Genomic DNA, 288358 nt, shown 5'->3' with positions numbered 1-288358 from the left:
GTCCTCAGGTCAAATCTGCATTCTTGGCTGACTAATCAGCATAAGACAGACACAAACCTATAAATGAGCGTTAATGCAATGCCCAGATTTCTAAAGTAGTGGATCCCTTTCCATTACTTACTGAGCAGCTTAGAAAGTGTTAACAAGGATCTGTGGAGTGGGTATAGGGAACCGTGGGTGGAATTCGTCTAACTTAACTCAACCATTTACTAATGATGACAACACCTTTTATATGTACTGTGGGTGGCACAGGGAACTCCTACGTGCAGATATACTGTAACACGAAAAGATTAGCACATGCCAAAAACATTGAGTCACTGGCCAATTACTGAGCCATCCCTGTCATTCACACCACTCTATATTTTAAGGCACCGCAATTACATTTTTTTTTTTAAACTGCTTTTCTCATATGGTAACACAATCAAGGACCTTCTTAGAAGCCTACAATAATGAGGTTACAAGGAAAACGTAAACTATTGGATAGGAATTTAGAAATAACTTAAATATCATCCATAACCACTTTCCTTTATTAGATGCTACAGTCTGCTTAATGTGCAGAACATACTGGGCCTGGTGCAGAGGACTAGACTAGTAGCAAAATCGCTCTGTACTTACCCAGTAAAGAAGGCGCACGCTTACGCAGATTTACAGGATTTTGGCACTTGCACCCATCAGGAGATATTAGAAGCATTCTAACATAAAACAGTACAGTAAGCACATGTTGTGTACTTTTGGACAGACCGAGAAGCACCTGATAAAATCATATTATTTGTGTGTAGTCAAGGGCAGGTGTAAATAGCGCAGGATTATGGGCGCCAGCAAAGACGAAATGCTTGTGATTGGCTATTTTGAATGCATCGCTGACGTAGATTGGTACTTTATTTTTCGTTGATTGGGCATATAGTATACTTTTGCGTGTGTGTTTAGCAAATGTTTAGGTCACAGGTTCTCAAACTCGGTCCTCAGGACCCCACAAAGTGCCTGTTTTCCAGGTCTCTTCACAGAATCAAAGGTGAAATAATTATAACCACCTGTGGATCTTTTAAAATGTGTCAGTGAGTAATGGATACACCTGTGCACCTGCAGGGTGACCTGGAAAATGTGACCTGTGCGGGGTCCTGAGGACAGAGTTTGAGAACCACTGGTTTAGGTTTCTTGTACGAAAAATGTGGCGTTGTTTCGGAAGTTTCTTAAGTTTGATGACCAACAGGAAAAGCTTGTTCTGCAAAGCTCCCCCCCCCCTTCCAAATAAATAACAGGGACGTAATTATATGTGACTTATGTCAGGAGTAAAGCAGGCGCAGATGCTACTTACATAAAATTGCAGCTTTTCTAAATAACACAAATTGTGCCGGTATTATGGGGTACAATAGCAGCTAACTATAAATGGGTCCTATTGTGTCACCCACTACTGAAGTGGAAAACAAGGATTATTATCCTAATGGGTCCATCTCCATCAGCCTTCAACATTTAAAAGCAAGGCTGGTTTGTCTTTACACAATACACATTTCAGCATCACAACTAGGTAATGACATACAACATGGTGTCATTGTCAGCATAGGTGATTAAAACATATGCTGGTAACTGACCATGCCAGCTGGTGACAAGAAGTGCCAAGTGCATTTGCGATGAACACTGGACTTGTAGCCTAGTCTTCTGGATTTTCGCCCGAAGGCTCCAGGCAGTACAGGTCACATGGAAAGCACCGCAATGTAGGGAATATTAATACAAGTCACTGCTCCAGGCTGGGGCAATGTGGTTGATAATGGGTTTTCAATGGTATAATCATGATGGCACAGTGCAGTGCAATAATCAGATTATGTATAAAACTGCATTATAGACTACATTAAGCCAAACTTTATCCTCAGGTTCATACGAGTACAATTGTGCTGTAGTGGATGTAAAACAGAGTCTGGAACTTGAATTGGTACAAGAGTTTAAGAGCAGAACAAATACTGTAGAAGTTTTCCCAGACGAGCACATCTGGTTTATAAAGGAAGAGGGAAATGAAAGACTAGGTAAATATTTACACATTCGTATTACCCAGCGCCAGTGATAAAACTGTAATGAAGTATATTATAATACACTTATTTATCCAAGTGTGTAACAGTGTGTGAGCAACAGCCGGGATAAAGAGAGGGCCTGAGACTGGACGGAATAAAGAGAGCCGATATTATTTATTTTCATTTCTTAGCATTTATATAGTGCCATAATATATTGTTGTGTTTTACAATTGGCAACGGACCAAATAAAAGAGAAGACCGAGGGCCTGGTTCAGAGATAAATACAATGCAGATATGCGCACAGCACATGCATAGCCCATAGCGTTACTCAGAAGGCAGATAATGGACTGATCGGCGACAGATACTGTGTCTTTGCACTCAGTCGCTTGGCTTTGCAAAGCCGCAGGTGGGCTTCTCATTACAAATCCAGGAGACAGCGAAATTTGCTTATTTTCACACAGGCGCTGTGTACTAATTTGCAGCTGCGGCAGCGGCATTAGTGTACAGATCTGAATGAGGCCCCTGAGACCAGACGGAAAATAGGAGTTATTGGAATCTAACAAAAGGTCAAAATATTCAACACATGATAACTTCAGAAACATATCAGAGCTATCATAATAGCACTAGACTAGGGGTGGGGAACCTATTTTTTTATATAAAAATAAAAAAACGTTATTTGCGGGCCTAGTGTAGCGGAGGGTGTGACATCACACGGGGCGGGCCCCAATCGCCGGTGATTACAGCAATGCTTGGAGCATCCCGAGGATGCTCCGGGGAGCTGTAAGGGCAGCGGTGTGACCGTCTGCAGCATCCTAAGGACATCCAGGCAGCACTGTTGCATAGATTCTGGCTGCAGTATACCATCCTAGGCACCCTGCTAGCCAGATGAGGCTAGCAGAAAAAAATCTCCAAGGCCCAGACCAAATGATTCCGGGGGGCTTATACTGCCCCCGGGCCTGAGGTTCCCAATCCCTGTACTAAACGATCAAAAATGTTTTCTTAATTGTACATACAACTGCTAGACCATTTTATGCTATTTCCCTGCATAAAGAAATGGTGTGAGGTGGTGCTTATCAGACACAAGGCAATAAGGATTAATAACTTATTTTAATCACAATAAAAATGCAGAAATGGGATTTTGGTACCTACCGGTACAGGGGACACTGGAGGTGCTTACGCTGGGGTATAGAGGCGTGGATAGCTGGAGCCGGTACTTTAAATAATTCAGAAGTGTGAAGCTCCTCCCCCTCTATGCCCCATCAGCCCTCAGTTTAGAAAATGAAGACCGAGAGGAGATGGAGAACAAGCGGAGTAAAAAGAGGAGAGAGGAACACACAATAACTGAATCATACAACATACGGAACAAGCCGAACAGGCAGGCATAGAGCGCAGAGGTGGGCGTCCAGTGTCCCCTGTGGAATCAGAGAAAAGGATTTACCGGTAGGTACCAAAATCCCATTTTCTCTTTCATCCACTAGGGGACACTGGAGGTGCTTACGCTGGGGACGTCCCAAAGTTTTCCCCACGGGCGGAAGCGCTCTGCGGTGCCTGCAGAACAAGGCGGCCAAAACGGGATGCCGAAGTAGCAAACATATCAAATTTGTAAAATCTGACAAACGTGTGAACTGAAGACCAAGTGGCCGCACGGCCCATGATGCACCCACAGAACGTGTGGAATGAGCCGAAATGGACGAAAGAGGCGGACGGTCGGCACGAACATAAGCCTGATGAATAGTCAGCCGGATCCAACCTGCCAAAGTCTGCTTAGACGCTGGCCATCCCCTCCGAACAGCATCATTGGAGGACAAAAGGCAACCCAGACTTACGGATGGACGCTGTCCTGGCAATATAGATGCGGAGAGCCCTAACCACATGCAAGGTAGAAGAACCTAGAAGATTGTGTCAGAGTCCTCCACCAACGATGGTACCACAATAGCTGATTGATATGGAAAGCCAACACAACTTTGTGAAGGAAAGCGGCTACCGTATGGAGTTCCGCCCTCTCAGCATGAAACACAAGGTAAGGTGGCTTATAGGACAGAGCACCCAATTCCGAAACTCTACAAGCCGAAGCGAGAGCCAGGAGGAGGTCCGTCTTCCCAGACAGGTACTTAAGATCAACCTCCTCCAAAAGGTTCAAACATGGGCGACTGAGGAAACAGAAGCACTAAGTTTAGGTCCCAGGGAGCTATTGGAGGTACAAAAGGAGGCTGCATGCGCAAGACACCTTGAAGAAACGTCTGCACCTCAGGAATGAGGGCCAATTCCTTTGAAAGAAAGGGCAGAAAACCTGCACTTTTAAGGTTCCCAGACGAAGGCCAGAATCCAGACCCGTCTGAAGGAAAAAACGAAACCGGGACAATCAAAAAGTCCTAGACGGAAGACCCCGACTGGAACACCATGAGATATAAACACGCCAGATGCGATGATAATTCACAGCCGAAATTGGCTTCCTGGTGCGTAGCATGGTGGGAATAACAGTGTCTGGGATTCCATTGCGTTTTAGAATATGTTTCAATAGCCACCCCGTGAAAAGCAGCTGCGCTAAGTTGGGGTGTATGAAAGGGCCCTGCTGTACAAGCTCCGGGCGCAGGGAAAGGGGCCATGGATCATCTGACAATAGGAACCGAAGGTCCGAGAACCAACTTCTCCGAGGCCAGTTCAGAGCCACGAGAATTACAGAGGCCGACTCTTGTTTTATCCTTTTAAGAAGACGAAGAAGCGGAATCGGAGGAAAAAAGGTAATCGAAGTCGTAGACCCACGGACTTGTCAGAGCATCTACTGCTTCCGCCTGCGCATCTTGAGTTCTTGACACGTATACTGGGAGCTGACGATTCAATCATGACGCCATGAGGTCCACCTGAGGACATCCCCATCAACGTATCAGCGTGTTGAACACGTCTGGATGAAGCTTCCATTCCCCGGGATAGATATCCTGTCGATTTAGGTAATCTGCTTCCCAGTTGTCCACACCAGGGATGAATAACGCCGACAGAATTATTGGTTCTCGGCCCACCAGAGGATCTGAGTTACTTCTCGCATAGCCATGCGACTCAGAGTCCCTCCTTGGCGATTGATGTAAGCGAAGGCTGTTGTGTTGTCGGACTGAACTCTTACCGGACGAGCCTTTAGAAACTCTGTTGCCTTTATCAGAGCATTGTAAATCGCTCTGAGGTCCAACACCTTTATGGGCCACTTCTGTTTTAGAAGGGACCATCAACCATGAAAATGATAATCTTAGACTACTGCTCCCCATCCTCGAAGGCTGGCATCCGTTGTTACGATGATCCAGTCCCACACTCCGAATCTTCTGCCCGCTAACAGATTGTGTCCACCAAAGAAGGGCCACTCTGGCAACCGGGCTCAGACGTATCTGTCGATGTAGAAGCAGATGGGACCCTGACCCCTGTGCTAGCAGGTCCAGCTGAAACACCCTGGAGTGGAACCGGCCAAACTGTAGTGCCTCGAAAGCAGCTACCATCATCCCCAAGAGACGCAGACAAAGAAGCATTGATACCTTCTTTGGTCTGAGGACCAGCTGAACTAACAACCAGATATCCCTGGCCTTGTCTGTTAGAAGAAAAATCCTCTGTGATTCTATATCCAATATCATGCCCAGAAACAGAAGTTTCTGGAACGTATTGAGATTCGGCTTCTTGAAGTTGATTATCCAACCGTTTTGGATTAGAGTGTGATATGTCAGTAAGGCATGACGTAAGAGAAGAGATACCGATGGAGCCTTGAGTAACAGGTCGTCCAAATAAGGGGTTATGTTCACTCCTAATGACCGAAGGAGGGCGATCATGACGGACATGAGTCTGGTGAAGATGCAGGGAGCCGAGGATAACCCGAACGGCAATGCCCGAAACTGATAATGATCATTCAATATGGCGAAGCGCAGAAAGGCTTGGTGTGGTTCCCAAATCGGAACATGGAGATAGGCATCCTTGATATCCAGGATAGTAGGAACTCCCCTGGTTCCAAGCTCGCTATGACTAACTGCAGAGTCTCCATTTTTGAAACAATACATCTTCAGAAACAGAATCAAGGACTTGAGGTTTAAGATGTGCCTGACCGAACCATCCGGTTGGGCACTACAAACAGGTTTGAGTAAAATCCCATACCTCGTTGATGCTCCAGACCTAACACATATGATACTAATAGAGACTGGATTGCCTCCTGTAGAACCCTCTTGTCTGCAGGTACTGGCAGACTCATAGTGAAGAACTGAGGTGGAGGGGGGACCTCGAAGTCTATTTGGTACTCCAGGGAAATTAGTCTCCACGGTTCTAAAGAAGTCTGGTTCTGAACTTGTTGAAATTTCTGCAAGCGGGCTCCCCCCGCAGGGGACCCCAGGTGGGACGGAAGACAGTCATGCCACCTGTTTCTCAGCTGGTTTAGGCTCCTGTCGACAAGCAACAGTGTGTGGTCGACCTCTACCTCTGCCGCTTCTTGCTTGCGTGGGAGCACCTCTGGCTCTACCACAAGAGGAATGTGGCGCACAAATGAAATGAAGGTCCAGTGTAAGATCTTCTGGGAGCTGGAGCAGTAAGAGGGGGGGGAACACACACACACGCCCCCCCCTCGTGTCCAATTTCCGGGCCAAAAAGCAGGTCACCAATGAATGGTGAACACTCCACCGCACGCTTGGATTCTGCATCTGCTTGCCAAGCGCGTAACCAGAGGGCTCTGCGGGCTGTCCCTAGAGGCTTCTCCCAGGTAAACTGCAGACTCACGTATGTGTGCTAGTAGACGTAGTTCTGCTCTGGAAGGACTTGGGTGTGAATTGGAGGGTACAGACACCGCTGTACCCATAACCTGTACCACGGTGTCTAGAGATCTGTTTAACCCAGCCACCCAGGGAGGAAATAGTAGACGCAGATATGCGTGTACTGATACCAATATTGAGACCTGCGTGCCTCAGCTAACTGTGACGTTAAGTCCGTCATAACTCCTACCATGTCAGCGGCCCATGGAGGTGAGTTAGTAACAGCCATAGATGGCTCCATTGTTATACAAGCGTCACATAACGTGGACCCAGCGGCATACGTGTTACACTTAGAACAGACAAAAACTTTTGAGAAGCCTTTGTGTGTATCAATGTCAAGCAGAACAGTCACTCAGAAGGACACACTGAAAACATAAGGCTGGTCTGGGACACAGAGGAGGAGATACACCCCACTCCCCTCCCACAGATTAGACTCCTTGCACTTTCTCACAGCCTTCTGTACCAGGGATGTAGGGCTAATGGTTGTGCAGGAGTCAAGCCTTCTGTAGCCATGCAGCTGCACTCTGCCTTCAGGAGGGAGAGAATGCAGGCATTAAGTTTTGCAAAATATGTCAGGCACGCTGTTTGTAACAGCTCTGTGCCTGAGCAGTGTGAGAGAGACCGCGCTGGGTAGCTCCGCCCTCCGTCCTTATCAAGTCTGTCTGCAGTCTAAAATGGCTGCCCCCGTCTAACGGATGAGCTCATTGTGCAGGACAGACTCAGCGGAGTCTGGAGTATTCAGCCCCGCAATGCACGCCCCCTCCGTCCCTCTGCAGCCCCTAGCGGCGAGCAGAGACTGATTTGAGCTTGTCCGGCTGTCTTTTGCTTGCCCCCGCCTGAAGCAGCGCAGCAGCGCTATGTACACACTGGGTGGCGAGCGGGCGGGCGGCAGGTGACGTGCGCTGGGGGGGGGGGGGTGCAGGTCGGAGTTCAGCCCCGCAACGCAGGCCCCCTCCGTCCTCTGCAGCCCTTAGTGGCGAGCAGGGACTGATTACAGCCTATCCGGCTGTCTGAATGCCCCCGCCTGAAGCAGCGCTATCTACACACTGGGCGACAGGCGACGTGCGCCGGGGGGTGCAGGTCGGAGCGGGGAATGCTCAGCAATACTCACTGCATTCCCCGGAGGCTCTCACAGCACGCAGCACACTCTTCTTCCTATTAGAGCTGTGCTGTGGCGATAAAGGAGCTGTCAGTGCTTTTGTAATAAGCGCTGTGCACTCCTTCCTGTTCTACTAAGAACAGGGCACCAGGTTCCCGGACCCCACCTTTAGAGAGGTGGCGAAGGGTACCTAATATAGTGTAAAAGATGTACAAAATAAATAAACCTAAATAAAAGAAAATAATAAACATATATGTGCTGGTGGAGCACAGCAGATTGTGACCAGCTCCATGAGGCACATTTTCTAAACTGAGGGCTGATGGGGCATAGAGGGGGAGGAGCTTCAAACTTCTGAATTATTTAAAGTGCCGGCTCCAGCTATCCACACCTCTATACCCCAGCGTAAGCACCTCCAGTGTCCCCTAGTGGATGAAAGAGAAATACACATATCCAAAAAAAAGAAAAAAAAAAAAAAAAAACTACAACATTCATATGTACATATTAAATATCCAAACAGTAAGGTGAATCTCAGCAGGGGCCTAAAAGATGGTCTATAATCCAGATTCCACACAGTACTAAACAAATAGGTGCCTGTGTTGTTTCAAATAATTGAAAGTTGAAATTTATGTAGCCACAATGATTCTATAATGCAGCAGACAATGTTGCAGTAAAGTTAATATGTTACTGCAGTGGTTCCCAAACTGTGTGCCATGGCTCCCTGAGGTGCCTCAGGTTGGTGGTCCAGCACCAAAATCAATCTATTTATGGTCAATTTAAGAAACATTTTAAAAACATTAAATATTTGGACAAAATGAAGCGCAACCCTTTCCACCACCACATAACTGAACCTAAGGATGATGGGTAAGCACAATAAAAAAAATAAAATAAATAAATAAATACTTTTGGCTTAGTGGTGCCATGAATAAAAAATGTTGATACTCTAGGCTGCAGTGATTCAATAGTTTGGGAACCACTGCGTTACCGTATTAAAGTTCTACAGACACACTTCTTAAAAGATCCTTTTTATAGAATGTCCTGAGTGGATTTCATATACTCACAATCCTGGATTAGAATAATGTAGGAAATGATCCAGCTCCTTACTAATTAGGCTATATGTGTGAGTGAGCTGAAGTGTCCAGATCATCCGTATGCACCAGACAGACTGTGCGGCTCTCTGTCAGGAGACCCAGCGTATTCCAGCAGTTGCCCAGCGTCTCCAACAAAGTAATGAGAGCAGGGTCCGTATTCGCAATAAATTGCAGTGGAACAACAGTGTTCTTAATACAGCGACTGGGTATTCACTCTCAGTTAAAGCAGCATGCACCCTCTAATAATGGCTTCCATAATAATTGTAGCGGAGAGCAGCGGAGTCCCATGTCTGGCACTTGTATTCTCACCCTCAGATGGAATGTCCGCACTTTCCAATGTGCAATAAGAAATAGGTTGATTCTCAGGTTCAGCGAGTATATCTTAGACAAACTTTCTGTATCCTTAACATGTTTCTCCTCACATGGAGGCTTTCTCAAAAAGGCAGGAGGTATTTCCCTGCATAGTCTTAAAATAATTTTTTAGGATTTCTGTCAGCCATCTTGTTGCGGCTCTAATGTCTCTACTGCAACCCTCACCACACCCCAAATGACATTATGAACCTGCCCCCAATGAGGTAACATACAACCTTAAAATATTCTACTGAGAGTATTAGCGCACATAAACCACACAAGCAATAGGTCTCTAGAAGGAATTAAGATGGTTATAAAACGGTGACAAAAGGAACGAAGGCACTTAATCATTGGAAGGAGAGAAATGTTTGAAGCATGTATGTAAAACCGGTGGTTCAAACAGGGTTTGGGAGCCTCTGACTGAAAAAAAAGTTGAAAACCCTGGTTTAACTTGCCCTTAACTGATGAAACCTAGCGTTGGAATTAGATGTCAAGCGAACTACACACAACAGTGCTGTCCTTAATCTCTGCCCTCGATAGGGGTTGCCAGGCTCTTGTAGTGACAATTATACGTTGCAAAGTCCTGTGGTGCTTTTGGCCAGGGGGTTAGCTGCTTCTGAGTATGTGAACTGCTGCTTAAATCCCTGCTAGTGTTTGAGAATCTGGCACATTTCATCACAGTTTGAGACTTTTCCATTAAGCTTGGACACGAACAACAGGCCAGGAGTTAAGCACCTTACATCATCCAGGCAGCTTACAGGAGACAAATTTCAGTACTTTGTTCCAAGTTGAAATCTCAAGAAAAGCCAGGAAACCCTCAGAGTGCAGTACCATTCACTGGGTCGAAATTCAGAGCCCATTTGTAGGGCTGATTCTTGCCAAAATTCAAATAGGTCTGTGGCAAAAAAAAAAAACTACACACAAAAAACCATTTGCCTTTCCCGTTTAAATGCTGCTGCTTTCTGAGGTTGGTTTATCGGTTTTAAACTTTCATTAACCACAGTTCGGAAGTTGGCATCTTACCAAAGTATACAGACCTTGAAAAGCTTAATATCGCTAATACCAGCTCTTAAATAATATTAATTTTGTGCATAGATGTTTAAGCTAGCGCTAATACTGTAGTTTTCACTTGCAGTGAATGAAAGCGGAAACTTCAAAAATACCACAAATGAGCAATGTGCTTGTGTGCATTGCGGGCGTATCAGGGAGGTGTTCTGTGGGCACATTCTGCCCACACCAAGAAATTTGATTACGGTGCCTTATGCAAAACTGTTCTGTGGGCCGGATTCAGAGTTGTACGCAAACCCGATGGTTTACGCACATCTATGATATTTGGAAATCTGCATATGGGCAGGATCTGTACTGCGCACACTGCTCCCTCTGCCGCAGCACGTCCTTTTGGGGCCGGGAAGGGGTGTTGCAGGAAACGGGGATAGAACAGCTTCGTCTTCTGGGCGTACCTAAGAGAGTGGCTGCGTCCAGCTTTACTGGCCCCGGAAGCGTGAAAAACACGCCCATCCCGAGTAACTACCTCAGATGGCCGATGTTCATGCAGATGATCCGATGCCGTGTCTTTCTACTACAGATGCCTCCTGCTGCTTTTACATATTTTCGCACAGCAGCTGCCTCCAAAACACGCAGTTGCTGAGTGAAATGCGTAACACATCGAGGGCCTCATTATCAACAATTTTTATCATATGCAGTGAGTTTTAAAACTGATGGTCCAGCCAATCAGCTCCTAACTGTCATCTGTTTGAAAAATGACAGTTGCGAGCTGAGTAGCTGGAGCATCATTTATCATACGCAACAAGTTTTAAAACCCAATGCATATGATCAAACTTATTGATAAATGAGGCCACTTGATCAGGCCCTATATAATAACAATGATAAGCTTTCCTTTGCCAATGTGCAGCTGGAGTGTGTGCAGCCATGATGGCATTTTGCCAACACAAAATGAACCTTTGTACCCACCACTGTAAGGGCATACCAGATCCAGAGCGTGTTTTACTTCAGTTTAGCGCTTTTCTAGTACATATATATCGGACTCATTCATAAATACGCATATTTAGACCACCCACAGACATTCATGCACTGCACATAAAAAAAATAATACCGCATGTTTTAGTGCATGTTTGCATGGAAACTACTTGCGCCAAGTCAGAGGTTTGATTACAAAGTTTTTGTAAAAACAGAATGCCTTTGGCCTAAAGCTTGCCACAGACATACAGATATTAACATGAAAACTTGTGAATAATCAGTCTTAAATAATTAAAATCTAATCTAAGCAGTTTTTAACTTTGGGCCTGATTCACTACGGAACGCAACTGCAATAGCGATTACACACGCAGTTCAACTTCAATAAAATGCAAATTCATTGCGATCGCAATGCCATTGTTGCACTACATAAGGACGCCCACTTTACCTTACACACATATGTAAGGTTTAGGAACCATCGGTAACAAAGAGTACCATCGCAGCCTCACGCACACTTGCACAAGCACTGACCTTACTCAGAAATTGCTAACTTCAGCGCACATTATCAGGCCTCAGGCTACGTAGGGCATCGCAGTAGATCATTTATGCACGCCCCTGCAACGGCATTCAAGCGCACTGGCACGCCTGAGTTTGGCTGTCACTACCCACAAACGGCACTTCCTGCCAATCACTCTGCAATGGGTCTGCGTAGCCGCTGCGATCGCAGTCCCGATCGCAGTGGCTGGTTCACGCACACGTACTGCGATGCATATGCAGTACGCAACAATCGGCCAATGGCGTGCGTATTAGCAACTGCGTTCCTTGCTGAATCAGGCCCTTTGTAAATTACTGGGAAAATGCAGAAGTCACAGAAATTTTACAATTTCATTGCTCAGGGAATTTACCCCAATGTGTACAGTATTATCATCAGCGTACCCGGCAATGCTTTCCCTTCTCTTATATCTGCTTCCAATTCATAAATGAACATATTGGTATGGTTTCAGTATTTGGATAATTGGGGGAAGTGCAGCGCATATGCAAAGTGCACAAAGATTTATTTTTTTGCACTCTGCTGATTAAGAACAATTTACTAAATGCCTCAGAAGATGCAAATCAAACATCTGATTTACAGAGAAATGTCTGGAATCGTAAACTTGAACACATGAAGGTGTAAAATAATGTACGTGCCACTCAATAATCCAAAAGCAGCTCCCAGACTGAATGGTGATGTAACGTAACAGAGTTATAGAGCCTGAGTCAGAGATGTACGCAATGTCGATATTTATGAAGTTGAGCGATTATTGGTAAACTGTGTATGCGTTAAGGTACATTACCGATGTCGCTCGCAAACGAGAAATTATTTGCAAATCGACTGACAGTCCAGGTGCATTTGGGGGCAGGTAATGGAGGCAAAACATGCAGGCGTGGGCAATGTTACAGGATACGCCTGCGATCCTGTATGCAGTAAACATGGCTTTGGCGTCTCCATACACACGGACATTATGCACAATCATAGGGGTTACGAGAGAGAGGGAGAGGGAATATATATATATATATATATATATATATATATATATATATAACACACATATATACAGTCAGGTGCATAAATATTGGGACATTGACAGAATTTTCATATTTTGGCCTCTATTCACCACCACAATGGCTTTGAAATTAAACAAACAAGATGTGCATTAACTGCAGACTTTCAGATTTAATTTGAGGGTAATTACATCCAAATCAGGTGAACGGTGGATTAATTACAACGGGTTCTAATACCACTTTTACACCGGTGCTAAAACCCGGGTTTTTGAAGGGTTAACCCGGGCAGCTCCCTGGTGTAAAAGAGGAGAGAGTTGGATCGCTGGGTCGAGTGACCCGGCAATCCAACCCAGGTAACTAGCAGGGTTTAGCACGGGCGTAGCCCGTGAAACCCTGCTGTGAGAACAGCGCACTCCGGGTCACGATTGGTCCGGCTTCAGTGGCGCTTGGAGATGACGTCATCTCCAAGCGACCACTTTCACTCAGCAAAAGTCGGGTCTATGCAGACCAGACTACGGTGTAAGCGGCGCTAACTCAGGAATATCCCGAGTCGGCGCCAGCAAAATTCCGGGTCTGATCCGGATAGGAACTTTGTTCCAACTCCGGGTCAGACACGGAATTTAGGTGGAAAAGGGGTATATATGTGCCTCCCACTTTTTAAGGGACCAAAAGTAATGGGACTAGCAACTCAAAAGCTATTTCAGGTGTGGGCTATTCCCTCGTTATTTCATTATCAATTAATCAGGTAAAAGGTCTGGAGTTGATTCTAGGTGTGACATTTGCATTTGGAATCAGTTGCTGTCGACTCTCAATATGAGATCCAAAGAGCTGTCACTATCAGTGAAGCAAGCCATCATTAGGCTGAAAAATCAAAACAAACCCATCAGAGAGATAGCAAAAACATTAGGTGGTGCCAAATCAACTGTTTGGTTCTTTCTTTTTAAGAATGTTCCAGAGAGCTCAGCAACACCAAAAGACCCAGAAGACCACGGAAAACAACTGTGGTGGATGACAGAAGAATTATTTCCCTGGTGAAGAAAAATCCCTTCACAACAGTTGGCCAAATAAAGAACACTCTCCAGGAGGTAGATGTATATGTGTCAAAGTCAACAATCAAGAGAAGACTTCACAAGAGTGAATATAGAGGGTTCACCACAAGATGTAAACCATTGGTGAGCCCCAAAAACAGGAAGACCAGATTAGAGTTTGCCAAACAACATCTAAAAAAGCCATTACAGTTCTGGAACAACATCCTATGGACAGATGAGACAAAGATCAACTTGTACCAGAGTGATGGGAAGAGAAGAGTATGGAGAAGGAAAGGAACTGCTCATGATCCAAAACATACCACCTCATCTGTGAAGCATGGTGGTGGTAGTGTCATGGCGTGGGCATGTATGGCTGCTAATGGAACTGGTTCCCTTGTATTTATTGATGTGACTGCTGACAAAAGCAGCAGATTGAATTCTGAAGGGTTTCGGGCAATATTATATGCTCATATTCAGTCAAATGCTTCAGAACTCATTGGATGGCGCTTCACAGTGCAGATGGACAATGACCCGAAGCATACTGCAAAAGGAACCAAACAGTTTTTTAAGGCTAAAAAGTGGAATGTTATGCATTGGCCAAGTCAATCCCCTGACCTGAATCTGATTGAGTATGCATTCACTTGATGAAGACAAAACTGAAGGGAAAATGCCCCAAGAACAAGCAGGAACTGAAGACATTTGCAGTAGAGGCCTGGCAGAGCATCACCAGGGATGAAACCCAGCGTCTGGTGATGTCTATGCGTTCCAGACTTCAGGCTGTAATTGCCTGCAAAGGATTTGCAACAAAGTATTAAAAAGTGAAAGTTAGATTTAGGATTGTTTAGTTTGTCCCATTATGTTTGGCCCCTTAAAAAGTGGGAGGCACATATAGAAACCGTTGTAATTCCTACACCGTTCACCTGATTTGGATGTAATTACCCTCAAATTAAATCTGAAAGTCTGCAGTTAATGCACATCTTGTTTGTTTCATTTCAAAGCCATTGTGGTGGTGAATAGAGGCCAAAATATGAAAATTCTGTCGATGTCCCAATATTTATGCACCTGACTGTATAATGGAGATTATATTTTATATATATATATATATACATACACGCACGCGCACACACACACACACACACACACACATATATATATCTCTACACACACACACACACACACTAAGGGCTGATGAATCAATGGACTAACTAGTAACCCAGCAGTTGAAGCAGTTGAGATGGGTAGCTGGACAATAAATATACAGGGGTAAGCAGGGGACAAGCATATTGTCGCTGTTGGCTTACAAAATATTAAAGAACCCAAGAACCACCCACCCTGAATCATTACCATAATAAAAATGAATAAGGGGGCGGGGAGGGGGAGGGGTATGTGTAGATGGACTTCACATCTGCACTTGTCACTGGGGCAGTTACAGCCCATGAAAGGTCACAGGGAGACAGACAGAGACAGCACTAATAAGCTACTGTTTACAGCATAATGAAATCTGTCACAACAGCCAGACTGGGAGGGATGTGCAGGGAGGGAGGGACGATTTCAGGGACAACAAGTGTAATGTGGAGACTGCAACAATGACAACAGGGTTGAGGCAAAATATTATAAAAACATAAAAATTGATAACTATCCCACTTAAAAAAGGTACGGTAACATTTAACGTGTCCAAATCCTTGGCACCAGAACCGCAATCCCGTTCCATGCACCAGCTGAGCAGCTTATATTTAAAAAACCTTCAGAAGAATGCCAACGTGCAAGACGGAGATCTGACACGGTCTGGTGTCTTCCAGACAGCTGGCAGCTTGATAAATATACTCCATGGATGTTACTTGAGAGGACTAGATAATGCAGACAAACTGAAACAAGCCAGACGTGTTTTAGCGCACTTTGAAGCCGCTGCGTAACATACATGGTCTCTGAGCATTTTCTTCTGTAATGGCTGACCCACTAATCAGGCGTCATATTCTCACACCTATTTATTTTCATTTAGTTTTTCTAAAATAATTATAATTTTTTATTTTTTTAATATACAATTATAGTTTATATTTGTAAGAAGGAAACAAAAAGGGGGCAGGATCGATTTAACGCCTATGCAGTGGCTAATTATAATAAGGGCAGAAGGGATGACTGACCACGATCTACAGCAGTTGGAGCACCCACAGTTCTGGCTCCATTGGGCCCCATGAGATCACTACCATATGATAAAACTTAATGTGACTGCTCAGAGCCCCCGTTTATCAGCCACCCCCTTGCTGCCATTGGTGGATATTAAGGAAGGAGGAAGGGGAGGTTACACATGATGGACACACCTGTTGGTAGGGGGGTACATGGCTAACATACAGCACAAGGCACACAGTATTCTATATTCAGTCATGTATTTACAGAATCTAACTTATCTCACTCAAACTGGGTACACAACTACAGTATACAATCATTGGGCCGTTCATCCAATATCGAGAGAACGGCCGTTGGACTGTATAGGTGTGCACGCTGTCCCGATGCAGGAGCGTTAGTCGATCAACGGCTTTTGACGCTCCTGCAACGATCGGGATCGGGAAGTCGCATCTTATGTACTGTTTAATATTTATCGGTTCGACCTCCCGATCCCATAGAAGCCTGTACACACTGTGCTATGTCTGCGGCTGTCTGTGCTATGTACCCGGCTGTCAGGGGGGTCACACTGGGGACAGACTGCACTGCAATCGAAAAAGTGTGTACCCAGCTTTAGACGTTTTTGTATTGAGAGGTTCCCATATATAGGAGGAGCAACATCGTGAAAACTGTTTTGCTAAATATTCTATTTATTCCCATTTGGCATGAAAGACTACATGAAGAATTTGGCCTTCCCAGTGGAACCCAACCACATCACACACCAGAACTGACTGACAATTGTCCCAACTTTATTAATAGACTATAAATGATGTACAATGCAAACTTACTAATTCAATGCAAGCTGGCGTTGCACAGAACGTTAAAGCAAACACTTAAACCTAGTATTGTATCAAGGGAACATAGCAGGTCCTTCAAAACGGCCTGTTCAGGAAACCAGCTATATGTGTGAGAGATTCTGCCACTACTTTCCTCATCTCTAGTAGCGTACATCTCCTGCAGAAATGGGAGCACATTTCCTCTGACAATTATACCCCTTATTTATCAAAATCCCAGGTCTGACCCAGGATTTGGAACATGGGGCCTGATTCAGAACCTGTCGCAAGCGCTGATGGTGGCCCAGAGCTCATGTGCACGACGGAGCCGGCTCCATCGTGAACATGCGCGAGACCCGGATAGCGACGGGCACTCCGTCGCTCCGGGTCTCGCACCAAAGGGAGCGAGCTGTCTGTGTTGAGTGACAGCTCGCCCCCTTTCGTGGGCAGGCCGGGGGGTGCCGCCCAAACGGAGGTGTTCCCATGAGAACGCCTGTCATTTGGGGGCGGCCCCACTGATATCACGAGTGATGTCAGTGGAGAGATTCCGGCTCTGTTAGAGCCGAAATCTCTCTGGGGCTTGCGGCCACGAGACCCTACCACAAGGGTCTCGTCACAAGCCCGATGGTCGCGATGGTCTTGACCATTGCGACCATCATCATGGCCGCTCGCTGTAGCTGTGGGTGGTCACCCACAGCTATGCGAGCGGCCAGGAGGTCGTTCTTAAAAAAAAAAAAAAAAAAAAAAAAAAAAACACGGCCCCGATTCAGAGCGAAAGCTCTGTCAGAGCGACCGGGTCTGAATCAGGCCCATGTTTCCAAGCCGGGTCAGACCCGGGATTTACCCCGTTCTCACTGCGGCGCTGACCCGGGAATATCCCACGAGTGCACTGCTGGTGCTTGGAGATGTCATCACCAAGCGCCAGAAACTCCCGCTCTCCCCTGAACTCCAGACCATCGTGGATCGGTGACCAGGGGAGAAAGTGTCCTTCGGCAGGGGGGGATCCTTACGGGAGGCTGTTTGATGTCACAGCTGTCACCGGGGACAAGGGCAGGGAGAGATTACAGCCTCCACGTATGAAGCGGGGTTGGGGTAAAAACCTGAACGGTCCGGACTATACAGGGAGGCTGTAATCTCTCCCTCCCCGTTAACAGCGGTCACAGACAGCTTCCGGTTTCAGCCAATCAGCATGCTGTTAACAGGTGCCGGATCGAATGACCCGGGTTACCCGTTTACACTGAGCGAGACCCAGGTTGACACGGCATTAATTCTGTTTTTTTGCGGCAGTGGAAAAGGGATACTACTCAGCACATGCAGTCACCAACAATAACGCAAGGAAGAGTGATTACATTGTTCCAGCCACCCTTCATATTTAATACATTTTTTCTCATATACCTCCCTGATGCATTGGCAGTCAGAGGATAAAAACCATAGGTGAGCAGCTGAGCAGCATCTAATGTCACGACCACATAGTCTAGTGGGCAAACATCAAAACTGCTCCTATAATTTGCATTGCCTTGCACTCGAAGACAAAATTTGATGCTATATTGATCTACCCAACAGCCGCCACCTCTTTGGATCCAAAAAGATCACTGTGCATTCCAACAAAGGGAATAATGATTATGAGCATATTAAGCAGAGACAGCTAATGCTGTGATCTTCTTACCATATATACTAGATACCACTGGCTGTACAGGAAACCAGTAGTTGCATGGGCATAGCCTCTCAAAATGGCTACTATAAACTGCAAAGAAAAAAATTCACCCATGCCCACTATTCTCCTCAGTGGAGTCTCATAAGCTGCTATATGTCACCATTACACCCCACCCCTCCATGGCTCCAACATTCATCTCAGTCTCTGGCAGAAGCCAGCAAGGAGCAATACAAAGCTCCAATCTCTGGACTTGGGGCCTCCTGTTGGTACGTGCAGCCACACCCATTTGAATGGCCAATCAGCGGCACACTCGCTGTTAAACGGGAGTACAGCTTTAATTCTATTTTTCACTCACTCGTAAACAGGACCAATTGCCAAATTCAGACAATGGTAAAAATTACGAGTGGATTGTCATTAGCATCTTTCAGTAGGACCATTGCTGGAGAACATGTCAGCCCCAGTAAATTAAACACTATTCACAATACTGCAGATACAGAATAAAAGGTCTTCGCGAAAGCAGCTATTTCTGTACATGTCTCTACAGTTTCTATTCACGCTTTTCCCTGCAATAGCGGAAATGAAAGATATTTTACATTGTTACTGTTACGTTTATGAAGCATTAGACTTCTTGTCTGATAAACGTCTATAATAGTCTTTCGATTTGCCGTCTAAATATATTACATTGTAAACGCACAGGGCTATTTTACAATGTACTAAGATACTAAAATGCCACATTTTTCATTACTAGATTGATGTGTTCCTGGAGGGAGATCAGACTATTGCTGTTTGGCATCCATGATATGCAATGCTAGGATGTTAGAACAAAAATTTCCTATATACTTAGAACAGTACAAAGCCAAACACACCCCAAAAGGTGTGAAGGGGATATATGGCCACTGACAGGACAAAAGGAAAAAACACCTACAATATACTACTACGTATAGTTCTTTAAATGATCTCATTTTGAGGATGTGCTGTAACTCATCATGGGCCAGATTCAAACCTAATAGTTTGCATACAACTGCAATGGGGGAGGACTGCACATGGGCAGAACGGGTTCTTAGTCGTCACACGCAGTGGCCCCTAAGCCACAGCCGATAACCAGGCTGCGGTCATTTGGGGGCGGGGAGGGGGCAGTCAAGGGGTCAGTTTTTGTAGGTGTGCAGAAAGCAGGATCTGTGTTGACCGACGCAGATTTCTTGGCCCCGGGAGAGGAGATCAGGCAGCCAGTCTGAATAAGCTCACGGTGATCCCATGCGGCGTCTCCAGATGCAGCATTTGGATTTGCGATGTTGGCTGCAGGAGTCTTTTTTTTCCTTCAGATGCCTCCTGTGGCATGGTCCTAAGAAGCAGCAGCAGCGACGCGATCAGCATACAACTCTGAATTATTCCCCATGTTGTCATTACATACATGTTGCAAAGGATCCAGTAACACACATTGCACTGAAGTACTGAATAAGAGCAGTGATATTCGACAGCACACATCAGCGTGAATTAAAATAGTCAAACATAACATTCTTCTGAGCACCTCTATGTGCGGATAAAGAAATTTCTGGCCAATCACATCAGCCCCTGCCCCAGTGGAGCTTACAATCTATACTCCCTACCACATTCTCACACACATACACACTAGAGTTAATTTTTGTCAGTAGCCAATCAGCCTACCAGTATATTTTTGGATTGTGGGAGGAAATGGGAGCACCTGAAGGAAACTCAGGCAAGCACGGGTACAATATACAAACTCCACACACTTCGAACTGTGGTGGAAATCACATCCATGACCTCAGTGCTGTGAGGCAGTAATGCTAACCATTATAAGGTTGTTTTTTTTGTTTTTGTTTTTTTAACTTTAATATGGTAGATTACACATTTTCTATAGTTAGTGATGTTGGGCTCTATACACAAGCAAAGAGAAGTGCAGTGATGCACACAGATAACACAAAGGTTAGTGAGAGGGCAACTGGACACAAGTACAGATAATAACTGCATTGTGTAGTGCATTCCCCATTTTGCTAAGCCCTTTAAACAACACAATATAAAGCCATGGTTTGATGATGTTTTTGGTATAGTTCACTGAATAGAATGGGACAGAGACCTATTTGTAGGGTAAAGCTGCATACACACACACAACGATTATTGTTAAACGATATCGTTTAACGATAATCGTTTGAAAAAATCGTTCACTTTCTGAGTGAAACAATGAACGATAATCGTTCATGCGCGTTCACGTTTGTAGTTCAGTCAGACTTGTCAACTCAACGATTTTCATTAAGGGAATATGCAAAAATCGTTTGTAGTTCAAAAAAAATCGTTCATTACACTTTAAAAAATCTGACAGATAATCTGACAGAAAATCGTTCAGAAAATCGTTGGTAACAAAATCGTTGTGTGTATGCAGCTTAATGGAGCATACACACGGTCAGATTTGTCAGATGAACGATTTGAACGATTTTACCAAAGTTTTGAACGATTGAACGATTTTTGACTGCATTAAAATGAATGGAATCGTCCAAGTCTGACTGCAAACACATCAGATGTCAGATATCGTTATCTGACAAACGGGAACGCGCATCGTTCAGGCATGTCAGATATGTCAGATTTTCCTTCAGATATGAACGACTGAACGATTTTTAAATCGTTATCTGAAGGAAAAATCTGACCGTGTGTATGAACCATTACATTCTGTGTACAGCGCTGAGTAATATAGTGGTGCTAAATTATCATTTATTAACAGCAATAACAGACAGCGTAAAGTGAGTCACAGAACCGAAGTTAATTACTTGAAGCTGATGACACCATACTAAGCAAACGCTCCCAAACAATACCAGAGAGAGGAGCTTGCGAATCAAGAAAAAAATACTTTCCCACTTAGCAATGACAAGGGAAACGGAAGGATTAGGAAAACTAAAACACGGCCAAGACCAACCACAGTTTGATGTCTTTTTGCTTTCCGGGCCAAAAAAGGCCCAAAGACTTTATAATTCTTCTCCTGTCTTCAAACCACAACCAGTCATTTATGAAAGACCAGGATGAGAATCAGCTAGTTGTGTTCCCTCTTCCACCTTCCAGATGGGTTACTATACAACAGAAAAACTCAAGCGCTCATAACTGCCAGTCAATGGGCAGATCATCTCCAATTATCCCATTAACATTTACATGCGAGACCCAGGTAAGTGTTCGCACCATCTAATAAAACATTGTACCACAGCTAAGGTTTTGACTAGAAGTCCCGCTAACTAAAAAATAATATACTAAAATAAGTGCAATGGGGAAGTGACCACACAACTGCAAAAATTACCTACGGACAACAATTACCAGCTCACTGAGTTTCCCCGATTTCTACCATGGCAGCAGATACTAAAGGGTTAATACTCATGCTTGCTGAATGCTAGGAAGGAAAGACGTTTTGCAGCGAGAAAATACAAAAGCCACCTCCTGCCCTCCTCCAATATCTTATGGGTACATAATGAAAAATCCTACTATGTTATCACAATATAAAAAGGGACATAAAGATGGCTGCCATGGAGGGACACAAGGAAACACCACTCACAGGTAACAATTGGTGCATGACCTGTTTCTAACAGTGGATTATTAATAATCAAACTGTATTACAACATTGATTAGGATAGAAAACTAAATATATTGATTTAAATCAACATCTATAAATGTTACAGTGCAATATAGGTCTTAAAAACACAATTGTGATGCAAAAAAGGTACTAATACAGGTATTCAACATTCAAACTTTTATATAAAATAAGAGATAATTGCTGTGAAAAGGAAAAAAAAATAAAAAGGAAAAAATAAATAAATATTGCGTGATAAAGGAGTCATAAAATATGCAATGTGCAACAAAGGATGGCTGTAACCTAATCACACCTTGCAGAAAAGTCTGCACATCCGGTATCAAGTTCAATTTCTTTTAGAAGAAAACCGTGAGAGCTGAAATCTGGACTTTCACCATGTCTGCGTTTGGGTTCTCTGAGAGACCTGCTTGCAGAAAAAAAACAGAAATCTGGCTAAGTTGAATTCTGTAGGTGGAGATCCTCTACGTTCACTCCATGAAACAGAAGCCTTCCAAATACGGTGGTACAGGTTGAGTCTCCCATATCCGAAATGCTCGGGACCAGGAGCATTTCGGATTATTACGGTTTTCGGAATACCTGAGGGGGAGCACAGCGGGAGGCCTGGTGTGCGTGCTGCGGGTGGGTCCGGAAGGTGTCGCGCGGGTGCTGTTGCGGTGGTCTGGCGGGTGGAGCAGGTGTCGTGTGGGGTCCAGCAGGGGGTGGCCTGGCATATGGACCACGCCGCTATTCATTGGCCACTATACTAGTGACGTCAGGTCACGTCTTGACGTCACAGATGCCCTGAAATATTCCGGTTTTTGGAATATTTCGGTTTTTGGATTTTCGGATATGGGAGACTCAACCTGTAATGCTTTGAAGTAACTTATTTTCAGACTCTGAGCATAGTAGGGATTACCCTGGATGGGATCCCTTTACGTCTCAAGATGGCACTTTCAACAGCCACACCATCAAACGTAGCCGCTTTAACTCTGGTTAGACTAAAGGACCCTGAAGTAATAGATCTTCTCTCAGTGGTAGGGGCTACAGATCGTCAATCAGCAGAAGTTGACTGTTTGAATACCAAGCTCTGCGAGGCCAGTCCGGAGCTACCAATAGAACTTGGCCTTCTTATGATGCGTCGTAGGAGTCGAGGGAGAAGAGGGAACGGAAGGAACAGATAGCACCATGGCAGTTTCAATTTGTCTAACAGTGCGTCCACTGCCACCACCTGCGATTCTCTCGTCCGAGAACAGTAGAGTGGCAGTTGATGATTTTGTCTGGATGCCATGAGGTCAACCTGCAGAAAACCCCACCGTTGGACCAGCTCGTGAAAAAAAACTTGAGGATGATGTAGTGCCCACTCCCCTGGATGCGCGTCCTGCCGGCTGAGGTAGTCTGCCTCCCAATTTTTGACGCCTGGAGTGAAGATTGCTGAAATTGCCCTTGCAAACTTTTCCTCCCAGATTAGAATCTGGCTTACTTCCTTCATTGCAGCTCGACTACTGGTGCAGCCTTGACTGTTTATGTATGCCACTGTCGAGGCGTTGTCCAACTGGACCCTGACTGCTCGGCCCCGCAGCAGGTGATCTGCTGTCTGGATAGCATAGAAGACTGCCCTTAGTTCCAATATGGTTATCGGCAGACTTGCTTCCTGTAATGTCCAGCGGCCCTGGAAGTTATGTTGAATCACTGTCCCCCAGCCTCTCACTGTGGTGAGAAGAGTCCAATCCCACACTCCAAATCTCTTTCCCTCTGTTAGGTGAACCGAGTTCAACCACCAGAGAAGGGACATCCGAGTTCTGGGACTTAACCTTAGGAAAGAAAAAGATGGGATCCTGTCCATTGTGAGAGGAGATCTAGCTGAAAAGTCCTGGAGTGAAAATGACCGTAAGAAATGGCCTTGAAGGCCGCCACCATCTTCCCGAAGAGTCGGATGCACCGAAAGCAGACAACGTCGAAGGACCGTCCTCACCATCTCCTGAAGGAAGAACACACCCTGAGACAATGTATCCATGATCATTCCCAGAAATTGTAACCTCTGCGTCAGTTGCAGATGAGACTTAGGGAAATTTAGGATCCATCCATGACAAATGAGAAGGTTGTGTGTCACTGTGACGTTCTGCAGTAATTGGTCCCTGCCTTCAGTCATAGATCATCCAGGTAAGGGATAATAGTGATCCCTGGTTTCCGAAGGAGACTCATCACAGTCATGACCTTTGTGAATACCCTGGGGGCTGATTATAAACTGAAGGGTAAGGCCTGAAACTGGAAATGTGAATTCCGAACTGCGAATCTCAAACGCCTGGTGAGGAGGCCAGATAGGGATGTGAAGGTAGGCGTCCTTGATATCTAGAGATACCATGAATTTGCCTTCCTCCAATCCCACAATCACTGACTAAAGGGACTCCATCTTGAACATGAAAATCCTTAGGTATGGATTGAGATCCTTAAAGTTAAGAATAAGTCTGACCGAGCCGTCCGACTTCGGAACCACGAAGACACTGGAGTAAAAACCCTTTCCGGTCTGATTTTTGGGAACTTGGACCACCACTCTCGTGGATAAAAGCTTGTCTATTGCTTCTTGTAGAATGACACTCCTGTCGTTGTAAACTGGTAAACCTGTGGTAAAAAACCAGGGTGGAGGTTGAAACTGAAAGCGTCCTTACAAGTTTCCATCCATACTTCTCTGAAGTCCCGAAGAAGCGCTCCCACTCTGGGGTCCCCCAAGTGAGCGGGAAGCCCGTCATGGAACTGGGCTTGGGAGTGGACTTAACCTCCTGTTGAGCAGAGGTTGTTGTTGCTGCAGCTGTGCCCCGACCTCTGGAACCACGGCAAGTTGATGGTCCTCCTCTGAAGCGACCACGTGAACGGCCCGAGGCGCGAAAGGACCAAAACAAGGGACCAGAGTAAGATCTTCTAGGGGGAGGAGTCGCAGAAGGAAGATAAGTGGATTTACCTCCTGTAGCCAGAGAAATCCACTTATCTAGTTCCGATCCAAATAATACACTTCCCATGAATGGATGTGCTTCCACAGCTCTCATTCATTCTGCGTCCGCTTGCCAATGTTTAAGCCACAGCACCCTTCGTGCTGAAATCGCCAGAGCCGAAGTTCTGGAGGCGATATTTCAAACGTCTTTGGACGCTTCTCCAAGGTAAGCTGCAGCTTCACCTATATGTTCTGCCAAAGGAATAAGGTCTTCCACCGGCAGCTGGTCTCTCATACCTTCAGCAAATTGTTTTGCACACAGCTTAATAGCTTTGTTAGTCCAGCGGCTTACAATCGCAGTCACCCCTGCAGCTGTGTAAATGGACTTGAGAGTGTTTCCCAATCTCCTGTCAGATGTGTTTTTCAAAGACATGGCTCCCGGGACTGGAAGCATAGTCTTCATAGACAGCCATGATACTGATTGATCTACTGCAGGGGGGGGAATCTCACAAGATTTTCTGTTATCTGCTGGAAAAGGATAAAAAGATAATAACCTCTGGGACATCTTAATTTTTTTATCCAGATGTTCCCAAGCTGACATTAGAATAGAATCTAGCTCTTCTGAGACCGGAAAAGCAATAGCTTGTCTTTGTTTCTTTAGAACATGGGTCTTCAACCTTTGGTCCTCCAGCTGCTGTGGAACTACAGATCCCAGGATGCCCTGCCACAGTTTTAGCATGCTGTTCTATCAAAACGGTGGCAGGGCATGCTGGGATGTGTAGTTCCACAGCAGCTGGAGGGCCAAAGGTTGAAGACCCCTGCTTTAGAAAGAAAGACTGTCGAGCAGGACCTGTGTCCTCCTCCTGTATCTGCAATACCTGTCGGACTGCAGAAATTAAGTCCTCTATCCCCTGGGATACAGACTCAGACTCCTCTTGGGAGTTCTTTAGGTGAATTTAGAGCATATTCACCTTCTTCTAAATCTGGCATATCCTCTTCCTCCGAGTCGTCCAGTTGGAGGACTGGAGGATAACAATCTCTTTTTTGAGACCTGAGGAGAGGATCCCGTAGTGATATGGGAAAGAGTCATGGCTTTTGAAATCCCCTCCATGGATAAAGCTAAGGACCTCGTCCATGCTGGTTCCTCTAGAGCCGCTGACCTGGAAGCATCTTTTTCTCTGCGAGAAGCCTCCAGTTCAGCAGAGAGAGGACATGACTGATGTAACCTGAGTCCAAGACGTTGGTTCTGACATCCCTGCAGATTGTGTGACAATTCCAATTCTGAACCACAAACGGTAGGTAGATGACTGTCCCTGTGTAAACGTAACTGTACACTTTTTGCAGGTAAAATCGCTTTTGAGGTGCTTTTGATTTGCCAGTCATGCTACATACAGACCCCACCCACACAAACATAAAAGTGTAGTGAAATAGGTCAGAAGAAGAAGAAACTGGGATACAGAGAAACAGGACAAAGCCACACCAGCCCTAATAGCACTCCTAGCAGTGCCAGAATACGCTAGGCATGGAAGGAATAACCACTGTAAATAAGCAGTTACTAAACTGCCTTAAGATGCTCTCCTGACCAGCCTAAACCCCACTGTTTACTTACAGACCAGGATTAGGCTTTCCAGTTTCATACAGCAGCCTAAATGCGTAGCACACGCTGAATCTCCTGTAACGGCCGCCAGCACGCTTTCAGGGAAGCACTGGGAAGGAGCAGGGCTCCGGAGCTAAGCTCCACCCCCCCGCTAGGCGCCTTATATTATATATATATATATATATATATATATATATATATATATACACACACATATATACACACACACAAACACACACACACATGCTCAGCGTAAAATACAGGCTGCACATATGCAAGAGAAACAGGGGAAAATGAGCCCGCAGCCTTGGCCGTCCCTGCGGCAGGTCTGCACAGTCACTATGTCTGGCTGCCCGGTTAAATCGGGGCAGATGCTGCTTTGCATACCGCCTGTTGGGGTAACCTGGCTACCCCGCTAGTCGGGAAGTCAGGTAATACTTACGGACTGCCTGCTGCCGGCAGCTGTTAGTGACTGGTGGGGGTCCACTATGCGCGCTGCAAGCAGCAGCATGCGGCACCCCCTATATGGAGACAGAGGTCTCAAGTTGGGGACCCCAGGCAAAGTGCATGCACTTGCGAGCGGGTCCCCCCGCCAGCTCCCACGGTGCAGACAGGCAGAGCAGCTACTGCCTGTCTGTCGTCAATGCTTGATTTCTTGAAAATTCCTAAACCCTGAGGAGGAGTGTAAAACACTTCCAGCTCCCCTCGGGCACAAATAGACTGGGGCTTGTAGGGGGTTATAGAGGGAGAGGAGCTAGTCACACTTCAAAAGATTTAAAGTGCCACCTCCAATTAGCACAGTCTATTCCTCCGTCTTGAAGCCTCCAGTGTCCCCTAGTGGATGAAGGAGAAATTTATATTTTAGAACGAATACCTCTAGGTCTCAAAACACAAGAAAGGGTTCCAGCTACACAATAAACCACATGCAATAAAGGAATTTGGTCCAAAACAATATTTAGGAAATTGGGAAAGGACTCCTCTACACCATTTGTGAGGTTTTTTCTGGGAGAACCCTAGTGCCATTGTATTTGTTGTTTTGTTCGATATTGTTTTAGGGGTCTATTTACTAAGCTGTGTTTGCAGATAAAGTGAATGGTGATAAGGTGCCAGCCAATTAGCTCATGTCACAAGCAGTGTTTGAAAAATGGCAGTTAGGAGCCGATTGGCTGGTACATTATCACCGTTCACTTTATCTCAAAACACAGCTTAGTAAATAGACCCCTTAGTTTCTCCTTTATACATAGTAGGCTGCTGGTATAGGCTGCACTATTTAATAGATCATATGGTCTTTTATAAAGACTCCGGTTCATTATATTATAATTCTGTTCCCATTAGTCACCACAATTCAAGGTTTACAGATAATAAAAAAATATAAAGACGCAGGGTTGTCCAAGGCACTTCACTTCGCAATTTAATTAAATGCATGGAATAACTTTTCATTCAGTTAGCATTCTGTGCTCTTTTCCTTGAACTATACTGTGTTTCATAGATCATATGGGAATTACACACCCACATAACAGGAGGATGAATAAGCTATTCAAGCAGTGTTCTCTCTATCTAGCTATTCTCCAATAATCCCCTGAAAACAAAATTGGGCTATAGCAAACCTTAAGGACCTGTAGGATTAGAAAATTGAAAGAGATGAAAGATCTTTGCTAAATACTAAACTTATGCAGGTTCTTAAACATGTGCCAGAGATGGACACTGTCAAAGCATCAGAAGTTTTGGTGTCTATTTACTAAGCAGTGTTAGGAGACTGAGTGAAAAGTGATAAGGTGCCAACCAATCAGCTCCCAACTGTCATTTTTCAAACACAGCCTGTGAGATGGCAGTTAGGAGCTGATTGGCTGGCACCTTATCACTTTTCACTCTGTCTCCTCACACCGCTTAGTAAATAGACCCCTAAGTGTTATATACCCAGACAGCAGCAGCACCAATCATTAAGGCTGGGATGTATTAAGGTTGAGGTGTACTTACCGCCAGTCACAGCAACTTTACTAATCACATATGCGACTAGTATGGCAAAGGACAGCTCTTGCGATGAGAGCTGCCCTTTGCGAACCAAGCAACGCCAGGTTAGGAGGTCTCCGTGACCCCCTCCGAGGCCCGGTAACTTCCTGCTGGTGACCTGTGCAGGAAGTCCCGGGCTCCTCCACCCTGCACCCGGAAGAAGATTAGGAGGAGGAGGAGGTGGAGGACCCAGGAGGAGCACGGCCGGCAACTATGGAGTAAGGCGAGTGGGGGCTATTGCTGGGTGACTGCGAAGTCTTGTGTGCGGGATGCGGTAAGAAGCAAATAGGTTTCTTTAGGGTAACTCCAGGTTTTTCTGGCTTTACCCTCTGCACCGATAAAAGGGCGGCCGAGGCTTAGTACATATGGAAATGCTGTAAAAACCCTGAAAACTGTTTTTACCGCATTTTTCCTTTAGTACATCCCGGTGAGTAAACACTAGAAGTTGTCCATGTATTGGCAGTTTTAAACAATTTTACGGGCTATGCTCATGGGTCTAAGTCAGAGGTTCCCAAACGCGGGCATCAAGGCTCCCCAACAGTTCAGGTTTTAGAGATATCCATGGCTGAGACCAGATGGCTTAATTAGTCCCTCAGTCAATTTGATTTAACCAACTGTGCTCAACCATGTATATCTCTAAAACCTGAACTGTTGGGGAGCCTTGAGGACTGCATTTGGGAACCTCTGGTCTAAGTGGAAATTTGTAAGTGGCCGCATAGTAAATGTACCTGAACAACTTCCACCTTACAGTGAGAGTCTTTTACTGACGAAGTCAGAGGTTCCCAAACGAGGTCCTTGAAGAACCCCAGCAGTTCAGGTTTTAGAGAAATTCATGGTTGAAAACAGGTGGTTAAATCAAATTGACTCTGGTGCTAATTAAGTAATCTGTGGTCAATCATGGATATCCTTAAAACCTGGACTGTTAGGGCGTCTTGAGGATCGAGTTTGGGAAGCTCTAGACTAAAGCTGGGTACACACCTGACGGATATATCTGCAGACTGAGTGATCTGCAGATATATCTGAAGATGATGGTTGTTCATACACACTGAACCACCATCATATTTTCTACTGGCCGTGGGTCGTGACGTGACCCCCTCCCCCGGTCTCTGCTGCAAGTTTACGTCTGGTCGGCAGACAGCCCGTACACACTGCATGATGGACAGATATATCTGCCATTGGCTGTGCAGCAGAGCAGACACGATATGTCTGAACAATGTCGTTCACAGACATATGGCTGGTACACACTGTCCGACAGGCACCCGATATATTGGTCGATCAATTGAGCGCCCAATATATCTGGAGACCAAAATGACAGAGACCTACGTAAATAATTCTGGGCCTGATTCAGAGGTGAACATGGTAGCAGCTGTATGTTAATTCCGTGGCTAATGGTCGACCTATTGAGATGCCTACAGTCTCTTGACGAAGTCCCTGACATGGACACAGCCGCCCCCATAAGCACAGCCCAGGAACGTCTGTCGAAATTGCATGAATCTCCATGCAATTCAGATATGCGTCCCCCGGTGGTAACCATCAGGATGCATGCACAGTGTCTCGGACGCATGCGCACAATTAAAAGCATAAAGCGCCCGATGTTTTAATAGCATCCACCTCTGAATCAGGTCCTCTCCGAGTAGGACATGAGCATTGTAGACAAATCTGGAAATTGATCACCCACGTGATGATTGTGTAACAGAAATATAATATACTGACTTGCTGTTTCAGACTATTGGCTCACTTTGACCACTTACTATGACAAAATGGAGCCAGTCTGAACACGGACACATTAAGGTCTCAATCAGCGGACATTGTGCTGCACATCCGACTTTGCAAACAAAAATGTTTTACATAATCATCATTGAGGGTATTGGTTAGAGCAGAGGTTCCCAAACTCGGTCCTCAAGGCACCCTAACGGTCCAGGTTTTAAGGAGAACCATACTTGGGTACACGTGACTTAATTAGTACCTCAGTCTTTTGATTTAACCATCTGTGCTCAATCATGGATATCCTTAAAACCTGGACCGCTAGGGTGCCTTGAGGAAAGAGTTTTGGAACCTCTGGGTTAGAGTCAAAATTTGTGCAATTTGCTAAAATACAAAACAAAATTAATCATACAGAAATGTCAAAATGCTTTGTTACGTTAGATCTAGTTGAGCCTTGCCAGGCAGGTGGGACTGAAAAATTGGCAGGAAATAGGTGTGGAAGTAGCCCCAATGCTGAGGGGTGATCATGACCAGTAGCAATAGCTATTGATCCCCAAGCGTATTAATGTAAAAGAGCTCCATGTTCATTATAATGGGGAAGGGGTCATTATGCAAAGACAAAAAAAAAAAAAAATCACAGAATTCCCAACAAAAACACAAATGTGGATAACAGAAAAGAAAAAAAAAAAAAAAAGAAAATAAATAAAAAAAACTGAAAATATATAGAATGAGAGAAAAAAACATTGGTACAATGTGTAAGAACTGATAGCTCAGTGAAAGTTAGTAGATGTTTGTAAAGTGAGTCACTGTTTGCCTTTGTCCTTGGTTGCTACATTACCCTTCAGTCAGCAAACAGTGATTATCTGGAGATCATGTGTTACATTAAATGCCCAGATGATGTGTACAGTTTCTTTCTAGGAATTTGGCAGAGTAACTACTTACTATGGGCCTGATTCAGAGTTGGGAATAGAGAGATCTCTCTCTCTTTCTCTCTCAAATGATCATCTTGGTGAAACCATGCTGCACTGCAGGTGGGGCAGATTTAAAATGTGCAGAGAGATTTAGATTTGGGAGGGACGTGTCCAACCTGACATCTAAAGTGCAGTGTAATAATAAAGCTGTGCAGTATTTGTGGGCTACACGCAAAAGCAGACAGTATTTACACTACATGCAAATAAGTGTATGTATTTACACCCCTTGCACTGCAACATGGTTTGCCCAGGTACACAGTTAAGTGCTATCTCTCTCTCTATTCCCAAATCTGATTCAGGCCCTATGTTCCTACCAGATGAGAGCTGGTGCTGGCTATATACAGAAGAACGCAGCTAGGTACTTTGCATTATTTATTTATTTTTATTTAATTTGCTGGTCAAAGAGCATTTAATCATCAGAAAAACACCCACACTATCAAAATATCAAACCAAATGTTCTATATAATCTCACGTGCAAGAAAGGATGGCAACACAGTGACTGGGAACAGGGAGTAAATAATGCCTAGCTAATGCACTGGAATCCTGCAGACTATAATAGAGAGGACAGTGCCAAAGATGGGATGTAGGCATGATCAGCGCTGGGATCACGTACCCAATCCTCAAAGATGGCAGCAGGAACAGGAGGGCAGCCCTAAAAAGCTGCCGCACATTGTCTGCCAACGATTTAATCGCCACTAACAAATACTATAAAAAAGGAATATACACCATCCTAAAACTCAAGTTCTTGTAAATGTGAAATACAGAGCATGAAAAATATATTACAGAATAAATAACATTACTCCTAAGAGACACCAAAAATGACTATTGTACTGTAGGTTTTGTTATTTGCCTCTATTTTAAGAGTAAGAAAATGGTTTATTATTTTGCGGCCATTATGATTAAAATACCTTCGTGTGCTGTCCATTCCTACCAAACCCCTCATTATAGCATTATTTGGGGGGTGGGGGATGAGGACAATGTTTGGAGTCCATTAACCGTAGGACGTAAGCGTGGCAGCAGTTCCGGAGTTTACCGCCAAGAGCTATTCAATTAGCAGCAACCTCTGAAAGACCTAAACCAAAAAGATTGGGCAACCCTAAAACTCTGCGCACTCCTTATAAAGTAGCACACACCATACAGCAAAGAAACCAATACAATACTATGAATATAGTCTTACAGCCCAAAGGGAATGTTCAATGTGATGGATGCAGTTCTAGTTCTTCTTGTATGGAATCTCGCCGAAAATGGAAAAAGAGAACAAACAAGAAGAAAATAATATAGTGTAGTAATTCGTAAAAAGTCTCTCAAATAACACAAATAAGTGGTGATTTCTTTCTCTGAATATGAACAGAAAGGATGATCGTACCGCACTCACGTTCAAAAACTATGACTTCCACATATAAAGGTATCTTTAAATCAGATGGCCTCGTCACCACTGTGCAGCATACCAATAGTGAAGTTCACCCATGCAAATGGTGTAGTATAAAAAAGGCGGGCGTACCCCAACTCACACTGATCATAAATTCATAGGCCAATAAAGGTATCTTTGAGCTTCGACACTTCTATTCGTTGTGGTTGATGACTTATCCTCTTACTCCAAACGTATGAATATGGAATGGAATAAAGTGGAAACCAACCATCAAATGTCAGTTTAAAAAGTTTAATGGTTCATCATACAATACAAGTTAAAAAACGGGTAACCGAGTGGAAATAAAACAGATGGAAAATAGAAACAATGACCTGAGTGGATTAAAGGTCCGGACTTTTTCACCACAGGTCACTGCTGCAGAAATCCACAGGGTCCCCTTGTATCCTGCTACCACCAACGCGTTTCAACAATAAGTCTTTCTCAAAGTGTGTAGTGCAGGATACACCAAACAGCTTTATATACCCCTGGGATGTCACTCCTCCCATGAAAAGGGGCGGGGTCTCAATTAATTATACTCCTATAGACCTACTTATCAAGGTTTTCTTGACCCGGAAGCTACAAGTGCCGCTGACAATTTAATTTGGCCCATTATGTGAAATATTGCAATACTACCCTCCAAAATCACTTCAAAAACTACCATGGAGTGTAGCTCAGTAAGATAACATTGGTCACCAAACAAGGGTTATCATAAGCTTTACACAATGTTGTTTTGTAATCAGGTCTGGTGGAAGCACTGCAGGGGGTCTAGGCTGAGGTAACGTCCCCCTCCCCTCCAATTCTTACCTTACAGGAAGGACAGAGGCAAAAATATCCTGTTGTCTTCAGTCTGCGAGAGCGGCCCATGGCAATGACATCATAGCCCAGAGACACTCTCCCAGCCCAATGTGTACATTACATTAGGTTACTCAGTGTTTTAGATGTACCCTAGCTACTGGATATTCATCTATGTTTGCCTAATGGTAGATTCAGCAATATTTCAAAAGCAGGGGATGGGATTACATTATGTTCAGACATATCAGTGAAGTCAGGGCCGGATTTACCGCTAGGCAACCGTGCCAAGGCCCCCCTAAATCCGGCCCTGGGGAGAAGATGCTGTTCTGTGTGTGACCTGCTGCTGTTGGCAGTGGCCAGGAAGAGAGGACACACACATTACAGTAGCAGCACAGAGCGGAGCCCGGCCCCCACTAGGCGGGGAGAGGAGAAGGCAAAGTTGAAGGCCAGGGCCGGCCCTACCATAGGCACGGTACACGGCTGAAGAGAGCGTTACGGTGAGAAGGGCGCTGCAGCGCCCGCAGTCAGTGACAGTTTGTGTCGCCCCAGCCTAAAGATCCTGTGCCGCAGTGTAAAGTTGAACATAGGAGTCCGCTGCATATGATCATTTCCGAGATGCGCGCCTGAATCTCCTGTCCTCGGCTTCAAAGATTCGCCTGATGAGCCTAACTAATGCCACGCTGTCAGTGGAGAGAGGAGAGAGACCCGCACGGCTGGATACTAGGCCCAAACTAGTCCAACTTTCATCCAACCAGCCAACTAGTTGATTGGTTGGAATGAAAATCTGGTAACATATGGGAGTAACTGATGATCAGCAATTTGCTCCTAAATGCCAGAAAACAGATGAAAATGGTCGTCAGACAAGTTTGTTACATGTCTGATCAAAACAATTTGTTCAAACAACAGTTTTTAGTCCATTTTCCGGCATTTGGGAGCAAATTGCTAATTGTCATTTGCTTTCATCCCTTACCAGGTTTTCATTCCAACTAATCAACTAGTTGGATGGTTGGATGTAAGTTGGTCTAGTGTGTGGCCAGCTTTAGTCAGTGAGAGTGAAGGAGGAGGAGGAGCCAGGCTGCCGAGAGAGAGAGAGGAACAGAGTCATACACAGACAGTGTGAACAGAAGGTAAGTACAATACCTGGGGAGGGGAAAGGGAAGGCAGGCACATTACTGTAATATAGAAGCAGGGGGAGGCACCCTGCTGGTAACACAAGGGGGGGTCTCTCTGCTGGGAACACAAAAGGGGACATACCGCTGGAAGTACAGAGGGATGGATACACTAGGGTAAGAACACTGCTGGGAACACAGGGGGGAGTTACCCTGCTGGTAACACAAGGGGGGGGGGGGGGTGTCTCTCTGCTGGGAACACAAAAGGGGGACATATCGCTGGAAGTACGGAGGGATGGATACACTGGGGTAAGAACACTGCTGGGAACACGGGGGGGGGGGGGGAGGCACCCTGCTGGTAACACAAGGGGGGGGGGGGGGTCTCTGCTGGGAACACAAAAGGGGACACACTACTGGAAATACCAGGGGATGGATACACTGCTGGGGACACTGGGGTAAGAACACTGCTGGGAACACAGGGGGGGGGGGGGGGATATGTATGTGTTTATGTATGTGTGTGTGCATATTTGTGTATAGGTGTGTGTGTATGTACTGTATGTGTGTGCATGTATATTTGTGTAAACGTGTGAGTGTGTATACATTATATACGTGCGTGTATACAGTATGTGTGTCTATGTATAATTGAGAAATATATAATATATATATTATATATATATATACATATATATACACATACACACACATTTTTATTCATGTAGTGGTAAATACGGGGGTTGTGGGGGGGGGGGGGGGGCATTGGTATCACTGTACCAGGCCCCAAAATTTCCGTTGCCGGCCCTGGTTGTGGTATGTGTCAGGGAGCGTTGGTGACTGGGGGGTATTTCAGTGTTTGGAGTATGGTATCTGTGAGTAGTAGAAGAGGTACTATATAAAGTATTGATACAGTAGGTTGGCGAGATGTATATCAGTGGGTGGGAGTAGTATATAGAGATGTGTTATTAAGAACAGATAATCACAATTTTTCATAGATCATTTGGGCACTAGGAAGCACTGTTACAATGAGGCGTACGGAGGATATTTCACTTTATCTCAGGATGTAAAATGGCAGCATCCACTCAGGTTTCTAATGTTACTATGTGGAGATATTAAGAGCAGAAACCTGAGGGACCCTCCCCTGACTCTTATTTTTATTTATTTTTTTATGGAGGAGGAGGGGGTAAAGCATATTTTTGCACGTGGGCCCACCACTCGCTAGTTCCACGACTGTGTGCCGCTGTTCAGGAGGCTGGAGCCACTCAAAGAAGAGCTATGCAGGTCCGCAGCGCAAATACACCAATCTCCGGCAGAGAAGTTTGCCCGGAGCTGGAGGGGAGAAAGGTGCTGAGCTGTGAGAGGGGGGGTGGGGTCTATGCTGAGAGGGGTCTGTGATGTGAGGGGTCTATACTGTGAGAGGAGGGGGTCTGTGCTGTGAGGGTAGTATGGTCTGTGCTGTGAAAGGAGGGGGGGGCAGTGGTGAGAGAGCAGTGGGGTCTGCGCTGAGAGGGGCAAGGGGTCTGAGGGGTGGTGGGCGGGTCTGTGCTAAGTGGGTGGAAGAGTCTGTGCTGTAAAGGGAGATGGGTGCTGTGCTGTGAGACAGGAAGTGAAGGGGGCAGTATGTGGTTCTGTGAGGGGGCAGTATGTGGTATATACATACCTGACGTTTCAAGGCCGCAGTGGACCTTATCTTCAGGGTGCTGTACAGGGGCAAGAATCAGAATATGAAAATATAGTGCTATGGATTGTTTAAGGGAGGGGGCCCCAAACCGGTTTCTTGCCTGGGGCCCCATGAGGTCTAAATCCAGCTCTGAGTGAATTACAGCTCTGTCTTTATTCATGCACACACAAACATATGTGCATTTCTCCCTCAGCTTAAAGGCAATAGGGGTGCTACGGCCACTGTCTACTGGAAACGTCAGGAACTAGATGTAACGGAGCCATGTAAATGTGTATTTTGACAATATAAATAGGTTACAGATGTAAAGAATACAGTTACATAATTAAACCTGGAATGCTTGGAACTTGGTTTAGGAGTAAGACTGCTCCTTAGCACTTAGATCAGCAGGAGCACGACCTAATAAAACACCTATTTAAAGCCATATCCCACCCCCATGTTCTATAGTAGCTGCAATACTAAAAATGTCTACATATTCATTTTTATGTAATATAACCCATTGGGCAACATGAATTACTTCTGATCCTTTCTGCTTTTTAAAACTCTAAGATGGCGATTCAATGCTTGGTCTGGAATTTAGCCGGGAGCTATTCAATCCATTGCCATGATGGCCCCTTTCTTGAGAATGCACAGAATTAACAGTGCTCAGCAGCTTCTCCCATACTTAGTGCCAGGGAGTGCGCTCCAACTATAGCGCGCCCGTCACTTGCGACCATCCCCAAAGCCCTACTTTGGGCAGATTTTTGATCGCTCCTCTGGAGGGTGCAAGCAGAAACCTGCAATAAGTGCAGCCTCGGGGTTGGGCACGCAAACAATTGAATAGCCCCATAAGACAGCAGGGGACTTATTACAGTGGTTATCAGTATTTTTACTTGTGCAATTTTAAACAGCACTGCTATTAAGAGCAAGCTGTGTTTCGCATTAAGGGGGCTATTTATAAAAGCTTGGAGAGAGAAAATGGTGAGAGATAAAGTACCTACCAATCAGCTTCTAACTTAAATTTTACAGACTGCGTCTGAAAAATGAGAGTAATGCTGGATACACACTGACAGATATATTGGTCGATCAATTGATCGGCCAATATATATGCTGCCCGTCGGCCAGTGTGTACCCGCAATATGTCGGTCAACGTCATCATTCACCAACATATCGCATTGGCTGTGCTGCACATCAGCAAGTGTGTATGAGGGGTCTGCAGCCCGCCCATACACAGACAGCAGCAGCCGCGAGGGGGGGGGGGGGAAATAACACGCCCTCAACATGCCCACCGGGTCCCGCGCCCCCCCCCCCCCCCCCCCGGGACCCGAGGGCAGAAGCAGATGATGGCCGTTCAGTGTGTATGAGCGACCATCATCTGCAGATATATCTCGATCTGCAGATAGATCTGTCAGGTTTGTACCCACCTTTAGGAGCCAATTGGTTGGTACTCTCTCTCTCTCTACAAGCTTTAATAACCCCCTTAGTAATAGTATTGCAGTTTTAAATTCTGCAGGCAAAAATGCAGATAATCGTCGGCTTTGAAAATTCATATTTTTTATTTTTTTTCAAAAGCAGCGCTCTGCATTAGACGATGAAAGGACAGCAATCGCTTTGCATCCGCCACCGAGATCTCCCTTTACTTTCTGTCAAATGTATAAACCTTCATATTAACCCAATAAAGAAAGCACATCTACGTACTCTGCATCCATTACTTCAGTGTGGATAGGACGCTTATTTCACCACCGATGTAACCATAACATTACCACCACACTCTAGGATGAATTGTAACTTACAAATAATAAGGTCACTCTCTCAGTAGGATCATCCTGCACATACTAAGATATTAAATGTCAAACAGAGATTCAATTATTCAGAGAGGAATACACACATCAAGCTTTATTTAACAATAAGTTGTAAGATATATATATAGAACATTTAACATCACTGTAGAACACACACACACATTATATATAATATATATATATATATACATACACACATACATATATACACACATACATATATACACACACACAAACATATATATACATACATACATATGCATACATACACACACACACATATACATACACACACAACTGCTATAGTTCATTTTTAGTGCTGGGTAGGAACACGTCACACATCACATACACATCAGAATCAAGAGCCACAGAGTAGAACAAGTTAAAGCCAATTTCCAGAACTGCAGGCATGATTCTCGCTGGTAGTTAAGAGCAGGAATGTGTGTGTATGCTGCCACCCCCTTACACTACTATATAGGCCGTTACCCCTGAGGCATGACGTGAGTCACACAGGAAGGCATTATAAAAATCAGCCCTGCGGGGCAGATGGCATCCTATGAGCATGGAGTTTATTCGAAAACAAGGAGCAATTGTTATCCGTAGCTGCTGGCAAATTAGACACAAATGTAGATTACGAGGAAAAAAAATATGTAAATAAAAATAAAACTACAAGTCCCCATAATTGTTTTTTTGCTTAGCAGGCACATCCCCCAACCTCACTGCTCTACCTGTCCTTTCAGCCTCGTCCTCCTTAAATAAATACATAAATATCACAGCACACTTATAATGTGGACAATTATTCTGCATTGATTAAGGAGACAAGTAACATGAATTATTCTCTTGTAGGGGCAATATTATTTTATTTTCATGTTACTGGCCAAAATTAACGTTTCCTTTTAAGAGAGCAATACTGTACTATTTATTAATTGGTCAGAATTAAAAATAGTTTTCTCGCGCCTGATTTCCAGTCTAAAAAGTGACGATAGATCGCGGGGCGAGATTCAATTGATTAGAATATCACGCCGATTGCGCCCAGTGAGGTCGGGTTTAGCCGCATAAAACAGCTACACTCGCCCAAAGTGCTCGGCGCGATCGCGAAAAGTGCCATTCGGGCGCCCAGACGGGTAACTTTTCGCGCATTTCAGCTCGCACCCCCTGTGGGGTGCGAGCTGAAATGCCGGCGGCTGATCGCGCCCGACAGGAGCAACAATTGAATAGCTCCGTCGGGCGCATAGATGGCTGTATACAATTGAATTCTTCCCATTATATTAAAGGGACAATATTACTTAACTGCTCATTGGTGTAAATGACAGGGACAATATTTAATACTTTGTGATGTGGGAGCCATTAATAATGGCAAAAATAAGAAATGTTGCCTCTTCAAAAAAAGAAAATAAAATTTACAATATTTGCCATTTCATTAATAAATATCTCTCTCTCCATAAAAGGAAACATTAAATTTTGCCCAATAACATATGAAGGTATGTGAAGACGCATCTCCACAGGTATGTAGCAACTATGTTAACATGAATAAAATGTTGACAATCCATGTTGTGTTAGGGCAAGGATGCAGTTAGGGTTACACTTAAAATACACTAAAAGACCCCGTTCAGACTGTGTTGACATTTTGTATTACACAAAGTAAGAATAAAATATTGTCTCCATAACAGAATTAGTAAGGTTATCTGTCTGCTCTCAATAAGTGTATTGCGATTACTCACCTTTGTTTTAGCTAGACACCTCACACAGCTGCTTTTTGTGCTATATTGTCAGTCACAACCACATCATTATTTTTTCAGGGGTATTTGGAAACTTTGGTAGATTCTATTCTTTGTGTATGTATGTACTGTACAGCCATGGCCAAAAGTTTTGAGAATGACAAGTATTGGTTTTCACAAAGTCTGCTGCTTCAGTTTTTATGATAGCAATTTGCATATACTCCAGCATGTCATGAAGAGTGATCAGATGAACTGCAATTAATTGCAAAGTCCCTCTTTGCCATGACAAGGAACTTAGGGCCTGATTCAGACCCGCTCGCGAGCGCTATGCGGTCGCAAGAGGGTCGATGGTGGCCCAGTGCGCACGCGCACGACAGAGCCGGCTCCGTCGTGTGCAAGACCCGGATAGCAACGGGCAGTCACTCCCGGTCTCGTACCAAAGGGTGCGTGCTGTCGACGTTGAGTGACAGCACGACCCCTTTGGTGGGCGGGCCGGGGGATTGGCTGCCCAAACGGAGGCGTTCCGATGGAAACGCCTACCGTCTGGGGCCGGCCCCACTGACATCACAAGTGATGTCAGTGGGATGTCAGTGGGAGAGCTTTCGGCTCTGTTAGAGCCGAAAGCTCTCTGGGGCTTGCGGCAACGAGACCCTACCACAAGGGTCTCATCGCAAACCCGATGGTCGCGATGGTCTTGACCATCATCATGACTGCTCGCTATAGCTGTGGGTGGTCACCCACAGCTATGCGAGCAGCCAGGAGGCAGTTCTGAAAAAAAAAAAATGCCCAGCCCTGATTCAGAGCGTCCGGCTCTGAATCAGGCCCTTAATCCCAAAAAAACAACATTTCCACTGTATTTCAGCCCTGTCACAAAAGGACCAGCTGACATGTCAGTGATTCTCTCGTTAACACAGGTGACAGTGTTGAGGAGGACAAGGCTGGAGATCACTCTGTCATGCTGATTGAGTTAGAATAACAGACTTCAAGCTTTAAAAAGGAGGGTGGAGCATTGTTCTTCCTAAATCAACCATTTATCGGATCATCAAGAACTTCAAAGAGAGGTTCAATAGTTGTGAAGAAGGATCCTTGGCGCCTAAGACCATCCAGCAAACGCCAGGACAGTCTCCTAAAGTTGATTCAGCTGCGGGATTAGGGCACCACCAGTGCAGAGCTTGATCAGGAATGGCAGCAGGCAGGTGTGAGTGCATCTGCACGCACAGTGAGGCAAAGACTTTTGGAGGATGGCCTGGTGTCAAGAAGAGCAGCAAAGAAGCCACTTTTCTCCAGGAAAAACATTGGGGAGAGACTGATATTCTGCAAAAGGTATAGGGATTGGACTGCTGAGGACTGGGGTAAAGTTATTTTCTCTGATGAATCCCCTTTCAAATTGTTTGGGGCATCTAGAAAAACGCTTGTACGGAGAAGTAAAAGTGAACGCTACCATCAGCCCTGTGTCATGCCAACAGTAAAGCATCCTGAGACCATTCATGTGTGGGGTTGCTTCTCAGCCAAGGGATTGGGCTCACGCACAATTTTGCGTAAGAACACAGCCATGAATAAAGAATGGTACCATAACATCCTCCAAGAGCAACTTCTCCTAACCATCCAAAAACAGTTTGGTGACGAACAATGCCTTTTCCAGCATGATGAAGCACCTTGCCATAAGGCAAAAGTGATAACTAAGTGGCTCGGGGGAAAAAAACATCGAAATTTTGGGTCCATGGCCTGGAAACTCCCCAGACCTTAATCCCATTTAGAACTTGTGGTCAATCCTCAAGAGGCGGGTGGACAAACAAAAACCGACAAATTCTGACAAGCTCCAAGCATTGATTAGGCCATCAGTCAGAATGTAGGCCAGAAGTTGATTGACAGCATGCCAGGGCGAATTGCAGAGGTCTTGAAAAAGAAGGGTCAACACTGCAAATATTGACTCTTTGCATAAACTTAATGTAATTGTCACTAATAGCCTTCGACACTTATGACATGCTTGTAATGTTACTTCAGTATACCATAGTAACATCTGACAAAAAGGTCTAAAAACACTGAAGCAGCAAATTTTGTGAAAACCGATACTTGTGTCATTCTCCAAACTTTTGGCCATGGCTGTACGTTTGAAAAAAAAAAAAAAAAAAGGGCCTACTTTTAAATCCAATTATATGACGGAACTAGCCCGACACTCAATATTTGAATTAAATGTAAATTATCTTAATTACTTTTTGTCAATATCTACATGTGATAATATAGATATTCTATATTATCACATATAGACATATACAAAAAAGTAATTAAGAGAATTTACAAATATTCGAATATTGTAGTCCTAATTATAAAGTTCCTATATGAGACTTTATTAACTAAAAACAATAAATAATGCTTGCAAGAAAATAAATAATGATCTTCAATAATGTGAATGCATTGTTTATGAATCATGAATCAATGGACAGGAATCATGCTCAATATTGCAGGACAGTTTGCAGCATGTCTGTGCATTAATCTCCTGAAGCAGATATCTATCACTGGGCCCGATTCACTACCGATGCAATCACGCACGCAGTCTCACTGCGATAGTATGCTAAGCCACTGTGATCGCTATGCCGTCGCAGCACTACATAAGGTAGCCCCCTTTACCTTACACACATCCGTAATGTTTAGCAAGACTGCAAAATAATCAAGTACCATCGCAGCCTCGCGCACACTTGCACAAGCTCTGACCTTACTCAGGAATTGCTAAACTCGGCACACGCTATGGGTACTCATGCAAAAAGGCAACACAGTGGATAATTTATGCACGCCCATGCTACGGCGTTCAAGCGCACTGGAACGCCTGCGTTTGCCCGACCCCCCTCCCAGTCACCTCCCACAAATGGTACTTCCTGTTAATCACTCTGCGATGGGTCTGCGTAATCACTGATCTGCAGTCCCGATCGCAGTGGCCGTTTCGCGCATGCGAACTGCAATGTATATACAGTACGCAACAATCGGCCGATTGCGTGCGTAATCGCAGTTGCGATCGGTAGTGAATCAGGCCCACTGTCTCTGGTCCTGCCCAAAAGTGGATGAATTTTGGGATCAAGTTCATCGTTACATCCAACAAACCTTAGACATAAATATCCCAGACCTTCACATAAAAAATAGGCCCAACATCATGACAGCATGAGGATAACAAGCCGCTGGTCACACAATTGGCCGTAAAATATAAATACAATTTTTAACACCTAATATTTTGTTTCCAAAAGTATACCACTTTTCTACTGTTAAGGAGACATTGGGGCGGAGGGGGGGGGGGGGGTAAGTACACACCCACATGGAACTGGCCACACCCACACAGTATAGATCGCAGTTCCTGTGTCACACAATAGGCCTCAGATTATAAAAAGCCCCAGACCCATGTTGACCTGTTGATGGTAGTGGTGACTTTGATGTGACATTTGACTTTGAGAATTTTCTAAAGAGCAGGAACGGACTGAGCATCTTACAATAGACAAAGTAGGCACTCCTGTACATAAACATTATAATAAATAAATATATATATTTATCACACACACACAATGTTACCATTGGAGGCTAGTATATAGTTAGCTTATATTTAAAATTGTACAGCACGCACACTGGAATGCTTATCTGTCATATTCATTATACCGCCTGTAAATGTTTATCTGCTAAATGGGAAACCATAAACACAAACTCAATTATGCGATCAATATACTCGCTGCGCTTGTCTAGCTCATGATCTACCGGGGCTGGGACGCGTTTTTCTAAAGATTTGTCCAAATCATTAAATAATTAAGTTTTCTACAGCTTTACAAAGCTGTTCAATACCATAATCAGGGATAAGGTATTAATAGAATGGAGGACAAGACAATAAATAAGTCACAAGATTAAAAGACCTTTCATGTTACTGAGCCGCTGGCACTGGGAGCACCCAGGAGCTGACGCATCACCTGCACTTTACAGCCACGTGTGAAAAGAAGATAAATCCAGTCTCACAGGATAAGATTTCACCACAGGTCTGTGAGCGCTGCTTTTCCACCACACTGGCCACCAACATGCATACAGGACTAGATTCCAAGCTATATAAAAAAGGTAAATCAATAGTTTGACTCAAGAAACCACAATATCAATACAGCAGACCAGACAAATAATACTTCTGCAAGAACACTTAAATCATGCACAACAGAAGGCATCATTTGTCAAACAATTGGTTTTACATGCATTGAGTCAGTCATTTCCTACTGCAATGTACAAATATGGATGGGTGTATGATCACCATATTGAGGGAGAGGTGTGTGGCAATGGGGTTTTTTTTTTTTGTTGTTGTTTACAAAAAAAAACTTAGATCTTTAACGCCACAAGGCATGATAACACCTGCCACCGCAGTGTACGGCAGTGCAACGCCTCCCAGCCCACCACAATTTGGGATAAACATCCTGACCGCAGGAGATTCCTTCAAAATTGGGAGGTCTGCAAAAGTAGGATGGTTGGGAGCTATAAGCACAGATGAACAGTGACGTAACCATGGGAGTACACGTGTGGGGCACCTTGCCCTGGGCGGCCCAGCACCCAGCAGAGTGGGGGGGGGTGCAGCCGGCCTGAGCAATGTTTAGCACTGGGATTAAGTGTCGATCCCAGCGGCAAGTGACATTTGGCGCTGACTGCAGCTCGCAGACCAGTCGGCCATTTTAATTTGGCGCCGGCAGCGAGCCAATTATGGCTTGCAGACCGGAAGCAAATAGAAAGCAGCCACAGCAAGCCGTGCCATGGCTGGCTCCGTCCGCAGCGTCTGATTAATCCCTCCCTAGACCACCAGGTTTTTGGACACTAGGCCCGTGGGGTAATTAGGCCACTGATAGGAGGGGGGGTGCATCTTTTATTCTCTTGCCCTCTACGCCAAACCCACTAGTTACGCCCCCTGCAGATAAATGTACAGGTGTGTCCTCATACACAGAGGATAGAATTTAATTAGGCCAGGGATTTATACAGGAGCTATTCAATTAATCTGCATTATCCGTGTGGTAAACCATGGGTGTTGGAACTTGTGGGCTTCCCAGCGCGTTTAAATGCAGAGTATGCTTTCTGACGCAGACTTCTTCTTTCTGCTCCTGAGGCTGCGAGGGAAAAAAAAAAACCTCCACCCTCTGCGGGTTTCCTGCTGCTAATCGAATCGGGCAGCGCGTTCAATTAGCTGCGGGGTAAATCCTGAGCCTAACTATCTGCCCACTAGCCTCAATATGCCATACGGATTGAGATGCCCGGCGTGACTTAGCCGCTCCGTTATCGTAGCATCTCTTTTTTTTTTTTTTTTTTTTTTAAAGTTTGCGCCTTACTCGCATTGCAGACACTCAGTGTAATACAGACACTGGGCTGCAACTAACTGTACAAGAATTCGTTTTAAACACGTACAAAGACACAGATAAAAGCACTGTGGAACTTGGCGTGAGAAACAGCCGCAGTTGCTCCATCGCAGCACTTCAAATTGATCAGTGTCATCCAAAGTAGTTTCATCGCTTCCAGTGGTTTTATTTGTGCAAATAAGATGCACATTTTTGAGATAAAAAGATGCTTGGTGCGGCAGAGTGGCAGGGGACCTGGCACGCCGAGAGGGGCTGTTTGGCGCAACTGTGTATGAGGACATATCTGTATATGCTAGAAACAGATATATGTGCATGCTGTGAGCAAATGCAGGCGGCTGAGTCTGCTATCTTACTACAGTACTGTATTTTTTAAAAGATTCCCTTATATATATACACACACACACACACACACACACACTTATACTGTATACAGTCAGATCTAACATGGTAGACCTTAAATAGAAAATATTGTCAAAAAATATGATCATTCAGGTTTAACAATTTTGACCTCACATTACTGTTAGACTATTATATTATGTGTGGGCATAGTGAACAATCTTGTTTCCAGTGCAAACACAATATATCAAGTGTACCAGATTGAGGTTGTTCTGTCTGTGTACAAGTAGCTGAAAAGAACGGATACTCGCTTTCAGACAAACCTTTCACAAGAGAAACAAATTAAAAAAAATAAAATTCTGTACTGCAAATGAAGTTTTTTACACCATGCTGGGAACCCACTGCACTGCTGCTCTCGTCAATGGTGTGCCAACTCTGAGCCTGATTCAGACCCGGTCACAAGCGCTGAGCGCTCTCAACCAGGTCGATGGTGGCCCAGGGTGCATGCGCACGACGGAGCAGGCTCAGTCGTGCCCATTCGAGAGACCCGGATAGCGAGGGCTAATCCATCGCTCCAGGTCTCGCACCAAAGGGGGCGTGCTGTCGATGTTGAGTGACAGCACGCCCCTTTTGGTGGGCGGGCAGGGGGGGGTGGCTGCCCAGACGGAGCCGTTCCCATGAGAAGGCCTACTGCCTGGGGGCGGCCCCACTGCTCTCTGGGGCTTGCGGCCACGAGACCCTACCACAAGGGTCTCATCGCAAGCCCGATGGTCGCGATGGTCAAGACCATCATCCTGGCCGCTCGCATTAGCTGTGGGTGGGCATCCGGCTCTGAATCAGGGCCTCTGTCCAAAGGCCAGAAAGGGGTCCTAGGGTAGCGCATCTACTTTTAGATATATAGAGCCTGTAATGCAATAATTTTGCTGCACCGAATTGTTGCGTATAGAATGGATCAAAGACAATGGCATAAGCACTGAATGTCGAGTTCTGCTACAAGACGTATTAAACATCATCACAGAATGTAATATTTACATCTCACAAATACAAAAAAAAGCAAGAAACGTAGGTGCTGATTCAGAGATGTAAGTGTATACACACTTCCCAATCATCAGATAGGTCGGCCTAGTGTGTACCCAGTTTGGTCAGTCAGTTTGGCACTGCTCTTCTTTGCATTTGGATGATAGAGAAATGTCAAATCTTGCTAAACAATCTACTGCAGTCAAGCAATATATTCAGTTCCAAATACCTGGCTCTTTCAGATGCTAAAGTAGATTAAAAAGAATGGCAAATGCTAGTTTGGTAGACAAAGGAATGCATTGCATTATCAGCAAGCCTTCCATCAGTGCCCGTCACATACTTCATAATCTGGCAGCTCCAGCAGGAATGTATGAATTGAATAGTCTGGAGAGGTCACAACGGTCACATAGCGACATGCGGCCTTCCTGGTCTTTCATTGGCCTGGCCTTAAATCACAGCGGCTCTTAAAGAATCAAATAAACCAGCTAATGCCATATTGATTTTAGTGGAGGAGAAAAAAAAATAAAAAATGTTCAGTTCTGACCAGTTTGAAGGAGGACAATATATTATAGGAGCTGATGAATTAGAGTAGTGGATGACGACCTTACGCAGCAAAATAAAGCAAGAATCAGTCATCATCATCATCATATAACAGTAAGCAAAATAAAGATGTGGATGCATTGCATACTATATAACTAGAACGTAATTACAGAAACCAGCTGCAGTATTAACAGTATACCCCAGGTCTAAGTGTTCCATCCCTGCTTCCTATTTTATCTGAAATTTTGACTAAAACAAGATTTACAGTGGGTTTCCAGCTGGATGAAACAAACCAAATTACAATCGTCTGCAATTTACAAAACATTCCTATTCTCCACTGTAAACAGCGAGGCAAAACAGGAAACCAGCACTGAGCAGCGCAGGCCACACAATGCATGTAGCAGGTCAGTTCTCGTGAGACAGCGTCAGAAGATAACACAAGAACGTGGCATGGAAGTCTGCTAACAAATAAATGTTTTCAGTAGCCATTAAACCTAATGTATTCAGGTCACACACAAAAAGAAAAAAAAACACTCTCACACACTCTCCGGGTTTAAAAAAAAAAATTAAATTACACATATAGGGGGCAATTCAATTGTTTTGGGTGCCCATAACTTCTGTCTAAAATGACTGGCACTATTCAATTGTTTTGGGTGCCGGGAAGATGGTGCATGTGCAGAAGAGAGCACTGGCACAGTGCCAGAGACTTTGCTTTTACTGTGCAGCACCCTCTTCCCGAAGAGGTCACTGGGAAGATGGCGCTGCACAGGTGGAGGGACCCCACTTGCTAGCACAAAATAATTATAACTCTGGGTGCAACGTGCATGGTGTGGGCCCACCTGTAACCCAGAGGCCCGTGTGCACGACACACCCTGCACCCATTGTAAATACGCCTATACATTACTACACTATATGCAAAACTAAAAACACAAAATGAAGGAAAGTGCACAGCACAGGAGTCGTGCCAAAAGGTACAAAAATAATTAGGTGTATGAGGAGAACACATTTGCATGTTCCATTGAGGCACATCTAGGCACCCGACTGGCTTACAGAGATAACCCCCCTATAATTTTATTTTCCCATTGGGGATACCTGCATAACAGATGGAGCATGGTGTATGACAATGTGCTGTGACTGAGGCCTGAACCATGACAGAATAGATACAGGTAGCAGACATAAGTGTGCGCATAGCCAACAATACTGTCTATTTAGAGCACACATTCATAATGCTAGGCATTGTTAAGTATGGGAATGTTTGAAGTTCGTGTCCCTTTAAACTACTCAGGAATCAGGGCAACTAGCAGAAGAGGCGAGTTACTCAAATAGAAGCAATAGGTGCTGTAATGAACGGCCAAACAGCTCAGGGGAAGTCAGTTAATTATGAACTTTGGAGCTCATTCAGACCCGGACGCTAAGTTGCACTCTCACTCAGCTAAAAGGGCCCGGGTATGCACATGCCGCGATCGCACTGTCTGGTGGAAGGACGCCCTCTATGCCTTCGAGAGCGACGGTAGAGGGAACGCACGCCAGTAAAAAGACGCCCACCTATTTTTCTTAGTAGAAGTCTTCTCCAGGAAGTGTTTGATTAAATCGGATCCAGTGAGAGCCATCGGAGGTGAACGCAGCGTTTGAGGTAGACCCTACTCCGCCGCAAGCACTGCGATCACTGCAGGCTAAAGTACAACCAAGTGACGTGTACAATGACGCGTCTTTGCTAATTATGCACACTCATAACACTTAGTTTTGACGCCCAGACATGCCTGCGTTTGCAGCACCACTCCCCCGTTCACAAGCACCTTCCCGTTACCACCCACAAACGGCACTGTCACTCAAAATAGCGTCCAGTCTGTGTACTACGAGCGCACAATTCCCGGAAGCAGTGACTGGTTTGCACATGCTTACTTTGACGCATAAGCAAACGTGCGGCAATCGCCCATAGCGTGCCTAAGCAGCTTAGCAAACGTGTCTGAATCAGGCCCTTTGCACTTTGTGTATGAAAGTAGGGAGGTAAAATAAATGCCTTAGTGAACAAGCTGGTATACGCAAGCACGTAGCATTTCTTACTATACCAATGAGGAAGACAGAATTCAAACTAAGCAAGGAGAGTATGAGTCGTCCCGCAGTCGATTGCCTATTTAAGAATTAAAGTGAACATACATTTAGCGATTTTATTGAAAAAATAAAGTAGCCATAACTAAAATCAATAAATAAATCCAAACAATTTCCAAGCAGTTTTGGGAGACCTTACTCTGATGAGTAATACTAATGGTAATTTGCATTAATTTGAATAAGAAAAATACCTCAATGGGTGCAAAAAGACTATTGAAATACACTGTCATTATAAACAAATGTGAAAAGCTCAGCCAATCACAAGCAGTGCCTACATGCTCAGCCAATCACATGTGGCCAGTAAGTACTGAGAGCAATGGGGGCTGGAAGCAAAGAAGAAAAAAATAAAAAAATAAAAAAAAAATAAAACTCCTGTGGAATTGTTCCTGGGTTACCAGAGCATGCTGGAATTTTTAGTTTCCCAAGCTCCGGCATATCAAAAGATGTCAACCACTGATTTTTTTTAAACTTTGTTTATTTACATCACAAAACCTTTACTTATTAATTTCAATTAGCTTTTGCTCCAATTGAAATGGATTGCGAAATCTGCAAAAACCTCATTTAATAGCTTCCCCCTGCTCTACACGATTTCTGTGAGTGTGTAATGTGTAGTGAATTGTTTTGGAGGATTTAAAAAGTGAAAATTTAAATGGCAAAAATGGGATTTTGGTACCTACCGGTAAATCCTTTTCTCTGATTCCACAGGGGACACTGGAGGTGCTTACGCTGGGGTATAGAGGCATGGATAACTGGAGCTGGCACTTCAATAATTTAGAACTGTGAAGCTCCTCCCCCTCTATGCCCCACCAGCCCTCAGTTTAGAAAATGAAGACAGAGAGGAAATGGAGAACAAGCGGAGTAACCAAAACAAAAAAGGAGAGAAGAACACACGACAGAAGCATCCAACATACGGAACGAGCCGAACAGGCAGGCTAAGAGCGCAGAGGTGGGCGTCCAGTGTCCCCTGTCCAATCAGAGAAAAGGATTTACCGGTAGGTACCAAAATCCCATTTTCTCTTTCATCCACTAGGGGACACTGGAGATGCTTACGCTGGGGACGTCCCATAGTTTTTCCCCACGGGCGGGAGCGCTCGGTGGCACCTGCAGAACAAGGCGGCCAAAACGGGATGCCGAAGTAGCAAACGTATCAAATTTGTAAAACCTGACAAACGTGTGAACTGAAGACCAAGTGGCCGCACGGCACAATTGCGACGTGGAGGCTCCTCTACCGGCCGCCCATGACGCACCCACAGAACGTGTGGAATGAGCCAAAATGGACGAAGAAGGCCGACGGTCAACACTATCATAAGCCTGATGAATAGTCAGCCGGATCCAACGTGCCAAAGTCTGCTTAGATGCGGGCCAACCCCTCCGAACAGCATCATAGAGGACAAAAAGCGACTCAGACTTACGGAGGGACGCTGTCCTGGCAACATAGATGCGGAGAGCCCTAACCACATCCAAGGTAGAAGATCCACCAGAGTCCTCCAGCAACGACGGTACCACAATAGGCTGATTGACATGGAAAGCCAACACAACCTTGGGAAGGAAGGTGTCTACCGTCCGGAGTACCGCCCTATCAGCATGAAACACAAGGTAGGTGGCTTACAGGACAGAGCACCTAACTCCGAAACTCTACGAGCCCAAGCGAGAGCCAGGAGGAGGACAGTCTTCCAAGACAGGTACTTAAGATCGACCTCCTCCAAAAAGATTCAAACATGGGCGACTGAAGAAACAGAAGCACTAAGTTTAGGTCCCAGGGAGCTATCGGAGGTACAAAAGGAGGTTGCACACGCAAGACCCCTTGAAGAAATGTCTGCACCTCAGGAATGAGGGCCAATTTTCTTTGAAAGAAAATGGAGAGGGCAGAAACCTGCACCTTTAAAGTTCCCAGCTGAAGGCCGGAATCCAGACCCATCTGAAGGAAAAGCAGAGACCGGGACAACCGAAAAGTTCTAAACGGAAGATCCCGACTGGAACACCATGATATAAGCATGCCAGATGCGATGATAATGCGCAGCCGAAACAGGCTTCCTGGCACGTAGCATGGTGGGAATAACTGCGTCTGGGATGCCCCTGCGTCTTAGGATATCGTTTTCAAGAGTCACCCCATTAAACGAAGTTGCGCTAAGTTGGGGTGTATGAATGGACCCTGCTGCAGAAGATCCGGGCGTAGAGGAAGGGGCCACGGATCGTCTGCCAATAGGGACCGAAGGTCCGAGAACCAACTTCTCCGAGGCCAGTTCGGAGCTACGAGAATTACAGAGGCCGATTCCTGTTTTATCCTTTTTAGAAGACGAGGAAGAAGCGGAATCGGAGGAAAAAGGTAAACAAAGTCGTAGATCCACGGACTTGTCAGGGCGTCTACCGCTTCCGCCTGCAGATCCAGAGTTCTTGAGAGTATACTGGGAGCTGACGATTCAATCGCGACGTGGTCGACCTGAGGACATCCGCATCGACGTATCAGCGCGTTGAACACCTCTGGATGAAGCTTCCATTCCCCGGGATGCATATCCTGTCGACTTAGGTAATCTTAGCGTTCCCGCTAGGCTGTTTAAGCGGGGCGCGGCGCCCTGCCCTCCTTCTGGAGGGCACAAAGCACCCTGCCCTCCAGGAGGAGGGCAAAAAGCGCCCTGCCCTCACAGCCTGCGGGTGCCGTTCTCACCCGCGGGACGCAGTGTCCCGCGGGTGGAGAAACATGCGGTGTCCCGGTCACCGCCGGAGAATAGACGCCGGGCGCATGCGCCCGGCATCTATTCTCCCTTTCTGCAGCGCTTGGGGGCTGCCCGGCATGTCCGTAAGCGCCGGGCATGCCCCCAAGTATGACGAAAAGGGGACGCGTCTTATAGACGCGACCCCTTTTCATGACCACGCCCCCTTTTCGGGCGCGCGCATAAGGTTGCCCTCTCTAGCTCCGGCGCCCTGCCTGCCGCCGGAGCTAGAGTTAACACTAAATCTGCTTCCCAGTTGTCCACACCCGGAATGAATACCGCCGACAGGATTACTGACTGTTTTTCGGCCCACCGAAGAATCTGAGTTACTTCCCGCATAGCCATGCGACTCAGAGTCCCTCCTTGGCGGTTGATGTAAGCGGCGGCCGTCGCGTTGTCGGACTGAACTCTTACCGGAGAAGCCTTTAGAAAGTCTGTTGCCTCTATCAAAGTATTGTAAATCGCTCTGTTCCAACACATTTATGGGCCACTTCTGTTCTAGAGGAGACCATCGACACTGAAAATGATAATCGGAGACTACTGCTCCCCATCCTCGAAGGCTGGCATCCGTTGTTACGATGATCCAGTCCCACACTCCGAATCTTCTGCCCGCTAACAGATTGTTGGATTGTGTCCACCAAAGAAGGGCCACTCCTGGAGTGGAACCGGCCGAACTGTAGTGCCTCGAAAGCTGCTACCATCTTCCCCAAGAAACGCAGACAAAGAAGCAGGGACACCTTCCTTGTTCTGAGGACCAGCTGAACTAACAACCAGATATCCCGAGCCTTGTCTGTTGGAAGAAAAATCCTTTGTGATGCCGTATCCAAGATCATGCCCAGAAACAGAAGTTTCTGGGACGGATTGAGATTTCATTTCTTGAAGTTGATTATCCAAACGTGTTGGATTAGGGTCTGATATGTCAGTAAGGCCTGATTTGATAGAAGAGATACCGATGGAGCCTTGAGTAACAGGTCGTCCAAATAAGGGATTATGGGCCTGATTCAGACCCACTCGCGAGCGGCTGTCCGCTCGCAAGTGGGTCGATGTTATGGACTGAGCATGCGCACGACGGAGGGAGCTCCGTCGTGCGCATGCGCCAGACGCGACGAGCGAAGGAAAGTCTTTCGCTCGTTGTGTCCGATCAAAGGGGGCGTGCTGTCAAGGTTGATTGACAGCACGCCCCCTTTGGTGGGCGTGCCTCCCTGACGGGGGCGTTCCCACGGGAACGCCTCCCGTCAGAAGCCGGCCCACTGACATCACTAGTGATGTCAGTGGGAGTGATTTTGGCTCTGATAGAGCCAAAATCACTCCGGAGCTTGCGGTTGAAAACCTCAACCGCAGGCTCCGGCTCGCAAATTCGATGGTCGCGATGGTCTCGACCATCGCGACCATCACAATGCACGCTCGTATAGCCTGTGGGTGGTGACCCACAGCTATACGAGCGTCCAGGAGGACGCTCCATGAAAATGGAGCCCGGCCCTCATTCAGAGCGTGCGCTCTGCTCAGAGCGTACGGCTCTGAATGAGGGCCTATGTTCACTCCTGATGACCGAAGGAGAGGGATCATGACTGACATGAGTCTGGTGAAGACGCGGGGAGCCGAGGATAACCCGAACAGAAATGCCCGAAACTGAAAATGATCCTTCAATATGGCGAAACGCAGAAAAGCCTGGTGAGGTTCCCAAATGGGAAAATGGAGATAGGCATCCTTGATATCCAGGGATAATAGGAACTCCCCTGGTTCCAAGCTCGCTATGACTGACTGCAGAGACTCCATTTTGAAGCGATAAGTCTTCAGATACAGGTTCAAAGACTTGAGGTTTAAGATGGGCCTGACCGAGCCATCTGGTTTTGGTACTACAAACAGGTTTGAGTAAAACCCCAAACCTCTCTGATGTTCCGGAACCGGAACTAGTACAGATGATACTACTAGAGACTGGATAGCCTCCTGTAAAACCTTGGCCTTGCTTGCAGGCTTTGGCAGACTGGTAGTGAAGAACCGAGGTGGAGGGGGGACTTCGAAGTCTATTCGGTACCCCAGGGAAATTAGTCTGCGGATCCACGGTTCTGTAGAGGTCTGGTTCTAAACCTGTTGAAAGTTTTGCAGACGGGCTCCCACCTGCTTTTCCGCTGGTTTAGGTTCTGGTCTACGTGCAACAGGGTGTGGACGACCTCTACCTCTGCCACCTCTATGTTGCGTGGGAGCACCTCTGGCTCTATCACGAAAGGAATGTGGCGCACTAAAGGAATGAACCGAAGGTCCATTGTAAGATCTTCTGGGAGCTGGCGCAACCGACGGGAGGAAGTAAGACTTACCCCCCCGTGGCCTGGGATATCCATTTGTCCAGTTCCGGGCCAAACAGCATATCGCCAGTGAATGGTAAACCCTCCACCGCACGCTTGGATTCTGCGTCCGCTTGCCAAGAGTGCAACCAGAGGGCTCTGCGGCAAGAAATAGCAGAAGCGGATATGCGAGCACTAATCTGACTGATATCTTTCGAAGCTTCTCCCAGGTAAACTGCAGACTCACGGATGTGTTCTGCTAGTAGATGTAACTCTGCTCTGGAGGTACCAGAGTCCAAACCAGAAATCAACTGGTCAGCCCAGCAGACCACTGCCTTGTTAACCCAAGCGTTAACAAGGGTAGGTCTAAGTTGAGCACCCGCTGCAGTATAAATTGATTTTAGCGTTGTCTCCAACTTACGATCCGAAGGATCTTTTAGTACTGTAGCTCCCGGTACTGGGAGTGCCGTTTTCTTAGAGAGAAGGGAGACTGACGCATCTACTGGAGGGGGTGTCTCCCACTTTTCCATCATGGATGATGGAAAAGGATAGCTAGACGGAAACCGGCGCGGAATTTGCAACAGTTTATCCGGTTGCTTCCAGGCCACTGAGAGCTGCTGTTGAAGTTGCTGTGAGAACGGAAAAACCGCAGAGCTCTTTGGTTGTACATGAAATAATTCACACTCCTGGGATGCAGGTATTACATCCTCAGGTAAATTCAGAACTTTTCTGACCGCCAAAATTAGAGATTCCACCCCGGGAGAAGTGTACTCTAATTCTTGAGGGGAAGCGTCCTGTAACGCTTCCTCCAATTCCCCTTCTTCTGTTTCCTCCATAGCGGGGAATTCTTCGTCCGACTCTTCTGATTGGAGAACAGTCGCCAGAGTACGCTTTTGTATCGGTCTTTGGTAGGAGGTGGAGGGTGCAGGCAACACTGTACCCATAACCTGTACCAGGGTGTCTAGAGACTTGGTTAGCCCCGCCACCCAGGGAGGTTGAGACTTACGTGCCTCAGCTAACTCAGACGTTAAATCCGTCATTACTCCAACCATGTCAGAGGCCCATGGGGGAGCAGGTGTGGCCGTAATAGCCATAGGTGGATCTATTGCTATACAAGCATCACATAAAGTGGACCCAGCAGCATGCGGCTTGGTTAGTTTGTAGTTACACTTAGAACAGACAAACATCTTTTGAGCCCCTTTTGCTCTGTTCGACATGGATACACACAGTCATGCAGACACAGAGGAACAGAAGTGAAATTAGAAATAAAACAGAAGGCTGGTTTGGGACATAGAGGAAGAGGCACTCCCCACCCTTTCCGACAGATTAGATTCCCTGCCAAACACCCAAGTGTTACTCACAATCTCTTGCCAGGGATGTAGTCAGGAGAATCAGCCTTCTGTATATACTGCACACGACCTGTAGTGAAGAGATGCAGTTTTTTTTTTTTTGTTTTTTTTTTAAAAACAGGTTAAACACAGCAACCACGCTGTGCTCACAGCCGCTGCCACGTTAATTAGACAGGAAGCCCGCGCTGTTAAGCTCCGCCCCCTTTCTTTATGCCCTAAGGGCCGGAAAATGGCTGCCCCCGCTGCAGGATCATCTCCCCCCTGTGCAAGCCCCGCTGAGTAGGAGCCGCTAGCCACGCTCATCAGTGGGGAGAGGGGAGAAGTGTAATTAATGAGCAGCGCTATCGCGCACTCTGAAGCCAGCGCTGGCCGCGGGACATGATACGGGGGATGTGCATGTGATTTATACTCACTGTGCTCCCTCTCCGGACGGCTCCTCTGAACAGCACTCACATGAAGTTTCCTATGGTGTGTGTGCTGTGTGCGGCATTAAGGTGCTGTCAGATGCTTTTGGTTAAGCACTGCACACTCCTTCCTGTAACCCATGAAGTTAACAGGGTGCCAGTAACCCGGACCCCACCTTTAGAGAGGTGGCGAAGGGTACTTAAGAAACATGTAAAAGATGTTTTAAAATAAGAAAGAAAAATTGAATACATATGAAATTAAAAAAAAAAAAAAAAAAATGTGACTTGCTGGGGCACAGCAGGTTGTGACCAGCTCCAAGGGCACATTTTCTAAACTGAGGGCTGGTGGGGCATAGACCCCAGCGTAAGCACCTCCAGTGTCCCCTAGTGGATGAAAGAGAAATTGCCTTTAGAAGAAGAAGATTAATGTAATTATTAATTTATTTTTTTTAACATGCATAAGACCCCATCGCCGTTTTAAAGTCATGAGAAGAGCTTCAACCCTCTGTTCTGTGATGTGGGAGGCATAATTTACTTTTTAAAACAGAGCTGCAGTGGAATGCCAGGCTGAACCACAGCACATTATTTTAGAGTCACGTTCGAAATCTTCAATTTCAGGGTTTAGTGGTCCTGGTTATCTACACAGAGAAGATGCTGCCATTTTGTCTGCAAAACCAATCAATACCAGCAGAATGCAGCCAACCAAACCACTGAGGCACATCACACACAGGAGTTGCACAAACATGTACAGGGACAACCGGTAACAACACATGAAAATGTGCACTACACTATGGTAATGAGATTTTAGTGCACTTTTAGCAATGCAATTTTTCATAGTGGATGTGCATGTTTTAAACCCAGGATTAACATTTAAAAACAGGACCATTTAAAATCCCAGAGGAAAACACTTATGCTCTTTTTTAATGTCGTTTAAAAAGTGCTGGTTAATGGTTAAAGCAGCTATGTGGGAAAGAGCACAGAAAGGCTGCAGCCACTCTACTTCCTATGGAGAAAGATACATCCACTTTCATGAAACCTTTTTTCTTATGCATAGAAGATGTCTGGTGCAACCTCCTCACAGATAAACATTCAGCTGTGACATTTTCAGTCTGCTTACTGGTCATACTTAAGGGGAATATCCATTAGCAGATAAATTGAACAATACATCGTTCTATCGTTCAATTTATCTGCTATGGATAGGCCCTGAACGATGACAGACGCGCACTCCCGCAGCCGATAAATTCAATCTTTCATCTCTCCAACATGTTGGTCATTTATCGCATATCGCTGCCAGATATTAGAAATATCTCACAGTTTATATGCGGTGAACGACGAAAGCTATTAACAGCAGCTACAAAGCGCTGGAGAGAAAAAAATCCACTCCCTGAATGATGTCATGCGATATCGTTCATGTTTTGCCAAAATCTGTCATGTACATGACAGATATCGTTCAGCACAGCCTCCGGAATTTTCAAGAGATCTTTTGTCTTTCAACTCTCAGAAATACAACTGCCAATGCAGGGCTCAACGAATCCCGGGGGCCAGGTCGCCATGGCGACCAAATTTTGCTGCCTGGCGACCAGATTTTGCAGGGAGGGAGGTTTTACATATACGTTGGCTACGCAAAGCGCCACCTAGAGGAGGGCACCCTGACCCGGCCAGTGACATGTAAAGCGGCCTCAAGCAGACTGTGTCACTGTGACACAGCTGCCTGCGCAGGCGCGCCGCAGCGCTCAGGAGGGCGCCCTCCGACGTTGCTGCCATAGCTGTCCTCTGCCGCCAGTACTCTACTGCCACTGTTGGAGCCAGCAGGTAAGTATGAGCAGGGCCGCCGAGAGGGGAAGTGGGGGGGAGCAGGTACTGTTTGCCTGAGCTTGCTGGAGGGCCCCGGCGGGAGCCCAGTACAGCCCCCCTCCCTCATAACTCAGTGCAGCCCAGCACATGCTGCTGTGTGCCGGGCTGCAGTGAGAGACTGCACTTGGCTGCTAAGCAGTAGCGGCTACAGTCTCCTATGCCTGTGGGGGGGGAGCGATCACATTGATCGCGCCCCCGAATGGCTTGCCACGGGGCTGAGGGTCTCACAGCGCCAGCTTCCCCAGCGGCACTAAAAATGATTATAATTTATTTTTTTAGCCTAAGGCAGCGTGGCCACACCTCCCGCGATTAGGCCAAGCCCCTTCCTCCGGGCCCTGCACGGCTCTCGGCAGCCCTTTGTCTGAGTGGGGGGCTGAGATGGAGGGGACTGTTATTGGGGCTTGTGATGGAGGGAGAGTGAGAGGGGCTGTGATAGAGGTGACTGATGGAGGAGCTCTGATGAGGGGGATACGAGGGACTGTGATGGAGGAGCTCTGATGAGGGGGATACGAGGGACTGTGATGGAGAAGCTGTGATGAGGGGGATACGAGGGACTGTGATGGAGGAGCTGTGATGAGGGGGATACGAGGGACTGTGATGGAGGAGCTGTGATGAGGGGGATACGAGGGACTGTGATGGAGGAGCTGTGATGAGGGGGATACGAGGGACTGTGATGGAGGAGCTGTGATGAGGGGGATACGAGGGACTGTGATGGAGGAGCTGTGATGAGGGGGATACGAGGGACTGTGATGGAGGAGCTGTGAAGAGGCGATACCAGGAGCTGTGATGAGGGGGAATATGAAGGGCTGTGATGGAGGGGACTGTTATGAGTGGGAGTGAGAGAGGCTATGTTAAGGGGACTGTGATGGAGTGGGGAGTGAGAGGGGCGCCACAATGTATACCTGCTTACCAAAAAAAAAAAAAAAAGGCCGGCATTAGTTTGGCTCCTACATTTTTGTCCTGACTCCTGGATTTTAGAAAAATTTGTCAAGCCTTGTGCTGATGGATAGGCCCCTTAACTGTCCAAAAAGGACAGGCATGCTGGGGGAACAGGGAGGGAGGGAAATGAGGTTTGGTCATTTATGGGGAATTTAAGACAACTTGCATTGAGAGATTTGTACTTAAAAGATACAGGTGACCTAAAAAAAAAAAATGTATAAAATAAATAATAAATCATCTATCTGTACATAGTATAAAATAAAAAGTCCCTGGTTAGCATCTGTCTGTTCGCGCCAATCTAGAGAACCACTGCACAGATCTAGATGCAGTTTTTACTATTCTATAAAGGGTTTGTCGAGGAAGGTTTAGGTGTATGAAAAATTAATGTATGACAAAAGCGAGCCGAGCAGTGACGATTTTAGTGAAGCAAGTCGTTGCAAAAAAAAAAAAAAGACAGACGTCCGATCGTTTTCTTGTTTTACGCTGCCTAATCCATGAACGATGTATCACAACATTGGACTTTTTTATACCATGTAGAGATTGATAGGTTTTATCTGGTTTCTCCAGAACAAATTATATAAGCCCTGCTTATCGGTTCAAAATTTCTGTTTTTCCCTTTTTTTTACCGTTCCACTTATGTATTATTAGCCTTTATCTATATGGCGCCACAAAGTTCTGCAGCACCTTACATAGTACATAAATGAGCACACAAGAAATACAGTTAATAGTGATACATAACAATGCAGGACAAGGGTATGGTTTATAAACATTGCTGTAAACACAAGCAGCAGGGCCTCAGCAACCAGGTGTCAGGTGCCAATTGGGGAGTTAGGAGTAAATGATGCTATAAGTAGGGGAAGGAGAAGCACGTGAGGGAAGAGGGCCCTGCTCGGGAGAGCTTACATGTAAAAAACTATTCTTTAATTCCCGGTAAGAGTGTGCTTTGGCATGACAACAAATAAAGCACAGGGACAGGCACTTAACATGGCTGGAGTTGACCTAAGTGGAAGTTTTTCCCATGGACAACTTTACGTAGCCCTTTTGGATGTCACGTCAAAACAAAATCTATTCGCGTTGAAGTCAGAAGGAAAAACGACTAATGTTGTCTTATAAGATTGCCTTGTAAGACCCGAGTTAAAAAAAAAAAAGACGATCACTGTAAATTCAAAATTGCTCCCATGCGAAGCCGGGGATGAGTCGCCAGTAATAAATATTTCTCTTGTTGAATATGGAACACTTGTAATGACATTTTCATTCCCCTCCAAAAAACAAATTTTTCACAAAAGGGTAATTTCCAGAACACGGAGTCTCCTCTCTCTCTCCTGTGCATACTTTGTAAGTGGCATCAGGAATCATTGATAGTTATTAATAGTTTTCAATAACATAAAAGTAACAGGCTGGTTTACCTTCGACACAAAATGCACCAGGGTCACGATGGGGCTGATGCAGAGATGGGAGCATTTTGCACAGATTACAGAGTATCACAAGTTGCACCCTGTTCTGCAAGGGTAGCAGCTATAGGACGCCTATCTTTGTCCCATATCTGAGGGCGGGATAGCGCCTGCCGGTATCCTGACTGCGTCCCGTACAAACGACAGGTTGACACTAGAAGAACACAGTAGTGAAGAACACAGTAGTGGATGCAAGGTGTGACATGACAGTCACAAAATAAAAACCTAGAATTTTGAATGATAGAAAAGTGCTGCCTGTGACCAATCAGCACCTATGGATGGTATGTAATTTTAGCAGGAGTAAGCATACAAAATGGCAGCAACCACTCATGTTAGTAAACAGAATTATGCAAAAGGTAATAAGATACCCAGTGCAAAATAACCTATGCCCAGATATTCTATGGCAGAAAGTAAAGTACTATACATAATGTATAATCGCTTTAAGGGGGTGATTCAATTGTTTATCACTCCCGTAGTTCCCATCTAAAGTGACTGGGAGCTCGTCAATTGTTGGCAGGACCAGCACCGTGCTTGTTGCGACAGCCGCATTGTCGTACCCTAATGCATGGGATTAGCTGCGTTAAGCTACTTCTCCCATGCCAAGTGTTGGGTGTGCTGTAAAGGCACACCCGGCACTCGTGACCAGCCCCAAAACACTACTTCACAGGTGCTAGAAATACACAATAAGTGCAGCCTCGTGGCTGGTCGTCCAAAACAATTGAATAGCTCTGGTCATTTTAACGGGAGCGATAAACTGAATAGCCCCTGATAACAGCCTACATCTTCTAGACCACTGACGGGTAATTGGCAGTCTGGTGAGTCTTGATCAGCGGAATTCAGCCCTTACAGCTATTGGATGGGCTATGTCTGAAACTCAGGGCCTCATACAGTCTACTGCACGGAGCAGGGGTTGGGTACGCGATCCCGGCGCACACAATGCCGGCGGTCAGCATCACGGCACCAGAATTCCAACACATGGAGGTAAGTAATGTAACCCTCACCCTAACCCTCCCCTCCAGTAGCCTAACTTGAAACCTAACCCTATTACTTAGCTTCAGGAACGCAGCCGCCGGGATTCCGGCACCAGGATGCCGACTACATCCCATGGAGCATCTGCATCAGGTGACTGACCACTAACTGAGATCAAAAGAGAAGAATGGAGTGCAGTGCAATCAACACTTTGCGCTGAAAAAGAGACTTTGGCCCTCATTCAGAGCCACTCGCTATTTGCGGTCGTTCGTTCTAAAACAAGGGGTGGCTATTCAAATGAACCGTTCGCTGTTTGCGGTCTGTTCACGCCTCAATGTCTGAACGAGCGAACAAAACTTGCGTTCGTTTTTTGAAAAAATACGCCCCCTGGCCGCTCGCATCCTACGTCATGTCCGCTATTTATTAGATTAATCGAGTACATCGACCAGGGTATGAACTGCTCGCTATTCTTGGGGCTGGTGTTTGCTACCACAATTTTGCGAGCAGTTCTGGCTCTAAAATAACCCAGTGACGTGGTAAATGACGCTGCTGTTTTAAATATGCACACCCATAAAACGCCCGTTTTGACCTTTAAGCACGCCTGCGATCGGATCTCCACTCCCCGTTTTCAAGCACCTTCCCCTGTTACCACCCACATACGCCTCTTTCTGTCACTCAAATTATCAGGCATTCGCTATTTTGCGAGCACATGAATTTCGGCCGCACTGAGTTGTTCGCGCATGCGTATAACGATCCGTACGCATGCGCAGTTGGGCAAACATCGCTCGGAGCGAACGAGCAGCGACTTGCGTCCGGCTCTGAATCAGGGCCTTTATTCCCTAACATTACCTAACAAGGTAAGGACACTTTTAAAGCACAGTGGTATAAGTGCTCACCTGCTGTTAATTATTAGTGCATAGCAATTGTAATGAGTGATGGGTGGGGAGCATGTGGGACGGGAAGCAGTCATAAGTTTGACATTCACAATGTTGACAGCTATGATGTCGATATTGTTGAAATGTTCACAGGCAACATGTCGACATCCTCGGAATGTCGACATTACACGCAGGTTGTCGGATGGAACGGTTAGGATTACGCATTAGAGGGAGGTTAGGCAGAGAATATTCACCGTTACCACCGCTCCGTCTAACGTCTCCACCAGAATTGCTGCACACGTGACCGCTGGAAGACACCGCCGCCACAGAGAGCAAATGAGTCACCGCTAGACCACCAAGGACAGTTGTAGACATTCTGTCATGGCCACGTGATGAATGTAGACATGCTATATCGAGTATATACTGAGGGCATTCTGTGACAAGTCTCATCTCTTTCTTTGATTAAGTGAATTGCTTTAACTTATTACAGAGGAAATTAAAAAAAAAAAAAAAAACTACGTTTGCAGCCCTTTGAAGACTAGAGGGGTGCACATGTGGCCTTTGAAGTATATCAGGTACCCAGTACATTTTTACACTGGGAAACAGTGTGCCGTTCACAAACGCTTTACCGTTGCTCTCAATGATCAGGCAGTTGCGTCTACTACCTGCGCGTTGATATCTTCAGACCAGTTCACACCCCCAACATCACAGTACACGTCCATTGACGTCTCACAAATCCCTGAGCATTAGGCCTGTGACAAGACCTATAAACAAGAAAATTTGTAAACATTCATCCTTACATTAGATAAAATAAAATCATAGTACTTTAGTGCCACTATAGGAAATGAATGCTATAGGAACTGCTCTCGCTTTTATTCCTGTTATCTTAGTCTCCCAGCAGTGTCCTGTAACAGTAACACACAGGACGTATAACGTGCCGATCTTCCACCAGTCAGAGCCTTACAGATCAAACATTTTCAGCTTTGACAACTTCCTGCTGCATATAAACAACTGACAAACGTTACTAACAGTTCTATTACAGAACAGTTTGCATCTTATGCCTGGCGAAAAGCAGATGGTCAATACACTGATACAACATGAAAATGTCTCTTATAAATATTCATAAATACAAATGTAAAGTTCTTAGAAAGACTTGCAGGATATTTAGAATATAATTTAGAATTGCTCTGTATGTGGGTGATTGAATGCTACAAGTCTTGATCATAAGCTATCAGGCCTCCGGCATAAACCGTTTATATGTGCTATATTGGCTCTTTAACTAATACCAGACCCTTTACCCCAAACAAGAATAATATGATCAGGTAATTATTGGACATGTTCTAAATGCAGATGTTCGCTAACACTTTGTGCGTCTGTCAGTCTTCTGAATCCAGTGAAGCCGGGAGAGTTTTGGTCCTATATTTTGCCATCTACAAGTGAATATAAAAAAAGAGACAGTACCACAGAATACCAGCCAGGTGATTTATTAAGGCAACAAGCACAGGTAATGCTTTAGGTGTATGGCCAAACTGGACACTACTCTTGTTGCTGGGCATTGTTAGACGTTTATGTACAATATGCAGGTTAGTAAAGAGATATTTACATGCAAGCCCTTCTACCTACCTCAAAGCAGGCTACATCACAGCTGGGAGTAGGGTTGCAACCTGGCTGCTCCATCAAAATTTAAAAGGAATAACTTCAATTGTCAATTTGTCAAAAGACACAGCCGAAACTAAAACTTTCTGCTCCTCCAAAATGAGTAAAGAATTAATTTTCCAAAGCCTTCAACTGTACCAAATTAACCTAAAAGATTCACTGTCTGGTGCCCCCTTCAGCTTTCTGCCCTGGGCAGTTTCCCCTCCTGCACAGCCCTGTAAAAAGACAAGCAATACAATACACTTTGCAATGATGTAGCCTTTGTTTGCAGCATATTGCTATAACACTACATAAAACACAAGCAACATACAAAGAAAAGAGTAAAGCAGTAAATGAGGGACACCAAATGCTCTAACTAAGCATAGGACATTCCAACATGGTCAGAAGCAAGTATAACATTTCAGAGCTGCCCCATTGACAATTAGGGCTAGATGGCTGTGAGAGAACACTTCCGTGGATTAGAAAGAGGAGTGTCATCATGAGGGATTTTGCAGGAGCTTCAGTGACCCAAACAGCTGGACTTGCTATGGTTTCAGGTGATTCAGCAAGGAACATAGGGCCCCATTTACAAACGAAATATAACCCCTTTAGCGCTCGCTAAAGGGGTTATACCATCTTGCTGTATTTAGTAAACAGCGGTAATCTTAGATTACCGCTGTTTGTACAGCATCGCTCTCGCCATCTAAAAGATGGCGAGAGCGATGCAGGCCCCACTGCCGGCAATGGAGACCCAGCGGTGTCTTTCCGGCTTTAGCGAAGCCCTCCAGGCACTGCCGGGTCTCCCTGTCACGCACATGCGCAGACGGACTGTCACGTATGCGCATGACCCTGGAGCCCCGTCGCTGGTAGCGTTAGGCTGCCAGCAGCCCAGCAGAGGACCTCGTTGAGGACAAGGATCCCGCTGGACTTCGCGGGACCTCGCCGGAGGGGTAAGTATTACTAAATACCAGTGGAATTTTCGTTTGTATCACAGTGATACTAAACGAAAATTCCCGCTGGTATTTCCCTTTGTTTGTAAATGGGGCCCTAAGGGCCTGATTCAGCTTTGGGAATGGAGTGAGAAATAGCTCTTAACTGTGAACCTGGACAAACCATATTGCAATGCAAGGGGGTGCAAATACATACTTGTTTTCGCATGCAGGGTAAATACTGGCTGCTTTTGAATGTAGCCCACAAATACTGCACAGCTTTATTATTACACTGCACTTTAGATGTCAGTTTGGACACCTCCCTCCCACATCTATATCTCTCTGCACATTTTAAATCCGCTCCACCTGCAGTGCAGCATGGTTTCACCAAGATGATCAGTTGAGAGAGATATCTCACTCTATTCCCAAACCTGAATCAGGCCCTAAGGGTCAGAAACAAAGGGCAATAGTGCCTGCAGCACATACTTCATGACCAAACTATCTGGGCAATCATTCAAAGTACAAGGCTAAATATGCAACTGCATAGCCTCAGTGAATTAGTAAAACTGTCATTTAAGTGGAAACCCCCTATGAAGACTAATGCTGGATGCACACTATACAGATATATCTGCAGATGATGGTCGTTCATACACACTGAACGGCCATCAACTGCTTTTTGCCGCGGGTCAGGGTTGTGTCTGTCCCCTTCCCCGCGGCCTCTGCTGCACACTGGCCGATGGCCAGATATATCTACCATCGGCTCTGCAGCACAGCAGACGCGATGTGTCTGAACTGCATAATTCAGACATATATTACTGGTACACACTGGCCGACGGGCAGCAGATATATTGGCCGATCAATTGATCAGCCAATATATCTGTCAGTATGTACCCAGCTTAAGATCTTTGTAAAAACTTGGGAGACAGATAAAATTGTGAGAGATAACATAGTAACCAATCAGCTTCTAATTTACATTTTACAGGCTTCTGCAATATCGCTGCTAAATTAAAAGCAACCACTGGTTATCAGGCTGAACCAGCCTGATAACAGATTGTCACTTTAAAGTTAGCGTCAATCTCCGTGAAACCCCGCCAGTTCACTTAACTGCATTAAAGGGATAATGGCAAATAGTCGCCGTACCTACTTCTCCCTTATGGTGCGTACACGGTCATACCGCGGATAACAATAGTTATCTGATCGTCCTGCATGTGTTGGATGATCGTTATCGATCATCCAACACATGCATGTTTGGCACCTACGACTATAACGAACCGCGAACTACGTTCGCGGGTCCCTATAGTAAACAGGCTAACCTGGTCGATATCGACCAGGTATGCCTGCTTGCACGGACTACGGACGATGTTCAATAGCGGCCATATGTGGCTGCGGATAGACCATCGTTTGGTCGTTTGCAGGGGCCAGAACCTGTCAGATTTTAACGTTAACTATCCTATCGTTAAAATCTGACAGTTTATCTGACCGTGTGTACGCACCATTAGATTGTGCACTTTAACAGGAAAAATTAAAGAGGTTGGGCTACTATATGTACGGGTGATGTGCGCACAGTATACCGCGTTATGACATGTGACGTAACTTCGCATTTAATGGAATTTCAATCAATTTACCTCTGTGGGGCGCGAGGCAAAACTTGCAATGTTCACGGCACAGCACATCGTGATGAACTGAATCACCCAATAAGAATACATAACCACTGGTGTAGAAAAAAAAAAAGCCATCTTTACTGCCAGCAGTAGATGCGTACCCTAACCAAACAAAAGCACAAATCCCAAACGTGGATAAAAATGTGAAGCAGAGGGTTTTTTTCTACTTAAACTTTCCCACGCACCCCCACCCCCTTTCCCCATCCTAATTACATCACACACTGTGGAATAAGAGAGACACTACACATACCACAGCATAGTAAGGAATGTAAGCAAGGCCACAGCTATGAGTCATAGGCTTCCCAGCGCTTGGATACGAAACACATTATGCATCTATAATTTATAACACATAAAGATAAGAGCATATGGGAGTTAATAATACATAGCCAGCATTTCTCTCATAGAAGAATGATTGTAAAAATAAAAAAAATTAAATATCCTGCTGATTTGAAGAATAAAACTATACAGACAAATAAATCTACCATTAAGAATACAATACACCAATGCACTGCAGCCTGGAGTATGTAGTATAAATACAAATTTTATTGCAAATATCAGTAACACGACATTAAGAAAGTCTCCTTCTAGTAATATAAAAGCAAAGCTCTTACATGAGAACCTTATGCTGCACGCACGCACACACACACACACACACACACACACACGACAACTGGCAGATACATGACTGCGCACATTGGCATATGACTTGTCCCAGAACTGCGGTCAAGCTGCCTGACCACTAATGACCACATTGCATAGGGGTGCCGGCCAGTAACTAACCAACTCGGTCTGCAGTTGACCACATTTTCCATCTGGCAGTGACTTGATCAGCTTACCAGCTACCATCCGCACAGTTTTACCATGCATTTATAGTGTACAAAACATTTTCCATCTTTCAGTGACTTGATCAGCTTACCAGTTACCATCTGCGCAGTTTTACCATGCATTTATAGTGTACAAAACATTTGAATTTTTACTCTTAAATACAACTAAACATGTTCCTCCTTGGGATCTCTGCCCCTTGACTCCACTCCATTGTATTCGCACCTCTTTCAGCACCTCTAAACCTATATGTTGTGCCCACACTATTGTGCACAGGTTGTCAGCTTGCGCTGAATATACCCCTTGCACCGCATTACCCATCATATGCTGTGTGGAGAGTTAAGGTGCCTATCCACTAGATGATTAAAATTAGCGATTGAACGATAACGATATTGCTCGATAATCGTTTGAAAATTTGGTCTTTTAGACATTATCGTACAAACATGCTGGTCAACCTGACGATATCATCATATTCAGCATGTTTGCAGATGATTGATTGTGCCTGCACTGGTTCAGTGTGGGCACCCTGCAGTGTAGTGAACGACAACGTTCAGTCTTTTCACTGTCGGGTAGTGGATACCCGCCTTTATAGTGTTCTTTGTTTACTGTATTGTACTGTTATACCACGTATGGTCTTGTTTTTACACTCTGTGCAGCGCTGCCGACCACATGTGGCGCCATATAAATAAAAGTTAATAATAATAATGCCACACAACAACAACCAGACAGCAGGTTTTGGCCTTTCCCAAAGCAATGGAAAAAAATCCACACAGCTTTTTCCTGATAATATAAAACATGACTGAAAAGCATACAAAGAATCTACAATAGATAAAACCATTTACTTCATTAAAAGTTGCAGAATAGCATGAAACAAAATGGGCCGGATAGTAAAATGGCGAAGCATAAAAACCCATAGGCAGGAGTACAGTAACACGAGGGAACACGGTGCTATGTACCTGAAGACTGTATGTATTGTACATACTATTCTCTCAGTGCTCGCTTAGGTTTTCTCCTACAATCCAAATACATAGTGGTAGGTTAATTGTCTTCAGTCTAAATCGTCCCTGGTGTATGTCTGTGCACCAGCTGTAAGCCCCATTGGGACAGGAACAGATATGCTTAAATAAGTAGTCGTAACGATACTCCCCTAGGGGATATTTTGGCATTTTATGAAGGACGATACTATTAATAAATATCAACTGAAGTTGGAAAACCCTTTTTAGTTTTAAATAACACCCACCCCCCCAAATAAATAAACCCATTGAATGTATCTCCAGAAATAATGAGCCATGAGATATAAGCAAAACTTAAAACAAATTATTTTATTATTGCACATTAAAAATAGACGGAAAAAAAAAAAAAAAAACCTGATGAGAATGTTACATAATATATACATTCCTTATGCAATCAAATTAAATAAAGGAATACGAGGGATGAAAATCGTGTCTTTCACATCTGTTCCAACATGAAAATACAGAGCAGCTCCCCAAAGAGACACCAAACCTAGTTCCCAAGGTAACAGTGTAATGAACAATACCCCATCTGGGAGGTAATACTGTACCCACACCTTTTAAGCCTTTATTTTGTGTTTCTGAATCGTCCCTAGCACAACCAGCACTTGTGTTGAACACTTGCACACCCCAAGCAAGCCGCGCCGCTGCTGGACATCCACAGAAAACGTAAGACTTCACCATTCAACAAGAGCAGAACCACTCATAAATCCCATCACTGTGAAAACGCATCCGATGGGCAACCAGGAATAAGTCTCTACATCCTGGGTACACGCCAGAGAGTCAGTCTATGAATGATCCAACCACAATCTGCTAAAAGGGGATTTAGTATCAACAACTGCAAACTGTGGCCAGCAACTGTAATCACAAACTAAACTAAGACATACAAGGGAAGAGCTCCAAAGCAATTACTACATGGCCATCCACCTCCATGGGTATAGGGCTGTAGTTACTGTTCACATCGCCCTCATTGGTTTCTAGATTGGGAAAAAATATATAAAAATAAATTAAAAGGATAAAACATAAATCCATTTCTACGCTCTGGAGAAGTGATGGGCAGAGGAGCACTCCTGAGGCCGCATGGGCCAACAAAGAGGGCGGCCTATTAGCTTTACTCTCAGTAATACCTTAAAACAACCCAAACAATTAAAAGAAAGAGGCGCATATCTGTAGCTGTGTTATAAAGGAATGGGTATGTAATGCCAGCTGTCCAGAAGCCTTCTGTCAAAATACAGACAGAGGCATCCCGATGGTTGGTATCCCGGGTAAGTATACTTACCCTCCCCCCTTCTCCCCCTAATCCTCCCTTCTTGTAGCCTAACCCTAACCCTCCCAGTTAGTGCCTAAACCTAAGTCTCCCCCCTTCGTGCCTAAACCCAACACCCCCCCCCCCTTAGTGTCTGTGCCTAACCACCACCCCCAGGGGTGTCTATCCTCTCCCCACTGCGTTGCCAAAACCTAACCCTCCCCCTCCAGCTAAGATGCCCCAGATTTACCTGGTTTGGGTTGGCGTCTGTCTGTGTTTTCCGGCGTCGGAATTAAGATAGGCGTCGGTATTAGTGTTCACTCTAGGTCCGGCGCAGGGCACTGGACCTAGAGAAAGGGCCTTTGGCGAGTGTGCGCGGCCAAGGAAAAGAGGGCATGTCTTTATGACGTGTTCCCTTTTTCGCCACTTTTGGGGGCTTGCCCGGAACTTACGGACATGCAGGCCAGCCCCCAAGCACTGTGGTCACTGTAAATGGATGCCGGGGCGCATGCGACAGGCATCCATTCACCAGCGGTGACCGCTGCACCGCCGCTCTCCCCACCAGCGGGACACTGCAGGTCGCGGGAGGGGATGGCACCCGCAGGCTGTTTCAGCGGGGCGCCACGCCGGAGGGCAGGGTGCTTTCAGTCCCTTTAGAAAGGCAGGGTGCGGCGCAGCGTCCTGCTGAAACAGCCTAGCAGGAACGCTAGGTATTTTGACGCCTGTCTTAATTACCGTGTCGGACTTCCAGCGTCGGGATTCAGACTGACGCCATCCCGTCCGCTAACTACATCCTGTTATAAGCGATGACAAACAAACCTGACAATAATGCCGGAAAGCAGCTGACGCCCGCAGATAAAAGCCCATTTTGCCGCCTAATGTCCATTGCAGCTCTAGGGCATGTACCTAGTTTGCCTCTACGATCAATACAATTCAGTGCCTGTGAAACATACGTGTCCCTAATGCTAGGTACACACTGGGCGGAATTCAATTGTTTCAATTGATTCGTGCGCCCGACGGAGCTATTCAATTCTTGCTCCTGTCGGGCGCGATCAGCTGCCAGCGCCTGGGGGATGAGAGCTGAAATGTGCAAAAAGTGACATGTTTGGGCGCCCAAACATCACTTTTCGCGATCGCGCCCAGCACTTTGGTCGGGTTTAGCTGCTTTACGCGGCTAAACCCGACCACTTTGGGCGCGATCAGCACGAAAATCTGGAACACTTGCATAGCGACTGCGATCTCCTGTCACTTTAGACGGGAAATGTGGGTCGTGAAAACAATTGAATTCCGCACAGTGTGTATCCAGCACCTGGAGCCAACTGTCGTTTACAAACCCGTCAGATGGGCACCCATAATAGCCTGTCCCAATGAGCCGAGGTTGTGCATCATCTGACACACTGCATGTATTACAAACATCACCTCAAGGATCTTTAGAGAAATGTATTGCTCATATAGAAGCTATAATTGTTAAATGTGTATACAGGAAATCGGATGTTCCCTGGATTGTTTCAGCTGTTAGAACAATAAAAAAAATTGTGGATTGTATCTTATCTTTCAGATGTGTACGCAGCTTTACACAGATTCACCAAGGCACTCCATAGAATCTATTATGCAATATACTGTAGGCTAGTTGAGGAGATCTGGATTGTAAGTGTACTCTTCAAAGTGTGTTTATCCATATGTTTGCCTACAAAACAAAATGTAGCTGCTCGTGAGGCCCTTAGTAATGATCACCACCGTATCCCATCAGGAGCTGAGAGGGTTCAGCAGAGAGAGACAGCCATCGCTCACTTTGAGCTTTTAATAGATTGGAAGGTTCAGCAGTTCTCCAAGCATGACCTCACCAAGACAAATCATTGGCAAAAGCATCTACATGCCAGCACAAAGCTTAGGCCTGAACCAGGACAGAGATGCCCAATTACATAATTATGGTGCCTTTTTAAAAGGCCACTTAAGCTGGTCACCCACAGGCCAATCTGGACATTTTTATTTTTAGAACATGCAACAGCCAGGCTAATGTAGTGACAGTGACAGCACAGTATCTACTGATAAGAATATTAAACAAATGTGCATTCATTCATTCTCCCCTCCAATATGTGAGGTCACCGGACAAACTGGGGGATGAAAGCAGAGCGGCCCACTGCTATCCAACTGGACAGTTCTACATGTACAATTTGGCACCCAACAATCAAGTCAAACTGACGATTTCCATGGTATATGGGCCGGTCAATAAGCAACTTGCTTTATTTAAGGGTTCATACAGACAGGCAATCTCTAATGGAAACCTCAGTGTGGGGTGTATTTACACCATACGTCTGGACATTATGCGCAGGAAGGAGAAAGCAATATCTATAGTGCCGTATTTGCCCATTATTTTGTTTCTGCTGTGCCACTTCCAGTTTTGGAAGCGGTAACTAACGCAAGTCCGACAATACAGAGTTCTACTAATGACACTAACAAATAATCGGTATATGGTAGTCTCATGATCTTATTAGGTATCTGAGATATCGGCTTTGGTCTCATATAACCTAATGAAAATAATTTGGTCCCGCAATAGGAAAAAAAAAAAAGAGAACACAAGTTTGCAGAGACAGATAGCAAAGCTCTATACAAACATTAAATGCGAGAAACGTTAATTTGTAAATGCTTTTTTAATTCCTAACTATAAGGCTTTGTATTCGTTAGCAGTCTGTTGCTTCAGCTACAGTACATAGAAATGGATGCAGAGATGAAGATTATTGCAACATTTTCTGTATATGCCTCAGGCAGCTCAGCAATCTCATCCCCCATATCCTGCAGTTTATCTTTCCATGTTTCCAAACAAAAACTAAACCAAGAAAACAGATGTGCTAAACGGGACAGGAGATTCGGGTTTAACCCATCCAGTGCGAGGCCTAATTCAGGCCCTGCTAACAAATATTAACATCTACAGAAAAGGACGCATTCCATAGAAGGTTTTATTAATATTATATTTGCAAGCACAGGACACAACCTTCATGCATCAATAATTAGAAGCAACATTAAAGCCCTGTTCCTTTACCAGGCTGCATACTGTCACAGCAAATTAAGGACAGCTTGGGGAGGGGGGGGGGGGGGGGGGTTTGAGAATGGGATTGCTACAAAAAATAAAACTTCAATTTACATGGGAGAAGAGACCTACACAATGCATAGTTCCAATGTCGGCCATTTTTACAGAGACCCACAAATATCAAACTGAACAATTTTTCCCCCTTTGGTAGATATTGTATGTGCAACAGAAGTTCCTTTCATTACCTATACAGATACAAAGGAAGCATGGAAGATGATGGCCACATTGACAGATTTTGAAATAATAGTTTTGCACAAAGAATACTTCCGATCAGACATAATCTAATAATAATAATAATATTAGTGTTAAGTCAGCTAATAGTATACACTTGAAGGTATTAAGCTATGTTGGCAGACTTAAGTCTCAGATACACAATAATAACCAGGATAATAAATGTTACTATTATTGACATTCAAGGGGAGAGTGATTGTGCCCAGCTAGTAGACTCAGAAGATGATGCTCCTGTAGTGCTGGTACATTCACCCCCTGCCTGGAGATCAGCCTCCATGTACAGTGTGCTCATATCGGAGGCTCTCCTAGTGCATCCTAATATGACATGATCTCATCTCATACAAACAGGAGCAATAATGTAATGTAGGGCACAGGCTAGAATAAAGGGCCAGAGCTCATTGCATTGGTCATTGGGAGATGCAGCATTTGCAGATGGAAATATAAGAAATACTCCCAGCACACATATACATATATCTCAGTGGCCATAATGACATGCAGGCCCCCATCCTCCCCCCAGGTGACCGCTGACAGGTGTCTCACCTGCTGGTAGTCGGAGTCCTCCGGCTGGAAGTCCCCGCTGAGGGTCTCCCATTTCAGGTTAAGGTGGGGGAGTCGGTGCAGGAGGTTCACCCACCATGGCGGGGTGTAGCTGATGGCAGCAGCCATGTTTCTGGGCTCACGCCGGCGGCCCGCCTCTCATGGGGTACCTAGGGGAGTCTGTGCCTCAGGCTCGCTCACGCCGTCCCATTATCCAGGCTTGTTACCCGCGCCGAGCCCTGGGGCGAGTGTACCCCGAAATTCATCCGCTCATCCTCCGTCGGCGGGATCGTGTGGCCAGTGCCCCTGCGCTACTCAGGGAGCCACTGTCACTACCAACGCCGCCAGCCCCCCAACACTGCCCAGCTCCGGCTCTTTGTTCCCTGAGTCTCGGTCTCTCTCTGTTCCAGAATCCCACCCTCCCCTATGCTGAGCTATGGCCGACCCGGCCCTCTCCCCGCCCTGCCTCAGCCTGGCCCGCCTTCTCTCCGCCCTGCCTTAGACTGGCCCCGCCTTCTCTCAGCCCTGCCTCAGCCTGGCCCCGCCTTCTCTCCGCCCTGCCTCAGACTGGCCCCGCCTTCTCCCCTTCCCTGCGACGATCCTGTCCTCTCTACTCCCTGCCTCAGCCTGGCACCGCCTTCTCCCCCCGCCCTGCCTTAGCCTGGCACCACCCTCTCCCCCAGCGCGTGCCTCAGTCTGACCCCGCCCTACTCCAGCCAGATCCGCCTACTCTTCAACCTGGTTCTGCTTGGCCCCGCCCTCTCACCCGCTCTACCTCAGCGCCGCCACCCTCACACCCGCCCAGGGCGTCCCCTCAGCCACTCTGTGTCTGTGGTATGCCCCCTACCTGCACGCTTCTCCTCTCCACTCCCCAGCTGATGAGTTACAGCCGAGTTCCATACCGTATAGTTATTCCCCGTCATGTATATACAGTATAAACGGATGGCCACTATGACTGTAACCAGAGCCGTAACTAGACTTTTTGGTGCCCCATGCAAGACAGAGCATTCTTGTCACTCTGGGAACATTCCTTTCCATTACATATGCACCTTAATGACCCGAGTAGTAGTGCCCCTCTTGCAATGCCCACTGTAGTAATGTAGTGTCCAGGCGCGTTTCTAGAGAGGAGGGGGCCCGTGTGCAGTCTCCAACACGGGGCCCCTCCTCTAGGCCGGCGGTCGGCAGCACACTGACTGAGCTGTGCGCGGCCAGTGCCGGAGTTATAGACTCTGGGCACTAGCGTGTGCCCAGAGTCTATAGTGCCTGCACGGGTCACCGGGAAAATGGCCGCGGCGGGCATTTTCCCTGTACTGCGCATGCGCAAATGACGGGAAAATGGCCACCGCAGACATTTTCAAGTCGTTTTACAGCGCCAGACCTCCGCGCCGACGTGGGACTCCAGAGAGGTAAGTAATATTATGGGTGGAGGGTGAGCGGTGTGGGGCATAGTGCTCGCAAGCAGGTCGATGGTGGGGTACTGCACATGCGCGGAGCGCGCATGCGCAAACGCCCTGGAGCGAGAAAGAAATTCTCTCGCTTCAGGACTCACTACAAAAGGGGCGGCTGTTGATGTTGGTCGACAGCTCGCCCCGTTTTGTAGGCGAGATGGGGGGGTGGCTACACAAACGGAGGCGTTCCCGAAGGAATACCTGCCATTTGTTGGGGGCACCACTGACATCCCCAGTGATGTCAGTGGAGAGCTTCCTGCTCTGTTAGAGCTTCCTGCTCTGCGACGGACGAGACCCTACCACAAGGGTCTTGTCGCAAGCCCATATAGTCGCTACCATTGCGACCATCACCTGGCCGCTCGCAAAAGCTGTGGGTGGTTACCCACAGCTTAGCAAGTAGCCAGGAGGCCGCAACAAACAAAAAAAAACGCCCTGATTCAGATCGAGCGCTCTTAAAGAGCGTCCGGCTCTGAATCAGGCCCAGAATGTCCACATATCACATTAAGGATTTATACAGGTGTGTCCTTTACACTGTGGCTGCAGTTGCATCAAATATTCCCTCTCGGCGCACCTTACCTCACGTGACTTGACCACGCGTCTTTCTCACTCAAAATGTGCTCCTTATTTACATAAATAAAACAAAACTATGTTGCTAGATTACACTGATCAATTTGATGTGTAAAATTTGTACATCTGTGTAAGACAAAGTGTGAATTTGTGCAAAAAGGGCTGCAATGTGAGCGGCTGTGGCTTTTCCTCATGCCAAGTTCCGTCTTTGGACATGAGGCAGGCACGCTCGCTCCCAGCGTATGGAAATTTAGCTAAGTGACGTCAAGGCAGCTGCTTGCACGGCAAGGCATAAGCACGACCACTATGTCTTGGCGAGCGATCACTTTGTGTTTACAGACGCCCACCAGCCTGTCTTTAGCTGCCAACTAGCGTACGTCATCTCCAGGAAGTATATATAACCATCGGTACATCGGGTTCTTTCCGATCTGACCGGAGGGCTTGCGGTTGACTATACCCTACCGCAAGCACTGCGAGCACTTCAGTATATTTTTCAAGCAGGTGACGTATAATATGACACTGCCTGTTAATTATGCATGCCCCAGAAACGGCGTGAAAATACTCTGGTACGTCTGCGTCCGCAGCTCCACTCCCCCATTGCTACTGGCCTGCCCCTGTTACCACCCACAAACGGCCTCTCCTGTCACTCAGAGCAGATTGCGATCGCTCGTACTAGTTTGCGCACGCGCACTGCGAACTACACACATGCGCACAATAGCGAACATTGTCCGCAATGAGCGACCACTTGCTAGCGAGCGGGTCTGAATCAGCCCCTTTGTACATGTGTAAAGCCAATTCCTGTGTTATTGTCACAGCCTAGCGTCTCTAGAACACTTTGAGTGGCTTTTCGCTGTTTCTGTGATGTGCATAAGACACAAAATTGAAAGAAAAATACAGTACGCAACTCTTTGCAAAGTCTCTCCATCGTGCCTGGCGTCTCGTGCTATATGGCATGTAGATGTTAGGTGTATGAGGCATACTTGTCGACATTCAGCTCCCTCCTTCGGGAGGGAGCTGAATGCCTGAACACAGGGGGGGGCGTGGCCGGGCAATGGGTCCATATTGGGGGCGGGGCAGCACGATCGCATCATCGTGGCCCTGCCCCTCCTCACAATGCATTGTGAAGCAGGGGGTGGAGCCACGATGACACGATTCAGCGTGAATCGCATCATCGGGCCCCCCACTGCGGGGGTTTATAGTAGGTATTCAGGGGGCAGGTGGCAGCCAGGAGGCGTGCCTGTCTTTACGGGGGGTCAGGAGTGGCACCCGATATTCGGGAGACTCCCGACCAAATCGGGAGGGTAGGCAAGCCTGGTATGAGGACACATCTGTACTTAGACAATATGACTACTCATTAATGTCTTAATATCTATAAGGAGCACTATACTGTCTCTATATACAATTGGGTAGTGTAAATTTCTTGAATGAAAGTGATTGAAGGGAATTATTGACAATAGGCAAAATATTAACAAACGTGTATCTGCAGTGGCTTGTGCAAAAGGGTTAATGGAAGCGATACCAATATAGTAGGTACTGTATCAGGGCTGGATTACTAATGGGACGGGTGGAGCCACAGTTCCAGGCCCACCATGAAAATAGGCCCACAGGATTCAACGCAGTACAGACAGGAAAAAAAAAATCTTTGTGAAGTGAACACTGGGGGTCATTCAGACCCGCTCGCAAGCGGGTCGATGTTCCCCCACTGCGCATGCGCACGACGGAGGGAGCTCCGTCGTGCGCATGCGTGAGACCCGGCGAGCGACGGGCTCTCCATCGCTCCGGGTCTCGCACCAAAGGGGGCGTGCTGTCGATGTTGATTGACAGCATGCCCCCTTTGGTGGGCGTGCCTGCCAGACGGAGGCGTTCCCATGGGAACGCCTACCGTCTGAAGCCGGCCCCACTGACATCACTAGTGATGTCAGTGAGAGTGATTTTGGCTCTGATAGAGCCAAAATCACTCCAGGGCTTGCGGCAGCGAGACCCTACCGCAGGGTCTCTGTCGCAAGCCCGATGGTCGCGATGGTCAAGACCATCGTGACCATCATCATGGACGCTCGCATATGCTGTGGGTGGTCACCCACAGCTATGCGAGCGGCCAGGAGGCCGCTCCATTTTCATGGAGGAGGGCACTGATTCAGAGCGAGCGCTCTGGTCAGAGCGTTCGGCTCACTGTCTGCTCTGCTTTGAATCCAAAGAGTGGACCATTCACCACCCTCCCCACATCGAACGGGGCTCCGTCGCTGGCTGTCCAAAGCCCCGCCCCATGCCATCTTAAGCTCCGCAACATGTGACCTAAGCTCTGCCCCAATGTTCCAGAAGCCCTGCCCCACGTTGTACTAAAGCTTCTCTGGCCATCCGAGGTTGTGTTCCTTGGGTCACCAGATGCTCCATTCCCCCGGGTCATCTGAAGACCAGCCCATTCATTCAAGGGGCCACCACCCCCATCCCTGGGCTACTTAAGTGATAGCTGGGCACAGAAATTAAATTATGAGGTCAACCCTTTGAGTGGAGTACAGAGGCTGAGCTGCCTTGCACAGGAGGGAAGGCAGCTGTTACCAGCCGTTAGAAGAAACCAGCATGCATAACCAGCGTACCTTCACACAGGTCAGTGCAATGTCTGGCACCTATGTATGCAGAACCTCCAACATGACCCGTTACATTTGGTACAAAAGCGGTTATCCGCGCAAAAGTATCGCCGATCTTGGCTCTTGGCGTGGTCGGAACTTATCTCCAAATTCAATTCGAGACGTTTTTCACATACGTGGAAAGTCAATGCAATGTAATAGGCGAAAAAGATTCGCCTAAGAATAGCAGGATAAAATAAGTGCAAAATTTTAATTTTGCGGTGCAAACATGGGGAAACCACTCAGTACCCTTGGGACAGCCCCCCAAAGGACAACTGTGTCAAAAAATCCAGGTAAAAAATGTAAGAACATCCAAAAAAAGTGCTTTCATTTTTGGGCGAAAAAATAAAAGGTGGGGGACAAGCATACAAACTAGCGAAATAGCCTTCTTAGGGGTCTGCAAGGATGGGTCTGGTGTTTTGGGGATTGCAGTTGCATGCACTTTAGAGATTTTAAAAGATGCTAGCACCCATTTTCAAGTACCCCAAATTTGACTGGACTACTTATTTTCACCAAAAAATACAGTTTAATGCCATTCTTCACCACTTTTATAATGACGCTAATAACATAGATTTTAAACAACTTCAGTACCCCAATTAGTTTTATTAGGGCTATTGGAACACTTCTACATTGATCCCCAATGTTAGTGCATCTTTTAGGGGGATTCAGACTGATTTCTCCTATTCTAACAGTACATTTCGCCTGTTTTGCATTCGCTGCTTGTCGTTTTCGCCTGGTTAGTAATTGAATTGGACGATACGCGGGGACTCGCACGATAAGTTTTCGCGTCCAAAACACGCGATGTAGGCAAAAAGTCGGGTAGGGTAACTTTTTTACGGAAGTGAAACTAATTGAATACCGCCCTTAATTTATGATTACAGCCACCTGTGGTAAAACATTATTGTCATCAATTCACTACCTCAGTGGTTCTCAAATTCGGTCCTCAGGACCCCCACATGGTTCACGTTTTCCAGGTCAATCAGCAGGTGCACAGGTTTAGTCATTACTCACTGACACATTTTAAAAGATCCACAGGTGGAGCTAATTATTTCACTTGTGATTATGGCCCTCATTCAGACCCACTCGCGAGCGGCTGTCCGCTCGCAAGTGGGTCGATGGTCCGCACTGCGCATGCGCACGACGGAGGGAGCTCCGTCGTGTGCATGCGCGAGACCCTACGAGCGAAGGACTTTCCTTCGCTCGGAGTGTCTCATCAAAGGGGGGCGTGCTGTCGATGTTGACTGACAGCACGCCCCCTTTGGTGGGCGTGCCTGCCAGACGGAGGCTTTCCCAAGGGAACGCCTACCGTCTGAAGCCGGCCCCACTGACATCACTAGTGATGTCAGTGGGAGTGATTTTGGCTCTGATAGAGCCAAAATCACTCCTGGCCTTGCGGTTGAAAAACTCAACCGCAGGCTTCTGCTCGCAGTTTCAATGGTCGCGATGGTCAAGACCATCGCGACCATCATCCTGCACGCTCGTATATGCTGTGGGTGGTGACCCACAGCTATACGAGCGTCCAGGAGGACGTTCCATATTAATGGAGGTGGGCCCTGATTCAGAGCGAGCGCTCTGGTCAGAGCGTCCGGCTCTGAATCAGGGCCTATGTGAGGAGATCTGGAAAACATGCACAGTTTGGGGTCCCAAGGACTGAGTTTGAGAACCTATGCACTAGCTCAACACACAGGTGACTGCAATCATAAATTAGGTTGTCCAGGAGCAGAGCATTTTGTACCTGATGGAACGGGTCATGGTGAAGGATAGGTGTATATGTGGATATGTCTGTCTGTCTATATATATATATATATATATATATATATATATATACAGCCGTGCCCTCATATTAAGGCCGAATTTTAAAAAATTAACTCTCCCACAGAGAACTCCCGAGGGGGGGGGCAAGGTATTTAAGGGGCTGCACCTCAAAAGCTATTTGAGGTACCGAGTTGAAATTTGGCATGGGAAATTAGGATTTAGGAGTAATCTAAAGTTCCAACTGTCATTTTTTTCTGACGCTCGATTAGGACCACTTTTCTGCTGTTCTCTATGGGGGATATTTTGGAAGGCATAACTCAGGGTAGGGGGCCATTTAAGACTTTGGGTTTGTTTTATTAGGTAGATATTGTTCCAGTGTATGTGCTTTTGGGGTTCAGGTAAATTAGAAAGTTACCGTTTTTAAACTATTACCTCACAAATCTGCCATTATAGAGATAGGAAGTTTCAACTTTTTGTGCAGCCTCCAGCAGGTGTACTCACTGTGACTTCACTTGGGTGCACCAAGAAGGCTGGCCAGTGCGGGCGGTAGCCGCGGTGGCACCGCCTGGAAAGAAGCGGACATTAGCTGCAGCCAGGACCGGGTGGGGGGTAGCGGGCATTAGCGGTGACAGTGTGGGCGGCGATGAAGGCTGCAGGACCCGGAAGCAAATAGATGCAGCATGCACAGGATCTGGAAGATCAGTGATAACTGCATCTGTGTGTGATAAAAATAAACACAGATGCATGGACGGGGTCAGTGAGACCCGTTTGTGCTGCTGTGTTTAAATTAAAAAAACAAAACGGCGTTCCCCCCCCCAAAATAAACAACCAGGAATGGGCTTTGGAGACCCAGTACTGGTTGTGCTGTATACAGGGGACAAACAACTTAGGGGTTCCCCATATTAAGCACAACCAGCACTGGGCTATTCAGAACCAGTCCTGGTTGCCAAAATACAGGGGACAAATGTCGTAGGGGTCCCCCCTATTCAGCGTAACCAGCACTGGGCTCTGAGGTAGTCCTGGTTCTGGAACAGTGGTAGTATAGTGTTCTTGCGGGCATACATCAGGGCACTGTATGGCACTTTGGTGGTGAGAGTCTCCTGATCCGACCTGTCCTCATGGACGCTGGGGTGTAAAGACGCCCTAAGACGCCGTGCATGTACAGTATGCATGTCAGAGGTCAGACCTCTCTTAGCTGAGTACTAGTGACTACCTGCTCTTTCATGCCTGGATAGTGCTGGAGTGAGGCAGCGTAGGACTTATTGACAACCCAGGACTCCAGAGACACAGTTAGGAACTGTTGTCGTCGATCAATCATTTCTGCACCACATATTACTTATGGTGTGCCATGTGCCCCCTACATTGATCATGTGAGTCCCCTTAAAGGAGAGAGAGAGATACTTGGAATAGGAACTCCAGGATTAGATCTCTAAGTCCTGATTAGAAGGCTCTGTCCAGCCATCATGCTCATGTCTACATTGGCAGTTGGGAGGTATGTCCCATTTACCATTCCTCTGCATAGAATGAATGTAGTGACAGTGTGTTTGGAGTGATTCGGAGGAGCATAAGGCATGCCCCATGGTATGACCTCACCCCCTCTGTGTCGTGGCTATACCCCATCCCTATGCTCTCACTTAAAATGTTGCAAGTAGGGTTATCAACTCTATGAGATGCAGGTTAGGTATGGAATCCCGGCACTTGGGATGCCTGCTGTCAAAAGGCCGACCGTGACATCCTGATGCTGAGAATCCCGACATGGAAGAGGCAAGAGGTAAGTACGCTAATCTTCCCTCCTTAACCCCCTAACCTTAACTCTCATGTTGTGCACCCTAACCCTCCCATAGCCTATCCCTAACCCCCCCCCCCCGGGTGCCTACACCTAACCCTCCCCCTCCGTGGCTAAGACCTAAGGCTCCCACTTTATTTACCATTGGCATGCCGGCTGTCAGTATCCAGGCATTGGCATATCCTCTCGTCGGGATTCTGGCGCCGGTGTCTTGTCCCCGGTTCAGGATTCCAGCTCTGTGATTTCGTCCAGGGGTGTATCTGGGGATCCAGGCGCCCCTGGCAATGTAACGGACTGGCGCACCCCCCCCGATGCAGTGCCCCCAGTAGTAACCCTTCAGTAGCAATCCCCCTATGCTGCATTGCCCCCATTAGTAGCCCCCCTATACAGTGCCCCAGTAGTAGTCCCTCCTATACAGTGCCACCAGTAGTGGCCACCCCCCTAAATTACCCCCAGTAGTGGCCACCTCTATACAGTGCCCCCAGTTGTGGCCACCCCCCTAAATTGTCCCCAGTAGTGCCACACATATACAGAGCCCCCAGTAGCAGGCACCCCCCCATAAAGTGCCCCAGTAGCGGCCACCCTCTATTTCAGTGCCCCAAGTAGTGGCCACCCCTATAAAGTGCAACCAGTAGTGGCCACCCCCCTAAATTGGCCCCAGTAGTGGCCTCCCCTATAGAGTGCCCCCAGTAGTGGCCACCCCTATACAGAGCCCCCTGCAGTGGGCACCCCCCCATAAATTGCCCCCTGTAGCAGCCACCCCCTATTTCACTGCCCCCCCTACACACACACAAAGAAGAAAAAAAAACAACTTACCTGATCCTCACTCCTGACGCGACCGCCGCTGTCCGCTCAGTCCCGCCCGCTCTTTTCCTGCATGGGAGAGACATCATATGTCATGACTTCTCTCCCATCACATGCTGCAGAGGGAGCCGGAAGACGGAGATCATTAGTGAGCTCCAGCCGGCTCCCTCCGCGGACGATGCAGCAGCAAATGAGAGTCTGTCTGACTCTCATTAGCTGGCTGCTATTACAAACACACAGCCGCCGCATGTTTGTAAACTGTGTAGGGCAGACCGCTCTCACTGTGGTCTACCCTACACTTGTGGGGCCGAGGGACTTGTCCACCCCTTGGCTACAGGTGGCGCCCCTGGCGAGTGCCATCCTGGCCAATGGGTAGATACGCCCCTGATTTAGTCATCCGGCATGCCAATGGTCGGCATTTTAACTACAATCCGGTAAAAACAACTAGTGTAGTATTAGCATGTATGGTTCCATTAGAGCTGAGTGGGTAATTGAATGAGGGCCTGATTCAGACCCACTCGCGAGCGCTGAGCGCTCGCAAGCGGGTCGATGTTGCCCAAGTGCGCATGACGGAGGCGGCTCCGTCGTGCGCGAGTCCCGAATAACGACGGTAAAGCCATCGTTATGGGTCTCGCACCAAAGGGGGCGTGCTGTCGATGGTGATTGACAGCACGCCCCCTTTGGTGGGTGTGCCGGGGCGTGGCTGCCCAGACGGAGGCGTTCCCATGGGAACGCCTACCGTCTGGGGCTGGCTCCACTGACATCACTAGTGATGTCAGTGGGAGTGCTTTTGGCTCTGATAGAGCCAAAAGCACTCCAGGGCTTGTGGCAGCGAGACCCTACCGCAAGGGTCTCGTCGCTAGCCCGATGGTCGCGATGGTCTTGACCATCGCGACCATCATTTTGGCCGCTCGCTATAGCTGTGGGTGGTCACCCACAGCTATGCGAGCGGCCAGGAGGCCACTCCAAAAAGTAAGAGAGACGGCCCTGATTCAGAGCGAGCGCTCTGTCAGAGCGTCCGGCTCTGAATCAGGGCCTGAATCCCTAGGACAGTATTGGCCATTCCAGATACATTAAAACTGCAACTACAAAATACTAAGCCCCACCTCCTTTCCAGACCCAAAAAATCAGGACGGTAGGGGTGTATGCATTAGGGATGTGCATCGGAAGGTTGACATGGATTGGTTTCCGACATCATATCAAGTTATGTAATAGCTACTAGCCATCTCATCAAAGCCATGTGATGGTATAACCATCAATGGTTACACTATGCGCATGCACAGAAGCAGTCAGAGTTTTGCGTATGCGCACATAAGCTGAGCTTCGGACACCACTGCCGGGTGTCATTAGCTGATTACAAACTGTCAGCCATCGGATGGGTATCGGGAAACTGTGTCTGATGGCTGGAAGCCATCGAATACCCGCAATTCGATGGGGAAAGTATTTCCATCTGATCGGGAACATCAATGGTTACTAACCATCTGTTTCCGATTGTCTTGGCCTTATTCAGGTTGGATCGCATGGCTGCATTCGCACGCAGTCGGTCGATGTTTGTGCTCTGCAATCGGGAAACGATCCACTCACAGTCCACTCGCATAGTGATTGACATGAGGTGACCGTTTGGGGGTGGAGAGGGGCGGTGGTCAATGGAACGCAAGCGTACATGTGCATTACAGGGGTGTGCATAATTAAGCCCCTGCGATTGCATGTGCTGGCAGAGGTCTAGATGGCGACAGGAAGTTTAGCAGTTTGTGAGGTAGGGTCAGGTCAACCACAACTGTTCGGATGGTTCCGATGTTACCAATGTTTTCACTGACTTGTGGATGTATGTCATGGGAAGTGGGCGGTTTTATACAGTGATGGGCGTCTTGGTATAGAGCTGCGGTTGCCGTGCGATTGCATTCATTAGCATATTTTCTCAGCCAGCAGGCTGAATCAGGCCCTCTGTCCCTAGCATGCATGATTTAAGGGCCTGATTCAGACCCAGTCACAAGCGCTGAGCGCTCACAAGCGGGTCCATGGTGGCCCACAGCGCATGCGCACGACGGATCCGGCTCCGTCGTGCACATGCGCGAGATCCGGCTAGCAACGGGCAATCCATCGCTCCGGGTCTCGCACCAAAGGGGGTGAGCTGTTGATGTTGAGTGACAGCTTGTCCCCTTTGGTGGGCGGGCCGGGGGGGGGGTGGCTGCCCAAATGGAGGCGTTCCCATGAAAACGCCTGCCGTTTGGGGGCAGCCCCACTGACATCACAAGTGATGTCAGTGGAGAGATTCCGGCTCTGTTAGAGCCGAAATCTCTCTGGGGCTTGCGGCCACGAAACCCTTCCACAAGGGTCTCGTCGCAAGCCCGATGGTCGTGATAGTCTTGACCATTCGACTATCATCATGGCCGCTCGCAATAGCTGTGGGTGGTCACCCACAGCTATGCGAGCGGCCAGGCCGTTCTAAAAAAAAACAAAAAACGCGGCCCTGATTCAGAGCGAGCGCTGTGTCAGAGCAACCGGGTTTGAATCAGGCCCTAAGTGCACAATATAACGCATACTGGAATACTCAGATACAGGGCAGAGAGCAGAGAGAGGAGCTACTGTGAGTGCGGATAGGGCATACACAGACACTGCATGTACAGTCAGTAAGCCAGTGTTTAGCAATAAGGTTTAAATTCCATTTAAACAGAGTACAAATGGAATCTTTGTTTCCTCGGCAGCCTTGTCTTATTTCCTTAGGAGCCACCAGGGTAGAACGTGTTGATTTGGGGGGGAAATCTGCCAGGATAGAAATGTTATGCTGAAGAGAGCAAAATGCATTTTTCAGGCACTCTTATAAAAATCTGTTCAAATAACAATAATCTCCAGAGTGACAGGAACAATAACAGCCGCAGTCCTGCCAACAATTACTGTGTAATGTATTTCACTATACTGGTGAGCTGTCTCATCTCCACATGCTATGACTGTATATACTATAAATATATCCACTAACATATATCACATAGGTATAGCTCTGTTATTGAAAGGGGAACTATTGCTTCCTTAATTTGACCCCAGTGAACAGTTAAGCTGTGCCTGTGACTGCTGACATGTACTGTACTTTACTGATGGGTTTGTCCTGAAAAGTGATCTGACACAGGTTCTGATGCATAGATGAATGTCCGCTGGTGGGCAGAGCCTGTCTTGTGTGGGTTTGCATGCTACTCAGCTGAATGTACACGAGAATGGGCGATGCAGGGTTGTACGCATTTCAGACGCATCTCCTCTTGTGATTGAAGCGGCGTAACTGGGCTGTAACGTGGAGTACTGACGCTAGCAGGTTACAGGGAGGGCATGTCGGTGGAAACGCGGCTGTGCAGTGTTATAGCGTAGTAGTGTAATCTGTTCCAAGTGTGTGCTGAGGGGCAAACTATCTCCGATATCCGATGCGGTCCCTTCATTTCCGGCAGCAGCCGCAACTCCCAAAGGGGGATGCAATGCTGTCAACTTGGCCCCCACAGCTACAGCCATCTAAAGATGGCGTTGTGCCGCTGTAGTCTACGGGCTACACATCACAAAACTATCCTGGAGAGGGTACCATAGGAGTCATTCCTGGCAATGGCCGTCGCGCATATATGGTCTGTAGACCACGCATGCGTGGGAGTCCCGCCACAGCAATGAAACCACTGCCGTGGTCACTTCACTTCCCATACATCGCAGAGGCTCCCCCTGTCCCTGCAGGTGCTCCTAATTCAAGCCGGCGCTATGATCGCTAATATCACACCCAGGGCCTGATTAATTATATATTATTCTATAATATGCTAATGAATGCAAACGCAATGCCGTCGCACTGCCTGCATAGAGATGCCCGCTACCTCCCACGACCGCTATTTCACATCTGTAATACCTGGCAAACCTCCATAAACATCGATAACATTGAGTACCATCGTCCTCTCACGCAGAATTACAGCATCCCTGACCTTACGGAATGGGTATGTAATGCCAGCTGTCGGGATGCCTCCTGACAGAATACCGACAGCGGCATCCCGATGGTTGGTATCCAGACAGGGGTCGGGTAATTATACTCACTCTCCCCCTAACTCTTCCTGTTAGTGCCTAAACTTAACCCTTCCCCCTAGGGTTGCCTAATGCATTGCGCAGTACGCAACAATCGCCCATCTGCGTGTGCTTTAGCAATAGCGATCCTTAATGAATCGGGACCCCAGATCGCATTGTATTGATAAGTGGGACCCTATAAGATATAGCATACAATACTGTATATCGGTCCAAAGGGAATCCAAATGCAAACGGGACGATGCAATGGAGATGTAGTCGGCATCCTGATGGTCAGGATGCCAATGCCGAAATCCTGAGAGCAATCTAAATCCCGGCTCCAGAATCCTGACCACTGACATCCCCGCAGCAAGTATTAGGTTTAGCGTTAGGCACTAGTGGGAGGGCTAGGGTTAGACTGCGGGAGGGGAGGGTTAGGCTGTTTTCAGTATTTATCTTGCGTACACAGTAGCAAATAATCGCTCAACTCCGCCAACATCTGCATTGCAGTCAGTTCGTGTCCACTTCTGAATGAGGCCCATAAGCTGATTAATAAGCCCATAGGGATTTTCACTATCATGCGATTCTTTGCTTTTACATGCATGGAACTATGAAGAATTAGTACAAGTGAAACCAGTTGGACATCCCCATATTTACAAATTTTGGGACATTGGGCCCGATTCAGACCCGCTCGCTAGATGCGTACGCTCGCACCCATCGTATGCAAATTCGCTCTGTGTATGCAGACACCCACCAGCCTGTCTTAAGACGCCCACTAAGGCACGTCGTCTCCAGGAAGTGTATGCACCCATCGGTACATCGGTTACCATCGGATGCGATTGCAGCACTTGTGGTTGACCATACCCTGCCGTAAGCACTACGAGCACTTCAGTGTAAAAACAAGCCAGGTGACGTGTACTATGACGCTGCCTCTTAAATATGCACGCCTCTGAAACGGCGTTGAGACGCTCAGGCATGTCTGCGTTCGCATCTCCACTCCCCCCCGTTTCTACCAGCCAGCCCGTTACCACCCACAAACGGCCTCTCCTGTCACTCTCTCTGCTGGGCTGTCTATGTGTAGTGAACGCTTCCCGATCTCTTACACTGGTTTGTGCACTGCGATGCGTACGCATGCGCAGAATGCAAAAATCGGCCAGCTACGAGCGGACACATCCTAGCGAGCGGGTCTGAATCAGGCCCATTATTCAGCGACTATTATTGTATACTCCTTTTTGCTATTCTCTGTTGAATTTTGGAGAGTTTTGTGAATCTAGTTATTATACATAGGGGGGGCTGCTATATTAGTTGCGCCTTAGGGGCATTTGCATATTTTGTTTTACAGATGTAAAGGTGTATGTGAGGGACAGGTGATTTGATAGAGGGCCCATAAAATTAGGAGAGCCCTGCCAGTGTCCACTAAAGCATGATTAGTGACCACTGACTTTTGTCCTCATGTTCACGGGATGTCCCACACCACACAACCAAGGCAACGATAACACTGTATTCTGGAAAGGCCCCGGGGCCGGATGGTTTTTCCGGGGAATTCTACAAATTATTAGCTAATAGAGTAAGTGACACATTGTGTTTAGTTTTCAATTTAATCTTGAAAGAACGTATATTACCATTATATTTTAATTCTGCAGTTGTAGTTGTTTTGCCCAAACCCAATCGAGATCTGGAGGATCCGGGATCATATCGTCCAATATCACTGCTGGATGTCGACTATAAATTATTAACTAAAATCTTGTCGGATCATTTGAAATACATTTTACCTACTATTGTTTCCAATGACCAGACAGGATTTATCATGGGTTGCCATTCAGTAGTTAATATTCGGAAAGTGTTGGCAGCCACACAAGCTATGGGTTTCTCAGGTGGTCCTGGATCTCAGGCTATAATTTCTATGGATGCCGAAAAGGCTTTTGACCTTGTCACTTGGGACCACCTTGTCACTTGGGACCACCTGTTTGAAACATTGAAGAGATTTGGATTTCCTGATGAGTTTGTGTCAATATTACAAACTTTGTATCGTGACCCACATACGCAGGTTTCTACAAATGGTTACTTGTCTACCCCTTTTGAAGTTCAGAAAGGCACTCGACAAGGTTGTCCTCTCTCACCCCTGTTATTTGCACTGGCCCTGGAGCCTCTTGCGATAAGTAATGTTGAAGGTGTGTGTCTTCGCGGATGACATGCTTTTGTTTGTGTTGATCTCATAAACTCTGTTCCTGCTATTTTGGAATTACTATCTCAATTTGGTTCTTTTGCTGGTTATAAGATTAACATACATAAATCGGAAGTCCTATATATGCATGATTCAGGGTCCTCGCCTTTGTCTTTTTCTGATATATGTTTGGATCATTTTCGATTGGCTCAGCAAGCTATAAAATATCTAGGAATCTATATCCCGGCTAATATCTCTAAGTTGTATAAGGTTAACTAAACCCCAGTGATAGCTGACATAACTAAACTATTGGACATTTGGCGACACCTTCCATTATCTCTCTTGGGTAGAGTTGCATTGCTGAAATCTATCATATTTCCTAAACTGGCCTATCCTATACAAATGTTGCCAATACGATTAACCCGTTTCGATATTACTCAAATTACTCGCCTGTTTTTTAAGTTTTTGTGGAGGGGTGGGAAGCCGCGTATATAAAGAGCTAAGATGTATTTGGGGAAATCTGATGGTGGATTAGCTGTTCCGCATGTCTCAGCATTCACTAATGCAGTATTTTTTCGATATATACGTGATTGGATGACGGGTTGTGAAACATATACCCATAAATCCCTGGAGGAAGAAATAGCTTCTCCCTATTCTCTGTATGCTCTACTTCATACTCCCAAATCATATCTCCCACCATTGATGAGAAATAATATTCTATTTTTTGATACTTACCTAGTCTGGTTACAAATAAACCGAAAGCTTCACAGGCGCCACACATTCTCAGTTTAATACGTTTTGGGGGATTCCTATGTTTATTCCTGGCCTAGAATACGCTGAATATCTGGTCTGGAAGGTGAAGGGTATCGTTGCCATTCGTGATGTGTTTGATCCAGGGGGCCAAATGTACTCCTTTCAAGATTTGAAATGTACATTTTTTCTTACTAATAGAGATTTTTTTATGTTTTTGCAACTTCGTCATTTTATACAATCTTTACCCTCTCCTATGTTGAAGGAGGGAGATGATGATATTTTACGGCCCATATTTAATCTATCCAATACTGGGTATTACAAGACACGGTTGCTATACCCCTACTTGCTTCCTGCGACAGCTGAGGCTCTATGGGAGAGCTGCATCTAACATTGGTCCTCAGAAATACTACAAGTAGACTCCCCTACTGTTCTATTAAAGCATACTGAGAAGACTTTAAGAATTCTCCATTCAGCTATTTGGCAGGAAGTGCATATTAGGACCATTCATAGGGCATATATGTCTCAGAGTCAGAGGAAACATATTGTGGAGGAGTCAGGCTGCTGCCCGAAGTGTAAGTTCTCACGAGCCACTTTCTTTCATAATATGTGTGAATGCGGGAAAATTAGAAAATTTTGGAATAAGACTATGGTATTTCTAAATAAGATATGTGCATTACATCTTGTGAAAGATCCATTGGCTATGTTATGCGCTAATTTTATAAATTGGGACCTGCAAGGTCGTAAGATGGAATTGTTGCCCTTTCTTACGGTGGTGGTAACTGTGGCGAAGAAAGTTATTCTCCGTAACTGGACAGTTTCCACAGCACCATCTCTTCAAGAAGTTAAAAATATATTACTACAAATACTTTATTTTGATAGAAGAGCAACTATACCTGATGTTGAGAAGGGGGTGGTTCGCTTTTATGCTAAATGGGGTATATATATCGACTCCTTGGATTCTGAAGTTCGATCTCATATAATGAGATTATTTGAGACTACGAATTGGTCTCTACTTCGTAATTTGGAGTGATGTTGTATATATAGTTTTTAAACCCTTTATTTACGGGCCAGGGGATTAGATTTTTTGTTTCCGGTAGAAGAACAATGCAGTTTCCTCCAGTGTTGGAGTATCCGATCAATGGAAGGGGAACAAGCTGCACCAGGGTTCGGGGGGAAGGGGGAGGGGGGTGTATGTGTTTATTTTATTTTACATTTTTATAATTTGTTTTTGTTTTTCTGTTATTATGGTTTGATTAGAATCGTATATTTAGTCTCTGTGCTTATGTTTAACAGTCATTTTGACTAGCTATATTTTATAGATATAATGTATGTGTTTGACATTGTATTTGAAATATGTTTGTTTGCACAGGTTGCAGTTCTGTATATATGTGTATATGGATCTATGTAATATATCTGTATGTTTGTATAGATAATCATATACATGTATGTTTGCATTTATGATCATATAAAATAAAAAATTGTTTTGGAAAAAAAAACACTATATTCTGGAATAATGTCCATTTAGAGCCAACTCGCTGCCAAAATGTATGTGATTATACAGACAAGCAGTCGCATTTTCACATAATTAAATGCTTTGTGGGGGTAACATTTTTGTTTCCTTTTTGGAAACGCCCTACACTGTGCCCTTTTTCAAGAATGACCAAAGGGGGCTGTTTTTTTTTTTAAAGTTTTTTTTTTTCTGGAATAATTTTTTACTCTTTTAAACAGTTTGAGAACCAGGAAGAAATCATTAGAATAATTTCACAAACCAATTACAGAAGTATCTGCAGGCTTATTCAGCGTGTGGAATCCACTATAACCTTGTATCAACTTGTGACTTTAGGCGAGTACCGAAAGAGCCCAGGTGGTCAATATCTCAGTTCTGCTTCTCTTGCAATTTAAGTTGTTTTCCTGTTGCTTGTGGGGATCATTTATTAATAAAATAACTTGAAACAAGCAAATCGGCTTTGACCAAAATGGTTACTTTGAGTTACCGTATATTTGTGTTTTGCTGTTAAAAAAACTCTGGTGTTTTGTGTCCTGTACACTGAATATAGTAGAACATGGTAATTCTATACTACAATATTGCAGTAAAATAGAGGTAATTATGCCACTATAAGTACCATTTCCATTTAACGACCAGAATCATATAAAGACAGTTCTTGTTTTAAGTCAGTGTTGCAGTTGGGGAGGAATTATCGGTATATAAAACTGTAACGTGATGCAAGCACACTGCTCAGAAAACAATCCAGGTGCTGGCCTTGGTGGCTTCATGCATTTGCTGTCCAGAAGGAATGCAGTCATTATACCGACACCAGAATGTCAATAGTCTGAATGTCAACAGTCATAAAATATTGTCAGACATGTCTTAATGTCGACATTCTGAATGTTGCCAGGTAGAATGTCGACAGTTGATTTTAGGGTCAGAGTTATAATTAGGCTAGTACAATCACCTGAAAACGTTACGTCGACACACCGACTGTCATCATTCACTATATTATTGTTATTATCCTTTAATTATATGCACTGAAAGGGAAACAGTTTGAACAAGACAAGAAAAAAGTGACTTACAGCATAGAACATTGCAGGACAAGATTTAGAAACATTGCTGCATCAGCAGTCATTGGGCCTGATTCAGACCCGGACGCAAATTGCGGCCGCTCGCTGGCAAAAAGGGGCCGGATATTTAAATTAAGCGCTCGCACTGCGTCTCGTAAAGACGCCCTCTATGTCTTGGCAAGCCCCGGCAATAAGCGCTAGCTAGTGTATAAAGATGCCCCCTTGCCACTCGCAACACACGTCATCTCCGGCATTTGAAGGATTAATCGGTAACATCGAGAGCCATCGGAGCTGCTTGAAGCGCTTGAGGTAGACCTTACCCTCCCGCAAGAACTGCGAGCAGTTCAGGGTTAAAAACAACCAAGTGACGTGTTCACTGACGCTACTTTGCTAATTAAGCACACCCATTTGACGGTCAGACACGCCTGTGTTCGCAGCACAACTCCCCCGTTCACAAGCACCTTCCCCTGTTACCACCCACAAACGGCGCTGTCACTCATTCCACTGTGCAGTCTTTTCAGGGCGAGCGAGCAAAATCCGATTGCTTGTACTAGTTTGCGCACGCGCTCTGCGACTTATACGCATGTGCAGACGGGCGACCGTCACTCAGAATGAGCGCAACTTAGCGTCCGGGTCTGAATCAGGCCCATAGTTCCCAAATAAGCCGCAGGACAGCAGAACCCAAGGGCTAGGTGCTTCTGCAGTCAGTGGGGAGAAGGAAAAGCACATGAGGGAAGAGGGCCCTGTGAGAGCGGCCATTTTACCAAAGATAACACTGCTCCTTATGTGAACCGACACGGACGTGTGTAGGGCCGGGAATCAATTGCCCCAATGTCTGCTGTACTTTCAGTATCGTGTTCCCTTTAGAACATGAGTACACTGTACAAAACCCATGGCTACACTAGCCCTTACAGTAAATATATATGTAATTTCTAATGATATCAGTCAGTGCTGATGGAAGATTTCATATCATATGCAGATAACATTATTTGACAGTCACAATATATACATAGGCAAACGCAGGGGGGGTTTCCATCTGCCTGGAAACCCCCCTCCCCAGCCCACACCATTACCACAATAGAAATAGAAATATAATAGAATTTTACTAGTGCTGCATGTTCTTGGAATGGAGCCCACATCTAAAATTAAAAACATTCAGCTAAGGCAGGATGGACCTACTGCCGCACCTAATGGCTTACTGTGATCGCTGGTCCTCTATATGCTGGAATTATGACACACAATACACTTTGTATGATGCATATTAAAGCTGGATAAGTGGTAATTATGCCCACTTCATGGACTGGCCACACTCGCTCTAAAATCAAGCATTTGGAAACCCCCCTCTAGAAATCCTACGTTTGCCACTGATATAGGGTGTTACAGGACAATGCTGCAGGTTTTTTTTAGTTCTGTCAAATACTAATCAGCAAATACTCTCAGGATAAAGGGAATATTTGTTCTGGATTTATAACATGTGTATAAAGTATAACCTCCAGTGTGACTGATAAACAGATCAATGACGGGTATCAGGTGTCCGAGAGAATGGGGAAAAAAGAAAAGTTTTAAATGTTATCTGTCTTCAAATACACAGTACAGGGGCTGAAAGATAATTTCCTGCCACAGATTTAGTAAGTACTGCTGCAATAACAGCAATACACTGATAAAACCCGGACTGATGTATTCTGCAGCTCTGCTGGGTGAGAGCCAGTCAAACGCAATGCTGATAATGATCCTGGGGTCTACAGTCCATCCAGCCGTCTACTGTGAAGGAGATAACATGGTTTTCTCCCAATAATAATTCTGTGCAGTGATATGACATTTTAATAAGTAAGAAGGATTCTGATATGAGCGATACCTCTTACATCAATCAATATAGAGTTGTTTTGTTTAAATGAGTAGTTCCAATTGTTTGCACTGAAGAATAATATATAAAGAGCTAAATGTAGGACTACGTCTTTGTGGAACAGGAAATTAAGTTATACTATTTGTCTCTTGCAGTTTTGGACCTTGTCAAGTTTGTTTTAAGACTGACCAAGTGTAAATTATTACCCGCTTGTGAATTTTTAACATGTATAGAGGCTGTAACAAAACCATTTACTGGTTAAGCTATGAGAACCTTTCTTGACAAAGAGCTTCTACTATAGCAATCACTTGCATTTTGCACTTCTCAAATGTTACAACCGTAGAGGCGGAAAGGGATGGGAAGGGTAAAGTTTAGTAATGGTGTGTTCAAGGTTGTAAGCTCGCTGTTCATCAACTTTGCATCCAGCACCCCAGAGTCTAGAACAGGGGCGTTCTAACTTTTTTTTCTTTCTTAGAGTGCCATAATAAGAAAATGACTTTGAATAGAGGGCCTGATTCAGACTCGGTCGCAAGCGCTGAGCGCTCGCAACCGGGTCGATGGTGGCCCACAGCGCATGCGCACGACGGAGCTGGCTCCATCGTGTGCATGCGCGCGACCCTGCTAGCGACGGGCAATCCTTCGCTCTGGGTCTCGCACCAAAGGGGGCGAGCTGTCGATGTTGAGTGACAGCTCGCCCCCTTTGGTGGGCAGGCCAGGGGGGTGGCTGCCCAAACGGAGGAGTTCCCGAGGGAACGCTTGCCGTTTGGAGGCGGCCCCACTGACATCACGAGTGATGTCAGTGGGGAGCTTCCGGCTCTGTTAGAGCCGAAAGCTCTCTGGGGCTTGCAATGAACGAGACCCTACCACATCATTATGGCCTCTCGCTATAGCTGTGGGTGGTCACCCACAGCTATGCGAGCAGCCAGGAGGCCGCTCCTAAAAAAACCAGCGCCCGCTCTGATGCGAGCGCCTCTGAATCAGGCCCAGAGGCCCGCAAAAAAATGTTGCAATAAAGTTGTATACACACCTGTAACAATATATCACAACGCCACACACACCACACAATCTGTCACACAAAGACACGATATATAGTTACATGCTTCATGTAACAACACCATGTTGTCCGTGGAATCGTCCCATTGACCATGCAGAACATCCAGTGAACGATGGGTGAAAACGACAGATTGGTGGAAAGTACCAAGATGGCACGATATATATCGTATCAGCACCCAGCTTTAGCCTTTTTGCAATTAGGTAAGGGTTACTTGCAGAGTAAATCTTATTCTAAGAAGCACTAAAACTAATAAAAATATCTTGAAATAAATGTATTTTTATTGAGTGTGACTGGATGCATACTATGTCACACATCTGTGCCCCCAATTTATGACTGGGAGGTGGCTAACAGATGCCCGGTCTGCCTTATGGGCATGTTATGGGAGTGTCGCGGACATGTCAATCACTCACATTAGAGGCCATAGGAAAGTCTGCACATCTCAGTCCTTGCACAGTCAGAAGCACAGATGTACACCAGGGAAAGGCTTTGTAGTGGCATCTGCATAAAGATGTAGAGGAGAGACCTCCAAAAGACGCAGCACATCTGTGTTCATGTTTGAATCAGACCCAGTATGTGTAAGTGTGGCAGGCAGATGAGGGGGGCTACAGCTCCAATGATGGGACTTCAATCCTGATGGAGGTGAGGAGTATATTTAAATAAATATACTGAGTCTCGCAAATCATATAATAATGGTTGGTAATGGTGGTGAGGGGTGTATCCAGAGGTCCGAGCGGTCCTGGAAAAATAAGGGACTGGTGCACACACCATATTTTCAAGATAATTACACGCTGTACTTATAACGTTAAGATCGAAGACGGATATACTAATATTAATAATTATAATTAAAAAAAACCACTTTTTTCTGCTTCTCCCAGTCCTTCCAATTCCAAGTTACTGCTGCTGTCGCCCCTGCATAGCTGGTGGAGCAAAGGAGTAAAAGTAATGTGCCAGTAATCCTGCCAGTTGAGAATATTCTCCAACCAGTTCTCTTCAGCCTCGTCCCCAGTGTCTCTACAGCTCCAGACAGCCCCTTCTGTCTCTCCAGCCTCAGTGTTTTTTTTCCAGCTCCAGCCAGGCTGTTTTCTCTCTCACCAGCCAGCCCCTCTTCGCTCACCAGCCAGCACTCCCTTCTATCCCACCAGCCAGCACCCCCCCATCTGTCTCTTCAGCCAGCACCCCCCATCTGTCTCTTCAGCCAGCACCCCCCCCATCAATCTCTTCAGCTCCAGCCCCCACAGCCCACAGACACCTTCTCTTGTATCTTCTGGCTGCGGCTGTCTCCTTCGTGCTGCGGCCGGGTCCTCTGTCTGAGAGCAGTGTGGTGCATATGACGTCATGACATCACGCGTGCCTTGTCTCAAATAAAAAAAAAATCATTAAAAACTTTATTCATTGTACCAGGCAGCTGCCAGCAAGCGCAAGCAGCTGCCCAGCCGTGGACCCCACACCACAGTTACATCAATGGCCCTAAATCTACCCTCAGACGGCACTGCCGAGGGGTTTGCACTAATAAGAAAATTAACCATTTGGGGTGTGTCTAGACTTGTCACAGGGAAATAAGTGTCGGGGGTATATTTACTAAATTGCGGGTTTTTAGAAGTTTAGTTGTTGCCCATAGCAACCAATCAAATACTAACTATTATCTTCTAGATTGTGCTATATAAATTATAAGTAGAATCAGATTGGTTGCTATGGACAACTCCACGTCTAAATACCTGCACTTTAATAAATAAAACCCTTAGAGGGGCATTCAATTAGAGGTGAAAAGCCATATTCGCCTGTTTTTTTGTGAAAAATTTGCCTAAAAAAAATTAGCCAAATTCAATTCCAGGACAATTTCGCCTAAGTGGAAACAATTCTCCAAAAATGATTCTCCAATCAATAGCTGGTGAAAAGAAATGCAAAATCTTTATTTTGGGGTGCAAACGTGGGTAAACAACTCAGACCCCTTGGGACAGCCCCCCAAAGGACAAATACGCAAAAAAAACAGAAACTAAAACCTAAGAACACCCCAAAAAAGACATGTCATTTTTGGGGTGTAAATTTAAAAAGTGGGGGGATAAACATTAAAAGTAGCGAAAAATACTTCTTGGGGGTCAACAAGTATGGGTCAGGTGTTTTTGGGATTGCAGGTGCATGCAGCAGGTGGATTTTTCACGGTTTTTAAAAGTTCACTTTAGAGCTAGCACCTATTTTCAAGCACCCCAAATTTTACAGGACTACTTATTTTCACCAAAAAATACAGCTTTATGCCATTCTTCACCACTTTTACAAAGACGCTAATAACAAGCAATTTACACAACTTAAGTACGCAAAATAGTCTTATTAGGGCTATTAGTACACATTTATATTGATTCCCTATGTTAGAGCATCTTTTTCTGGGGTACAGACTGATTTCCCCAATTCTTTCAGTACTTTTCACCTGTTCCGTATTCGCCTATATCCGTGTTCGCCTGTTTTGCAATTGAATTAGGCGAAAAGCGGGGACGAGCAAGGAATAAATTCGCCTCTGAAACAGGCGAATGAAGCGAACAGTCGGACAAGCGAAAACTTCGCCTCTAATTGAATAAGGCTCTTAGTCTCTGTGCATCCAAAATACTATACTCACAAAAAAATGACACGCACCACATTAAATATAGAAAAATCTCTTAGATGTAATTACCACCAACAATATTGACTCCAGCTTCATATGCTTCAGATATGGCCTGTAAATCGCACATCGATTGATAGGATTTAGGATCCAATCACATTATCCATGGTTAGGATAACTATTCAGTCCCTTATTAGGCCATTTTCAAGATCATCAGCGATACAACACCAGCCGCTCTCAAGACAAATAGTGAATATAACCGTGAATGGAGGTCTCCACTGACTGATGCATAACAGTGCGGCCGAGCGCAATGCAGCAGAGCTCTCTGTCTGAGGAGCTGCTACGCATGTGCTGCAACTCCTATTGAGCAAGGGCAGCAGCTCCATTGCAGCCAGCAGTCCCGCTGACAACTGAAACATCTCAGAGCGCCAGGGGGAGGTGTAGCAGCAGAGGAGGTAGTGTTATTGCGTAGCCACATGAGGTTTTTCCAGGCTGCCGTGGATTATTTTTTTTTGTGCAGCAGATGTCGGGGGTTCTGGGTATCTAGAATCCCCCTAAGTGCTCCACTGGGAAGAGGGCGAGCAGCGTGGCCACAATCTGCAGCATGACTGCAGAGGGGAAGGTGGGCCTAGGTGACGGCCTGGGCCCCATGATAACCGCACTCACGGTAGTTACCCCTTTGCCCACTAGGCTAACATTTGCCAGTCAGCCGCCCCTGGCTGGAGGAGATGTCACCACCAGTGTTTCTCTGAAGAATGGAGAGCAGCTGGTTCTTCAATGACCCATAAGGCTTTCCTTACCATGCTCCTAGCGTGTGAGAAGTTGTTACCAAGATTAAACATTTGAGGAAATTCACATAAATGTCATAGTTGGATGAATTACTCACATAGCGCACATACAGTATTTGGTACTCACAGGGGGTTAAAGTGGGCCAGAATGGGGCGGAACTGCGTTCCGTCAGTTCTATTTGGTGACGGACCAGTTCCGCCTCCTCTAGCCCACTGAGATTTTGTTACCAGCGGGCGCCTTGCTCCTTCCCCACAGCGGCAGCCAGAGGCTGGAATTCACTCCTCAGCATGGGCTTCCGGCTCCCACAGTGTGCATTATGGGAGAACAGTCATGACTTCGCTCTCATAGTTCCGAGGAGCGGCGGACGGCAGCGGACGCAGGAGCGGGGCTTAAGGTAAGTATTGCCTTTTTTTGTGTGTAAGGGGCATTACTACTGGGGGCATTGCATAAGGGGCACCACTACAAGGGGCATTGCATATGGGGCACTACTACTGTGGGGATTATGGGCCTGATTCAGACCCGCTCGCAAGCTGGTCGATGGTGGCACAGTGCGCACGCACAAGCCCCAGAGCGAGCGCAAAAAGCACTCGCTCCGTGGCTCACTACAAAAGGGGCGGCTGTTGATGTTGATCGACAGCTCGCCCCGTTTTGTAGGCGTGGCCGGGGGGTGGCTTCACAAACGGAGGAGTTCCCAAGCGCATCCAGTGATGTCAGTGAGAGAGCTTCCGGCTCTCTGGGGCTTGCGGCCACGAGACCCTACCACAAGGGTCTCGTCGCAAGCCCGATGGTCGCAATGGTCTTGACCATCGCAACCATCATCCTGGCCGCTCGCAATAGCTGTGGGTGCCAGGAGGCCGCAACTAAAAACACCAGCGCCCGCCCTGATTCAGAGCGAGCACCTCTGAATTAGGTCCTATGTGTATTAGGGGCACTACTACTGTGAGCATTATGTATAAGGGGCACTATGTGCAGTGTAATGTGGCATAATTTGAATTGGGATACAATTGTGTGACCACGTCCCTTTCTTTCGAGACCATGCCCCTTTTTGCAGTGCTCCTACAGCGTGCGCTGTCCCTGTTTTAAGATAGCGCCGAGGATGGGGGGGGGGGGGGGTGGAGTTCCACCACATCTCTAGGACCACTTTAAGCACTGGGTACTCATATGTTAGATGTCACAGGATAAGTAAATAAATGGACAAACCCATTATAATATCAAGTGGTTTTTTTTATGATTGCAGCTGCATTTTTCAATATAGTTCTAATTAAAAACAGAACTAAGGAGGATCATTGCCGTCCCTTCCTTATCCATCCTTCCTTCCTTCCACCTAAATCTGGTCCATTAGACACGTACGCGTGTGTGGTTTTTTGGGGGTTTATAATTCTCTTTTGAGCCCACTCTGTGATTATTACATTGTGTATGTTTATTATGTCATTTGAATTCAATAAACATAAATTTGCAAAAAAAATTAAAATTCGGAAATATAAATCCAAAATTGTCCTTTTTTTTTTTCTAACACTGATCAATGGGCCTGATTCAGACCCGCTCGCGAGCGCTGAGCGCTCGCAAGCGGGTCGATGGTGCCCTAGTGCGCATGCGCACGACGGAGGGAGCTCAGTCGGCCAAGCAGTCGCTCTGGGTCTCGCACCAAAGGGGGCGTGCTGTCGATGGTGAGTGACAGCACACCTAAATCTGGTCCATTAGACACGTACGCGTGTGTGGTTTTTTGGGGGTTTATAATTCTCTTTTGAGCCCACTCTGTGATTATTACATTGTGTATGTTTATTATGTCATTTGAATTCAATAAACATAAATTTGCAAAAAAAATTAAAATTCGGAAATATAAATCCAAAATTGTCCTTTTTTTTTTTCTAACACTGATCAATGGGCCTGATTCAGACCCGCTCGCGAGCGCTGAGCGCTCGCAAGCGGGTCGATGGTGCCCTAGTGCGCATGCGCACGACGGAGGGAGCTCAGTCGGCCAAGCAGTCGCTCTGGGTCTCGCACCAAAGGGGGCGTGCTGTCGATGGTGAGTGACAGCACGCCCCCTTTGGTGGGCGTGCCGGGGGTGTTGCTGCCCAGAAGGAGGCGTTCCCATGGGAACACCTACCGTCTGGGGCCGGCCCCACTGACATCACTAGTGATGTCAGTGGGAGTGCTTTTGGCTCTGATAGAGCCAAAAGCACTCCTGGGCTTGCGGCAGCGAGACCCTACCGCAGGGTCTCGTCAAAAGCCCGATGGTCGCGATGGTCTTGACCATCGCGACCATCTTTTTGGCCGCTCGCATAAGCTGTGGGTGGTCACCCACAGCTATGCGAGCGGCCAGGAGGCCGCTCCAATTTTAGGTAAGAGGGCCCTGATTCAGAGCGAGCGCTCTTGTCAGAGCGTCCGGCTCTGAATCAGGCCCAATGTGCGATGTGTAAAAAAAAACTCATAGGGATGATGTAGTCCGCAGCGAGTTTCCACCAGAACCTTGGATTTCTGGTCATTAAGGTATGGAAATCCCTCTTTTTTTCTGCTCGCAGCTCTTAGTGGTGTGTCGCTAAAACAAGCAAAATTTCCCTGGCAAGAAGTCTGGAGACAGGAGTAGTCCTGATGGGGAGAAACATCTGGGCACAGAACCGCTGACATTGACAAGTCTCACATCACATCCTCTTTACTTCCTCAACGTCTATAATCTGTGGTGCTTCATAAAAGATCATTCCAAACGTGGCAACATGGTATCCTGTCGACGTTAGAATGCCGTCATGGTCATTAGGTCGACAATCAATATGTAGACACGCATTTAGGTCAACATGGTTCCAATGTGGACACGTTCAGAATGTCGACATGTAACATGTTGACACAAAAACCTCAATATTTGTATTTTTGTTGATTTTTTTGGGCTAGGATAAAAAAAAAGTCATATGACATTCTGAATGTGTCCACATTTTAACCATGTTGACCTAAATACATCTTCTACATATTGATTATCGATCTAATGACCATGTTGACATTCTGACTGTTGACATATAGAACCATTCTGAATGTTGGCAAGTCATACCACATCCGGCAGCATTGTGGAATTTATAGTAGGGTGGGAACAGTCTCCACCAAGACTATGATGGAAATTAGGGGTCTATGTATCCAGCAGTGAAAAGCGTGGGGAAGTGGACCAGTGGAGAAGTTGCTGATAGCAACCAATCAGCTCCTACCTATTATTGTATAGACTGGTCCTTGATAAATGCTACTTCAAAAGCTGATTGGTTGCTATGGGAAACTTCCCCACTGGTCTACTAGTCTCTTTTCACGGTTTGATACATAAACCCCTTAAGGGGCCCACACACATACCGACTTGCTCCCAATCAGCCAATGTACACGATTTCCCCTGAACTCTCCCTAGGCAGATGTGGTCACGATTTAGAGTTAAAAATGTCCAATCTGACTTAAGATCTATCTTGCAGCCAGTGCATTGTATCCCAGATTGGATAATCTGCCCTACAGCACGGCAGATCTGAAGATGCGAGGTACGACGAGCGGGGACGCGCATCGGCATCGTGATCAACTGTAGAAACTCACGATTTGGCCATTTTTTACATGATCTGTCGTCACAATTCGTCGAAATCGGCCAAATTGGATGAAAAGTCGGTATGTGTGTGGGCACCTTAAGACTTTTGGGGACATTTACAACCAGATTGTTCAGCATATTTTAACAAAAGATATTTCAGCAATTTTGACCCATGTACCCATTGAACCAGGTGGTAAGTGATGTGTATGTATTTGTGCAGCACGATGATGTTTTATCTTTGAGAATTGGTGAATCAGTATGTGCCAGTGGCACAGCGACATACTATTTATACCCCAGATTCAGCACTTATAATGCCCACTAGACTGGGGCCCCTCTAATTTAAGGAAAGATTCTCAATATGTGTTCATTATTTAGGTAAAGAACGTACATACCATCACCTCCTGGCTGGGCAGATAACTCTCTAATAAACTGTCCTGTACCTGCAAGATAAGACTTTTTACCAATACATGCACATTATTTGATGGTTTGGTGCCAAGGAAACAACATCTTTCATATCAATACTCCGATATATGGGCCTGATTCTGAGATGGACGCATTGCCGATGTTTACGCAGTTAAGCGATTATCGGTGGCCTGTGCATGCGCCTGAGTTACAGTGTGCATGCGTCAAGTTCCTTTACCGATGTTGCGCACAATGGGGATTAATTCACAAAGTGATTGACAGCTAGGGACCATTTGTGGGCGGCAACGGGGGAAGTGGCGACTCAAACGCAGGGGTGTGGCGACCGTTTCCGGGGCTTGTCTCTGCTACCTCACTCGCAGTGACAATGGTTCCAGGGACTCAATTCCTGCGGCCATTCTGCGCAACCGTAGGGTTACTCAGAAGGTCGATTATCGACTCATCTGCGACCGAGGTGCATCTGTTTACACAGTCGCTTGGATTTGCGAAGCTGGCGGCGGACGTTTTAATGCAAATCCCAGCGGCTGCGACCTTTGCATATTTTTCCCTATCCAATGCGTACAGATCCACAGCAATAGCCTATTTCTGGATCAGGCCATAGGTTTAATATAAAAGACATTCACCCTACCTTTATTTTTCTAGGACACTAATAACAAAGTCCTTGATTACGATCTGCTTGAAGTTGTACATATATATTTAAAAACACATGATAACATACAAACGAGATTAGCATAAAATTCAGGCTTTATACAAAATAATCATTGTTTCTGGTATACTAGATTAAAAAGACATTTCAGCTGGTTTGTAAAACAAGTCTTAAATAATTACTATGAACATTTAAAAAAGTCATGAAAAAGAGGAATATGAAATATGTCGGCACAAAGCCCTTACTATTCATTTGGGATAAGGGTGCCTGCTCCATCACTTCTGACTTGAAGACATTTCTTTGAATGTAAACATTATATAGTAAAGGCCAGAAATGTGACACAACCCTTTCAATAAATGTCCATGGGTAGCACTGTGGGGAAACTACATGATAAGTGAATACACAGCTGCGACAAAGTAAAATAAGTGCTCAGACTTCCATTCAACGTCACATGAAACAGGTGTAGGATATGAATCTAGACAGTACTGCGTACCTTGTATTTATTGTACTTTTGTCTGGGAATACAGTGTTTTTTTGTGGGTTGGGTACAGGATGCCGATGCTCGGGATCCCGGCGGTCAAAATCTCGATGCCGGCATCCCGAGAGGGTCAGGATTTCCCAATACCTGTCGGTAGGTATCCTAACCCTTCTCCTACCCCTACCCTTCCCAGGGGTGCCGAGAGAGGGGGAGCGGGTACTATTTACCCAGGCACGGGCTTGCTAAAGGGGCCCGGCGCCGCTCTCCCCCTCCCTCCTCCCACCCACACAGAAGCCCAGCACAAGTAGTGGTAGACAGCTCGCAGCTGCGGAGCAGCAGCCACAGCAGTCTCCTATGCCTGTGGGGGGGAAAGCGATCACACTGATTGCGCCCCCTCTGGCTTTGTGCCGGGATGAGGGGCTCCCGGCCATAGGGCTGCGAGCAAAATTCTGCGAATTCGGACTCAGAGCGGGCCACGAAGGGTGCAATGTGCCGGTCCGTTGCCGGCGTTCTAATGCCATTGCAATGGCAACTCGCACCCTTCGCGGCTAATTGGATTGACCCTAGAAGTAGAGCTGGAAAGATATGCTCAATGCATTAGCTCTGCTGCAGGGTTTGAATTCAAGGCAAAAGAACAAGTGTTTTGCAAATAATTCCCCTCACCCTTCTGCCCTGAATTCAAACCCTGCAGCAGAGCTAATGCATTGAGCATACCTTTCCAGCTCTACTTATAGACTAGAAATAGCAGTATATGCTAATTTACAGGAACAGAGGGAGATGTACTAAGACTTGGAGAGAGATAAAGTGGAGAGAGATAAAGTGCCAACCAATCACCAACTAACTGTCATTTTTCAAACACAGCCTGATAAATAACAGGAGCCGATTGGTTGGTACTTTATCTCTCTTCAAAGCTTAGTACATCTCCCCACAGTGCGGAATGGTATTCTGCAGAGTGGTGCAGCTAAAGCAGAACAAATTACATAGATTTTGTCTAGATCTGTCCTCATTAACATCCACCCCACCCATTGTTTATTAAATGGGGGGAGCAAGTACCAAATTGTGCAGTGGCTAACATTGATGAAGTGCCAACGGCCATGTGCTGTATTACACAACTAGCTTGGTTACACTACCACCTTGTGTAACAATGGCACACAAACCGTGTGTCTCCAGTCATTAAAGCGCAACTCTCCTGGCTGGCTATAGGTACTTGCTGTTGTAGTTGGTGAGAAATAGACTGCTGTAATTTACCGAACATAGGGTCTGATTCAGAGCCTGATTCAAGACCATCGCGACCATCGGGCTTGCGACAAGACCCTTGTGGTAGGGTCTCGTTGCCGCAAGCCCTAGAGTGCTTTCAGCTCTAACAGAGCCGAAAGCACTCCCACTGACATCACTTGTGATGTCAGTGGGGCCGGCCCCAGACGGCAGGCATTCCCATGGGAACGCCTCCGTTTGGCCAGCCACCCCCTGGCCCGCCCACCAAAGGGGGCGTGCTGTCACTCAACATCGACAGCACGCCCCCTTTGGTGCGAGACCCGGAGGAACGGCTTGCCCGTCACTATCCGGGTCTCGCGCATGCGCACGATGGAGCCGGCTCAGTCGTGCGCATGCGCACTGGGCCACCATCGACCCACTTGCGAGCGGGTCTGAATCAGGTCCATAATTATCAGCACCATATACATTATTTTCTTATTTGTGTCTAAAAAGAATTAAAAAAAAAAAAGGATTATTTTTATCTGTACATCAGGAGAGGTTCACCTTACACCGGACAATTGAAATGTGAATAAATATAGAAAAAAGTTCCCTGTGAACGTTTTGAAGGCACTAGAAACGGCATTTCAGTAGTGTTAAAAATGGGAGTCCTTCCTCCGTGCAGGCCGCGACGGGGACACAATGATGAGGTCATCTGAATCGTCAGACTGCGCGTCTTCTATGGGCGGACGTTTGTTTCCTGAAACTACAAACCCCAGATAGGATTTCAGCAATGGTACAATAATTAGAGTAAATAGTATTGAAACGTGCAGCGATCTGAAGTCCCTTACCTAACGGTGATCGTTGTGACAGCGAACTGTAGGAGACTGGCCTCTTTGTGGGTGTCTCATCTTCTTCTTCAGAGGTCAACTCTTGAATGCAATCCTCACTGACATCTCCGCTGCTTCCACTGGCTGGGCAAGGAGATATAACAGAAAAGAGCTGCTATGTCATGTCATTGTGCAGTCACACAGGTATCTGTAAAATATTCCAATCTAGGCCAATATGGGTTTAACAATTTGGCTTTAAGCTCATGAGTTATTGAAGGTATTTGCACAGTTGGTGGTAATTTCAAGGAATTTACCCCCTTTAAGGGCAGATTGTCAATAATATGATTTATGTTTCTGTGGGATAAAGCAAAAAGCTGACCATATTACCTCGTGAGTATCGGACATCATGGCTGGAGGATTTCCAGGAGACGGGAGATCTGGTGTTCTCTCTGAGTGATCTCATGCTCGCTCTGGAAGTTTTTGTATCCTCGCTGGGAGATCTCCTGACTGGGCTCTCTCGGCCTCTCATCTCACTGGGCCTGACCCAAAGAACATTGTCAGCAGTGGGCATTGCACAAAATGGTAGAACCGCTGCAATCACTGTACAAGGCCTAGTGTGCACTATCCAGTGTATGAATAGGGACATTGTTAATGCAAACATTCTATTGTTTAATGGTCATTCACATGCATTTACTGTACAGATGACAGGATGTGTGACACACGCTGGTATAGGAAACACAGTCACAATGCACAGGACCTGTTCAATAACGTGCAGATGGCATTTGGTTTGGCCGGTTATGTAGAAGAGCTGTACCTCTGTCCAAGCATATTTGTGCGTGTCACATGTGCTCGGAAAGCAGACTGCAGAAATGTCACATGATCGTCTACATCCGTGCTGGGATCTGGTACATGCTTGGCGTCAGATATGGTGCTGTCCTGGGGATACATGTATAATTAGTTTGTGACAGACTTAGCATTGTAGGGTCAGTAACCAGAGGTTTTTCCATGTATTTATTTCAAGGCTGTCTGCTGCCAGGACACATTAAAGGCAGCCATTTTGTGAGCTCACCCAGCAAATCAGTCTATCAAATCATTCAGGAACCAAAGACTTTACCAAGGCATTAATCACATGATGGCTGTTGCACTGGTGCATTGGTATGGATGCAGCCCACAAAATAACTTTACCAGACTGTATAACGTGAGAAAGTATTATGCATATTTGTGAGACATGAGAGGACCTTCATGACACAATTATTTCTACAGCAATAATTCTTAACCTCAACCCTCACGTTTTCCCAACAGGTCATGGTTTGAGGATTTCTGTCTGAGGAAGCAGATGGGCTAACTACTGACCCAGCAAAACTCAGCTGTGCATGATTAAAGAAATCCGCAAAACATGGCCTGTTGGTGGTACTTGAGAACGGAGTTGAGCAGTATATTCCAGGATCACCTCACTCTGAATTAATTACAATACTTTATACACAATAGAAATCAGACTCATGTCTATAATGTCCTGGTTGCAATCTTGTGGCACGTACCCAGGTATGAACAAGTACATAAATATAAGAGACATTGCTCTACCAGTTATCGGAGATTAGCTCTTTACTAGGTGGTGGCTGGATGCCACGGGTTGGGTATGAAATCCCGGTTTATGAATAGGAAGTCCGACTATGCATAATCCTGACTGGGCAGGTAATTTCCCTAATCCTACCTCTTCTCTCCCCCTATCCCTCCCTTAGGGGTGCCTAACCCTAAGTCCCCCCGGGGGTAACTAAACCTAACCCCTCCCCCCCTGCACCCTAAACCTAACCCTACTGGGGGGGGTTCCTAACCCTAACTCCCCCGTGTGGCGCCTAACCGCCCCTTCCCCTAGCCTAACCCTCCCCGGGGGGTGCCTAAACCTAAACCCCCCAGCTAACCACTAAGTGTCCCCGCTTACCTTCGTTCGGGAAGCCGTCCTGCCGGGTTTCCGTCGTCGGGCCAAAGTTAGGCTTCTCGATTTACACATCTGTCTTTAGACCCGTGTCGGGATTTAGACTGCGGGATTCCGACAGACGGCTTCCCGTCCGTCGGTATATCGACTGTATCCCTGATGCCACATGTGCCTGTTGCTTTATATATCAGACCATTCACTGAACTTTTTACACAGACCTCGTGTACCGTTTTAGGTGTAATGGTACATCCTGGACAACCGATATGTACAGGTGCACACAGGTTATTGCTACACAAGCTATTTGCTGACATTTTTACTCCTTTCTGAAAACAAACGGAAAAACCCCCAAAGTCAGCTGTATTTTTAGGCTACAATTATTTTTCATACTTTTTCATTATTGAGCAGCCCTAGATTATAAACTGCATTTTTCTTTGTGATTTATTGTTATGAAAGCCATTTTAGGATTAGAATTTCTATATTTAGCTATAGGGTTAGCAAATTTGAAATTGGAAACCATACTTCCCTTTTTTTTTTGTAATCTCTTTATTTATATTTTAATAGAAAATACAGCATAAAAATAAACATATGCACAAAATTTTTTAACCATCTACAATTCAATCATATCAAATATTATTTTCAGAGAATAAAACTACACCAAAAATATACTTCAATCAAATTTTTGATTTATAACAAAAAAGGTACAAAAACAAAATAAAATAAAGAAAAATGAAAAGAAAATTATATATATATATATATATATATATATCTATATCTATATATCTATATCTATCTATCTATATGTATATACACACACACACACACACACACAAATGGGGAGGAAGGCGAATAAAGAAAGGCAAACTATATCATAGTAAATCATTCACAGGTAACCAATATCCATACCCCATATTTCCCTTTTATACATATATGATACTATAGTACATCCCTTGAATTTCCATAAGGAATGTTCAATCTGTCTAGTTTTAACAATTTAAATGCTTTCTTATGTAATCACATTGGTTGCACACAAATTTCCCAGATACAATCTTGTATCTCTTCTCCAGGAAAAACTTATTGAGGTTTGAGATCCAAAACCGATCAGAAGGTCTCTCCTAGGGGCATATTAATGAAACGTGGCTGCTTCTCGGTGGATTGTAGTCCTACACTCAATATTAGTGCCACTTTTTGAATTTTGTACATTTTGAGTGGAAACCCGCAGAAAAGTGGCGTCTTGCAAATGCCACTGCTTCAAAAATATACCCCCTAGTCTCAATTGGCAGATTTGTACCCCGCTAGGCGCCACCATCTTGGGTCACAAAACTGTGCACTTTACCATGGTGCTGTTGTGCAAAAATAGGCATACAATATTAAAAACTGCATTTGCCTTGTGTAGTAAATTAACTGAATATATTGAAGTGCACCAGATTTATTACATTATAAGATGGGTTGGCTATATTACACCCAGGGGCAGATGTACTAAGCTCTAAAAAGTGCTAAATTGGAGAGTGATGCAGGGGTCTATTTACTAATCATGGAATGGAGATAAAGTGCCAGCCAACCAGCTCCTGTCATTTTTCAAACACTGCCTGTAAGGTGATAGTTAGGAGCTGATTGGTTGGGACTTCATCTCAGTTCGCTTTAGTAAATATACCCCAAAGTACCAACCAATCAGCTCCTAACTGTCATTGTTCAAACACAGCCTGTAACATGACAGTTAGGAGCTGTGTGGTTTGTAATTTATCACGCTCCAATTTATCACTTTCCAGAGCTTAGTACATCTCCTACAAAATATTCTACTGCATTTCAGTAAAGATGAGAAATCTGCTGTAATACAAAATAAACTGACAAAGCCGGCTACGAATACATAATAGCAGTGTCCTTACCGGCAGGAGGAGACTGCTTGCTCTCGGAGACTGTAAGCGATGGGGCGCGGTAGCAGTTAGCATTTTCTGCCTCGCTAGATGGCCCCGGAGAGCTGCTTGAAGAAACATGGCTGACTATGGAAGGTACACAATGGGGAGATGTGACAATCAATAGGACTAGCAGCAAAGAAAGTCATTTAACACATTATTCTACTTCAGAAACAGAACTTTCTAGTTTCCCCTAAAGGGTGTAAGGCGTATGCAGAAAATCAGTAAATTCGAGAGCAGATACAAGTGCACCAAGTAATACATGGGTCATACTTATCAAAAACATGATCTAGCCGGACTGCGAGCTCCCTGGATCTGGCCTGTAACAGGATATCTCTAAATATAGTATTTAGATCTTCGGATCTAAAACAGGTCTCTCCTGGGGGTGTGGTATGACTTGCTGACGTTCAGAAGGTCAACACCAGAACGTCGACAGGTTATGGATGTCAACAGTCAGTATGTCAACGTAGTCATTAGGTTGGCAAGCATTAAGGTCGACATGGTATAAATGTCGCGCCGTTCAAAACGTCGTCATTTAACATGTCCACATTTTTTTTGTGGTCAATTTAGCCTAACCCTAAAAATCAAGCAAAAACATTTATGTAGAAATGTTGGTGCCGACATGTTAAATGTCGACATTCTGAATGGGTTCGGCATGTTAACCATGTCGATCTAAACGCAGGTCTACATATTGTTGACCTAATGACTATGTCGACATTATGACTGTCGACGGGCTACCCTCTCCTGGTCTCATATGACTATGGCCAGAATACATCGGCGTCCATTCTAAACTCTCTCGCTCCTCGTTTATTTTATTCTGAAGCTCTGTCTATCCAATAGACTATTGAGGTAAACTTTCTCATCTGACATTGCCTGAGCTTGTTTGCTCCCTCCCCTATGGGAAGGCTTCCTGCTAGCATCAAGCTTGGAGTAAAGATTGCAAGAGACTTGGGGCTGTATTCAATTAGCGGTGAAAAACTTATCCCCGTATTCAATTGTGGCGACTTTTGGCTGGTGCGAAAAAGCAATGCAATGTACCCGGTGGAAAAGTTTCGCCTATGAATAGCTGCCGGAAAAAAGTGCAGAATTGAGGTTTTAGGGGGGCAAAAGTGGAGAAACCACCCTGCACCCTTAGGACAGGTCCCCAAAGGTAAACTGTGTCAAAAAAATCCTAAAAAAAAAAATGAAGAGAACACCCCAAAAAATGACTTTGAAAAAGGGGGCGAAAAAGTACAAAATTGGGGTACAAACTTAAAAACTAGCGAAATAGACTTTGGGGGGTCTGCAAGTATGGGGGAGTTTTTATTTTTTTTGATTGCAGGTGCTTGCTGAAGGTGCGGTTTTTAAAACCACACTTTTGCGATTTCTAACCATGCTCGCACCCATTTTCATGTACCCCAAATTTGCTGGGACTAGTTATTTCCACCAAAAACACTGCTAAATGCTATTCTTAACCATTTATGCAAAGACGCTAATTAGCAGCTAATGAGAGCATTTACGTACCCCAAATAGCTTCAGCAGGGCTATTCAGGGGTGTCTACCATGATCCCCAATTATAGTGCATCTTTTGGGGGGTATCAGGCTGATTTCCACAAATCTGACAGCACTTTTTGCCTGTTTTGCGTTTTGCCAGGTGCCGTTTTCGCGTCCTTTGAAATAGAATACAGGGATAAGCGGGAATAAGCGCGATACTTTTTCGCATGGAAAACCAGTGATGACGGCGAAAAGTACGGGACTTTTCGCGTCTAATTGAATACGCCCCTTGGTCAGTTACTGTGGCTGCCTGTGGATCAAATGGTTCAGAATGATCACAGAAAAGATAGGAGTGGATGTGAGCATTAGACTACGGTGTAAAGTCCATATTGGTACAGTGCAGTTCAAGTGTCAAAGTGGTGTTGCACGACGATACATTCCCTTTAAACATCTGTGAAGGTATGAAAAGTTTAATATATATAATATATATATATATATATATATATATGAAAATTCAGCCCGAGGAGTATATTTACTAAAGTGCAGGTTTTTAGAAGTGGAGATGTTGCTCATAGCAACCAATCAGATTCTGGCCATTATCTTCTAGAAGGTGCTATAGAAATGATAAGTAGAATCGGATTGGTTGCTATGGGCAACAACTCCACTTCTATAAACCCGCACTTTAGTAAATATACCCCATACACTCTAGTTCTCATTTCCTCACATTTACATATTGGTGCACAATTTGCATTAATCAATAGCAACCAATCAGATGTCTGCTTTCATTGTCTAACTTGCACTAGGCAGATAACAGCGAATTGCTGATAGGATGCTGTGAAAAAGCAATGACAGTAAAATAGCCCTTGTGTGTACCTGTAGCAACGACCAACAATATAAAATGTAGCTTTAGTGGGAAATCACAGGAGAAACATCAGCCAAATACTTGTTTCTATGATAGGAAATGTTTCAGAATGATGTGTCGATAAAATATCTGAATACACAATTGCCTATTCTCCCGGAACTCCTCAAATACTCCCAAATGTGGGTGTGTTCCCACGGACTCTCAGCTTCCAGTATCTCACCCAGATCCTTGGTTACGTTGGTGAGATGAGAGCGTAATAAATAAGGCCACAAATTGCAGAGAGTAGCAGGGAAAGTACATAGGCATATCTGCATACATTGTACACGTGTCCTTTGTATGTGTATGTAGAACAATGACAGGTGTAACCATTGACCTATTTTCTACTTTAATTACTTGGCTAATAAGCTTAGAACATCTAATGATGTAATTTGTTGGGTTATGTGAGAAAGTGTTATTTAATATCAGAGAAATGCAAGTACCTTACGTTTTAAGAAGACTATTGCTCACATTCATAGGGCCTGTTTCCTTTGTAGCCAAGCTCATCCTAACCTTAGTGGCTACTCTATAATAACAACAATAAGATAATAAAAGTGTTTACCTCTTCCAAGTCGTCGTTCTCTTCTTTCTGTAAATGAAAGTAGAACCTAAGTAAAAATGCTAAAGATAAAACTATAACTTGGCCTAGTGAAAAGCTTATGTGACAAATGGCTCAAGTCAAGTATTGTCCATTCCTTAGGAAACAGCAGATGACTGCCACCTTGGGGACAAATGGAGGAACTGCATAAGGCTGTAAATACTTCCTTAGCTATATAAAGTAATACATTTTTTAAAATAAAATACAAATGCGCCTGTTTGAACAATATTACTGAATGTACAATAAAATCACTAGGAACTAGTGACATTGCTGGAGCAGACATTGCATGAACTGAATGCAATTACTCGTATTGAAGTAAAAACAAAGGGCTTATAATTACAGTATAGCGTTACTATATTAATTGCTCCAATAATTAGCCGTGTGGTTGAAATATACTTTGCATGACATTTCATTAAAGAATCGTCCACAAGTAATGGGCTGCTGCTGTTTTAACTCAGAGGACAGAACCCTAAGAACAGTTATGACCTTAGCTATTGTGGCGCATTCAGGACTACAAGAGAACCTCACCCGGCCTTTATAGCGCCTCCAGCTCTTCTGGATAAGCTGCGCAGCTTCTTGTTTCCTTCGCTTCTCTCTTCCGCTGGAGGAGCCGCGGCCGGAAGATGTGCTAGGTGTGCTCCTTGCAGAGCTCGGATAGGAAGCTGGTGACTCGTCCTGCGTCGGGGTAATAATAAATGAATTACTGGCTACATTGGGAAAATGTGTTTTCTATTCTAACCACATATTGAAGACTTTTCCTAAAATTTATTTTTCACATACTTACAACATGCTAGGCTGAATAATAGGTTGTTTTTGTAGACAATGTTTTTTTATTTTTTTATTTCCCTGAGCATATACACAATAAAATGGGTAATCACAATACCTGTACAATAAAACATCACAACGATGAACAAAAACCAGGTAATTGAAAAAGGAAATAATAATAATAATAATAAAAAAAATCATTAGAACCAATATAACAGGAACAAACGATTGAATAATATGTATTTAGAGCTATACCTTACCTGTGTTTTTCAGGTGTTTATGAGCGCACAGAGTGGTGCAAAGGTAATAATACACATAAACTGTGTGCGAGAGAGACAATACTACTATCAAGGTACAAAGGGTTAGATATACTGGGGAGATTGGATCCAAGACAGATAGATACAGTAGTGTGAAATGTGTAACAACCAGATATAGCAGTGTGAAAAGTGTAACACAGCCAGAGAAGTATGAATACAGCTGGAAGTAGAAGTGTAAAGGTATAGGAGAACTAGGCAAAGAGGTAGAATGCAATACAGAATTTGGTCTTAGTCTGCACAGAGGTAGAACCTAAAAGTATGCCCAGAGATACAACCTAAAAGTATGCCCAGAGGTAGAAACTAAAAGTATGCCCAGAGGTAGAAACTAAAAGTATGCCCAGAGGTAGAACATAAAGTATGTATATACACTTCCCTGTGCTAAAGACAAATAAACCTTCCAATCCCATAAAAGAAATGCAGTGTTTTAACAAAGATGGAGGGCTATGTTTTACCACTAGGAGGGCAGCACTGGACATCAAGAATGAAATCTCCTGCTCACTATCACACTCTTTCCCTGCCCCGTCCTCATTTCAGGGACAAAAAACGCATCAGAGTAAAACAGAGAATTACTGTATGAGCGGTGTCCTCCTACAGCCTTGGAGAAAGTGCTGAACGCGAAGTACAAATATCACCTCTTTCAGCAGTAGAGGCGACACAGATAGTGGGATGACCCAAATCCACCCTAAACGGAAGGGGAGTAATGCCTAGGAATAACTAACACATGGAGCACCTTTCTACCCCAGGTGGCTGACATATAATGCTACAATTGTAAATTTTATAAAAAGGTGCGGAGATGACCAGATGGTCTCTGCAAACCTGGCTCTCTGACATCCCATGACATACCACCCAAAAAGGACATACCACCCTAGTCAAGTGTGCCTTCAGCCTATACGGTGCTGGTAGCCTCCATTTAGGCCTTCTAGATTCCTCTTTCAGTCTCCCATTGGATCAGAAAGGCAGACGAACAAGGGCCCTGATTCAGACCCACTCGCAAGCGGCTGTCCGCTCGCAAGTGGGTCGATGTTGTGCACTGCGCATGCGCACGACGGCGGGAGCTCCGTCGTGCGCATGCACCAGATGCGACGAGCGAAGGAAAGTACTTCGCTCGTTGTGTCTGATCAAAGGGGGCGTGCTGTCGATGTTGATTGACAGCATGCCCCCTTTGGTGGGCGTGCCTCCCTGACGGGGGCGTTCCCAAGGGAACGCCTACCGTCAGAAGCCGGCCCACTGACATCACTAGTGATGTCAGTGGGAGTGATTTTGGCTCTGATAGAGCCAAAATCACTCCGGGCCTTGCGGTTGAAAACCTCAACCGCAGGCTCCGGCTCGCAGTTTCGATGGTCGCGATGGTCACGACCATCGCGGCCATCAAACTGCACGCTCGTATAGGCTGTGGGTGGTGACCCACAGCTATACGAGCTTCCAGGAGGACGCTTTTCAGAATTATGGAGGGACGGCCCTCATTCAGAGTGTGCGCTCTGCTCAGAGCGTACGGCTCTGAATGAGGGCCAAGGTGTAGAGCACAGGTTCTCAAACTCTGTCCTCAGGACCCCAAACAGTGCATGTTTTGCAGGTCTCCTCACAAAAAACAAATAATTAGCTCCCCCTGTGGATATTTTAAAATGTGTCAGTGAGTGATGCGTACATCTGTGCACCTGCTGGGTGACCTGGAAAACGTGAACTGTGTGAGGTCCTGAGGACAGAGTTTGAGAACCACTGGCGTAGAGCAATGGATATCCAGATACCTGCATAGATAGATGCATAGGTGACTCACTATCACCAAGGAGTGAAGCGCCTCCTTACAGCTGCCAGGGCACAATAATGGCTAATGGCACTAGCTGCTGGCTGATGTGAAACCATAATCAACCTTAGGTTAGAACCATACACCAAACCACAGTTTTCATGGAAAAGCGGGTAAGGAGACTTATGCTAAAGAGTTGACAGCCGAGACCCATCATACTAAGATACAGGAGAAAAGCAACAGTCCAGGAGACAAAAACACAAGTTAACAGTACAAAGTGGCTCAAAAGAAGCATCCTACAGTACCATGAAAATCAGGTTAAGGTCCCAGAAAGATAAAGGTGAAAGGAAGGACTGCATAATACAGTCTGCATTGGTATTATCTGTTGGTACTCTGCAAAGCAAATGTGCAGGTGCTTGGAACAAATTAGGTGGCCATGCAGAAGGAATTCTTTGAAGTCCTTCAGTCCCAACACAGGTTGGAAGGAATCGTCCCCTCTGGACACCGAGGGACATTGGAGTAAACCACTAAATTCTTCCAATGACTGACATGCTGCAGCGTTTGGGTTGCGGAGCTGGTCACCGTTCCCGGAAACGGGGGTGACCTGCCCCCGTTTTCAGGGATGGACGAGGTAGGGTCTGCGTCGGCGGTCACAGATTCCTGGCATCTGAAGTGACCAGCACCCGATCAGGTTGCAGGGTGCTTCAGCTTCAACAGCCTGACTAAAAGAGCGATGGTGCTCACAAATGCAGCAAGGAGATGTCGGACACCTCATTTTGCATTTGCATTAACATGTAAGAAATTGCAAAGCTGCTGGCGTGTGGCTCTGAAATTCCGTCCATCTCTGAATCGCGACCTCGTAGGCCTCCATGGCGGACCAGAAGCTGGAAGACGTCTGGATGTAGGGCCCACTCGACTGGCGTCTTAGGAAATCCGCTTCCCAATTCTGGGAATGAAGACCTCTGGCAGGGCCGGAAGATGAAGCTCTGCCCAGTGGAGAATGTGGCTGACCTCCTTCATGGCACCGCAACTGCGAGTGCTCCCTGTTGGTTTATGTAGGTGACTGCGACTGCATTTTCTGATTGTACCTTAACTGGATGACCTTGGAGGAGAGACTGGACCTGGCAAAGTGCTCTGAACAACGATCGGAGCTCCAGGACGTTGATGGACAGTCAACTCTCCTGAGACTTCCATCGACCTTGAATCATCTTCTAACACATCACTGGCCCCCACCCTCGGAGACTTGCATCAGTGGTGATCCTTGATCCAAAAAGGACGGCATCTGTCCAGGTGGGACCGATGAAGACCTATGGAGCTACCACAGGAGAGAGAGAAAAACGTCTCGAGGGAGAATGAACGTCTGCACCTTGAGGTGTAGAGGAGACTTGTTCCACCATGCTAGAATGACTAGCTGAAGAGTATGGGAGTGGAACTGGGCGTACTCCATCATGTCAAAGGTGGAGACAAGAGAATCCAGGATCTGCATGCAGGAGAGAATTGACAAGATGGTTGCTTAGGAATGTTGGAATCTTGGACTGCAGAGCTATTATTTTGTCTGCAGGTAGGACGTTCCGCTGAGCCCTGGAATCCAGAAGAGCTCCTAAACGTAGCACCATCTGCAAAGGCGTCAAGGTAGATTTCCGCCAATTGATCCACCCGTGTGACTGCAGTGGATCCACCGTCAAATGGATGTGGTCTTGCAGAACATCCGGAGACTGGGCCAGGAGAAGGAGGAAGTAAAGATAGGGCAGAATGTGGACGCCCCTGCGTCGAAGGTACGCTGCCATGACCTTCGTGAACACACGAGGACCCGTAGACAGCCAAAATGGCAAAACATGAAATTGGAAGTGATGGTGCTTCACCGCAAGCCTGAGGAAGTGCAAGTGGCTGACTTGGATGGGAATGTATAAATAGGTGTCCTGGATATCCAATGAAGCCATAAAATTCCTTGGTTCCACGACTAGAATAACGGAGTGAAGGGACTCCATTTGGAACTTGGGTATCCGGAGGAACTTGTTTAGCGCCTTCATATTGAGGATGGGTTGAATGGAGCCATCCCATTTCTGGAAAAGGAAGCGGTTGGTGTAGAAACCTGTACCTCTCTGAGATGTGGGGGACCGGGGTGATTACTTTGGAGGCCAGGAGGGAGCAAATGGGTCCCCTGTCAGCTCCTGCTTTTCTTGGATCTGCTTGAAGGCTAGCAGAGAAGAACCAGTAAGAGCGTAGCCCTGAGAAACAATGTTTCTGACGCAGGCGTCTGTCGTGGTCCCAATCCAAACCTCGGAAATAAGCAGAAGCCGGCCTCCCACCCTGGGGTCCCCCAGGTGGAGACCCACCCCATCATGCAGCAGGCTTGTCCGCAGGATGCCTGGCAGACCAAGGCTGCTTACCTCGGGACTTTGAGCCCTTGGAGGAAGAACAGTGGCGGGCTGGGCCGGGGGGCAGGGTGCCATGTGCCCCCCGGGCCGCAGCGTCATGCGGGCCGCGGGCAGTCTGTGTCACTGTGACACAGACTGCACCGCGTGTGTAGCGCTAACCGGACGGAGTTCGGTCAGCGCTACACAAGTGACAAACACACAGCCGCCGGCTCCGGCAGCTATGTGTTTGTTGTAAGCAGCAGCCAATGAGAGTCTGTCAGACTCTCATTAGCTGCTGCTGCGCCCACTGCGGGAGCCGCTTCATCTTCCGGCTCCCGCAGTGGGCAATGGGAGAGACGTCATGATGTCATATGACGTCTCTCCCATAATGCAGAGTGGCCTGGCCCGGGAGGACAGACAGAGGAGCAGATGGCGGCGGGAGCGGGGATTCAGGTAAGTGTTTTTTTATTTTGTTTTTTTATATTACGTGTGTCTACTGGGGGGGGGGTCTGGCACTACAATGGGGAGACCACTACTGGGGCACTACAAGGGGGGTGGGGGACTACTACTACTACTGGGGACACTACAAGGGGGGGACTACTACTACTGGGGGCACTACAAGGAGGGGGACTACTACTACTGGGGGCACTACAAGGAGGGGGACTACTACTACTGGGGGCACTACAAGGAGGGGGACTACTACTACTGGGGGCACTACAAGGGGGGGACTACTACTACTGGGGGCACTACAAGGGGGGGGCTACTACTACTGGGGGCACTACAAAGGGGGGGGACTATTACTACTGGGGGCACTACAAAGGAGGGGGGGACTACTACTACTGGGGGCACTACAAGGGGGGCTACTACTGGGGGCACAAGGGGGTACTACTACTACTGGGGGCACTACAAGGGGGGGGGGACTACTACTAGGGGCACAACAAGGGGAGGGGACTACTACTAGGGGCACTACAAGGGGAGGGGACTACTACTAGGGGCACTGCATAGGGGGGAGGGGTCTACTACTAGGGGCACTACATAGGGAGAGGGGACTTCCACTGGGGGCACTGCATCGAGGGACCACTGCTGGGGGCTCTATATAAAGGGCAATACTGGGGGTACTGCACAGGGGGGAGACTACAACTGGGGCCACTACTTAAGGGGCATTGCATAAGGGTTACCACTATTGGGGGCAGTGCATGGGGGGTGGACTGCTACTGGGGGCACTATATAAGGGGCACTGCATAGCGGGTACCACTATTGGGGGCACTATATAAGGGGCTTACTACTGGGGGCACAAGGGGCACTGCACAGGGGGGACCACTACTGGGGGCACTATATAAGGGGCTTACTACTCGGGGCACAAGGGGCACTGCATAGGGGGGGATCACTACTGGGGGCACTACTGGAGGCCTGCATAAGGGTTTTCTCTCCTGTGGCACACGAGGCACTGCATATGGGCACTACAACAGGGGGCTGCCCCTAATCTTTATTTTTACCTTACATTAATCCCATATGGACCCGCCTCCTCCCTGAAACACTTGAGGGGGGGCGGCGCCGTAGCACGCACGTTCTTCGAGCACCCTGGCTACACGCTACTCCTCTGCCAGGGCCGCCTGCATGCATTTGCCCCCCAGGCTAAAAGTTGCTAGCCAGCCCCTGAGGAAGAACCCTGGATTCTGGAGAAAGGTTGACCTCTGGCCTTTCCCTGTGGGCGAAAGGAACGAAAAGTAGCCGCTGAAAGAAAAGCAGTCTTGGTCGCTGAAACCGTAGCAACTATCTTGTCCAATTCTGGACCAAATAGGACCTCCAGTGCATATGGTAGCAATTCTAAAGTTTGTCAGCACACCAGGAGCGCAGCCAGAGAGCTCTCTTGGCCGCAACGGCTGAAGCAGACACCTTAGAGCAGGGACGGGGAACCTCAGGCCCGGGGGCTGTATAAGGCCCGCGGAATCATTTGGTCTGGCCCTCTGAGCTTTTTTCTGCTAGCCTCATCTGGATGGCACCCTGCAGCCAGAATCTATGCAGCAGTGCCGCCTGGAGCGCCCTTACAGCTCCCCGGAGCATCCTCAGGATGACAATTGTGGCCCCCTCCAGTGTGACATCACACGGAGGGGGAGTGGCCTGCGAATAATGTTATATATATCAAAATGGCCCTTGGCAGAAAAAAGGTTCCCCCCCCCTGCCTTACAGGTTAAGACCCATGTCAATGGCCACCCTACCCAGGTAGGAGCCCACCTCCCTGATGTGCCCCACTAGCCACAATAACTCACTTTACTGTTTGTACGAGAACTGAGACCATCCTCTAGTGCATCAGCCCAACAGCCTTAGCCACAAGCAGACATAAGGGCAGGGCAAGCAATAGCACCCGCATTTGTATATATAGTCTTTAGGAAGTTCTCAAGTTTCTTATATGTTGGATCTTTGAGGAAAGCTGTATTCGGAATGGTGAGGATAGATGACCTAGCAAGACGGGTAATACGGGCATCAAATGGTGGAGGGGGACTCCCACCTGGTCCTATCTGCAGTCGTTAATGGGTAAAAGGAAGTAATACGCTTAGATACCTGAAAGCGCCTATTGGAGTGAGCCCATGTAATGGCTGTAAGCGGTGTCCTATTCCAGAAGTGCCCTGGTGGAGAGGAGACGACCTGAGTCTTCACTACCAGCACTGCCGGTGGTCTCCTGCAGCAGGGAGCTGCACTTACCTGTCCCGGTCTGAGGCTGGCTGTGGCTCCTGCCCAGTGTGGTTGAGTCCGCAGCAGAAGTCACTGACCCAGTCGCCAGTGCTGCGTCGCTGGGGTCTGTGGAGCGGCAGTGAGGGTGTTCTTTAGGACTCCTTCCACTGCCCACTCAGTTTGAAAATAAGATTAAAATAAATAAAGGATATTCCAACGCAGCCACCCCCCCAAAAAAAATGTGCAAGCTCCTACCGGCACCTAACTAAAATTGACTGCAGGTGGATGGGGGCGATGTATAGAGGAGAGGGAGCCTGGGCTGCTGGGAAATAAATTTTAACTATTTGGTGCCCAGACTCTCCTCTCTCCAGGCTATACACATTGTCATTCCCTGTGCTCCTTAGTGGCGGAAGAAGAAATAAAGATGTGAACTATGGACCAGAGCTAGACATATGCTGTGAATGCTGTATGAAGTACGACTGCACAATAACAAACATAAAATAACCTTCTTTGTAGCCTCCAGTGCAGCTTCCTTCTCATGTCTTTCATCCTCCAATTGAGCCTCCAACCGCTTTATTTTTTGGTTAAGCTGGTTAATTTCTTCTCTATTGGAAGAAAGGTGACGAACATGTTTAAGATTCTTATAAACTGCGTTTTACGGTGACAAACTACTGATTATTGCACAATGAAGACAGAAGGCCTGAGGAGTCGGTCACACCTGGGCCCGCTTTTCCGTACGGCCATCCAGCTTTCTAGTTTATGGTAATGGAAGAATCTGCCTTTGTGTAGTAAAAATCTCTGTGACTGCACATTGAAGTCTATCCAGCTGCGATGTATTCATACAGTCGACAATCATAATGTCGTCTCAACATTGACAGAATGTCAATGTTGACATTACTGTTAGGCGGCGGGTGGAAGGGTTAGGGGAGAATTACTTACTGGAACACCGGAGGAACAGTTTTGACCTAGAAGTGATGATCACATGATCACTGCGACCCGGAAGCTGTGCTGGAGTCACTGCAGCCGCCAGTAGCAGGTAAGTCACCGTTGGGCTATCAGGAACGATATGTTGACATTCTAACATGTCGGCATTTCATCACGGTCTATAGAATGGATGTCGACATATCCAATATTGTTATGATGGCCATGTCGACATTCTCACAGTGGCACGATGAAAGTCGACATATCATACCACACCCATCGCGCCCACTACTCTTACGTCTGATGTCATCATTAATGATGGAACTTACCTCGTCTCCATGCTGGGTGCAAAAGTTCTGGGTGACAAATGTACCATTTGTGTCCGCACGCTGAGATCAAGCAAGGAAGTAGTCTTACACGCCCACATCACTATAATGACGCACCCACAAGGCCAGTGTGATTGCATGGTTGCCACCCAATCACCGCCTAGAAACGGCCATTTATGGAGAGTGTGGTCCATCTACAGACAGATCAATCCGTACGCACTAGCGATCTCCGTTGGTGTGCGGATATCTTATCAGCGCATGCGTGGAAGCAGAGTTCTTTCTGTGATGCATGCACAGTACGCTGAAATCTGCGAGGTCCACGCAACCCGGAATCAGCCCCAGCATCTACACGCACTAGATTAAAGATAAAATATGCCGCATTCGTCTGGTATTCTATTTGGCATATTATCTTAATTACAGCCGTACAATGCTGCAAAACCTGGCCGGGAGTATTGGTTTGGCTGCCATCAATGGAGTAGACAGCAGGTCCACTTTAACGGCACAATTATTTACCGCTCGTCTTTTTTGTCCTTCAACCTTTGTAGCTGTCTCTCTAGATCCGTCTTTTCCTGTTGCAGTTTCTTGTTCTCTGATCTGCGGAGAAATAGATTTAATACCAAAATCGGTGCTGTCATTTTTAGTAGGTCCCCAGTAATGCCCCTTACACGTGCGATCACACGCAGATCACTCACTCCTTGGCGCCAAGACGCTCTTGCAGAGCTGCACGATCTTCTTTTATTTTCTTGACCAAATTCTTCAGTCTGTCACATTCTTCCTGGAGCTCAGATTTAGGATTTGGTGGCCCGTCTCCCTGATCGGAGTTAGGGGTTACAGCGACCCTTGACGCCTTGGTCTGTTCTGTAGATGATACATTTGGGTTCTCCAGATTTTCTAATTTCTACAGATGTATAGAACATAAACTGTTTATTTAGAGACTATACCTACGAACACCCAAAGCTATGAAGCGGTTTTATTTATGACAGGTTTTTGCTACTGGACATTTTTAGCTAGGAATAAAATATTTATATTACAGTGCATTTTTTCTGTGACATTATTTTGCTGTAATTTCCCAATGTTTATGAAGCATTTCTCTCAAGGCAGTAGCTTTGTCCCAGCATACAGGCACACAACATACCATTTGTCACCATGTCACTCTGTCCCTCTTCCCCTCCCCATCTGTTTATCTCGCGGTCTTTCGTATCTGTGCTCCTACGCATCTATCTCTTTCCTTTATCCCGGTTTTCCCTTACATCCATCTCTCTCTCATTTTTGCCCCCTCTGTCTCTATCATCTCTGTCTCCCTCCACCACTCATGTCACTCCTCTCACCATCAGGGTATGGGGTTTGCAAAAGTGTGCGTGGGTGGGGGGGTGGGGGGGCTCGCAGATGGGGGTTTGTCATGGGAGGGGAGGATGTATGTGTGGATTGGAGGGGGCACCACTTTACCATCGCTGCCCCCCTCTACCCCTGGTTTGTCTCGCTCATCTCCGTCCCACCTTTCTCCTCACTTTCTCTCTCATCCCTGTCCCCCCCCAATTTCTCCCTCTTCTATGTCCCTCTACTACCTCCTGTCTCTCTCTCTCTCATTTCTGTCCCCCACCCTTTCTCTGTGCCCACCATATCTCTCATCTGTCTCCCCCCATCTCTACTATATCTCTCATCTCGGTCCTCCCCTCCCCATGTCTCTTGTTCCATCTGCCCCCCTGTCCCCTTGAGGGCAGGGGGGGGGGGGTGGAAATGATATACCGTGGATTGGAGGGGGTCCCAGTGTATAAAGCGCGACGGCTGGAGGAGAAGTGACCCTGCCTGTCTGGGAGTCAGGCAGCTAGTGAGAGCTGTGAGGGGAGAGAGTGGCAGAGCGTACCATCAGATTTCTACAGCACCTGTGCCTGACTGACAAAGTAGATTATAATAGATTCGTATTCGTAGATTTATTCTTCATCATCTATTTATTACAGTTATATATTTGCATTATTAATTATAACGCTTATGCCTCATACACACTACACGATAAAAGTGAACGATAACGTTACATCGTTCATATCGTCTAGTGTGTATAGTCCGAACGACCAACGATGCGCGCTCCGGCAGGACGATAACGATATCCCCAGTCGGATGAATATGCAGCCCAATCTGGGGTAATCGTTAACGATGACATGCTGCCAAATGCAGCATGGCCCATCTCCCCGCCGTCGTTCGTTGCTGGTTGGGCCCGCCGCTGACGACATCGCCGCATACACACATCGTCTAGTGTGTATGCGGCTTTACAGTTGAGATCCTGTATTCATCCATCACCACTGGCCACCTTGGACATCCAGATTGAGATAATCCAAAATCATGTGAGCCCTACAAACTCCCATCTCCCCCCTGTCCTCCTAAATGTGTAAACCTTAACCCTTTATTTCAATCTCTCCCACTAATCAAAATCCCATCTTTGGGAGCAATAGAAAGTGCGTTATTCTTTTACTGAAGTCCCTGTCTGTCTCCTTTTTATGTGATCTACTAGAGACCCAAACACAATCTACATGTCATCCCTCACAAACCAGTTTATTTTGTGAATTATTGATCAATCATAACGCTGTGGCTACAACAACCAGGTAAAGAACAATTAATCCAAGCACTGGAAGTATAATTAGTATTAAAAACATTTTTAAATACTAATTCCTGCAGACACAATTTACAAAACTTCCTTGCTCAATAAAACAGTTTCCATTTTTGTTCTAGGGAAATGATGTACCTTGCCCAAGGTCACAAGATACAGACACTGGTATGCACACGGTCGCCAACGCAGCTCTCAAAAGAAACCACTCACCCCATCTCTAATCAAGCATTATTTAGTGGCTGAAGATTGCGTTACCACCACTTAAGGGCGTCACTGAAATTAGACACTTCTATGTCCCGTGCTTCCACCCGAGCAACCAAAGCAAATACATAAATAGATGCGAACCCACCTTAGGGTGTCCTAATAATATGATGCAGGATATAATTCATGGAACAGAGGAGAAAGAATAAATATATATTTCTAAGCATGACTAAATACAAATATACCTAGAACCCTATTGGGAATATGATTCTAGAACTGTCCTACAATGTTCTAATTTGAAACCCAAAGTAACTGAAAGTGACTGTCTCAGTCCTTGCACGGTAGTACAACGGAAGGAGTTTGTAGTGGCATTTGCATAAAGTCCCAAATAGGCAATTGAATCAGGCCCTTTATGGGATGATGAACAATGGGGTGTTTCCTATTATTCCGAAACGAAAGTCGTAGCTATTGCTAATATTTGAAATACAGACAATATATATTAATCTATAACAGCACGCTACATAGGCAAACATAGGGCGGGTTTATGGTTGCCTGGAAACCCCCCTCCCTAGCCCACGTCATTATGACCACAATAGAAATAGCATATAATACTTAAGTTGCATGTTTTTTAAGATCCCCTCAGTGTCTCAAAATAATTAGTTCTACAGTACCTGTTGATCTTTTAAAATGTGTCAGCCAGTAATGAATATACTTGTGCACCAACTAGGAGATCTGGAAAACATGCACTGAGGGGTGATCTGATATAGACCATCTATAGGGTCAATTCTTATAATTGTATAATAATACACTATCTAGTACATAAGAAGATCAATCCATATCCATACATCTACAGTATGCTTGCTTTAAAATCAAGCATTTGGAAAGCCCTCTTTAGAAAATGATGGATTGATTTCTGATAACAAAGGTTTTGTTATAATACCTCACCCACCTTTTCCAATTCTGAAATCTTCCTCACCAGTCTCTGTTTGCTCCACTCGCTGTAACCTAGACACAAAGAAACAGTAAACAATAGTAACAAAACAGAATTATCAACATTTTTATTGTATTTTCAAATGGTACCATATGGAGGTCACCATTTTGGCTCAGTGATGTCACTGGTTCCTAGTGAAGAGGCTGCATTGTGATAAGTATTGGTACACCCCACAAAAATGCCTGACTCCACTGTGGGGGATGGGTACAATTACATACATAGGGGAATATTCTATATAACTAGAGGAATAGCAATCAACACTTAGCTTTTATTATAATCATACCCTGACTCTGTTAGTGAATAAGGATGTGGTTTAGTGAAGATCACAAAAATGTCACATTATTTCAGAGTGAAGGAAGCCCTGCCACGTTTTGCAAGTTATTAAGGGGTATTATATCGCCACCTTGTGGAGAAATCATGGGGGGACACCAGTGAGTTCAACCACTAGTAGGGCACTACCTTACTCACAAATGACATTCATTTAATTTTTTTACATATCAGTCAACGGTCTAGTCATCACATTAATTATCAGGGGTCTGGTGGCACCCGATAATTAAATATCCAATTCGCTGCATGTAGCAGCAGTGTATACACAATCACCGAAGCAATTCAACATTGCTCTGGTGCGAGACAATAGATCTAAAGATCAGCTGCCCCTGCGATTCCTATTAATTCTACTTTAGTAGTGATGAAATTTACAGTAGCACTGCTGAGTCTGTCAGCAGTGCTACTGTAACTGTGAACTGGGGTTCACAGGTGCACAATAGCCCTGCAACAAGGGCAAGGAGCAGAACAGGGGCGCAGGGATCGGATTAGATCCTTTTCGCAACCCCAGACCTCCTTCCTGTACAGATGGAGCGGGGGTGCGTGTACAAGCGACATCTGAAGATGCGAAGGTCCCCACTGACAGGCTCAGAAAATGTAGTATTTTCAGAGCTTGATGAATTTAGGTCTCCATACTAGTGTCTGGGGACACCGGGCCAGATCGGGACTGAAAGATACGCAGGAGATATTCATGATATCTCCTGCGTTACCTTTATAAAGAATGGCCCGGATACTTCATTTCTACAAAAGTAGATGAAAGTGTTAATTTTCGCCACCTTTTGTACAAATTAAGGGATGGTGAATAGACCTCTTAATGAGAGAACACTTTACACTGCCTAAATGAACAAAACTACCCCATAGTAATCTCATTTTGGTATAGTCACCCTTTGATCTGGTTGATGTAGGTGAGGGAGCCATAGCTCTATCTAGATCGGTTTTCAGACTTTTATTCTCATCCTGAAGCTCCTTCACTTGTTTGGACAGTTTCAGCAGAGCCGCGTTCAGCGCTTTCTGTCTCTTCAGGGAATCTCTGCTTTCTGGAGGAGGTCTAACACAAACAAAACCACACTTTCTAATGATATATGCCGTAGTACATGGTATAACCAAGCATGAGACACTTAACGGTCTCTAATACATGGCGTTGTATAGACGCTGGCAGTGCGACAATTTGGGCGATATTACACTGGCCTGTTATGCCCCTCTCTAGTAAACTGATGATAGAGGTAAATGTGATTAGAGTAGGAGAAGAAGTCAGACTGAAACAGATATACTCTATGTACGTATTATATATATATTATAATGAGAGGGAGAGAGTTCCAGTGGTAAGGAACAGCACTGGCAAAGTCTTGGAGGTGGTAGTGGGAGGAAGTAACCAGTTGGGAGGACAGGCACCATTAATATGTGGAGCGAAGTGGGTGGGTGAGACAATGAAGGGAGATTAAGTCAGAGATGAGAATAGGAGAGGATTGGGTGAGGGGCTTTGTAAGCGAGTGTGGGGAGTTTGAATTGGGTACTAAAAGGAAGAAGAGCCAGTGTAGGGCTTGTAGGAGAGAGATCTGTACAGTGCTACACTACCGTTCAAAAGTTTGGGGTCACCCAGACAATTAAGTGTTTTACATGAAAACTGACTTATCAAATGAGTTGCAAACTGAATAGAACATATAGCCAGGGCCGTATAGAGCTCTGCCGGGCCCAGGTACAGAGGAGGCGTGGCCTAATCATGGAAGGCGTGGCCACGCCCCTTTGAACAAAAAAAATAAAAATAAACACTTTTGCAGCGCCGCGAACCGCCGCTGCGCACCAGGGAGGGGGGCGCTGTGAGCCCCTCAGCCCGGCACAAAGCCAGGGGGGGCGCGATCAATGTGATCACTCCCCCCACAGGCATAGGAGACTGCTGTGGCTGCTGCTCAGCAGCCATGAGCAGTGTCCCACTGCAGCTCAGCACACGCTGTGTGCTGGGCTGCTATGTGGGAGAGAGAAGGGAGGGGGGCGACGCCAGACCCGGGCCACCGCCGGGCCCCACAGGAAGACCGGGCCCAGGTAAACAGTACATAGCCAAGACATTGGCAAGGTTAGACAATGATTTTTATTTGAAATAATAATTTTGGTCTTCGAACTTTACTTTCGTCAAAGAATGCTCCTTTTACAGCAATTACAGCATTGCAGGCCTTTGGATTCTAGCTGTTAATTTGTTGAGGTAATCTGAAGAAATGTCACCCCACACGTCCTGAAGCACCTCCCACAAATTGGATTGGCTTGATGGGCACTTCTTGCGTACCATACGGTCAAGCTTCTCCCACAACAGCTCCATGGGGTTGAGATCTGGTGACTGCGCTGGCCACTCCATTACAGACAGAATTCCAGCTGCCTGCTTCTTCCCTAAATAGTTCTTGCATAATTTGCAAGTGTGCTTTGGGTCATTGTCCTGTTGGAGGTGGAAATTGGCTCCAATCAACCGCTGTCCACAGGGTATGGCATGGTGTTGCAAAATGGAGTGCTAGCCTTCCTTATTCAAAATCCCTTTTACCTTGTACAAATCTCCCACTTTACCAGTACCAAAGCAGCCCCAGACCATCACATTACCTCCACCATGCTTGACAGATGGCGTCAGGCACTCTTCCAGCATCTTTTCACTTGTTCTGCGTCTCACAAATGTTCTTCTGTGTGATCCAAACACCTCAAACGTCGATTCGTCTGTCCATAACACTTTTTTCCAATCTTCCTCTGTCCAATGTCTGTGTTCTTTTGCCCATATTAATCTTTTCCTTTTATTGGCCAGTCTCAGATATGGCTTTGTCTTGGCCACTCTGCCTAGAAGGCCAGCATCCCGGAGTCGCCTCTTCACTGTAGACGTTGACACTGGCATTTTGCGGGTACCATTTAATGAAGCTGCCAGTTGAGGACTTGTAAGGTGTCTATTTCTCAAACTAGAGACTATAATGTACTTGTCTTCTTGCAGAGTTGTGCACCGGGGCCTCCCACTTCTTTTTCTACTCTGGTTAGAGCCTGTTTGTGCTGTTCTCCAAAGGGAGTAGTACACACCGTTGTAGGAAATGTTCAGTTTCTTGGCAACTTCTTGCATGGAATAGCCTTCATTTCTAATAACAAGAATAGACTGTCGAGTTTCACATGAAAGTTATATTTTTCTGGCCATTTGGAGAGTATAATCGAACCCACAAATGTGATGCTCCAGATACTCAACTAGCTCAAAGAAAGGCCAGTTTTATAGCTTCTCTAACGAGCAAACCCGTTTTCAGCTGTGCTAACATAATTGCACAAGGGTTTTCTAATTATCCATTAGTCTTCTAACGCGCTTAGCAAACACATTGTACCATTAGAACACTGGAGTGATGGTTGCTGGAAATGGGCCTCTATACACCTATGTATAGACATTTACCACATTAACAATGCATAGAGTGTATTTCTGATTAATTTAATGTTATCTTCATTGAAAAAAACAGTGCTTTTCTTTCAAAAATAAGGACAGAGGGCCTGATTCAGAGCTGAACGCTCTGACCAGAGCGCTCGCTCTGAATCAGGGCCCTCCTACCTGAAAATGGAGCGTCCTCATGGACGCTCGCATAGCTGTGGGTTACCACCCACAGCTATAGCGAGCGTCCATGATGATGGTCGCGATGGTCTTGACCATCGCGACCATCGGGCTTGCGACGGAGACCCTGCGGTAGGGTCTCGCTGCCGCAAGCCCTGGAGTGATTTGGGCTCTATCAGAGCCAAAATCACTCCCACTGACATCACTAGTGATGTCAGTGGGGCCGGCTTCAGACGGTAGGCGTTCCCCTGGGAACGCCTCCGTCTGGCAGGCACGCCCCCGGCACGCCCACCAAAGGGGGCGTGCTGTCAATCAACATCGACAGCACGCCCCCTTTGGTGCGAGACCCGTGGCGATGGAGAGCCGGTCGCTCGCCGGGTCTCGCGCATGCGCACGACGGAGCTCCCTCCGTCATGCGCAGTGGGGGAACATCGACCCGCTTGCGAGCGTACTTCCGCTCACGAGTGGGTCTGAATGACCCCCAGTGACCCCAAACTTTTGAACGGTAGTGTACCTCTGCATTGTATCCAAATAATACAAATGACTAGTGTTAAATGATGTTGGTGTCTAAAGAGGGTGTTATAATCGGAATTAATATTTGAATGCAGGTTTGTGCAGAGAATACAGCTGGAGGTAAACAAGGGTAGTGTCACAAAGAGGGTGCACTGTAATTTGGGGTAACATGAGAGAGGGAATTTTCAGTCAGCAAGAACTTAGATGGAAGAAGTTGGTCAGCCTGGCATGAGCCGGGAAGTAGTGAACTGGCTCAGAGAGAAGCAGACGGCCAACGCGTAGACAATGGAGCGGGAAGGGAATCAGGGGTGTAAGACCATGCTGCCCGTAGGATAAACATCTCCCCGTGTACCTTCTGTAGCCAGAGTAAAGTGTAACTCACCTCTGCAGTGCGGCCTCAGCTTTGGCCAGCAGTGTCTGTAACCTCTGAATCTATTGATTGTTGAGTAGAACATAGAATACGTATTAAGACAACTGTTTGTGATTTCATTTCCTTATTACAATTTGGTCACATTATTATGGTAAAAGCACTTTTAAGATCTTGTCAGTGTGAATAAATAGTCTCAGCATTCAAAGGTATATTTACTAAAGTGAGAGTTTTTAGAAATGGAGATGTTGCCCATAGCAACCAATCAGACTCTACTTAACATTTAACTAGCACCTTCTATAAGATAATAGCTAGAATCTGATTGGTTGCTATGGGCAACATCTCCATTTCTGAAAACTCTCACTTTAGTAAATATACCCCTGAATGCGGAGACTATTTATTCACACTGCCAAGATCTTAAAAGTGCTTTTACCATAATAATGTGACCAAATTATTATTATTTTTACTAGACAAGCAATGTTACATGAATTAAATGGTTACTTCTTAATATATGTATACTCTTCTGATGCAGTTAACTGAAATGCCTCCATGTTGATGGAGCCCATTTAAAAATAAAAATAATAAAATAACCTAATGTATCTAGTGACTGAAGGGTCTGGGGGAGAGATAAGGTCAACTCTGACAATATGTCGGGTGTTTGTTTTCTGGGTCAGCTCTTGTTTTGCCTCTCTGATGACGATTTCTGAAATGATTGGTTTTGTCTGAGGGCCTATGCTACATATAGCAGGTATATAAAACCTAGACGACGTTAAGGATTGTAGGGCGAAGGGGGGGTTTAGAATAATAGTCTGCCCCAATCTGGTCTGAATGATTAATGGCAGGGGATGGCACAACAGTTCTGACAGGCAGTAACTGGACAAGTTAGAAGAACGTAGGACTTCTGTATATGATTCAATATGATCATTTAGTGCCTTCTTTGCCTAATAAGTAGAGAAACCGCTGCTCTAACTGCATTACACTAGCATTTCTGACCCTGCATTAGTCCCCGCCTGTAATATATACATAAAATTCTAGTAAATGACAGATCTGAATGATAAATACTTAGGGCTAGATTTACAAAGCAGCAGCTTGTCTTGGCGGGTTTGACCTGGAAATTTAAAACAGCAATAATATTAAGTCAAACCCGCCAAAATGTGGAGGCTTGCAAGCTCCCCCACTTCAGAAAGCCAACCCTTAGTGTGGTCTTAACATCAGTACTTACTAAAAACACCTAAGGATTATAAGGAACAATATACATATACACATGTACTATGGAAAATACAGTCATTAAACTTATCTCACAGGCGGTAAGTACACGAGCAGTGCCTTCAGGCACCACCCTGGTAATAATTAGTAAATGCACTTCCCCGTATATGTTGTACATAAATACCGGAAATACCAATATATTCTGAAACCACCTGACACTGCAATATGCGGTCAGCACCTACCTCGTCATAGTAGGTCTCCATAGCGATCCTCATCTCTTCCACACTGGTGGTTTTTACATCCGTCTGGAGTTTGCTAGAAAAAAATAAGCAACATAAAAATACACTCTGCGATGTACAGTACGATTACACCTCATTCATATAGGCGTCAGGTGTTGTGTTAGACGGCCAAGCAGCAGCAGAAGATATGGTTCTAGCAATAGACAAACTGATGAAATATGTGATAACAGTCCCCTTATGTAGTGGAGCATAGAATAGCACCGTATGTATTTGCAGGCCAACAAATGGGAGATATTTCTCGATTGAAAAAATGCAAAGTGTATAATTGAACATTACTGACAGCAGCTGGACAATGTAATTGGAAAAGTACCAAATGCAGAAAGGTGGCTGGTCAGTCATATGTAAGGAGAATGGTGCTGAGGAGGGAACGTGCTATACAGAGAGTGATCTACAACAAAAGATCAGAAGAGCAGCATTGAGGATACCTGGGGCTCTTGGGTGGAGGTCATAGGTTATATCTAGAGGATGTAGAGGGGTGGGCAATAAGTGGCCCTCCAGCAGCTGAACTACAGAACCCAGCATGCCCTGTCACAGTTTTAGCATGCACTGACAGCAAAACGGTGGCAGTGCATGCTGGGATGTGTAGTTCCACAACAGCTGAATGGCATCTTATTGCCCACCCCTGCAGTATTTAGTGTCTGCAATTAGGACTGAGGGGGAGATTTATTAAACTTTCTAAACAGATTAAGTAGATATATTGCCCCATAGCAACCAATCAGATTCTAGCTATCATTATCTAATATATTCTATAAAATGATAGGAAGAATCTAGTTGCTGTAGGTAACACCTCCACCTATCCTCTAACTCTGATACAACATGCTATGTAAGTGTTAAGTTGCCTTCTGCATACTATGAAAACATTGCACAACCCCACAACAGTCATTACTTTTTACTATTTTTAAATAAAGATTTATAGATACTTGGTGGTTGCTATAGATTACATCAGATTTGCGACTTTCCACCTTGTTATTAAACAAGTATTTGCGTTGTGTTGCATATTTATTTAACCAAACTACGGCAAAGTGAAAAAATATAAAATAGACATATGTTCTTCTATATCTTACCTGAGTGCGGTATCTTTTTCTTTACACTGTTTTTCCAGTTTCAGAATCTTCTGCTTGAGATTATTCACTACCTGCAATGAGAGAATTACACACTAAAAACACCATGAAGAACTTGTTCATCTTACATTGTGGATCTTGTTTAGTGTTTCATTGTGTATATAATGTAGATTTGTGGTGCTCTATAATGTAGATTTGTGGCGCATTATCATAACAGATATACCAAGTTTGAGTAGGTCATTGTTCTGCGACACCAAACGAGGTGCTTTACAGTAGAAAGTATTGTATATCTGATATAAGGGGACATGTGTCACTATCCTCCGGGTGCTTAAATTGTGGATCTTTTTTAGTTTTTCATTGTGTGTATAATGTAGATTAATGGCGCGCTATAATCTAGATTAGTGGCACGCTATAATGTAGATTAGTGGCACGCTACAATGTAGATTAGTGGCACTGGCCCCACCCACCGCCAGAAAACAGTCTGGTTAGCCAATATTAGTTTGTGTTTGTGTAGTAGAGAGTTTAGACCGCGCAGGGACTCATGATATAGGATTAAACATTCTCTGTGATAATAACACACACCCCTCTGATAAAATCCCCATAGGGAAGAGACGCGTTAGAGATCTTATCCATTGATTTGTATTTTATACCAGCACGTGGTCACTATCCTGCCGGCTGCTACACAGGACTTAGCTTGATTCCGCCAGCGGTCATATTGGTGACGCACAATTATACACTGCAGCCGGGAAAAATAGTGGAGTTTCCAGCCTCCTGCTACACTGTATGGAGCCTCCTGCCACATTGTACAGCCTCATAGCTTGCACATTGAGGTAGTTCTCAATACATTCCAAATGAGCCACACTGAGTACAACCACTACCTTGGTCAAAAGAGGAGGAACTCCTTTAATTGAAACAAGGTGAGATCCATCTTTTTACTTGTACCTGGACGTGGCTGCGGGACTGAGCAGTGTGTATGCAGCATTTGGCACTAATCTATTTTATTCTGTTTATTGACTCTAAACCACGGACACTACTGATTACCAGCTTTTATAGATATTTTTTAATGTAAACCATTTCCATGTAAAGTATTAGTTTGTGATTGCTGTATATAGTTTATTCATAGACTTACATTTTTATACTGAATATCATGTTATATTTTGTCACATTGGGTGTTTAATAAACATTTGTTTATCAGCACCATTTCAAGTTTTATATATACATTGCATATATTTATCAGGGATGCTACCACACTCCTTTAGCACTGTTATCTCTGCATTGCTCCTCTGTGATAATATGTTGGTTTTGTACAACAGAAACAGATTTTGACGGCAGATAAGAATCACTTGGCTCATCTAGTCTGACCCTTTACATGTATCCTTTAGGCAACTTCAACCCTATTTGCCTTTTAGATCTCTTTTAAGGATATTCTTATGCCTGTTCCACCGTCTTTGCTTTAACCACCTCTGATGGGAGGCTATTCCACTTATCCACTACCCTTTCTGTGAAGTAATTTTTCCTCAAATTTACTCTGAGCCTCCCTCCCTCCAGTCTCAGTGCATGTCCTCATGTTCTTGTACAGCTCTTCCTTTGAAGAATGCTTCCCTCCTGTACCTTGTTAAAACCCTTCATGAATTTGAAACTTTCTATCATGTCCCCCCTTTCCCTTCTCTGTTCCAAACTATACATATTAAGATCTTTTAGCCTTTCTGGGCAAGTTCTGTGCTGTAGGCCATGCACCATTTTAGTTGCGATTTTTTGTACCATCTCTAATGTGTCTATATCCTTCTGGAGATATGGCCTCTTTTTTTTTTTGTCTTCAAACTTCATTTTGTCACTTTTCACTTATAAGCTTTTCTGTGTCGTCTCTGTGTATCATCCAGCAGTAGTCAGCCATCATGCTGACGTCCCAACGACCCTGGTATCTTTTTTCTACATCTTTAACGTCTTGGTGGAACCGTTCACTCTGTTCTTCACTGTAGTCTCCAACATTATTCGGGAAATGCTCAATATAGGAATTCACAAAAATGTACCTTTAAACTCATATTGCAGCCAAGGTTTCTGTAACTATGAAGCATTTCCCTGACAATTTCTTTGTAGTTTGGATCCTTGACATTGCCTAAAAATGTTTAAATTACTTGTACTGTATGATGGTGTGTACTGTATATGTACTGTGTGTGTGTGTAGTTTTATGACGAGAACTGAATTGCAATGTGCTATACTACCGACTAAATTCATTTAAGACAATGTTTTATAATAAATGTAGGCAGAACCCATTACTTTAAAAAATATGAAAAAAATTACTTATTCATAAGTACGTTTTGCAGAAAAATGTGATGTGATATGCAAAATCGGGAGTCATTTTCGTGTTCAGAAGCCAAAAACCTTTTTCATCGCAGACCTGTGTAATTAATTGTGTAAGATGTTTGGTTATGATAGAATCATCACAATATGCTAAAATATAAAAAAAAAAAAACTTTTTAAACCATAAATAATCTAGCGCATAACATTATTCCAGCAGATAAAAACATTTTCCATAAATCTCACGCTGCAGGGTTTTTCCCGCAGGTGCGAGATAATTTTTTTTGGGAGCACCTTCAGACCTAAAATTACCCCAAATCACGGTTTTTCTAGTTTATTTTGCTTTATTCGTACCAAATTATACTCAAAAAAAAAAAAAAAAGTTAGTTTTTATTTTTTCATCATTTCATTTATTTATTTATTTTTTTGAAGGGGAGCAGATATCCCCATGTTTTTTAAATTTTCGTTTGGGTGTTGTTTTTAAAACAAATTTGCACCCAATTTTTTTTTTTTTTTTTTTTTATTGGATCCCACAGGTATCTGGAATGTGCATACCGGCGGTAATGAAAAAAAATAGCGGCAATATGTGTTAATTTTTTAGCCGTGAAAATAGTGCTCTTAATTGGATATGTCCCTATATTTTGACAGTTGACATTTTGACCCTGCCGACCTTTTGGTTGTCTACATTGTAACAGTTTTGACATTATGACCGTCAACATTTTTGTGTCGAACTTTTGGTGGTCTATGTTTTGACTGTCTAAAGTTTGATTACATCCCTACGATAGCACTCACCTGAAGTAAATTAAATAAACAGCCTCAGAAGTGATTATAGATCTAACAGGATGCTGTTACAAAAAGAGGAATCTACATTCCACTCAACCGGAAATGATGCTACAGAGCGCAAGAGAAAACTGCCGATACTCTGAAATGTAAGCTCATCTAAACCTCTCAGCAACGCAACTGGTGGTCGAATCAAAACCTTGCACCACACTTTATATACCACGCTAAGCAGCTATGAGCTCATGCATTAAGTTGTTGTAAGCTCGATAATGCACCCCTGAAAAATAGGTCTGGCCCCACTTGCCTTAATGAACCATAACAACAACAACAGTAATATATGCCTTCGATTATAATCAATATCATAGCTGGAGAATAAAAAACAAAATCTTAAACTGGGGTGTAGCAGTCGGTTAGTATACGTAGCCATAACACACACAAAAGAAAATAAAGTATATCACATAAGTATACGATGTCCTCCCTTGTCCAATGGCAGAATGCAAACAACTGGCATCACTTTAAAGTCCATCAAATTGTGGCTCTTCTGTATAAGATGTCTAGCTACAGGGGGGGTACTAGGGTCAGTAGCCATTCTGGGTTTTTTAAGGGAAGATGTGTAACACAAACCTCTCTTTTAACATTCACATCATCTTGCAATGTATATCAAGTTGCAAGGGCATTTTATAGAATCTACCACCAATTTGTTTTCGCATGCCAACCGAAATCAGAGGTCATACGCATGTCCATTGCGTGGATTTATAAATTTGTCACCAACACTCATAATGCAGCAGTTGATGCAACCTGCAAATTTCTAAGCACCTGGTCTAGATGACAGCCACCACCCATCCCCCAGCTTGGCGCGACTGCAGCAGTACTGTATGAATATACGCTTCAGTGACGGCACTCAGGAGTTAAAATGTTCAGAGAAGACAAAACTCCAACTGACCAATGTTCACTGTATTTTACATTTTCTTATATATGCCAAAAGACATGGGATAGGTGCCTAGTATCGTGTAGAATCCCCCTGAGCCAGGCGAAGTGTAAAACTGTTACAAGCTACTCAATGTGGCCTCGATATCACAAGTGGACAGGAGACCTCTGGAGAAATGTTTAGCCATGACGTCTAGACAGCTTCCAACAGCTCCCTGATATTTGTAGGTGCAAGATCTTGGGTGCGAAAGGACCACATTCCATAAATGCTCAATTGGGTTCATGTTGGGGGAACGTTGTGGCCAATCCATTCTTCGGAACTATCCAGAATGCTCCTTGAACCAATTCTGGACAACTTGGGACCGATGACACGGTGCATTAGCCTGCTGGAATATTCCATCATTGTGGGGCTACATGAAGTCCATGAAGGGCTGCAAATGATTATCAAGTAATGCATCATAGCGGTTACCGATCAATGATGTGTTCAGGCGGTCCAGCAGACCCAACCCACGCCATGTTACCACCAGCCTGCACGGTGCCTTATTAATAACTGGGGTCCATGCCACACATTGACCCAATTATCAGCCTGAAAACTGGAACTGGAACCGTGACTCGGCGGACCACGCCACATGTTATCAGTGCTCCAGGGTCCAATTTACGAGCCCAGGTGAGGCACGGTCTCCGGTGTAATAGTGTTAACAGGGGCACTGTGGTGGGTCTTCTGCCCCCATATCCCATAAAAACTAAAGAACGCAGCACTGACCTGCTGGATATGCATCTGGTACCTCCTGCATTGACTGTGGATGTGATTTGAGCCAGTTTCGCTTGTCTGTTACCACGGACAATTTTGTCCAGATGCCGCTGGTCACGACCATTAAGCACCCAAGGTCGGCCACTGCACTGTCCACGGTGGACGGTAATGCCGTTCATTAGGTATTTCTGGTGCACGTGACACCATAGATCGAGGAATGTTGAACGTCTGCACCCACTATTATGCCCCATTTGAACTCTGATAATTCACATCGCCTTACCATGAGCAGCCTACCTATGTACAAACTGACTCACGAGATGTCAGATTACAACTCATACAGGTCTGGGCATTTCCAAGACGTCACATTGCGGTAACGCCACCTGCCATTATCTAGTCATGTGACCCCATGACTTTTGGTGTGTGTGTGTGTTCTGTAAGAAATAGTCACTCACCACACTGCTATCACTTCTTTTGTCCACCAGGCTCCTTGAAAACTCAGAACTCTGCAGCCAATAGGAGAAAAATAGATATTAATGGTGAAAATGTGCTATATAATATATTTGCTGTTATTTTAGTTAACGTACAATGCAAAGAATCAAGGATACATACGACTCAGCATTTTACTTTCTACTGTTACACTGAAAAGTGTACAGCGAGAATTTATGGCGTCTATGCCGGCTGGTGATAGAACTAGGTGTGAGAGGGATACTCCATTTGGCCCGAACTTAAGGAAGGCTTCCCACAGAAAAGTAAATGGTATACTCAATTGGGAATTTTCATGGCCACCATTACACATCAGATTTTTTGATATATGAATTGCACACATATAATATATAACTTGAAAGGCATTGGCAATGTCCAAATGTATGCATGTTTGTGGGAGTAAAAGGACCCGGGGTATGTACTATTGCTGAGAGAATGGAAAATACGTTGGACTGGGCCCCCTGTTCATTTCTAACATTTTTAAAGTAGAACTCTATTCCTTACTGGGCCCCAGAGCAGCTGCTTCTCAGCCAAAGTGACTATCAATTTAGTTTTCCCATGTTCCATTGCAGAGAACCACCCGGCCAGGCTAGCAAGGGATTCTGGGTAACACAATGGCTGCCTCTTAGCATCGGCTGAGACTCACCCTGGATGGATCCAGTAACTGTTCAATCTGACGGTCTTTTCTGCCGCTTTCTTCCTCCAGCCTCCTGAGCTTTGTCTTCATTATATCTCCCTCAGATTTCTGTGCTTGCAGCGTCTGATGTAGAGAAAACCAGATGAGTTGGTTTGGCCAGAAAATGACTGCACAATAGAAGAGGATACTGAAGGGCTTTTCTAGGAGCTTCAGCTTTCCCTGCTGTCACCGGGTGTCAAGGAAATAACTGAACGGTTAAATCTTGCAGCTGGTTTACGAAGTAAAAAATATAGAAATGCCTACTTCAGTGTACCCATTGCATCACTTACATAGGGATTATGGAGAACGTGCATAACCCACAATTCTGCATGTGGTCATGGAGGAGCACTGAAGGGTCTTGGGGTCTTGCCTATACATGTGACTTCTAGATCCGTTTTGTTACAGACTGACACATACTACTTCGTACATTAAATCATTTGTTGTAACCATAATCCATGATGTAACTTTATCACCTTAAATGGGGCTATAGAAATGCTCTGTATTCTCGTTAAGTTATCATTGCTCAATCTTGAGTCAAATACGCATGCAGCAAGTATCGCAATAAACCGATGATTCCGCTTCATCAGATGCAAAGAATGTACAATTACTAGGACACAGGCTTTTGTTAGCCAGAGAAAAAAAAACTGAACAAAATCCAATGACATGAGACCAAGTTTTGCAGCGTGGGATGGATCTAGTGACCACAAAGTAACCGCTAAGACTATAACAAGAGATATGGTAAGAACTTACCTTTGTTATCTCTGTTTCTACGAAGTCCATAGGGTCCACAGGGTTGACCTTGGGGGTATAGCTGGATCTGGATCCACGGGCACCACGCAGTTAAAGCTTTTGCTGCTCCCAGGATGCACTTGGGTCCATCCTCCTCTATACCCTGCCCCCGAACCACAGGCACCTCAGTTGGTAAGCAGCCAAGGCCGGAGGAGGAGATGAAACAGAGAGAGGGAAGACTGGAACACACAAGAAACCATACTCACAGAAATGGGAGACGAAAAACTGGTGACCAGCCACACAGCCCATATAAAGCCAGGTGCGTCAGGGCGGGTGCCCTGTGGACCCTATGGACTTCGTAGAAACAGAGATAACAAATGTAAGTTCTTACCATATCTCTTGTTTTCTACTTCAGGGTCCATAGGGGGTCCACAGGGTTGACCTTGGGGATGTCCCAAAGTAGTTCAACTAAGGGCGGGGACGCTCCTGTGCAGAAAGGAGAATCCGGCGCCCGAAGGATGCATCCTGAGACGCAAAGGTGTCAAATGCATAGAACCTCAAAAATGTCTGAATGGAAGACCAGATGGCCGCCTTACATAGCTGAACAGCCGAGGCGCCACGTCTAGCAGCCCAAGAAGGACCCACAGACCGAGTGGAACGAGCCTTAACAGAGGCTGAAACAGGGGTACTCTCCTGTGTATAAGCCTCACAAATAACAGAACAAATCCAACGGGCTAAAGTTTGTTTGTTGGCAGGCCAACCCCTCCTGTGAAAACCAAAGAGGACAAGCAAGGAATCAGACTTCCTAATGGAATCAGTCCGGTCCACATAAATTCTGAGAGCACGGACTACATCTAAGGAAGCCTCACCAGCTGAAAGATCAGGAGACCGAAAAGCTGGCCCAACAAGTTCCTGATTAATGTGGAACTTAGAAACCACATTAGGCAGAAACTCAGGACGTGTGCGAAGCACTGCTCTGTCCTGGTGAAAAATCAGAAAAGGGGGACGACAGGAAAGCTTCCCCAATTCTGACACCCTCCTGGCAGAAGCAATCGCCAGGAGAAAAACAAACAAACAGTCTTGAATGTTAACCACTTGAGTTCCACCGACTCAAGAGGCTCAAAAGGAGGACCCTGCAGGGCCCGAAGAACCACCGCCAAGTCCCAGGCTGGATTCAAAGAACACCTTGGAAAAAGGTGTGAACATCTGGCAGTGTAGAGATTCTACGTTGGAACCACACAGACAGTGCAGACACATGAACCTTCAGAGAGGCAAGACGTAAGCCTAGGTCCAAACCTGATTGAAGAAAAGCCACAATCCTAGAAACTCGGAACACCTGAGGATCATAGTTTCTGCACTCACACCACTGAAAGTAAGTGTGCCACACTCTGTGGTAAATCCGTGCGAAAGCAGGCTTGCGAGCCCTAAGCATGGTACTAATAACAGAGCATGAGAAGCCCCAACACCTTAAGACAGCTGTCTCAAGAGCCACGCCGTCAAAGACAGTCGACCCAGATCCGGGTAAAGGCAGGGCCCTTGAGACAACAGGTCCCGACGCTGAGGAAGAAGGTACGGAGCGTCGATGGAGAGGCTCCGCAGATCGGAGTACCAAGGACGTCTGGGCCAAGCTGGAGCCACCAGCAGAAGTGTGCCGCCGTCCTGCTTGAATTTTCGCAGGACCCGAGGCAGCAGGGATATCGGAGGAAATAGATACGCCAGTTGAAACGTCCATTTCACTGACAGTGCATCCACCAAACTTGTGTCTGCGTCTCTTGTCCTTGACCCGTACACGGCAACTTGTGATTGTGACGGGAGGCCATCAGGTCCAGCAGTCCCGATCTGTCCACGAGTAGTTGAAATACCTCTGGGTGAAGCAACCATTCTCCGGGATGCACATCGTGACGACTGAGGAAGTCCGCCTCCCAATTGAGGACTCCGGGGATGAAGACTGCCGAGATTGCTGGAAGGTGGCACTCCGCCCAAGCTAGGATGCAAGACACCTCCGACATCGCAGCACGACTGCAAGTTCCTCGATGGTGGTTGATGTAGGCCAACATGGTGGCGTCGTCGGATTGAACTTGTACTGCCCTTCCTTGAAGAGCGGTGCCGGACGACTGCAGGGCCCTGTATACGGCCCGCAGTTCCAGAATGTTGATGGGGAGAACCACTTCTTCCACAGTCCAACGGCCCTGAAGTGACAATGAGCCGGGTCACTGCCCCCCAACCCTAGAGACTGGCATCTGTTGTGAGCAGAACTCAGTCCGGGATCCAAAAGGGGCGCCCCTCAATGAGATGAGCTAGAGACAGCCGAACCTCTGGGGGCAACACCAGCATCTGAGACCGGATCCGGTGAGGTAACCCGTTCCATTTGGATAGAATCAGCCCCTGCAGGGCCTGGAATGGAACTGGGCAAATTCCGCCATGTCGAACGCCAACACCATGGACCCCAGAACTCTCATTACCGAGTGGACCGACATTCGGCAACTGCTCAGGCAACTGTGTATCCGCAGCTGAAGGGGGGGGGAGACCTTTTCCGGAGTCAGGAAGATCCTTTGCTGACGAGAATCTAGCAGGGCTCCCAAATGAACCATCCATTGTGATGGGATCAGGGAGGACTTTTTCCAATTTATCAACCACCCGTGTGCTTGCAGGCAAGTGATTGTCAGGTGAAGCAGTACCTCCGGGGAGCTTGCCAGCAGGAGGAGGTCGGCTCCGAAGGTGGGCGGCCATGATCGCCATCACTTTGGTGAATACCCTTGGTGCCGTGGAGAGGCCAAAGGGTAGCGCCTGAAACTGGTAGTGATGTTGCAGTATAAGCAAACCTCAGATACCGCTGGTGTGAAGGTGCTATAGGAACATGGAGGTAGGCGTCCTGGATATCCAGTGAGACCATGTAATCCCCCGGTTCCATTGCCAGAATGATGGAACGTAACGTTTCCATCCTGAACTTGGAAACTCTGAGGAACCTGTTTAGAGACTTCAAATTGAGGATAGGGCGATGAGAACCATTGGGTTTCTGCACCAGAAACAGAGTAGAATAGTACCCCATTCCACGTTGAGACTGAGTAACGGGAACAATAACCCCGGCTATCAGCAAGGACTCTATAGCCATCTGAATCTGCAAAGCTTTGGTTTTGTCCAGAGAAGGACTCGTGCAGAAAAACTGGAGGGGCGGTCTGTGCCGAAAAGACAGAGCATACCCCCCTGGGAGACCACTTCTCGAACCCAGGCATCCGTGGTGGTATTGTGCCAGCACTGGACAAAGTGAAGAAATCGGCCTCCCACGCTGGGGTTCCCCAGAGGGAGGTCCGTCCCATCAGGCAGAAGGTTTATCTTCCTGCTTGGAAGAAGGGCGACTAGAACTCGAGGCTTGCTTTTTGGGCTTAGAGGCGGCCTTGATCGCCGACTGTCTCGGGAAGGACTGACCTTTGGCCTTACCCTGAACCCAAAAGGACCGAAAAGCAGAGCTCCTGACCTTAGCATGCATTGTAGACGAAGGGAGGAAAGCTGACTTGGATTTAGCCAGAGTATCCACTATTTTGTCCAAGTCTGGACCAAATATCAACTCCCCATTAAAGGGTAAGGCCTGCATGGCCCTTCTTAGAATCTGCGTCTGCTCTCCAGGACCTCAGCCACAAAGACCGGCGAGCAGACACTGCTGCCACCGAAAACCCTAGAGGTCAGTAGACTTGCATCTAAAGACGCTTCCCCAATATAGGAAGCAGCATCTCTCATCTGTCCAATTAACGCTCTCTGGACATCCGGAGCATAGTCTGGAAAGATATCCTCTAATGCGTTAGCCCAGATCTCAATGGCTATAGCAGCCCAGGGGATGGCCATGGACGGATGGGCCACTGCCCCTGAGAGAGAGTAAACGGACTTTAAACAAGTCTCTACCTTCCGGTCCATGGGATCCTTCAGGGAGGAGATAGACGGTAAGGGCAATGTAGAGCTTTTGATTAAGCGGGTGACATGGGAATCCACCGCCGGTGGGGTTTCCTAGTTCCTGCAATGAGCCTCAGGAAACGGATAACTGGATGCCAGCCATTTCTGTGGCTGGAATCTCTTACTGGGCAACTGCCAGGCCCCCACCATATGATCCGTCAGCTGGTCAGACAGGGGAAAAACAGTCGAAGTCAACTTAGCCTTCTTAAAATTAGGATACTTCGACCTAGGGGCCAGTGCATCATCCTCTATGTGAAGGATGGCCCGCACCGCCCTAAGCAAAGCTGGCACATTAGGACTTAGGGGGTCATTCAGACCCGGTCGCAAGCGTTGATAGCTCGCAACTGGGTCGATGTTCCCCCAGTGGGCATGCACAAGACCCGGCTAGCGATGGGCGCTCAGTCGCTAGGGGTCTCGCATGAAAGATTCATTGTCTGGGAGGGCTATAGTACTGTGTACACTGTCCTTTAGCAGGGGAGAGGTACACAGGGGGACCAGTCCACGCGCTGCCTGAGAGATCTGCGTTGTACCAGAGAAGATGGCCGCCGGAGACCTCAGAGGAGGAGTGGCCGCATGAGAAACGCAGCTCAGCGTCGCCAGTACACATGAGAAAAGGCGCGCTGAGCTGAGGAGAGGAGCCGCTAAACAGGGAAGGCTCTCTCCCCTGGCTAGTCATTAACCCCAGGGACGCCGGTTCCCGCTTCCAGCCATTACTTCCTGGTGGTCTAGCGGACGCGCGGGGTATGCCTGGATAGGGGGAGCCCGCCGCCGTTAACTAGCGCCACCGGTCTGTCCCCAGAGACCGGAGGCTGAAGACTGCATTTCCCCATGGGCAACGCAAGTTTGCGCTGTCTGCGGCTTACCTGTCCCTGGCGATCCGGCAGCAGTCTTGGGAGGTCCCGGAGCCCTGCTAGTACAGACTCCGGGGTCCCGCTGCGATCCCCAGAACTGTACTGGCGTCGCAGCGCCAGCGGGGTGTAGGAGCGGCAGCGTGGACGTCCTAATGGACAGTCTGATGCTGCCGCTCTGAAGAGTGTCAAAAATAAATAAAATCCAACGACTCCAAAAATAAAAATAAGCTTAGGGGCTGCTGATGCAGCCCCACTGCGCTAGGGTGACCCGACTCCGGCCGGGCACCAACTAAAACTGAGGTGCCTGTGGCTCGGGGGCGTGGTATAGAGAGGATGGATCCAAGTGCATCCTGGGAGTAGCAAAAGCTTTAACTGCGTGGTGCCCATGGATCCAGATCCAGCTATACCCCAAGGTCAAACCTGTGGACCCCCTATGGACCCTGGAATAGAAATTCAGATTTTATTTTACCTCTTTATACTTCACCCAAAAGACAACATGGGAGGAAGAGGCAGACTAGGATAGGAACTGCTATCATTTATCAAATAACATGATCACGTACCTTCTTCAAGTCTATGATCTGGTCATACATGTCCTCTTTCTCTTTAAAGTCCGGTGTTCCTGGTATGTAACCTAAATACAATTAGTTCAGTAATAAAGTAACTTTTATAATCAGCAATATGGAAGTAAAAAAAAGTAAAAAGTTGCAATATAAACAGGCTTATCAACCTTATGTACAGCAGTGTAGTAGAGCAGTGGTTTCCAACCTCAACCATCAAGTTTTCCCAACAGGTCATGTTTGCAGGATTTCTGTCTGTGGAAGCAGGTGGGATAATTAATGACCCAGCAACATAGATTAGCTCACCTGTGCATGATTACAGAAATCCACAAAACATGACCTGTTGGGGGTACTTGAGAACCCCTGTAGTAGAGAATAGATGAGGAGTTTTGTAAAGTGCTGAGCAAGAAAGGGGGTGCATTTTGGCATGGTCTAGATGGAGGCAGCGGCCAGACAGCATAGAGGACAGTATGTGTGATGTGGAACCGAGGAGGACACTAGGCTTTGATAGTCAACTAGTCCTTTTGAATCGACATAAGGATCAATGACTGGGCAAATGGGTTGAATACTAATGAGAAGGATATGACCTACTCATATGAAATAATAATGTATCATCATTTAATGCTTTACAGCATGTTATGATCACTCCAATTATTATAAAAAGCAATGATAATTTTGTTTGGATACAAATAATTCTCTAGGTCTAAAACAAGTGCACATACATTTTTTTAAGTGGCTCAGGTCAGCTGTCAGCTGATGCTCCCAAAGGATTAATTGACTGTCTACAGTCAAAAAAAAAAAAAAAAAAAGTGCATACACAGATTTAACATTCGGTGCTCGAGCTGAATGGCCAAATCACAGAGGGAAGAGTTAGGGTTCAATTCAGTAATGCACGGGTCGGCTCGTGGTGCAAGTAAGTGTGCCCATATGACACACTACGGTAGCCCCGAATTCACAAATAGGATACCGTACAAAAAGCCGTTAGTCTGGGGTAAGTTGATGGGGGCGAGATGATGCCGGAGTTTACACACCGTTGTAACAGCACTATGTCCCGCTCGCCCATAATTAAATTGACCCCTTGTCATTGTTGGAAGATCACTACACACTGTGCACTGTTATATGTGGTCACTGTCTAACCAGATTTACCAGCCATCCTGCTAAATATCTAAATGTTGATTGGGATCATTGTCAACTTTTGCAGCAGATACAAAATGTAATTAGGGGACAATTTGAAAAAAAAAAAAATATATATATATATAATAATTATAAAATATATATATCTCTAGGTCTTGTCTGGGCTCATTTACTAATACTACAGTTAAGAGCAAAATTTGCACTGTACAACAGCCAATCAGACACTTGCTTTCATTGTCTAACTTGCACTACACAAATATAAGCTCATTTCTGAATGGTGACTCGGTGCACATTTGTATCTCCACATAATGGGCCTGACTCATCCGATGTTTTAGAGCACATCTCCAATGGTCTAGGTTCTGCGCATGCAAAGGACCTGTTATGCACATGTGACGACCAGGACCTGCAAATCTTACTTGTAGACCCCCCCCCAAGCCACAGCATGATTGAAATGCTGTGGCCTTTGGGGGTACGGAGCAGCTGGACACTGTCTTCCGGGAGGGACAAGGACAGGGTCTGCGTAAGTGGACACAGATTTCCGGGCCTCGCAGTTGCCACGACCTGGCCAGACCATGGTTAGCTTCAGCTTCTGCAACCTGGGCAAAGGAGCAACCATCTCAACCATCGGTCGCGATGGTGATCCCAGCATTGGGATCACAGATGCAGCAAGGAAATGTCTATTTCCTACAGAAACCTCCTGCTACATTTGCAATTCAGATGGACGGAATCGCACAGCCACTTGTGTGCGGCTCTGCAATTCCGTCCATCCCTGAATCAGGCCCAATGTTAGTAAACTAGTGCTATAGAGCTTTCATTATTCAAGTATCAGACCAAGTAATCTTTATCTAGATGCATCATACATTGTGTGAAGTCTGGACCTTTGTACTGCTGCTCAGATATAAATAGGTGTCCGTATGGAATTACCAGTGCTAGCAGAACGGGAGTATTTAGGTTTCTTCATCCCAAGAGCTTCCTTCAGGTATTCCGGAGTGCTGCTGCTGCTGCTGGGACTCCCCCAGGCCTGGCCAATGTCACTGTCCGATTTCACAGGCTGGGTGAAGCCTGTGGGTGGAAACATAAGTGATGGCAGGCGGAAATAGTGGACACAGTACCAGATACACATATACAGCTACCACGATGCTGCAGTGAGGGATTAACGTGTGATATGGTGACATACAAGAGGGACCACATGCCAGTGTCAACTGTTTTTCAAATTGGTTAAATTGACTAAAGAAACTTTTGAAATTGCCCATTCTATCCTCATCCCAATGCACAGAGGAGGGAGTCATCTTTTATACATCTGTACATTCTGGTTTTATCCGTCTACCTCCTCTTATTCTCCTACTGGGCTCCTGGTACTTGGCACAGAGGGGCTGATGTGTAGTTGGGCACAACGCCACACCAAATTGCAGGCACGAATTGCATCCATATGCAAAGTGGCATCTATGGCGAGATCCGGTCAGATCTGTACCAGCCCTAATGCACCAGTTTTACATTCTGCACATACACATACACCCATGATTTTTACCATTTATTATGCATATGCTATTAGGCTTTAATACAAAAACAAAACAAAACACACACCTATCTAATACAGCAGAAACAACTATTCATCTTGGTATATAAATACAAAATATCAAAAAGACAATGAATGCCACATACAAGCGGTTTGCTGATGTATTCTATATACTTCGCTTGAGGTCGTCTTAGTGTCATTAATCTTTCTTAATTGATAATCATTCTGATGGTTAGGGCAATTTAGTGGAATTATCACCAATAACTGGAATCAGACAACTGCCCTAAATGAGCACTTAAAACACAGACATGCCTGTTGCCGTGCTTTGGTAGACATTATAGGCACGAATCATAGTTGTAAAAAGAAAAAATTAAGTCTTAGGTGCTGGAGAAGATCACAATTGGAAATTTATATACCAGAAGATGTGGTATACAATAAATTACGAGTTTAAAACTTACAGTATAAACTAAAAGAATAACAAAGCTGCAGTTAGAATAATGGTAGCAAACATATATATATATATATATATATATATATATATATATTTAGAACACAATAACCGCGCTTCTAAACAATTAATAAAATATCAACATATGAATAATTTAGAAAATATTTAATGAGTATTGGAAAATTAACCTGTTATGTGTGTAGTCTCTAGGTGCAAATTATTGAACATATATACTGTATATAAACATTTTTTTTTATCAATGAAACTTATTAAAAACAAACAACAACGTCCTTAGCAGACTTTTTTTTCCCCGTCCTCTATACTATCATATTCAGACCTCTGCATTAAGTATCCATTGGGACCCCCAGCTTGGTTCTATTATCATCAACTTACACATTGGTATGCTTTGATGAACACCGGCCCTACCGTATTCCAGACTCCACCACACCTAATTATGAGTATATTTAATAACCCCTCCTCTAGTGGGGCTATATCTTTTTGGTACTCCTTACTGTCTCCCATAGCACCGACAGTTAAACCCCTGCTCAGCTCCGGTGGGAGACAGATCTTCAACATACCTTCACCTCCTTACAATGGGAGACTATTTATCTCTCTACCTTCTCTATATCTAAATGTACTAATCATATTGAAATGTATGTAAAACTTTTAAATAGATTGTATTTGACACCATCTAGATTACATAAAATCTGGCCTACAGTCTCAAAGTTTTGTTGGCGTCTCTGTCATTCTGAAGGCTCTATTTTTCATGTCTTCTGGGATTGCCCTTTAGTATGCCCCTTCTGGGAAGAAGTATTCAATCTTATTAAAGATGTCCTAGGTCTCACTTTAGCCCTAGATCCCTCCCTCGCCCTTCTCCACTGGTATCCAATCTCCGTTCCCAAATCTGACCGGTATGTCCTCGGCCACATTCTGATATCTGCCAAAGCCACTATAGCTCAGCATTGGAAGTCCCCTTCCCCTCCCCCATTTGCCAAAGTTATAACTAAAACACAATCCCATTTTGAAATGGAGACGAGGGAGGTTGCTTACTCTACAGCTATTTCATCCCCTATTGTGACATGGTATCCTTGGCATCTGTATGTTACAGATGGTGGAGCGGCGCCCCTGCCCCTGCCCTCTCCAATCCCTCAAAGTGCCTCTCCTTTTGATCTAAATGAGATTCCAGAGGGAGACCAACACATTTAATTTAATTATCTATTCTGGTAATTGTGGTTTCTTTCTGATTTTTGTCTAATGTTTCTAAATGTACTGTCACCTCCCTTTAATTTACTTTATGTATGTTCCCCTTTTTTTCTTTACCCCCATAAATACTTTGTATTATACTCAATAAAAATTTATTGATGAAAAAAAAAAAAACAAACAAACAAAAAAATATATAAAAGTATTTATATATATATATATATATATATATATATATATATATATATAATTTTTTTTTTTTATATAATAATAAAATCCTTTGTTCTTTCAGATCTATTACAACAATTAGCCACGTCCGGCTGAAAATAAAAGCTTAGGGCCTGATTCAGAGCCGTTCGCTATTTGCGGTCATTCGTTCCAAAACAAGGGGTGGCTATTCAAATGATCCGTTCGCAAATTGCAGTCTGTTCCCACCTCTAAGTCTGAACGAGCGCGCAAAACATACGCTCGTTTATTTGATAAAAACGCCCCCTGGCCGCTCGCACCATACGTCATGTCCGCTATTTATTAGATTAATCGAGTACATCGTACAGCGTATGAGCTGCTCGCTATTCTTGTGGTTGGTTTTTTCAACCGCTATTTTGCGAGCAGCTCTGAGTTAAAAAAAACCAAGTGACGTGGTCAATGACGCTGCTGTTTTAATTATGCACACCCATAAAACGCCCGTTTTGACCTTTAAGCACGCCTGCGTTCTGATCTCCACTCCCCGTTTTCAAGCACCTTCCCCTGTTACCACCCACATACGCCTCATTCTGTCACTCAAAATAGCAGGCACTCGCTATATTGCGTACAAACGATTTTCGCCCGCACTGACTGGTCCGCGCATGCGTACTAAAAACCGTACGCATGCGCAGATGTGCGAACATCGCTCGGAACGAGCGTACTGCCGCTAGCGAGCGGCTCTGAATGAGGGCCTTAGGGCCTGATTCAGAGCCGTTTGCTATTTGCGGTCGTTCGTTCCAAAACAAGGGGTGGCTATTCAAATGATCCGTTCGCAAATTGCAGTCTGTTCCCACCTCTAAGTCTGAACGAGAGCGCAAAACATACGCTCGTTTATTTGATAAAAACGCCCCCCTGGCCGCTCGCACCATACGTCATGTCCGCTATTTATTAGATTAATCGAGTACATCGTATGAGCTGCTCGCTATTCTTGCGGTTGGTTTTTTCAACCGCTATTTTGCGAGCAGTTCTGAGTTAAAAAAAACCAAGTGACGTGGTCAATGACGCTGCTGTATTAAATATGCACTCCCTTAAAACGCCCATTTTGACCTTTAAGCACGCCTGCGTTCGAATTCCACTCCCCCGTTATCAAGCACCTTCCCCTGTTACCACCCACATACGCCTCATTCTGTCACTCAAAATAGCAGGCACTCGCTATATAGCGTACAAACGATTTTCGGCCGCACTGACTGGTTCGCGCATGCGTACTAAAATCCGTACGCATGCGCAGATGTGCGAACATCGCTCGGAACGAGCGTACTGCCGCTAGCGAGCGGCTCTGAATGAGGGTCTTAGTTCTTTCAAGTGACTGTATAATTGGACGAATTAATCACCAAAGATTGTTGTCAAAATCTCCAAAAAAGTGCAGTTAGATGTCATCAATCCACAGATTCTTAATGCTCATATATAATTACCGTATATACTCGAGTATAAGTCGAGCCGAATATAAGCCGAGGTACCTAATTTTACCACAAAAAACTGGGAAAACTTATTGACTCGAGTATAAGCCTAGGGTGGGAAATGCAGCAGCTGGTAGTGCCCCCAGTTGTAATCCCCCCTGGTAGTGCCCCCAGAAGTAATTCCCCCTGGTAGTGCCCCCAGAAGTAATTCCCCCTGGTAGTGCCTGGTAGTGCCCCCAGAAGTAATTCCCCCTGGTAGTGCCCCCAGAAGTAATTCCCCCTGGTAGTGCCCCCAGAAATAATCCCCCCCTGGTAGTGCCCCCAGAAGTAATCCCCCCCTGGTAGTGCCCTCAGAAGTAATCCCCCCCTGGTAGTGCCCTCAGAAGTAATCCCCCCCTGGTAGTGCCCCCAGAAGTAATCCCCCCCTGGTAGTGCCCCCAGTAGTCCTAATAAAAAAAAAACCACTTACCTGAAACCCCGCTCCTGGTCCCGCCGCTGTTATCAGCTCCTCCGGCCGCTTTGCATTATGGGAGAGACGTCGTCATGACGTCTCTCCCATTACCCACTGTGGGAGCCGGAAGATGGCTCCCGCAGTGGGAGCAGCAGCAGCCGATGAGAGTCTGACAGACTCTCAGCGGCTGCTGAGTACAGCAAACACACAGCTGCCGGCTCTGGCGGCTGTGTGTTTGGCAGTGTGTAGTGCTGACCGAACTCCGTCCGGTCAGCGCTACACACGCGGTGCAGCTGTGTCACAGAGACACAGTCTGCACCGCGGCCTGCATGGTACGCTACTCAGCTGCGTACCATGCGGGCATCACTCGAGTATAAGCCGAGGGGGGGCTTTTTCAGCACAAAAAATGTGCTGAAAAACTCGGCTTATACTCGAGTATATATGGTAGTCTCCGAGTTTAATATAGAGCGCAAGTGAAAATGTTCCAATGTATAACACTTCTAGGGATATCAATTTATGCACAACAAATAATCTGAATCGCAACACTAATACATGAGTAAGTAATCACTCACCCAATGGTTATATATCCAGATTTAATGAAGGTGCAGATAATTGGCAAGCACCGACAGCGCTGAGTTCCGGACCTGTCAGCACCGATATACAAGCGGCGGCCGCCGTGTCTTTATCTCCGTAATAGCTGCACACTGATCCAGGTGTCCCAATGCAGGAGGTATGAGACAAAAGTAGCTAGCTGCAGTGCTGTATCCAATAAGTATATATCCAGAAATGAAGGTGCAAGTAATTAGCAAGCACCAACAGCGCTGACACCCGGACCTGTCAACAGCAATATACCAGCGGCGGCCACTGTGTCTCTGTCTCCGTGCTGCACACCGATCCAGGTGTGTATGTCCCAATAGGGAGATATGAGAAAAAAGTAGTTAGCTGCAATGCTAGTGCCGATGCACGCTCCCGTGAGTCGTTTGTCGTATCCTCAGATCTTCCCTACATGCAGTAAAATCTGGCAATCTAGTTAACGATGCACTGGAAATCATTATGGACAATCGATAGGTCATTGGTCAGATTGCACAGTTTAAGCATGATATTGTAAGTCCGGGAGTGCCGGGGAGATCGTTGACGACATTACATGGTTTGCGAGTCGTCTATTGAAATGGTAGCAACAATGTAACTTATCAAGTCCCATTCCAGTTTCGTAACTAGGGGGTTTGGCGGCAGGGGCTGGCTGGCAACTTTTAGCCTGGGGGGCAAATGCATGCAGGCGGCCCTGGCAGAGGAGTAGCGTGTAGCCAGGGTGCCCAAAGAACGTGCGTGCTACGATGCCGCCCCCCCTCAAGTGTTTCAGGGAGGAGGCGGGTCCATATGGGATTAATGTAAGGTAAAAATAAAGATTAGGCGCAGCCCCCTGTCGTAGTGCCCATATGCAGTGCCCCCGTGTGCCACAGGAGAGAACACCCTTATGCAGGCCTCCAGTAGAGATCCCCCCCCTATGCAGTGCCCCTTGTGCCCCCAGTAGTAAGCCCCTTATATAGTGCCCCCAGTAGTGGTCCCCCCTGTGCAGTGCCCCTTGTGCCCCCAGTAGTAAGCCCCTTATATAGTGCCCCCAATAGTGGTACCCCCTATGCAGTGCCCCTTATATAGTGCCCCCAGTAGCAGTGCAGCCCCCATGCAGTGCCCCCAATAGTGGTAACCCTTATGCAATGCCTCTTAAATAGCGGCTCCAGTTGTAGTCTCCCCCCTATGCAGTACCCCCAGTATTGCCCTTTATATAGAGCCCCCAGCAGTGGTCCCTCGATGCAGTGCCCCCCGAGGTAGTCCCCTCCCCCTATGTAGTGCCCCTAGCAGTAGTCCCCTCCCCCCTATGCAGTGCCCCTAGTACTAGTCCCCTCCCCTTGTAGTGCCCCTAGTAGTCCCCCCCTTGTAGTGCCCCCAGTAGTAGTAATACCCCCTTGTAGTGCCCCCAGTAGTAGCCCCCCCCTTGTAGTGCCCCCAGTAGTAGCCCCCCTTGTAGTGCCCCCAGTAGTAGTCCCCCTCCTTGTAGTGCCCCCAGTAGTAGTCCCCCTCCTTGTAGTGCCCCCAGTAGTAGTCGTCCCCCTTGTAGTGCCCCCAGTAGTAGTCCACCCCCCCTGGTAGTGCCCCCCATAGTAATGCCCCAGTAGTCCCCCCCCAGCAGAGAGACTTAATAATAAAAAATAAAAAAAACACTTACCTGAAACTCCCGCTCCTGGTCCCGACGCTTCTACCAGCTCCTCCGGCCGCTTTGCATTATGGGAGAGACGTCGTCATGACGACGTCTCTCCCATTACCCACTGCGGGAGCCGGAAGATGGCTCCCGCAGTGGGAGCAGCAGCAGCCGCTGAGAGTCTGGCAGACTCTCATCGGCTGCTGATTACAGCAAACACACAGCTGCCGGCTCCGGCGGCTGTGTGTTTGTGCTGTGTAGCGCTGACCGAACTCCGTCCGGTCAGCGCTACACACGCGGTGCAGTTTGTGTCAGAGTGACACAGACTGCCCTGGCCCGCATGACGCTGTGGCCCGGGGGGCACATGGCACCCTGCCCCCCGGCCCAGCCCGCCACTGTTTGGCGGCAAGGGAAAAAACGGTGCCCCCCCAATTGCCTAGTGCCCGACAACCTGTGGTCTAAGTAGGAATTAATGGTAGCCTCTCTGTCCTCAGCCGCAGTCTTCTGCCTCTGGCCTGTCCTGGCCAACGACACCGCCCTCGGAGCTCTTCTGTCTTGAGCTCGGTGTCTTCTGGCCTCTTCCAAGGCTGCCGGAGCTCTTCCCTCAATGTCTACATTTTCTGCCCGCCGAACTGACTTTTCTGCCCAGTGGTGTCCGACGTCCGCCGTTGCAAGCGGAGTCAGCCATGACGTGGTGAGCCACGATTGGCTTGCCATAGGCGCTTTCTATTGGCTGCCAGCCTGCAAGCAGTAACTGGCTCGCAGCCGGCACCAAATGTCATCCGCCAGCGCCGCTCACCGGACTGCAAAACGTCCAGCGCTGGGATCAACAGGGCGCCCAGGGCAAGGTGCCCCACATGCAGCCCCTTGGTTATGTCATTGCGTTATTCTATTAAGTTGTCGAACTGTTCCCACTGATTTTAATTCGATATGAGCGGCTCGGTTTTGGCTCGGATCTTCCGGTCAAGTTCAGGATCTCAGAAAGAAACGTCATCTTTGTCCATGAAAGAAGGCGTTTTCCCGCATTATGAAATCTGAACTTGGCAGGAAGATCTGAACCAAAACCGAACCCGCTCATCTTCAGTTTTAATTAGGTTAAAAAAATGTATTATAATTTTTGAGCTACGGCATTCATGTTGAGTTTGAAGGGTGTAGAAGGAGTAAAACATATTCTTACCATTGCCCTGTTTAAGGGACGCCAGCCATAGCTGTCTTGGTACCTTGATAGTAGGATTCTGAGTGTGCATTTGACCCGTCCCTTTCAAAGACCTCCACACGGGGGCCTTTCTAGGGTACATCTTTGTGCTGGAGAGATACGGGGAATCTACATAAGAATAGAGATGGATGGGGATAAGCTTTCACAACAAACACATTGATAAGAGTGTGTGCGGTATCAATTACAAGATCACATTTCAACTAATTTTATTTTAAAGTGTTGATTGCCTCTCTATATCACAAAGGCCTGTTATCTGGCTGAGAGAAGCGGCCCACAGGCATGTCCCTAACCTTCATTATCTTAGGCATACATGTTAGTAGGTGTTCTTTGACTTCAGAAAGTCCTAGTAATTTCACTGAAGCTGGGCACACACTAGGTTAACCGACCTATCTGACGATTGCTAAGTGTATACCAATTGTCTGCCCGATGTGCTGGGCTTGACAGCTCAACTGGGCGGGCATTTCCATTTGCCCGCTCAGTTGAGCCGTCAGTCATCGCCAGGTCACTGCAGCATGTGCACGGGGGATTGACAAGTCATCTGTATGCCCCAGAAAATGACCGATATTTCTTTCAGATATATCAGCCACCTGCTGTGCTGCATAGCAGATCGGATATGTAGGTGAATGATGTCGTTCACAGACATATCCGCTATAGATATATAGCCCATTCAATGGAATGGGCGATATATCTATCAGTGTGTACCCAGCTTTACAGCTTATGTGAAAAGGTGCCTCATTTTATTGCACTTAATTTATTCTACAACACACATATATGATAAAAGTCTTATCTCAGATAAATTTTTCCTGATAATTTGGCCACAGAGGGGAGCTGTGCTATGGATGTCAGTCTGATACTTTATATTCCATGGAACAGCTATACGGCGACAGCTATCACTCATGTCCAACAAATAAGAAGAGAGATAAGATAATGCTTTGAAGTTATAGTAAATTATATTATACCAATAAGCCTGGCTGATAAGTAGAGTATCAGTCAATAATTGGCTTGTTATATTATTATACTTCCAGAGAAAGGGACTGTCACAGAGACACTTACTTTGTGACCTGGGAGGATTGCTGCTTTTTTTCTTCTTCATCTTCTGCAGAAATAAAAGGTGAAATGAAATATTTTATATATGTATCATCAGATTGAAATACAATAAATGTTTTCTTTCTCCCCATTCACAATCCCAATCAGTAAAACACATATGTTGTGGCCTTTATATTCTATATAATAAGTGGGACTCCAAATGCTGGGAGAGGTAAAACTATTTACATAGACTGGAAGCATTTTGTAGGTTCTGTCCACGACTGCAGAATTCTCTACAATGTCTACATAACATGCACCAGCAACATCTATGAGACTGTACTGAGCAAAGGGGGTTTATTGTAGGAGTGGGTATTTACTAGCAATAATTGTCCATCAACTAGAGATGAGAAAATAGTGTCTGTAGAATATTCTCCATGACCACATTACACAATTTTGCACATCACTCTTAAGTTCTCATCTATATCACAATGACACCACACAGCAGACTCTCCCCTCTGTAAAATGGCCTGTCCACAGCGAAACTCAATACCTCATCTCTACCTGTAACTCTGATTTTATTTTTAATAAACCTTGTGGCTTAATAAAAATATGGCCTTATATTTTCATACCTTGTCAGTGTCTGATTCGTACGTAATAGCAGATAGTCCATCATCGGCCAGTTGTGATAGCTCATGATACTGGAAAACAAGTAGAACATATATTCTAAACACCAACAATACAATTGCTTGGACATTAGGGGGTTTATTTACTAAGCAGCAGCATTTTAAAGCTGCTGCATATCTGTGATTCGGGCTGTGGGATTAACAAATGGCAATGGCATTACATTTAAAAACACCCATGGTTTAGCATTTAATAGTATTGCCCCTTTTTTTTTTTTTTAAGCATATGCATAAATACAAATGACATAAATGGATAGTAAATCGTATACATAGCTGAAAAGAAGTATAACAATCACACTGATCCAATTAACGACTCAAATAATTTGACAAATTATAGAAGACACTGCAATATATAATATCAAATACTCATGTAGGAGACACAAGGATGTACTAAAGAAGGAGCAAACATTCAGCACAGATTAATAAAGACATACAATACTTCTACCACTCTAATTTTCCAAACCATAATAGACAGGACAGGAGCTACAACCGCAGCCCACGTTCTGAGAATAACCTACATACTTCTAAAATAGAATATGAAGTGCAAAAACAAATGTAAAATGGGAAGGATCCATCATCGCAACCAGGAGCTGATTCAGACTTGCTCGCTAGGATGCGCTCGCTCGTAGCTGGCCGAGTGTCATTTTCTGCACATGCGTACGCATAGCAATGCGCGAACCAGCGCATAGACTGCCCAGCAGAGTGAGTGACCGGAGAAGCAGTTTGTGGGTGGTAACGGGCTGGCCACTAGAACCGGGGGAGTGGAGGTGCGAGGGCAGGCGTGCCTGACCGTCATAACGCCGTTGCAGAGGTGTGCATAATTAACAGGTAGCGTCATAGTACACGTCACCTGGTTGAAATACACACTGAAGTGATCGCAGTGCTTGCGGCAGGGTACAGTCAACCTCAAGCGCTGCAAGCACATCCGATGGTGCTCGATGTACCAATGTTTTCGTGCACTTCCAGGAGATGACGTGCGCAAGTGAACGTCTTATGAATGGCTGGTGGACGTCTGCATACACAAAGTGATCGCAAGCCAAGAAATAGTGGGCATGCTAATGCCTTGCTGTGTGATCGCCTGCCTCGCTGGGAGTGTGCAGTATTTACATACTCTGGGTGCAAGCGAACACATCTAGCGAGCGGGTCTGAATGAGCTCCTCAGAACCTAGAAGATCTCAAAAACAAGATGAGATGATAATATACATACTTGTAAGACCTTGGTCAGGTGACACAAATATCTGAGAGGTCTTAAAATAAAAAAATGTTTGCACATAAGTAAATGAGAATGTCTATATAAGAACTACAGCAGGAATACCTAAGAACAAGATATATATGTACAACAAAGGAAATGCTTATTATCCATGTGCAAGGACTAATAATATAGAGTTATAAAATAAATGAGAGGCCAAAAATAATAAAGGACAAAATGGTATAAGGGTATAAAATGTCAGGTAAATAGCATTATCTAATGGGTCAACATTTGTGAGGATATCGGTTATCAATTGCCAAAACCAGACTAGCGAGAAGAGGCCCAATATAAAAGACCAAGAAAGAAAAACATTAACCATCTAATTAAGTAACGGAGCCTATGGGATCCTCAAACAGGTATGGTGTCAGTGCAAGGCGTAAACTCAGTGCGAGGTAACCTATTCTTTTCTAATGATTAAATGCAGCATCCTATCAGGTAGGTGAGGGATTGGAAAGTAGAGGCCGAAACAACCAGGTTTACAACCACTTTGTTTCGAGTTTGCATGCCAAGTTCGGATTTTTCCCTCCAAAAATCGGGTCTCAGAAGAGGCAAACCGTCTTCTTTCATGGACAAACATCATCTTCCATGTCCATGGAAGATGAGGTTTGTCCATGAAGGATGACGTTTTGCCTCTTTCTGAGACCCGATTTTTGGAGGGAAAAATCCGAACTTGGCATGCAAACTCGAACCTATCCGAGCCTGCACATCCCTAAGTCAAACCCTTACGTGCACATAAAACAAGAAACACAAATGTATATAGTAGCGCTATGGTGGATGATATTGCACAACAATCAGTATTGAATATCAAATGAAATTAATTTAAAAACAAAAAATAATATTACATAACAAGCAATTGTATGACAACAATTAATGTACAAGCATATGCCTCACCCTCGTGATTGTTCAAACAAATTATGCCTGTTCCTGTCAAAACTTCCAGATGCAAAATGAGCAATGGTCAAGATACAATAAACACCACTCTCATATTGGGAAAGAAAAAAGGGACTGTCCAATGGGTGTATAATGACCAAGCCCTTTCACCAATAGAGGAGTCTTCCCATAGGCATGAATTCCAGATGTAGCACTTGGAGTCCTCAAAGTATACGGTGTACACATCCAGTGTAGAAGCAGATTGTTAATGTCCCAAAACTATATAAATCCTTATGGTGAGTCCGGTAAGTTGGTCCAGGCTTTTCCAAAAAGCAGGTAGTAAGTAAAAGTCACTTATGGGTAGAGGCTGGGTTAACTGACGCGTTTCGCTGTCTAAAAGTGGCAGCTTTTTCAATGTTGGAAGGCCTGATTGGTGGCATATTGCAATATTAATATTACATTTGAAAAAAACAAGGTCTGTCTAAAAAGTTTGGTGAATGGTCTGATATGTCTGTATGCAACGCTTGCAACAAGGTCGAGCGAGTCTCCGCTGTCAGACTTTAGCTCATGGGGGTGCGAGGTAAAATCCACGTAAAAACCACCAAATCAGGCTCGTGCTAATTGAATAGGTCCAGCGCAGCAGTTAGCCACAAATATGCCCCTAGTTTTTACACCGGCTACCGAAACCGCCAAAATTAGTATCTGTACTTGTAACAGCCCCATGATAGGTGCAAGAGATCAGCAAGAAACAGGCTTTACTTCCCTGTATACATAACGGAAAATCACACGGAGCTTTAGTTACTACAAGTCATAGTGGTTACACGCCATCGCTTTGCCACTGCCTAGTTCCCGCACCAAAACGCCCTATTTCAAGAAAGACAGATCTGGCCAATATGCATCCGACTCAGAAAAGGGGGGGAATATGCAAAAATGTGTAAAGTCACTTCTACACATGCACTGTATGCAAAAACTCGCCCCTTGCATCCATGAGAGATCCGTGCAGACTAGAAACAGCCCCGAAGTGACTAAGTGATGTCTATAGATCCTAGCGAATGTATAGAATGTATAGCTTGCGCCCACAAAATGGCTGCCTTTACTGTGGGCATGATGAAGTGTCTTCGTCATGTCACTAGTATTGCTTCACATATTTTTTTTTTTTTTTAAATGGTGCCAAAAAGTGCACGCAGTGCCATACAGGATAACAAAATAAAACTATGCCGCAATGAAAGTATCAGGGAATAAGTACAATATACAATGGCCGACCATAGTATAAGTACATAACAAAGCCCAAACATTACAATAACAAAACAGACAGGGAAAGAGACCCGCAGGTGGTGTGTAGCTCAATTACAGATATGGTCAGCGCTCTGTACATTCACTGCAGGGAGGTTCGCAGCGTTGTTGTGTTGCAATACCACTGTCACAACCACATACATCTAACTACTATCTCTCGCTCGCACCTCTAACCCCACTTCACTGAATGGTAAAAATACCTCTATTACCCCTTTTACACTTGCTGCAATAACCCGGATTATTTCACGTGAACGTGCAGCAACCCGGGTTACTGTACTGTGTGAAAGGGCCAGGTTGAAATAAACTGGGAGGAGCGACCCGGCATTTCAACCCTGGTAACGAGCAGGGATGAACACGGGTTTAACACGGCTCGCAATGCAGTGAACGGGTAACCGCTAAAACAGTCTAGTGGGAATGCTACATCTATAGGGGACACATCTGCAGACAAATCTCATTTATTGACACATGTGTTAAATATTGTGACGTATAAAACTGTATTGAAGAAAACTCAGGACAATTTCCGCTATGTCATAAAGCAAATTAAAGGGACGAGCATGCATATGTTTACTTACCACATCCTCCAATTCTTCAGCTTCAGTCCCATTTTCAATGGATAGCCAAGACATTGCTTAATGTGGTCTACTGGCTACTGGGAAAATAATTTCTCATCCACAATCTGCAGTCCTATAAATATAAAGAACAATAGTTTAAAGAACTGTATTTTCCCCAAGTATGCGGTCAAGTATCTGTGTTTTATGCACATTTTACACAGAGAAAAAAATAGGGATAGTTATTCCTCAATGAACGCAGCCAACAAATGTGTTGGATTAAATTTCTGCAGCTGCCTGTCTGAATGTATGAGCGGCTTTATAAATGTACAAATGAATATGCCATTGGTATTCATCATTACTTACCCCATCCTCGTCGTGGTCCAGCGATGTCCCCCGCTTATCGCTGCCAGAAGGTGAGCGGGAGAAGTCTGCCCATTTCAGGCAAATCCATGCACCTTTTGACCCAGAAATAACATCTGTCGCGCTTGACATAGAAGCCAGCGACGGAATTCTAAGTCATGCATGAGGGTCAGTCCGCACATGTGCTAGACTTTCACCTGGTGGGGACCCAGCAGTGCCTGGAAGGCTGCTGTCGGGTCCTCATTGCCGGCAAAAGAGACAGCACCGATCTAGCCATTCATAGATGGTGAGAACGATGCAGCAACAACACTGAAAAGATGGCAAGTGCTAAAGGTGTTATGCATTGTTGTTAAATAGGGGCCCAAGTTTTCAGACATATAAATAACATATACCATTTTTATTTGAAAATGTTTCCTATATTCATATACAGAGGCAGGCTGGCCACATGGCTTACTGGAGTAGTGTTTTTTTTTCCAGAAAATCGGTTTAGTAGTTTTTGCGCCAACCTGGAACAGACAGACAGACACAACGCTCTTATTATATTAGTATAGATTTTTGTAAACTAGGAAGTGGGGAAGACAGGGACCCGGTCTTGGAGATCCAGTTTCATCAGGGCTGGTTCTGCTAATAAGAATTTGGCCGCAGCATTTGCAGGATTCTTGGAGGCTTCCACTCTGGAAAAGCCGCTGTATTTTAGGCAGATTACCCTCAAACCTTTCTTCTACTCCATTCCTTGTCCTTCCTACTTCTCTAGGGGGGAGAGATAAAGCCTTGGCCAGAGATAAAATGGGGAAGTTGCCCAAAGCAACTAAATGTATCCAGCACAGTCTTTGACATGACAGTTAGGAGTGCATTGCGGATTTTAGAACTTATGCTGGGTACACACTAAATGATGTGTACTCAGCACCATCTCGTTTGCGATGGGACCCGGCAGGGGTCTCTGCATCGGCAAGTGCGTACACACTTGCAGATGTCGGAAGAGACGGTGGGGCCATGCTGCATTTTACAGCATGGCCTCCGCTGAAGATATCACCCGTCACACCTGCATTCAGGTCCGACGGACGATGACGCTGACGATGTCGATCGATCTGGCGTAGAATCTACTGTGTACCCGGCTTTAGAACAACAACTTGATTCACTAACGTGTTGCAGGATAGTGCCCAATTTTCTGCTACTGCGCAGGTATGCCTAAATACTCGCACATCGCATGTACGCACAAAGGCACAGTGGGGATTGAGACACATGGTATCAGGAATGACTTGCAAAAGTGCAGGCCGTTCCTGGGCAGTGACTTTTAAAATGCGCAACAATGGCCTTTCTTATGGGAGTGTCACAGCCGTGGCTGCGAGTTTTTGCGCATACAGACGTTTCATCGTTCACAATGGAGGCCATACTCAGACGGGAAAGCTGCACTTGCCATAGGGGGCGACCGATGGTGGCATCTATAAATGCTCCAGGCAGTCTCAGTCCTTGCACAGTACACGCATGTATGTACACCAGTGAAAGGGCTCTGTAGAGGATCTGCATAAAGTCGCAGACAGGTAACCACGGACAGACTCTTCTGCAACCACCTCTGAATCAGGTCCTATTAATCTGTGTATTTAGATGTAAAATAAATTGATAATACAGTTATTTGTATTTTAAGAAAATATTTGCATTATATTCCTATACAATCCTATTGTGCTTTAGCTTTTTCCACCCTGTACAGCCCCCCTCAATGGGTAATCACAGACCATCTCCATCACCCAATCCTCTCACCTGCACCCCCGCATCCAGCAGCACACACGGGTCTAAGGATCACCCGGGGATCCCTGTGTCACAGCGAGTCCTTAGCAACCGCAACCAAGGAGGGTGCAAGCACTTCCACTGCAACCCGGAGCCTTTTCTGGACCGGACGACGTTCTGGAATCCTCGGCGGCCATATTTGATGTGGGCAAAATACAGTAAGTGGTAAGGAGTAATAAAGCGGCGTTAAATATATGAGTAGATCTGTGGATGGCACAGCAGCAATTATCAGGATACTGGTATTAGTGCTAGTAGCGTCTTTATTTGGGAAGTCGAATCTGCAATTTGTATGATCCAAGAGAAGAGTTTACACATCGGGGTAGGGAACTCAACACCAGTCTGAGAATGGCGCTTCCTGATTAAAAATGGTCGATTTTTTACATGAATCAATATTTTCTAAGCAATATATGATATATATAAATCTAGTTTAAGAAAATACATATTCCCACAACAAAGATGGCCACCGCGGATCTAAGTTTTAGGATGATGCCATGGGCCAGCGCCGTAGTTGCTGGATCTAAGGCTGTATATCCAGTGCTGCATGGAGAGGGAGCCTGGGCTCAGAGGTCTGGTTACACTTTATACTATTAGTACCTAAATATCACGGAGTTACCTGTTTGCAGCTAGTTATAGGCAGAATTACTGAATTGTAAGGAACGTGATATATTATACACAAAGATCCAATGTAAGAAGTAAGTAATTGTGTGTGTTTGTGTATTATATGTAAATGTGCCCATACATTAATAGAACTTGAGATATTTGACGTTACATTTACACTTCCTGAGCAACAGAAATCTTGGGGCCAGCACACTCATGTTTTTGGGGCCCCCCTATCCCCTCCCAGTAGGTACATGTAGGTTGGCCATTGGCTAATCCTGTGTCTCTCCAGCCTCATCCCCAACTGTGTCTCTAAAGGTGCCCACACACAGCGATTTTTTTTCCCGATCTGGCTGATTCCGACACATTGGAACGACAGGTCGGGTAAAAAATGCCCAAATCGTGAGTCCCCAATCACTATGCGATGTGTGCCCCCGCAGGTCGCACATCTCATCTAGAGATCTGCCGTGTAGTACAGGCAGATCTGACAATCTAGGACACAATGCACTTTAAAAAAGTCTGGCTGCAGGAGATCAGATGAAGATTGGACAGCATATCGTGTGTATATCGTGTGCTGAGCTGCCGGGGAGAATTTCAAGGGAAATCGGACACATCGTCGGATTGTAAGTATATCGGTATGTGTGTGGGCACCTTAATGCTGGCCATACACGGGACGATTGATCACACGATTTGGGCTGTTTTTACAGGTTGGACAGACCAATGTTATGAAAATAGTTGTATTTTGAGTCTTCTGCGACCACGATGCACGTCCCCACCTTCGTCTAGTTGGATCGCAGATCAGATGGTTTTGCAGAGAGACCTCAACCTATCGTGTATGATTTGAAGTCTTGTGTGAAGTCTCATCCCCCCCCCCCCCGCATCTCTTGGACTCATTCCCCAGCACCCCCCACCGTGTCTCTCTGCCTCATTCCCCAGCCCCCCCCTGCGTTTTGTCAGACTATAATTAGTCGGTTGGTAACCCTAGTCACACCCCACCCAAATCTACATCTCTCTGCACATGTTACATCTGCCCCACCTGCAGCACAACATGGTCTGGCCAAGGTGCAATGTTACCTGCTCAGCCCCTGCAGTAAGTGTGGCCACATTTCTCATCTAGTTGTTGGTAATGATTGCCGTACCGTTACTACGCCCGCATGTGGACACGCTCATAGGGGACAATGCTGCAGCCCATAATCACTCAGCAGTGTTAGCTGCACATAGCATAAGATAAAGGGGGTTTTACATGTTATATGTCCATAATCTGACTCTGATGTGTGGCTGTAACTTGCAGCCTACTGTAAATGAGGCCCTATGGTTGGAACCTGGTGACAGAATATGAGGAGTAAATATTATATTACACATTGATCTATTCTAGGCCATCCCCATTGCTCCTGTCATTTTAGCCAGTAACTGGTCAGTTAATCAAAAATCACTGTTCTTATTATAATTAAAGCCAAGTTATAATAGTGCGTTATATAGTAAAGGAAGTGGACTTGTCACAATGAGAACATTTAATATATCCAAGATCTAAGTAACAATAACATTATTATTATCAGTATTTATATAGCGCACACATATTCTGCGGCGCTTTACAGACAATATTTGGCCATTCACATCAGTCCCTGCCCCAGTGGAGCTTACACTCTATATTCCCTATCACATGCGCACACACATACACACTAGGGGTAATTTGTGTTGGGAGCCAATTAACCTACCAGTATATTTTTGGAGTGTGGGAGGAAACCGGAGAACCCGGAGTAAACCCATGCAAGCACAGCGAGAATATACAAACTCCCCACAGATAGGGCCGTGGTGGGAATCGAACCCATGATCTCAGTGCTGTGAGGCATTAATGCTAACCATTACACAGTCTGTGCTGCCCATTGAATTGAATATATTCAAATAATCAAAAATTATATATATCAGAAACCATATAACAAAACCTTATGTATTTATACATTTGACACCAAGTAGAACCAATGTTAAAAATCATACATAGGACACCAACACGCTGCAAATATTGTACAGGATTTATAAAGAGATCCTTATTGTAATCTGAGCTGTATGTAATTATCCCCTTACAGCATCCGTGTCCCGCTAAATATTTGTCACGTCAGTGAAGGTAATGTAGGGGTATAAATTTTTCAGAGTTGTTGTTTACCTTTTTAAGTTGTGGTCAGTAATGTCCTCCTACATTGTTGGAATCTGTGGTCTGCACACAGGGGAATACCAGCGGTGTTATGTAACGTGGATAAGCCAGTTCTGGTGGGCAGTCGGTCCAGCAATAGATTCCCTGAGTAGTAAAGGCAGATGTAAAGGGGAATTCCCAATTTATAGCCGTGCTGTTTCTCCTAATCATTCTCTTGTCCCAGCAAAGTGTTGCTAATCTGCATAACGAGCAGCAGCTTATATTTAATATTATTTCACTTTATAGTTGCTCAATATTTTAAGCCTTACTGGTGCCAGGATGTTAGAGGTTTCTCCACCTTTTCGTGTCTGACAATGAGTAAACCTCTAAAATAAAATGTATATACTGTATGTAAGTATCCAGGGAGATTGCATATAGAACGTCTCAGCTGAAGTCAAATCAGTTATCAGCCTCAGTAAATAAAACTTCTATAATGATCTCAGAGACCGCCATCCATTCTACTTCTTACCACACAATACTAGAAATGACATTTATTCTGTAAGAATTCCCATATGTACATAGTGGTAATGTAAGTGTGATGTCTCTTACAGAGCTCCCTATGGATGCAGAGTGTGCCCAGCTGCTGCCTCACGTCTGTGGGATACTGGCTGACAGCAGGCAGCTTGTGACCGATGACTCCATCTATGAGAAGCTGCTGGATTGGTTCAAGTCTTTGCTTTTGACAGGTGAGTTCAGCTTTCCAAAGTACACACATGTGATTATGTAGAATTGTGTGACTGTAACATTTGCAGCCGGAGAGATGGGCCCTGATATTCTGTGATACTGAGCCTTTGGCTCCAAATCTGCACAATCTATCTATAACGCAGCACTTATGGACAGATTATGGGCCTGAATCTGACTCGGCCTCAAGTACAATTGCAGATGGATCTCACGGACCTCGGCATACTGCGCATTCGCTAAAGGTAGAAATCGTCGACTGTGCACGCGCAATTTCAGGCATATGGTCACGGCTTGAAGACCACACATTCCAGGAAATGGGCATTTATGGCCAGTAACCAAGTGGCGGAAATGCGATTGTGCGGAACTGTCCTATCTGGTGAGAGTGTTGCAGGTGTGTAAGCCGACTTCTGTGCACGATCGTAGCGCACAGACAGGGATGGGACAGTTTCAGCCGGATCATCTGCACCCAGCACGGAGTGGGTACAAATACAGATACTAATGGTGGAAGCTGTGAACATAAAAACCGTGGGTAGGATAGGCTTCCACATGCATTGCAGATGCATGGATCTTCCACATGCTCGGGCAGATTCTCACATTAACATAAGTAAGTAATTATAATGCAACGGCCAGACAGAAAAGAGGCCGCAGATGTGTCCCACTAAGAATCAGCCCCTATGTGTCTCTCTGTGGTGTATGGTATAATTTATGTTAAATATCAATATTGTTTATGCTGGAGACTTATTTCCTTCCTTCTAGCACCGCCTGAGATGTTGTTGGATGAGAATGGATGTATTGTAGGACTTCTTCAGCAGGTGCTGAATGTGGGAGAGACAGAGCCAAGCCTCCTCGCCTTTTCCATGAGATTAGTAGGGATGTTGGCAGCTCAGGAAGGAGGATATAAATATCTGCTGGTAAGAGGAAATGTTTAACAACCCTAATGAAGATCTACATGTAAACTATATTAGTTGAGGGTACTGTATGAATAGGGAGGCCAATCCTGGGATCGGCGGGATCCCGGGATTTGGGCCTAACATTGGCGGGATTTCAATCCTGGGATTTGAGGACTAATGTTTCCAGGCGTTATTTAGTGGTTTTCAGCCACGCAGCAGGACGCCGGGACAGCCAGGCAGCGTCTGAGCCAGTGCTGTAGGTGCGCAGCACGTCGTGATGTTAGAAGTCACGCCACACTGGCCAGTCCCTTTGGCCGTGCCCGTCTACCCCATTAACTAAGTCAATCCCGGGATTGCGTTTTCAATCCTGTATGTATGAATCTAGAAATCTTCAGTGAAACATAAGTTGTACCAGACAGAGAACCTTCTCTCTCTACATATTACCATTCATGAAAGCAGAACATGGAAGCCCCTGCCCCCATTAGTAGAGCAATTGACCATTTCCAATGACCCTGGCAGTGTGCGAGATGCTCACTCTTGAACCTTTCCATTTGTTTGCTCCATAGTAAATGTACATAACTCAGGTAAGTTTATTGTTGGCAGCTGATTGAATGGCCATGGGGGCAATCCACAGGAGAATGTGTTATCTGGAGTTCTGGAGGCTGCTTCCTATTGGTTACTCCACCAAGATAATCTGAATAATTATCTAAATGCACCAATGGCACAGTGCCCAAAGCTGCATTAGTTTCTTGGCTTACACAGCTGTGGCTTTAGGAACAAAACGACTGTCAGACTGTGCCATAATCATACTCAGGGGAGCCAGAGTTTTATAAATACGTGAGTGTCACTAATACTAAACGGGACGCAGCCAACATACGCATCTCTGCCTATCCACAGGTGACTCTGATTCGTACACATCTCGGTCGTTGTGTTACGTCAGTGAAATGGATGTAACTTGGCAGCAGCTGAGCATATGTACGTTACTGAGCCGTCTGCTGGGCATGTAGCCAGAGTTGCTCACTATTCAGAGTGTGTATGCCAAGGGGATGCCTAGTTCAGTTGTGTCTCTTGTACCTGGCATGGGGTAGGTGATGTCGGCTGCTCTAGTGTACGCAGGGCTGGGGGAGGTGCAGCAGCAGACATCCATGCGACTGCACCAAATACGAGCGGCTACTCACATTAGACCTCCGTTCAATGCCGCTGTATGGAATTTCTTCAGACGTGCACGTGACTTAGGCCCTTTGTGTGTCTGAGAAAACAGGCATATGGGAGATGTTATGTAGCCACTTATCGGGGTCATACTGTGCAGTTAGGTGATGGTATCTAGGATGTATCCATCACTGTTTGGTTGATTCCCCATCTTACACCACTGGTCAGTTACCTCCCTTGTGCAGGTAGTATTTATAAACATGTATTTCCTAATGTGTTTTTCAGAGAGACAATATTGTACAGGATATGTTTGGGCAATGTAGTCATAGTAACGTTACGTGGGAGGATGCCTCAGTTAGGAGAGCCTGGATACAAGGTCTGCTCAGTATGGTACATCATCGGGAGGCGCTAAACTTTTTACATACAGCCGGTGAGTACATCTGTATTATATGCTGTTATATATATGGCCAGTTATATGATGAGGAAGCAGAGGGCCATATCAGGGAGCCTTTCTGTCTAAATAGTTGAATTTTGTGTTACATGAGCTATTTGCTTTTAGCTCTCATCCAATCTGGGGGACACTGGATTCTAACCCCCGCCAGGGAGGCAACTGCATCCCATTATCCTAACCTGAATTACAGTATGTATCTTTCACAGGCTCAGCTCTATTCCTGCTCATTCCCTTGGTTCCCAGTAAAATTGCTAGCAGGGAAAGTGGGTCTGGCCTCGTCCCTGCCTAGTATATACTATTACTGGGTCTGCTCTTCAGCACCAGCTTTCAATAGAGTCTTCTTTAGGGGGAGATGGTTCTGGCCTTCTGTACTTTCGTACCATCAGATTCATGTCCTCCACTGCATGTCACTAGTAGGAGGCCTGGTCTCTCTCAGGGGTGCAGTGAGCCTTACCATTCCCTGGCATCCAGATACTGCTTCTGGTGTCTGCCTCAGATTCATTCATTTATTAGCTTTGTTGCCAAACCTATCTCCTACAACTCGTCTGTATCGCTAGTGCTGGCTGTACATCTGCTCTACTAGTTTTCAGTTGGGCATGGATCAGTGGCTGTGTGGACTTTGGGTCTGATTCAGAAATGTACGTTAACCCGATGGGCATGCGCAGCCCTCCATTTATGAGCCCTGTTTCAGTGCCTGCCAGCCGCAGCCTGACAGAATGCGAAATTTCTACTTCAGGGTCCATAGGGGGTCCACAGGGTTGACCTTGGGGGTATAGCTGGATCTGGATCCACGGGCACCACGCAGTTAAAGCTTTGCTGCTCCCAGGATGCACTTGGGTCCGTCCTCCTCTATACCCCGCCCCGGCCACAGGCACCTCAGTTTTAGTTGGTGCCCGGCCGGAGTCGGGTCACCCTGTCGCAGTGGGGCTGCAGGAGCAGCCCCTAAGCTTTATTTTAAAAGAGAAATTTTTTATTTTTTTCTACTTTTTTTACACTGTTAGAGCGGCAGCATCAGACTGTCCTTTAGGACGTCCACGCTGCGGGCTCTGGGGACTCCCTTGACTGCTGCCGGACGCGACGGGGATCAGGTAAGCCGCGGGTCGCCGCGTGCGGCGGGCCGCGGATACTTCAATGCAGTCAGGAGCCTCCGGTCTCTGGGGACAGACCGGAGGCGCTAGCGGCGGCGGCGGGCTCCCCCTCAATTGAGGAATACCCCGCGTGTACGCTAGACCACCAGGGTATCAGGCTGGTAGCGGGACCGGCAACCCGGGGGTTAATTGCTAGCCAGGGGAGGCAGCCTTCCCTGTCTAGTGGCTCCTCCCCTCAGCTCAGCGCGCCTTTCAACTAGGAGTCTGGCGTCGCTGAGCTGCTCTTATCTCTCGGCCACTCCTCCTCTGAGGTCTCCGGCGGCCATCTTTACTGGCACATCGCAGACTCCCAGGCGGTATCAAGTGGACCGGTCCCCCTGTGTACCTCTCCCCTGCAAAAGGACAGTGTACACAGCGCTATAGCCCTCCCAGACACTGAATCTGGGTGGTTGATTGTAGCGGAAGGTGCAGTGAGTATAACTTTTCTGCATTGTATGTGACTATTGCTAGTGCTGCCTGTCTGTGACTTATTCTCCTTACTGTCAGCTTATAACTATCCCTTTCCTTCTCCTACGGCCCGGCAGGTGTGTGGGGGAAGGGCGTTTTTCTGAGACCCTCACTTATATAAAACACGTATTAGTGGGGTCAGTCACATACTGTTGTGTGCTACACAGTTCCATATCTGGGCTGTTGTGTCGCATACTGGTGAGTGCGCGGGTGTTAAAACCGTAATTCCTCTGGTGATACCTATTTCTTGTGATTTACGGTATCATGTCTGATGAGGAGACTGAGCGCTCTGTGGCTCCTGTGCTATTTTCCTGCAGACGTTGTGCTGCTGGAGTTGATGGGGAGGACTTATCTCAGGATGGTCTGTGCGGGCGGTGCCAGCTGGTACCGGGCCCCTCCAACCCCCCTGTATCACAGGACCCTCCTTGGGCGATGTTTTCACAGGTGCTGGCGTCTATTGCGGACCGGTTATCGGTCCCATCAGCGGTCCCTTCTAGGGCGTTACCGCAGCCCACCATCCCCCATTCCCCGAGGGTTCCACAAATGTTGCGGTCTTCCCCCGGGGCCCAGACTGTGGGTCCTTACTCGGGACTGCCTGTGTATGTGCAGTCTTCCCCAGGGACGCGTCAGTCTGTAGTGCCTTTGCAGAGTTTTGCTCCGACGGCTCCTCCGCCTTGGGTGGATGTTCTATCCAGCTCCGTACAGAGTCTGGCGGCTTCATCCTCAGCGTTTCAGTCCATGTTGCAAGGTGATGTGCCACCAAGGGTGTCTAAACGTCCGGTTGTGAGTTCACTAGCTGCGCAGTTGTCGGACTCGGAAGTGTCCTCAGATGATGGAGAAATCCATGAGGACTCTGACGTCATGGGGCAGGAGGTGGAAGCTAAGTCCTCCATTAATGTTCCAGCCTTAGTTAGGGCGGTGCGGGCTATCCTACATGTTGAGGATGATGCGCCGGCTCCTAGGTCGAAGTGTCCTAATTTTAAAAAGGCCAAGGTGACCTCAACTGTGTTCCCCCTGTCTGATCAATTATCGGATCATATGGCGGCGGCCTGGCAATTACCTAGTAAGTGGTTCCATCCACAGAAGAGGTTGGCGGCGAACTATCCTTTTCCTGAAGCTCATTGCAGGAAATGGGAAACTCCGCCAGCGGTGGATTCCCACGTTACCCGCTTGATCAAAAGCGCGACGCTGCCATTGCCGTCTATCTCCTCTTTGAAGGATCCCACGGACAGGAAGGTGGAGACTTGTTTAAAGTCCATTTATTCTCTTTCCGGGGCGGTGGCTCGCCCGTCCATGGCTATCTCCTGGGTGGCTAAAGCCATTGAGGCATGGGCCAATGCCTTGGAGGATACCTTTCCTGATGAGGCTCCGGATATCCAGAGAGCATTAGTGGGACAGATGCGGGATGCAGCTTCCTATATTGGGGAAGCGTCTTTGGATGCCAGCCTGCTCACTTCTAGGGTGTCGGCTGCAGCGGTGTCTGCTCGGCGCTCCCTGTGGCTGGGGTCCTGGAGGGCTGATGCAGATTCAAAAAAGGGTCTGGAGGCCTTGCCTTTTAATGGTGATTTACTATTTGGTCCGGATTTGGACAGAATAGTGGATACTTTGGCTAAGTCCAAGTCGGCTTTTCTCCCTTCGGCCTCTGCGCCGGCTAAAGTGAGGAGCTCTGCCTTTCGGTCCTTTCGGGTTCAGGGTAAGGCCAAGGGCCAGTCCTTCCCGAGACATTCGGCGACCAAGGCCGCACCCAAGCCCAAGAAGCAGGCATGGAGTGCTCGGCGCCCTTCTTCCAAGCAGGAGGATAAGCCTGCTGCCTGATGGGACGGGCCTCTCTCTGGGGGACCCCAGAGTGGGAGGCCGACTTCTCCAATTCGCCCAGTGTTGGCACAATACCACCACGGATGCCTGGGTTCGAGAAGTAGTCTCTCAGGGGTACGCCCTGTCTTTTCGGTTCAGGCCGCCCCACCAGTTTTTCTGTACGAGTCCTTCTCTGGACAAGACCAAAGCTGGTCAGATTCAGGTAGCTATAGAATCCTTGCTACAAGCAGGGGTCATTGTTCCCGTTCCGCAGTCTCAGCGCGGGACGGGGTACTATTCTACTCTGTTTCTGGTACAGAAACCCAATGGTTCTCATCGCCCTATCCTGAATTTGAAGTCTCTGAACAGATACCTCAGAGTTCCCAGGTTCAGGATGGAAACGTTACGTTCCATCATTCTGGCGATGGAACCCGGGGATTATATGGTCTCCCTCGATATCCAGGACGCCTATCTCCATGTGCCCATAGCACCGGCACATCAGCGGTATCTGAGGTTTGCTATCCTGAACCATCACTACCAATTTCGGGCGTTGCCTTTTGGCCTTTCCACGGCTCCGAGGGTGTTCACCAAGGTGATGGCGGTTATGGCTGCCCACCTTCGGGGTCAGGGTCTACGTCTGTTGCCGTACCTGGACGATCTTCTGCTGCTGGCGAGCTCCCCGGAGGTGCTTCTTCGACATCTCCACCTGACCATTGCTTGTCTTCAAGCACACGGGTGGTTGATAAACTGGAAGAAGTCCTCCCTGATTCCATCACAGCGGATGGCTCATTTGGGAGCCCTGCTGGATTCTCGTCAGCAGCGGATTTTCCTGACTCCAGAGAAGGTCTCCTCCCTGCAGCTGCGGATACACAGTTGCCTGAGCAGTTGCCGCCTGTCGGTCCATTCAGCTATGAGAGTTCTGGGGTCCATGGTGTCGACATTCGACATGGTGGAATTTGCCCAGTTCCATTCCCGGCCCCTGCAGGGGCTGATTCTATCGGAATGGAACGGGTTACCTCACCGTATCCGCTCTCAGATGCTGGTGTTGTCCGCGGAGGTTCGGCAGTCTTTGGCTTGGTGGCTTCAGACGGCGCATCTGGTCGAGGGGCGCCCCTTTTGGATCCCGGACTGGGTCCTGCTCACGACGGATGCCAGTCTTCGGGGTTGGGGGGCAGTGACCGGCTCATTATCGCTTCAGGGTCGTTGGTCCGCGGAAGAAGCACTTCTCCCCATCAACATCCTGGAACTGCGGGCTGTGTACAGGGCCCTGCAGTCGTCCGGCCCCGCTCTTCACGGGAGGGCGGTTCAGGTGCAGTCCGACAACGCCACCACTGTGGCGTACATCAACCGCCAAGGGGGAACTCGCAGTCGGGCAGCAATGTCGGAGGTGTCTCGCATTCTTGCTTGGGCGGAGTGTCACGTTCCAGCGATCTCGGCAGTCTTCATTCCCGGAGTCCTCAATTGGGAGGCGGACTTCCTCAGCCGTCACGATGTGCATCCCGGGGAATGGTCGCTTCACCCAGAGGTGTTTCAGCTACTCGTGGACAGGTGGGGGCTGCCGGAGCTGGACTTGATGGCCTCCCGTCACAATCACAAGTTGCCCGTTTACGGGTCAAGGACAAGAGACGCAGGCGCCTGTCTGGTAGACGCTCTGTCGGTGAAATGGACGTTTCACCTGGCGTATCTGTTTCCTCCGATATCCTTACTTCCTCGGGTTCTGCGGAAATTCAAGCAGGACGGCAGCACGCTCGTGCTGGTGGCTCCGGCGTGGCCCAGACGTCCTTGGTACTCCGATCTGAGGTGCCTCTCCATCGACGCTCCGTACCTTCTTCCTCAGCGTCGGGACCTGTTGTCTCAGGGGCCCTGCCTTTACCCGGATCTGGGTTGGCTGTCTTTGACGGCGTGGCTCTTGAGACAGCCGTCTTGAGGTCTAGGGGTTTCTCCAGTTCAGTGATTGGTACCATGCTTAGGGCACGCAAGCCTGCTTCCGCGCGGATTTACCACAGGGTGTGGCGCACTTATTTTCAGTGGTGTGAATCCAGAAACTATGATCCGCAGGTGTTCCGGGTTTCCAGAATCTTGGAATTTCTTCAATCGGGTTTGGACCTCGGCTTACGCCTGGCCTCTCTGAAGGTTCATGTGTCTGCTTTGTCCGTGTGGTTTCAGCGACGGATTGCTACACTGCCAGATGTTTACACCTTTTTCCAAGGTGTTCTCAGGATCCAGCCTCCCTTCGTGCCTCCGGTGGCTCCGTGGGACTTGACGGTGGTACTGAGGGTCTTGCAGGGTCCTCCTTTTGAGCCGCTTGAGTCGGTGGAGCTCAAGTGGCTGACGTTTAAGACCATTTTTCTCCTGGCAATTGCTTCGGCCAGGAGGGTTTCAGAATTGGGGGCGCTTTCCTGTCGCCCTCCTTTTCTGATTTTTCACCAGGACAGGGCAGTGCTCCGCACGCGTCCTGAGTTTTTGCCCAAAGTGGTTTCAAAGTTCCACATTAATCAGGAACTTGTTGTGCCAGCTTTTCAGTCACCTGATCTTTCTGCTGGTGAGGCTTCCTTGGATGTGGTCCGGGCACTTAGAATCTATGTGGACCGGACTGCTTCGGTTAGGAAGTCGGATTCTTTGTTTGTCCTCTTCGGTTTTCACAAGAGGGGTTGGCCTGCCAACAAGCAAACGTTAGCCCGTTGGCTTCGTTCAGTTATTTGTGAGGCTTATGCGCAGGAGGGTTTACCTGTGCCAGCCTCTGTTAAGGCTCATTCCACTCGTTCTGTGGGTCCCTCTTGGGCTGCTAGACGTGGCGCCTCCGCTGTTCAGCTGTGTAAGGCGGCTACTTGGTCTTCAATTCAGACGTTTTTGAGGTTTTATGCGTTTGACACCTTCGCCTCTCAGGATGCATCCTTTGGCTCGCCGGGTACTCCTTTCAGCACAGGAGCGTCCCCGCCCTTAGTTGAACTGCTTTGGGACATCCCCAAGGTCAACCCTGTGGACCCCCTATGGACCCTGAAGTAGAAAACAAGAGATATGGTAAGAACTTACCTTTGTTATCTCTGTTTCTACGAAGTCCATAGGGTCCACAGGGCGCCCTCCCTGACGCACCTGGCTTCAAATGGGCTGTGTGGCTGGTCACCGGTTTTCCGTCTCCCATTTCTGTGAGTATGGTTTCTTGTGTGTTCCAGTCTTCCTTCTCTCTGTTTAGTCTCCTCCTCCGGCTTTAGCTGCTTACCAACTGAGGTGCCTGTGGCCGGGGCGGGGTATAGAGGAGGACGGACCCAAGTGCATCCTGGGAGCAGCAAAGCTTTAACTGCGTGGTGCCCGTGGATCCAGATCCAGCTATACCCCCAAGGTCAACCCTGTGGACCCTATGGACTTCGTAGAAACAGAGATAACAAAGGTAAGTTCTTACCATATCTCTTGTTTTTTGGGAGGCGGACCAGGAGCGTTCATGACCAGCGTTCCCAGTAACGGGGCCATGTTACCCTCCTTTACTGGGAGACAAGAGGCCAGGGTCTGTGTCAGTGGACGCAAATTTCCTGTACTCGCAAACTGCCAGGACGCGATTATTTTGCTGCCACAGCCTGACCAAAGGGGCCACCATTGCGACCGATGTTAGCAACGGTGATCTCGGGCTGTGATCTTGATCACAGCGCTAGGATGGCAGATGCAGCAAGAAGGTGTCTGTTTCCTACAGACACCTCTTGTTGCATTTTAGATGGATGGAATTGTACAGCCGCTTGTGTGAGGCTCTGCTATTCCGTCCATCCCTGAATTGGCGGGGTTTAACTGCCTATCAAGATAACAGATTGGCACTAGAAGCTCTGCTATGAGCTCCATCCCTCCTGTGGGACAGCCACCTTTGTATCCTGTCGCAGATACCACTACAGCAGCAGAGGCATATGTAACCTAGTGGGGTTTCGATTGATGTTTCGTCCTAGAATTTTATCGACCATAACACTGACTTCTCAATCGAATCTACATCGAGTCTTTAATCCCTGAGTGGCAGTTACTCGTGTGAGAGGTCCATGGTAAATAACACATTCATATGAAGCACGTCTTTGCTTCAGCTGTTGTCTCGCTGGCCTTTATAATTTCTTATTGCATGTAAAAGCTGTCCGAGAAGGAAATCTGACCATAAGACACTGTCAGGGCAATACCCATTCATTTCAATAGGAAAGCATACTTTATAAAGTCACTAGTAATAAGGAAATGGCATATGTCGTGTCACCCTAGCCCCCACCCCGCTATGAGTAGAGATTTTTCCCGACTTTGCACCTGCTCTGGGGCTGCAGGAATAAAGCTGTGTTAAATACTATTGAAAATTACAGCTGCTGACTTTCCGGCAGTTAATTGGATATCGAAAATCTTGGGCCCGATCATGTTAACGCGCAAATCGGGTTAGCGCTACTAGTTGAATATGCCCCATAGTGACAATAAAGTTGTATTTAAATGTGAGGTTTGAATTGAATCTCTATGACAATGCTGTTTGATATCACGCTGTCTGTGTTGTATCCTGCCAGGAGTAACAGAGCTGATGCTGAATCTGCTGATGGATTCCAGCCTGTTTGTAGCATCGGCAGCCAATGACCTGGTAGCTCACGTGTTCATCATTTGCGTGAGACTGGATGGACACCCAGATGGCGGCAGTATATCCCATCTACCTGATATCGCACATACAATCCTCAGGCATTTAGAGAAGTTACTCACCTCCGGTAATTCCCAATTGGTCAGTCAGTCACTGAGATCTCTGACTGCCATCTTCAGAGGCTGCACCCATTCCGTGGCTGAGATGCTTTGGCCACGGACAGCAGAGCTGATCATCCCTCTCATGGACCAGAAACCTGTTCATGCTGCGGCTCATCTGGAGGGACTGCTTCTTGCTGTGACCAGGTAACCTGTATAATAGGCAGCACACATGGAACTCAATATATACGTGACCTCTTCACACTAGCTGGACCATTACTACGTGCATGAGGTTATTGGCTGACACGGACGTCTATAGTGGACAGTTGCACATTGCTGTTGCCGGGCACCTGATCAGTGGGATGTATGCAATTATCCTATGTGTGTTAATAAATTGCTCACTGATCTGTTTATTTGGTTATCTGGCTAAATGACTGGATGTAATGTTAGGCTCCGAGAGTGTCCATATCCTTCAGCTGGCTCACTAATATTATGTCTCACCTTTAGCTTAAGTTTCTTCATTAATATTTTGTGCATATATTTAGTTATTTTTTATAGTTGACGTATCATGTACTATTACAAATCTATAGTTTCTGGTATCATTTTCAATCAGTCTCCTGTGGATCATTAGGCTGCTCTATTGGCCGCTGTCTTACATTAAGACTATAGGGCAAATGTATCAAAGCTTGATGTGAGATATATATGACCAACCAATCAGCTTCTAACTTAAATTTTGCAGGCTGTGTTTAAAAAATGATAGTTAGGAGCTGATTGGTTGGTGATATATATCTCACAATTTTATCTCACATCAAGCTTTGATACATATGCTCCTATGACTCAGTACACTGACATTATTCTTTGTTCTCCCAGGTTCCCTGATTTCTCTAATGCTGACTACAATCTATGGACTGTGATGAAACGTGCACTGAAAAACCTAAATCCATTCCAGGCTGGTTCCCTGGCGTTTGGCATTCTGAGATTAGAGCATTGGTTAGTACATCCTTCAGTAATATTATTTTATTGGTATTATCCATTAGAAATCTTGCGTTGTACATGGAGTTTTATCTGAAAATGTTTATTGCAGTGCTTCATACGAGTAAAACGGATGGGGAACCTTTTTTCTGCCGAGGGCTATTTTGATATATATACCATTATTGCGGGCCTGGTGCAGACCACGGCCCCTCCGTGTGACATCGCACAGGACGGGGCCGCAATCGCCGGTGATTACAGCAATGCCCAGATCATCCTGAGGATGCTTTGGGAAGCTCTAAGGGCAGCGGTGTGACTGTCTGAAGCGTCCTAAGGACACTCCAGACGGCACTGCTGCATAGATGCTGGCTGCAGGGTGCCATTCTAGGCTAGCAGAAAAAAATCTTAGAGGGCGAGTCCAAATGATTCCGCGGGCCTTATACGGCCCCCGGGCCTGAGGTTCCCCATACCTGGTGTACAGCAACCCGGGTCACCTCAGTCTGTACATAGCTCCGCCACTGCTCTGTCCTGCCCACCCCCTCTCTGTCCGCTGTTATGCCCCGAAGCCTCTCTATCCACTCTGCCCTCTTGCTCTGTCCGGCCCCCTCTCTCCATTGCTCCACTCTTACCTACTCACCCCCTCTCTGCTGCTCTGTCATGTGTCGCCCCCCATTCTGTCGCTGCTGTGATGTCTCTTGCTTGGGTGATCATGTTCAGTACAGGCTGAAACTAGAACTCATCGTATAATAACAACATTCTGATACAGACTTTGTGCAAAATGTAACAGAGTCTGAGTTTTGATAATGTGCGAGTATAGCACTATACTTGCACATTTCAGAACTTACCCTATGTAATAGGATGTGAGAACATGTAAATTCACATATTTCTCACACTCCTGCAACTTGCAATGCCGAAACTCGTATCCAGATGTTTTCCCATGGACTTTCCCTTACAACTCGGCCAATCTAATACAGGTTGAGTCTCCCTTATCCAAATATTCCGAAATGCGGACTATTCCGAAATACAGAATATTTTCAGCATGACTGAGATAATTAAACCTTTGCTTTTTGATGGTTCATTGTACACGAACTTTGTTTAAGGCACACAATTAATAAAAATAAAGTATAAAATGACCTATAGGCTTTGTGCATAAGGTGTATATGAAACATAAATTAATTTCATGTATGTACACAAACTTTGAGCCACAAAATTAGTGAAAATATTGTATAAAATTACTTTCAGACTGTGTATATAAGGTGTATATGAATCACAAATGTATTCTGTGTTTAGATTTGGGCCCTATTCCTAAGACATTTCAATATGGTATACAAATAGTCCAAAATACGGAATATTCCAATATCCAAAATACCCCTGGTCCCAAGCATTTTGGATATGGGAGACTTAAGCTCTAGTTTTTTTCACACAGAAGCATGCACGGATCTTGCTGATCTGTCTATGCCTCTTTGTAACTTGCACCTTGTAATGAATAATATTAATGTAATCAGTTACAAGGTGCGAGTCAAACTGGGACCCTTAAACTCCGCACCCTATTACATTTGCGGGTTTGGGGACAAACTTGCACCTTCCAAATGTGCGAGAAGGTGCCAGTTTGGCCCTTTAAGTGAATTATGACAGAACAAAGTGAACAACGTCTGTCTTTTTCCTCTTTGCAGAATATAACTATTTTGATTATTATGTTTTTCAAACGCCTTTCATATATTCTTTGATTCTGTGTATTTAGTCCCCAAGATGTGGGTCTACAGGCTGCATGTGTGATCCTCCACCCGCTGGACTGTGTGCTGAGGATTTCATCTGAAACTATCGGACAACCAGGTATGTAAAGCTGGCCACACACTAGACCAACTTACATCCAACCAGACAACTTGTTGATTGGTTGGAATGAAAATCTGGTAACGTATGGGAGTAACTGATGATCAGCAATTTGCCCCTAAATGCCAGAAAACAGGTGAAAATGGTCGTCAGACAAGTTTGTTAAATGTTTGATCTAAACAATTTGTTCAAACAACAGTTTTGGTCCATTTTCCAGCATTTGGGAGCAAATTGCTGATTGTCATTTGCTTTTATACCGTACCAGATTTTCATTCCAACCAATCAACTAGTTGGCTGGTTGGACAGATAATCTTTAGATGTGTGGCCAGCTTTAGTGTTTAACTCATCCGTCTGAAGCCAGACTGTTACCTTGAGTTTCTTCTTCACCCTTCCATAGGGGACACATGGACTTCAGGCTGGCAGATGGTGTCTGGGCACCAGTTAAATTCTTCAGAATTGTGCAGCCCAGGCTCCTCCACACCTAAACCCTGTCCCCAGCCCCAGACAGGCCAGTCTAAAGTTTGATACCGCAGCAGTGGGCACCGTTACAGAGGGGCTGCTCTGTAACAGGCAGCGCCAGTGGCCAGGTCCTCGCAGCACACGGAGTATCCTAGCCACAGGCGGAAACCGGGGGCGACCAGGTAAGGCAACTCCCTGCTTGCAGGGAGCCGCATTAGCCTGGCTTTCACCACCGGTGCTGGAGACCACCGGTGGTGCTGACAGCGGAAGGCTGGGATGCCTGCACCCCTGCTAGACCACCAGGACACTTAGCAGCGAGGGGTCTGAAAAGTGGGCTCTATGTCAGTAGGAGGAGGTAGGCTCTTCCCGGTTAGTCCCTCCACCAGCCTATGGTGTGATCCCTCACGGAGGCTGCCCGCCATCAGGTTACTCTTCCTCTCTCTTCCCTTGCACAGACGCTGAGCGGCTATTTTACAGCGGTGCTGCCACAGTTAGTCTTCAGAGAGGTTGGCTCCTGTCTCCCTGTATATTTCCGCTCAGGTCAGGTTATACAGTTTAGCTCCATCCAGCTGAATGGGGTTGGTTTGTGGAGCATTATCTGCCTGTAATATCTTTTATGCATTGAATGTGACTGTGTGTTTGTTCTCATTTCTAAACTCTGTGCTATTTTTCTTTCTGTTGCTGGGAAAGGGGTTAATTCCCCCTTGGTTAAGCCCCACTCATTGTTAAATTTGTGTGGCCCCTACATTCAGTGCAGTTTCTTATTGCACACCTCTGTTATATAGCTTGGTGTGTGGAACTTAGCTTGGAATTCTGTAACATGTCTTCCAAGAACAAAGCGACAAAAGGAGGTGTAGGCTCCTTGCTGCGTACATGTAGAAATTGTTCTGCTGGTCTTTCCCCACAGGATGTTGTCCAGGATGGTCTCTGTATCCGGTGTTGCACAGGCACGCAGTGAGAGATCATGTTGCAGTTGGTGGGTCGCCTCACAACTCCCGCGCCTGTCCTGTCTGCGTTTGGGGGTTCAAGCTGCCCGTATTATGCAGTCTCATCTGCAGCTTCCTGCGCTAGAGCCCCCATGGATGAGCACCTCCTCCCAGTCAGTGCAGGATTTAGCAAAGGTGTCTGCCTCCTTTCAGCAGATGCTGGACAAGGACCGTACTTTTGGATGCAGACCGTCCAGGCGTGAGAGCTCTGTCTTCCAGACGGGAGATGATTCAGATTTGGAAATCTCCTCAGACCAGAAGGAGGAAGAGACCTCATCTGCTCAGGAAGACTCTCTCCCTCAGGTGGACGTGGTCGTCTTGGTTAGGGCGGTTAGAATGGTCTTTTCTATTGAGGACAAGGAGCCGGCCCCTAAATCCAAGGTTCCGGTTTTCAAGCATCAGAAAAGTGTTTCAGTAAATCTGAACAACATGAGGAAATGCTAGCAGAGGCTTGGGCCGCTCCTAGGCGGTTTCAAGTCTCTAAGTGCATTGCGTCCTTGTACCCGCTCCCTGCCGACGAGCGTAACAAGCGGGAGTCTCCTCCTCCTGTTGACGCGCATATTGCCAGTCTTATCAAGAATTCTACCCCTAATACGGCTTCCCTTAAGGATCTGACGGATAAGAAGTTGGAAAATTACCTTAAGGTATTTATCCTCATGCAGCTGCTATCGCACGTCTGGCCCTTGCATGTGCGTAGGTGGTCAAATAAAGAAAAAGGGAAGGGGAAGAAAGGAGAACTCACCGCACAGGTAACAATAACACCAAAATGTCAAGTTTAAATTGAGAGTTATTTATAGATAATAATCAATCAAAGCTTGAAAGATAAGGGGGGCGCTATATCCACAATATTACCATAAACACATGTGTGTAAGTTTATAGAAGTTGTGGTGGTGCTGCTCAGAGTGAACGGATACAGAACACAAAAAGGGAAAAGGTCCAAGGACCAAATCCAAGACTCTATAGTGGAGCACTCATATAGCTAATCAGTATAAATAAAATATAACTTTTAATGAATATTGTATGTAAAATTGGACTTGCATAACATACAAACACTGAACATTATAAAGGAAGGGAGTGTAAGGGAGAAACGTATTTATCCCTGTGAAGACGGCGAAATATAAAGACAATACAACACACATTCACAAAAAATACACAATACTAGATAGTATTGGTGTGACAAAAACAGTGTATAAAATACACTCAGGTCATATAAATGTTCAAGGATTAATAATCAAATATTTAAAGAGATACAAAGTTATCATTTGGACAAGCTTATCCCATAAGGAAAATCTCTGGAAATAATCACAATAGGCTTCGTATGGATTGCAATCGCAATCATTACTATATCTACGCAGTCAGACTGCGTGTGTAATCGCTATTGCGATCGCAACAGCGATCCTTGCTGAATCATGCCCTTGGCGCGCTGACTCAGACTCTAAGAAGGCCCTTGAGGCTCTTCCTTACTGGCGATGTTCTCTTTGGGCCAGAATTGGATAAGATAGTAGCCACTGTGGCAGCTTCCAAGACGACGTTTCTGACTTCAGGAGCAGCCCCTAGAGCGCAAGCGTCTTTTTTCTACTTCAGGGTCCATAGGGTATCCACAGGATACCTTGGGTATAGGTGTGACGTCAGTCGCAGGGCACCAAAGAGTTAAGCTTTCAGCCTCCCAGGATGCACTAGGTCCCCCTCCTATACCCCGCCCCCGGGCCAAGGCACCTCAGTTTTTTTTGGTGCCCGGCCGGAGTCGGGTGCACCTGTTGGAGTGGGGGCTAGAAGAGCCCCTGAAGCTTTTTCTTCATGCAGCTGTGGCTGCACATCTGGATGAACAGCATGGACAGTCAGTCCTGACGTCCATGCTGTCTTCCCTACACCCCGCCGGTACCAGAACGCCGGTACTGATCCGGGGATGCTGGTGGGCGTCTGGGGTCACAGCTAGCGGTGACCCCAGATGCTCCGGACCATGGCCGGATTCAAGGGGGACAGAGGTAAGCAGCGGGGTCCCGCGGTGGGTCCCCGCTGATCACATGGTCCTAAGTCCCCAGGCAGGGGGCTCCCTGGGGACTGGCTGCAGCGTGGAGCCAGGCGACCAACCTGCGCTTCCACTACCCCCTGGGACAGCGGACCGCAGCAGAGCGGTAGCGCTGCGGCGTCCCAGGGGTTAAATGCATGCCAGGGGAGCGCGCCTTCCCTGTCTCACAGCCAGCGCCTCCCCCGCTGCACACAGCCCTCTCTGCACTGTGCTGACTGGTCCTGTGTCAGCGCTCCTCCCCCAGGCCAGCTTCTCTCTGCTCCTCGGCGGCCATCTTCTCTGCAACGCATGGTGAACGCTGCTGGAAGTCTGGAAGGAAGCATCGTGGTCTGGGTCCCCCCGCATACCTCTCCTCCGCTGTGGCTCAGGTCTGTGTATGCAGCGCTGTGTCCTACCAGGCCCTGTGTCTGTGTAGTTGAGTGATCAGCGCTGTTAGTGCAGGAATTGTTATTTCTCTGCATTGTATGTGACTGTGCTAGCGCTGCCTGTAACTTTTCTTCTCTAAACTGTCAGCTTTATTACTGTCCCTGTTCTTCTGCTAAAGCCCTTGCAGTGCGGTGCTGCAGGGTGGTCTCTCGCCTATTTAATACTTAATTGGTGAGAGAGGTCACATACGTGGTGCCATCATGTCTGAAAGTGATTTTCCCCTCCGGCTACAGTGTACCACGTGCAAAGTACCGTTAGCGGAGGGGGAGGGTAGCGCGGAGGGCCTTTGCCGGCAGTGTTTGTCCATGGCGCGGCCTATTACGGTTACAGCACCGGTACAGGAGCCGCCCTGGGCTTGTTTCGCTCAGGCGTTAACAGCTTTAGTGGGCCAGTTAGCTCCACAGCCCGCGTTTACTCCGATGGGTTTGTCCCAGCAGTCTGTGGTGTCGTCACCCATGCACGGGTTCCCACGACAATTGGTGGTACCCCACAGTCTCCCTATTTCCCCGCTCCCGGGTTCTCAGGAGCCAGCGTGGGTTAACTCCCTGACGAGTTCTGTACAGCACTTGTCGGATGTGTTGCAAGGGGAGTCTGTGATGCGGCCTCATAAAAGGCCGGTGGCGTCTCTGTCCGCTCCTTATGAGGATGACGAAGGGACGTCTGATGATGGGGAGATTCTGGATCCTTACGATCAGGAACCTCTCCATACTAAGGACGCTGATGCTAAGTCCAAAGTATATATTCCTGGACTTATTCGGGCGGTCCGCACAGCCTTGGTGATTGAGGACGAAGTTCCCCCAGCGGCTAAATATACCAGCCGCAGAGACGCCTGGCGGTGGCTTATCCGTTCGCGGATAATTATTTTGCTAAGTGGGAATCCCCTCCACAGGTGGATTCTCACGTGACCCGTCTTGTCCGTAGTGCCACATTGCCGATGCCATCCATGTCCTCCCTTAAGGATGCTACGGACCGCAAGGTAGAAATCTGCCTGATGTCCGCTTATTCCCTTGCAGGGGGGGCAGCACGGCCGGCTATGGCCATTTGCTGGGTTGCCAGAGCGATGGAGCGCTGGGCGGATTCATTAGAGGCTTCTTTTGAATCCGACTGTCCGGCCGAACAGGCGGAGTTGATTGGCAATCTCCGTGATTCGGCCACCTACATCAGGCTCTAGACATTAGTACTCTGGTGTCTAGAATTTCTTCAGCAGCGGTAGCTGCTCGTCACACCTTGTGGCTGCGATCCTGGAAGGCGGACGCAGATTCCAAGAAAGGTCTGGAAGCGTTGCCGTTTACCGGAGAAGTTCTCTTCGGTCCGGATCTGGATAAGATTGTGGCCACGCTGGCGGCAGCCAAATCTGCTTGTCTCCCGTCGGCCGCTGCTCCTTCTGGTTCTGGACCATCGTCCTTTCGGTCATCTAGGGCCCAGGGCAGGCCCAAACCACAGTCGTTTCCTCGACAGGCTGGCCCTAAGAAATCGGTCAAGCCCCGGAAACAGGCATGGAGTACCAGACGTCCGGCCCCCAAGCCAGATGACAAGCCTGCGGCCTGACGGTCCGGGTCTCCCCTTGGGGGATCCCAGGGTGGGAGGCCGCCTGCTGCAGTTCTCCCGGTGTTGGTCGTTCACTACGACAGACACTTGGGTTCTGGAGGTGGTCTCCCACGGGTATGCCCTCTCCTTCCGGCACAGACCCCCGGCTCGATTCTTCACCACGGGTCTACCATCAGACCGGAACAAGGCTACGGAGCTGCGGAAGGTATTGCACACTATGCTCCAGGCTGGAGTTATAGTGCCTGTTCCATTCTCCCAGAGGGGCCAGGGTTTCTATTCAAATCTATTTTTGGTACAGAAACCCAATGGGTCATATCGTCCGATTCTCAACCTCAAAGCACTCAACAAGTCTTTGCGGGTCCCGAAGTTTCGGATGGAGACCCTACGGTCCATCATTCTGGCGCTGGAACCTGGGGACTACATGGTGTCATTGGACATACAGGACGCTTACCTGCATGTCCCTATTCTTTTGCGCCATCAAGAGTTCCTTCGGTTTGCAATCCGCAGCGACCACTTCCAGTTTCGGGCGTTACCTTTTGGCCTGGCGACAGCACCACGTGTTTTCACCAAGGTGATGGCGGTCATGGCGGCTTCTCTGCGGCTGCAAGGAGTCCGCATGTTGCCGTACTTGGACGACCTGTTATTGGTGGCAGGATCTCCAGAGCTCCTGTTAGACCACTTGGACCTGACCATTGCACTGCTGCAACGGCACGGCTGGCTAATCAACTGGCAGAAGTCCACTCTAATCCCGTCTCGGAGGATTCTGCATCTTGGAGCCTTATTGGACTCGGGACAGCAAAGGATCTTCGTGACGGAGGACAAGATCTCTGCTTTACAGTCAACGGTGCGCAGTTGTCTGCACAGCCGCCGGGTGTCCTTACACTCGGCGATGAGGTTACTGGGCTCCATGGTGTCGGTGTTCGACATGGTGGAATACGCCCTGTTTCACTCCAGACCTCTGCAGCACCTGATCCTGTCCAAGTGGAACGGGCTGCCTCAGTCTCTGAAGTTCCAGACGATTGTGCTCACCCCGGAGGTTCACCTGTCCCTTGCGTGGTGGTTAAAGACGACCCACCTCAACAAGGGACGTCCGTTCTGGGTTCCAAATTGGGTCCTGTTGACAACGGACGCCAGGCTTCGGGGCTGGGGAGCAGTTTCGGGTCCACACTTGTTCCAGGGCAGGTGGACGCCGACAGAAGCGGAGCTTCCAATAAATATCTTGGAACTCCGTGCGGTCTTCAATGCTCTCCTGCAGGCACAGCGGTTTCTCCAGGGTCACCCGGTGCAGGTCCAGTCGGACAATGCTACCACCGTGGCCTACATAAACAGGCAAGGAGGAACTCGCAGTCGGGCGGCTCTCGTAGAGGTCTCTCGGATCCTGGTTTGGGCGGAGCGCAATCTTCCGGCCATATCAGCGGTCTTCATCCCGGGAGTGCTAAATTGGGAGGCGGACTTTCTAAGTCGCCAGGACGTTCATCCAGGGGAATGGTCCCTGCACCCGGACGTTTTTCAACTACTGGTGGACAGGTGGGGTCTTCCAGAAATCGACCTCATGGCGTCCCGGCACAACAACAAGTTGCCGGTGTACGGGTCTCGCACAAGAGACGAAGGGGCGTCTCTGGTGGATGCTCTGTCCGTCCGGTGGACGTTCAGGTTCGCATACCTGTTCCCTCCGGTCTCCCTTCTTCCACGGGTAATCCGGAAATTTAAACAGGAAGGAGGGACGCTCCTGTTGATAGCTCCCGCGTGGCCCAGACGGCACTGGTTCTCAGACCTTCAGGGTCTGTCCGTGGACAGTCCTCTGCGGTTGCCGCTACGACCGGACCTTCTGTCTCAGGGTCCTTGTCTTCACCCGGACCTGACTCGGCTGTCTTTGGCGGCGTGGCTGTTGAGACGGCCATGCTGAGGTCCCGGGGGTTTTCCAGCTCTGTGGTGCGTACCATGTTACGAGCTCGGAAACCGTCTTCCGCGAGGATATACCATCGCGTGTGGCATACGTTCTTCCAGTGGTGTCGACCGAGAGGTTATGCACCGCGGGAGTTTCGTCTGTCTCGGATTCTCGCCTTCCTGCAAGCGGGACTAGATCATGGGCTTCGCCTTGCTTCTTTGAAGGTACAGGTTTCGGCCCTATCTGTCTGGTTTCACCGTAGGATTGCTACAATCCCGGATGTGCGCACCTTTATGCAAGGTGTTCTCCGTATTCAGCCGCCCTTTGTTCCACCTGTGGCGCCTTGGGATTTGGCTGTGGTCCTGAGGGCTCTCCAAGGACCGCCGTTTGAACCACTGGGCTCAGTGGATATTAAATGGCTAACAGCTAAGACTGTTTTCCTTCTGGCCGTTGCTTCGGCCAGACGTGTTTCTGAGTTAGGGGCTCTTTCTTGTAGACCCCCTTTCTTGGTTTTTCATGGGAACAGGGCAGTGCTCCGCACTCGGCCCGAGTTTCTTCCCAAAGTTGTTTCCCAGTTTCATGTTAACGAGGAAATAGTTGTTCCGGCCTTTAACTCACCGGGTCTTTCCGTGGGTGAGGCCTCTTTGGATGTTGTGCGGGCCTTAAGGACTTATGTTGACCGCACTTCTTCGTTTAGGAAGTCGGACGCTTTGTTGTCCTCTATGGCTTCTGTAAAAAGGGTTGGCCTGCTTCAAAGCAAACTTTGGCAGCCTGGATCCGTATGGCTATTTCTGAAGCTTATCTTCATGAAGGCCTACCGGTCCCTCCTTCTCTGAAGGCTCATTCCACTAGGTCTGTGGGTCCTTCGTGGGCAGCTCGACGTGGTGCCTCGGCAGTTCAGATCTGCAAGGCTGCTACGTGGTCTTCTGTCCATACCTTCGTGAGGTATTACAGGTTTGACACCTTCGCCTCTCAGGATGCTTCCTTCGGGCGGCGGATTCTCCTTTCTGCACAGGAGCGTCCCCACCCTTAAAGGATACTGCTTTGGGACATCCCCAAGGTATCCTGTGGATACCCTATGGACCCTGAAGTAGAAAATATGAGATATGGTAAGAACTTACCCTTGTTATCTCTATTTCTACGAAGTCCATAGGGTTCCACAGGCCCTGTCGCACCTGTGCTGCAGATGGGCTTTGCTCTGGTCACCGGTTTTCCGTCTCCCTCTGGTGAGAATGTGATTCTTGTATGTGTCCAGATCTTTGTTCTCTCTCTTCCTTCTCCTCCTCCGGCCTATGGCTTGGTAACTAACTGAGGTGCCTTGGCCCGGGGTATAGGAGGGGGACCTAGTGCATCCTGGGAGGCTGAAAGCTTAACTCTTTGGTGCCCTGCGACTGACGTCACACCTATACCCAAGGTATCCTGTGGAACCCTATGGACTTCGTAGAAATAGAGATAACAAGGGTAAGTTCTTACCATATCTCATATTTTTTCGCTCCTTTCACCCGCAAGCGAAGGCCAAGGGACAGTCCTTTTCTAGGTTTTAGAGTTCTTCCTCTAAGACCTCCAAGCCTAGAAGCAAACAGTCCTGGCCTACCAGATGCCTGGCTGCTAAGTCAACCGACAAGCCTAACGATCGACGGGGCGCGCCTGTCCCTGGGGGACCATTGTGGGAGGCCGGCTTCTGCTTTTCTCCGACGCCTGGATGGCGACAACGACATGCCTTGGTTTGTGGTGTAGTATCACAGGGCAATTCTGTGACCTTACGGAAGTGTCCACCGGCCAGGTTTTTTTCCACTGGCCTTCCAGCGGGTCCAGGAAAAGCAAAAGTGCTGCAGGAGTCCATTCACTCTCTGATAGCCTCCAAGGTAATTGTTCCTGTCCCACTGGCTCAGAGGGGCCCAGGCTTCTACTCCAGTCTCATCTTGGTTCAGAAGCCGAATGGTTCCTTCCGTCCAATCCTCAACCTCAAGTCCCTCAAAAAGTATTTGCGAGTTCCCTGTTTCCTCATGGAGTCATGGCTCTCCATCATTTTGGCGTTGGTACTGGGGGATTTCATGGTCTTTGGTCTTTCCACGGCTCCTCATGTGTTCACAAAAGTCATGGCGGTCATGGCAGATCTCTTGTGGCGCAAGGGTATCAGAATCTTACCTGGACGATCTGCTTATTCTGGAAAGATTTCCGGACATGCTGATGGAGCACCTCCGTCTAACAATAGATCTTCTCCAATCGCATGGATGGGTCATCAATTGGAAGAAGTTCTCCCTGACTCCTTCCCAGGAGATACTCCATCTGGGGGCCCTGTTAAATTCAGGGTTTAGAGAATGTTCCTCCCAGTGGACAAGATTTGGGATCTGAAGGACAAGATTCAAAGGTTGGGTTTGCTAATTTGACTGGCCTGCCTGGGGCGGGGTATAGGGGAGGAGGAGCCTGGGCTGCTCAAGTCTGAAGAATTTAACTGTTTGTTACCCAGACTCCAGACTATACCCAGCTTAGTTCCTGTGTCCCCTATGGAGTTAGAAGAAAAGGACTTAACCAGGTAAGACATAAGCCTCATTTTCCCTTTACTGCAGTCCTCATGGTGCTGACCCTGCCAGTGCTTATAGCTTCATGCGGCCTCCGTGCCAGACATTGTTACTGGTGTCTTCAGATAAAATATTTAGCAGTTTTTTACAGTCATCATACAGAGACCTAGAGGAAATGTATAATTCCAGCAGCTGCAGCTACTAAACAAAGGGGAAGTCCCACACTAGCATAGACAAGGGAACCGTGGCTGCGCTTGCTGGATACATACACTAAGGCCTAATTAGACTTGTAACATTTATCAGTATAATCCTAAACTAAATTACTATCACTTGTCATAGTAAGTACATTCATGTGCATTTATATTCGTGCAGCAACATTAGTTACATATAGCATCACCAGTTTCCAATGCACTTCTAGGAGTAAGTCACAGGAAAATATCTTAAATTGTTGCCAGAGGACATGTCAGTAGGATTTCGGCATCTGAATGTCGACATAGTGTATTTATAGTGTTAGAACCCTTACTGCAGTCTAACCCTAAACCTGTCATGTACTGTCGATATTGACCATGTCGACATTTTGATGCTGTCCAGTTAGTGAATGTTGACGATACGAATGTCGACATAATGACTATATACCGTGTCAATATTGTCTCCAACTGAACGATTCTCTATAAATTGATTTGCAATGAAATGGCAAGAAATTGCCCTTGTAAATAAACAGGGAGGTGTACTAGTGGTCCCAGCTTGCCGGGAGCTCCAGTATGAGTCACATTTTTCAATCAATATCAGACAGCTGAGGAAAAGTTTTCTGACATGGGCTAAACTGCCCCATTAATGCAGGTATTACCTCCAATCTTGGTAGGAGGAACCCGATACGTCCTGCACAGTATCCCGTTATCCATGGTGTCCATACAGGTCGCTGGTATCGTGTTCCCTGGTTGGGGGCATGTTGACAACTGGGCAATGAGCGCAAGGTGGCCATTTGTAAGCAGAGGGTTACTTTATCTGTTCAATCTGGTGACGGAATATGCCGCAGGCAGCCGTCGATGAGGCCACAATATATCTAGCAGTGACAAAGTGTAAGCTGTACTTATAATTATGCCACGTATAATTTCCTGCTGGGCAACCCAGAGAACATTGGTGATGTATTAAGTTCAAAGTACTCAATAATGGCCGCTTTCACGTCTTGGAATATGGTAGGTTCCAATAAAGATGGGTTAGTTTCAGGAACTTCATTTGAGCTAAAAATATGTAAGATAAGTTTGATACATCCTGACCTTTCAGCAAGTGAACATACAGTGTAAAATATCCAGTGCCACCTGGACATGAGATCTTTTACATACAAAATAAAAATAGTATTAATAAAACTACCTAGCCTCAATGCACATCCTCCCTCCCCCTCCATCTTCTCTGCAGCCAGTCCTGCTGGGGAAATACTTTTTCCTCCTGTGAGCAGTGATACCACCATCAGCTGGTCAGAGGTGTGAGAGGTGACCCTGTGTAATACATGCCCCCTTCCTGCGTCTATACCCCCTCACCCCAAGACCAGCTTTATACTGTACTGCAACCGGCGTTGGGGGAAAACACAGCTGACGGAAAATTGGGCCAGAGACTTAGGCTGCTTCTCTGTATGTATAGTGACAGTGTCTCAGAATGAACATTAGCTGTGGTCAATTCAATGAGGAGCCCCATTTATTACACATAGCCGCATAGGGAATGGTGGGAACAGCGAGGTAGGAAGGGCAAGGAATGGAGTAGAAGGAATGTGTCAGGCTAATGTTCCTAAAATACTGTAAAGTTAAGACACTCTGAGAGTATACACATTTATCTAGTAATGACTCTTGTCTTGCAGGTTTTCTAGATGAACCAGTGTCTGATCCCATCATTGTTGAAGATCTCTTATCTAGAAAGTCTTCATGTGTCGGCCTGTTGGGTCAGTGCCTGAGCCATCTGATGGAGCTGTGTGAGAGGGTAATCTATAGGACACTGTACATACTGCACCATGTGAAGACCCTTTGTGTTGGTTATGTAATTGTAATGGAGTCCTCACTTTTCAGGATGGCCTCCCCATGCAGGTCCCCCATGACGCTGTGCTGTGTTCTGTGGTGTCAGTTCTGCAGTTCAGCATCGGCCAACCAGCTTGTGCTTCATCTACTGGGTCCCACTTCTGCAGGTTCCTGATAGGTTCCCTTCGAGTCCAAAGGTCAGCGCTGGATGCCATCGGAGCTCTTTCATGTTGGCCATGTGAGGCAAATATTGGCTAGCTGGTGTATATATTGCTAGCATCTCAGTTCTATAATTCCTTTAATATGGGACTTATTCCACTAGAAGCTACTAACATTTGTAGTGTAATTCTAGTAAGTTGTTATGTTTTATTGCAGTATGTCCCATTAATATTTCAGTCGGTACCAAAATGTAGATATTTGAGTAGATGATGTAGGAATTACACTGAATGGAGACAGTGAGCGGTAATAATGTCAAATACTAGCGGGGTGGGGTTTCCCTATTGTACCCTGATCTGTGAGAGTCATGGGGTCAGGTGACCATGCGTTATCTAATATTTGTTTTTTTCAGTGAGAGCAGAAATCTGGGCAAAGACATACAACGTGCTGACTGCTTATCTTGAGAACCCAGAGACAGACCCGACAGTAAGAACTCCATATTGTCCTAGCTTATTACTAGTATGCCCCCCGTATATATACTAAGGTAAATGGATAAAGCTGAAGACCGATTTGCTGCCCTAGTTAGTGTATTACCCACCTTTGTCATTTTCCACCTTCTGTAGATATGTTGTATTATCCAATAGAGCAGAGGTACCCAAACTCCGCCATTACAGTACACATTTTAAGGCTATCCATGCTTGAGCGCAGGTGACTTAATTAGTACCACAGCCAATTTGATTTAACCATCTGGACTGAAGCTTGGATATCCTTAAAACTTGGACTGTAATGGTGGTGTTTGGAAACCTCTGCAATACAGGCTAGTGGCCTGGCAGGACAGCAGCATATATGAACATCTTTAGCACTGTCCTTTATAAGTCAGCTTTGACCCCCTGTAGTCTCAGTACAAGACCTGATCATTTCTCGTGTTGGGTTACATTGTGCTGTTCGGTTCTTGTACATACAGAATAAGCACAGCGTAGAATGGCCCAATTACAGAACATCTGTGATAGAGATCAATTGATAAAACAGAGCAGGAGAGAACCACAAGTGCTTTATGACAAAGGAAAGAACAGTGAAAGTTATTTAGTATTATTTATATTATCTATTGGCTGGGTCGTTACATCTACAGTGTTGTCCTCAGGCAGAGGAACGAGGAATGTCACGTTAGGACGATGCACTGTGCAGGCAGCCAGTCTAAAGTGTATCTGACTCATCACTGTCCTCACTTTAGGTTCTGAAGAAGGCGTTTCAGGCGTCACTGACGTGGCTGCGGGAATCTCGCACATCTGATCAGCACTGGGAACAAAGCGTCTCTTTCCTCCAAGGTCTGACATACCAGCTGATGTATAATATACGCTCTGTTACACGCCTGGATCTATTTGGTTACTGAATAATTAGGTGGACTACACTAAATGTCATGTTTGTACTGATTGTAAAAAGTGGAGATGTAGTGTGGGTATCTGTGTCTTTACTTTATAAGTTACAAGACACATCCAGCACAGAGTGACCATTAGAAGACTGACATTGTCTCAGTCTGACAAATAGAACCTTGCAGGTGTGATTGTCAGTTTGCGCAGCAGAACCGAGTTTCCTCAGTTATCTCGCAGACTGAAACAAGCTTACCTCCATTTAGGGTCTTATTAGAACGTCGCAATTCATAAACTACAATTTGTGCCGAAATTGATACAGGTTCTATTTTCCAGCTCTCTGCCCCGTGTTAATGAAACGCTGCTGCAGCCCCTCTTGGGAAGTTCGAGATACGACCTTAGAATTCATCACTCATGTCCCAGATGCTGTTAAAGGTACCTTATTACCATACCATATTTCCAACATGATGCATATAGTAAGTAATCTATAGTACTTAAATAAATTTCCAGTTTTGTATGAAGGAGAAATAAGGTGTAGATCTATATGTTAGAAACATAACGTGTGTGTGTGTGTGTAAATCTGTGTGTATGTAGTGATTAATCTGACTGCCTGAGATTTGTAGTAATATAGTAGAGGAAAAAGAAAGCACTCCTAAAAATGTGAAAACAAGTAGATTATTTAGCTTACTTTAGCATAATTTTTACATATTTCCTAGTGTGCCATCTTTTTTCTCTAATACATGGGTCAGCAAGCCCTGGCACGCATGCCATAGATGACATGCAGACTAGTTTTAGGTGGCACACTGAAGGTTTACCAACTAGGACCAATATGTAAGTTTCAAACTTAAATATAGACCTCGGTATTTCAAAATCAAAAGATCAATATGTTTTATTTATTCAATTACAGATATAAACAATACCAATTAGCCTAAATTTAACCAATTTACCTACAAGCTTGGTTGGTGTATTGGTCATACCCCCAACTCTTTGATCCCAGCGTCTCACTACTTCCCCCATTTTCGGCTGTTCTATGCTTTGCGCTGTAGCAGTTCATTTTCAGTTCCTTGGCAACACTGCTAAGCGACTTACGTGTGGCGTCATCTGATACAGACTTTTACACTGCCAGCAATAACCCAGGTTATTTTCACGTGAATGTGCAGCAACCTGAGTGAGGCCGCCAGAGTTCTCAGCTGGGTCTCACCCGGGATGGGCTTGTGTACAAAATTCCAGGTGTGACCAGGCAATGTGGTGTGAAAGGGGTATTAGTTTGATCATTCTTTTTCTTGTACATTTTACTTTATGTGGGTGGTTTTTTTTAAATGTATTTTCTGTTTATACTTCTATATTTATTTAAATCCACTGCTCTAGAGTAGCACTTTTAGCTGGGTCCTGTTGAGCTATGGCAGGAGACTGAGACTATGGGCCATATTCAATTACAGACGAAAAGCATTTTTTTGCCTGTTTTTTTGAGAAAATGTTGCCAAAAAAAAATTTGCCAAATTCAATTCCAGGACGATTTCGCCTAAGCGGAAACTCTCGATGCATTGAATTCTCCCAAAAAGATTCTCCAATCAATAGCAGGTGAAAAGAAGTGCAAAATCTTTATTTTGGGGTGCAAACGTGGGGAAACGACTCAGAACCCTTGGGACAGCCCCCCAAAGGACAAATCTGCAAAAAAAACAAAAACCTAAGAACACCACAAAAAAGACATTTTTGGGGTGAAAATTTAAAAAGTGGGGGGGATAAACATAAAAAGTAGCGAAATAGACTTCTTGGGGGCCCCCAAGTAAGGGTCAGGTCTTTTTGGAATTGCAGGTGCATGCAGCAGGTGGATTTTTCATGTTTTTTAAAAAGTTCACTTTAGAGGCATAAAAACATGCTAGCACCCATTTTCAAGTACCCTAAATTTGATGGGAATACTTATTTTCACCAAAAAATACAGCTTTATGCCATTCTTCACCACTTTTACAAAGACGCTAATAACAAGCAATTTACACAACTTAAGTACCCAAAATAGTCTTATTAGGGTTATTAGTATACATCTATATTGATTCCCTATGTTAGTGTATCTTTTTCTGGGCTACAGACCGATTTCCCCAATTCTTTCAGTACTTTTCGCCTGTACCGCATTCGCCTATTTCCGTTTTCTCCTGTTTCGCAATTGAATTAGGTGAAAAGCGGGGACGAGCACGGAATGAATTTGCCTCTGAAACAGGCAAATGAAGCGAAATGTCGGACAGGCGAAAACTTCGCCTCTAATTGAATTCCCTTCAGAATTGTTGAAAGAATACACTGGAGGGACAGCAGGTGGCGCTGTTACGTAATGTGTTGGCGTAGTGTCAGTTTGTGCTACAGTTATGAACTCTGCTGCTGTTATTGGTCTCTGATGAGATGTGATGCAGGTGTAAATATTATTGTTCATGTAATAAGACCTGTCATGTCTGTATGTGTGCAACCAAACCAGCTTATTATATGACTAGTTTTACCACAGAGAGCTTCCCAGTGTGTGCCTACAAGGAGGGTTTGATCTGGTAACAAACATCTAACTGGTGCAAACATGGAAATGTAAAGCTGAAATGCTGTTATCTAAAGATGATTTGTGAGACGTTATAATTACAGACAGACCAGAGATTAATAATCAGGAATGGGACAAGGAGAATAGACAGGCCCATACGCTTATTAGTTGCAGATGATCAGCTGATTCGTATAAGACATGTGAATCCTGCTAAGGGATGCACTGCAGAGACTACAGGAACGATCCAGTTTAAGGGCCATATACAATTTGGAGCGAAAAGTCCATCATCGGAGGTTTTGCCGTCGAAAACTTTCCGCGCGTCGTCCCCGCGTATCCACGTATTCAATTCCAAATTGGAGAAAACGGGAGCCGGCGAAAAGTCCTGCCGTTTTTGGGGAAATCAGCCTGACACCCCCCTAAAGATGCTCTAACATGGGGGTTCACTATGGGTATAGCCCTGCAAAAGGTATTTGGGGTCTTTGAATGGTCTCAATAGGAGCTATTTAGCGTCTTTGGGAGAGTGGTGAGGAATAGCATTTAGCAACTTTTTGGGGCCAAAATAAGTAGTCCCACTAAATTGTATTGTATTTCTTGTTGTCATCAGCAAAACAAGTTTGGCAGACGAAATTACATTGCACTTTTTAAAAAAAAAAAACAGTGAATAGCAATCCATGGTAAAGGTTATCACAAACAATTTCACGAAAATAATAAAATTAAATTAACTAAAGAGATACATTCATAGCATTCAGCATGCGCACAGCAGATGGAAGAAAACTAACCCTCAAGCGACTCGTACGTGCCCGAAGTACTCTGAACCGTTTTAAAGATGGGAGCTTATCAAAAAATTCATGAAATGGATGGCTTGGATCCGATATGATACCTTTGGTTCTCTTTAGAACCCTAAGCCCATAAACATCATGAATAGTTGGCAACTGCACGCCAATGATTTTGCTGGCGGTCCTAACAACCCGTTCCAGTGCACTTCTTTCACTCGCTGTGCAGTTGCCATACCAGATAATGATACCAAACGTCAGAATGCTCTCAATTGAGCATCTGTAAAAGTTTAGCATAGTTACTTTGCTAACTCCCGAGGCCCTCAGACGTCTTAGGAAAAACAAACGCTGTTGCGCCTTTTTAATTAGGGACAGTGTATTTAAAGACCATGTCAAATCTGCCGCAACCTGGATACCCAGAAATTTAAAAGACTCGACTGTATCAACATCCTGGTTGTTAATAAACACTGGCAATTTCTGCTCTAAACATCTCCTACGAAAATCAATTACCAGTTCTTTTGTCTTGTCGCCATTTAGGAGCAAGTGATTATCACCACTCCAAGAAACCAAATTTTTGATCTCTTTCCTCTAATGGGACTCATTGTTCCCGCTAATTAACCCAACGACTGCAATATCATCAGCAAATTTGATGATTTTCACAGAATCAGAAGTCGACACGCAGTCGTGGGTAAATAGCGAGTATAATAGGGGGCTGAGAACACAACCCTGGGGAACACCAGTCTTAATCAACACTTCCCCCGACACAGCACCTCCAATTCTAACTACTTGTGGTCTATCAGTTAAAAAGTTTAAAACCCAGTTACAAATAGACCCACTTAACCCCAAGTCAAACAACTTAGATGTTAGTGAGACGGGAATGACCGTATTAAAAGCAGAACTAAAATCAACAAAGAGTATCCGAACATAAGAATCCCTCACTTCCAAATGAGCTAAAATAAAGTGAAGTGCTGCAAGTACCGCATCATCAGTGCAACGATTTTTCCTATATGCAAACTGAAAAGGATCAAAATCTGCTGGGAAAAAAAGATTGAATATGTCCTAATACCAGCCTTTCAAAGCATTTCATTATCAATGAAGTTAGTGCAATTGGGCGATAATCATTAAGGCATTTTACTACCCCCTTTTTTGGAACTGGAACAATATTTGCCTTCTTAAAACATCTTGGCACTACACAATTAAAAAGGGACAAATTAAATAAGACCGTTAATATCCAACTTAACTGGTCTGCACACCCCTTGAGGACTTTACCGCTAATCCCATCCGGGCCGGCTGATTTACACAAATCAACCCGACGTAGACATTTAATCACATCATACTCCTCCAACATAAGAGGAGACTCCCCCACCCGGGGAATTTGGGGCGTAACAGAAAAACTATTCTCTTGATCAAACCTAGAGTAGAACAGGTTCAAATCTTCAGCTAATAGATTATTGTCATTGCTAATCACATCCTTTTTTATTTTACAACCAGTAATATCCTGGATCATCTGCCACAGGCTTCTCGGATTCCTGTTTTCATAACTTCTAGCTTGAATCTTTGCGGAGTAACTAATTTTAGCCCTCCTAATACCTTTCCGCAATTCACACCTGGAAGATTTCAACATTTCTAAATCACCAGATTTAAACGCTCTATCACGAGCCTTGAGTAGAGATCGAACTTCCCCGTTCAACTAAGGCTTCACGTTGGGAAATATTTTAATACTCTTTGTTACTGTAACACTATTCGTACAGCAACCGATGTAACCTAATACCAATGATGCTAGAGAGTCAATATCTATATCGCCATTTACCCTACTCTCATCAATAAACAAATCCCAGTTTGTGAATTCCAACATATCCTGTAATCTAGTCAGTGCGTCCTCCGGCCATATAGTTACCAGACGTCTGACCGGTCGCACTCTCCTAACTAATGACCTGTAAACAGGTATGAGAAACAGGGACATATGATCGGATCTGCCAATATGGGGGCAAACAACAGTTTCATAGGCTGACTTGAGGTTTGTATACACCTGGTCCAAGGTACGCATGCCCCTAGTTGGAGCCTATACATTTTTATATAACTTAGGCAATACTTTCCTCAGGTCAGCTTGGTTGAAATCACCTGCTATAATAAAAACTGCCTCAACATACACTGATTGTAATTTCGCAATTTCCTCATAAAGAATTCCCAGGGCAATTGTCACATTAGCCTGAGGGGGATTATAAACGGCAATGATAATTGCCACCGAAACTTCTCTGGGCAAATAAAAGGGTCTACATTTGACAGACAGATATTCAATATCCACTGAGCAATGATTACCAATACAGATAGCATCAATACACCAGGCACGCAGGACATACAAACACAGCCCCCCACCCCTACTTTTCCCTGATGAAGAAGTTCTGTCTGCTCTAAACAGAATCCTGTTTCCAAAAGAGACCGCAGTATCCAGTACTAAGTCATTTAGCCAAGTCTCGGTAAAAATTAATACAGAGCAGGACTCCAGATGCTTCATGTATGAAAGAACTACATGTAATTCGTCCAGTTTACTAGTCAGGGACTGAACATTTGCTAGAAATAAGCTAGGCAAAGGGGGTTTGATAAAACATAAATTGAGCCTGGCTCTAGTACCAGCTCGTTTACCCCTTTTTTGCCTCCTCTCCCTCCTCCGATGCCTCTTCCAACCCTGCCTGCGTCTCCAGGGATAACCGAGTCTCCAGAAATGCCCCCCTCCAGAGCGCTGCCCACCCCCATAATCTCTACTTCCATTGCCGTGCACATAGCTCTTCTCACAACTCCAGTCTCCAGACCAGCCACCACTCACCACCCCAGCTGCGACAGACCCATCCAGGGCCGCCACGCTTGCAGGCACAGTAACTCCAGGGGCAGCAGACACACAGGCTCCAGAAGCGGCAGCAATCCCAGCCACCCCCACTCCACCCACAATGCCTGTGGCTGAGGGGTTACCCGGGGCTGTCCCTCCCTCAGAAACCTGCACAGCCTCTGCGCCGGACCCAACAGCTCCCGCAAGCGGCTCCACTCCACCAGCTCCGGAACCTGCCACTCCACTCCAAATTCCAGTCAGGCGGAGACCAAGAAGCACCTCGCGGGGGTATGTGATCCCACACCGGCCGCCGTCACCACACAGGACTCCGACAAGCAGGAACAGGAACAAGCAGGGGTACATGAAAATGGGTGCAAGCATATGTAAAAATCGCTAAAGTGAAGCAATAAAAAGCGCCAAAAATGCACCTTCAGCAAGCACCTGCAATAAAATAAACATCTTCCCCATACTTGCAGACCCCCCCAAAGGCTATTTCGCTAGTTTTTGAAGTTGCACCCCCACTTTGAAATTTTTTTGCCCACTTTTTCAAAGTGCTTTTTTGGGGTGTCCTTTGTTTTTTTTTTTAGCGTTTTTTGACACAGCATCAATGGGGGAGTACAAAGAGTGCAGAGTGGTTTCCGTGCCTCTGCACCCCAAAACCCCAAATCTGCTTTTTTTTTTTCCGCCGGGTATTCATAGGCGAATCTTTATCGCCCATTACATTGCATTGCGTTTTCGCACTGTCGAAAAGACGCTAAAATTGAATCCGGGGATAAGTGAAATGGCAAAAATGACGTCATCGGCGAAAAAGTTTAGCCGAAAACGGCTTTTCGCTCCAAATTGAATACGGCCCTAAGTAGCAAATTATTTCTGCTAAGACGACTGTACCAGATGAGACTTTGCAAACTTGGGCTGCCGGAGTGTGTAGTGCAGCTAAGATCTATAGCAGAAGATATAAAATGCAGCCGCCATGCTCCCGTGCATCTTTTTTTTTTAATCCTATTTTATTATAAGACTGCAATAAACTATACAATATATAGGTCAAGAAATAATGTGGCCTCGAAAAAAAAAAATAATTAGAGAAATAATTCAAAACAAAGGCCCTCATTGAGAGCCGTACGCTCTGAGCAGAGCGCACGCTCTGAATGAGGGCCGGGCTCCATTTTCATGGAGCGTCCTCCTGGACGCTCGTATAGCTGTGGGTCACCACCCACAGGCTATACGAGCGTGCATTGTGATGGTCGCGATGGTCGAGACCATCGCGACCATCGAATTTGCGAGCCGGAGCCTGCGGTTGAGGTTTTCAACCGCAAGCTCCGGAGTGATTTTGGCTCTATCAGAGCCAAAATCACTCCCACTGACACCACTAGTGATGTCAGTGGGCCGGCTTCTGACGGGAGGCGTTCCCGTGGGAACGCCCCCGTCAGGGAGGCACGCCCACCAAAGGGGGCGTGCTGTCAATCAACATTGACAGCACGCCCCCTTTGATCGGACACAACGAGCGAAGGACTTTCCTTCGCTCGTCGCGTCTGGCGCATGCGCACGACGGAGCTCCCTCCGTCGTGCGCATGCTCAGTCCATAACATCGACCCACTTGCGAGCGGACAGCCGCTCGCGAGTGGGTCTGAATCAGGCCCAAAGTCCATGGAGGACATAGAGTCACAAAACCATAGATCAAGCACCATAGGGCCGGCATCGTCAAACCAAAATAGCGCATCAGTGGAAACGGAGTACAGCAGAAATTATATATATTAAACAATTTTTAAAAGGGGGGAGCACCTGTGTACAATTTTTCTTCATTATACCAAGTTGGAAGTTGGCCTGAAGCACGGAGAGTATCTGTAACCTGAGAGGACAAAGTGTGGATATAGGGGAGCCAGATGGTAAAAAAAAATTCTCTCCCCCTTTATCTTAAGAGATAATTCCAACCAGTCCATATGGAACAAATACGATATTCTAGGTTGTAAAAGAGAGCGTCAGAGTATCAGGAGAAATTGAGATAGGATGTTTTTCTCTGCAGCTGCTGCAATTTCTACTTCAGGGTCCATAGGGGTGCACAGGGTGACCTTGGGGTATAGCTGGATCCTGGATCCTCGGGCACCACGGAGTTAACGCTTTCAGCTGCTCCCAGGATGCACTTGGGTCCAACCTCCCCTATACCCCGCCCCCGAGCCACAGGCACCTCAGTTTAAGATGTGCCCGGCCGGAGTCGGGTCACCCTGCGGGGGGGGCTGCAGGAGCAGCCCCCTAAAGCTTTTTATTGTAACTTAGTTTAATTTTTTTTACTATAGTTTTTTTCTCCAGAGCGGCAGCGATGGGCTGTCTGTACAGACGCCCATGCTGCCGCTCCTTCTCCCTGCTGGCGCCGCAACGCCAGCACTGAACTGGGGATCGCGGCGGGGGAAGCCAGAGTCTGTACTAGCCGGACTCTGGCTTCCCCCGGGACTGCTGCCGGAAGACGCCGGGGAGATTAAGGTAAGCCGCGCACCGCTGATTAGCGGCGGTGCGCGGGTTCCTTGTAAATGCAGTCCCATGCCCCCGGTCTAGGGGACAGACTGGGGGCGCTAGCGGTGGCGGCAGGCACCCCCTCCAGCGGAGGAATACCCCGCCAGACCACTAGACCACCAGGGTAAATTATGCGGCAAGCGGGATGCCGGCAACCCGGGGGTTAAATATGCTAGCCAGGGGAGGAAGCCTTCCCTGTCTAGCGGATCCTCCCTTCAGCTCAGTGCGCCTTTCAGCTCGTAGTCTGGCGTCGCTGAGCTGCAGCTACTCGGGCCACTCCTCCTCTGAGGTCTCCAGCGGCGATTTTCTTCAAGTGGCAGCGCGGATACTCTCAGGGAGCACGCGGACCGGTCCCCCTGTGTACCTCTCCCCCGACAAGGACAGTGTACACAGCACTATAGCCCTCCCAGACACTGAATCTGGGAGGTTGATTGTAGTGGAAAGGTGCAGTGAGTATATCTTCCTGCATGGTATGTGACTTTTGCTAGTGCTGCCTGTCTGTGTCTTTTTTCTACTTACTGTCAGCCTATACCTATCCCTTTCCTTCTCCTACAAGCCCTACAGGTGTGCGGGGGAAGGGTGTTTCTACAGACCTCGCCTATATAAATCACGTATTTGTGAGGTCCGTCACATACAGTTGTGTGCTACACAGTACCATATTGTGGGCTGTTGTTCAGCACACTGGTGAGTGCGCACGTTTTCTTCCTAAGTCATGTCTGAGGAGGAGATTGAGCACTCCAGGGCTCCGGTATCGTTCTCCTGCAGGCGCTGTTCTGCAGGAGTGGATAGAGAGGATTTGTCACAGGGCGGCCTGTGCGGACGGTGCCAGGCGCTCCCTGGTATGTCTAAACCTCCCATGTCGCAAGAGCCACCATGGGCGATGTTTTCCCAGGTGCTGGTGTCCATCGCGGACCGTCTGTCGGTCCCGACTGCCGCCCCTACTAGGGCGTTGCCCCTGCCTGCCATCCCCCATTCCCCGGGTGTCCCACAATTATTGCAGACTCCCCCGGGGTCTCAGCCTGTTGGTCCCTATGCGGGGTTGCCAATGTATATTCAGTCCACCCCTGTGGCACAGCAGGCTGTGGTGCCGTTTCAGGCTCCTGTGGCAGCTCCTCCACCCTGGGTGGATGCGCTTTCCCACACTGTCCAAGATTTGGCGGCAACATCTTCGGCTTTTCAGTCGATGTTGCGCAGTGACGTGCCCTCCAGGGCGTCTAAACGCTCAGTCATGGCGCAGGCTGCGCATCTTTCGGATTCTGAGGGGTCCTCGGATGATGGTGAGGTGCAGGATGACTCAGCCTCAGATGCCTCAGTCCAGGAGGTAGACACTAAGTCTTCCATCAATGTGCGGGCTCTGGTTAAGGCGGTGCGGGCCATTCTTCTGATTGAGGATGAGGCACCCGCTCCCAAGTCGAGGTATCCTAGTTTTAAAAAAGCTAAGGTTACTTCTGCAGCGTTCCCCTTGTCTGATCAGTTGACTGATCACATGGCGGTGGCCTGGCAGACACCCAGTAAGCGTTTCCTGCCACAGAAACGCTTGGCATCCAATTATCCATTCCCGGAAGCGCATTGTAAGAAATGGGAAACTCCGCCTGCAGTCGATTCCCATGTAACACGCCTCATCAGGAGTGCTACTTTGCCATTGCCGTCTATATCCTCACTGAAGGATCCTACGGACAGGAAGGTGGAGACTTGTCTAAAGTCTATTTATTCTCTCTCAGGGGCTGTAGCCCGGCCGTCCATGGCCATCTCCTGGGTGGCCAAGGCCATTGAGGGGTGGGCCAACGCCTTGGAGGACACGTTTACGGATGAAGCTCCGGACGTCCAGAGGGCGTTGTTAGGACAGATGAGAGATGCCGCCTCCTACATTGGAGAAGCATCGTTGGATGCTAGCCTGTTGACCTCTAGGGTTTCGGCGGCAGCAGTGTCTGCTCGTAGATCCTTGTGGTTGCGGTCTTGGAGAGCAGACGCGGATTCAAAGAAAGGCTTGGAGGCCTTACCTTTTAATGGAGAATTACTATTTGGTCCGGACCTGGACAAAATAGTAGATACCCTGGCAAAATCCAAGTCAGCCTTCCTCCCTTCAGCTACTACACCTGCTAAGGTCCGGAGCTCGGCCTTTCGTTCCTTTCGGGTTCAGGGCAAGGCAAAGGGTCAGTCCTTCCCGAGGCAGTCCGCACCCAAGACCGCCTCAAAGCCAAAGAAGCAAGCCTGGAGTGCTAGGTGCCCTTCTTCCAAGCAAGAAGATAAGCTTTCTGCGTGATGGGACGGGCCTCCCTCTGGGGGACCCCAGAGTGGGAGGCCGACTTCTTCAATTCGCCCAGTGCTGGCACAATACCACCACGGATGCCTGGGTGCGAGAAGTGGTCTCCCAGGGGTACGCCCTGTCTTTTTGGCACAGGCCGCCTGGCCAGTTTTTTTGCACAAGTCCTTCGCAGGACAAAACCAAGGCCCTGCAGGTTCAGGAAGCCATAGAGGCCTTGCTGACGGCGGGGGTCATTATACCCGTGCCACAGTCTCAACGTGGGATGGGGTATTACTCTACGCTGTTTCTGGTGCAGAAACCCAATGGCTCTCATCGCCCCATCCTCAATTTGAAGTCCCTGAACAGGTTTCTCAGGGTTCCCAAATTCAGGATGGAAACTTTGCGTTCCATCATTCTGGCGATGGAACCAGGGGACTATATGGTCTCCCTGGATATCCAGGACGCCTACCTCCATGTGCCTATAGCAACATCGCACCAACGGTTTCTGCGGTTTGCTATTCTCCACTACCACTACCAATTCAGGGCTCTACCCTTTGGTCTCTCCACGGCACCAAGGGTATTTACCAAGGTGATGGCGGTCATGGCAGCTCATCTTCGGAGCCAGGGAATACGGTTGTTACCGTATCTAGACGACCTCATCTTGCTGGCAAGCTCCCCGGAGGTACTGATCCAGCATCTCCACCTGACGGTCGCTTGTCTACAGGCGCACGGCTGGTTGATCAACTGGAAGAAGTCCTCCCTCATCCCATCACAGCGGATGGTTCATTTGGGGGCCCTGCTGGACTCTCGTCAGCAAAGGATTTTTCTGACTCCAGAGAAGGTCTCCCCCTTACAGCTGCGGATTCACAGTTGTCTGAGCAGTGGCAGAGTGTCGGTGCACTCAGCGATGAGAGTTTTGGGGTCCATGGTGTCGGCATTCGACATTGGTGGAGTTTGCCCAGTTCCATTCCAGGCCCCTGCAGGGGCTGATTCTTTCGGAATGGAACGGATTGCCACACATGATCCGCTCTCAGATGCTGGTGTTGTCCTCGGAGGTGCGCCTGTCCCTAGCCTGGTGGCTGCAGATGGCTCATCTCCTAGAGGGGCGCCCCTTTTGGATCCCGGAATGGGTTCTGCTCACGACAGATGCCAGTCCCCGGGGTTGGGGGGCGGAGACAGGCTCCTTGTCACTTCAGGGTCGTTGGTCGGCGGAGGAAGCGCTTCTTCCCATCAACATCCTGGAACTGCGGGCAGTATACAGAACCCTGCAGTTGTCCGGCACCGCTCTTCACGGAAGGCCGTTCAGGTGCAGTCAGACAACGCCACCACGGTGGCGTACATCAATCACCAGGGAGGGACTCGCAGTCGAGCTGCGATGTCGGAGGTGTCCCGCGTCCTGGCTTGGGCGGAGCGCTATCTTCCAGCTCTCTCGGCAGTCTTCATCCCGGGAGTCCTCAATTGGGAGGCAGACTTCCTCAGCCGTTACGACGTGCATCCCGGGGAATGGTCGCTTCATCCAGAGGTATTCCAACTACTCGTGGACAAGTGGGGGCTGCCAGAGCTGGACCTGATGGCGTCCCGTCACAATCACAAGCTGCCTGTGTACGGGTCAAGGACAAGGGACGCAGGCGCAAGTCTGATAGATGCGCTGTCGGTGAAATGGCTGTTTCAACTGGCTTACTTGTTCCCTCCGATATCTCTGCTGCCTCGGGTCCTGCGCAAGTTCAAACAGGACGGAGGCACACTGATCCTGGTGGCCCCAGCGTGGCCCAGAAGGCCATGGTACTCCAATCTGCGGAGCCTGTCCATCGACGCTCCGTACCTCCTACCTCAACGGCGGGACCTGTTGTCTCAGGGGCCCTGTCTTCACCCGGATCTGGGTCGACTATCTTTGACGGCGTGGCTCTTGAGACAGCCGTCCTGAGGTCTCGGGGCTTTTCTGGCTCCGTTATTACCACCATGCTGAGGGCGCGCAAGCCTGCTTCCGCGAGGATCTATCACAGAGTGTGGCACACTTTTTTTCAGTGGTGCGAGGCCAGAAACTATGATCCCCAGGTGTTCCGGGTTTCGCGTATTCTGGCTTTCCTTCAGTCGGGTTTGGACTTAGGATTACGTCTTTCCTCGCTGAAGGTGCACGTGTCTGCTCTGTCGGTGTGGTTCCAGCGCAGGATCGCTGCTATGCCGGACGTACACACCTTTTTCCAGGGGGTTTTGAGAATCCAGCCTCCCTTTGTGCCACCTGTGGCCCCGTGGGATTTGGCGGTGGTTCTTCGGGCCTTACAGGGTCCGCCTTTTGAGCCCTTGGAGTCAGTGGAGCTCAAGTGGCTAACTTTTAAAACTGTTTTCCTCTTGGCAATTGCTTCTGCCAGGAGGGTTTCAGATTTGGGGACGCTTTCTTGTCGTCCCCCTTTTCTGATTTTTCATCAGGACAGAGCGGTGCTTCGCACTCGTCCTGGGTTCCTGCCTAAGGTGGTTTCCAGGTTCCACATTAATCAGGAAATTGTTGTACCAGCCTTTCAGTCGCCTGATCTTTCGGCTGGGGAGGCTTCCTTAGATGTTGTCCGTGCACTCCAGGTTTATGTGGACCGGACTAGTTCTGTGAGGAAGTCGGATTCTTTGTTTATCCTCTTTGGTTTTCACAAGAGGGGTTGGCCTGCCAACAAACAGACTCTAGCCCGTTGGCTTCGTTCTGTTATTATTGAGTCTTATATGCAGGAGGGTTTACCTGTTCCAGCATCTGTTAAGGCTCATTCCACTCGGTCTGTGGGCCCTTCTTGGGCTGCTAGCCGTGGCACCTCTGCTGTTCAGCTCTGTAAGGCGGCCACCTGGTCTTCCATTCAGACCTTTTTGAGGTTCTATGCGTTTGACACCTTTGCCTCTCAGGATGCATCCTTTGTGCGCCGGGTTCTCCTATCAGCACAGGAGCGTCCCCGCCCTTAGTTGGACTGCTTTGGGACATCCCCAAGGTCACCCTGTGGACCCCTATGGACCCTGAAGTAGAAAACAAGAGATATGGTAAGAACTTACCTTTGTTATCTCTGTTTCTACGAAGTCCATAGGGTCCACAGGGCACCCGCCCTGACGCACCTGGCTTCATATGGGCTCTGTGACTGGTCACCGGTTTTCCGTCTCCCATTTCTGTGAGTATGGTTCTTGTGTGTTCCAGTCTTCCTTCTCTCTGTTTCGTCTCCTCCTCCGGCCTGGGCTGCTTACCAACTGAGGTGCCTGTGGCTCGGGGGCGGGGTATAGGGGAGGTTGGACCCAAGTGCATCCTGGGAGCAGCTGAAAGCTTTAACTCCGTGGTGCCCGAGGATCCAGGATCCAGCTATACCCCAAGGTCACCCTGTGGACCCTATGGACTTCGTAGAAACAGAGATAACAAAGGTAAGTTCTTACCATATCTCTTGTTATTTGCTAATGGCTGACGGGCACCTTTAGGGGGACCAGCATACTTGCCAACTTTCCCTCATTGTCAGGGAGACTCCCTGAAATAGCAGCAATCTCCCTGTCTCCCTGAAGAGTCTAGCAATCTCCCTCATTTCATCCTTACCCCCATTATGAAGCTGTTATATTAAAAAACAGAGATATATACATTCCAATGGGATCATTAGTGTCATTTCCTTACATTGGTTATTATAAGGCACAATGATCCCTATGAATTTCTGAAAAGTATTAGTGTGTTTTCATCAACAAACAGATCTTACTAACTGCTTTTGGGCTGGTTTACATTTGGATGTAAGTCAGGTTGAGGACACACCTCTCAGATTTATCAGTACACGCCCACTGTAACACGCGCTCATAGGTGCTGCTTTCACAGTCTCCCTGAAATGCTTTTTCAAAAGTAGGCAAGTATGGGGACCAGACGATCCGGACGTTGGCATAGCTCCTGTGCAGCTTACCTGACACATACAGAGCACTGATAAATGCTCTGTATACAAGGCCTGAGGCAGAACTCACACTGTTGTGAAAAACAGACTCATAGATGAATATCAGCGCAGAAAAGAAACTACACAGGATAACATGGACAGTGACCCAGCAAAAGCCCTTAAAGTAACAAATACCCAATTGCATAAAAAGGAAACAAGAGGATGCTTCAGATGTAAGAAAATTGGACATTTTAAAATAAAAACTGCTTAATATGGAAATCGGAACAGCAAAAACTATAACTGAAAGGGTCCAAGCAGAGAGTTACAGATACACTCAGACATATACACAAACAGGTGGAGCAGAACTTTTACAGCGATAGTAACTCATCTGACCAATAGTTGGTATATAGATTCAGGAGCAACAGGTCACATGACAAGTGACAGAGGTTTCTTCACTGAGCTTGACATGAATCATATAGAAGCAATCTATCTCACAGATGGGCCCAATATCACTACAGAAAGGTATAGGACACGGTTTGCTCATATGCTTCAATACAAATAGCAGTAATTTACCAATACCAGTAAAATATGTATTGTATGTTCCCAGATTGGAAGGTTAACTAAGGTGCTTAGCAGCTAAAGGACTTACTATCAAATTCTAAGATAACGTGCATTTACCAGATTGGAAGAAAAGTATTAGAGACAAAGCAGGTGTTCTTCTGCTTTGGCTATGGCTAACACGCAACACAAGAAGTGAGATTAAGCACAATGACTGTATTAATGTGTGGCACAGGTGACTAGAACACAGACAGCATTAAAGAACTGCAAAAGAGAGACCTAACAAAGGAACTCACAGTATCAGACTGTTCAACAACCTTGAGGTCTGAATGCTGTTATACAATCACAAAACAAAGTCAGAGCAGAGCATTGAGACCACTTGATCTTATACACAGTGACTTGTGTGGCCCAATGAAAGTGCGTACACCAGGAGGTATATATATATATATATATATATATATATATATATATATATATATATATATATATATATTATATATATTATATATAGAAGCATGAAGGTGCAGCACTCCCCTCTCAATAAATCAAGCAGAGACCAAAGGATCAATAGAACGTTTCAGTACTTTTAGTACTATCTTCAACCATATACAGATACAAACAAATGGCTCACCTTAAATACACCCCTCTGCCCAATGTGCTAAACACAAGCCAGTCAGATCACATGACAGGACTGACAGCGCCTCCTGATGACGTCAGCAACTAAGCTGTCATCACTACAGGACCACATCACCATAGAAACACATAACACAAACAGAGCCAGGACATATAATGCAATAGCACTGTGCCTGGTTGCCTAGCAACCACAATTACCACATTAATTTACATGAAATGATTGTCAAACGAGCGGAATGGATATACAGCATTACAGATACCAACAATGTTACATATGTGGATATCAAAACACATTCACAATGATCACAATAATAGTCATTATATATAAAGTCATTAAATATATAAAAAAGTCATTATATATAAAAAAAAAACAGGTGACTAGAACACAGACATCATTAAAGAACTGCAAAAGAGAGACCTAACAAAGGAACTCACAGTATCAGACGGTTCAACAACCTTGAGGTCTGAATGCTGTATAACAATCCCAAAACAAAGTCAGAGCAGAGCATTGAGACCACTTGATCTTATACACAGTGTGGCCCAATGAAAGTGCGCACACCAGGAGATTATATATATATATATATATATGTGTATATATATATTTTTTTTTATATTTATATTATAGTGCCTTTCATTCATGACTACTCCAGATACTGTACAGTCACTTACCTGATTTAAAGCAAGGATGAAGTACTGGACAAGTTACAGGATTGTGTAACACTGGCTAGAGATACATTTAAAAGAAATCCACTTGCATTTTGCTCCGACAATGGAGGTAAATTCACAGGACACAAAGTAGAACATTACTCCATACACCACTACAGAATGGGGTAGCTGAAAGAACAGAACTATGACTGTAATGATTAGATGCATGTTGATAGATTCATGACTATATGGAAAATATTGGGGTGAAGCTGCAATGACAGCCACTTATTTACAGAACAGACTATGCTCCAGAACAGTGGAGGAAACTCTGTATGTGTTACAGCATGGCAAGAAACCCTGTATGAAACATATTAGAGTTTTTGGATGTAAAGCATTTGCCTACATTCCCGTAGAAAGACGCTGTAAACTGCAGAACTGTGCAGCGGAAGGGATTCTTGTTGGGTACAGCGAATATTCCACAAGATACAGAATCCAATTTCCCAAAACACAAAAAGTAACTGTAAGCAATAGTGTGACATTTGTTGAAGAACTAAGAAATTAAGTGATGACCCCAGTGGATCTGGATAAAGCGGAGAACACTAACGAAAAAGACACTAGCAAGATGGACATTAAACAAGAGATTGAAATCAGCTGCAAACCGAAGATACACGTGAGAGCACTGCAGGTGAAGTAAGCTTAACCACTGGAAACAAAGGTAAAGCACCTGTGTACCTCTCATATAACATATGACTTACCAGAAAGGGCAGCTGAGAAGTGGACAGAAGCCATAAAATAAGAAATGAAATCCATGCATGCCAACCAGACATGGACACTTATACCCCTTTCAGACATACAACCCGGGAAATTTCCTGCTCAGACCCGGGAATTGCAAATTCCCGGGTATTTGGTCGAGGCCCCCCTTTCACACTACAGTGTCTACCCGGGAAATTCCCAGGTAGACCCCTTTCAGACAAGAGCAGGGTTTTTCTGCTTAACTGCCTCTTCTCTGCCGTCTGCTCCTCCTAGCCTATCCCCTCTCTGGCTGATGATGATGTCATCATTCAGCAGCCAAAAGCAGGCCAATCGAAATGCAGTTTTTTGTTTTGTTTTGTTTTTTATTATAATTTTTTTAACATTTATTTTAATTCCCTGGTGGTCCAGCGGGAGTGCGGGTGGCCTGCTGTGGCACAGCCGGCCAGTGCTGGGGGTGGTGAGCAGCAGCGCTGAGCGTCCTATAGGACGCTCTGCGCTGTCAGCTACATGCAAAAGCTGCTTGGTGCTGCCCGGGAGTAGTAAATTCCCGGGTAGCACCATTCAGACAGAAGCAGGGTAATTTCCCGGGACTTAAGTCCCGGGAATAACCCTGGTCAATTGCAGGGGCGGCTACCCGGGAACGTGTTCCCGGGTAGGTACCTTTCACACAGACATGAGACCCGGGAATTTTGGCCGAGGCAGGCCAAAATCTCGGGAATCTCAGTATGTCTGAAAGGGGTATTACTGACCTGCCAGCAGGAAGAAAAACCATAGGCTGCAAATGGACAATCAAAGTCAAATACAACACGGATGGAACAATTGAGTAATACAAGGCCAGATTAGTAGCAAAAGGGTGCTCATAAAAATATGGAGAGGACAATGATGAGACATTTGCTCCCATAGAAAAAAAAATACTACTATCAGGACTTTACTTATAGTAGCAGCCACAAAAGGAATGCAAGTAAGACACTATGATGTATAGACAGCGTTCTTGCATGGTGAGCTAAAGAAGGACACTTACAAGGAACAGCTATCAGGATTTAAGGATCTTCAGAGACCAGACCCAGTATGCAAACTCCAGAAAAGCATATATGGTCGGAAGCAGGCAGCGAGAGCCTGGAACACAAAAATACATGAAGCATTCATACAGAAGGACTTTGTGAGAAGCAAAACTAACCCCTGCTTATACACAAAGAGAATTACTGACTGATTTATCTACTAATCTATGTAGATGAACTTGTAGTATGTTTTGAACAAGAAGAGGATGAAGTTGAATTCTTACCGATCCTGAAAGAGGATTTTGAAAGAAGAGACCCAAAGGTGCGTATCCACTAACAGACAGACATAGAAACGACAGCATGATTATGACATTGTACTCGTGCTGTCGTTTCTGAACAGTGTAGGCACATCCATCATCCCCATACATGCTGAACCTGATGAGATCGTCCGGTTGACCAGCATGTTCGGGCGATAATAGATGTCAGAAACGACCAGCAGGCACGCGCATCGCTGGTCGTTTCAGACATAAATGTGTCTGATGCATGCACGATTTGCACGTGATTGAAAAATAACGATGTCGTCATCGTTCAGTCGCCTGCAAATCTCGCTTAGTGGATACACACCTTAAGAAATTTAACACACTATTTAGGTATTCAAATAGCGAGAAAAGAAAGTGGCAATTTTATCCTAAACCAGGATCAAAAGATACAAGAAACCATTGAGGGGTTTGGGATGCAAGATGCAAATACTGTACTCCCATAGAAGCCAATTACATAAAGAATATAAACAACCAAGGTATGCCATTACCAGTACAGAAAAGCAATAGGAAAATTGTTGTATATTGCCATTGTTACCAGACCTGACATTACTACAGCAGTAGGAATTTTGAGCATAAAGATCTTCGAGCCAAGTCAGATGGATTGGAACGCAGTTAAGAGTACAGTAATACGTTCCTTAAAGGTAAACAAGAAATGTAATCTGACCAGATATGTGGACGCAGATTGGGCTTGAGACCCTATAGACAGTGGTTACCTATTTCCACTATATGGTTGAGACAATTGTTAGCTAAGTTAGGACAGCAACAAATAGAACCTACAGAAATCTGCGGGGATAAATGAGAATGTCTCGCCTTGGCACAAACAGAACATGTCAATCCAAGAACCAAACACATGGATGTGAAGTACCACTTCTTGAGGAACAGAGTTTTCTCAAATTGCAATATTGTCCAACAGAGTAAATGCACGCAGATATTCTCACCAAGCCATTGGCTGAAGAGAGACATTGCAGACTATCTAGATGGTTCTAGGAGATCAAGCCTCATTTGCAGAGAAGGAGTGTTGAGATCTGGCAAAAGACAGACTTTATATTGCTACAGTTGTTCATGTAATGGTGCGTACACACGGTCAGATAAAACTGGTCGATTTGTACGATAACAATATTGATCATATAGTTATCGTTCAGTTTTTGGGCCCCTTCAAACGACCAAACGATGGCCCGTGCGTGGGCACGGATGGTCGATATCGACCATCGCCCGTGCATGCAGGCCAGCCTGGTCGAGGGGGGGGGGGGGGGTTGGTGCATGTGCTGGATGTTCGATATCGAACATCCAGCACATGCAGGACGATCAGACAACGATCATCTGATCGTTGTCTGATCGATGACATCGCTCCGTGTGTACGTACCTGTCATGTCTGTATATTTATAACCAAACCAGTTTATTATATAAATAGTTTTACCACAAAGAGCTTCCCAGTGTCTGACATAGTATGAAAGAATGATTGGAACTGGTAAATAACACCTCTACTAACAGGTCCTTCCCCTTAGATTCCAACTATGTGTTGTATTGAGCAGGGTCCTACGGCTTACATTCAACTGGGGCCACTTCCCTTGGAAATTCCTGGAGCCTCTTTGGTGCAGAAGAGATCCAAAGCATTGAATGTAAATTAAAGGAAATACAAACTTGCATAATATAATTTTTCTAGTTACTAAGTCACTGCTTTGTGTTTTTTTTCTTCAGACCACGGAGAGTTTGGACGACTTCTGAGCTCCTCTGGAGTCCCAAAGCTTGTTTTAGATCTTCTTAAAGACTCAGAGAGTTACGTTCGGGCCAGTGCTGTGACCTGCATCGGGCAGATTATTGGGATTGCTCCCATTTACAAGACTGCAGGCAACTCCATATCCATGGACCCTTTAAAACGTGAGGTTAGTATTTGTCCTACCAGCATTTAGTGTTGCCCATTTTAAATTTGTTAAGTCAGTCAGAAGGACCCATGGCCGTAGTGAGCCGGCCCAGGCTCCATTACTAACGGGAGGGGATGTGGCCTAATGGCGGGAGGCGTGGCCACTCACCCTTAGGAAAAAAAATATTTTTGCAGTGCCGTTTCGCTATGGAGGGGGACGCTATGAACCCCTCAGCCCAGTGCAAATCCAGGGAGAAGAGCAATTGGTGTGATATGCTGCTCAGCACCAGCGAGCAGTCTCCCTGTTCCCCCACTGCAGCCAAGCACACAGCAGCGTGTACTGGGCTGCTGACAGGTAAGAGAGTGGGTGGGGTGGCATTGGACACAGGCTCCTTCAGTGAGCCCGGGTAATGAGTACCCACCCCCCACCCCCCTCTCGGCACCACTGGCTGGACCAACCACGCCTATCCATTAGATGTCAAAATTGGGTTTCCATATGGTTATTACACAATATCACCATGTGATTTTAGAACAAGCATTGGAACTGTATCTGCATATTCAGGGAATCCCCATATACTTCTCTGGTCATATAAACAAAATGATGTGGGTGTTTTATCTGCATAAAAATATGCCATTCAACTTGCTGCAGTAATCTGATCTTTCTTTGTGAGTCAGGCTTAATAGTTCTTTTCTTCTCAGAGTAGAAAACACTACTTCCACTGGCTTTGTATAGCGGGTCAGGGAAGGGCAGCCTGCAGAGACATTACTGGGTGTAGTGATTCCGAGTAGCCCCCTCATTTATCCAAGCATTATCTGTTTATTTGCCTGTGGCATCAGCACCAAGTTGCCTCAGCCTGTGTATGAATTATTATCCACAGAGCCAACAGCTAGAGAAAAGGTAAAACAAAATGTAGAGGGCTGGCCCGACAGTTCTATGGCTGCTGAACAGGGTCTGTTACCCAGAGCAGCAAAACTAAACCATATTACTAGGCCTTGCTGCATCTTCTAAGCCAGTTATGACCACCTCTGCATGGGGTCAGGGTGATGACTCCACAGATCTCTCAGCCAATGATCCGAGGATTTTGAAATAAGTGGACTATCTGTTACTTCAGACTCCTCGGATCACTGGCTGGGAGTCATCAGGTAGCCCCGCCCCCACCCAAGTGCTGCGCCTCTCCGGTCCTGCCCAGTAGCCGCCATTAGTAAGCTCAGTGGAAGTTGAGTCTGCCTGTGAAGACAAACAAGCAGCCAGCCAGCAGCGTTCAGACACAGAGGTCAGGTGCCAGCAAGCAGAACTCTCTCTGAGTCTGTGAAGAAGATGGTGTGAGGGCACCCAGAGGAAGGGTCATTTCTTTCTGTGCATGTGCGGTCTGCTGACCACGCTTCTGGGGATCAGACAGGATCCCAGAGCAAAATAGTTTGAGTACATCTGTTCTAAACTAATCTTACAGGTTCCATGTTGTCACTTATATGTATGTTTTGGGTCTGATGTGCATTAAAGTGAACATATATGTTTATTAGGAGAGTTGGCCAAGTCTGTAATATTTGGATTGCATTATCCTTAACATGTTTTACTGTTCTACTATCATTTTATCTATCTTATATAGGACATGGTGTCAGATCTAATGGACATTTTATGTCAGGACACTGAGGGTTTCCCCCGGAGGGCTGTTGTAAAGGTGTTCACCGATTGGCTAAGTAGAGGTCACATGCAGAATTTCCGTGACGTAGAGAACCTGCTCACCCGGATACTGGAGGTGACGCTCCGTGACTTGGATTGGGAAGTGAAAGTGAATGCACTGGACCTGGCTGATGTCTATATATGCCAGACACTTGAGCTCGGCACTACTTATAGTTGCCCGTACACTATAGGGTTACCTGATAGTAAAAGCACATTCCCTGATGCAGTGTCACAGTGTAAACAAATAGGACTCTTCCAGTTTTTACTGAGTTGCCTGTGTGACTGTGACAGACCTGTGGCCTTAAAAGCCTGTGAAATCCTCCTGTGTGTGAAGACAAAACTGTGTGAGGGAAACTCTTATACCGCAGAGCTGTATGGCAGAGACTGGCTGGAGCTCACACTAAAAGAACAGCGTACCACAGCCGGGACTGGTAATGAAAATATGCAGCGTGACACAAGCTGGGTGACTGACACCTTAAAGAAAATAGATTTCAATAACTTGAAATGTTCTCTGTCAAAGAGTAGTGATTATTTACATGAAACTCCGCTGTCGCTACTACAGGACATCAAAGCCACCATGTGGGGTGGAGAGGAGCATGACGCTGACTGCTACTGATGACTGACAGCCATCGCATGACGCTGACTGCTACTGATGAGTGACAGCCATCGCATGACGCTGTCTGCTACTGATGAGTGACAGCCATCGCATGACGCTGACTGCTACTGATGAGTGACAGCCATCGCATGACGCTGACTGCTACTGATGAGTGACAGCCATCGCATGACGCTGACTGCTACTGATGAGTGACAGCCATCGCCTGACGCTGACTGCTACTGATGAGTGACAGCCATCGCATGACGCTGACTGCTACTGATGAGTGACAGCCATCGCATGACGCTGACTGCTACTGATGAGTGACAGCCATCGCATGACGCTGACTGCTACTGATGAGTGACAGCCATCGCATGACGCTGACTGCTACTGATGAGTGACAGCCATCGCATGACGCTGACTGCTACTGATGAGTGACAGCCATCTTGTGTAAAGCAATGCAGTATCATTTATATTTTTTTATATAAATAATTATGTTACTGAAATGTTGCTGGTCCCTCTATCATAACCTCTAGCACTCAGCACCTGGATCTAATGCATTAGTTTCTCTGTTGCTGCATCAGAATCAGTGGTGTTCACACATTACTAAGGGCTGCTGTAGTCACTGATAAAATGCTGAACACCATAAAGGTAATAAAGCTTGTATAATAATAATAATAAGTAAAGTATGTGCAGTAACCCACTATAATGTGTGTAACAAGAGACTGCTGAGGCTGATATGGAATCTGTTACTATTGGGTTATTGCACTACACCAGTCATCCCCAACCTTTCTGGTGCTGTGATACTGACTGACACACATCACACACCATTTATTTGCTTATGGCAAAGTCTCAGGAGCTCTAGTATGATCACCATCTCCAGCAGCGGCATTGTCACATTATGCAATTGTTATGAAATGACCGTCAGGCTTCCTATGTACTAAAGATTTGCCCCCCTGGTTACAACCATTTCTTCCTGCCAGTTAGCAAAACAATACAGGTGACATACAGGGGCTGATTCTTAGTTGAAAAAAAAAAAAACAGCCAGTAACTTTGTATCTGGAACAAACCATGTTGCAATACAGGAGAGGCAAATACATTTAATTTTATTTTTGCATGTACCCCCCAAATGCTGGAAGCTTTATTCTTACACTACAATATAGATCTGAGTTAGGACACACGCCCCTCTCACACCTAATCTCTCTGCACATTGTATATCTTCCCCACCTGCAGTGCTACATGGTCCTGCCAAGGTGCAGAGTTACTGGCTTTTCTCTGCTTTGCTCCCAACTCTGAATCAGCTCCACATAATCTTCACACTTTCATTATTCTCACTCAGTGTAATGCAATGTAACACGGATACATTACAGCCTGTTGTTTTTCTTCTCACTATGGAGCATATTTACCAAAATGTGCAATTTTGTCCTATTAAATATAATTGATTATGATCGTCACCTATTGCGGCAATAACAACGCATAAATACATTGAATTTACCAATGACTCTTGCTGGGACATGAGCTGTGGAAGCAAAGCTGTGGGGCAGCACATAGGTCCGTATGGGCTTCTAAATAGTAGCCCATAGGCTGTATACAGAGAGTCTATTGTGCGGTTGTTACATTATACTGTAAGTCCCAATGCCTCTCTTCTGATACCTAGATTGGAAGAAGGGTGGGGTCTCCAACCTAGTCAACCCAGTGTGTGCCTGCCTGTGCTGCTGCCTAGTGGAATATGGGCCACCATTGCTGTAGGGTAATTATGGTAAGTGCCACATAACTTTTTTTTTTTTTTTTTAAAGTTATTGTCATTCAAAGTGTTGAACATGGTTATACAGAGTTGGTTAGACATAATCATACTTATTTGAAGAAATAACGTCTGCACTTCTCAGGGCTGAATACAATCAACTATCATAAATCAGTATGAAATGGTCACAGTGGATCATTTGGAATATCTTATAATATGGTCATATTGACTCAGAAGAAGTAATCGTCCAGTAACCAACACATTAAAAAACATACAATACATTTGAACAAGAATAAAAAAAAAAAAAATTACAAGGAAAAAATTTATAAAAAGTTTTTGTTCAGAGCTGTGTACCCTGTTCAAATATTAATAAAAAGAAAAAGGATGGGCTACCTATGCCCCTCCCCCTCGCCTGACACTAAAAAAAAACTCCTCAATAATAAAGCAAAGTCAGGCATCTAGTCTAATTGGAGGATCTCCTGCCGCACATTGCGTCAAATACCACGAAGAGTTTTGCATTGTTCTATGGAGCTGGAGACGAAGAGTTCCCGAAAGAGTATCCACGTAGCTCTCCCACATACCAAAAAAATCTTTCCATCTTTAGTTTCTTTTTCCATTATTACTTCTACCCAGCTCATCCTGAAAATATGGTGTAATTTTGCCTTACAAAGAGCTATAGGAGGTGGCTGCGGATCTATCCATGTATGTAGGATTGTTTTACAGGCTGCAGCACTTATAGCTAATAATAAATGTTTTCCTCCTGCAGCGATACGATTATCAGGAAGAATGCCAAATATCGCTCATTCAGGCGTTCGTGGAACAAAATTAACTAATTGTGTGGTGGCATATGTCCGCACCTGTATCCAGAACCCTTGTACTATAGGACAGGACCACATGCATGGAAAGATATCTGCCTCAGGAGTTCCACATCTATAACAGTTTGAACTTTGCGACATGCCTATTAGAAAGCTCCTATGAGGTGAGATATAGGATCTATGCAAAATGTTCAGAAACATAGTAGTATATTAGTGTGTGATGAGTAAGGTATTAGTGCACAGGCTTTATCGTAGGACCGATTTAGGTAGTCTGTCTGCAAAGCTGGAATCTGGGACACCCACTAAGCATAGCTTGCTGAAGATTTGTCCGATATAAAGACTGTGCTCAAAAGATTATAAATTTGCAAAATAGCTTTTATTTCTAATGATTGTGAGCTTAGAAAGTTGTCTAAGGAATTATTCTAGTCCGTAGCTGAAAAACTCTGAACTGTTACTTCAATGTAATGCTTAGCCTGCCAAAAATGCAAGCGGATTCCTCGTAAGTACAGGATATTTGTAAGTAACCTCCTGGAACGTGAGGGGCCTCCCATCCTCTCTCTGTGTCAGTGTACTAATATTGTTAATTTCTAAGGTTTACCACAAAGTAAATGGATATGAAGCACCACCTTGCTGGAACTCTGGGTTTGCGAGAAAAGGCAAATGTTTTATGAGCGTTTAAAGCGAATTTACATCTAACAATGTGCCAAGTTTTTTTTCGTGAACCAAAGCAAGGGGGTTTTCTTTGATCTCCTGCGGTATTTCCTGGGCATGTAAGAAGCTAATAAGACCATCTGATTCCAAAAATTCCTTCTCAAGAGAGGAATTAGCATACAAGTCACGATGACACAACCAATCCATAATGTATTTTAAATGTGCTGCATAAGAGTACACCTGCACATTGGGAAAGTTAATACCTCCCTGACTTCTAAGCTGCTGCAGTTTATGTAGGCCAATGCGAGGCCTTTTTCCATTCCACACAAATTTTCTGAAAACATAATTAAGTTGTTGTGCATCTTAGTTATGCTGGGCATACACTACCAGATAAAATGTCTGTCAGACCGACAGACATTTTATCTGGCAGCCTGCCAGCCGCAGATGTCCGCGGCATACACTGTGAGAGAAATCTCAGTGTATAGCCCGACATCCGCGCTCCGCCCCCGGGGGGAACACAGGAAATGTCTGTCTGTCGGCTGCGCTGGGCATACACTGCCCGATGCGGCCGACAGTTTACCCGCTAAATATCGCATCGGACGGGCATGCTGGACAATCCAACATGCCTGACCGAGCAATACTTAACCCTCGGTCGACCCCCCACACGCTACAATGATCGGGCGGATCGTCACGATAATTGTAGCGTGTATGGCCAGCATTAGAGATCAAAAATGGCAGAACTTGTATGGGATACATAATTTTTGGAAAAGAAATCATCTTAATTAGATTTGCCCTTTCTGTGTATGAGAGCATTAACTTCTTCCAACCCTCTAATTCCAAATAAATGGATTTAATGGCGGCAGTAAAATTCAACTCATAAATTAGGTGTGGGTTGTTAGAGATCTGTACCCCCAGGTATGTGATCTGTCTGTTCACCCAGGTGATTGGGATATCTGAGAAAAACGAAGTACGGGCCGATGGGCGACCCAGATGTAATGCTACTGATTTACTAACATTGACGTTAAAGCCTGGTATGTTACCAAAATCAGCGAGGGGTTTGATACAAATAACAGTACGTTATCGGCGAATGCTGTAATTTTGATCTCCTTTCTACCTACCCGAATAACCTGAAAGGAGCTATTTGATTGTAGTATTCTAAGCAATGGGTCCAGACTGATATTGAATAGTAGAGGAGAGAGGGGACACCCCTGCCTTGTACCCCTGAACATGGTGATGGGGGAGCTACAGTATCCATTGATCAATAAAGAGGTGCGAGGGTCAGTGTAAAGAAATTTTACAAAATTTATAAATAAAAGTGGGAACTGCCTTTTTTGTAAAATTTTAAACAAGTGCGGCCATAATACAGTGTCAAACGCTTTTATTGTATCGAAGCTGGTTAATACATTGCTAGTATTGTCTGCACTATGTGAAACTACAATAGCTGCCATCGCCGTCCTAATCCCCTTTACTGTTTGTTTGCCTCTTATAAATCCCAATTGATGGTCCGTCAATATTTGTGGCATTATTGATTGCAGTCTATCCGCCATTATCTTGGCCATTAATTTAATGTCTGTATTTAATAGGGTTATTGGCCTATAAGAGTCTACAAATGGAGAATTTCTATCAAGTTTTGGGAGTAAAACCGTATAAGCATTATTAAATTGTGGGAAGACCGTGTCATTTTTTAGAATTGAATTAAATAATTCAAGCAAGGCTGGAGCCAAATAACCCCACATAACTTTTTAATAAATCCCTGCACAACCAGGTTATTGAGCAGGGTTGGTATTATAACAGGTGGATGAATGAAATATTTTGGAGAGTTTACAAGTCCTTTATTTACCCCTATAAAAATAACCAGGTGCTCTTTCTGGTACAGGTCTGTTACTTTCCGGATCCACTATGTAATCATTAGTAAACTCATTTACAGTCATGTACATGTATACATTCTGCATCAGTGTCTCTGGACCCCAGCTCCATGGGCACAGTGTGACATCCGGCCACCCCTGTATGTACTCCATGATGTTTGGGTAGCAGATAAGTAAGCCGGACTTCTAGTGATGGTTACAGCAGACCGCTTACCGATTCTGTACTGGTAACCATGGCAGAGCCTTATACCAGCTGTCCACTATTTGGCTCTCAGAGCTATACTGTGTGTGAATATATGAAATGGTCACACTGGCTCGGTACTAGGGCGGCACTCGGCTCACATTGCACATCCTTTGGCCATTTGTGTTTCCAACTCATTTCTCTGAATAGCTCTGGGCCTCTTCTGTCGTTTCCATGTCAGGTCTACAAAAAGAGAAACTTTATTTTATTAAATAATCCACAAAACGATGCAGTTACACCTGTAACACGATGTGTCATAAGATCAAACCACTCTGGAACCTCTGATCTAAGACTTATAATAATGCAGCAAATCATCTTGGTACAGGTGGGGGTTACATAGGCTCTTTAGAACCTGAACTCATCAGTGCTGCCCCTGCAATCCTTCCTTTGTCCATTCAGGGTTCATGCTTACATGCATGATGGCATTGGTGCTGCACCATCAATTGAAAAAAAACAAAATCCCACAAACTTGCCATCAGCCATAGACCATCGATGTTCATCCCTAGCTAAATGACACACAGATGTGGTTTCTGGTACAGAGAGCAGAGGGGGATATCTCAACCAGGGAATTGCAGGGGTCCCTGGCACCCTAACTTTTTGAAGAGAGGGGTTGCTATCAGTGGTGTCACTGGGGACGGTGATACCCAGTGCGCAAAAAAACAACAACCTGTGTGTGCCAAAATCATGCCCCCCAGTTTTATCACTCTGGGGGCGGGCCCAGCATTCTCGGAGATGCCCCCAGAGACTTTCATTGCACTACCGGCTCCTTCACAGTGACCGGGAGCTCCACAATAACATCACAGTACAGGCACTGAGGAGGAGCCAGCATTTTGGCGTTACCCTCTCAGAGGGTGACTCCAGGTCAGGTCCTCACACCCTGCTTGATGTGACTCCTGGTTGCGGTCTACAGCCCCCTAGTTATGCCACTGGTTGTTATCTCCAATTGTGTTGTGAGGAATAAATAACACATAAAGCATGGGGCAAAATGCCCATATATGAAGAGAAAAGAATTGCCCAAGGAAAGGGTCATGAGTCCTGTAACATTGGGGAGTAAAAGCCCCACATTATGACTGAACAGGGGGAGAGCCCCCACATACAAAATCCCCCAGTAAGGGGGAGTCACTGCACTGGCAGAGTGGCTGAATAGGAAGTGAGAAGTTCCATAATATAGGAACAGAGGGGTAGTAGCCACAGTTAGGGAGGGCTTAGGCAGGAACTTTGGGAAAACCATTCATCTCTATCTCTCACTATATATTTATTATATTTGACATTTTAAATCATTTGTCAATCACCCATTTGCCTGTGTTCATTGAGGTCAATGAATTCATCACCTATCACTCAAGTAATGTGATTTACCTATTGGAGTGTGAGTGTAAGAAGATCTGTATAGGAAAGGCTACAAGGCCTCTGAAAACCTGAGCAGCCAAATACAATTACAGCATCAGGAAAGGTCTGACGATACAATCTCTGTCAGACCATTTTACACATGTTTACAACTGTTCAGAATATTAAACAATTTTCAGGCAGACAAAGTCAAGTGGTGGAGAGACCAATATCCCTTGAAAAGTCCTACCAGAGCTACAGTGAGGAGCTTGAACTGTTAGGCCGGGTACACACTTGGCCGGTATCGGCACGCTTTGCCGTTTCAGCATGACAAATTGTGCATATGAGCTAGTGTGTACGCATTATTGTGCGCTCCAGCGGGGCCGTATGCGGCATCTTCCAGTTGGTCGTGCTGTGCGGCCAACCAGAAGATATCGCATGCGATTAGATGCCAATCACGTAGTGTGCACGGCCCACCAGACGATATGTCGGTCCGATTTGGCCAATTTTGATGTCATATGTTGCTAGTAATCATCGAAGTGTTATGAGAGCAGCGATAAATCGTATACGATCAAACGATACAATATATCGTTTGAGCGTATGCAATATTGGTCAGTGTACGCTCAAGATTGTATGTTCTGGCCTCAAGGGAAAATGGATGTAAAATCGGTACAATTACAAGTCGTTCAGGTGTGTACCTACCCTTAGTGCTAGGATGGACCTGTAAACCCCAAGTAAGTATAAGAGTTTTTATTTCAGGTCACCTAATTCCATACAATTAGGTGTTAGAAAATAATTTTTTCCACGCAACTTTATTTAATCTTGACTTAGCAAAGTTGGGGTCTTGGCCTCCACAAAAGCTGGAAGAACCTGTGGTTGCTGTTCTTTTGGAGAAGACAATCTTGGAATGTCCACAACCAGTATGTATTATCAACCTCAATAATAAAAAAGGACAAATAGAAGTGGAAATACTAGTTTAGAGGGAACATTAGTTACTACTTGGTAAAAACAAGATAGATAGACATTATCAACGAGTGCCTCATACTTCAGTCACCAAGGAGCCCCAATGCAGGTGACTGCGTGTGACTGTGGCTGCCTCACACTGAGGAACAATAATCTGCGGCATCCACCATGCTACTACATGTTATTACTAAGTCCAATTGCTTAACGTTCTAGGTGCAGCCGATGTTTCAGCGAGTATATAAGAAGCATTTAACAGAGAGATTAATGGTCTCTATAAATGACAGGCATTCAAGCTATCTGCCCTGGAGTTGGCAATTGTTTCTTCTTTATTCACTTTATTTTTTATTTTAACAGAATATCATGGAATTTCTATCATGACACTGTTTACTCTATTCACCTAAATGCATCTCCAATCTAACACAGCAGCTCCCAGCCTATAAAAGTGTGTCAATGTAGGAAATAAACAGTACATTCAAATAGCATGGTTAGTTTTCTTATAGGCCATGGAAACCCTTAAACGCACTGGCATATAGTAATAAGGTTTTACAAAAAATAAAAGCATTAAACCTTACTTTGTGGCTCCACCAGGAGACAGAAGTGACAACATAACGACCTCTCGGACCTCATTGGACGTTGGAGGCTGTATAATGTTCTGCAATGTGCATTATCGTGCAGTCTAATGTGTCAACAAAGGCAAGGGCTCCATTCATGCTGGAAGACCAGGAACAAGTGTTACAGCAGCACTACACCCATGTTTCTTCATATTAATTCAACAATGCGCGGGTGGGTAGTAAGGAAACCAATTCCGCCCAATTCCCTGGATTGAATTGTGCTTCCATTCAACAACAGTATATGGAGGGGGAGGGGCACAATGAGAAGGATCACCCATTTGGGCTGTTACTTACTGTGAGTGGAGGGGGTTCCAGAAATCCTGAAAAGTTCAGGGCCTGCCAAACTGCCAGGGGTCAGAATCACAGTCAGGAGCTCATGAGGACAGGAAGCAGCCAATGTCTGGCAGGTTCCCCATCATAGAGGCTGTAAGGACTCAGTCCCAGCTACAGGACCCAGCAGGAAGGTGTAGGCGCCAGAAGTCCATAGCTCAGAAGCCCCGCTCTGTGCACAGCAGCTGACCGACCGGAACTGCAGGAGTACAGCGGAGGCTCACTTGGGCAGACAAGGCTCTCCGGGGGTCCTCCGGTGCAGGAGGTCGGATCCAAAGGTTTGTCAGCGGTAGCAGGAGCAATGTAACTATATTAAGAAAGGGCCTTTTATACACCTCAAGCCTGCCAGAACCAGGATTGTCCATGGGAACTCCAGAAGATTGTGTTAGTTTGCTGCTTGTCATAGGTCTCTGAAATCAAACCACGTATAGATGAATCACACATACTAACATGTGCTGAAGTGCTTGGGGGGAACATATAGAGCGGCAGAAACAATGAACACAAAGAGGACTTACTGATCAGCTCGATTTCTCTATTGTTCTTGACATGGTAGAAAGAGACTGATGTTCGGGGCACTTCCCCATGGAGCACAGCAAACTTACTTCCATTGGGTTCCCAGGCAAAGGCAATGATGCCATCTGCAGAAGATGATACAACACACACATGTAACCGTCCTGCACAGAGGAGTACAACAAGGCATGATAAGTTTATCACATACGTTCTAGTCTTATTACACAGAGTGCTCCAAAATAGACTGTAAATGGATTACCACTGCTGAGACCATGTATGCACTAGTTACATTTCCATTGTCTGAACAAAGAACCAACCACATTTTGCAATGTGAAACCCCACCATTAACAAGGTTGCCCTATATTTTATAACATACAGTATACAATCACTTTAGTTCTGCATTTAATGAAGCAAGCTATTTTAACATGACCACTGCTCACAAACCTTTTAACAATGATGTAAATACTTACCACAGTCTCATAAATACTGAGCGTATCTAAGGTCATTCGGGCAAAGAATTTGCCATCGTGCCTCCACCTAACAAAAAGTTATGAACAATGTTTATTACAGAGAAATAGAAAGACAACAAGCTGATTAAATTCAAAACAGGAGCTAATCAATATATTTGAAGATCAGCCAGTGTGCTGAGCTCTCACAGTGGAATCCTCTCTTATTCTGACCGGTCAGCATGTCCCAGAGATAATGGCACGGGGATCATCCTTGGTGCCCAGAAGGGGGCTAAATTTAGCAAGATGTCTACAAGGAATATTGTCATAAATGTCAGACGATAGAGTACCCGAATAATACTGGAAGACATCTAGGAGAGCTTTATGCAGTCTGAACATTTATTACAGGCTGCAGGAGATGTGGGAGCCGAGTGCTGTGCACAATAGAAGCAGGCTGCAGGAGATGTTGGAGCTGAGTGCTGTTCACAATGAGGGCAGGCTGCAGGAGATGTTGGAGCTGAGTGCTGTTCACAATGAAGGCAGGCTGCAGGAGATGTTGGAGCTGAGTGCTGTGCACAATGAAGGCAGGCTGCAGGAGCTGCTGGAGCTGAGTGCTGTGCACAATGAAGGCAGGCTGCAGATGATGCTGGAGCTGAGTGCTGTTCACAATGAAGGCAGGCTGCAGGAGATGTTGGAGCTGAGTGCTGTGCACAGTGAAGGCAGGCTGCAGGAGATGCTGGAGCTGAGTGCTGTGCACAATGAAGGCAGGCTGCAGATGATGCTGGAGCTGAGTGCAGTTCACAATGAAGGCAGGCTGCAGGAGATGTTGGAGCTGAGTGCTGTGCACAATGAAGGCAGGCTGCAGGAGATGCTGGAGCTGAGTGCTGTGCACAATGAAGGCAGGCTGCAGGAGATGCTGGAGCTGAGTGCTGTGCACAATGAAGGCAGGCTGCAGATGATGCTGGAGCTGAGTGCTGTGTACAATGAGGGCAGGCTGCAGGAGATGTTGGAGCTGAGTGCTGTGCACAATGAAGGCAGGCTGCAGGAGATGGAGCTGAGTGCTGTGCACAATAGAGGCAGGATGGAGGAGATGCTGGAGTGAAGTAATGTCTCTGGAGTGAATGCTGTGAGGCACACGGAAACTGAAACAGGTGCAGAATGCTGTTAGCAATGCTGGAGTCTGCTAACTGGAACATGGGATCACATCCAAGATGTTGGTGCCCATAGTTCAGAATAACGGGAATAGCTGTAAACCAAGCATGCAGATGGGTGATCACAGACCTTAGGGATGCCACAGGCGGCCAGGACGGACACTGATTGTTGTGAGGATTTGGACCTCAATGTGTGACAATTCAGATCTATGGTGCATATACTGCTGTGGGGCACATAAGACTGAAGGAACTGCGCCCTGTGCTGAATCCACAGAGTTGCTCTGTTGTGATGTCCATGCAGCCTTAGGTCTGTTCCAGATAATACCCAAAATGTAAGTTTTCAATCCCTATGCCGGCACCTACAGATCCACAGTTTAAGCATTCAGGTTTACATACTCCTTCACACTGTTAGGTATCTCTAGGGAAAATATTCCCTCTGGTAGATGGTTGGATATACTCAGCTGTTTCCTAATTGCCACTCTACACTGATGACTCAGCTCACAAAGGTTCCAAGGCCCCGTCTCTGGCAACGCCTCACGCCAGTTTGGAATAATCGGAGCCCTTCTATTCCGCATCTGTTCCTTGAAATACATTAAAAAATATATATATTTAAGTTGGTTTTATATTTTAACAAACCTCATTCTCAGCTTGGCTTTATTACAGTCCATCAAACTGTATCTAGTAAAAAAAATACTGACTTTACCATTAGAATGTAGGAACCTCAGATATTCTATCCCTAAGCACAGATAGCACTAATCACTAATAATTATGTACTAATATAAGTGGCTTGTATGGTAGTACTTACCTCTAATAGAGCAACTGGCATGGAGGGTAGTACATTTGAGCACAGCTCAAGGCAGGTTTTAGCCTCATCAGCCATAAGTGTTGCTGAGCGGTCTGGGCTGGCTATCTGTCTCCATGGATGAAATAAGATACTCTGCACTATATGAGAGGGGTTGGTCTCCTTTTCTAGGGCTCCATACTGAAGGAGGAGTTTAAATATAGCAGCGTACTGTAATGGGGTGTGTCCCCTGCGGTTGTTTGCTCTCGCATCATGTAACACTTGGAAGGGCCTACATATCAAACACATGCTTACATTAATATCTATGGATCAACAAGTACAATGCATAATGCATATACAACTATATGTTCAGTAAATAACAAGGCCCCAGGCCTCAATATTTGTTGTGACCACCCTTTGTCTTCAAAACAGCATCAATTCTTCTAGGTACACTTGCACACAGTTTTTGAAGGAACTCGGGCAGGGAGGTTGTTCCAAACATCTTCTGTGGATGTAGGCTTGCTCAATCCTTCTGTCTTTTCATGTAATCCCAGACAGACTCGATGATGTTGAGATCAGGGCTCTGTGGGGGCCATATCATCACTTCCAGAGCTCCTTGTTCTTCTTTATGCTCAAAGATAGTTCTTAATGACATTGGCTTTGTGTTTGGGGTCGTTGTCCTGCTGCAGAATAAATTTGGATCCAATCAGACGCCTCCTTGCTGGTTTTGCATGATGGATAAGTACCTGCCTGTTTATTCAGCATTGAGAACACCATTAATCCTCACCAAATCCCCATCTCCATTTGCTGAAATGCAGCCTTAAACTTGCAAGGAACCTCCACCATGCTTCACTGTGTCTCATTATTGTACCACTCTCCAGCTCTTTGGTGAACAAACTGACTTCTGTTACAGCCAAATATTTAAAATTTTGACTCATCAGTCCAGAGCACCTACTGTAATTTATCTGCACCCCAGTGAATAAGTGAATAAAATCACTTTACTAGTTTTCAGTGATAACCAGATAAAATGGAAATTCACACATTTTGGTCAAGAACCACCAACTACCAATAAATAACCAATAATTCTAAATTGCAAGTAGCTCTATATAAAAGTGCTATAGGTTGTCACACCACCAGGCTGGGTTGCCATTTACTGGCTGCAGCGCAGAGATCTCTGTTTCCGCCATGCTGGCATCCAGTGGCAGGTCTGTGGGAGCAGGGCCGGATTAAGGCTTGCGGGGGCCCCGGGGCAACTAAATTGTGGAGGCCCCTATCAATAAAATTTCCACGGCCCCCGCAGCCACTACTGTGCCCTATACCTAGGGAGAGAGAGGAATAGAAAGAGAGAGAGAGATGGAGTGTGGGGGAGGGAGAGGGAGACTAAGAGCGACAGATGGCAAAAGAGATAGGGAGAAGGAAGGTGAGAGGGAGATAGAGAGAGAAGAAAGTGAAGAGACTGAGGGAGAGAGAGGGAGAGAGACAAAGAGAGGAGGAGAGAGACAGAGGGAGGGAGACAGAGAGTGAGACTGCGAGCAGACACACTACCTGTAGCTTCATTATGTTCCTGACAAGGATGCCTCTACACTACGGTGGGTGGCTGGGCAATGACTGACTATTTCTAAGCCCGCTTCCGTGCTGATAATGCCGCGATTCGCGGGTGTGTGGGTAGGGGGGGGGCCTAATGTGACATGCCCACCTGGTGGGCATGTCACTGCATTAGGCCCCACCCTGACCCATACACCCGCAAATCACGGCATTATCAGAGTGGGGGTTGGGGCTTAGAGATGTCAGTCATTGCCCACTGTAGTGTAGAGGCGGATAAAAGCTGTCTCCGTCTTGAAAACTTCAATCAAAAGTCCACCTGGTGAGTGACAGACAGTGATGCTGCCAGGAGCCGGAACAGGGAGGGTCCAGAGTGTCCCAGTTCAGTTTGCTGAGTGTGGGGGCCCCTGGATGTCCGCCCGGTCCGCCCCGCCTATAATCCGGCCCTGTGTGGGAAACATCAACCAGGTCCTTCCTGTGTTGTGCTGCTGTGGCAGGTCCCGGCTGTTAGCATGAATATATCCGTTGCATTGTTCCAAAGTGCGGTATACAGCCTTTTATGATCGTGGGTCAGGTGGCTGGTGACTGCCTATTTAAACCCACTCAGTGCATCATACTGGCACCAGAGTGTCAGATCTCCTGCTCGTGCTCCAGCATTATTTCTCCTTCATCCACTAGGGGACACTGGAGCTTCATGACAGTGGGGTATAGACGGTGGGTTGAGTTGAGCCTGGCACTTTAAAAATCTACAAGTGTGACTGGCTCCTCCCCCTCTATGCCCCATCAACCCCAGTTTTTAGAATGTGCCCGAGTAGAGCCGGTGCACAGGGGCTGTCTCCAGCCCTTATATTAATTTTTATATGATTTGTAAAAGAATCAAGCAAGAGGACAGGCAGACTGTTAGCTGTGACAGTCTGCCTGCATCGTGGGAGCCGCCAGAGAGGGGACCACACGGCTACTGCAGCCTGTGTCCGGTCACCATATGGAGGGGAGGCTGCTTTAGGCAGTTAGGAGTCATCAGACTCAGCGGGGCCCGCCACAGCTAACACTGGCTTGTGTCCGGGTCCCCGCTCTCCCCTCACTGCCCAGCGCTCTGGCCGCAGCAGCCCGGTGAGTAGCACACCTCTCCTGACTAGCAGGAGAGGTGAAAATAATCTGCTGGGTCTGAAAACAGCGCGCGGCTGTCAGTGCCACGCTGGTGTTGTGATAGAACACCGGCGCTGGCTGTTAGGTAGGCGTGCTCACAGCAGTCCTGCCTCTGCGTGCCGGTGCTGGTGTAAAAGGCACCGGCACGTTTATCACTGGCGGCGGTCGTGCCGCTGGCCCCCGCTGTCAGTGCGGGGACACATGAGAACGTCCCCACTGAATAAGTGTATGCCGCGCACATACAAAGCGGCGGCCATTAGGAGGAGGAGCTTATAGGTCCCTCCTCCTCTTCCTCCTTCACTGCCTGGGCTAGTTTGGCGCGCTCTGAACGGGAGTGGCGCCTCAGAGAGACTGAAGGCACTGAGCGGAGGGGGAGAGGAGAAATCTGACAGCTTCTACAGGGGGTCTGTAATTACAGAAGGTGGTTTTAACTACTTTCTGGTCCTATTGACTGCTCCTCCCTTATATGCCTGTCTGCCCCTGTTACTGAGTTGCATTATTCTTGAAATTCTGCTCCTCCTATACTGCTCTGCCTGCAATTTGAGTAGCATTATTATTGAAATTCTGCTCCTCCCTTATTGCTCTGTCTGCTCCCATACTTGAGTAGCATTATTATTGTAATTCTGCTTCTCCCTATACTTCTTCTGCATTCCTGAATTGTATGTGGTGCTTGTCTGTGAGTACATGATGACATCCAGGACAGAAAAAACTGCATCACAAAAGCTGTTTGCCTGCACACTAAGTGCAGGAAGAAATTTACCCATGCTCGCTCCGAAGGGTCTTCCCTGTGCGAGACGTGTGAAGCAGACAGTGCTAACACGCAGTCTGTCACTCCCTCCTTCATAAATAGTTTGGCCGGGGTCATGGCGGACCTTTCTTCTGAATTAACCGCTTCCCGTAGGGAACGGGAGTCTGCCAGAGATCTACCTGGCACATCTCACCCTTCTTTTCTAGCAGAACCAGCGTGGGCTCAGAATTTAGTCAGCTCGGTGAATAGCCTTGCTCAAGCGATGGGTTCTGCGTCTAAAGCTCCTGAAGCTACGGTAAGTCGCTCATCTAAAAAGAGGGCTCTTCCGGCGGTTCTCCAGTCGGATGAGGATTCGGCAGCGGATCACTCGTCTCAGGAGGAAGGGGAGATGCTGGACGAATCAGACGTAGAGACTTACTCACAAGAACCTGAGGCATTGCAAGGTATTGACGCACTCATTCTAGCGGTAAGGGAAGTTCTTAAGATTTCTGGCCAGGAAGCTCCAGAATCGTTAGAAGACTCCTTATTTGCCAGGTCACAGAAGATGGCCGTCACATTCCCTGTTTCTCTCCAGTTGGACGAACAGATGACGGCAGCCTGGCAGAATCTGGACCGTAAATTCCAGATTCCTAAGCGTTTTTTCTCTCTTTACCCATTTCCTGCGGAAAATAGGAAGAGGTGGGAGACCCCGCCACCTGTGGATTCTTCGGTTTCTCGGTTGTCAAAGAAGACCACATTACCTTTTCCAGGAGCTACTACATTGAAGGAAACCTCAGAGCGGAGATTAGAAACCACTTTGAAATCCATTTATACGGCCGCAGGTGCACTTCTCCGGCCGGCCTTGGTAGGATCTTGGGTCAACAAGGCTGTGGAAAAGTGGGCGGAACAATTGACTGAGGGTCTTAGATCCAGCACTCCGCGGGCAGATCTGATTACCTTGGCAGAACATATTCAGGAGTCTGCTGTATACTTAGGAGACGCCTCCAGAGATATCGGCCAGGTAGGCGCTAGGATTTCTGCTTCGGCGGTCTCTGCTCGCCGGGCACTTTGGCTTCGTGCCTGGCAAGCGGATGCGGAGTCAAAAAGAGCAGTGGAAGCTCTTCCTTTCACAGGCGATATTTTATTTGGTCCAGAGCTGGACAAATGGATCTCGCTGGCCACTGGAGGTAAGAGTACTTTTCTACCTTCATCAGCACCTCCTCCGCGTCGCTCGTTTAGGGGACCTTCCTTTCGTTCCTTTCGAGCATCTGCAAGATTTCAGGGACGATCGCGAGGTTCGTCTTCAGCGGGGCGAGGAAGCCGTGCTAGAGGACGTCAAGCAAATATCGCCCGCCGTCCAGATCCCAAGCCAGCAGACAAGCCTGTGGCATGACGGGCTCCCATCCCATCTCGGAAATCCGAAGGTGGGGGCTCGCCTCCAGCGTTTCTCGGAGGTTTGGAGACGGACTTCTCCAGACACTTGGGTTCGAAATCTGGTATCTCAAGGGTACAAGATCGAGTTCGCTTTCACTCCTCCTGGGCGTTATTTTACAACAGGTTTGCCCGTCGATCCCTTGAAGCAACTAATTTTGCGTCAAGCGATCGAGAAACTTTTGCTGGCCGAGGTCCTTGTGGCAGTTCCCACTGCACAAAGACAACAAGGGTTTTACTCAAACCTTTTTGTGGTTCCGAAACCAGATGGGTCAGTCAGACCCATTCTGAATCTGAAATCCTTGAACCAGTATCTTTCATTTCACAGGTTCAAGATGGAATCTCTCCATTCTGTCATTGCGGGATTAGAGGCAGAAGAGTTTCTGGTTTCGATAGATATCAAGGACGCCTATCTGCATGTCCCAATTTGGGTTCCTCACCAGGCTTTCCTCAGATTTGGCATCAGGGAAGCTCATTTCCAGTTTCAGGCCCTGCCATTCGGTCTCTCGTCAGCTCCCAGGGTATTCACCAAAGTGATGGCCGTTATGGTGTCTCACTTGCGCTCTCGGGGGGTGACGATAGTTCCGTACCTAGACGATTTACTCATCAAGGCTCCGACGGCAGAAGTCCTCTTTTACACCAAGTGTCCCTTACACATCAGATTCTCATTCAACATGGATGGATTGTGAACTTCCAGAAGTCTCAGTTGATGCCGTCCCAGAGACTTCAGTTCCTAGGAATGATTCTAGACACTGTTCTGCTTCGTATATTCTTGCCAAGGGACAAGGCCATAGCCATACAGGAGCTGGTTCGTCTAGTGCTCAGACCCAGGAAAGTATCTGTGCATCTTTGCATCCGTCTCCTGGGGAAAATGGTGGCTTCCTTCGAGGCCATCCAATTCGGCAGATTTCACTCCAGAATATTTCAACTGGATCTTCTGTCTCAGTGTTCCGGGTCCCACCGACAGATGCATCGGCTGGTGCGTCTGTCTCCCCGGACCCGCATATCCTTGCTCTGGTGGCTTCGGACGGAGCATCTGTTAGCGGGTCGGCGCTTCGGAATTTGGAATTGGACCTTGGTCACCACGGACGCCAGCCTCCGCGGATGGGGAGCGGTGGTTCTGGACAATCACTTCCAGGGGCTTTGGTCGCAGCAGGAGTCCCTCTTACCAATCAATGTTCTCGAACTGCGGGCAGTCTACAGAGCTTTGATACAGACTGCTCCTCTGTTACGAGGACTTCCGGTTCGGATACAATCCGACAACGCCACGGCAGTGGCATACATAAATCGCCAAGGGGGAACCCGCAGTCGGATGGCAATGAGAGAAGCCAGTCGCATCCTTCTGTGGGCAGAAAGACACGTAGAGGTCATTTCCGCAGTGTTTATTCCGGGGGTCGACAACTGGGAAGTGGACTACCTCGGTCGTCAGGATCTTCATCCCGGGGTGTGGTCCCTTCATCCCGAGGTCTTTCATCAACTGGTTTGCAGATGGGGGAAGCCACAGATAGACCTGATGGCATCTCGGATAAATCATCAACTACCCCTTTACTGCTCCAGGACCATGGATCCGGCAGCGGTGGGAGCGGATGCTTTACTGATCCCTTGGCCGTACAGCCTTGTGTACCTGTTCCCACCGTTTCCGCTCCTCCCTCGGATTCTCAAGCGGATCAAACGAGAGTCGTCCACCGTCATCCTAGTGGCTCCGGATTGGCCTCGTCGGGTTTGGTACTCCGATCTTTTATTCCTTCTGGCAGACGAACCTTGGCCTCTTCCGCTACGATCGGACCTTCTACAACAGGGTCCATGTGTGTACCCGGATTTACGGCGGCTTCGTTTAACGGCGTGGCTATTGAGACCGCCATCCTAAGAAGCCATGGAGTTCCTAGGTCGGTCATTCCTACCATGCTTAGGGCTAGAAAACCGGTAACATCAGCGCATTATCATCGCATTTGGAGGGCTTATATCTCCTGGTGTGAAGGTCGTGGATCCTCCACCTCCTCTTTTCATTTACCACGTCTTCTTCTTTTTCTTCAAAAAGGCCTCGATGCGGGGTTACGCTTGGGATCGCTTAAAGTGCAGATTTCTGCTCTTTCTATTTTTTTCCAGCGTCGCCTAGCTCTGATTCCGGAGGTTCAGACCTTTTTTCAAGGGGTACTTAGAATTCAGCCCCCCTTTGTGCCACCCACGGCTCCTTGGGACCTGAATCTTGTTTTATCTTTTCTTCAGTCATCCACCTTTGAGCCTTTCCAGGAGGTGGAATTGAAGTATTTGACTTGGAAGATGATCCTTTTATTGGCCCTGGCTTCGGCCAGACGTGTGTCTGAACTTGGAGCCTTGTCCTGCCATTCCCCTTACTTGATTTTTCACGAAGATCGGGCGGAACTTCGTACCCGGCCTTCCTTTTTGCCCAAGGTGGTCTCGGGTTTTCATCTGAATCAGCCGATTGTAGTGCCAGCGTTGTTGGGCTCTTCTGGGGATTCTCACTCCTTGGATGTGGTTCGGGCACTTCGCATTTATGTGTCCCGTACTGAGGGGCTACGTAAATCAGAGGCTCTGTTCGTCCTTTATGATGCTAATCGGCGTGGCTGGCCTGCGTCTAAACAAACTTTGGCCAGGTGGATTCGTCTGACTAATCGTCAGGCATATGTTGCTTCTGCTCGACCACCGCCGGTATCCATTTCTGCGCATTCTACGCGCTCTGTGGGTACTTCTTGGGCGGCACGTAGAGGTGTCTCGGCTTGACAGCTTTGTAGGGCAGCGACGTGGTCTTCGGTTCATACTTTTGTACGTTTCTACAGATTTGACACTTTTGCGGCTTCTGCTTCAAATTTTGGTCGTAGTGTCTTGCAGGGCGTTCAGCACTCTCCCCCCCAGGAGGGTAGCTTTGGGACGTCCCCACTGTCATGAAGCTCCAGTGTCCCCTAGTGGATGAAGGAGAAAACAGGATTTTGGTACTTACCGTTAAATCCATTTCTCCGATTCCACAGGGGACACTGGACGCCCACCCAGTGCTTCTTGCCTGTTCTCAGTTGCTTGTTCTGCTTCAGTTCTGTTGCAGTTTGGTCTGTTTTCATTGTGTGACTGTTTATCACTGCAGCCTGCTGTGTTCTTGCAGTGTGTCAGTATGTTGGATGTTTCTTTTCCTGTTCTCCTTCTCTGTTCTTCAGTCTGTTCTCCGTCTCCTCTCGGGCTCAGTTCTTTAAAACTGGGGTTGATGGGGCATAGAGGGGGAGGAGCCAGTCACACTTGTAGATTTTTAAAGTGCCAGGCTCAACTCAACCCACCGTCTATACCCCACTGTCATGAAGCTCCAGTGTCCCCTGTGGAATCGGAGAAATGGATTTAACGGTAAGTACCAAAATCCTGTTTTCTGCTTCTGTCTGATTGATTCCAGTGTAACGTCTTGGCTTGTTTCCTTGTTCTGCACCTCCGCCTGTGACCCTGACATCGACTTGCCTGACCATTCTTCTGTCTGATGATTCTGTACCACACCTGCACTTCCACACAGTCACCTCTCGGGGGGCAGGGAGAGGGCCACTACCTGCTGATCACCAGCAGTGAAGCCCATCCTGCCTTGTGGTAGTTCTTGACTGTGCCAGATTTAAACCTAGTCTGACTGCATCCAATATTTTTGAAGTGTGACACTAAGGGACATATTTGCGGGCAAAATACTGAAAAACTCTGCGTCATTAGGTTATTCCCGCAGGTGCAAGGTTTTTCCTATTCAATTGAAGGAGAGAAAAGCAGTTGTATTCATTTCTATAGACAATATGCATACTTTTTGGGGGCCACGAGAAAAATGGGAAAAGACCCTTAAACTGTCGGGACTTGCTTCAGAGCCCCTGGATACTTCCCTCTAAATTATTAATTAAGCGATTGGAAGTTTCTAATTAGCTTCATTAGTCCAATTATATTACCTTCTGGAAGCCCTGTCCTCCACCTCTGCAGCCCCGATTTGCTGAAGATGTTTTCCTCGTCTTCCACAGTGTCCAGTCTGTCAGGCTGGGCGGATCCGATCCCTGCACCCCTCTGAGCCCTACACCTGGTCCCCACACTTCTGTGATGACTATACCTGGTTCCCGCACCCCTCTAATCCCTGCACCTGGTCCCCCTGCGCCTCTGATGCCTGCACCTAGTCACCAAACCACTCTGATCCCTGCACCTGGACCCCGTACCCCTCTGATGTCTGCACCTGGTCCCTGTGGCCTCTAATGCCTGCATCTGCACCCCTGTGATTTCACCCTTTTGATCTCTGCACCTGGTTCCCGCACCCCTCTGATCCCTGCACCTGGTCCCCGCATTCCTCTGATCCCCACACCCCTCATACCTGCACCTGATCCCCGCACCCCTCTGATGCCTGCACCTGGTACCCACACTCTTCTGATCTCTGCACCTGGTCCTCAAACCCTTCTGATTCCTGCACATATGTCTCTGCACCCCTCTCTTCTGATATTATCCCCCCCTCCCCTCTGGGTTTTTATGGTAAATATTACTGCAACCATTTTTTGTTTAATTGGAAACTGTGGATATCAGAAGCGTGCATACCCACGGTAATGAAAAAATTATGGCTATGTCTGAGGTAATTTTTACCACAGAAATCACGCAATCAATTGAATATGCCCTCAAGAATGTACTGAACAAAGAGCCTTGTTGAAATGGCTGTCAGTCTTATGGTGCGTACACACGGTACGACTTTTATGAGTGATTTGAACGATATCATTCATATAGTTCATATCGTTATCGTTCATATCGTTCACTTTTTTGCAGTCACCAACCTGACAACGACCAACGATGCGCGTTCCCGCATGAATGATAACGATATCTATGGTCTTTTATGCATGCAGGCCAACTTGGATGGTTTTGTAAAGATTTGCCTGTAAAAAGATAGCTTCACTGAAATATCTATCATATATATATCTATCATAGATATCTATCGGTGTGTACAACCAAAATCGTTTGACCTGCACTACAGAAAGTTGGAGGGAAATCTATCAATGATATCTATGGTTGTTCAAGTTTTTCCGTGTGTATAAGGGGTAAATTTACTAAAGTGAGAGTTTTTAGAAGTGAGTTTTAAAAGTGATGTTGCCCATAGCAACCAATCAGATTCTAGCTATTATCTTCTAGAAGGTGTTAGTTAAATGTTAAGTAGAATCTCATTGGTTGCTATGGGCAACATCACTTTTAAAACTCACTTCTAAAAACTCTCATTTTAGTAAATTTACCCCTAGCAGGGGTATTCAATATGGGAGCGAAAAGTCCGTGCTGGACTTTTCGCTCCACATCAGAGATTTTCCTGGGATAAAGTATCGGGTGCGCGCCCGCTTTATCCTAGTATTCAATATAAAAGCTACGAAAACGGCAAACTGCCAAGTGGGATCTGCATAAAAAAACAAATTTTTCCTTGAATAAATTGTAGGACCCCCCTAAAGTTGTAAAAACATGGGGGATCACTATGGGTACCCCCGTTTTAGCCTGCAAATGAAAGTCGGGGATTTAAATAGCCGCAGCAGGTGTTTTTTCCCGACATTGAAGAAGTGTTGCAGAAGAGCACTTAGGTTATTTTTTTCGGTTTTTTAAGTGGTCCCATCAAATTTGGGGTACATGAAAATGGGTACTAGCATATTTTTATGTCCCTAAAGTAAGTTTTAAAAAATTCTGCAACTATGCACCTGCCGCTAATAGCCTATTCTAGAAAACACCTGCCGCATACATGCAGAATAGCCCTGAACCTATTTCCCTATTGTTAAACAATTTTTTCCCTTTTTTTTTTTTTTCACCCCAATTTTTTAAATAATTTTTTGGGGTGTCCCTATTTTTTTTTTTACTTTTTTTGACACAGTTATCTATTAAATGTCATTCCCAGGGGTGCAGGCTATTTTTTTTAAGCCTGCACCCCTAAACCCCAATTCTTCACTTTTTTTCGCCACCTATTCAGTGGTGAAAAGTTATCCCCGTTTTTTTTCAAAGACTTTTCGAACCTGCGAAAAGTCTTTGAAATTGAATACGGTGTAAAATTAAAACCTGCGATAATGACGTCATAGGTGCGATAACGCAAAAACGATGTTTTCGCTCCCATATTGAATACCCCTATAAGACTCATTTTTGTGGGGATCTGCCTATGCTTTAATGAACTTTGGCTTCAACAAATTGGCCACCTTTATTGTTCTTACCTATTTTTTGGCTATAGTGTATGTTTCTTACTTATATCTTGGCTGTAATTTTTCTCTGATTTGGGAAAATAGAAAATACAGTAAAAGGAAGTTGTTTGTGTTGTTCTGCAATTGATCGGCTGCTGAAAGGAACGTGACGCGCTGGCTGAGAAACTAGAATACCAATTGTATTTTTTTAAGAGAGATTAATATTTATTATATAAATCTGTATGCATTACTACATTTTATATTACATTAGGTAAGATGGTCAAGATTGATTTATTTAAAGGAGATTAATATTAAAGGTGGGTTTTTGAATATACAGGTTACTTGGAAGTCTCATTCTTTTTTTGATTTACATATGTTTTACATTTACAGTATATGCAATGTACTTTTCTCATTTTATTATTAATGTGACAAGTGTTTTTTTGTTTATCTTTTCGTGTTACTTTTTACCTTCAGATGCGTCTTATTCGCACAGCGGTGCGAATCGGATGCACAAGCTTGATTAAAATGATATGCAGCATGCCTATGTTCTGTGTGTAACTGCGGGTGTATCTGCATGCGAAACGCTACGCTACAGTGTCACAGCTGCTGACACTGTAACGTAGCATTTTCCATGTACTGTATATACACCAGCGTTCAGTGTCACAGCCGCTGACACTGTAACGTAGCATTTTGCATGTACTGTATATACACCAGCTTTCAGTGTCACAGCTGCTGACACTGTAACGTAGCATTTTCCATGTACTGTAGATACACCAGCGTTCAGTGTCACAGCCGCTGACACTGTAACGTAGCATTTTGCATGTACTGTATATACACCAGCTTTCAGTGTCACAGCTGCTGACACTGTAACGTAGCATTTTGCATGTACTGTAGATACACCAGCGTTCAGTGTCACAGCCGCTGACACTGTAACGTAGCATTTTGCATGTACTGTAGATACACCAGCGTTCAGTGTCACAGCCGCTGACACTGTAACGTAGCATTTTGCATGTACTGTAGATACACCAGCGTTCAGTGTCACAGCCGCTGACACTGTAACGTAGCATTTTGCATGTACTGTAGATACACCAGCGTTCAGTGTCACAGCCGCTGACACTGTAACGTAGCATTTTCAATGTACTGTAGATACACCAGCGTTCAGTGTCACAGCCGCTGACACTGTAACGTAGCATTTTGCATGCAGATAAACCAGCAGTTGCACACAGAAGATAGGCATGCCGCATATCATTTTAATCAGCAGAAGCTGCTTGTGCTTTCACATGGCACTCATGCATTATGTGTAACGTGACTTGTAGCGCATGGAGGATAGACCTATATAGACACATCTGTATGTTAGAGTGTATACTGTATATGTGTACATGTTAGTAGGTTCATGGGCACTGAGAGGGGGGGAGCACTATTTACCCTGGCTTGTTGGAGGGGCCAGGGTCCTGCAGCCCGCCATATCCCCTTGCTGCCACTACTTACTGTAGTTCGGACAGGGAGAGAGAGGACTCGCTGCTGCAGCAGCCTCTCTCCCCAGCCCAGCACACATTATGCTGTCATGCAACGCTGTGTGCTGGGCTATCGATAGAGGCTGGAGCAGCAAATAGTTCTCTCTCTCCCGGCATTATATGCGGAGGGGGGGAGCGATTGCGCCTACACCTAGGACCCCTCGCCCCCTAGTGCAGCGTGCGTGGCAGCGAAGATGTTGTTTTTTATCTTTTGTAAGAAAGGGGTCTGGCCACACCTCCCAGGGGTCTGGCCACACCTCCCCCTCCATGTACCTGGACCCGACAAAGCTGTCGGCAGCCCTATTATGTGTACTATGCATCAGTGTGTGTATACTGTACATGTGTTAGTGTGTATGTTATATATAATATATACATGAGTGATACATATCCAGTATATATATATATATATATATATATATATATTCACTTCCTGTATAAAAAAAACTCATTGAGGTTAGTGCAAACAGCAACAATTAGCAGCAATAGTCAATAAAAAGACAGATTGATATATTAATGTTTGTAGACACCAGGTCCCGGACAAATTGTAAATATATATAACTGTCCGCAAACACCAAAAGTTAATGCATATAGCAGCCAAGCAATATGGTTAATCGGTTAATGAGCAGACACTGATTTGTTAGAGTTTGAGCACTGTGATGTACAAATAGGTACTTATCATCATAACTCCCTTATAGATGGTAGACTATGCAGGTTGAAAATAATAGGATTTTGGTACTTACCGCTAAATCCCTTTCTCCGATTCCACAGGGGACACTGGAGTCTTAATACAATGGGGTATAGGAGTGGGTTAACCGGGAGCTGGCACCTTAAAAAAAGAAACTAACAGTAGCTAGCTCCTCCCCCTCTATACCCCCCCCCCAAGCCAGTCTAAAAATAACTGTGCCTGAGGAGAGCTGGAAGTAAGGAGAAGGAGACAGAAAAGCTACAATAACTACATCCATGTACTAACACATCATACACAGAAAGAAAAACGGTAACAGAACAATCAAACGACCTAATGCAACAACTGTAGCATCTTGCAGAAAAGAACAGTGCAGGGAGGGCGTCCAGTGTCCCCTGTGGAATCGGAGAAAGGGATTTATCGGTAAGTACCAAAATCCTATTTTCTCCTTCATCCACTAGGGGACACTGGAGTCTTAATACAATGGGGACGTCCCAGAGCTTACATCCCGGGTGGGAGAGCGCTGAGAACCCTGCAGTACTGCACGACCAAACTCAGAAGCGGAGGCCGCAAAAGTATCAAATCGATAAAACTTAAGGAAAGTATGCTTTCCCGACCAAGTAGCTGCTCTGCAAAGTTGGTTTAATGAAACCACCCGAGCAGCCGCCCATGAAGGACCTACCGAGCGCGTTGAATGAGCGGTAATGGTACTAGGTGGCTGTCTGGAAGCCACCACATAAGCCTGTCTGATAGCCAGGCGAATCCATCTTGAAATGGTTTGTTTGGACGCCGGCCAACCTGGACGAGCCAAATCAAACCTAATAAAGCATCAGATATACGGAGAGAAGTCGTCCGGTCCACGTAAATCTTAAGAGCCCTGACTACATCCACTAACTTTGAATTTGGAGAATCGTCTTTGAAAACCGGGACCACTATCGGCTGATTTATATGAAAAGCAGTCACTACCTTGGGAAGAAAGGATTTCTGCATGCGTAACTCCGCCCTATCCTCATGAAAAATGAGGAAGGGGGGACGACAGGATAAGGCACTGAGCTCCGACACTCGCCTTGCTGAGGCGAGCGCCAACAGCAGAACCACCTTCCAGGTTAAAATATGAGATATGGTAAGAACTTACCCTTGTTATCTCTATTTCTACGAAGTCCATAGGGTTCCACAGGATACCTTGGGGTATAGGTGTGACGTCAGTCATCGGGCACCAAAGAGTTAAGCTTTCAGCCTCCCAGGATGCACTAGGTCCCCCTCCTATACCCCGCCCCCGAGCCAAGGCATCTCAGTTAGTTACCAAGCCATAGGCCGGAGGAGGAGAAGGAAGAGAGAGAACAAAGATCTGGACACATACAAGAATCACATTCTCACCAGAGGGAGACGGAAAACCGGTGACCAGAGCAAAGCCCATCTGCAGCACAGGTGCGACAGGGCGGGAGTCCTGTGGAACCCTATGGACTTCGTAGAAATAGAGATAACAAGGGTAAGTTCTTACCATATCTCATATTTTCTACTTCAGGGTCCATAGGGTATCCACAGGATACCTTGGGGATGTCCCAAAGCAGTATCCTTTAAGGGTGGGGACACTCCTGTGCAGAAAGGAGAATCCGCCGCCCGAAGGAAGCATCCTGAGAGGCGAAGGTGTCAAACCTGTAATACCTCACGAAGGTATGGACAGAGGACCACGTAGCAGCCTTGCAGATCTGGACTGCAGAGGCACCACGTCGAGCTGCCCACGAAGGACCCACAGACCTAGTGTAATGAGCCTTCACAGAAGGAGGAACCGGCAGGCCTTCATGAAGATAAGCTTCAGAAATAGCCATACGGATCCAGGCTGCCAAAGTTTGCTTTGAAGCAGGCCAACCCTTTTTACGGAAGCCATAGAGGACAAACAAGGCGTCCGACTTCCTAAACGAAGAAGTGCGGTCAACATAAGTCCTTAAGGCCCGCACAACATCCAAAGAGGCCTCACCCACGGAAAGACCCGGTGAGTTAAAGGCCGGAACAACGATTTCCTCGTTAACATGAAACTGGGAAACAACTTTGGGAAGAAACTCGGGCCGAGTACGGAGCACTGCCCTGTTCCCATGAAAAACCAAGAAAGGGGGTCTACAAGAAAGAGCCCCTAACTCAGAAACACGTCTGGCCGAAGCAATAGCCAGAAGGAAAACAGTCTTAGCTGTTAGCCATTTAAGATCCACTGAGCCCAGTGGTTCAAACGGCGGTCCTTGGAGAGCCCTCAGGACCACAGCCAAATCCCAAGGCGCCACAGGTGGAACAAAGGGCGGCTGAATGCGGACAACACCTTGCATAAAGGTGCGCACATCCGGGATTGTAGCAATCCTACGGTGAAACCAGACAGACAGGGCCGAAACCTGTACCTTCAAAGAAGCAAGGCGAAGCCCATGATCTAGTCCCGCTTGTAGGAAGGCGAGAATCCGAGACAGACGAAACTCCCGCGGTGCATAACCTCTCGGTCGACACCACTGGAAGAACGTATGCCACACGCGATGGTATATCCTCGCGGAAGACGGTTTCCGAGCTCGCAACATGGTACGCACCACAGAGCTGGAAAACCCCCGGACCTCAGCATGGCCGTCTCAACAGCCACGCCGTCAAAGACAGCCGAGTCAGGTCCGGGTGAAGACAGAAGGTCCGGTCGTAGCGGCAACCACAGAGGACTGACCACGGACAGATCCTGAAGGTCTGAGAACCAGTGCCGTCTGGGCCACGCGGGAGCTATCAACAGGAGCGTCCCTCCTTCCTGTTTGAATTTCCGGATTACCCGTGGAAGAAGGGAGACCGGAGGGAACAGGTATGCGAACCGGAACGTCCACCGGACGGACAGAGCATCCACCAGAGACGCCCCTTCGTCTCTTGTGCGAGACCCGTACACCGGCAACTTGTTGTTGTGCCGGGACGCCATGAGGTCGATCTCTGGAAGACCCCACCTGTCCACCAGCAGTTGAAAAACGTCCGGGTGCAGGGACCATTCCCCCGGATGAACGTCCTGGCGACTTAGAAAGTCTGCCTCCCAATTTAGCACTCCCGGGATGAAGACCGCTGATATGGCCGGAAGATTGCGCTCCGCCCAAACCAGGATCCGAGAGACCTCTACGAGAGCCGCCCGACTGCGGGTTCCTCCTTGCCTGTTTATGTAGGCCACGGTGGTAGCGTTGTCCGACTGGACCTGTACCGGGTGACCCTGGAGAAACCGATGTGCCTGCTGGAGAGCATTGAAGACCGCACGTATTTCCAAGATATTTATGGGAAGCTCCGCTTCTGTCGGCGTCCACCTGCCCTGGAACAAGTGTGGACCCAAAACCGCTCCCCAGCCCCGAAGACTGGCGTCCGTTGTCAACAGGACCCAATTTGGAACCCAGAACGGACGTCCCTTGTTGAGGTGGGTCGTCTGTAACCACCAAGCAAGGGACAGGCGAACTTCCGGGGTGAGCACAATCGTCTGGGACTTCAGAGACTGAGGCAGCCCGTTCCACTTGGACAGGATCAGGTGCTGCAGAGGTCTGGAGTGAAACTGGGCGTATTCCACCATGTCGAACACCGACACCATGGAGCCCAGTAACCTCATCGCCGAGTGTAGGGACACCCGGCGGCTGTGCAGACAACTGCGCACCCTTGACTGTAAAGCAGAGATCTTGTCCTCCGTCACGAAGATCCTTTGCTGTCCCGAGTCCAATAAGGCTCCAAGATGCAGAATCCTCCGAGACGGGATTAGAGTGGACTTCTGCCAGTTGATTAGCCAGCCGTGCCGTTGCAGCAGTGCAATGGTCAGGTCCAAGTGGCGTAACAGGAGCTCTGGAGATCCTGCCACCAATAACAGGTCGTCCAAGTACGGCAACATGCGGACTCCCTGCAGCCGCAGAGAAGCCGCCATGACCGCCATCACCTTGGTGAAAACCCGTGGTGCTGTCGCCAGGCCAAAAGGTAACGCCCGAAACTGGAAGTGGTCGCTGCGGATTGCAAACCTGAGGAACTGTTGATGGCGCAAAAGAATAGGGACATGCAGGTAACCGTCCTGTATGTCCAATGACACCATGTAGTCCCCAGGTTCCAGCGCCAGAATGATGGACCGTAGGGTCTCCATCTGAAACTTCGGTGCCCGCAAAGACCTGTTGAGTGCTTTGAGGTTGAGAATCGGACGATACGACCCATTGGGTTTCTGTACCAAAAAAAAGATTTGAATAGAAACCCTGGCCCCTCTGGTAGAATGGAACAGGCACTACAACTCCAGCCTGGAGCATAGTGTGCAATACCTTCCGCAGCTCCGTAGCCTTGTTCCGGTCTGATGGTAGACCCGTGGTGAAGAATCGAGCCGGGGGTCTGTGCCGGAAGGAGAGGGCGTACCCGTGGGAGACCACCTCCAGAACCCAAGTGTCTGTCGTAGTGGTCGACCAACACTGGGCGAACTGCAGCAGGCGGCCTCCCACCCTGGGATCCCCCAAAGGGAGGCCCGGACCGTCAGGCCGCAGGCTTGTCATCTGGCTTGGGGGCCGGACCTCTGGTACTCCATGTCTGCTTCCGGGGCTTGACCGATTTCTTAGGGCCAGCCTGTCGAGGAAACGACTGTGGTCTGGGCCTGCCCTGGGCCCTAGATGACCGAAAGGACGATGGTCCAGAACCAGAAGGAGCAGCGGCCAACGGGAGACAAGCCGATTTGGCAGCCGCCAGCGTGGCCACAATCTTATCCAGATCCGGACCGAAGAGAACTTCTCCGGTAAACGGCAACGCCTCCAGACCCTTTTTGGAATCTGCGTCCGCCTTCCAGGATCGCAGCCACAAGGTGCGACGAGCAGCTACCGCTGCTGAAGAAATCCTAGACACCAGAGTACTAATGTCTAGGGCCGCCTCGTTGATGTAGGTGGCCGAATCACGGAGATTGCCAATCAACTCTGCCTGTTCGGCCGGACAGTCGGAATCAAAAGAAGCCTCTAATGAATCCACCCAGCGCTCCATCGCTCTGGCAACCCAGCAAATGGCCATAGCCGGCCGTGCTGCCCCCCCCCGCAATGGAATAAGCGGACTTCAGGCAGATCTCCACCTTGCGGTCCGTAGCATCCTTAAGGGAGGACATGGATGGCATCGGCAATGTGGCACTACGGACAAGACGGGTCACGTGAGAATCCACCTGTGGAGGGGATTCCCACTTTGCAAAATAAATATCCGCGAACGGATAAGCCACCGCCAGGCGTCTCTGCGGCTGGTATCTTTTGCCAGGCTGTTTCCACGCCTCCTCTAAATGGTCCACAAACTGACCCAAAAGAGGAAAGACTGTGGCATCGCCCTTCACATCTTTGAAAAAGGCATACTTAGATTTAGCCGCTGGGGGAACATCGTCCTCAATCACTAAGGCTGTGCGGACCACCCGAATAAGTCCAGGAATATATACTTTGGACTTAGCATCAGCGTCCTTAGCATGGAGAGGTTCCTGATCGTAAGGATCCAGAATCTCCCCATCATCAGACGTCCCCTCGTCATCCTCATAAAGAGCCGACAGAGACGCCACCGGCCGTTTATGCGGCCGCATCACAGACTCCCCTTGCAACACATCCGACAAGTGCTGTACAGAACTCGTCAGGGAGTTAACCCATGCTGGCTCCTGAGAAACCGGGAGCGGGGAAATAGGGAGACTGTGGGGTACCACCAATTGTCGTGGGAAACCCTGCATGGGTGACGACACCACTGACTGCTGGGACAAACCCATCGGTGTAAACGCGGGCTGCGGAGCTAACTGGCCCACTAAGGCTGTAAGCGCTTGAGCGAAACAAGCCCAGGGCGGCTCCTGTACCGGTGCAGTAACCGTAAGAGGCCGCGCCATAGACAAACACTGCCGGCAGAGGCCCTCCGCGCTACCCTCCCCCTCCGTTAACGGTACTTTACACGTAGTACACTGTAGCCGGAGGGGAAAATCACTTTCAGACATGATGGCACCACGTATGTGACCCCTCTCACGCATTATATATTTAAGAGGCGAGAGACCACCCTGCAGCACCGCACCGCAAGGGCTTAGCAGAAAAAACAGGGACAGTATAAAGCTGACAGTTTAGAAAAAAAAGTTACAGGCAGCAGCGCTAGCACAGTCACATACTATGCAGAGAAATAACAATTCCTGCACTAACAGCGCTGATCACTCAACTACACAGACACAGGGCCTGGTAGGACACAGCGCTGCATACACAGACCTGACCACAGCGGAGGAGAGGTATGCGGGGGGACCCAGACCACGATGCTTCCAATGCAGGCTTCCAGCAACGTTCACCATGCTTCAGAAAAGATGGCCACCGAGGAGCAGAGAGAAGGCTGGCCTGGGGGAGGAGCGCTGACACAGGGCCAGTCAGCACAGTGCAGAGAGGGCTGTGTGCAGCGGGGGAGACAGGGAAGGCGCGCTCCCCTGGCATGCATTTAACCCCTGGGACGCCGCAGCGCTACCGCTCTGCTGCGGTCCGCTGTCCCAGGGGGTAGTGGAAGCGCAGGTTGGTCGCCTGGCTCCACGCTGCAGCCAGTCCCCAGGGAGCCCCCTGCCTGGGGACTTAGGACCATGTGATCAGCGGGGACCCCCCGCGGGACCCCGCTGCTTACCTCTGTCCCCCTTGAATCCGGCCATGGTCCGGAACATCTGGGGTCACCGCTAGCTGTGACCCCAGATGTCCACCAGCATCCCTGGATCAGTACCGGCGTTCTGGTACCGGCGGGGTGTAGGGAAGACAGCATGGACGTCAGGACTGACTGTCCATGCTGATCATCCAGATGTGCAGCCACAGCTGCATGAAGAAAAAGCTTCAGGGGCTCTTCTAAGCCCCCCTCTAGCAGGTGCCTCCGACTACGGCCGGGCACCAAACGAAACTGAGATGCCTTGGCTCGGGGGAGGGGTGTAGGAGGGGGACCTAGTGCATCCTGGGAGGCTGAAAGCTTAACTCTTTGGTGCCCGATGACTGACGTCACACCTATACCCCAAGGTATCCTGTGGATACCCTATGGACCCTGAAGTAGAAATACTTAATTTCTACCCTGTGTAAAGGCTCAAAGGTTTCAGACTGAAGGAACGTTAAAACTAAATCCAAATCCCAAGGTGCAGTGGGCGGTATGAAAGGAGGTTGAATTCTGATGACTCCTTGTAAAAAGGTCTGAACATCTGGAAGCAAGGCCAATTTCCTCTGAAAGAAAATTGACAATGCAGATATCTGTACCTTTAAGGAACCTAGATGAATGCCCGCTGTTAGACCGGCCTGAAGAAAAAGGAGGAGACGTGATGTCCTAAAAACTGCTGGAGGGTAATTACGTCTCTCGCACCAAACAACATAAGCCTTCCATATGCGATAGTAATGCTGAGAGGTGACATCCTTCCTGGCCCGCAGCATAGTGGGAATCACGCTGGACGGGATCCCCTTGCTTCTGAGGACGGCCCTTTCAGTAGTCAAGCCGTTAAACGAAGCCGCCGTAAGTTCTGATAAACGAATGGCCCCTGCAGAAGAAGATCCTCCTGAAGGGGTAGGGGCCACGGTTTGTCTATTAACAGATTTTGTATTTGCGAGTACCACGCTCACCTGGGCCAATCTGGTGCTACTAGTAGTACCTTGACTCTTTCTCGCTTGATCTCTGGAGCAAGCGTGGAATGAGAGGAAACGGAGGGAAGACGTAGATGTAATGGAAGGGCCACGGAGCTGACAGTGCATCCACCGCCACAGCTTGAGGATCCTTTGTCCTGGAGTAGAAGACTGGTAACTGGTGATTTACTGTTGACGCCATGAGATCGGCTTGCGGACAGCCCCACCTCAGAGTCAGTTGATGGAACACCTGAGGCTTCAGGGACCATTCCCCCGGATGGATGTTCTGCCGACTGAGATAGTCGGCCTCCCAGTACTCTACTCCCGGTATGAATATTGCAGAAATTGCTACTGCAAATTCCTCTTCCCATATCAAAATCCTGCTTACCACCCTCATAGCGGCTCTGCTTTTTGTGCCGCCTTGTTTGTTTATATAGACCACCGCGGTGCAGAAGACCGAGACCAGTGAGAAGAAGCAGGACCCAGCGCAGAGGAAAGAGAAGATAGCAGGAAGGAAGAGCAGCAGAAAGAGTCACAACAAGGAGATCATGGAGGTGGCGCAGAAGAAAGAGAAGATGGCAGAAAGAGCAGCAGAAAAGATACCAATAAGGAGACTGTTGAGCCGGAGTTGAAGAAAGAGAAGGTAGAAGGAAAGAAGAGGCGCAGAAAGGATCGCAAGGAGACCATGGATCCGAAAAAGAAGAGACCATGTCTTGATGAAGATCAAGAGAAGAGGAGAGAAAAGAGACGCAGGGAGAGAAGATACAGACAGGAGGAGTCCCTGCCAAAGAAGAAGAAGAAGAGCGCAGCGATGGAGGCTGTAGAACTGGATGAAGATCAGCCAAGACCAGGTAGAGAGGGGAAGGTGGTTTTATCAGGCAAAACTTTTCTTAGGAGTCTATGTACTAATCCTTGGAGAGAGGTAAAGTAGATGAAGATAAAGTACCCACCAATCAGCTCCAGCTCCAGTCACATTTCAAGCACAGTTTGTAAAGTGGCAATTAGGAGCTGATTGGTGGTACTTTATCTCCATCAACTTTATCTCTCTCCATGGCTTAGTATATAGACCCCTTAGTATGGGGCAGTTGTAGAACTCCAGCAGTATCAGAGAGGCACAAAGTGTAGTTGGAGATTTGTTACATTTCATTATTTTACATTGAGAACGTTTTATCTTTAAATTATTACTATAAAAACAATATTTGGTATTATAGGGACTACCTGTCTACTGGAATCATTATAGGGGCAATTGTGTAACATGAGCTGCTGTAATGAAGGTTACTTGCTGCTACATTAAATTAAATGATCAGATTATGTAAATAATAGCTTTTTAAATCTCAGTATAATTTTATTAACAAATATGCAAATTTCTTAATAAAATTCTACTAAATGAGGGTTACATAGTTCTTATTTACATAATTTGATCATAAGATCAACAATTTGGGGGTCATTTTTTGGGGGGAAAAAAATAGCAGGCTGCTGCAGTGCATTCATCTCAGGCTGGTGAGAGATCCTATTAAGATCCCCGATCACAGCCATCCCCCCGCAGTGCCTGTGGCTACAGAGGAGAAGAGAAGCCGTTGCTTCCCTCATCCCCCTGAGCTGGGCTGCAGGAAGACTGTCTTCCTACAAAAGCAGGTGGGTGACCCTGTTAGGATCTACCCCCTTCTCTTGCCCGGCTGGAAGGAGGAGGAAGAGTTGAGATGATCATGGTCACTGAGGAGCCTGTTGGGTGGGCCGAGCCAGACAGCTGCTGGAAAATTAGTGTACAGCAGCCACCAACAGTCTCCTCTGACACTGTTGCATGAGATGTGACCATGCCAAAGAAAGCCCAGGCTGTTGTGGTCACATGTTATGCAGGGCAGTATCTTTCTATTGGCCAGGATCGCACTCACCAGGGGCGCAGGCTGAGGGGAGGGATGGTGCCACCTGCGGCCAGTTCTATCTGTCAAAGTCTGTGCTGCCGATGATCTCTCAGTCAGAAGCATAAACACTACAGTGTCTGTTTACTGACTGCCCTGATCAGGAGGGGGGGCACCAGTCCATTACTTTGCCAGGGGTGCTCGGACCACAACAGGAAAGTGGTTAAACTGTCAATGTATAACATTGTTAGCCTGAAGATAAGTGGTCTGTCCTGTACTTTGGCATCATAAAAATTTAAATATATGCAAAATGGCAATTGGTTCAAAGGGAGTCAGCTTATGTTCCTCAGCACTGTTAGATTTATTTACTGCTGGTGTGAAGAGATGACCTACAGTATAATTAAATTACACAAAATCATCATCATCCATTCTTGGAAGTCAGACAGACCTTAAGGTACATTACCATTGGCTGTATACAAACCATTCATCACAACAATTACATTGTCACATTTCCCTTTCATTTATCATGAAATTGTATAACACACAATGGAACAATAAGATCTATGGCTAATATCTCTGCCACAGTGGGTTATACCATATACACAATACTGGATGCCTGATACACTAACTGACATAACAGCACTGCTGAATCAGCACAACTAATAATTTGATCAATCACCAGTGCTCAAATATCAATTTATTACTCCACAAAATCAGAACCTATAAAAGACACCCCCCAAATCCAAAAAGACATGGCATGGGCCAAGGCAGGAGGGACAGAGAGACTGGTGGAGACGGGAGATTGGCAGAGTTGAGAAGACAGGGGATGGGCAGAGTCTGGCATCGACAGAGGATGGACAGAGAGGTAGGTGTAGGCAGCAAATGAACTACAGAAAAAAGTTTCCCTCCAGCAAACTGCAAATAAACAGCAAAAAAGGCTTGAATACTACATGATAAAAGAAATCCAGAGGTCTTTGTTGTATACATTTGCAAATACGTGGTTATGCGCCAGGCCACGTCAAGGCTCCTCTGTACCAGCATCCCTAACACTACATAATAATAGCACCCACTCTGGTCTGGGTCATAATTGCATACTGTTGTGTTGTGTAGGCAGCGAATGGGCAGAAAGGTTGGCAAAGACATGAAATGGGTAGAGGCTGACATAGACTCAGGATAAGCAAAAAGACTGACAGAGACAGCAGATGGTCAGATAGGCTGGCACAGATGGGATATGTAGAAAGGCTGGCACAGACTGGGGATAGTAAAAAATAATGAATATACAGTAACAGCACTTCTTGAGGAAAGGATGAGAATTATATAACACAATTGGTGAAAGTAAATGCATTTATTAAAAAATATACATAGGTATAATAAGAATACTAGATGATTCTAGGAAGATTTAATAATAAAATAACCAATTAATAACACCCCTGATCGATCCACTGTATATTAGAAAAATTGACTGGTGAAGGTAAGTCCTGTTCCTGTTGTAACCTCCAATAAATTAATGTAGCCTTTAGAGAGGATGTCCAACATATAATGGTTATAATTACCATCCATTGGGCATTGGGTCCTATATATTAGAGGATGGCATCACGCATCAAAGAATGAAATAAAGGATCCCTTGAAGTCGGCAAAAACCTTTTTGTTGCTGAGGACGCTTCCAGTCTTATAGGCAGATGGTAAGTGCACTTGTAGCTATGATGAAGCCAATCTGGAGGTCTGGTTCAGGATAAAAAACGATTCCTTCAATGTCCCAGTCAAATGTTAGGATTCAGGGGTGCCGCACACAAACGTGTTTCGCTGTGTTCCTCACAGCTTTATCACAGACTGGGGATAGGTAAAGAGGCTGGCATGGGTAGAGAGGTTAACACAGACGGGATGGATAGAGACACTGGCACAGTCAGGGGATGTGTAAAGAGGCTGGCAAAGACTGGGAATGGGTAGAGAGGCTGGCAAAGACTGGGGATGGGTAGAGAGGCTGTCATAGACGGGATGAGTGGAGAGGCTGGCAAAGACTGGGGATGGGCAGAGAGGCTGTCTTAGACAGGGGATGGGTAGAAAGGCTGGCACCGACTGGGGATGGGTAGAGAGGCTGGCACAGGCTGGGGATGCGCAGAGAGGCTGGCACAGATGGGATGGGTAGAGAGGCAGGCACAGACGGGATGGGTAGAGAGGCTGGCACAGACTTGGGATGGGCAGAGAGGCTGTCATAGACAGGGGATGGGTAGAGAGGCTGGCATAGGCAGGGGAAAAAAGAAAAAGTGCCACAGACAAAAGAGTAGGTAAGGCAAAAAGACAAATAACAGACAGGGGGCCTGATTCACAACGCAACTGCGAATGCAATAGCTATTCCGCACACAGTTCAACTGCGATAGTATGATAATTCATTGTGATTGCAATGCCGCCGCTGCACTACATAAGGACGCCCACATTACCTTACACACATCTGTAATGTTTAGCAAAACTGCGAAACCATCGGTACAATCGAGTACTATCACAGCCTCACGCACACTTACACAAGCTCTGACCTTACTCAGAAATTGCTAACCTCTCTAATTGCTAACGCACGCTATGAGACCTCAGGCTGCGTAGGTCATTGCTGTGGATAATTTATGCACGCCCCTGCAACGGCGTTGAAACACAGAGCACCCCCACAGTCACCACCCACAAATGGCACTTCCTGTCAATCACTCTGTGATGGGTCTGCGTAGTCACTGCGATTGCAGTCCCGATCGCAGTGGCCGGTTCGTGCATTACGGTGCATACGCATAACGCAACAATTGGCCGATTGCATGCGTATTTGCAACTGCGTTCCTTGAGGAATCAAGCCCAGTGATAAGAAAATACAGGAAGATATGACATACTACTTTGCATTCCAGTCTACAGTATTCTCTATGTGCAGGGAAGGACAACATTGTAGCACACTGGAGGAGGAGTCAGGGGACTGGCAGCAAATGATCTCTGACCCAGGGCCGGTGCTAGGGTGTTCAGCGCCCTCCTGCAAACTATAAATTTTGCGCCCTCCTACAAATACAGATGTGATCGTTATTATCCTACCTGCGAGTGGGAGCATCGCGATTGTGACTAGCCGCAGCCAGCCGCGTCCTGTTTGCGGGAGCGTATGCACCATGCGGTCCTATGGATTATGGGAGCATGCACACATACACACGCAGGAGCGCTAATAGTGGAAAATGAGTCGCGTTAGCTGCGATTAGCCTCTAAGCTGAGAAGGGTCACTTCTGTATGTCCTCTTGACATGTTTCTTTACAATGATTCATAGTTTGAATGTTATGTACAATATAGTATTTTGTAATATAAGTTATTTGACTCCTGTATCTGCTGTATACTCTATTTACTGCTTCAATAGAAATATATTAAAATAGGATGTTAAGATGGGTGGCGGGGATAGGCCGTGGGAGACGGATGGAGGGTGACAGCAGGGAAGTGTAGTGGGAGACATGCAGATGGTGATGCTGGGGAGAGGCAGTGGGTGACAGTGAGAGGTGCAAGGTGACAGCGAGAGGTAGAGGGTGACAAGGAGAGGGTGACGGGGAGAGTGTGGGAATCAGTGGGTGACAGGGAGAGGGCAACGGCCAGGGAGAAGCAGTGGGAGATCGGTAGTGAGAAGCTGGGGAGAGGCAGTGGGTGACATTGAGCAGCGGAAGGTGACAGTGAGAGGAAGAGGGTGACAAGGAGAGGATGAAAAGAGAGAGAGGTGACAGGGAGATGGTGAGAATGAGTGAGTGACAGGTAGAGGGTGACAGGGAGATGGTGAGAATCAGTGGGTGACAGGGAGAGAGAGGTGGGGAGAGGGCAACGGCCAGGGAGAAGCAGTGGGAGATCGGTAGTGAGAAGCTGGGGAGAGGCAGTGGGTGACATTGAGCAGCGGAAGGTGACAGTGAGAGGAAGAGGGTGACAAGGAGAGGATGAAAAGAGAGAGAGGTGACAGGGAGATGGTGAGAATGAGTGAGTGACAGGGAGATGGTGACAGTGAGATGGTGAGAATCAGTGAGTGACAGGGAGAGGGTGACAGGGAGATGGTGAGAATCATTGGGTGACAGGGAGAGGGTCATAGGGAGAGAGAGGTGAAGGGGAGAAGGCAACGGCCAGGGAGAAGCAGTGGGAGATCGGTAGTAGGAAGCTGGGGAGAGGTAGAGGGTGACAAGAAGAGGGTGAAAAGAGAGAGAGGATGACAGGGAAAAGGGTGAGAGTCAGTGGGTAACAGGAAGATGGGGAGAGTCAGTGGGTGACAGCGAGAGGGTGACAGGGGAGAGGGTGAGAGACTGTGAGTGACAGGGAGAGAGAGGTGAAAGGGAGATGGTAACAGGGAGATGGTGACAATCAGTGGGTGACAGGCAGAGGGTGACAGGGAGTGAGAGGTGACGAGGAGATGGTGAGAATCAGTGAGTGACAGGGAAAGAGGTGACAGGGAGATAGTGTATATCAGTGAGTGACAGGAGAGAGAGGTGACGGAGATGGGGAGATTCAGTGAGTGACAGGGAGAGGGTGACAGGAGAGAGAGGTGACAGGGAGGTGGTGAGAATCAGTGAGTGACTGGGAGAGGATTATAGGGAGACAGAGGTGAAGGAGAGAGGGCAACGGCCAGGGAGAAGCAGTGGGAGATTGGTAGTAGGAAGCTGGGGAGAGGCGGAAGGTGACAGTGAGAGGTAGAGGGTGACAAGGAGAGGGTGAAAGAGAGAGAAAATGACAGGGATAGGGTGAGAGTCAGTGGGTAACAGGGAGAGGGTGAAAGTCAGTGAGTGACAGGGAGAGGGTGACAGAAGAGAGAGATGACAGGGAGATGGTGAGAATCACTGGGTGACAGGAGAGAGAGGTGAAGACGAGATGTTGACAGGGAGAGGGCGACGGCCAGGGAGAAGCTGTGGAAGACGGACAGAGGGTGACGCTAGGGAGGGGCAGTGGGTGACAGGTAGTGGGTGACAGGCAGTGGTATAATGCAATAATCAGAAAAAAAAAATTTGAAACATAACAAAAAAGAAACAGGGTAGGTGGTGGGTCTCTTAACACACAACCTAAAGCAGGTTAATCACTATAAAAGGGGTATCCCGTACCCAGTGAGTGAGATACAAAACTGGAGTAGTCTATGGCAAATTATATTTTATTACTGTATATGATATATTTCATGAATAACATAAATATCCCACAATAAAAATGGCATTAAACACAACTGAATAAAAACACAATAGAAACAAAATAAAAATAAAGTGCATATGGTATAGCAGCAATATTAACACTAATTAAAGTGCATATGGATATAAAGCTGCAACGTGCATAGAGTGATGAATACAATTGTTCCAGCGGCGACGCATTTCGAGCTGCGTAGCCTTGATAAAGAGATACACAGCTCGAAACGCGTCGGAACTGGTGTGCAAGACATCACCAACCTCTAAGCCTGTGAGTGTCTGGACCAGGGTGCTGTCCGGAACCCGTTTCCTTACCCAAAGAGACGCTCACTTACTACCTATGGTATGGATTATTATAATTTTTATCCTAAAAGAACGATCAGGACACAGTACAGTATTTTCCCAGGGTACTGGAGTCCCATGATTTACCTATTCTAACAATTGTGTTCATCACTCTATGCACGTTGCAGCTTTATATCCATATGCACTTTAATTAGTGTTAATATTGCTGCTATACCACATGCACTTTATTTTTATTGTGTTTTTATTCAATTGTGTTTCATGCCATTTTTATTGTGGGATATTTATGTTATTCATGAAATATATCATATAATAAAATATAATTTGCCATAGATTACCTTTAGCGCCTGTGTCACTTTAAATTCCAATTTTGTATAACAAAAAAGAAATCTATGCTTACCTCAGAATCACTTGACTCCAATCGGTCTGTCAAAGAGCAGTAAGGAAAGGTCCTCCCCGTGCAGCAATATCTATAATGCACAAAATAATATGTTTATGATGGGTAAGTCAGTGGGAGATGAATAGAGGGTGACACCAGAGAAAGGCAGTGGGTGGCGGGCAGAGGCAGACGGATGGAGGGTGATGCCAGGGAAAGGCAGTGGATGACAGGTAGAGGGTGAATCTGGGGAGAGGTAGAGGGTGACAGCCGGGGAAAGGCAGGGGGATACGGGCAGAGGGTGATGGTGGGTAAAGGCTTTGGGTGACAGTGAGAGGTAGAGGGTGAACAGAGAGAGTCAGTGGATGATTGGGAGGGGGTTAGAGGAGGGAGGTGACAGGGAGAGGATGATGGATGGGGAAAGGCAGTGGGAGATGCGCAGAGGGTGATGCTGGGGAGAGGCATTGGGTGACAACAAGAGGGTGAAAAGAAAGAGAGGGTGATGGGGAGAGGGTGAGAGTCAGTAGGTGACAGGGTGGGGGTAACAGGAAAGAAGTGATAGGGAGAGGGTTATGGCCGGGGAGAGAGGTGACGGCCGAGGAGAGACAGTGGGAGAAAACGGGCAGAGGGTGGTGCTGAGGAGAGACAGTGGGAGAAGATGGGCAGAGGGTGGTGCTGAGGAGAGGCAGTGGGATAAGACGGGCAGAGGGTGGTGCTGAGGAGAGGCAGTGGGATAAGACGGGCAGAAGGTGGTGCTGAGGAGAGGCAGTGGGAGAAGATGGGCAGAGGGTGGTTCTGAGGAGAGGCAGTGGGATAAGACGGGCAGAGGGTGGTTCTGAGGAGAGGCAGTGGGAGAAGACGGGCAGAGGGTGGTGCTGAGGAGAGGCAGTGGGAGATTACGGGCAGAGGGTGGTGCTGTGGAGAGGCAGTGGGAGATGACGGGCAGAGGGTGGTGCTGAGGAGAGACAGTGGGAGAGAGGCCGGGCAGAGGGTGGTGCTGAGGAGAGGCAGTGGGAGAAGATGGGCAGAGGGTGGTGCTGAGGAGAGACAGTGGGAGAGAGGCCGGGCATAGGGTGGTGCTGAGGAGAGGTAGTGGGAGAAGATGGGCAGAGGGTGGTGCTGAGGAGAGGCAGCGGGATAAGACGGGCAGAAGGTAGTGCTGAGGAGAGGTAGTGGGAGAAGGTGGGCAGAGGGTGGTGCTGAGGAGAGACAGTGGGAGATGACAGGCAGAGGGTGGTGCTGAGGAGAGACAGTGGGAGAGAGGCCGGGGAGAGAGGTGACGGCCTAGGAGAGACAGTGGGATAAGACGGACAGAGGGTGGTGCTGAGGAAAGGCAGTGGGATAAGACAGGCAGAGGGTGGTGCTGAGGAGAGACAGTGGGAGAGAGGCCAGGCAGAGGGTGGTGCTGAGGAGAGGTAGTGGGAGAAGATGGGCAGAGGGTGGTGCTGAGGAGAGACAGTGGGATAAGACGGGCAGAAGGTGGTGCTGAGGAGAGACAGTGGGATAAGACAGGCAGAGGGTGGTGCTGAGGAGAGGCAGTGGGATAAGACGGGCAGAGGGTGGTGCTGAGGAGAGACAGTGGGAGAAGACGGGCAGAGGGTGGTGCTGAGGAGAGGCAGTGGGAAAAGACGGGCAGAGGGTGGTGCTGAGGAGAGGCAGTGGGAGAAGACGGGCAGAGGGTGGTGCTGAGGAGAGGCAGTGGGAGAAGACGGGCAGAGGGTGGTGCTGAGGAGAGGCAGTGGGATAAGACGGGCAGAGGGTGGTGCTGAGGAGAGGCAGTGAGAGATGATGGGCAGGGGGTGTTGCTGAGGAGAGGAAGTGGGTGACAATGAGAGGGTGAAAAGAAAGAGAGGGTGAAGGGGAGAGGGTGAGAGTCAGTAGGTGACAGGGCGGGGGTAACAGGAAAGAAGTGATAGGGAGAGGGTTATGGCCGGGGAGAGAGGTGACGGCCGAGGAGAGACAGTGGGAGAAAATGGGCAGAGGGTGGTGCTGAGGAGAGGCAGTGGGATAAGACGGGCAGAAGGTGGTGAAGAGGAGAGGCAGTGGGAGAAGACAGGCAGAGGGTGGTGCTGAGGAGAGGCAGTGGGATAAGACGGGCAGAGGGTTGTGCTAAGGAGAGGCAGTGGGAGAAGACTGGCAGAGGGTGGTGCTGAGGAGAGGCAGTGGGAGAAGACGGGCAGAAGGTGGTGCTGAGGAGAGGCAGTGGGAGATGACGGGCAGAGGGTGGTGCTGAGGAGAGGTAGTGGGAGATGACGGACAGAGGGTGGTGCTTAGGAGAGGCAGTGGGAGATGACGGACAGAGGGTGATGCTGAGGAGAGGCAGTGGGAGATGACGGACAGAGGGTGGTGCTTAGGAGAGGCAGGGGGAGATGACGGACAGAGGGTGGTGCTGAGAAGAGGCAGTGGGAGAAGACGGGCAGAGGGTGGTGCTGAGGAGAGGCAGTAGGTGACAGGCAGAGGGTGGTGCTGAGGAGCGCCATTGGGAGATGACGGGCAGAGGGTGGTGCTGAGGAGAGGCAGTGGGAGATGACGGGCAGAGGGTGGTGCTGAGGAGAGGCAGTGGGAGATGATGGGCAGAGGGTGGTGCTGAGGAGAGACAGTGGGAGAGAGGCCGGGCAAAGGGTGGTGCTGAGGAGAGGCAGTGAGAGATGACGGGCAGAGGGTGGTGCTGGGGAAAGGCAGTGGGTGACAGGCAGGGGGAAACAGCATTAATTAGGAATAAAAAATAGTAACATAACAAAAAAGAAATCTGTGCTTATCTCACTGGACCTCATTCAGAGGCGGTCAGTAGTTTCAAGCGGTCACCCTGAATCAGGACGGTCGCTTGCATCCTGAACGACCACCTCCTTGTCGATCGCTAAGCTGTGGGTTACCACCCACAGCTTAACGACCGACCAGGTTAATGGTCGCGATGGTGATCACCATCGCGACCATCGGGGCTTACGACCAGACCCTAAGGTTAGGTCTGGGCACTCGTAAGCCCCAGGGAGCTTCCTGCTCTGATGGAGCAGGAAGCTCCCCACTGACATCACTGATGATAGTTGAATAGTTGAAATGAAATCTACACATATACATACACCACCCCACCCCCTACCATTATCTATAACCCAAATAGTTTTACTTAATTAAATAGATATAAACATTTATCATAAAACACTTACCTTTTTTTCTCCAACTGTTTGCTTCTTTTATCTTCTTGATGTCCCTCCTCTCTCTGCATGGGTTCCTCTTCGGCTGGACGTCATTACACTCCACTCCTGTGAGGGGAGGAGAGAAAGGAAAGGGGAGGGGAGAGGAGGGGGGCGGTGCTGAAGACTGCAGTGTCTGCAGAGACAGAGGGGAGGAAAGAAGAGGGGAGGGCCTGTCTGTCATCCAACGTGACAGGGCAGCGGGGAGGAGGAGCAATGAGGAAAGGGAAGTGGGAGGAGCAATGAGGAGAGGGAAGGGGGAGGAGCAATGAGGAGAGGGAAGGGGGGAGGGCTCTGACACAGGAGACTGAAGTAGGGATGGCTCATAGAAAGAAAACATTGAAAGTACCAATGTTTTTAACATTGAATACAAAACATTATTTAGATATAAACATTGGTTCTCTGGAACCGATGTCAACTAATGTTTCTGTTTTTTTAAAAGCAAACTCTATACTTAAACATATAATAGACTAATACACTTTTAAAATAATTCTCAGACTAGGTCATGGAGGCAAACAGTATGTATATATATATATACATGAGACAAAAGAAGGGGGAATGGAGTCCGCACTGGTGTTAATGTAATAAGGATAATAATGGTATCTCAATTATAGAACCAAATTCAAGTCTATCACCAAAGTTAAAAAGGCTTTTTACTCTGGATGACTTCTTATTGGTGGTGCACCCAAAACAATTTGTGCTATACACATATACCATAGGAAACAGAGGGCCTGATTCAGACCCACTCGCGAGCGGCTGTCCGCTCGCAAGTGGGTCGATGTTATGGACTGAGCATGCGCATGATGGAGGGAGCTCCGTCGTGCGCATGCGCCAGACGCGACGAGCGAAGGAAAGTCCTTCGCTCGTTGTGTCCAATCAAAGGGGGCGTGCTGTCAATGTTGATTGACAGCACGCCCCCTTTGGTGGGCGTGCCGGGGGCGTGCCTCCCTGACGGGGGCGTTCCCACGGGAACGCCTCCCGTCAAAAGCCGGCCCACTGACATCACTAGTGATGTCAGTGGGAGTGATTTTGGCTCTGATAGAGCCAAAATCACTCCGGAGTTTGCGGTTGAAAACTTCAACCGCAGGCTCCGGCTCGCAATTTCGATGGTCGCGATGGTCTCGACCATCGCGGCCATCACAATGCACGCTCGTATAGCCTGTGGGTGGTGACCCACAGCTATACGAGCGTCCAGGAGGACGCTCCATTTTCATGGAGCCCGGCCCTCATTCAGAACGTGCGCTCTGCTCAGAGCGTACGGCTCTGAATGAGGGCCAGAATTTGCAAAGGAGAGCAAAGACTGAAAAAAGACAAATAAGTCTTTTTTGGGGCACTCTTGAAAACAAATGTCAGTAATGAGAATGTTAAAAATGTACTTTTAATTAATTGCCTTGGCTAAAAAATCTAATTCACAACAAATTGAGTTAAAGACAAACATATACACTAAATATATAACACATCAATACACATAATGGACAGATCACAATCAGGATCGTATGATCTGTGGTGGCATGTACATGAGGTTGATATGTCCTGTATTAGGTAAATCGTAATTACTGTCGTATGCTCTGTAGCAGTGTATATATACGAGATTAATAAATCTCATTAAATTACATAATCTATAGTACTTGATCTACCTTTAGGGACAACATAGATTATATTACCATGTACTGATGATTAAATCAATATGGTATATATACATACATACACACACAAATGGTGCAGAAATGATAAGGATGTATGCAGTTTTAGAAGTAAAGTAAAACATTTTGTGGTAAATCAGACTTGTTATTGAAGGTGTCTTACAGTCTCACTCTCTTCTTTCTCAATGTAATTTCTCTTGCTGTCCATTCTTCCAGACCTTACTCTGTCAGCCTGATCCTCCTCCTTTCATCTTTTTCTCTCTCTCTGCCTCTTCTCCACTCTCAGCTTAAGGGCAGAATTTAGGAAGCAGCAGCTTACAGGAGCCGCTGCTTCGTAAATTCTGCCCTAAGGCTCTGTCTATATCACCACACACAAAACTCTCTCTCTCGCTCTCCTCCTCACCAATGATGTCACTTAAGACACTTACAGGGGTATTCAATATGGGAGCGAAAAGTCCGTGCTGGACTTTTCGCTCCACATCAGAGATTTTCCTGGGATAAAGTATCGGGAGCGCACCCGCTTTATCCCCGTATTCAATATAAAAGCTACAAAAGCGGGAACCTGCGAAGTGGGATCTGCAAAAAAATATGAAATTTTCCTGGAATAAATTGTAGGACCCCCCTAAAGCTGTCAAAACGTGGGGGATCACTATGGGTACCCCCGTTTTAGCCTGCAAATGAAAGTCGGGGTTTTAAATAGCCGCAGCAGGTGTTTTTTTCCCGACATTGCAGAAGAGCACTTAGGTTCTTTTTTTAGTTTTTTTAAGTGGTCCCATGAAATTTGGGGTACATGAAAATGGGTACTAGCATATTTGTATGTCCCTAAAGTAATTTTTTTAAAAATTCTGCATTTGTGCACCTGCCGCTATAAATCTATTCTAGAAAACACCTGCCGCATACTTGCAGAATAGCCCTGAACCTATTTCCCTATTTTTAAATACTTTTTTCCCATTTTTTTTTTTTCACCCCAAATTTTTACATTTTTGGGGGGTGTCCCTATTTTTTTTTTTTTACTTTTTTTGACAGTTTATTTTTAAATGTCATTCTCAGGGGTGCAGGCTATTTTTTTAAAGCCTGCACCCCTAAACCCCAATTCTGCACTTTTTTTCACCACCTATTCAGTGGTGAAAAGTTATCCTCGTTTTTTTTCAAAGACTTTTCGAACCTGCGAAAAGTCTTTCAAATTGAATACGGTGTAAAACCAAAACCAGCGAAAATTACGTCATCGGTGCGAAATTATGGCAAAAACGGACTTTTCGCTCCAAATTGAATTGCCCTGTTAGGGGTCTATGTACTAAGCAGTGATAAGAGACAGAGTGAAAAGTGATAAGTAAGTGATAAGGTGCCAGCCAATCAGCTCCCAACTGTCATCTCACAGGCTGTGTTTGAAAAATGACAGTTGGGAGCTGATTGGCTGGCACCTTATCACAGACATCACTTTTCACTCTGTCTCTTATCACTGCTTAGTACATACACCCCCTTAGGCACCGCTGGGTCTGTCCTGCACATGCAGTGAATGCTTGACAGTGACACTGTGAGACTGACTGCTTAGTTGCCAATAGCTGCAGCAGCCAGACACCCCAGCAGCCAACCAGTGTTCATTGAGAGCAGTACCAGTGACAGTGAGCCAGGGGTGGGACTGTCCTATATGCTGCAGCTGATTGGCTGTCCAGAGTGTCTGTCACTCTGTCAGCCATCACCCCTAGCAGCAGCATGCACGCAGCAGCAGTAGCCCAATCAGTGTATTTGAACTCTCTTCTTAAGTTGTGATTGACTATAAAACAAGGTGAGAGCCAGCTGGCAGCCCAAAGCAGTGACAGCACCACACAGTGTCACACAGCAGCATACCTCCCAACTGTCCCGCATTCAGCGGGACAGTCCCGTTTTTGTTGGGACTGTCCCGCTGTCCTACCCGTGGGCCACAGTGTCCAGTGGTGGGGGGGAAGTTGGGGAGAGCACATATTACTGCTCTGCTATGCAGAGCAGCGGGTGTGCAGAAGGGAAACCTGTGTACGGAGAGCCTGGGGGCTGCCCAGCACGCCCCCTATAGTACATCATCGGGGGGCTCGTGAGGCTCCACCCTTTTTCCAAGAGGCCACGCCCCTTCAAGTGAAGCCACACCACCTTTTCAGGCAGTGTGACAGAGGCGCGCGAAGTGTCCCTCTTCATGAAGACCAAAAATTGGGAGGTATGCAGCAGTGACAGCACCATACAGTGTCACACAGCAGTGACAGCACCACACAGTGTCACACAGCAGTGACAGCACCACACAGTGTCACACAGCAGTGACAGCACCACAGTGTCACACAGCAGTGACAGCACCACAGTGTCACACAGCAGTGACAGCACCATACAGTGTCACACAGCAGTGACAGCACCACAGTGTCACACAGCAGTGACAGCACCATACAGTGTCACACAGCAGTGACAGCACCATACAGTGTCACACAGCAGTGACAGCACCACACAGTGTCACACAGCAGGGACAGCACCATACAGTGTCACACAGCAGTGACAGGACCATACAGTGTCACACAGCAGTGACAGCACCACAGTGTCACACAGCAGTGACAGCACCACAGTGTCACACAGCAGTGACAGCACCATACAGTGTCACACAGCAGTGACGGCACCACAGTGTCACACAGCAGTGATAGCACCACAGTGTCACACAGCAGTGACAGCACCATGCAGTGTCGCACAGCAGTGACAGAACCACAGTGTCACACAAAAAAAAACATTGGAAAAGGGAGAAACATCGGGGGAGAAATCTTGCGATGGTGATGAAACATTGGATCCTAAACATTGCAGGGTTGAACATCGAACATCAAAACCATCTGCCCGATGTTTCCGATGAAACATTAAATGATTCCCATGCCTAGACTGAAGCTGAGGAGGTAGAGAAGAGTCAGAGAGGGGAAGGCGGACTGCAGGAGCTCCTCTTCATGCTGCTGGCGCCGCTGCCTGTCAATTTGACAGGAGCGGACTGCGGCAGTGGGCAACGACATGCAGGGCAGTGGGGCACAATCAGTAAGGAGGCAGAGAGGGGTGTAGCCACTCTTTATGCTGCCGGCGCTGCAGCCTGCCATACAGTTTGACAGGCGCAGGGGCAGGCAGTAACAGGGCACAGTAAAAAGGTACAGTAGCAGAGCAGGAAGAGGGTCTTTACAGCCCAGTGCCTCCCTGCTTTGCAGAGTGTTCGGAACGGGTAGCGCTGGCCCTGAGCTGACCCCTGACCCACTCCATAAGAGAAGCATAAGAGGTGATGTACTGACCTGAGACACATCTACATGTACACACTTAGGAACTGGGAGTAACAATACATAGGAGAATATGTAGTATAAAGAGATAATTGGAAACACTGTGTACATTAAAGGTACAGTCATGTGATGGAGGTAACTATACAATGAGGCTTGGTGTATCCAAGAAACTATAGATGTATTCAGCTTTGAAATGGCCCTACAATGCTTTTTATTTAGAGTTCCCAGTTATCCCAGATGAGTAATCATCACCATCATCTTACTGTACCCTTATTACACAGTTTTGTTAAATAAATGATTAATCTGTCCCTTATCTGTCTCTCCACAAGGACCAAGCAGCGTCTCATCAGCCTGCCCCGGGGACGTCTCTCTATCCATCCAGAGATTTAAGATCAGACGTGAGATCGGCCGGGGCAGCTTCGGAGTAGTAAGTTTTATGACTTTACTATAGTATATATAGTATCTTAATGCAGACAGGAGCAGAACTATGGGAGACAATGGAGGCGCCTGCTGCCGGGCTCCAGCTCTGAAGGGGCACCTCCTCCATTGTCCACAACATATTCACTCCCTTAGGGCTGTAATTATGTACCCGGAGTGTACCGTCACGGCCGCCCAATTCATGGCACCTCTTCCCGGCACCTGAGAAGCCACCAAACACTAGTGGAGAGCTCCATGTCAGACCATCAGCTGCTGCCTTTGTTTATCTATAGCCTGTCTGCATTACAGTGTCAGCGGCTGCGACGGGGGGGGGGGGGCACCAATTTGTAACTTGCCTCCGGGTGTCTGGGATGAACTTACACCACTGAATGCAGATGCACATAAAGAAATGATTCCATATATAATAAAATGGCAAAACTGTAACAGCCAATTTCTCCCAATCAGAAACCATCTGATCCTTCTGCAATATATGATTAGTATACCAATAGATTTCTAGGTAGTTTTAGCTGTACCATACTTGGGGCCATATTCAATTTGAGGCGAAAAGTCCATTATCGGCGATAAATTATGACGTCATTTTTGCCTGTTTCAATTATCCCCATATTCAGTTTCAAAGACTTATTGCCAGTGTGAAAAGTCTTAATTAAAAAACGGGGATAACTTTTCTCCATGTAATACATGGTGAAAAAAAGTGCAGAATTGGGGTTTAGGGGTGCAGGCTTAAAAAAAAAATAGCCAGCAGCCCTGGACACCCCAAAAAGTTTACTTTCATTTTGGGGGCAAAAAAAACAATTATTGGGGAAAAACCTTTTAAAGTAGCGAAATAGCCTCAGGGGGGTCCAATGTATGCGGAAGGTGTTTTCTAGAATGCGGGTGGTAGCGGCAGGTGCATTTTTGAAGAATTTTCAAAAATCGCTTTAGGGACTTAAAAATATGCTTGCACCCATTTTCATGTACCCCAAATTTGATCGACAGTTCCCCCCCCCCCCCCAAAAAAAAGCTAAGTGCTATTCTTCACCACTTCTTCACAGGCACATTTATACACCTGCTGCAGCTATTTCAAAACCCCAATTACCTTCAGCAGGCAAAATCGGGGGTACCCATAGCGATCACCCATGTCAGATCACCTTTAGGGGGGTGCCAGGATGATTTCCCAAAAATTGACAGGACTTTTCCATACCTTTCCGTCGGGTCCTGTTTTCGCCGGATCCTAATTGAATGCAGGGATAAGCGGGCACGCGTCCGATGCTTTATCCCTGCAAAAAATGCCGATGAGGGCAAAAAGTCCAACCTCATACTTTTCGCCCCATAGTGAATATGGCCTTAATGCTGGGTACACTGTGGCCGATCAATTGATCAGCCAATATATCTGCTGGCCGCCGGCCAGTGTGATATGTCTATGAATTACGTCGTTCACAGACATATTGCATTGGCTGGGCTGCACAGCCGATGGACAGAAATGTCTGCAAATATATCTGTTTATCGGCTAGTGTGTACGGGCCGTCTACAGACCGCCCGTACACATACAGTGGCAGCCATAGGGAGGGGGCCAGGACACATCCCCGATATTCCCCCCGGCCACCAGGACCCAAGGGCAGAAGCAAATTATATTGCACATGAACTGACACATGATATTGCATTGGCTGGGCTGCACAGCCAATGGACAGAAATGTCTGCAGATATATCTGTTTATAGGCTAGTGTGTACGGGCCGTCTACAGTCCGCCCGTACACATACAGCGGCAGCCATAGGGAGGGGGCCAGGACACATCCCCGATATGCCCCCCGGCCACCAGGACCCGAGGGCAGAAGCAGATGATGGCCGTTCAGTGTGTATGAAAGACCATCATTTGCAGATATATATATGCAGATCACTTGATCTGCAGCTATATCGCTATAGTGTGTACCCAGCATTACCTACTCTCCCGGAATGTCAGGGAGACTCCCGAATCTCTGTGGCTCTCCCAGACTCCGGGAAGCATAGATGAGTCTCCCGGACATGTATAGCTGCTGTCTGTCATGCCTACTTCCTGAGTGAACTAGACGTCTTGATGACACGTTTCGCATTAAATCATGTCATCGTATACCCACTTCCAGCTTTGCAAAGATGAGTTTTGTATGGCAGGGCAGTGCCATACCCCCCCCCCATCCAACCTGGTTGCTCTCCACCCAGAGATTGCAGCAGAAATATCTGCACCTGAGCTGCACCATAAAGGACAGCTCTCTATAGGTGACTGTAAGACAGCTCTATACCTACAGTACACTCCTTGTGGACATGTGACTCTAGTAACCAATACACTTGCATAGCTAACATGGGCAGATTCTGGCATTTACATAAGCTAGTAAATAGGCATACGGACAAGTAGCCACAGATGCATCCGAATCAGAATAGGTGAGAGCAGCCATTGGGTAGGTGTGGTCATCACCTGGGAGGGCGTGGCCTTCCCACAAAAGACAAGGCATAATATTATGCAGCTTTGTATTTGCAGGCACAGTAATGCTATGTACGATGTACTGGCCTCTGTGTACTCAGACCCCCTGCACCACACAATATGCAAACCTAAATTACATCACAGTCCAAGCATTAGTGTCACTTAAGTTTGGTTATTCAGTATGGTGACAAATATTACCACTCTGACCAGGGCCGGCTTGAGGCATGTTCGACCAGTGCGGTTGAACAGAGGCGCCACCCCATAGAGGGCGCACCCCTCCCAACCATTCTGATTTCAGCAGGACAGTCCTCGTTTTTCGGGCACTGCCCCGCTGTTCCACCAGCGGACCAAAGTGTCCAGCCAGTGGTCGGGAGGTTGGGCACCCCCACCGCTGCGGCTGAGAAGTGGAATGCGTGCGGCATCCATTCCGTGCAGGGAGAAGGCTGGAGGAAGCCCAGCTACTGACGGAGTGCTGGGCTCGCCGCCAGGCTGATGTTTAACGGGAGGCATGCCATACGGGCACACCCCCAAATAGCATAATTTAGGGGGGGGGGGCGGTATATGTTAATTAGACCACACCTCCTTTTCGGATGGGTTAAGGGGCGTCAGAGTCCCTGTCTGCACAGGGCGCGGCTACTCCTGGAGCCGGCCCTGACTCTGACACATGAACTAGCATAGAGCTGTAACAATAGTGCAATATGCACAGTTGGTCTGAATAAACACAGCAAAGTAGAAGGAAAGCAGAGATAATATATTTTAAAGTTACAATTCAACAAAATGGTGTTTGTGTATTGAACAGTAACTGTATATAAAGTTATTCATCCTAATAGCGGAATATCATATACAGTATAGAAGGTTTGATAAATGTGTTCTACTAGAAACATATTGCTATTTTTTTTATTGAGTATAACTTATTTGGGAGAATACAGGGTGTGATTCAGAGATGGACGCTAATGCGATCGCACCTGCGATTACATACGCAACGCAGCAGTGACAATATGCTAATGTTAGCAAAGATCACCTAGGCATAAAGACGCCCAGTGCTGCCTTCTTACCTGAGTGCTACGATGCACACCTGCATAAATATCTGTAACATCGGCGGCCATCTTGGTCTTGCAGCAGCTCTGACCTGCCGCACCCTTGGGTGCTCTTCTGACACGCAGAGCTGCATATGCAATAGCAATGGCTAATTTATGCACGTCCATATAATTGCATTTAAATGGACAGACACGCCTGCGCTTTTCTGACCAATCCCTCTTACCACCCCAAACGCTGACACCCTGTCAGTCACTTTGTGATGGGACCCACTGTGCATCCGCAATTGCAGTGCGATCCCTGCGCACACACAGAGTGGCTTAAACGCATGCGCAATGGCAAATATTTGCTCGATCTGCGTGAAAATTGCATTAGCGTCCATCAGGCCCACTGTACACACCATTACAGAAATGGAACTAGCGGTAGTGTAGCCGGTGCATTGCAGCATTGGCCCGCAGCTGGCAGCACTATAATGAGCCAGACTGACTTATTATAGTATGCCGCCGCTGTGCTGCAGGCCACAGAAAAGAAGGGATGTGGTCCGAGTCGCCGGCACTTACTTCCTCTTTGCCAGTCACTGCCTGATCTCAGTAGCTGTCCTGCAGCTGCTCTTGTCACCGGGGATATGATGTCACAATCTCTTTAACTGTCCCTGGCGTGAAAAGCCCAGGAGGAGTATAGGAACCACCCTCCATCCACTTCAACTCTACCGTTGGTCTACATAAGTAAATTGTAAAATATGTAATATTTTTGTCACCCACTGACTGTCACCCTGTGCCTCTCTCTTTTACCCGCTCCCCATCACCCTCTGCCTCTCCCTCTCCCCATCACCCATTCCCTGTTACCCACTGCCCTTCCCTGTCACCCACTACCTCTCCATGTTTCTCGCCCTCTCCCTGACACCCACTTCCTCATCCTGTCACCCACTGCTTCTTCCTGTCACCCACTGTCATTTGGCATATTATAAACTCGGGGTGGAGGAGAGGGGACCAAAGCATATTTTGTACCTGGGTCCACCACTCACATGTTCCGCCAGTTTTTAGACAGTATGATAACTGTAAAATCTTAGTTTAGAATTTACATATGTTTTAATAAAATAAGAAAAAAGTAGAAGATTCTTAATCGAATTTCAGAGGGGTGGAAGAGTTGTGGCCAAGATGCCTGCTTCTGCTTTTGCCTATAACGCTTATCTGTTTCCTGGGGTTTGAGTTCAGTGTCCCCAAACTTGCTCTCTGCTCATTACCAAAGCAGAACTGATGTACAGCAAGCAGCCAGTGGGGAAGTAACCATCACCATCAGTAGGTGCTGCAGTAGTTTGACCACACTTACCCAAAATGAAGTGGTTCAAGTGCCGGTGTAGCAAACCGGTGGTGGCAGTGACTTAGTCTCTTATGATAGTAGGCAGGGATGGAACTACCGGCGGTGCAGCCGGTGCACTGCATCGGGGCCCCCGCCGCAATATAGGGGTCCACACTGACTGGCGCCGTTTGAAGTTGTATGGCAAGCTGCACTGCAGCTTCTTGCCGGGCAGTCATCAAGGCTGTGACTGAGCTGGCCGGCAGCTACACGTAGAGAGGACCAGGCATAATGTGTAGGCACTAGAGGAGGCATAATGTGTGGACACTACAGGTGGCATATGTGGGCACTACAGTGTAGCATAATGTGTGGGCACTACAGGTGGCATAATATTTGGGCACTACAGTGTAGCACACCTGGGAAGTAAGTATTGTGAAATAAAGATGTGGCCTGAGCAACCTAAGCCAACCAAATGATTACTAACATACGGAGACACATCTGTGCCCATAATTGGCCTCTGGGGGCAGTGTTTATTCATGTTGCTGTGTGACCAGCCATTCAGATACAAATGTAATAAGAGATATGGGAAAATGAGTCCCCCCCGCATTTCTTACATTACATAAGATACACATGTGTTGGGTTACTGCAGTGGCACCAGCTGAGAATCCCTTCTCTGTCAGGGGAATGTTCACTATGCCCAGAGTTGTTCTTTCCCTGTGAGTGATTACCACTGAGCTCTGCTCAGGGAATGATAGCCTGAATAGGTGGCAATGTAGTAGTAGGTGTGGGTGGTGCCCCTTATACACAATGCCCATAGTAGTGCCCCTTATACATAATTACCACAGTAGTAGTGCCCCTTATGCAATGTCCACTGTAGTAGTGCCCCTTATGCAATGCCCACTGTAGTAGTGCCCCTTTGGCAATGCTCACAGTAGTAAAGCCCATTTGGCAATGCCCACAGAAGTAGTGGTGCCCCTTTTGCAATGCCCCCCCTGTAGTAATAGTGACCCTTTTGCAATGCACCCTGTAGTAATAGTGTCCCTTTTGCAATGCCCACTGTAGTAAAAGTTCCACCTATGCAATGCCCCCTGTAGTAGTACCCCTTATGCAGTACCCCCAGTATTAGTGCCCCTTACGCAGTGCCCCAGTAGTAGTGTACCTTATGCAGGGCCCCGAGTAGTAGTGCACCTTATGCAGTGCCCCAGTAGTAGTGCCCCTTATACAGTGCCCCCAGTAGTAGTGCCCCTTACACATAAAGTCACAGACACACATACAACACAATACTATACTTACCTAAAGCCCCGCTCCTGAGCCCGTCACTGTCTAACTACTCCGTCCTTGTGCTGGGCAATATGGGAGAGATGTCATGACGTCTCTCCCTTCACCCACTGCGGGAGCTGGAAGGTTGAACTCAGGAGTGAGCTCCAGCCTCTGGCTGCCACTTCAGGGAAGGAGCTGCTGGGCGCCCGCTGGTAAGAAAATCTCAGCGGGCACCCGGCAAATGGAGTAGGCAGTGGAGGTTCCTCTCCAGCACACCGCTTCCCTGCCGGCTGATTACGTTGCACCGGCCATGCCCCTAACCCTCCCTCCCCGCTGCCTACACCTAATCTATCCCCTCCCATTCGCAGCCTAAACCTAACCCTCACCTTAGTGCCTAAACCTAATCTATCCCTCCCACTCGCAGCCTAAACCTCAGGTGGGGAGGGAAGGAAATCCAGGTCTGGTGGAGAGGGGAGGCTCAGCCCGCTGCCTGGCTGTCATTAAACAGCAGGTATCACATCTGCAGAGGGGACAAAGGGGGAGACCCGGCCAGGGGGAATGAGCTGTGGCGCCGCAAGGTGGTGGTTAGGAGCTGCTCATGAGTGACAGCAGGTAAGGCTCTGAGCGGCCGCTCATTCGTTCCGAGCGATGTTTGCCCAACTGCGCATGCGTACGGATTTTAATACGCATGCGCGAACCAGTCAGTGCGGCCGAAAATCGTTTGTTCGCTAAATAGCGAATGCCTGCTATTTTGGGTGACAGGAGGAGGCGTATGTGGGTGGTAACAGGGGAAGGTGCTTGAAAACGGGGAGTGGAGATCCGAACGCAGGCGTGCTTAAAGGTCAAAACAGGCGCTTTATGGGTGTGCATAATTAATACAGCAGCGTCATTGACCACGTCACTGGGTTATTTTATAGTCAGAACTGCTCGCAAGATTGTGGTAGGAAAAACCAACCACAAGAATAGCGAGCAGTTCATACGCTGGTCGATGTACTCGATTAATCTAATAAATAGCGGACATGACGTAGGATGCGAGCGGCCAGGGGGCGTAGTTATCCAAAAAAATGACCGCAAGTTTTGTTCGCTCGTTCAGACATGGAGGCGTCAACAGACCGCAAAGAGCGAACGGTTCATTTGAATAGCCACCCCCTTTTCCTGAATGACCGTCCGCAAATAGCGTCCGGCTCTGAATCAGGCCCTGAGTCAGCACAGCAGGGAGGAGCGGGGAGGGGAGGGGAGGGGAAGAAGGGAATTACCTTGCCAGGAGGATTGGGAACGTTCCAAACAGGCAAGTGTGTGTAAGCTGCTCTGCACGCGCACACTGTGTGTGTGAAGAGCCTCTCAGACTCAGTTACCATTCTGTGCAGTAGGCAGCTGCAACAAAGGACTCAGCAGTTCTGCAGGGAGAGCGCCTCTCCAGTCTGGTGCCTCCCTGCAGTGCAGGACCTGCTGAGTGGCTTGCGCCGGCCCTGGTTCCCATTATAAAAAGTAAAAGTGTCATTTATGTACCTAACAAGCAATGGTGAAAGCACAGATTACAGAAGCAAAATTGTATTACATCATTTCTGTTGCTGGCCGTGTCATAAACTATTTGATAACAGGTTTTATATATGAACATGAAATAAAAATGTGTTTAGCAATACATGAAGCCACACATCACTGTACTATGCTGCTGCCCTGCTACACCCACTATCTCTCCATCTGTAGCTTCCTGCTTACCTCCATTACATCATACCAGGGCACTGGCCTTATTGCATGCAGACCTGTCCTCCATACATCTCACCAGTCACTGCCACCCAGAAGGTTCCTGCAATCCTTTGTGATGTGGTGATGATTCTGAAGATCTCACTATAGGTTAATCTATTCTGACAATCGTTTCCCAGTGCCACACCCCTGATTCCACCGCTGACAGCTTCCGACCCCCCATAATACTGGGAGGAGCTCTGATGCAGGGGGGATCCACTTCAGGTCTACCCTAAGAAAACAAAAAAAAGGAGATGTTTATAATAAAGTAATATCATTCATAAATACTGCTACTTATCCTTTAATTACATATCAATCACATAACACAATACTAATAGTCATTGTAAAAAAAATACTGTTTATAAATGGTGGAATATCAGAAACATCCCGTCCCCACCCCTGGACCTATGTCCTTCAGGATATATTACTCATCTAAGTCCCCCTTGGTTGGTCATCTTCCTTATAGGTCTCACACACACATATCATGTATAGATTCACACACACACACACACACACAGTCTCACACACACATCACATGTATAGATTCACACACACAGTCTCACACACATCAAATGTATAGATTCACACACACACACACACACACAGTCTCACACACATCAAATGTATAGATTCACACACACACACACACACACACACGTCACACATTACCATACCTCCCAACATTTTAAAATAGAAAGGAGGGACAGGGCGCGCGTTCGAAAAGGGGGCATGGCTTGCTGGAAAAGGAGGGGAGTCTACAGAAAATGGGGCGGAGCCTCGTGGCTTCCCCCGTTTTCATCACTTTGAGGCGTGCCCAGCACTCTCTGAGCTGCTGGGCAGCCCCCAGGCAGTCCATACACAAGAGAACTGATGCTGTGCGCATGCGCACGGCATCTGTTCTCCTGCACACCTGCTGCTCTGCTATGCAGAGCAGCGGTTTGTGCTCTCCCCAACTCCCCCCCCCCACCGCGGGACATTGTGGCTCGCAGGTGGGACAGCGGGACAGTGCCAGAAAAATGGGACTGTCCTGCTGGAAGCGGGACAGTTGGGAGGTATGCATTACATGGCTAGATGCACACACACACATTACATGAATAGATTCCCACACAAACACACAGTCTCACACACACATTACATGACTAGATTAACACACACACACAGTCTCACACACAGACACACACATCACATTACTACACACTCAGAGTAATAGATCTCCCTCCCTCCCTCCCTCCCCCTCTCCTCCCCCACGGCACTGACATGGATAGATGTGGCAGGAGCTGCAGTAACACTCACAGTCTAATGCAGCTCCTCTGTCTCTGTCTTCAGTGTCCTCCGTCGTCGGCTCCTCCCCCCTCCGTCCTCTGTAATCACAGGCTGGCCAAGGAATGCTGGGAGCATCAGTCTCTCCCAGCAGTGTGTGAGCAGGGGAAGGCGTGCCCAGGAGACCTCCGGGCCAGTAGCAGCCACACATCTGACTCCCTGCACCCGGTGAGTACGCCCCTGCGTCTTAAGCTCAGTTCCGGCCCCCTTTACCTCCAAACTCACGCGTGCGCATTCTGGATTTTTAGACAGGGCTGTGTAAATTCGGGGGATTCAGCCTACTTTGTGGCATACTTGCCTACTTCTGAAATCTAGTTTCAGGGAGATTACAGACTTTAGTAGAATACGCAGAGCGGCGGGGGGGCATCGAGGGGGTGTGGCCAGCTCCAACCAAAGGGCGTGTCTAACTTCACTTAAGGGGGTATCTATTCCCACTAAGGGGGGTGTACTGCAGTGGCAGGTGTGAAATGCTTGTGAGAGAGCTCACAATTTAATGGGAAACAGAACTGGCACAAGAGAAGTGTAACTTTTGCTGCACTATGGGGACAGTAACAAGGGTGCACCAGTGTCAGTATAGGTGGGAGTATTGTAGATTGTTGTAAAAGGGTGGGCTAGTGAATGTGAGAGAGTTCAGTGTGAGGCTGGGGCTGTCTGTACTAACTGAATTGCGTTATCTTACAGGGATATGATCTCATTAGACAGCTCTCTGGAATGACAGGCAGTCTGCCCTCCCAGTGAGGACTTGCAGAGTGCAGACTGCCTGTCATTCCAGAGAACTGTCCACAGAGATCACAACCCTGCAATATAAGGTAATCCCAACCTTATCTTATCCCTCAATCCTTCCACCCACAACCATGTGAGCATGTAAACAAAGCTGCTTAGTGAAGCTCTGTCATATAGTAAACACAAGTCCTGAGTCCCTGGCTCCCTGCTACTCACAGTTACCTTTTTCTAAGACAGCAGTTTAGAGCTACCGTACCAGGGGAAGAATGAACTGCTGCTGCCTCCAGTCTCTGCCATGAGACTCCGGGTGGGAAGTCACTGCAGAGAGTCTGTCTGATTATGAGCTAGGCAGCCACCGCTGCGCTGCTCACAAACCCTGCGGCGGCCAGCCTGTAGCACTGCAGCAACATCCTCCAGCCTCGGCCCCGTCCCATCCGGACTCGCGCATGCGCAGTCCGGATTTCCAACGACACAGTGAGGAAACCGGGAGGTTCTCATCACTGTCCGGGGTAGGGGGAGCTCCCATCATAAAACGGGAAGCTCCCGCGGAAATTGGGAGGGTAGGCAAGTCTGCTTTGTGGGGTGGCGGGAGCTCCCACCTTAATTCAGGAGACGACCGCAAAATTGGTCTAAATAGCTAAATAGTGAGGTGCGTTCCTTATTTAAAGCTCGGGATAGAGCCTTTAAATCTAGTAATAAGGAACTGTATACAAAGGCGAGGTCTGATTGAGAAGAGGTATTAAAAGGGCCAAAATAGAGTATTCAACTAGGTTGGAGAATACATTTAATCAGTGTAAAGATCCAAGGAGTATGTGGCAGGATCTACGTGATATCACTGATTATAAAACTAAAGCGACTCAGTTATGTTAGCAGTGCTTTGTTAGAAAACCTGAATGTATTTAATTCTAGGTTCGACAAGGAAAATGTGTCCGAAATTACGGTCCCGGAAATTCAACCTAAGGAGTTGTCCTTAGTGTTAGATGAATCATCAGTACGGGCGTGCCTGCATAGCGTAACCTTGGGTAAAGCTGCAGGCCCTGATGGGATTCAGGGGAGGGTTTTAAAAGAGTGTTGTAATGAATTAGCGGGGATTTTTACATTGATATTTAATGTGTCCCTTCAGTACTGCCAAGTTGCAAACTGTCTTAAATAAACAACTATTGTTCCTGTCCCTAAAAAAAGGTGTGCCTAAATGTTTAAACGATTATCGCCCGATTGCTCTAACTTGCATTATTATGAAATGCTTCGAGCGTTTAGTTCTGAAACACATCAAAGCCCACTTTGCTACTGGATTTGATCCTTGCCAATTTGCTTATAGGGCAAATCGTTCTACAGATAATGCTGTTTTAACAGTTTTACATATGGTGCAGACTCTCTTAGAGCAACAGAGAGCTTATGTTAGAATTTTATTTGTTGATTTTAGTTCTGCTTTTAATACTATTATTCCGGCATCTTTGGTTTCAAAGCTTTTTCAGTAAGGCTTAAATGGGCATACAGTATGTGCAATTGGGTTTTGAATTTTTTGACAGATAGGCCACAAGTGGTTAAGTTAGGGGATGTATCTCTGGAGAAATTTTGTTGAAAACTGGTACCCCATAGGGGTGCGTTTTGAGCCCTCTATTATATTCTTTAGTTACTTATGATTGTGTTTCAACTTCACAGACTGTTAAGATTGTGAAGTTTGCTGACGACATTGCCATTGTGGGCCTGATAGGAAAAGAGGGGGAGGAAACCTATTTGTATGAGGTGCACAGACTGTTTGAATGGAGCAAGGAAAACTGTTTATTCCTAAATACTATGAAAACTAAAGAGATGGTAATTGATTTTAGGAGGGTGGGCTGTGGACCCAAATTACCGGATGGTTTTGGATGATATGGTCATTGAGAAGGTGGATACCTTTACATTTCTAGGAGTTCATATCTCAAAGGATCTGTCCTGGTCTTTGAATTCTTCAGCTGTGGTAAAAAAAGGCGCAGCAACGCCTTGTCTTCCTGCGGAGACTGAAGTCAGTTTGTGTGAGTACGGAGACGCTGCTAAGTTTTGATCGTTGTATAATAGAGAGTGTCCTGATTTATGGGATTATAACATGGTTTGGGAATTGTACTGCTGCAGATCGGGGTGCTTTTGAGCGGGTGGTTAAGACTGCAAGCAAAATAATAGGAGTGAAATTACCTCAAATTCAAGTTCTCTATGAGAGTAGAGTATTAAAGCGGGCTAGAGGTATCCTAGCTGATCCTAGTAATCCCAATTATATGGTGTTCGAAAGACCACAATCAAATATACGTTTTAGGAGTGTGCGCGCACATACAAAGCGGTTATATAATAGCTTCTTTCCAGTAGCTGTTCGTCTATTGAACCGTTAAAATGCACTGACCTGAGTATTATGGAAATATTTTACTGGTTTGTTTTATATGCTGAAGTGTTTGTAAATTGACATTTCGTTGACAAATTAACATGTTCTGTTTTGTTGTTGATGACAATAAAGTGTATTGTATTGTATTGTATTGGAGTCTCCCTGACAATCAGGGAGAGTTGGTAAGTATGTGGTATCCTGATCATAGTAGTAGGTGTGCCCTTATCCCCAAAAATACTTTTTATAGATGGCGGAATATCAGAAACTTCCCATCCCCTCCCCAGGACCTATGTCCTTCAGGAAATATTACTCATCTAAGTCCCCCTTATTTGGTTGTCTTCTTCATAGGTAACATTATGAATGTGGGTGGGACTGAAGGTAGACTGTGTAAACAGCTGCTGTCACCTCTAGCATTCACATTTAGGGGCTAATTTTAATATCAAATATATGGACAGTTAGCGCAAATAATCCTTATTAGTTATGTTCATAATTTTTCAATATATACTGGAAGAGCCATTTGTACTCCTCACCCTTTAACATATCTATAACTGACACATTCAGGTCCTGCTGGCATATGACAAGATGACTAAGAAGAACGTTGCCATGAAGCTCCTGGAGAAGATCGGAATGTCAGCGAGAGAAGTGGCCAGTGCAGAGATGGAGAGGAGAGCTCTGCAGGCAACATCAGGAAGCCCCTTCTTAATGCACAGCCTCCATAGGGACATTCCAGACCGAGGTATTACTATAGATGTTACACTGGTCCTTGTGGTCAGGAGAGAGCTCTGTACCAGTGGTGCACACCGGGGAGGTCTGAGTAATAATGATGAGTGTAGAACATTAGCAGACTGTGCTTAGTCAGGACATGCTTGTTTTATACCTAAACACATTCCAGACAGGATCCACAAAGATATCACAACCACAGTATAATGTCCTGGGAAATATATGCATTATGTGCATTATGCAGGCTTATCTACACGTATGTGCACAGTGCACACGCAAAGGTCAGAGGAGACATATTTTGTACAAAATTTATTTGTTACAAATCACCCTTATTGTGTCTGTACCCACACTGTTATATTGTAGTCATGAGGATTTTTAGAGCGGAGTATAAAATAAGTCCCATAATGTGACATATGTCAGCTCCGTCTATGTTACCAAGTTCCCCACACATTTATAATCAGGTACAGTAATGGTCACTGTGTAATATGGTGGAGAATATGGTGCCGGCTGTAGGCTCTGAGCACTCAGACCAGGTAACTGTAAAATAAATGACTGTGCTGAGTAAATAGCAAATATGTGACTCTGTTCTGTCTGTGTCCTGTAATAGGAGCATTTGGGCATCATCATGGAATATGCCAGCGGAGGAGACCTGTTCAACCTACTCCAGAAAACCCGCCGTCTTGAGATGGACGCTGCAAGGTAAGATCCAGCAATGAGCTGACGGGAGACTCTGTGTAATTGTGTGTGAGAGACAATGTGAGACATGGGAGCTTACAGTGTGGGGAATGAGATACATTATGTAATACATGCAGTGGCAGAACAGTTATCACACGCTGCCTTCATTACATTTACCTCCCTGATTATACCAGCACTGGCCACCACTGATTACCATATGTACACAGCATTAGTGTCTATTGCCACAGCTGCGGTCTGCCACTTTATGCTAATGCTAGTATTGGCCCTTCCCCTGGTGTAAAAGTGTATGTCTGACTGTGATGCCCACTAGGTGCATCTTTAGACACTGCCATCAAACACACCAACGAAACTTGTACCTGCCGATGCTAGGAGTCTATATTCCATCAGATTATGGCCTCCAATGTACGCAGGTAAGCATATGAGGACATGACCAGTTATGTGACACTCTCATCAGACAGTCTATCTCCATACATCTGAATAGCCACCTCCTACTCACACACCTTCACGGCTGCATAAGCTTCCTCTGGATCAGATGCTTAGAAGACTTCTGTCTGCTGCAGAGAAACAACAGATAGGAGGAGAGCCTGGCCATAGGGGAGGAAGTAAGCAGATCGAAGCTATGCTATGCAGTGGCTACCTGGTACATTCACACCATAACACACAACCTCCTTTATAGGGGTCTTACATCTGCATATTATGGTCCCATAATAATGGCACAACCTGTACTGCACTTATCCCATTTTGCACCATGCCACCATTTACTTTATCTGCACTATGCCACCACTGACATTACCTGCACTATGCCACCACTGACATTACCTGCACTATGCCACCAGTGACATTACCCTGCGCTATGCCGCCACTGACATTACCCTGCGCTATGCCGCCACTGACATTATCTGCACTATGCCCCCACTGACATTATCTGCGCTATGCCTCCACTGACATTATCTGCGCTATGCCCCCACTGACATTATCTGCGCTATGCCCCCACTGACATTACCTGCTATGCCCCCACTGACATTGCCTGCACTATGCCACCACTGACATTGCCTGCACTATGCCCCCACTGACATTGCCAGCACTATGCCCCCACTGACATTGCCTGCACTATGCCCCCACTGACATTACCTGCACTATGCCACCACTGACATTACCCGCGCTATGCCCCCAATGACATTACCAGCGCTATGCCCCCACTGACATTACCTGCACTATGCCACCACTGACATTACCTGCACTATGCCACCATTGACATTACCTGCGCTATGCCACCACTGACATTACCCTGCGCTATGCCGCCACTGACATTACCTGCGCTATGCCGCCACTGACATTACCTGCGCTATGCCGCCACTGACATTACCTGCGCTATGCCGCCACTGACATTATCTGCGCTATGCCCCCACTGACATTGCCTGCGCTATGCCACCACTGACATTGCCTGCGCTATGCCACCACTGACATTGCCTGCGCTATGCCACCACTGACATTACCTGCGCTATGCCGCCACTGACATTACCCTGCGCTATGCCGCCACTGACATTACCTACTATGCCCCCACTGACATTGCCTGCACTATGCCCCCACTGACATTGCCTGCACTATGCCACCACTGATATTACCTGCACTATGCCACCACTGACATTACCTGCGCTATGCCGCCACTGACATTACCTGCGCTATGCCGCCACTGACATTATCTGCGCTATGCCCCCACTGACATTGCCTGCGCTATGCCACCACTGACATTGCCTGCGCTATGCCACCACTGACATTGCCTGCGCTATGCCACCACTGACATTACCTGCGCTATGCCGCCACTGACATTACCCTGCGCTATGCCGCCACTGACATTACCTACTATGCCCCCACTGACATTATCTGCGCTATGCTCCCACTGACATTATCTGCGCTATGCCCCCACTGAAATTACCTGCTATGCCCCCACTGACATTGCCTGCACTATACCACCACTGACATTGCCTGCACTATGCCCCCACTGAAATTACCTGCACTATGCCACCACTGACATTACCTGCACTATGTTCCCACTGACATTACCTGCGCTATGCCCCCACTGACATTACCAGCCCTATGCCCCCACTGACATTACCTGCACTATGCCCCCACTGACATTACCTGCACTATGCCACCACTGACATTACCCGCATTATGCCACCACTGACATTACCTGCACTATGCCACCACTGACATTACCCTGCGCTATGCCGCCACTGACATTACCTGCACTATGCCACCACTGACATTACCCTGCGCTATGCCCCCACTGACATTACCCTGCGCTATGCCGCCACTGACATTACCTGCGCTATGCCCCCACTGACATTATCTGCGCTATGTCCCCACTGACATTATCCTGCGCTATGCCACCACTGACATTACCCTGCGCTATGCCGCCACTGACATTACCTGCCCTATGCCACCACTGACATTACCCTGCGCTAAGCCGCCACTGACATTACCTGCGCTATGCCACCACTGACATTACCCTGCGCTATGCCACCACTGACATTACCCTGCGCTATGCCGCCACTGACATTACCTGCGCTATGCCCCCAGTGACATTATCTGCGCTATGTCCCCACTGACATTACCCTGCGCTATGCCACCACTAACTCTTCCCAATTATTATCATATATGTACACGGCTAATTCTGTATATAGGAATCCTCATGGAGATCAGGATCTGGGACCTTACAATAACATTACATTTCTTCTTTGACAGATTCTACGCTGCAGAGATTGTCTCCGGTCTCCTGTACTTTCACATGATGGGCTTCATACATCGGTATCTACCTTTCTTTCCTCATTGTAATAAGTATAGAAGAAATGTCACTGTTGGGATTACCATTTTCATGGTTTTTCCAGAAGTAACTGTTCTTATGATGGGAAATGAATTGAAGGCATTATGGGGGTCATTCAGACCCGGTCGTTAGCGCCGATGCGCTCGGACCGGGTCGATGACCCCCCACAGAGCATGCGCAAGACGGCGCCGGCGCCATCGTGCGCATGCGTGAGACCCGCTATGACCGACAGCGCCGGTCGTAGCGGGTCTCGGTCCAAAGGGGGCGAGCTGTCGATGTTGATTGACAGCTCGCCCCGTTTGGAAGGCGGGCCGGGGGGGGTGGCAGCCCAAACGGAGGCGTTCCCATGGGAATGCCTACCGTTTGGGGGAGGCCCCACTGACATCACTAGTGATGTCAGTGGAGAGCTTCCGGCTCAGACAGAGCCAGAAGCTCTCTGAGGCTTACGACAAGGGAGACCCTACCCTAGGGTCTCGTCGTAAGCCCCGATGGTCGCGATGGTCTCTGACCATCGCTGGAGCGGTCGTTAGAGCTGTGGGTGTTAACCCACAGCCTAACGACCGCAACAGAGGCGGGCGGTCAGGATGCAAGTGGCCGCCCAGTTTCTGAGCGACCGCTTGCATCCTCCGACCGCCTCTGAATGAGGCCCTATATCCTTAGAAAACAAAATAATAGTTAGCAATGCATTAAGCGTTAAATACTAGAATAATAATATTTTGGCAATTGGCTTCATTTAAATCTAAAATGTGTATCAGTACAAATATGTATGAAATGGACATCTGTGCTATTGGCATACCTCCCAACAGCCCTGTAACAGAGCACCAGTGCGCCCTGTGTTGCATCCATCCCCTGAGCGGTGCGCATACCATCATAAAGATTTGCCCCAAGTGGTGGGTGGGCAGGAATGCCATCATCGGGTAACTAGGCAGCACTGCCTCCTTATGGCCCTGCCTCCCAACAGTGAAGGTGTGCAGATCTGGACAGGGGTGTGGCCACATCATGGAAGGGAGTGGCTGTGACTTAGAAGGACATGGTCACGCCCCCATGGCATGGAGCAGTAGGCTGACCCTTATGTCTCCTCAGTGGATCTCCTATCACCCTGTCACTGCCGCATGCACCTTTGGCAGAGCACAGCACAAGGGAATAGGAATGGGCAATTGGGAAGCATGCTATTGGCGTACGTGTGGACCCGGCTAGGTTTGACTCCCATATGCTTGTTGTCCTGCACTGAAGAATTACACAAGTGCAAAGTACAAAAATATGGAGAAGTCATATTCTGTGTACGAGTAAAATAATCCATGGTTAGTATAATGATATTCTGTATGAGCCAGATAATGCAGACCTGTACTGCATACACCTGTACACAACTACACCTATTACTTCTCCAACCACACCACAAGGTGCACACACATTTCATCAGGGCTGTTATAAAAAAATGGCTTCCCTGTTTTTTTATAACAGCCCTGATGCATGGGCCCCTCCACCCAGAGCAGAAGACAGATGTACAGTAGGTGGCACTGATGCCAGAGTGTTTGCTCCCTTCTGCCCAGACACACTGCACTGATCCCAGGTCTGCCATGATCCTGCCAGGTGTAAAAGGCATTTATACTCTGGGTGGCACATGTTTCCCACATTCACAAATTACTCACTATGATACTTTGTATTTCTTCATTAAGTCGTTGTTTGCAGTGAGTTTATGATACACATTCTAAATGCAAAATGTCCCTTTTACAGAGATATAAAACCTGAGAACATTCTCATAGATGATGGTGGCCATATCAAGATCACAGACTTTGGGCTGGCAGTAACATCTTTTCATGGAGCTACGGGCTGTGCAGGGACCCCAGGGTACATGGCCCCAGAGGTGAGCCTATAATAATGTACAGTATATTACTGCTATTCATATATATAGGATCTATGCAGTAAGGTAAGTATGGAGGAATTATTGGCACATTTACACTTTTACCTCCTCTCAGTCATTTGGGGCAATGTCTGGATGGTCATCATTACCATGCAGCATGTGCAATGTTCATATTGCCCAACCTGATGATACCCAGTATGGTCATAACAAGAATCAAAACACAGCAAACACCCAATTTAAAGATGCATAATGTGTCATATCATTGTACTTTATCATTTTCTTTCATGTAGTATTATGTACAGTCCATCCTCATGTCATGTATGTCACTACTGTTTTCCTCTTATTGACAGATGCGCTTAGAACAGCAGTATGATGCCGGGGTGGATTGGTACTCCTTTGGCGTGGTCCTTTTCCAGCTGACCACGGGCAAACCCCGGCTCTTCTGCAAGCTCTCTGTGTTGCCGGACTGTCATCTGAGTCCTTCTACACAAGACATCCTTGAACAGGTGAGTGTGAGCATTAAGTACAAGGATATCATGTACAATGTGTCCTGAAGTTCAGTATGTTATTTCTATAAAACTCCCATTATCTAGTATCTGTCATGTAGTTGTTCTTGCTATGAATGGTCAGGCAGCTATATATGGAGGAACTGAAGATATAGGGAAATCTGTATTACATACCTCACATTACTATTATTGGTTACACCTAACTGACACACAAAGACAAGTGGTAGCTGAGGAACACTCCACGCCAGAGCAATCACTGCTGCAGGAGTCACTTTACCACTGACATATTCTATCCTAGTGTTAGCCCTGGATTGGTACTCCTTTGGCGTGGTCCTTTTCCAGCTGACCACGGGCAAACCCCGGCTCTTCTGCAAGCTCTCTGTGTTGCCGGACTGTCATCTGAGTCCTTTTACACAAGACATCCTTGAACAAGTGAGTGTGAGCAAATTCCTTAGTATTTAGCATTAGGTATAAGCAGGGCCGGATTCTAGGCAGGGCGGATGGGGCGGTCATCCAGGGGCCCCAACACATTGGGGGCCCCCACACTCAGCAAACATGGTCCTGAACCGGGCCACTCTGATTCCTCCCTGGTCGGCTCCTGGCAGTCTGTCATTTATTGATGGACTTTTGAGGATTTAAGACGGAGACAGCAGCAGCTTTTCTCCACCTCTACAGTGGGTGGCAATGATTGCCAATCTCTAAGCCCCGCCCCCTGATGTTGACGATTCCGCGATTCGCGGGTGTATGGGTAGGGGGCGGGACTAACACCGTCACATGCCCTCCCCTGTCAGGAACATGAAGCAGAAACAGATACTGTGCGGCCTTTCCCTGTCTCCCTCCTTCTTTCCCTCTGTCCCCCCTCTCTCCCTCCCTCTGTCTCTCTCTCCTCCCTTTGTCTCCCTCCCAATCTGTCTTCCTCCTCTCTCCCTTCCCCTCTCTCTTCCTCTCACCCTCTTTCTCCCTCTGTATCTCTCTCACTCTCTTTGTCTCCCTCATCCCCCCCACTTTCCATCTCTCTCCCCCCTCTCTCTATTACTCTTTGCCCCCTCTCTCTCTCTCTCTAGGTAAGAGGCATAGTAATAGTGGCTGCGGGGGACCGTGGAAATGTTACTCTTAGGGGCCCCCACAACTTAGTTGCCCCGGGGCCCCCTCAAGTCTTAATCCGGCCCTGGGTATAAGGATATCATGTACAATGTGTCCTGATGTTCAGTATGTTATTTCTATAAAACTCCCATTATCTAGTACCTGTCATGTAGTTGTAGTTGTTCTTGCTATGAATGGTCAGGCAGCTATATACTGTATGTTTTGCCAATTTGTCTGGATGGAAAGAAAGCCATACCGCTAATCATCAGTAAGGGCAAGAAAGATAAGATTGAACGTGTTTCAGGCATTTACATTCTTCAAACCGAAAAAGCCTGGTGCACACAAGCAGTTATAAGGAAGTGACTGGATTTAATGCTGCCACTTGTTTTGCGAGGTGACCAAAGAGGTCTGCTAGTCTGGGATTCAGCCAGCATTCACCCCGCTAAAGACTTGAAGAACTTCCTTGCAGAGAGAAGAATAGTTCAAGTAATGATTCCCGCAGGAATGACTGCCTATCTCCAGACTCTTGATATTGCAATAAACAAGCCATTCAAGGACCATTTGCGCATGAAAGTCAATAACTACATTGAAAATAGAATGGAAAGAAATCAGCGTGGAGACTTTGTGAAGCCCCTTCTGCAAGAGGTCGTGACTTGGGTGAAGAAGTCATGGGATAAAATTACAGCTGTGTCGCCAATGCACTACGAGCAGGCTACCTGGATAAGACATGCTCATTTAAGGAGAGCTATATTGCTGGACATGACAGATTGGGTCCACTTCTTCTGCAGGAAATGGAGGTGCAAGAAATCCAGGCCGGAATTCGGGGTATGGACACTTATGATGATGTTGTTGAAGAAGATGACATGACCATTTTTGAATAAAGGTAGATTTACCTGTTTATTGAAATTGCTGTCAATGTTAAAAAAAAAGAAGCCCTACCCCGAAAATAAGCCCTATGGAGTTTTTTTGACCAAAAAAAAAAATAAGGCAGTGTCTTATTATCGGGGAAACAGGGTATGGAGGAACTGAAGATATGGATAAAATTAGAGTTATGGTATAACATACCTTAGTTAACTCTTTTACTTCGAGGTCCATAGGGGCCACAGAATCTACCTTGGGGGGTATGTAGCTGGAGAGATCCATTGCACCAAACAGCTACAGCTTTAAAGCTTCCAGCATGCACTGGTCCTTCTCCCTATAGCATTCAGTTTGTAAACAAGCCTAATGGCAAGAGACAAAAAGTGGAGAAGGAAGTACAATGTACCCAAGAAATACTCTCAAAAAACGAAGTGAGAATCAGTGATACAAAAAAACAAAGAACATATCCCAACTGAGGCCAGGTGCATCAGGGTGGGTGCTCTGTGGGCCCTATAGACCTCAAAGAAAAAGAGTTAACTAAGGTATGTTATACCATAACTCTAATTTTCTTCTTTAGAGTCCACAGAATCTACCTTTGGGGATGTCCTAAAGCAGTTCCCTTAAGGGTGGGGACTCTCCTGAGCAGAGAGGAGAATCTGCCGCCCAAAGGAAGCATCCTGGAAGGCAAAAGTATCAAATGCATAGAATTTGATAAAAGTATGGGTGGAAGACCCAAGTTGCTGCCTTTCACAGCTGTTCAGCCGAGGCACCATGTCTAACCGCCCATGACGGTCCTAAAGACTGAGTAGAATGTCCTGTCACCTTGTTAGGAACATGGAAATTAGCCTGTGTATAGACCTAAGCAATTGTCGTTTGCAGCCAGCGAGCCAAAGTCTGTTTGCTTGCTGACCAGCCTCGTTTATGAAACCCATATAACACAAAGAGCAAATGTGATTTCCTGATAGAGCTGGTACGATCCACGTAAATACGAGGGGCTTGAACCACATCTAGGAAAGCTTCACCTGTAGACAGTTTTGTAGACTGAAAAACTGGGACTACAATTTCCTCATTCATATGGAAATGGGATACTACCTTTAGAAGGTAACCCGCCTTAGGCCCTCATTCAGAGCCGTACTCTCTGAGCAGAGCGCACGCTCTGAATGAGGGCCGTCCTCCATAACTATGGAGCGTCCTCCTGGACGCTCGTATAGCTGTGGGTCACCACCCACAGCCTATACGAGCGTGCAGTTTGATGGCCGCGATGGTCGTGACCATCGCGACCATCGAAACTGCGAGCCGGAGCCTGTGGTTGAGGTTTTCAACCGCAAGGCCCGGAGTGATTTTGGCTCTATCAGAGCCGAAATCACTCCCACTAACATCACTAGTGATGTCAGTGGGCCGGCTTCTGACAGGAGGCGTTCCCTTGGGAACGCCCCCGTCAGGGAGGAACGCCCCCGGCACGCCCACCAAAGGGGGCGTGCTGTCAATCAACATTGACAGCACGCCCCCTTTGATCAGACACAACGAGCGAAGGAAAGTCCTTCGCTCGTCGCGTCTGGCGCATGCGCACGACGGAGCTCCCTCCGTCGTGCGCATGCTCAGTGCAGACCATCGACCCACTTGCGAGCGGACAGCCGCTCGCGAGTGGGTCTGAATCAGGCCCTTAGTACGGAGTACAGCTCTATTTTGATGAAAAATCAAATATTGAGTGCGACATGACAGTGCTGCAAAGTCAGAATCTCTACGAGCTGAGGCGATAGCGAGGAGAAAAAGTGTCTTCGCTGTCAACCATCTTGAGTCCCCCTTATTCAAGGGTTCAAAGGGTGGAGCTTGCAGCACCCTAAGAACCAAGGATAAATCCCATGGTGCTACCAGAGGGACAAACGACGTTTGCAGTCAGAGAACCCCCTGCGTAAATGTTCTTACATCTGCCAGGGGCGCAATTCTGCGCTGAAACAAAACTGACAAAGCAGAAACCTGAACCCTCAAGGTAGCCAGGTGCAGACCTAAGTCTAACCCAGCCTGCAGAAAAGCAAGTACTCTTGAAACCTTGAAAACCTTAAGGCAGTAGTTCCCACTAAGTTTAAGTTTGTTCTTGAGAAATTCAGAAAAAAATGTAGTAAAATAGTAAAGTGAAGTAAATTGTGCTGACCTGTCATCCTTATGCTTAGGTTATGTGGTGGTCGACTGGTTTGCACTTCTGTTTGTTCACATATTGACATTACTTTGACAATAAAAACTTTGATTTGGTGCTGGACCACCAACCTGAGGCACCCCTGCAAGTGTCCCGAGGCACTCCAGGGTGCCACGGCACACAGTTTGGGAACCACTGCCTTAGGATCATATTTCGTTTGGGAACACCAACGAAAATATGAATGCCAAATCCTGTGATAGATGCGGGCTGAAGCAGGCTTCCTTGCCCTCATCATTGTCTGGATCACAGAGGCAGAGAAACCTTTGGCCTTCAAGATGGAAGCCTCAATAGCCACGCCGTCAAAGCCTGCCAAGGTAAATCCAGATATAGGCAGTGACCCTGCACTAGCAAATCTGGTCGTAGAGGCAGTGGAAGTGGCCTGTCTATGGATAGACATATCAGATCAGTGAACCATTGACCAGACAAGAGCTATTAGTATTAACCTGATGCCTTCCTGCTTGAATTTTTGACAAATCTTGGGAGGAAGGATATTGGAGGAAACAGGTATGCCAACCTGAAGTTCCATCTAAACACCAGAGCGGCCACAAAGGTGGCTGAGGGGGTCACTCGTTCTGGAGCCGTACCTGGGAAATTTGTGTTTGTGGCGTGACACCAATGAGGTCTACGTCTGATAGCCCCCAATTGTTCACCAGGAGTTGAAAGATGTCTGGATGAAGAGCCCATTCTCCGGCGTGTATGTACTGATGACTTAGGAAGTCCGCTTCCCAATTGAGGACTCCTGGGATGAATTTTGCCGATATTGCTGGAAGATGGCATTCTACCCACAGCAGTGTATTCGCCACTTCCTTCATGGCTGTCGGACTTTGTGTGCCTCCCTGATGGTTGATGTAGGCCACTGTGGTCACGTTGTCGGACTGAATCTGGACAGGCCTGCCATGAAGAAGGTTCTGTGCCAGACTGAGCACTCTGTGCACTACGCGAAGCTCCAAGATATATATCGCTAGGTGACTTTCCTGATTTGTCCACCTTCCCTGAAAGGTGCTACACCCTGTCACTGCTCCCCATCCTCACAGACTTGCATCCATGGTGAGGAAGACCCATAACGGACGACCCTTGTCTAAATGAGTTGTCTCCAGCCACCAAGCGAGGGAGAGCCGAACCTCTGGCGAGATGCAGATCATCTGAGACTTTATCCGATGATACTGACCATCCCAATGAGACAGAATCCATTGCTGCAGGGACCTGGAGTGAAACTGGGCATACGTCACCATATCGAGTGTGGACACCATGGAGCACAGCTCCTGCATTGCCAGGTGGTCTGACACCCTTTGTTTGCAGAGTAGACTGCGCACATGAGACTGTAGTGCCGCAATCTTGTCCTCTGGTAGGAGAATCCTCTGGCCCAGAGAGTCCAGCAGTGCCCCCAAGTGCACCATCTGCTGAGTTGGAGAAAGAGAGGACTTTTCCAATTTATTTTCCAGCCGTGCTCTTGTAAGCAGACAATGGTCATCTGAAGATGACATTGTAACAACTCCTGTGATTGTGCTAATATCAGGAGGTCATCCAAATATGGCAGTATCCTGACACCTTGTCGTTTGAGATGAGCCGTCATTACTGCCATTATCTTGGTAAACACCAGAGGGGCTGTGGCCAGCCCAAAGGGTAGAACCTGAAATTGGTAATGTTGCTGATCTACCGCCAATCTTAGAAATCTTTGGTGAGCTCATGCAATCGGAACATGTAGATGTGCATGCTGTATGTCCAGGGAGACCATAAAATCTCCAAGCTCCATTGCCAGCATAATTGACCATAGGGTTTCCATATGGAATTTGGGCACATGGATGAATCTGTTGAGCGACTTCAGATTCAGGATAGGGCGATGTGACCCATTTGGTTTCTGAATCAAAAACAAATTTGAATAATAACCCCTTCCCTGTTGCATCACAGGAATGGGGATTATGACTCCTGACCTCAGGAAGGCCCCAATAGACTCCCGGAAGGCTCAAGGACCTGACTTGGTCTAAAGGGAGGGTTGTACCAACAAACCTTTGAGGGAGATGCCTCAGGAACGTGATGGCGTATCCTTGGGAGACCACCTCTCGAACCCAGGCATCTGTCATGGTCTGATGCCAGGCCTGAGAAAACTGTAGAAGTCTGCCTCCAACCCTGAGACCCCCCAGGGGGAGGCCCGTCCCATCAGGCAGTGGGCTTACCGTCCTACATGGAAGCAGGACGCTTGGTTGACCAGGATTTCTTGGACTGCCGTCTCCTGTGGGAATTATCCTGTCTAGAGGAAGACTGTCCCTTTGCCCTACTCTGTGGGCGAAAGGGCCGAGCTGACAACTGCCTATGCTTAGAGGTAGTCATAGATGGCAATCCTGCAGATGTTGCCAGAGAAGACACTATGTCAACCAGCTCTGGTCCAAATGGTACCTTCCCCACAAAAGGCATGGATTCCAGGGCTTTCTTGGAACCTGTGTCTGCCTTCCAGGTTTTTAGCCAAAGAGGTCTTCGAGCTGCAACTGAAGCTGCAGACACCATGGAAGCTAATATACCTGTCAATTACCGCTTCCCCCATATATATAGC

General features: G+C 46.8%; 3 protein-coding genes and 1 long non-coding RNA gene across 8 annotated transcripts in view; 1 reads left to right on the top strand and 3 right to left on the bottom strand.

Moving 5' to 3' along the window:
* The window catches only part of TTYH3 (tweety family member 3), a 162951-nt gene extending 89499 nt beyond the window's left edge, over positions 1-73452 (bottom strand). For both annotated transcript variants that reach the window (XM_088452049.1, XM_088452050.1), the window contains exon 1: positions 73044-73452. In XM_088452049.1, coding sequence (XP_088308175.1) covers positions 73044-73169 — 126 coding nt within the window. In that variant the 5' untranslated portion in view covers positions 73170-73452. The remainder of the gene's footprint in view (positions 1-73043) is intronic.
* A 30147-nt stretch (positions 73453-103599) lies between these two features.
* Positions 103600-161593, bottom strand: IQCE (IQ motif containing E). Its single transcript, XM_088452048.1, has 24 exons — positions 161515-161593; positions 159418-159529; positions 155383-155451; positions 154781-154823; positions 153689-153835; positions 145984-146121; positions 143929-143999; positions 137814-137927; positions 137137-137187; positions 131932-132002; positions 130811-130883; positions 129378-129427; positions 125817-125980; positions 124567-124622; positions 121507-121712; positions 121328-121408; positions 120073-120172; positions 112243-112389; positions 111679-111705; positions 108719-108832; positions 105717-105838; positions 105290-105441; positions 104924-105046; positions 103600-104838 (listed from the first exon to the last, which is right to left on the bottom strand). The coding sequence occupies exons 2-24, from the start codon at positions 159469-159471 to the stop codon at positions 104729-104731; spliced, it is 2283 nt and encodes a 760-aa protein (XP_088308174.1). The 5' UTR covers positions 159472-159529; positions 161515-161593; the 3' UTR covers positions 103600-104728.
* Positions 161594-161626: 33 nt separating this feature from the next.
* Positions 161627-215963, top strand: BRAT1 (BRCA1 associated ATM activator 1). 4 transcript variants are annotated; one of them, XM_088452047.1, is made up of 14 exons: positions 161627-161699; positions 164878-165012; positions 165764-165918; positions 167332-167476; positions 175398-175767; positions 176431-176550; positions 178271-178362; positions 190070-190188; positions 190275-190461; positions 190792-190865; positions 191611-191704; positions 192083-192181; positions 212080-212264; positions 213850-215963. In XM_088452047.1, the coding sequence occupies exons 1-14, from the start codon at positions 161684-161686 to the stop codon at positions 214537-214539; spliced, it is 2481 nt and encodes an 826-aa protein (XP_088308173.1). In that variant the 5' UTR covers positions 161627-161683; the 3' UTR covers positions 214540-215963. The 4 variants fall into 4 exon arrangements, with proteins under 4 accessions (XP_088308173.1, XP_088308172.1, XP_088308171.1 ...); XM_088452046.1 differs by having other exon boundaries at positions 161659-161706; XM_088452045.1 differs by lacking the exon at positions 161627-161699 and adding an exon at positions 162015-162233.
* Positions 215964-219456: 3493 nt separating this feature from the next.
* Positions 219457-224129, bottom strand: LOC148539051 (uncharacterized). The gene is made up of 5 exons (XR_015871328.1): positions 224036-224129; positions 223571-223693; positions 223020-223465; positions 222687-222825; positions 219457-220011 (listed from the first exon to the last, which is right to left on the bottom strand). It is a non-coding gene; the product is annotated as an uncharacterized LOC148539051 (long non-coding RNA).
* Between the last annotated feature and the right edge of the window lie 64229 nt (positions 224130-288358).

Source organism: Taudactylus pleione, unplaced genomic scaffold, assembly GCF_031769625.1.
Source record: "Taudactylus pleione unplaced genomic scaffold, aTauple2 ptg000032l, whole genome shotgun sequence".
In the NCBI taxonomy this organism is placed as follows: domain Eukaryota; kingdom Metazoa; phylum Chordata; class Amphibia; order Anura; family Myobatrachidae; genus Taudactylus; species Taudactylus pleione.
The sequence above is the reverse complement of the archived record's forward strand: the minus strand, read 5'-3'. Positions and strand labels throughout refer to the sequence as shown.

What these genes read in the sequence shown, in the direction of transcription:
- IQCE (XM_088452048.1), bottom strand. Translation starts at nt 159,471, where the DNA reads ATGTCTTGGCTATCCATTGAAAATGGGACTGAAGCTGAAGAATTGGAG. An exon ending in GCTGAGGCCGCACTGCAGAG is followed by an intron (nt 125,981 to 129,377) that starts GTGAGTTACACT and finishes TGTTTGTGTTAG; the next exon opens with ACCTCCTCCAGAAAGCAGAG. An exon ending in TACATCAACCAGATCAAAGG is followed by an intron (nt 124,623 to 125,816) that starts GTGACTATACCA and finishes CTTTGTGTCTAG; the next exon opens with GTTACAGCGAGTGGAGCAAA.
- BRAT1 (XM_088452044.1), top strand. Translation starts at nt 162,083, where the DNA reads ATGGAGAGGGAGCCTGGGCTCAGAG. An exon ending in AGCTCTTTCATGTTGGCCAT is followed by an intron (nt 190,462 to 190,791) that starts GTGAGGCAAATA and finishes TGTTTTTTTCAG; the next exon opens with TGAGAGCAGAAATCTGGGCA. An exon ending in AAGCGTCTCTTTCCTCCAAG is followed by an intron (nt 191,705 to 192,082) that starts GTCTGACATACC and finishes TCTATTTTCCAG; the next exon opens with CTCTCTGCCCCGTGTTAATG.